This window comes from Microtus pennsylvanicus, chromosome 16 (assembly GCF_037038515.1).
Source record: "Microtus pennsylvanicus isolate mMicPen1 chromosome 16, mMicPen1.hap1, whole genome shotgun sequence".
Classification (NCBI taxonomy): Eukaryota; Metazoa; Chordata; class Mammalia; order Rodentia; family Cricetidae; genus Microtus; species Microtus pennsylvanicus.
Window position 1 is genome coordinate 34,554,754 of NC_134594.1, and position 288,358 is coordinate 34,843,111.

The 288,358-nt window shown below is 43.9% G+C and overlaps 2 protein-coding genes and 1 long non-coding RNA gene across 5 annotated transcripts; 2 read left to right on the top strand and 1 right to left on the bottom strand.

Moving 5' to 3' along the window:
* The first annotated feature begins 32,863 nt into the window (after positions 1-32,863).
* Lekr1 (leucine, glutamate and lysine rich 1) lies at positions 32,864-159,948 on the top strand. Its single transcript, XM_075950812.1, has 13 exons — positions 32,864-32,932; positions 35,923-36,085; positions 48,134-48,348; positions 72,974-73,093; positions 74,797-74,972; positions 83,530-83,715; positions 112,180-112,261; positions 119,061-119,138; positions 121,601-121,804; positions 131,787-131,880; positions 144,237-144,401; positions 147,491-147,790; positions 157,848-159,948. Exons 2-13 carry the CDS (start codon positions 36,038-36,040, stop codon positions 158,250-158,252), a joined length of 2,073 nt encoding a protein of 690 aa, XP_075806927.1. The 5' UTR covers positions 32,864-32,932; positions 35,923-36,037; the 3' UTR covers positions 158,253-159,948.
* A 29,625-nt stretch (positions 159,949-189,573) lies between these two features.
* On the top strand, positions 189,574-197,384 carry LOC142836344 (uncharacterized). The gene is made up of 3 exons (XR_012908049.1): positions 189,574-189,703; positions 194,387-194,742; positions 194,942-197,384. It is a non-coding gene; the product is annotated as an uncharacterized LOC142836344 (long non-coding RNA).
* Positions 197,385-254,535: 57,151 nt separating this feature from the next.
* On the bottom strand, positions 254,536-267,085 carry Ccnl1 (cyclin L1). 3 transcript variants are annotated; one of them, XM_075951111.1, is made up of 11 exons: positions 266,416-266,974; positions 266,114-266,188; positions 265,531-265,640; positions 259,737-259,857; positions 258,812-258,876; positions 257,060-257,159; positions 256,849-256,953; positions 256,625-256,766; positions 256,296-256,407; positions 256,096-256,194; positions 254,536-255,326 (listed from the first exon to the last, which is right to left on the bottom strand). In XM_075951111.1, the coding sequence occupies exons 1-11, from the start codon at positions 266,725-266,727 to the stop codon at positions 254,978-254,980; spliced, it is 1,590 nt and encodes a 529-aa protein (XP_075807226.1). In that variant the 5' UTR covers positions 266,728-266,974; the 3' UTR covers positions 254,536-254,977. The 3 variants fall into 3 exon arrangements, 2 of the variants coding, with proteins under 2 accessions (XP_075807226.1, XP_075807227.1); XM_075951112.1 differs by lacking the exons at positions 266,114-266,188; positions 266,416-266,974 and adding an exon at positions 263,803-263,875 and having other exon boundaries at positions 265,531-265,637; XR_012908138.1 differs by lacking the exons at positions 254,536-255,326; positions 256,096-256,194; positions 256,296-256,407; positions 256,625-256,766 and having other exon boundaries at positions 256,905-256,953; positions 257,060-258,570; positions 266,416-267,085.
* Positions 267,086-288,358: the final 21,273 nt, after the last annotated feature.

Genomic DNA, 288,358 nt, shown 5'->3' on the forward strand with positions numbered 1-288,358 from the left:
GATCCCCAATACTGGGAGAAGAAAAGTCTACAGATGTATATCTTACACTCAGTGCAGAGAGGCCTTTCTTCTTGCTCGGTAGCCGCCGCGGTTTGTAGCAGTCATACTGGATGGTGTGCATGGGGAGTCAAGATGTTGGAAGATGGGAGCGAGGCTAATAAAGCCTGGAGGAAAAGTGGGAGGAGACTGCAGCGGGTTCCGGCACGCCAGAAATGCTTTGATGACCCAGGAACCGGTGATGTTATAACAGGACGCCAGCTTGCGCTGCCAAATTGCAGCTGTGCGGGTTGTTATTAAGATGTGCCCCTTCCTCTCCACCCCCCCCCCCAAAATCACAATAAGTTCATTCCATCAAGTGTTTTCTTTTATTCCTAGTCTTTTCTTTCTTTTTAAAGCAGACCTGGTCATCTAAGGTACGCACTTAGGGAAAGCTGGGATGTAGGTGACTAACGTTATGCCCAATAATTATAATCATCATGTCCTCATAACCGCACCTAGAGCAAAGGATCTGGGGATTTATGGTGCGGAACTGAAGCAGTCTTCAGCCCCTTGGGGAAGATGCACGAAATAGAAGTCTCTGCCTTGCATTTCCTCTGTTTTACAGACGGAGAAGGAGACAGCAAGGGGACCTAAGGGCAGAAAGGGCCCGACCAGATCATGCTATAAAAGAGCTCAGGAAATACTCTTCTGCATCCTGCCCTGAGTCACACATAGTTCCCTTATGTCCCTCTGAGACCCTCTGAGGGCTCTCCCATGGGGCTTGCTCCTACGTCTTGCTCCAACCTGCCCTTCTGAAGTCTTAGAATCAGGAATGCCTTTTAAGAAATCCTTTGTTCAGGTGTGGCCGTACATATATGCGATCCCAGCACTCAGGAGTCAGAGGCAGGAGAATCAGTAGTCCAGGCTGATACTGCCCAAGATCCTGTCTCAAAAAACGGAATCCAAGCACCACCAGCCACAAACGCCTTTGACCGCTGTCAGGGCGACTCTGATCTCCAGACGTGTACTGGTGAAGCCTTTTCCAGAACAGCATCTCTTCTTCCCAGATTCTTACTCAACAACATGAGCCAAATGTGTCTTCTTCCAGAAGATACTTATCATCAGCTCGCAGACATGCAGCTGGGTCAGCTCCAACGCCACACACAGAATTCCCCAAACTGGAGCATTGTCTGAATCCAGAAGTTAGAAGCATTTGCTTGAGACCTAACGCTAGACATTAAATGTGGTAGGTGGAGCCTAGACAGTTTGGATGCTCACCTTTGGAGACCTGGATAGAGGTGGGCGGTCCTTGGGCTTCCCACAGGTCAGGGAACCCAGATTGCTCTTCGAGCAGATGAGGGAGGGTGACTTGATCGGGGGAGGGGGAGGGAAATGGGAGGCGGATGAGGGGGGGAGGCAGAAATCCTTAATAAATAAATAAATAAATAAATAAATAAATAAAAAATAAATAAAATAAAAATCAATCTGTAGAACCTGGAGAGATGACTCCATGGACAAGAGTACTTGTTTCTCTTAGAGGAGCAAGTTCAGTAAAAAAAAAAAAAAAGAAAAAGAAAAAAAAATAAATGTGGTAGGTGAAATCCCAAGGCCTGCTGGTGAATGTTTAAAACTTTACAGGGCGGGGGGGGCGGGGGGGACGACCCAAATACATAGAGCCCTCTACCATGCCATGAAAACAGAGATGTCGTTTGTCTCAGAATCTCATAGTACACTAATAAATTGTAAATTATTGAAAACATAGGTTCCCATTGTCAAGAGATTAGAATGAAATCCTATGCAGTTCTATGCTGTCCCCAACACTAAAGTTACAAACACTGCCACCACAGCCATCATGTGCCTGGCTGCTTCCTCATCACCTCCACTACCAGTACACCTCTCTGTCGTTAAGCTGCAGATAGGAAAAGAGCCCAGAAGAATAAAAGTTTTCCGGAGCATTTCCTCTGCACTTGGATTTCTGCCTTCCCAGCGAGTCAGAGTCCTGGGGTGGTATAAATTGGAAAATGCAGCATTTGTAAACCAACCCACAATTCATACATTTTCTTGCTCTTTTAGAATGATGCAGCATTGCTTGCTGAGCTAGAATAGAAGAATCTAAAAAAGCAATTAACTTGGGGGGGGGTGAAAAATTGGAGTCAAAGACAGCGATAGCTGAAAACCCGCAGGGAGTGACTCGGTGAAGATGCTCAGGACTTAATTCATATCAGAGAGCATCATAGTGCGGAGGAGTGATGGACAGGTGATGACTCATGTTCCCTGCACAGGGTACAACCTCAAAATAGTGAGGCCGTTCCTACAGGCAAATGGGAGCTGCCGTTGCCAGCTGGGGACGATCTCTCATTTAGGGCTGTCTGAGTCTAACACTGTCGTTGTGCGCTCCTCCCGGCCAGTTTACAAGTAGAAGCAGACAAGGGGGAGCGTTCATCAGTGTGTGTGATCTGGAGCAAGTTTTCTAACTCTCCGAGCCTGTGTCTGCAAAGCAGAGATGGCGAAGGTTGAGTTAAACACACATAGTTCATTAGGTGAGCCACACAGCTGAGACTCCCATTTTCCGATAGAATGCCCTGTGTCTTTTTAGCCACCCTCTCTTCTTCCCTAGCAAATACTTACAGTTCGCTTCTCCAGTTTATGAATGAAGATAGCAAGGCTCCATCCAGGTTAAAATCGCACAGCCTGGATAAAAATTTTCTTGTGTACTTCCTTCCTGTATAAACTGTGGTCTGCAATAGCTTGACACGGTTGTACATGAAAGCGGTCCAACCCAAACTACACGCACAGAGGGAAACTCATAGATCTGGAGGAACTGAACCATTTCAGGGCAATGTAGTTGTATAATTTTCAAGTACCTACAGTAACCAGAAAAATGAGCACCAAGAGCTGGCAGTTCAGGCTCACATTAGTCAACAGATAAAAACGATTAGCATGTCTAACAAGTTCTGCTCTTGCCTACACATTGAATAGATGTTTTATAAATAAAAGAAAACTCTAGTATTGAAAAACAAATTATTTTCTCTCTGCTGAGTAAATGCTCCCTTTCAAACTACTTGTTACTCATCTGCTTACTAATCCATCCCCTTCAGAGACAGCACATAAATACACTTCAGCTCTGTCTCTGTACAAATGTTTTTTTTTTAAACGAGAGATTAAAACTATCCAAATTAAAGAGTTTTGTTGCAAAGGCTAAAGTTTCTAAATAGCTTAATTTATTTATCTTTTAATTCTTTGGCATATAATGTTTTTAATGACTGTAAATTTCTAAATATTTTTCCAAATTTCAGTTATCCAACTTGACACAAAAGATCTATTTTGGTATTTTCTAAGAACAGCGTAGTATCAGCCATGTCCTTCGCTACTATGCAGAGTTCTTGAGAAATACAGGCCTTTTTAAATATTTACACCATTTAGGAGTACTCTTTAGAATAGAAAGTGGCAAGCAGCAAATAAAGTGTCCAGGCTCTCAACTTTGACAAGCCTGGTGTCCTGTCTGCTCTCAGTCACAGCTCCGCGGCTCCTCTTTACTTGGGTGGACCAGACGTGGCTTAGCTTGAGTGTGGAATCTTTTCGCTATTGCTGTTAATCCATGGAAAATATTTCAGTGTAGTGTGTTCTCTTTTAAAGTTAATGAATTATTGCAAAAAAGAACAATGGGATTTATTCAATATGGTGGCCCAGAACCATGCCAAATATCTTGTGGTTTTCTGGGAACACAACAAGGTAGTTATTGGCATCGTAATAGATGAGAGGCTTAGCATTTCCCAGATGCTGAGCACATGATCTCTACTTGGGAGGACAAATGGCAGGATTTTCTGTCCCTGATGTGTAGTCTGCTCTAGATCTGCCTGCATAACTGCACTGGACCACTGGTGGGGTCATTAAAAAAAAAACTGTATTTTATTTATCTTCCCCATATGAAGCTCCATTTAGCTGATATCTGTCCAGAACCAGACTTTCCACAGCATGCAAATTCCATCTCAGGACTTGAGCTCCGCTTGCCTTTCTTTATGGAAGCTAACTAAGCAGCGGACATAAAATTTTTATTGGGTGGTATTTGGTTTTTACTGCAAGTTTATGGATACAACTAGATTTCACATTCAATAAACAAATTTTAATCACCTGCTTCACATAGTAGAGAAAGAACACTAGATGATGTTTTTCGAGAACTTTCAGTCTGAGTAAAAAGAAAAACATAATTTATTTATCTAAAATCATAGATAAGTAGAGTTGGAAAGAAGTCCGGCAGTTCTAGTCTTGGGGCTCAGGAGTTTGCTCTGACAGAGTTCACGTTAACAACTGTATAGACCAGTGGGCTAACATGTCACGAGAGTGCCCATATCCCTTGCTAAGGGACAGCTGCTTCATTTCTCAGAAATTTCTGCCACACACAAAATGCAGGCCTGTCTTTGTGTAATGATTTAATACCCCCCCCCCAAGACGAAGTCTAATTTTTCCAAATTTTGGAAAATTCCAAATTTTTCAGTTTTTAAAATATTGCTAGCTAATTTGAGTCTTACTAACAACAAAGAAGTACGTTGGTGGGCATTGTCATTTTGCACTGTACAGATGTGGAGTGCCCCAAATTTGGATCCATTCCCAGGACTTTAAGCCAAGGCTTTGGTCTGTAACTTTCCCCCTTTCTCAGCGAGACAGAAATTATGTGATTCAGGAGCAAAAACCCTGTAGTCGTAAAGCGACGCTGGAAGAAGCTCAAGGTGCCAGAAGAACAACAGGATTCTAGGGAGGCCGCACCAGACAGTCCGGGGAGGAACTTCAAGGAGTCTTTTGTGGATAGTCTTGGGGCGGCTCTTGAAGAGAGAGATTAGAACAAATCCACAAACTGGAACATCAGAGGCAATTGGTAGAAGGGAAATAAAAGAAAGGAAGGAAGGAAGGAAGGAGAGGGGAGGGGAGGGGAGGGAAGGGAAGGAAGGAAGAAAGGAAAGGAAGGAAGGAAGAAAGGAAAGGAAGGAAGGAAGGAAAGGAAGGAAGGAAGGAAGAAAAGAAAGGAAGGAAGGAAGGCTGGGAATGTGCAAATAGATAACACAAAACAGCACAGAGCAATGTCTCTCTGCCTTCCTAATACTGGGACTCTAACATAGTTCCTTATGTTATGGTGACCCCCAACCATAGAATTATTTTATTGCTACTTCATAGCTATCATTTTGTTACTGTTATGAATCACAATGTAAATATATGATATATGACCGGCATGGAGGCGGAGGTGAGGAGTAGGGGGTCGTGACCCACAGGTTGAGAACCACTGGCTTGGAGGCTGGCTTGCCTTATTTGGGAAGTAAAAATTATGTCATTGTGGAGCTTGTGAGGTGGCTCGGCAGGTAAAAGCAGTGAGGGCCGGGCTTTATAGCCCACACCACCACACCCAGTAAGGTTGGTGGCTCCTATCCCAGAGCAAGCTGGCTAGCTAGACTAACTTAATTGGTAGCTCCTGGTTCAAGTGAGAGACCCTGTCTCAATATATAAGGGGGAGCCCTGGAGGGAAATACCTCATTGTCATGGACATTTGCATAGTAGTTACACATACATGTGTGCCCCCCCAATACACATGCAAAGCAAATGAGAAAGGAAAAATATTTTTTGTTGTTGTTGTTGGGTATGATTGCAGGAACCTTTTAATTCCAGTACTATGAGGCAGAGACAAGCCACTGTACGTAAGTTCAAGACCAGTCTGGTCTTAAGTGAGCTCTAGGCCAGCCAGAGTTATTAAGTGTGCCAGGCACTGTTCTAGGCTACAGATATACAGAAGCAAATAAGAAAACCAAGCACTAGATTTGTGTGTGTTGTTTATACAGGACACACACACACACACACACACACACACACACACACACAGAGAGAGAGAGAGAGAGAGAGAGAGAGAGAGAGAGAGAGAGAGAATAACCAATTGGAAAATGACATACAAGACCACAAATAGAATAAAATCAAGAAGGGTATTCAAGGTAGCTGTGGTAATAATTTAGGAGGATGGCGAGGACATATCTTCGAGCAGATGGCATTTACACTGAATCCCAGCTGATGAGAAGGCCCTGGTCCTGTAATGAACTGAGTAATAGCTTTCAAAGCAGCAGGAAAAAAATACTAGTCCAAGCCCCTTGGGCGAGAAGGAACAGCAGAACCAACGTGGCCACCGCCCGGAGAGCCACAGGGACCGCAATAGGCACGCGGTTACAAAGATAGGCAGATGCCTCTCAGGTCTCGCGGTAAGAAGGAGGCTGACGACGACGACGAGCGCGGAGCTTCCAAGCAGGAAGCAGAGCCATTTGATATTTGACAAGAAGAGGAGATGGATGGCGAAGGTTCTTGAATTGATGCTGATGAAGCACAGTTGATTTCTGATGGCGGGGTAGCCTTCACGGGCAGAGGCGTGATGAAATGATAGGTGATCGTCACTTCAGACCGGGTGCATAGGTGAATCATCACTTCAGACCGGGTGCAGAACGGGGTTGGGCTGAGGAGCCCTGAGTGAGTCTGCTGCACGGGGTGATACAGGGAAATCCAACTGTCTTAATTTCCTTCCTTTTGTGCGTGCGTGTGTGTGTGTATGTGTGTAATCACTATTGCTTTTGTATAGTGTTCATTATCGACACTCGTCATGAAGGGAGGGGTATAAGTATGAATATAATTATCTCACCTGCCTCTCCATGGCATTGCCATAACTGTCATAATTAACAGTAGAAAAGAGTTATTCAAATAGAAGAAAACACAGGCAGAAGGCTCCACCCCAGAAAGGTGAGAAAGAAATGTTTCTGTTTTGTCTTATATCGTGGGGTTGAAGTTGAAACCCCGGACCTCCCAGAGGCTAGGCAAGTGGTCCAACATGGGAGCCGGAGCCCCATCCCCAAGCAATTCTTTTCCTGTTTTTGATAGATTACATTTAAGACCCGAGTTTCAGTAGAGAAGGAGAAAGCAAAAGCACAAAATGCAGGTTTAAAAAAAAAAAGGAAAGAACTAGCATGATAGCACATCAGTCATAGAAGCCTTCTGAAGAAAACGTCATTTCATACATGAAGCCTGACATGTCCTATCACATATGAAAGGCTATCGTGGGCAGATAGAGCCTATTCCCTTGGGAGGGCTGTTGTCACCCTCAAGTTAGCAAATGTCCTTGCTTTATAATTGTCGCCTTTGTATATAATAAAATGTGCCTTTGAGAACTCATTTCCCCAACAAATATATGCATATGTGCTGTTCAGTGGAATTTTCATTTGAATCCCCTGCTGAACACAAGTTTTCTTGCTGTCCAATACGTCCCTGCATGCCTTCTTTGCCTCCTCTCCTTGATATCCATGAATAATGTGTTAAAAGTGTATTTTGAAACGTAATGAGCTGGGTGATGGGGATCTGGGGTGAGAAACACTATCTTCAAGGCAAGGCACAGCCATTGTAAGAGGGGCTCACAGCGGCTGGGGTCTTCTGGACTGCGCCTGCGCAAAACTGAGCCCTGTAACAGTCAATCATGGGTGGGAAAGGAGCGCACGTGGCTCCACTCTTCCCCGGTGAGCTGTGGCCAGTTGATGGGTGCTGGAGGAGGGCCGGCTACTCTTCAGTTGTGTACTCTCACTGGTGAACTCGTCCGGCTCTGACGGATAGTTCCCTACCTGTACTAGTTAATCTTCCGTTGCTGTGATGAAATACCGTAGCCATGGCAGCTTGTGGAAGAATTTATTTTGGCTTGCAGTTGGCTAAATGTCCACCATTGTGGGGTGGGGGCTCGGCAGCAAGCAGAGAGAAAAGCAGGAGCGAGGAAGGTTATACAATTTCTTTCCTCTTTCTTTCTTTCTTTCTTTCTTTCTTTCTTTCTTTCTTTCTTTCTTCTTTCTTTTTTTCCTTTTTCCCTCCCTCCCTCCCTCCCTCCCTCCCTCCCTCCCTCCCTCCCTCCCTCCCTCCCTCCTTCCCTCCCTCCCTTCCTTCCTTTTTTCCGTACCCAGGAAACACAGCACCTGAGACAAACCGTCCTGCCCATGAGTGGGGCTTTGTTGACCTTGGGTCTCCTGGAGTTTCCCCTCTCCTAGGAGCTTAACCACTGTGTGGACCCAGCCATTTCGCAAATATTTGTTGAGCACCTGCTATGTGTGAGAGCCGTAGATGCGGCAGTGAACAAGATAAACAGCCCTCATGTTTTCGTTGAGGTTTCAGTTTGCGGGGAGCAATAAACAAACCAGAAAGTAAAGGAATAAGAACTATGAGCGAGGCGTGGTGCTTCACACATGTGATCCTGACATTCTGGAGACAAAGACAGGAGGGTCTTGAACTCTTGACCACAGCTCCTGAAAGAGAGAGAGAGAGAGAGAGAGAGAGAGAGAGAGAGAGAGAGAGAGAGAGAGAGAGAGAGAGAGAGAGAATATGAATATGTGGAGGTCATGGGACAACTTCAACTTTTGGGAATCAGTTTCTTCATTCCAGGTGATTCCTGGTGACAGAACTCGGATCACTAGGCAAGTCTTGGCAGCAAGAGTTTGGTGCACCTGGTCACATTACACCTGAACAGAGAAGAGGGGAGCAGCAAACTGGTGTGTGCTGGTGCTCAGCTTATGTTTCCTTTCTATGCCATTGGGATCCCTTGCCTAAGGAATAGTCCCACAGTTAAGATTACATTAATTAATGTAATTAAGATGATATCCCACAGGCATGCCCCAGGGCCTTTTTCCCAGATGACCCCAGATTCAGTCAAGATGACAATTAACACTTTCATATCCAGAACTTAATATTCAAAGCAACACTGTTTGGGTGGCTCTTCTGTACCCCCTCACTCTAAAGGCACCAGGGTCCCAGGATGGGCAGAGGAAGAAGTTCTCTAAGCAGGTGGTTACAGAAATATTTTCTTAGGACATGACATTTGCTTTGAGAACCGAACCTAATATCTTTGGCAATCAACCCAAGATCCTAAGAAAAACATCTTCAAAGAGAAGGAATAATGCTATGGCCTCCAGGCAGCAATAAGCCTGTCCTGCTTGGAGAACAGATCACAATAGTTGAAGAGGGAGATGTAGGGGTAGACCTGGAAACCATATGGTCAGGAAAACAGCTGGGGCTGGATGATATTAGGCCTTTGGAAGAAATTTGCGGGTTATTCCATATGCGGTGCTGACCCTTGGAAGATAACAAGAAGGATGCCATAAACCAATGCATATCATTCAAAGACCACTCCTAATATAAGCAGAAAATAGATGGTATGAGATGATCAGTATAAATTTATTGGGAGGGAAGTTCTAGTTTTGAGTGTGGGGGTGAACATTGTATTTAAGGGATAAAAAGTTTGAGTTAGACTGAAGTCTCTCGATAAGCCCAGATCAGGTGAAACAGTATACACGGAGGATAGTGGTTGACATAGAACGTATTTGGGGGGCACCAGAGAGGTGGCTCAATGGTTAAGGGCATTGCCTGCTCTTCCAGAGTACCCAATTTTGATTCTGAGCACACATGGCTGACAGCCAACTGTAACTCAAGTTCCAGGAGGCTCTCATGCCTCTAACTTCACAGGCATTGACATGCATGTATAGAAACTAACACAGACATATACACAGACACATAATTTAAAACTATCTATCTATCTATCTATCATCTATCTATCTATCTATCTATCTATCTATCTATCTATCTATCTATCTGTCTATCTATCTGAAGTCGAATGACCATGGCTTGCTAATGAAGTAGACACAGATGATGCTTGTTGGATATCCTAAGATGGTGTGTTGTAGAGTCGAGCTTGGAGTTCTCAGGAGATGGATATCCCTTGATTTCTGATTTGGAGAAAAAAGTTAAAGTGTAATCAGATGAGGAGTAAAATATTTTCATGTTGAAATTAAAATTATACTTTCATTTGTTGATATTTGGGTCAACTGCCTCCCTTAGAGAAACAAAGTAACTGTTGAGCAAAGATTGGTACATTTTGATTTTTGACAATCACGATGGACAGTGCTTTTCAGGGCAGCGTTTTCCAAGCATCCGCCCAGGAATGTAACAATTTCCTGTGGATTTTGAAGCTGGGCTGATGGGATTTAGTCACAATCCCATCACTTACGTGGCGATTACTTGATTCTCCAGGTCTCAGTTTCCTTGTGGATAAAACAGAGATATTATTTATTTTACAGGGTCGTTTTCATCATGGACCCCTTGTAGTCTAGATGAAATTACATGAAAGGGGAAGACAAGAGAGTTGAGAAGGGCACATTGTCTACGGCTTCCCAAAGTGACCTAGACCTGAGCTGGCTTGGCTCAGAGGAGCTAGCCAATGTTCTTAGCCCAGTACTATAGGAGAGACAGAGCCCTTCCTATGTCTCTTTCATGTGGAGGTATACTAAGAAGACAATGGGGTCCAGCTAGCAGCCTGGAGTGGGTGATTATTTAACTCAGAGTCCCACTGTTGCTGACCCTAGATCTTTTCAGAGCCTATATTGTTTCCCTTGGTGGGTGTGGCTCTTCATACTGAACTGGCATGTACATCTCCTGTCTTATTATGTCAAAATCTACTTTAACCTCTTTGTTGAAAGAGCTGCGGGCTGCATTCCTGCTGCCCCAGCTCCTGGTCGCCTGGCTAGCTTATGCCCCGAAATAACAACAGACAAATTGTATTCTTTTAAACACTGCTTGGCCCATTATATCTAGCCTCTTCTCGGCTAACTCTCACACCTGGACTAGCCCATTTCTAATAATGTGTGTAGCACCCCAAGGTGCGCTTACCAGGAAGATTCTAGCCTACATCCATCCTGGGTTGGAGCTTCATCGCGTCTGCCCAGGAGAGGGGAGCATGGCCTCTGAGCTCACTTCCTCTTCCTCCCAGCATTCTGTTCTATTTACTCCTCCCATCTATGTTTTAACCTATGAGGGCCAAGCAGTTTATTTTTTAACCAATGACCTTCCTCCATCATTTCCCCTTTTTCTGTTTAAACAAAAAGGAAAGGCTTTAACTTTAACATAGCAAAATTATATATAACAAAACAGTTATCAAGTAAGAATTACAGTTACAATATTTATATCTACTTTATCTTTTATCATAACTAAGGAAAACTATAACTATCAATCTATTCTTCAACTCCATCAAAGACTCCAGAAAGATACAATATTACCTAAGCAAACAAGAAATAAGCAACTTTCAAACTCTAGAAATGACAGAGAAATATGTCTGTGTTATTTTTCTCACCTTGCTGGAACTTGTGACTGTCAAACTAATAACAAGCAACTCTGATGATAGGATCAAAGGTCCAAGCTGTCTTCTGGGTTTGAAAATCCACCAAAACCCACCAATCCCTGAGCTCGAAATCCCACCAATCCCTGGGCTTGAAATCCTGCCGATTCCTGGGCTCACCCCAAGCTCAGGACTTGACATCTCACCAACCCCCACCCTGGAAAACTCCTCCCCCAAGAAACCCTATATATGCCTGTTACCTGCTGAGTTCTCTGCTGCTTCTTGCCTGAGTCAAGACAGTAATCCTGTGTCTCTTCCAGTGAGTCTCTCCTGTGAGGTTTGTTGTGCGGTCTGTCTTTGTGATACTCCTCGGCTCCTGACTACCAGGACACCTTTTCCTTCAGAGCTGTTAATGGTTTATGGCTTTACTCTCACGTTAATTTCTCACTTATGATAATAACAGGTGAGCTTCAGTTCTGTGCTAGTATTCCCATCCCCCCTTGTCATTCAAGCCCTGCACCCAGCCTTCACTTAGAGATTGACAAAGGAAAGAAAAAAAGTTCCAGTCTTTTAAAAGAACATTAAACCAATGTACTCACACAGATATAAGCTAACCTATGTTTCTAACGAAGAGTTCATCTGTCCTGCTTGGCACAGACAAATGACATTTCCAGTTCTTGCTGGCCATTTTAGTCATGAGTCATGTTCAGTATGGCTGTGCATAGATTTGGGGGCCTACAGACACTCAGCTCATTGTATCCAGAAAGTACAAAGGCTGTAGGATTGTTTTAAGAGCGAGTAAGAGGAGGCATATGGCCGTGATGGAAACAAAAGTGCAAGAATAAACATTTTAAATGGAGAGGAAATGATGAGAGTTGCATGTGTGTACAGGACGGATTGTTTCGCGGAAGGACTAGTTCTGAGGGACAAAGAGAATCAGGCAGCAATTGAAGAGCTGGGCTTCTGCAATCAAGAGCAATCAGCAAGAGAGGAGACAAAGTGATTAGCAAAATGGAAAGCTGGGCCCTCGGAGGGAGTCGATCAGAATCAACACAGATGTCCTTTAGCCTGTGCTAATGCAGGAGGACACCAAGAGTTGTTTTGTGAACTTAAGGCTAAGTGTGTTTGTGGTAGACCAAGGCCGGGCCTGCCTGCAAAATCAGAGGAAGCCTCCTCCATGCTCTGCCCAGGTGTAGATAAGGAAGGATTGCCGCAGGCTGGGCACTGCAGGCATTTCAAGGTCTAGAAGCTGGATATTAGCCGGAATGAAGTGGCTGGGTGAGTAAAATGTTGCCTTATATGGTGTCATAAGTTGTTTCTAGCTGCTTCTGTGGCTGGAGTGTGAAAGAATGAGCCCACATTTCTGGGCAACCCTGACCTTCTAAGACATCTCACTCTTCAGGCTGCCAAGGCGGCCAAATTTATGGTCACTCTGTGGAAAACAAAGGGGCAAGGGACAGCTGCGGCTGCCTGAATTCATGCCCATCCTTTGCCCTACTTCCATGTGGCTTTGGAAGGGAATCAAAATAAAGCATCTTTGAACTGAACACAAAGCATCCTTCTTGTCTGTACTCTCACCTAGATCAGACTCCATAATCTTCAGTGCATGGGGGTGGCGGTGCTGTCAGCGAGGCGCTTGTGTAAAACCATTGCCTCATCCGAACTGCCAAACGGACAGCAAACGTGGTTATTATATCTGCTGAGGTCAAGGGATTGCTAGCGCAAAAGATTCTTCAGTGACCTAAGGGGGAGGAGCAAATCCCCACAGCATATTTGTCAGTAGAGAAGGGACTCCTAAATGGATTTAAAAGATATCAGAGCTATCTAACTCCTATTAGGTAGAGGGAAGTTCATTTGTTATAAATTTAATGTTTTGGGTTTTTTTTTTTTGTTACATTAGACAGTGGCAGTGAGGCCCAAATCCCATTTCTCTCAGTGTGTCTCTCCCTGGGGATGTTTACCAAAACCTAAGATTCCTTTCAGGATTGTCCCATCTATGGACCTTGGTAAATTGTCATCCAGTCCGAGACACTTGGGAACGTGAAAGGAAACTCTACTAATAATTAAGCCACACACATAATAGGGACCGTTTAGAATAAAGCGGGGTAGTAGTTGCTTTATAGATAAGCAAATCTAAGTATTTGCCTGTCCTCGTCCCCCTTTCAAAGGAGCCTGGTCTGTCTGGAGCCTGGTGGAGAGGCAGCCCTAGGCTTATCAAGCTAACCCCAGGCCAGCAGTCGGGACTCTCTTGAGCATGTGACTTACGTGATGATAACCCTGGGTTAGTGACTGGAGGGACCCTGAAGAGGCAGGACATGACCTGACAGGCCCAGCCAACAGTTCTCCTTCTGTGAGAAATAAAAGGGGGTGGCAGTGGGGGTAGCGATTCTATTTTGTCCTGCCCCAGCTCTTTCCACACGTCTATACCATGTGTCATGGCAATCTAATTCCCAAGACCTCGAGAATAAGGGACAAAAATAGCAATTTACAAATCCTCAACTATGTCTGCCTAAGCTATAGACACACCCCCCTCACCAAGCAGTTGAGAGTGTGGAAATTTGTTTTACCCATCTCCGTGCACTCTCGTAAAGTGATGCATGCAGATGTCATTGGTGACAGGAATGTTTCATTCATAAAAGATTGGCAAAAAAAAAAAAAAGCAGTAGCAAAAGGAGAGAAAAAAATCTGAATGTTGACTGAGTAAGTAAATCACAGAGCACAGCGTGTCGGGGAACGTCAAAAGGAGACGTAGGGAATGCTGTGACCTTCAAGAGATAGGAATTGACAAGAGGAGGACTCCGGAGAGCGTGGTGGCATTTCATACTTTGTGGGAAAGGTGGGGCGCAGGCACTGTCTGATTTTGTTTATACACAACTAAAGCGTTTCTGGAAACGAATCCGTTTTGCTAGTTTCACACTTGCAAACCTTAAGCCGTGTGAATTCAGAATCTATTTTGAAAATCAAGAAATCAAATTAAGGATATGAGGCATAAGACAGTTCTTCAGACATATTCGGGGTTATGGCTTTAGAAATAACTCCTTTTGCTGGCAGGGCTACTGAGATCCCTGGAGCATGGAGAACTCAGGTTAAAGACACTTTGGGGATCTTACATGATGTTACAGCACTGGGTCCCCAGTTCCACATGTTGAAACCCTAACCTCCGAGGTGAAGGGGTTAAGAGGTGGCACCTCTGGTGAGGCGTGAGGACAAGAGGAGCAGAGTTAACTGTCCTGCCCTCTCACTGGAGAAAGCATCGACTGGAGGCTTCCTACCTAACAGCCGTCAAGCCAGCCACTGTTAGATGCTGAATCTGCTGGAAACTTCACTGGCTCCCCAGCCTCCAGAGCTGTGAGAAATGAACCTGTTGTTTATAAGCTCAACCCAGTTTAGGTGTTTTGTTATAGTTACCTGATGGGTTAAGACAGATGGTAAATTTCCCACCTGTCAGCAAGCATCTGCCAGGTACTACGGGGACTCCAAATGCGAACGGAATCATTTACAGTTGCACAACAAAGCGGTACACCGCTACGGTGGTACATTTTGCGTACCCTTTTCCACAATTTTCTTTTGCTGCTGTTTGCCGAGGATCAACCGCTGACCTACATTTCAGCTCTACCACAGTTTCTTTTAAGTAATAAAACGAAATAAACAAACAAAATTGCCCATCCACTTAGAGCCACTCGGTACATACAGGAAATGCTCAACTAACAGCTGGTGAAAGGAACACAGGCAGTTGAGAAACAGAATGAAAAGCAAACGTACAGAATCAAATTTAATCATTGCTGGCTTTAAAAGGGGGGACGGTGGGAGTAGAGTACCGTGTGAGCGCCTTCTTTGCTAAAGCTCGGCCTGAATTCATTCCTCAGTAACACGGACGCAGGCACGCAGGCAGGAACACATGCATGCGGGAGCTTGTGCAAAGGCAAACAATCTAAGACGAAGGATGTCCGTGGAATATGTGCGCTTTGTGTGATAGGAGGTAACAAAACTGACTTCAGATCCTGAGTCCTGGGTTCCATTCCTGGCTTGACTCTTTTTCCAGTTAAGTGACATGATTATTCATTGAGTATTTGTGCAAAGGAATTGACCATATCCACTTTCCAGGTTGATAACCCCTGAATTATGTAAGTCAAGCAGTGCACTTAGGAAAATGCCAGCACACAGTGAGTGTTTTACATACACTCCCTTAACAGGGACATTTAAATGGAGCCTTGAAAAAAATGAGCAGAAATTTGGTAGCCTGGAAAAAGCCAAAAATAGGGAATTTCAAATTTATGAAATTGTTACAATTAGGTGAGTCCTGACTTCCTTTGATGATGAACAGTGATGTAGAATTGTAAGCTAAATAAACCCTCTCCTCCAATTAAAAAAAGCCAAAGAGATCAAGTGAATAGAGTTATTGGAACCAAGAGTTGAGCCTCAGCTCCTTTGCCAGGCTATCATACTTAGCTGCTGTGCTAGCTAATTTTATGCCAACTTAGAACAGGCTACAGGGAGGAGGGAACCCCAGTTGAGAAAAAGTCTCCATAAGATTGGACGATAAGCAAACTGTAGAGCATTTTCTTGGTGATTGATGAGGGAGGACCAAGCCTATTGTGGTTGGTGCCACCCCTGGGCATGTGATCCCAGGTTCTAATAAGAAAGCAGGCTGGGCAAGACATGAGGAGCAAGCCAGTAAGCAGCCCCCCTCTATAACTTCTGAATCAACTCCTGCCTCCAGATTTCCAAACTTTCTGACTTCCTGACCTGACTTCCTTCATTGATAGGATGTGGATGTGGAAGCATGAGTCAAATAAAAAGGTTCCTCCACAGACTGCCTTTGATCATGATGTTTTATCAAATCAAGACACTTGTGAATCATCTCTCCTAAAGCCCCTTGGTTTTCTCTTGGCTTTCCAAGTCTTAACGTACTGGTTGCTGTGTTCTGTTGCTGTGAAGAGACACCGCAGCCACAACAGCTCTAATGAAAAGCATTCCACTGGGGCTGGCTTACAGTTCAGAGGTTGGTCCATTATAGATAAGAAACAGTTAAATTGCCCAGGATTTATAACTAGATGGTTGCAGAAGCAGCACTGAATCCGTTTCTTTTAATCCGCAGGGTGAGTTGTGGCTAATGCATCAGAGCGTGCAAGCCTTAAAATAAACCATAGAAAAGATGCCAGTTGAACAAGTTGCTCTTCACCTTTGTCTCCCTCAGTTTTCTTACTGATACTATGGTTGAAGCTTATAGCTTAGACTTCTCTGTACCCATTACCTGCCCATTATCCTTGCCCAGATCCAGTTACTGAGCATCTTAATGCTGTTTCCTAGTAGAAAAGTCTGTTAAAAACCTGCTCAACAGTGCAAGAAAGTTATTGGGAGAGGGATTGCTTAATGAAAAAGGTTGCCAATGGGAATGGAAACAGTAATAGAAAGAGGTTTTTTAAAACATAGGTAATGTTGGGGGCTGGCAAGATGGCCTTGCAGGTAAGGGCATTTACTGTCAAGCCTGAAAAACCTGCGTTCTGTCCCCTGGTTGTCTGAAATCCTGTGCTCTGTCCCATAGTGGGGAGATTCACATAGTGGAAGGAGAGACCTTACTTCTGTATGTTGTACTTCCACCCGAACTCTGTGTCATTTGAGCCCCCACAGCCACACATCCATATACAATAAAAGTGATTAAAAAATAATGTTAGTTGGCAGAACAAGAGCTTAGTGGGCAGTGTGAATCTAAGCCTTTAAACAGGAACCATCTAGCCACTAACTGCTCAGCTACCCATGAGTAAAGTCAAGCTAATGAGTTACAGTAACCCTGAGAACTATCATTGGAGGAATTTTCTATAAACCCCGTGAGATGGGCTGGAGAGATGGCTCAGCAGTTCAGAGTGACCGCTGCTTGCCTTAGTGACCTTTCTATTGTCCTGAAGAGACACCATGACCAAGGCAACTTGAGAGGAAAGACTTTAATTGGGGCTTACAGCTCCAGAAGGTGAGTCCGTGACCATCATGGTGCGGAGCACGGCAGCAGGCAGGCAGGCATGCCTGGTAGCTGAGAGTTTACATCATCTTTGCAAGTTCAAAGCTCACCCTCTGTGACACAACTCCTCTAGCAAGGCCATACCACCTAATCCCTCCTAACAGCTCCATAAACTGGGAACCAAGCACTCAAATATATGAGTCTATGGGGGGGGGGGGCTTCTCATTGAAACCTCCACACTACTGTAGCAGAGGACCTGGGTTCGATGTTCAGTACCCACAAGGCAGCTCACAACCATCTATATAACCCACAGTGCCCGATACCCTTTCTTGACCTCAAGGACACCAGGCACACACGTGATGTACAGACTGATAGACATACAAGAAAAACACCCATACATATACAAAACCAATTAAACCTGTAAAAAACCAGAGTTGTCCGTTACATTTAGTGTGTGCATGTCGTGTGTGTTTGAGCGTGAGTACATTTGTGGAGGCCAGAGGACAACTTGCAAGCAATCTTCCTTCTGACATGTGGGTCCAGGACATCAAATGCAGGTCCTCAGGCTTGGCTGCAGGGAACATTATTACCTGAGCATCTCGCTGGCCCATGTAGTTAGATACAGGGCTTGGCTGTGGGTGCCATTATCCACAGAGCCATTTTATAGCCCACGTAGTTGGATTAGTCATGGGTCCTTCGACAGCCTTGAAGGCTTAGTTATGCACTGTATGGCATTAAGGAAAACAAACAGACCAGAGGTTCAAAATGTTAAAGACTTACTTAGAACAGACTCAAATCCAGGCTTTCCGATCCCATAAATCCCACGTGCTTTCCATTTCACCGCTTGTCTCCCCCAAAAAGCCCAACGGTTGGACAACACAGTTTTACAAATTGTAGGAACTGAGCTGTAGTGGCAGAGGCTCTATCACTGTTATCTTAAGACACTGTTTCCTAGGTGACATGACAGGTGGGGGGGGGGTGAGTTGAGGCCCAGCTGTGCCGATTGGCTAGAACTTGACTGAGTTCCTATGGTTCAGCTTCGATAGTATACAACTGTTTCTTTTATTTTTATGCAATGGTTCTCTCTTACGGGAAGACACACAGTGACTGATTTATGAGAAAGCTGGTATCCATGTGAAAATAGGCTTCCTAACTTTAAATCTTTGTAGGATACTCAGCTACCCAACCACAAAACCTGAAGAGGCCTCCTCCAGATCCTGTACTCCACAGGGCCTGGAAGTGCGGAGCTGGGTAAAGGTCCTCTGCTAATAGCCCAGGTTCATCCCACACTGCGTTTCCCAAAACAAAACCAGAAAGAAAGGAGGTGGCTGGATTACACATGAAATATAATCTTTCCAAGCAGAGAAATCACCCTTGCTTGGGGCAGAGAAAACGAGGCAGTTGAGAGGAGCCAGGAGACCTCATGGGTATCGCGTCTAACCTACTGTAACTTGGGGACGATTGTATGAGGTAATGCAGGAGGAACACTTCTGGCCTGAATCGGAGTTAGTCTTTGATTGATGAGAGCTGTTTTAATTAGAACTCTGCAGGCTTCTTCCTGGTTCCAGCGTCCCTGTTAATTGTGTGATTGGAGCAAGAGAACACATCTGTCTTGCTCACCACTGAGTCTTCAGACCAAGACTCGTGCCTTGCATATACCTGCGATAGAACTGTGCTAATACTTTGCTATTCTATTGCAGATAATGATCTAACCCTAAGATCTGGGTGACACTTAAGTTTCCAGGCATCTAGCCCTCCATCTACTACATCTCTGAGAGCTTGGGTTCTGAAATCAGACAAAAACATCTGTAGCCACGTTAGCATTTGGTGTTACATATTGAATTCCAATATTCAAAAAGGTCCGTTCACTTAGAACAGTAACATCGGCATAATTCTCCAAGAATGATAGTGCTAATCAATTCTTCTCTTCCTCCACATATGCTGGCCAGTTTTATTAAGAATGACAGTACCTTTTCCTTCCTTTCTCCATCTCTGTGGACTACATGTCCATAGCAATGCTAGATTAATGTCTTTTACTTTGAATTTGAGGGAACAAATTTAGTGTTGCCATGCACTCTCGTTGTTTGGGAAACAAGCTCTATCTTACCCAAAAGCAAAACCTTTCCTACATCAGAACAGAGAAAACAGTCTCAGGTTGTTGTGGGACACAAAGCTAAAGCTGCACTTTGGAGGTGCCTTTGTAGGGCCTCATCATATTAAGGAGTTGGTCCATAAAATCGTAGTGCCCACCATCCCATAGAAAACCAGCGGGTTAATACACTCCAGCATGTTGCATGCAAAAAAAAAAAAAAAGCAGGCTATAGGAGATATTCATTAGAAAATATAAAGACTTGCATTAGATGACAGAAAGAAAAAGACTAAAGACACAAATATTTCTAAAGCCATATAAGAAACGCAAAAAAACAAAAACAAACAAACAAAAAGACAGTACAAAAAAATCCAAATAAATTCCCAAGTCACAATGAGAAATATTTCATTTGGGGGATGACTTCAGCAACTCTGAAAAGGTTTCTTCCAGACTCCGGAGTCCATTGTTTTCTGTTGTTGCAGTCTGGAATCTAAAAGACGCTCTTAGTGTCTGACTTATTTCCCTGTTAAACAGGAACTGGAATCTGAACTTTGCTCTCCGAGAGTCAAAGGCCAGCTAATTTAGGAGGAGACTCTCAAAATCAATGATGGTTTCTTCTACTTTCATTAGCTCTGTCTACAGTGATTAAAGGATCTGATTTCTAGATAAGCGGTCATCCTGGTGGCTATTTTTTACAAATCGCATTAATTTCGCTACTCAGATCTGAGCATAGGCGGCATTCCTGAGGCAAGTCTGGATGCATGCAGCATTCCAACCGTGAGTGCTTTTCAAGTTCCCAACAGAATCCTGTCCAGATGAGTGATGATACCTTTACCGTAGTAGCCTCAAGGTGTGGAAGTCGTTTCCTACGGCCTAGGTACAGCCCGGCCCCTGCACTGCCTCAAACAGCTGCAAATACTTTGTTCGTTTCAGAGACATCTGACCACAGAGAGGCTGCCATCTGGACTACTTCCTTTTGCCTTTTTGTTCGCTTAGAGCACGAACGATCTGGGCAGGCACTCATCGAGAGAGAATCGGGGAAGGCCTGGGGAATAGAGCGCCCAGAAGTTAGCTCTCGGTGGTTTTCTCTCCCATCTATGAATTGATTCACTCAAACCATTACCACTCACTGGGAGGGACTAGGAGAACAACAGTCCCTGTCCTGGAACAAGGAACACCTATCGCAGGCCGTATTCGTCTCAAACTGTCAAGTTATATTTTATACACTCATAGTAATAAATCACATTTAAAAACGTCTTTGATGTATGGAGTTCTTCAATGGCTTTAAGTCCTCCATATCTCTTATTTTTGGTAGCCACAGGGTTTATGTAATGTTTCACTCAAACTCTTTATTGTTTTTCACGTTTTAAAACTACATAACATCAAAAGCAACATTCTGTAAAGGCTTTTGTTAAATAATAATCATCAACTTTTAAAATCCCAGAGGAAATCAGGAGTAGTGACTTATAGCTGTAATAATAGCCCTGCGGAGGCTGAGGCAGGGGGATTGCCTGGAATTCAAGGCTTGGTTTATACAGCAAGACCTAATTTAAAAGGCAGGGGTGGGAGGGGAGTTCTGGAGAGATGGCTTAGTGGTTATCTAAGAGCTTTTTGCTGCTCTTGCAGAGGACCAGGGTTCGGTTTCTAGCGCCATCATTTTGATCTACAATTCAGTTCCAGGTGGATCTGATGCCCTCTTCTGGTCTCTGTGAGTACCAAGCATGCACATGGTACACATACATACAAGCACACAAGCACTCATTACATAGAAACATAAATCTTAAAAAATGAAAGTACATTTAAAAAAACTCTTTGGAATTACAGCTTGGTCAGTAAATGATGAGTTGTGTAGTGCAGTAATCAGATCCCTTCATACGGTTCATTTGCTCTAGGCCTAAATGGTAAATTACAAAACCGAGCACTTAATTACCATTGGGAACTATTTTTTTGAAGGTGTTAATTCAGCTGGATAATTTTGCTCTTACATGACATCAATCCCACATACTTTATATATTTATATTATGCACATATTTTAATAGGTTACACACAAACTCTTCTTTTGTGATAATTAAATCATAGAAAGATGAACTTAACTCTGTTCCTAGAGTTGTTAGGCAATAAATTAAACTTTCAAAGAAGTAGGAGATTTAAGGTGTGTTCAGGGGATGGATCATCCAGAAGAGATTTCAATCCCACACGATCCTGTTGGGGCTCGTCTATTTGGAAGCCTTTCTTGCAGAAATCTAGAGTAATCAGGTAACTCCATCCCGACACAATAGTCTCTGACACTTGTTGTTTCACGTCAACAGACTTCAGAGACATTAGTACAGGAAAAAGAAAATACTTTAAACCCAAGGCTATCCCAAAGGGTTCAGCAAGACAAAAATCTTGAGTCGATAGACTGATCAGATAGCAAATCCTACCAAGGAGTTCAGGCAAAATTGAGTCAAACTGATTGTATCACATTCCCAAGTGCACTGCAAAACTGAGACAATGTTTTAGGAGCCAAGGTTCTTCCAGTTTGCCTTGTCATTGCCTTCCTTCCTTCCTTCCTTCCTTCCTTCCTTCCTTCCTTCCTTCCTTCCTTCCTCCCTCCCTCTTTCCCTCCCTCTTTCCCTCCCTCTTTCCCTCCCTCTTTCCCTCCCTCTTTCCCTCCTTCCCTCCCTCTCTTCCTTCCTTCCTTCCCATTCTACACAATTGTCATGCATTGGCTGCTCTTCATAATGAGACCTCAGAAGGCGACATCATTCGATTTCCAGCTCCATCAGCTTGGGTTCCTGCACTGCACCAGCTCCACCATCTTCTCCACTCACTGCAGAGCTATGCTATTAACTGCTATTGGGAACTAAATGCTTGTCAACCGGCAGAAGGAGTTGTGTTCCAGAGGACAAACAGTACTACTGCAAGCTTCACAGGGCCTTTGTTCACATTAGGGAGACTCCCCTTTCCAGGAGGATGCAAAGCACCTGTCAGGTCAGCTTAAGCTAGAGACGGAGCTCCACCCACCTCCTCTCTGAGTGTCAGCACGCACTCTGGAAAGTGAACGCAGTATAGGACCCTGGCAAAAATGGTCAAATAGCCTTAAAGTGATGACAGGGAGTGGAAGAAAACAGAGTAGATTTCAGTTTGAACCCAAAGCACTCTGCAAGCCGTTCTAGCAGTGAGCTAAATCCCAGCCCTGCCTTATGCGTTTCTGGCATCTGCTTTCCGATTTCAGTTGAAATTGGCTAACTGCATTATCAGGAGCTTCCGTTCCATTTCAGGAAGCCCCTGTCTGGTGACTGTCGTTTTCTTCTCAAGGGTCCTCTACCCAAAGCTTCAAACAAGACAAGGTTTTTACATTTACACAAAGATGTGTGCAAGGCATTAGTATTCCTAATGCAATTTGCATTTAAATGGCAGCCATTTAAACATTAAGCATCCGGTTTTGTCTCTCTGCTGCACCCTGCCCAACAAGGCCGCACACACAGTGAGACTCAACGGGTTCAATACATTCCTAATCCTAGATGGTCAGGCATTCAACAGCAGGAAATTATATCTAGAAAATTTCTTGCCTTCAAGATTGTGTGCGTCAAGAAAGGAGTGATCAAGAACTAGTTTTCCACTAGATACTTCATAGGCTAAAAGTCTCAACTCTTAGAAAATGGCACAAATATAATTAAATAGTATACTAATACACAATGACTAATATATAATTATGTTATTAATATATAGGTATGGTAATACTGATTACTTCAACCCTCCATTGCACCCAATGAGATATTTGTTGAATATTTGTTATGAAGCTTCTATAAGTAAAGTATTTTATGTAATAATACATACAGCCTCTTATACCATATACTACTTGATAAACCCTACACAAATAATATTACAACACAGTTTTAAAAATAATACTTCCGTAGGTTTTTTTTTGTATGGCTTATAGTAATTGAATATAGACCCTCTTCCTACAAATAGCTCAAAGACCCTGGAGTGATAGTTGCCCGGCTCCCACCCCCAGGGTGGATCATAAGAATCAGGAGTGGGGAGGCACTGTTCACTTATTTTAGTACATTGCTGGGCTCATCATATTCATTCATTCATTCAAAATTTTAATTTTGATGCCGTGTGCTGGGCACTTAGGTTCGTCTTCACTGAACTCGCACCACGTGAACATCACAATCGCAGAAGAGTCTTATAAAATTCAAGGTCGCGATTTTTATGGTATTTAATCCCACTTCATAACTGGCAGGCCTACCACCGGTGAACTACTTGTATGCTAAATGACTGAGATACAAAAATTTGATGGCTTACACAACTCACTTTTGTACATGTGTCGATGGTATTCACATGCCTATAACATAAGGCATTCTTGACGTTTTCCTGGCGTAAATGCTAACGTTTTAAAATGCCTAATTAGAAGTTTCCGCCACATATTATTGTTGAGCCCGCACAAGATGTTCAAGACCGTGAAAAGCTGAATGCAATGGCCTTCTTCTTAGGAGCTGGAATTTTTTTTTCCAGTTCATTGTTCTTTTAAGTAATCCGTTTTTACCCATACTCTTAACTGAATTCGTAATTATTTCCTTTGCTAAAGCAGGATTTCAGACTCGAGTGCATAAATTAAATTTCACGCACACAAACGAAAGACTGCCAGGCGAAATAATATAAACAAATTAAAGACCTCTTTTAATGACCTTTGATTTCCGTGATTGTGGTCTTTGAAGTTACCTACTAGGCACAGTGGTTTTCTCTGTGTCTAGAAAGCTGCCTAATAGAATCCAGCCTGCTAACCCTGCAGGTTGCGTTTCGTGTGGCTTCCTTCCCCACTGCCTCCTCGCCGCCACTCCCTTGGAAAAGTTCTGACGCCCCAGCAGGCCTGGGCCTGGAGGGGGCAGGGCCACCCCCAGCTCTCGCCACCCGAATCGGTGGGGCAACCGCGGCCACCTAGGCAGAGCCTGCGCCCGGTCGGGTGGCGGCTGCGTGACTGGCTGCAGTCCCCACCCCGACGCTGTGGTTAGGCAAACTGATCTCATCGCTGCAGCTCACGACACGCGCTTCCCGTCGCCTGCACGCGGCACAAGGAGGGGCCCGCCCCTAGGTCTCGGAGCAACGAGCCGGAGCTGCAGATAAGCCCGACCCGGTCGCCACGACGTTCCTCGATTCCCTCTGTCGTTCTTCAAGTTATCTCTAACTCTCCCCCAGCGTCACCAGGACTGAAACTCCCCGGCCTGACCACTGTGCACTGCTGTCCTCAGCCCCTCCCCCGCCCCTGTCCCCTGCGTGCGCACAGCTGCCACCCTGTCCCTAGACTCTCGGAGCTCCTCCGGGTGCCGGGGTCGGTCCCTCGGCCCCGTGCTCTCCCCGCCTGCCCCGCCCGCCCTGTCCTGGTGGCCGCCGGCCGATCAGCGTGTGCCTGGCAACTTCCGAGCCGGAAACTTCCCGGCCGTCGTCAAGAGCAGGGCACCCCCTCGGGCTAGAGACGGCGTCCGGAATAGGATTCCTCGGCGGATTACGCGGCGCCGTCGGCACGCAAGACCAGCCCGGGCGGCCAGGAAGCCCCGGGAGCGCACGCGAGCGGCGGCAGCGGCGGCGGGAGGCCTGGGCTTGCGTGACCCGCCGCCTCCCAGCCGCACGCACTTCGTGCTGGGGGCACAGGTGCTGCAGGGCGGAGCCCGCCGTCCACTTTACAGCCCCGGGACCGCAGTCACGCTATGTTTGTGGGTGGGGAAGCCAGTTCACCGTGTCCCCGGTGTTATCGGGAACACCGGTAACCTGGGCAGTAAAACCTGCTCAGAGCGATGCTTTAAGCCAATCGGAAGCCGTGGCTGCTCTGTCACTAAGGAGTAAGCCGCAGAAACTTTCTAAGGAAAGGGTTGGGTGCAGAGGCACAGCTCACAAGTACGATTCCTATGACGTGCCCACAAAGGAAGCAGAGCAAAGGCAGAGGCGTTGGGACGCAAAACCTCATTTCAGAAAACAGTCGTGATCCTTTGCTCTCATCCCTCCCAGAAGCATTTTTTTTTCAGTATTTTATTTTTAAAATCCAAGCTTCCTGATCGTACTGGTTCACTAACTGAAGAGACCTCTTTATTGAGATGACTCAAAAGCCCAAAGGAAATTAGAAAGGGAGCCCAGGAGGTTTGAAGACTACTGAATCGAAGCTCTTATTCAAAATTATGCGATCAAAAAGTGTTTTTCATGGAGCGATCTACTTATGGAGATTTGGAGATAAATCAGGTTCAGAAGGAAAAGATTTGATGCCCAGTTTTTCCCGCTAAACTGAAAACTTGGAAAACCTTACTATAATTTAGACTTTGGTGAATTTGTCTAATCTCCTATTGATTTATGATGCCTAGTTTTACACACACACACACACACACACACACACACACACACACCACTAACACTTGTGGATATAAGTAGCGTTAGTGAAGAAGCAGGGATTCTCCTCGGCTGGCATTGGTACCATAACCAGTTAGGAAGGGCGTTAAGGTCTTTCACTTTGTCACACCTGGGGAGAGGGAGCAAATGTCACTCGTTTTCCAGTGTTCTCTCCGCCACTTTGATTCTCATTTAAGTGAATGCACGGAAAGTTTGCTTTTGTTTGACAAGGACTCTTCCTGTCTCCTGAGTAGGACTGTCCCCTTCCCTGGATTCTGCTTCCGCTTCTTCTCTAGATGTGTAATTAAAGAAGTGTCCTTGCGTCTGGCCCTGCCTTTCCTGGTCCCCAACACTTGGTCAAGAGGCTAATATCTGGCTGGAGACAACTGAGTTGTGGTACCCACCTCCTAGCGTTAGTGATGAGGTTCAAAGATCAGTGTGTAAATCAAAGTGTTCCGAGGAAAGTCATTTGCTGGCATTCTTTTTTGTTTGTTTGGTTTTTTTTTGTTTTGTTTTGTTTTTGAGACAGGGTTTCTTTGTAGCTCTGGAGCCTGTCCTGGAACTAGCTCTTGTAGACCAGACTGGCCCCGAACTCACAGAGATCTGCCTGCCTCTGCCTCCTGAGTGCTGGGATTAAGGCGTGCGCCACCACCGCCAAGGTTGGGAATGCAAGCAGTTTCCTCTCGGTGGCAAACCCTGTGAGCCACCGTAGCCCTGCTAACTGCCAGCCATGCAAGAGAATGGAACCAATGTTTAGAAAGTGGTAGATTTCAAGGACTGAGTGGTTCTATGGCTCTCTAGCGTTGCAGAATTTACGTGACTTTCTCAAAGCAATCCAGCCTATCCTTTCCTGGAGTTGATTAGCTTCCCTGTGGATGCTGTTAGGCACGCCTGTATTCTGACAGAATATAGATTTATGGCAATAACTTTAAAATGAATGTTTACAATACTTAAGATTTGTGTTACTGTCTTTAAACTTGCTTTTCTACAGAACTTTTTAGACATTTTCAGCACTAAACAACTGCATCCCCGTCTCTCCCTCTCCTTATACAGTTTGTAACCCTGGGGATTGAACCAAGAGCATCACCTATGCTAGGCAAGTAAGCCACCACTGAACTCCACCCATTTTTTGTTGTTGGGGGAGGGGACAATAAGGTCTCACTAAGTTACCTAGGTTGGCTTTGAACTTGTGATCCTCCGGACTCCGCCTCCTGTGTCGCTGTGATTGCAGGCATAGATATGGGCCACTTTACCTGTCCCACGTCAACATCTCTGCCATCTGGGTTGTATGAACAAGTTTGTTTCATATTTTAGTATTTTCAGTTCTCTCTTGTTCACACTTTGTCTCAACAGGGTCTTCTGCAGTCCAAACTGACTTCTAAAGTGTTATGACCTTGAACTTCTGATCTTTCTGCACCGCCACGACGTGGTTGACCAAAGTTACAGGCTTGTGTGCTACCATGCCCAGCTTTTTGTGTTGTTGGGGAATCAACTTCCAGGGCCTCTGAATGTTGGGCAAGAACTCTAAACTGGGCTACATCCCCAGCCTGTAGTATTTCCAGCTCTTAAACTTTATAAAGACGACTCTGATGGACACTGAATACACGTGCTAAATACTTTCCCAACTCTCCCAATAACCTCTTGGAGCTTCTTTCATCAGAATTGGGTCACAGGTTCCTTGCTGATCTCATAGAACGGACTTGTGAACATGACCTGATCCAAACCCACTCCTGGACTTGGGAAGCCTCCCAGGTGCTTATGGATAGAGGTGAGGTCTGGGTTCCTGAACACAAGGAAGATGTTAAATCAAATGTCTACTTCGATACTTTGAACATTTAAAAAATTTAAACCCCTCAAAATTATACATGTATTAATTCTTTCACAGCAATGTTTAGGTATGAGGCACCCCACTGCCGTACGTGACGTTGGGAGTGGAGCCCTGGGCCTTGAGCATCTCAGGTAAGCACTCTTATCAACTGAGCTACAACCCCAGCCCACAACTCAGCGAATGGCATGAAGTCTTTAGCAGAGGCACACAATACCAGGAAAACAATGAATCTTCATTTCCTATAAACTCAGTAAACTTTATCATAATAAGGAAATAGAGGATCACTTCTGCCAGGCACTCATCCAGATAAATGTGAATTAAGACACTCGTGGAAATCTCAGCAAGGGAAGGTTGTCAGTGGAGATAACATCTGTGATGTAGTCCAGCGTGGCTTGTAACTCAGGATCCTCCTCCTGATCAAGGGCCAGAACTGCAGAGATGCGCTACCATCGCTGATGACAAACACTTTTTGTTTTGTTTTTTTTTCCAGTGTATACGGAAGATACTAATTTTTGATTTAGGGTTTTAAAGAAAGATTTTGTTTTTGATTATGTATGTACATGTTTCTCTCTGTGCATGTCTGTGCACATGTGAGTGACAATGCCCTCGGAGCCCGGGAGAGGGTGTGAGATTCTTTGGTTATGAGGCCGTAGGTGATGGTGACCTTGACTCAGTCGGTGCTAAGAAACCGAAATGTGGGTTCTCTGCAAGAGCAGGGTATGTCCGTAACTTCTGAGTCATCACTCAGGCCCCACTTTTTATTTCTTTGAAGTATCTATATTTATGAGGTCTTTAGTGTAGGCCAGGTTGGGCTCCTGAGAATTTAATGAAGGGAATTTGAGTTTAATGGGAATATTAACTTTTAAGGACCTATCAGTACACTATGAGTATCAAATTCACTATGGGTGTTAAGTTGTTGTCATCAGAACTTTATACCTTTGTGTTTTTAAAATATATGGATGTAACAAATACTGAATTATATTTGACACAGTACATTTTAAAATGAAGTTCTTCCCAGTAGTGGCCAGGCCACAGTCTATACATTTATAGTCATGAAATATTTTGCTATAGTAAGTGCCTTTTTACAAATGATTTATTTTTATTTTATGTGCATTGGTGTTTTGCCTGTATTTACATCCATGTGAGGGTGTCAGATCCCCTGGAGTTGGAGCTACAAGCAGTTGGAAGTTGTCACGTGGGTGATGGGAATTGAACCTGGGGTCCTCTGGAAGAAAAGACAGTGCTCTTAACTGCTGAGCCATCTCTTCAGGCCATGTAGTGAGTGTTTTAATTTTCATATTTGAAAGTAGGCAATCTATCATTTAAGGATCTAACTTGTCTCATGGGAAATTTGTTTAATAATTATACTTGAAGGGTCAAACAAATTCAACTTGGTTACACAACATGTTTCTGTGCCGATGACAAAACATTTGAAGTTCTAGAGAGAAGTATTTAAACTCTGTGACCTTTATTTTACCATATGCTCATTTATAGTGTATGTAAGGATGGATAAAAGATACAGAGCCCAGATCTACAAATAGTATTTTGTGGTCGAACTCATTTCTATACCACAGCTATTTGGGGTTCAATATGCAAAGCAGCTCGAACAGACTATCTTCAGCTTTAACTGAAACAGCATGCTAGAAGTAAGTCCAGGATGGAAAAAAATCCCATCTCAGTGAGAGGAAAACGTGCGGGGGCGGGGGGGGGGACACAAAGCAAAGTGGTCTTTGCAGCTAACCACTTTTGCAAGCTGGAAGCTGCATGGCCAACGTCATGAGGAAACCAAGCCTGGGCCATGTGTCTCCAATCCACAGCAGGCGAATGTTCCAAGGAGGACCGGCTGTCTGGCAGAGACACGTAGAGCGGCATGTGAGGCCCAGGTGCTTCCACTTACAGCCACCCGGGATCCAGCGCGCTTCTGTGCTCACGTGATGGGCCGTGCCCTTGGCCACTTTCATCAAAGTAAACAGAAGTAGGACCTGACAGAGTTATGTTTGGAAGGGGCCTCAAGTAAACGAGGCATTGTGTATGAAGTGCCTGGCAAACAGACCGGACCCAATAAATGTTAGCTTTTTCAAAATTCGGCACTTGCACTGGAGGAAGCCCAGAAACAGTAATGAAAGCAGCGGTTGTTCCCAACCTGGGAGGCCTGATTGCAGCCATCTTATTCCAGCTAACAAGAAGAGAGCCGTGTTGTGCTGTGGTTCACGGGATGAAAATACGGCTGGACTTAACTGTAATTTTATCTTGCTACCTTTGTACCATTCTGCATTGACTTTAAAATCAGCCCATCTTGGGTGGACTTCCTGTTGTTTTTAGCAGACCTATAAACAAAGCACCTATTTTCCTATACTGCTTTTCATAGGTTCATGGGAAAGGAGAGGACGTAGCACGAAACAAGTGACCCAAATGAGTGACTGTCCTGTGTGGTGAGCATTTCAGGGAAATTTCCAGAGTAACAAACACACAGGAATTCTTATAAACTATAAGAGGCCTGCTGCCCTGTGGAAAGCTGAATTTTCTTCATATACACACAGTCTCTCTCTCTCTCTGACATATACATATACACACATGCATACATGCATACATACATATATGCACTATCTATATATCACTTGTCTAGCACATGTAATGCTCTGGATTAATTCTGAAGCACAAGGCACATGTAGAAGGAGCTACTTGTTCATCCTGGTTGCTTAGCCCGGAAATAACCACACAGAAACTGTGTTAATTAAATCACTGCTTGGCCCATTAGCTCTAACTTCTTATTGGCTAATCTCTTACATATTAATTTAACCCATTTCTATTAATCTGTGTGTCACCACGTGACAGTGGCTTACTGGCTAATCTTCCCAGCATCTGTTTCCGGCAGCTCCATGGCTTCTCTCTCTGACTCCACCCTTTTTTCTCCCAGCATTCAGCTCTGTCTTCCCCGCCTACCTAAGATCTGCCCTATCAATAGGCCAAGGAAATTTCTTTATTCATGAACCAATAAAAGCAACACATAGATAGAAGGGCATCCCACATCAGGTAACACAGATACACACACGCGCACAAACAAAATCACCAAAGAACAATAAGAGGATAGCACAAAATTGTATTCCACAACCCTACAATGGGAATATTTAAATTGCATTTTAATTATAGAATGGGCAGTAATGGAATGGGATGGAGAAAAAAGGATGGAAGAGAGAGAGAGAGAGAGAGAGAGAGAGAGAGAGAGAGAGAATAGATAATCAAGAAAAAAAATACCAAGATGGATGATGGATGGTTGTGGTCCAAGCCTTTAATCCCAGTGCTCTGGAGCAGATGCAGTGGGTCTCTGTGAGTTCAAGGTCATCCTGGTCGATAGAGTAAGTTCCAGGATATTCAGGCAACACAGAGAAACCCTTTTTCAACCTCCCACACTTGCCTCCCCCCCCCCAAAAGAAAAGCAAGAAAAAGAAAAAAAAACCCGAACAAACCAACATAGAACAGTCTTTTGGAACTTTTTAAAAAATTACTTTAAAAATACTCACCAGTCATACTTTGACCTTGCTAACTTTAGAAACTACACTTTTTTTTTTCATTTTAAATGATATTTTAAAATTTTTTAAGATTGTATTTTAATTATAACATACATCTGTCCATACTTTCCTTCAAATTCATGGCCTCATTTTTTCTTTTTTTTATTTATCTTTTTCTCATACAGTACATCCCAACTGCAACTTCCCCTCCCTCCATTCCTCCCAGTCCCCCTTCCCAACCTCCCCTCTCCCCCAGACTATTGCTCCCCCATTTCCCTTGAGAAAAGAGAAGGCCTCCCACTGAGATCCACCAAACACAGCAAAATAAGATGCAGTAAGACTAGGCACATTTTCGCCAACTGTTACTGCATTCATACATGTGTTTGTGTGCACACAATACATTCCCAAATATAACCTGCTGCCTCCACAATACTGCTACATGTATGAATGTTTTCAGGGCTGACCATTTTGCATAGGACGACCAACTGAAAATACATTTCTCATTCCTGGTCTTTCAGAAGAGCTACTCTTAATATCTTCCCTTTGAAATTTTTACTGTGTCTACCATTATCTAATTAAATTTTCTATAATGATGAGAAGTTTTTGTCTGGGTGCCACATGACAATTCAGTACTTAAAGTGTGGCTAGTTAATCAGCAATGGGGTTCCTAAATTTATTTCATATCATCTAAGACCACTATTATGGGCCCTGGAGGATGGAGGGGCATTTACTGTGGTAAGGAAAATGGAAGCAAGGTGCTGTGTAGATGAGCAAGCGTAGACAAAAGTGAATTAATTATAGCCTTTCCACAGGCTTTCACCGCTTTCAAAGGGTTGGCCTTTTTTAGATATATACTAAGTGCTTAGTAAAGAATATCATTTGCCAAAAGTGTAGTTATGCACCCTTTAACAATATTTTGGCCAATGACAGACCAGTCCAGTGTTTATAACCTTCAACAGTCCTTGATGTCACAAGGAACTGAAACCTCCCATTACCCAGTGATGTTAAAGTCATGGGAACATTTTGTGGCACACACAACTCAAGTGTACGCGCTGATGCTGGCGGAAGCCTCTGTTCCTAGTCCTACAGTATATATGCAGTCTCATACAGTACACAATCCTAGTTACCCAGTAGCGACGGTTGCTGGCTTCTGTATTAACTAGAACTTTTCATGACTTAGGGAAGTGTTCTTCCGTGCTATCATTTCCATACTAGATAGCTATCAGCCAGCAGCTTGAATAGTTTTGGCACTAATTCTTGTCTCCTGGTCATCTTTCTCTTTTCAGTGCCATTTTCTTCATATTCATGCAAACTATTCTTCGATAGTAATCTGTCCTTCCTGCTAGAAAACCGGGTTTTCTATAGTTCCTAGAAGATCAGCACTTTGGACCTGAGATAATCCTGAAAAGGAGGAGAAAGCAGGCACTTAGCATACTAAAGGCCTGGGCTAGTCACCAAGCTTCACCTCCTTGGGCTTGCTTGTTGCATAGTAGGTCATCATATTCACATTACGAAAGAATGTAGATTGAATAAAAGGAAGTAAAGCAGGGTGTAAAAACCAGAGGCCTTCCATAACTTGTGTGTGGAGTAGCTCGTCTCTATATACTTCACCTTGATTACTTTTGGACCAGAATGAAATTCTATGTACGCTTCTCCCGGCAATGGTGGAGAACGTGCTCCCCTGCCTATGATGCCAACTATAATCATCTTTCCCTTCCTTTTGAGAGCAATGACTGACCCTGCTGTACACAGGACACCCCCACTTCCTTCACCGCCCGCTTCCTCATCAGCCTCGGCCGCCTGCTGTCCCCGTGAGCTCCACAGCCCCATTCCAGACGGTCGCGTCAATCCGCCCTCTCCGCCGACCCCTGCCACCCGCGCCAGCTTCCGCCCCGCGCGCGTCTCGGCGGCTAGTGATGCAATGCTCGGCTTCCGCGTCGGCGGCGGCGTGGGCAGTGACGTCACCGCGCCCTGACGTCAGACCGACGTGCAGCGCGGTCGCCCGGGAGACCGGGGAAGCCGTTTCACACCCTGAAGAGTCCCAGGCTAGGTGAGAGTCACGCCTTCCTCAGCTTGTGGCGAACAAGGCCTGCTAGGACTCAGTTCCGGCGCGGAGGCTAGCTGCACGGGACCGCGGGGGCGGAGGGGGCGGCGGGGGCGGCGGGGTGGTGAAGGTGGGGGCGGCGGGGGGCGGGGGGCGGAGGGGTGGTGAAGGTGGGGGCGGCGGGCCTCTGGGCCAGGCCTGGGGCAAGTGCGGTCTGGCCAGGCGGTTAATTTCCAGTCCCGGGACGTGACCTCCCGCTCTCCTGCCCCTGACCTGCCCTCCTGTGATTCACGTCCCCGGAATGGTACTTGAAGAAGGGCCTGAAAGCAGAACCCGAGTTTAATGACCGGGCGTGACATTGGTGTAAGAATCGGAAATGAACCACCAGGGACATTCCTACTTTTAAAAACACACGTCTTTCTCGTGACCTGCGTGTCGCAGGGAAGATTGGCAAACACCCACGTAGGTGCAGCCACGTACCACCGTACTTTTGCCAAGGGCAGTTTACACATGTGAAATGGGAAAGACCAAAGGAACTTGTTTGGTAAAACAGGCAAAATAACAGATGGGCAAATTAAAAACTCCAAGTTTTCTCTTGCCAAAAAAGCAACCCCCACCCCACAAAAAAACCCAAAAAACCCTGAATTATCTTTGAATTCTTCCTCTGTTCTCTTTTTGGTATTCAAATACTTATAAAGACCCGATGGACATTTCTTAAAGGTTTAGAAGCCATTTCCTTAAGATATAGGCATAACAAAAATGAACATTAAAGAAAATAGTGTCTCTGTCATCATCTTGGGAATTTCGGTGTCTACCTCGTAGTTGCAACCGGCTGCATGTGCTGCTTAGCAGAAAAGCAACTAGCAACTCCAGTTTACAAGGATTTTACAATAACATACTATATAGCAAACAGTGTTAAAGACATCCTGGTCTACAAGAGCTAGTTCCAGGACAGGAACCAAAAAGCTACGGAGAAACCCTGTCTCGAAAAATCCAAAAAAAAAAAAAAAAAAAAGACCTCTTTGTATGAGAACAAATTACCAATGCTCTTTGGACGAATGCGATGAATGTATATTGGCTGTATGAAAAGAATGGGATCCCTAAACTATTTTAGAGATATTTTCTGTGATGTGTTTCAAAGTCAAGTTAAATACTCATTCAGCTTTCCCCACCACCACTAATGTTTTGGAGTGCCCCCTAGTTTACCAGGGTGCTATTATTAATTTTTTTTTTCATAGGCTGTAGCCTACCACTTCTGGTGGTATAGTAATAGGTTGGTATAGAGTCACAGTGAAGGCACTAGGTAAAATATATTCCTCTGGTACTTGAATTTTTACTGTTGTTTAGTTCCATGCTCACTAATACTTTTGTAAATGGTACTTTTAAAGGAGATTTAGTGGGTAATTTGGGGGGGAAATATTCCTAGTGGACCTGAAGATATGATCATTTCCGTTAACTAAAGATGACTGAGGATAATGAGCCTTCCGGTTTCTTGCCATGTGACTGTGACAGAATGGCAAACATCAGATTATGTACTTGGTCACTTGGACCCATGTTGACATAATTTACTCCTGTGGTTGACCTCAGCTAACATGACCAAACATTGTCTTGTGTTTGTGTTGTCTGTGGGAAGACAGCTCATTAGTTGTTGCTCTTAAACAGCACCTTATCGAAATGAGGGTTATTTGGGCCAATACAGAGTTGAGGAATCTCTCTTCCACCAATGGTTGAGTAATTTGCAATAAAATCACCAGCATTTTTGTTTGTTTGTTTTTGTTTTTTTTTTTTTGAGACAGGGTTTCTCTGTAGCTTTGGAGCCTGTCCTGGAACTAGCTCTTGTAGACCAGGCTGGCCTCAAACTGACAGAGATCCGCCTACCTCTGCCTCCCAAGTGCTGGAATTAAAGGGAGCACCACCACCACCCAACTAATACCAGTATTATTTTTGACTTCACTCTCCTGCCCTGACCTAAGGCAAAGAACCTTAGGGAGCCTTTTCTAACTTCCCATTCCCACCTAAAGGATAGCTCAGTATCCTTTCTTGATTCTGACACTACCCCCGTTTATCAGTCATAGGCTTTTGACCTTCATCCTGCCATGGAGTCTCTCTGTCCCTTGGGTCTGCTGCACCACTCCACACCACCATCCTGGCCTTGGCCTCTTTTGCTCTTATGTATGTGTGTTTATGTTTGGTGTGCATGCATGTTTATGTATGTGTGGACCAGGTGTCTGCACCCTCCACCTTAGGGGGATCTCCCACCTGAATTCTGAACTGGTCCGTTCAGTGAGTCTAGCTACCCAGCTTGTCTCTGCCTTCCAAGGCTGGGATTTCAGGTAGACTTCCAGCCCCGCATTTGTGGGTACTGGGATCACCCTTGTGTGGCAGGGACTTTACTCATTATGCCATCTCCCTGGCCCCTTTACTCTTTCCACAGATAGATTTATCTTCCACTCATAAAACTGGATGGGGTATTCTTTGTCCTGTTTGGGAAACATTTGAAAGAAGAAAATGCCTCTGTTGCCTGTGTTTTCATGAAAGTAATAAAAAGAGTTTTATAATGAATTAGAAGATGAAAATCTGTCAAAATCTAGATAAATTTGCATATCTGTCCATCTCAGCTGCATGTGGTCTTTGATGCTTTGATGGCTTTTCTGCTCAGTGGCTAGATATCGTAGCTTAGTGACTGTATTTTTTGTGTTTTATAACTTAAAGAAGACTTGATGGCACATTTCTTTCTATAGCTTTCAGATAAAATGTTATTTTAGAATATTGAAATAGGTCTGTTTAAAATCTTACAGTTAATCTGTTGCAAAACAAATAATTCATAAACCACTATTATTTTTGTTATGACTTTATAACTTTCTGAAAAATAGAAAAGATGAGTTAGTAATTTCTGTAGTGTCCTGTGTGGCTTAAGGACTAACTGTGAAAACTTAACTGGTACCTTCTGCCATGGAGCCAATGAAACAAACATCTGTTTAACTGCTTATTGCCAGCTCATCTCCAGATATTAAGAATCTTTAAATCACCGGAGTTTTCCTGTCATTGTTGGATTCTGACCGTTGCCATCCATGTTTGTAGCGTGTTTTCCTGCAGTACGTCGGGGGAATCATGGATCGTCACATTCCCATGCACGCGTTACCGGAAGAAATCCAAAAGGTATGACTTTGCATTATAAGCATCTAATATTAGGAGTGTTTTAGCTGTTAGATCATTCTAAAGTATAGGGGAGTGAATTTGGAAAACGACAGAATTGATGATTAATTCGTGATGGGAGAAGGAATAACCACACTGTAGACGTTCCCTGCAAAACTATGTAAGAAGACAAATATGCAATTCCACTGTGGTATTTTAACTGCTAGTTTTAGAGTCCTAGTGAAGTCAAATCCCAGAAATGCTCATGTTTGTAACTTTTGTGATATTTTTACATAATGCATTTTCACCTAAATTAATTCTCACGGTTCACTGTATACCAGCTGCTGCTTTGTTTTGTCTTAGACAAAATTTAATTGTGTAGCCTTGGCTGGTTTGGAACTCACTACATAGACCACGCAGGCCTGGAATTCACAGAGATCTGCCTTCCTTTGCCTCCTAAGTGCTGGGGTTAAAGGTGAGCTCACCACACTGGTGTTTAGATACTATTTCGATCAGTTACCGATTGGTTTTGTCCTTTGCAGATGGGAATTGTGGGTAGGCAAGGGAAAACTTTTTCAGGATTTATCCCTTGGCAGTTTTGCGTGCTGGTAACAGGGCAGCGGGAACAAAAGCAGGTAGCTCTGGGCAGTAGCCTCCTCTCAGGAGGCCTTGAGTGGCAGCAGCCGAGGCTTCGGAAGTGTGAGAGTTCCTGTGCAAGGGTGGAGTAGCAGGACCCTTTACAGGTATTTCCCTCTTGTGTGGGCCTAGGAAGCTGGGATTCCTACGACCTAAGGTCTGGGAACTATTGAAGACACCTGGCCCTAAAGACAATTCTGAACCTCTTCTAGTAACCAGGGCCTGCAATTCTCTGATTCTTCAGCTCCAGCTTCCTGTCCTCTCTGTGCTCCCACCGTTCCTCTCGTTCTTGCCCTGGCTTAGATGTTCAGTAGCTGCTTGTTGTTATGGCCGCTGTCTTAGTTGCCAGGGTCCACGTGGGAGGCAGTTGCCGCCCATCTCTTGCTGCTGTTGTGGTCACGTGCACAGCTCAGTGGCTCCACCTCTTTTGCAGCTGCCACTCTGCTGCTTTTCCGGCTTGGACTGTTGACCCCTAGCTGTGCGTCAGCTCTGCAGAGCGTCAGCTGTTCAGCAGATGGCTGCCCTGCTGCTTCTGGCTGCTCAGCCATGACCGCCGCAGCCGATCCATTGACGCTGCTCTTGTTCCCAGCTCAGCCTGTGCTACCAAATGTGGGCAAGGAGACACCACTGGAAGAAGCCGTTTCTTGTGCCCAGTGCTGCAAAACGAGGGAGGAAACACAGAAGGGTGTCTCCTGTCCAACTCCCCAAGTGAGCACACAGCCAATTTATATAGCCAGAGAAAAGGTGCTTGCTGGAACCACAGCCAGCCTCCCATGCAGACAGGACAATGTCCCCTTTGTGCCTGTCTGTAACCGTCACTTTGCTAGGCCCCCATGGAAAGCACTCCCCCTCTCTGGCCTAGGTAGAAATAGTAGCAGAGTCATCTAGAGCTTTCTTAGACCCACGATAGCAGAAACTCTGATACAAATGGTTTGCAACAGTTTTGGCTGTGCCTGCATCTTCAGGAGCCAGAGCAGGCATCTGTGATGATTGTGTCATTTGTTCAGGACCTCTCCGAAGTGTTCGGAATGGCAGATGCTGGCCTAGAACAGTCCAGCTGGCTATTTAGCCAACAGCCCTTTTAACTCAAGGCAGCCAGGGCAGCATGGGAAAGCCCAGCAGCTGCATCTAGAGAATCAAATGGCCACACCCCAACATCTCTGCTTATTTATAAGGAAACATGAGTTTTTAAATAACTTACCATTTATGCTGGTAGTGATCCTGATTGTACTTTAATAGTAATACTCAATGCCTGTATAACACCCCGTTTGTCTCAATTTCACATTTTAAAAAGTGTGTGTATAAAGCATAGCACGTGGAGGTCAGAGGCTGACTTTTGGGAGTTGGGTCTCTTCTATCATCGGGTCCTGATAATCAAACTTGGGTTGTCAAGCTTGGCAATGGGTATCTGTATTTGCTGACCTAGCTTACCAGCTTTGATTTCCTGTTTAAAATTCATGTAGTCTAGTTAACAAGTAATTCTTGGTTTTTATCCAACCCTTATCCCTATTACTTTACATCTGTTCTCAGGCAAAGGCATTTCTTCTGTAATTAGTTTTAAATCCATACATTGTTAATATAATAATTAAAAAACACCTCTTCAAAAACTATTGACATGAATTGTGGGTTACAACCTTATGCCTTAGCTGTACCTATTGATACAGACAGCTACTTTTAGCAAATCTAGCAACAACTCTCCTACCCTTATCCTACTCAGAATCGAATGTAGGACCTCAAGCATGTCTGCAATACCCCCAGCTTACAGTCAGCTCTTCATTAACTAGTAATTTGTCACTCTCATTGAAAACCATGCTCAGATGCAGATTGGCTTTTGCCAGTGTTCGTGCTGCTGTGGATGGCCTGTTAACATTAATCACAGCATCGATTGGACCTGCTGCTCTTCTTGCTGCCCACCTTCCCTATTTATGGAAACTTTAAAAGAAGTGCAGTTACCAGAAGAGATCCTTTCAATCACTACATGTGATTCTCTTTACCTGTGAAGTTAACTGTTAGGTGCTAAGCACATATGATGCTCAGTTATGCTGCTACTTCAGAAATGGTGCTTCCATGGGTTTGAACAAATGCAATATCTTCTCACTTGAACTGTGTTCCTTGCATGAAATAGCTTGAGTGAGAGATGAAAAGAAACTGTAAAACAAAACAACCTAAAAGCAAAAGCTCATATTTCAGACCCTAATCTCTTGTCAGAAAGAATGAAGAAACAGTAGAAAGGAATACAGTAGAAAGAAAAATCTACAAGACAGTGTTATAATCTAAGTCCCATGTAAGACAGTGCCCAGGAGGCCAGAAAGGTGGTTCATCCGGGATAGGCACCTACTGCCAAGCTTGATGATCTCTGTTGGATCCCTGGGACCCATGCTGGAAAGAGAGAGCTGATTCCTGCAGGTTATCCTTGTGAGAGTGGAGAGTTGACGACTGGAATCCCTGGATGCTGGAGATCATCAAGGTGGAGTCTTGTGCAGAAGATGCGAACCTAGACTTGGTTCCTGAAAGCTGAGTGTTTCTACAGACTTAGAGTGGTGGGGTGCTCTTGTCATGTTTGAGGTAGTTAAAGTATGGCAGGTACTATCATGTCAATGTAGAGAAGGGGGGACAGCAGGAGAGGCTCAGCTGTCTAAGCCAAGGACAAGTATGCTAGTTATAGCCTTGTCCTGCCCAGTGTTCAGAAGGTAAAGTATAGCTTTGTGCTTTTTTCAGGACCTAAGTTAGATATACTTATGTAAATAACACTTTTATACCCATTAATGCCATGTGCTTTTCTGGTGGTTTGACTATAATGTATGTGGACATCCCCAAAAGTCTTAAAAAGTAAGCTTTTCCTTTCCAAAACTTTCCCCTTAAGTGTTACCTGCATTGTCCATATTTATTTAGTTACCTAATGATCAGGCAGTATTCTATATTGCCAGTTTGTATGTATCACTCTATACAGAATCATGTTAAATGTAGAAATATGCATATTAGGCATCCCTGGTCTGAAATGCAAAATGCTTCAAGAGCTGGAAATTGTCAAGTGCTTATATTATCTTACAAATGTAAATTTTACATTATGAATTTCTGTTTCATGCATGCACTTACTGAGATGTATCATATTTAGGCGAGGTATTTAACACAGGTAAGGCATGAGTGGAACTTGTATGTAGACTTGGGTCTTAGTTCAGAGATCTCATTTTATATGTGCATACAATCCACAATCTGAGAAAATGCATAATTTGAGCCACTTGTGTTCATAAGCACTTCAGTTAAGGATAATTATCATATATAGTTTGTAGTGATAATAGTAATAATTCAAATCAGAATCAATTCATTCTTATGATGGAGAAAAGGGGACTTTTTCCTAATGGCCTAGAAAATGTGCTTCACTTTTCCTTTCTTTTCCTTTAGAGGAGAAAAGACTTGAGGTGGATGAATCAGAGTGCAGTGACAGAGATGTCTTTCAAAGCCCCCTCCCCATTCTTTCTTGTCTCTTAACTTTTTGTATTACTTTATAGGCTGGTTCTTCTTCCTAAAGAACCCCTGCTGTGTTTTCTTTATTTTCTTTTTCTGTGTATAGGCAAGGAGGGCTAGTGCAGAAACCAGAGAGGAGAGGCGAAAGAGCCTTTCTTCTCTCTCTCTGTACTTGTGCTGTGATATGATAATGGACGTTCAGTGCCTTAGGATGAGAACATGGCTGTGCTTCGCTGTGCCATTAATAGCAAAGTGAGCAGTACTGGGGAAAGGACACTTGGAGGGAATGAAAAGGAGGTGAGAGAGATGGCTCTCAGAGGAGAGGACGGAGAAGAATGAGGATGCTGATAAGCCGGATTTGGAGTCTGTTGCCTGCTTTTGTTGGTCTCCTCCCAGGGATTCCTAAGGAAGGAGGAATAAGATAATCCTTGACTTTCATTTCCAGGTTCCTTTTTATCGTAGTTTCTGGCCGCACACAGAGCAATTCTCAGACTTCCATCTCCGTAAGTGACAGAAAGTGTATGAGAGGTCCCATGTGTCTTTTCTCTGCATACCTTCCACACCATCCCTGAATCTCTTCTTCCCCTGGGCTGAGGTAATTCCTACCTGTCTCTGACTTCAGGTAGTCAGTAGTGTTGCTAGAAGCTTCATCCACTGTCTTTTAGTAGACTGCAGTAATTTCTGTATTCTTTCTTTCTTTCTTTTTTTTTTTTTTTTTTTTTTTTTGGTTTTTCAAGACAGGGTTTCTCTGTAGCTTTGGAGCCTGTCCTGGAACTAGCTCTTATAAACCAGACTGGCCTCAAACTCAGAGATCGCCTGCCTCTGCCTCCCGAGTGCTGGGGTTAAAGGTGTGTGCCACCACCGCCCGGCTCATTTCTGCATTATTTTTTACTCTTACAGTTTAAATTGAAAACGGCCCTTAGGGATCAGTAAAGTAATAATGTATATCTCCTCCTCTTGTGAGTGTCGGCTCATTTTATAGACTTACTGTGTCCTCTTGTTAGAAAAAAATAAATTCTCTTGCCCCCCCCCCTTTTTTTTTGCTAGGGGATATAAGTAAGTCAAAAGCAACAGAGTAAAATTAGTTCACAAAGAGAAAACCTAATCCCTTGTTTTTAAAATTGTGGCAAAAATGAAGATGTTACAAGGTTTTAGACCTCCTTCAGGAGGTCTTTATTATCACAAGACAGAAAGCAAAGAGATGAGGGTTGTTTATCTGGCAAAGCAGAAGTGGCCAGTGCAGGGTGCAGAGCTGGCGAGGGCTGGAGAGCAGGCTGTTCTTTCAGGGTAACAGTCCTTTCCCCGACACTGACAGCTCATCTTGTCCTGTTTCAGCAAAGCAATTTTAGTACTTTGGAACTTTGAAATTTATTCAGAATAACAGTTTTATATTTCCAAGCACAGGTTGTCATTGCCAGAGAAAATAAACTTAATTTTCAGGTCATTTTGGGCCACTGCAGCTAGGTTCAAATTTTGTACTGAGTTAGAACAGAGAATAAAAGAAAGTGGTCTTAGAAATGTTAGATGTAGTATCTTGGAAAGTAGTGTGTGTGTGTGTGTGTGTGTGTGTGTGTGTGTGTGTGTGTGGTGTTTTAAAGCTCTTGTAGTTTTGACACCTTATGATGAAAGCAATATTAATTTATGGGAACACTATTTACTTAATGCTGTAATCCAAAATAATTCATTAGTAAAACTATTCTAAAAACATTTTATCTTGAAAAAAATCTTCATTTTTCTATTTGTGGTAAAAAAAATTCTTTAGCTGACTGGCTAAAGGTTATAGAGTTTTCTAATAGAGAAGTATTGGAGGAAAAAGGCTTTGCCACCATGTATAGGTAGTGTTATTCTTTTTCAAAGATATAAGCAGGGGAGGGGAGAGAAGGCCGGTCCCACAAGGCTGTGGGTGACCGGAGGCCTCAGTGAGTCCCCTGTGGGTCCCCTTGGCAGGTGAGAGACGGACAGATACACCATGCAGAGAGAGTTTGGATATAGAGTTTATTTAGTGGGTTATGGAGGGGAAAGTGAAGGGGGAAAGGGGAGAAGGGGATGAAGAGAGAAAGAGAGAGGGAGGGTAGAGAGAGGAAGGGTAGAGAGAGGAAGGGTAGAGAGAGGGAGAGATAGTACTTACCTCTTCAGAAGAGAGACAAAAAGAGGTTGGAGGAGGTGGGAGATCCATTTGCCTCTATGGAAGGGGAGGGTTGGAGGTGGACGGGGCTTGTCTCTTAAATTGACCTGGTACCCAGCAGGTAGTTATAATGTGGCATGTGTAATTTTTACAGCATGAGTCCAATTTATTTATTTATTTATTTATTTATTGCTCAACAAAATGTCTTAATATTGAGCTAGTGTTTTAATTTGATTTAATTAGATTTGTTTATTTTTATTATTTTAAAATTATAGTTATATGCAATTTTAAGAAGTATTATGGAGCCATTTCATGGGGTAACATTTGGCAGACTAAAGTATGATATCATAACCAGGAGATTAACAGTTGATGCAATCAAAATTAGAGCTGTGATTCCTCACATTGCATTTTAAAAACTATATTCACCTTAACTTTCCCATTTTCCTTTCCTCCTTCCATGCTATGATTCCTGATAACTGTTGATTTGACCATCAACATTTTGTTATTTCAAGAATGCTATATAAATAGAAATCACATACTGTACAACATTTTGGATATTATTATTTTTAGGCATTATTTCAGAATTTATTTCAGGTAGTTGTATCAAGAGTTTTTCATTTTTAATTTGTTTATTTTGTTTTGTTTGTTTGTTTTTGAGACAGGGTTTCTCTTTATAGTCCTAGCTGTCTTGGACCTTGCTCAGGCTGGTGAGGAAGTCACTTGCTCCCTAGTGCTGGGATTAAAAGTGTGCATCACCATTACCCAACAAATTTCTGCAGTTTTATTACTGAATAATGATCTATGCTGTGAATGCACCAGTTCATTTGGTCGCTCACCTGTTGAACTGTGTATGTAGTGTTCCCAGTTTTTGGCTAACACATACAAGGCATTTACATGAACACATGGTTTTGTTTTTTGCAATATAAATCCAACGTTGTATGGTAGCTTGTTGTTAAGAGATGATAAGTTGTTTTTCAGGGGGTGTACGCCATTTCCTACTCTTACCTGCAGTACCCACTTATTGAGTGCTCTCCTTTCCCACAGCTTTAGCAGCACTGGAGAAGTCAGCAGGTGTAGTGATCCCACTGGGGTTTTAATTTGTTTTTTATTTAGTAATTTAGAGCATCATGTGCTTATTTGGTATTTGGTTAGCATTAGTTGTCAGTTTAGTAGAATGTAGAATTACATGGGAGGTGGACTTCTGAGGATGCTCAAAAGGCATTATCTCGATTACAGTTGAGGCAGGAAGACCTGCCTGCTGTGGGTGGTCCCCTTGCTAGAATCCTGGACTGTCTAGAGAAGGAGAGCTGCCCAGCAGGCTGTGCTCAACACTGTGTTTCCTGGTGGGAACCAGCAGCTTCAGGCCTCTGCCTCGTTAGTGTACCTGCCTTGATGCATTGCACCTTTGAACTGTGAGCCAGAGGAAACTCTTCTCCTGTGAGTGCTTTTCTCGGAGTATTTTATCATGGCAACAGAAATTACCAGTATCTGTGAGTTCTTTTAGGTCAAATGTTTCTTCATGTTCTTTGCTCATCTTCTAATTGTTCTTTGTAAATTGTTGAGTTTTCAGAAATTTTTTTTTCTCTTAGTTTTGTTTTTTGTGGGGTTTTTTTTGTTTTTGTTTTTTTTTTTTGAGACAGGGTTTCCTTGGGTAGCCCTGTCTGTCCTGGAACTAGCTTTGTAGAGGCTGGCCTCAGTTAAAGGCATGAGCTACCACTGCCCATTGAGTTCAGAATTCTATAATTTAACTACTGACCATGTATGTGGTCATGTGTATGTATATTTTCTCCTGATATATAGCTTGTGTTTTTAATTATTTTCACAGTTTATTTTTTTAAAGCAAAAGTGTTTAATTCTGTTGAAGGTCAGGGTTGTCAAGAATGGTGGTTTGGATAGGAATGGTCCCTTAATGCACTTGAATGATTGGCCCTTAGCACGTGGTACTATTAGGAGGTTTGACCTTGTTGGAGTAAATGTGTCACTGTGGAAGCGGGCTTTGAAGTCTCCTATATGTTCAAGCCATTCCCGCCCAATGGCACAGTGTCTCCCTGCTGCCTGTTGCCTGCAAAATATAGAGCTCTCAGCTCCTTCTCCAGCACCACATCTGCCTGCATGCTACCATGCTTCTGCCATGATGATAATGGACTAAACCTCTGAACCATAAGCCAGCTCCAATTAAATGTTTTCCTTTATAAGACTTGCCATGGTCATGGTATCTTTTCACAGCAATAAAAACCTTAGACAGAACTTATCACAAACACAGTTTCGTTTCTTCCCTCTAGTATGTGTGCCTTTTATTTCATCCTTCTCCCTTACTGGTCTGCTAGTCCTCCCAGCATTGTATTGAATAAGGGCAATGAGAATGGACGTCTTTGTTTTCTTCCAATTTAAGGTACAAGCGCTCAGGCTTTTTGTGTTAAGTATAATGAAGCTGTGGGTTCCTTTTATAGCTGTTATACGAAATTAGCTCTAAAGTTGACTTAATAAAGAGGAATGATCTGATGGACTTAGGAAATGGCCAGCTGATTTGCCTAGCTAGTGGTTGCAAAGGTTCACTGTCTTATCTCCAAATTATTTTCTGCCAGTTTTGGCTAAAACTTACTAATCACTCATTGTTTTGGGTAAAGGCATTAACTTTAACAATAACATTTAGTTTATTTATCATGTGTATGTGTGCTAGCACTTGCCATGGCAGGTGTGCACGTGGAGGTCAGAGGGCAGCTTCCAGGAGCCGGCTCTCCCTGGCCGCCATGTGGGTGCTGGGAGATCTTGATGCTCTGCAGCAGGCACCTGGAAAGGCATTTTTACATGCGAAATATCCTGAAAGTGTTAACGCTTTATATTGTCACTCTTACCTTTGTCTAAAGCTTGTTTATTTTCCTTATATAAGCAAATACAAAAAAGGGCAATGGATGTGTGGTAGATTTAAAAAAAGAAAAAGGAGGCTAAGCTTTGGAGCCTCAGTGGGCAGCAGGAGGCTGTTAGATGCTTTTTGTGGTTAAGTATGCTCAGGAATGCTGACAAAGGTTTGAAGCCTAATTTAATTTTTAAAAGTTGTCATGATTTTTATACTCAGTAACTATAATTTTAAGAGTCCAAACACTGCATTTTTAAGTGGTTCTGCATTTGTTCTATATATTCCTCTTGTTAATGCTTTCTCCAGCAGCAGAGGCAGGAACTTCCTGTTAACGACGGCCCTGTTGTCAGGAATGGCAGCATGTTATTATGTTACTCTGAGAACGAAACGATAGAACACTGAGTTGGAAGGAGGAAGCACAAATTATAATTCACAACAAACAGATAACTTTTATTTGCTTCATTTGGATCCATAATTACAGTATTTCATAACTTCTCAAGCTTCAGAAAATGTCCCAGGCAATTAGTCCATCAGACACTAAGAATTTGAAAATGGTTATATCCTTTCTGTTACAGTTTTGCTTATAGAAAACTGTTTATAGTTGAACAGTGCTGAAGATCCGTATGCCATGTTTGTGTTAGAGATAATTCAAGGATTGAGGTTATGCTGGCCAAACCTGGAGACCATTTTTTGGGGCCTATTATTTTATTGTTTTGTTTCCATATCATGATAACTATTGTGTTTTTCTTTGATGAACATTTAGAAAACCTCTAAAATGCATTGCTTTGCTTATTTTAGTTTTCATCCCTTGATTGTTAGGATGAATGTATCTGTTTTAATACCTGTCAATGTGAAGTTTATATAGTCTGTTTCCTACATCCAGCTGCAAGTCTCCTTTAATTGCCAAGGATTCTCTTTAGAATAAGGATAGGACTCTTTCCAGGAGTAGGAAAAAGACTGACTGAAGGGACAAAGTTTAGGGATAAAAGGCCATATAGTACACAATAGACTCTTCCAGCTGACGAGAGAAGGGACTCTTAGGAAACACCATTTATTCAAATGAGTTCAGGTTTCTTGACATGGATAGACGAGCTTCCCGGGCTGGCAGTATTCTGAATGGGGTTGGGGAGTCACTCTTGTTATCTTGATGCCTGCTAGAGAGGATAATATGCAAATGCTGTTCCATGTATGAAATGCTACTGAATGACAAGTAAGTCTTATTTTAATTCCAGACAAGACTTTAGAATAATTTATTAAAGTATGGCTTATAAGGGTTAGTTATTTTTTGTGAGACAGGTTTATAGTGTATAGCCCTAGCTCACCTGGGAGCTCATTATGTGAACCAGGCTGGGTTGAACTGTTGGAAATCCACCCCTTGTACCTCCTGAGTGCTGGATTAAAGGCCTACACTGCCATACCTGAACTAAGGGCACATGAGTGAAGGCTATAACCCTTGGGCTAATTTTACACTTATTAAGACAGCATATGAGCCTTGCTATTTCATTTAAATATTTTCTTTATTGTACTTATTTCATGTGTATGTATGGCACATGTACAGATGTCAGAGAACAATTTACAGGAGCTGGTTCTTGTGCTATAACATAGTGACAGGGATACTTTCTGCATCCTTGTGCCATAACATAGTTACATAGACACTTTCTACTATCTCAAGGGAGGTTGCATTAGGAAGAAACACTTTAACCAGAAGACCAGATGTGGTGTGTTGCCTGTATTTCCCGTATTGGAGACAATAAGGTAGAAGGTAGTGGGTTGGAGGCCATTTGGGGCTAGTTATTAATTTCTAACCTATGATGAGACAGTGTGTTTTTTAAAAGAGTCCTTATTGAGTAATCTAAGAATTGATTTTATTTTGGTGCCCTGGAGCTCTCTTACCTTTATGAAAAACAAATCAAACATAGGCCACCCAAGGACTATTTGTTCTTAAGACAGATTAAAAAAAGTAGGGTCCTTTTCCTGGCTTGCTTTTTCACTGTCCTTGTATTGACCAGAGCTTCACACACACTTTATTTGAAGAACACAAAAACTCATATACCCATGGTAGATAAATATGATATGGTGCCAAATATGTAAGTATTGGTTCTTCAAAAGAATTGGATTTAATTTTAACATCCTCTCCTTTTATTTGGCTTTGAAACTTCAGGAGTCTCAGTTTTAATCTATGGAATAAGTATAACAAAGAAGAGAATAAGTTTAAAATGCATTTTCTATTGTAACTTTGGACAGAATGTTAAATTCTATAAAAAATCCTAAAATATTGAAGTCGAGTGAGAGAATAGAGTTCATTGGGTTCAGTGCCATATTTTATAAATGAATAGAATAAAATCTTAGTAAGTCAGAGACTTCTGGAGGAGTGTTTTGAACCTTTCCAATGCTGTGAGCCTTTAATACAGTTCTTCCATGTTGTGGTGATCCCACCCATAGCATTATTGCTAGTTCATAAGTGTAATTTTGGTACTGTTATGAATTATAATGTAAATATCTGACATGTAACCCCGTGAATGGGTCATTTGACCCCAAAGGGTTCATGACCCACAGGTTGCAAACCACTGATTTAAAGGGTCATAGTGTAGTTGGCTGCTAAAGGCCATGGGTTCCTTCTGACATGATAGAAAACTCATCTCAGAACTAAAGTTGTAAGGATTTTTTTTTTAGCATTTTTAGTTTTGTTTTGTAAAAGATATTTGAAGAGTAAATATTTCTTACTGATACCACAGAGAGATCATTTCTTTGAGAAAATCTTTTCTCTTTCCAAGATTCGTGTTGGTTTTAGAAATTTTATCCAGATGTAGGCAGTGCCATGATGACTGTTCCAGCAGTATAGCAGGCTGTGTATTTACTTTGTCTCACCAGCATGGTTGATACATAGCAGGTTTGTCTCACCAGCATGGTTGCATAGCATCTTTGGTTGAGCTTTATTTTTCATAATTAAAAACATAACATTTCAATAAATATATGTTCTGTTTCCTAGATGTCTCCTGAAGAAACAGTTTGTAAATACTGTGGCGTCAGCTACCTAATTCTTCATGAATTTAAGGCTATGGAAGAAAAACTGAAAGCAGTGGAAGAAAAAATGAAATTTTATCAAGGAAGTGTGGAGCGAGAAAAGAGACTTCAGGAAAAACTGCAGGCTCTTAGCCAGGAGTTTGACAAGTACAAAACTGACAGTGAATCCAAAAACAAAAGGTTGGAATATGCTTTCTGTCTCTTATTTAGTCTGAAAGAAAATAGATTTGGGTGGCCGGGTGGTACATGCTTGTATTGCCAGCTGTCGGGAAGCTGAGGGAGGACTTGTGAGCTCCAGGCCAACTGTATATTTTCCTGTATCCTTTATTGCGCCTTTCTTTACCTTTGTTATAAGTAGATTTCTGTTATATTTGTAGCTTGGTATTTTTTAATAGATATTTTAAAATAAATAATAAATGAAGTGTGTTCTGTGACTTCGCTGCTTAATTGTATGTACTGAAAATCTTTGCCCATTAATGCATACAGATCCATCTTGCTTTTTACTATGTCTATGTTTTTCTGAGGGATATATAATAATTTACTTGACTTTTCTCTTTTCAATATTTATACTATTTCTATTTGTTTTTATAGGTTCTATTTATATTTATATTCCTTTGAACATGTTTTTCCGTACGATAAATTCTCAGAAACAAAAGTACCAAAAGAATATTTCAATGTAAAATGTTGATGTTTATTAAAACAAAATTAAACCTTTGAGAAGACATGATTAATTAAGTTTGACCATGTACTTAGCAACTGGCCATCCTTACACTTTTTAAAATATCAATATTCTTTCTTTATTCTTATGCATGAAAAAAGTGCTACGCCCTGGTATTTAGTTTAAGCTTCTTTTTGTTAATGAAGGGGAACAGTTTTTCACATGCACATTGATTAACTGCACACATAAATTGTCCAGGTTTCTATCGGGTTATTAGTTTACATGAATCTTGTTTGTTTTGAGGCAGGGTCTCATGTAGTAAAGGAAAGTTGAATTTCTGATTTTCTTCTACTTCCCAGTGCGGGCATGCTTCACCAGACCCTTAAAGCTATCCCTTTCGTCGTTCAATCATAGATTTAGCCTACTACTCAAGAATCATTATTAGTAGAACCTCAATTTTCTCTCAAAACATTCCAAATTGAACTATAAACATGAGGTCATCTTATTCATAGTAAGTTATCTCAGTAGAGATAACTCAGCATGCTTTCTGTTAATAAATCTTGTCTTAATAGCATTAGGAATGACCCACAGTGGGCTGGTCCCTCACACGTCCACCATTAATCAAGAATATTCCCTACAGACCTGCTATAGTCCAATCTTATGGAGGCATTTTTTTTTCAATTAAGTTTTACTCTTTCTAGACATATCTAGTTGTGTTAAGTTTGTGAAACCCGACCAGCACAGTTAGTATTTTCTAAATCTTTTTTTTTAAATTATGTCAGAATTACTAAGAATGAAACAGGCTTTCTCTTTCCTTGTGTTGTCTACAGGACCTAGCCCAGTGGTGTGCTCATGTTATTTACCAATTGTTCGATGAATTGTATCATATTATAGCTATATTATTAAAGCATGAAATGAATCATGAAGCCAAGATTTTCATACTGCATTTCATTTTTATTTTATCACTGTATGGAACTTAGAAGTGTTTATATACCTCCTGGAAGGTACTCAAGCTCATGCATTATATTTTGTACTTTAAATGATTTCTATCAAGAAAAAAGAAATATAAGCAATATATCTCTTGTTGTCACCCCTGTTTTCTATTAACACTAAATGCGTGTATGTCTACAGATGGCTCTCTGCCGTGAATTGCATCATTTGCACTGGTTTTAATAGGCCTCCTGGCTCTTCATATTCTGTTCTCAGCATGCATCCTTACTTATGCTGAATCCTGTAATATTTGTATTCAGATAAATGCTTAGAGTGCTGCCTAGGAAAGGTGTTTCTTGATTTGCCTCTTCTTGGATCCAGGTGAATGTTAATGACATTGGAAGATGTCACTTGGCTATAACTCAACATTGAATAATAATAATTTCCTGGAATTTATATTGCATTTCTTTATTAATGGGCATGCATTTTGTCACCTGTATGTGATTGCTCATCGGTTTTGTCATTGTCTGTCCTCCAAAGAGGAGGGATGTATTTTACCTGCAGCCAGACAGGAGGCGTCTTGTAGAATTACTGTTCTACTTGGAAAGTATCAAAAATGCACAGAGAATGGAAACATAGAAAATTATTCATTGAAACTTCCCTAGCATAAATTGTTGACAAGATATAGCAAGAAGGCAGGAAGAAGGATCATACATATTTAAGTATGGGATTAGCTCTTATAATCAAAAGCAAAAAAGGAAATAAAAGTTCACTTTGTAATGATTATATACTTTTGTTTTATCTATACTTATATAGGTAATCTTAAGACTTATGGACTTTGTGTTAAAAACAGACTTGTACATGAGATAAAAGTTAATAGAAGTCACATTTATTTTCATAGGGAATTTTTCTTTTAGGCGGGTTTCATTCATTATATTTTGATCTGTTTTTTCCTTCTCCCAATTGCTGCCTCCAGAGACTATCCCAGCCTTTTACCTACACAACTGTATATTCTTTTAATTTCATTAGAAACAAATGAAACCAAGAAGCATACACAAAACACAGAAATGAAAATCAAAATAAGCAAAAGACAAGCATAACAAGAACAACAACAACAACAAAAAACCCAAACAAGCAAAATGAGACAAAAAGTCTACAAAATACCACTGAGTTTGTTTTGTCTTGCCCAACTACTCCTGGGTGTGGGGCCTGACCTGAAGTATGGTTATATACCCAGTGAGACACAATTGGAGAAAACTGATTTTTCCTTTGCCAGCAGATATCAGTTGCAGATAGTTTCTTGTTAGGGTTGGGAGCTGTGCCCACTTTTTCCTCTCAGTGCTAGGACCCTGTCAAGCTGGAATCTGTGTAGGCCTTGCATGTGCTACCGTAGTCTCCATGATCATATGTGCATTGACTCAGTCCCGTTGTGTCTGGGAGACACTGTTAGCGTGGAGTCATCCATCACGTCTGGCTCTTAGAATCTTTCACCCTCCTTCTGCATAGACCGCTGAGCCTTGAGAGGAGGGGTTTGATGAAGCCATCCCATTTATGACTGAGTGCCCCAAAGCCTCTTTCTGCACAGCAGCCAGTTGCGAGTCTCTGTGTTAGTCTCTATTTATTGCAAGAAGAAGCTTCTCTTGCGATTACTGAGCAAGGCACTGACATATGGGTGTTCTAGTCTGCCTTTCGTCATTCTATTGCTGTTTCTCTAGTAGGATAATTGTACCACGTTTTCTCCTAGGCCCATGACCTATCTTGTCTCAGGTTCCTGGCCACTTCAGCAGTGTCAGGTATGAGTTCTTCTCATGTAGTAAGCCTCAAATTCAATTAAAAATGGTTGGTTACTCCTTTAACATTTGTGCACTATTGTACCAGTATATCATGTAGGCAGGTCACTGTTGTAATTACATTGATAATTCACTTTTGCTTCTGGTAGCCATGAATGCTAATCAGTACAAGTGAAGCTTCTAGTTAGACACTAGCTCTATTTCTCTGTGTTTAATAACATGTAAGTCTTGTCTTCCATATGAGGGCCTCGCTAGCAGGTTGTGGAGAGCAATCAATAACCTTGGCAATAGCCTATAATGTTTTCATTTTGGGGGAGATTTTCATGGAACACCTTTGGCCAACAACTCAAGATTATGTAACATATTCCTGGACTGGAGTTTTACCTGGTGGCATAAGATGTCTAGCTGGGGTATTGTTTAGAGTATTATTTCGACTCCATTTAGGTTCCCTTCGTATACGTGTATATTTTAGGAAGTTTCTGTAGTAGCATGTTTCCATATGTCCACGCGAAAGGCCATTAGTGTTAGTCATCCTTCCCCATATTTTCTTTATTAACCTTTCCAACCTCATCTCCATTTAGTTCTCCCACTCTCGTCTCCCCACTAAAATAATATACTGTATTTACCTTCCATTGGAGAGCCTGCCCTCCGTGCTACAATGTCTGTCTACCGACAGGAAGTTCAAAAATCCAGTAGTTGTTCAGTCCACAAGACTGCATGTCCCAATGGGTCTTCAGAATCTGCCAGGATGCCGAAGAAGTAGTCTCTAATGCCAGTGAGAACAAGGGTGTCTTCCATGCCTTTTATATAGGCTGCTAAAAGAAGGCCCTGATTAAAGGTGGAGCTTCCTGCCTCAAAAGATGTAAGACTCCCTCACAAGTGTGCCCAGGAGTGGTATAGCTTGATCTTGAGGTAGATGAGTTCCCAGCTTCCTGAGGAACCGCAGCTGATTTTAGTACTGGCTGTACTAGTTTGCAGTTCCACCTGCAATGGGTTAGTGCTCCCTTATTCCTACATCCTTACCAGCATGAGCTGTTGTTTTATTGATCTTATCCATACTGATTGGTATAAGATGGAATCTCAAAAGTAGTTTTGATTTTCATTTTTCTAATGGCTAAGATCTTAAAAAATCTTTGATGTTTCTCAGTCGTTTGTGTTTTGTCTTTTAAGAAATCTCTACTTCGTCTATATCCCACTTTTAATTGGGCTATTTTCTTGATGTTCAGTGTTTTTTGTTTGTTTTTAGTTCTTTATATAGTTTAGATACTAATCCTCTATTGGATGTATAATTGGTAAGGATCTTTTCTTCTGTAGATTGTCACTTTGTTGGAATGATGATGTCCTTTCCATATAGAAGCTTTTAAGTTTCATAAAGTCCCATTTTTTTTTGTTGATCTTAATGCCTGTGCTAATGGTGTTCTGTTCAGGGTTCTTCCCTTCCTCTATCCTAGTTATTTGTAAGTTTGGTCTTTTCAGCATTTCCCAGATTTCTGATTTTGTTTTGTACCTCGATTTTTTTTTTTAGATTTAACGTTTTCTTTGACAGAGCTATCCATTTCTTCTACCTTCTCATCAAAACATAGGGAATATTTTTAATACATGTTATATTAGCATAATAGATTTTTTCTTTTATGAAACACAACTTCATATTTAAAAGCACTGTCAACTCTTTTTACATGTTTTATGTAACCATCAGAACAGTGTTTTGAATTCTTAATCTTCCACTGACAGATATTTGAATGATAAACTAATACATTCTAAATTACGTATTGATAAAAGCACCCCTATATTTGGGAGTGAACAAACAGCAACCCATATAATCATAAGCTTTAATTCCACAATTGATCTAATTTAGTCATTTTTATTTTAAAACTTCAAATCATTTAAAATGTGACAGTTATTGTGCTGAGATCGTTGCACTAATAGGATCTTCCTGCACATGCTATTTAAACAAAATTCTGAAGAAATATAAATTAACTCATTTGAAAATAATAGCCATTTTTCTAATTTTTTTTCCAGATGACGCTTAAACATCTGAACAAGGTTTGAACTAAAGGAAGTTGTTTTATCTGTAATTTGTGGCTAGTATTTGCTTGAAATCCTGGTACAAGTCCTGGGTGTGGCATACACCTTTAATCCCAGCCGTTGGGCGCAGAGGCAGGTGGATCTCTGTAAGATTGATGCCAACCATGGCTATACAGTAAGATCATATCACAGAAAGGACGAGGAAAAAACATGACATAAGGAACAATATACATCAGGGAATGCAAAGAATGTCTTTTTTAGTTTAGAATTCTGCTTAACTTATGCTTTCAGCAATTTTTTTATTTTTGCCATGTTTAAAGAAACTATATGAATGGGTATGGTTATGTAAGAGATGTTTTAAAAGGAATAGGGTTCAGGGAAGTTTGGGGTCATAGGTAGGGGTATGCCAAAAAGTCAGTCATTCCATGTTTCTTTTAAAAATATGTAACTGGAAGATGCTGTAGTATAGGATCAGTCTTATTAGCAAAATTCCCTTAAGCTGCAAAGCTCAAGGGCTAATGTTAAACTCATAAAATTTCCTCATTGAGCCACATGTCTGTCTGCTGGTTAGGTTTTCCTTCACCTTTCCTTAGTAAGTTTGCTTTTGCAAAATAAATAGCTTTATGAAGTGAAATTAATGGCTTTTTTCTTTCATTATGCTTTGAAGAAGCAGATGGAGAAATGGAATGCGTATATTGAAATGCCTGGTTAGAGTCGGCCAGCAGGTGTGGAAGGCTCCTGGCGGGGGAGAGAGCGGACTGGACATGCCCAGTCTGCTGCTGTGTGGGGAGAGAGCAGACTGGACATGCCCAGTCTGCTGCTATTGTTTGTGTTTTCTGTTGTTAATGTTTGTCTTCTCTTTCCCTGGTCTTTTGCATTTAGAGCATCTTTGTTTTTCAAGCTGTTTGTTAAAAGCAGCATTTTCATGGCATGTTTACCAATATCATTCTTTTTTTTTTTTATTGAGAAAAGGAAAAAAAGTATCCGCTTCCTCCCAGCCTCCCCTTTCCCTCCCCCTCCTCCCACCTCTCTCCCCCTCCCCCAAACTCCTCTCCCCCTCCCTCTCCAGTCCATAGAGCAGTCAGGTTTCCCTGCCCTGTGGAAAGACCAAGGTCCGCACCACTCCGTCCATGTCTAGGAAGGTGAACAACCAGACTGGCTAGGCTCCCACAAAGCCAGAACATGAAGTAGGGTCAAAGCCCCGTGCCAATGTCCTTGGCTTCTCATCAGCCCTCATTGTTCGCCATGTTCAGAGAGTCCGGTTTTATCCCATGCTTTTTCAGTCACAGTCCAGCTGGCCTTGGTGAGCTCCCACTAGATCAGCCCCCTTGTCTCAGTGGGTGGGTGCGCCCCTCGTGGTCCTGACTTCCTTGCTCATCTTCACCCTCCTTCCGCTCCTCATTGGGACCTTGGGAGCTCAGACCAGTGCTCCAGTGTGGGTCCCTGTCTCCATCTCCATCCATCACCAGATGAAGGTTCTATGGTGGTATGCAAGATATTTGTCAGTATTGCTATAGGATAGGGTCATTTCAGGTTGCCTATCCTCAGCTGCCCAAGGGACTAACAGGGGACATCACCATGGGTTCCTGGGAGCCCCTCTAGGGTCAAGTCTCTTGCCAACCCTCAAGTGGCTCCCTTAACTAAGAATTGTGGTTCCTTGCTCCCCTGTCCAACCTTCCTTTATCCCAATCCTCCTGTTTCCCCAAGTCCCCCCATCCTTCCCTTCTAACTTTTCTCTCCCCATCTTCCCTTACCCCCATCCCACCCCACCCCCAAGATCCCAATTTTCTCCCCGGCAATTTTGTCTACTTCCCATAGCCAAGAGGATAGCTATATGTTTTTCCTTGGGTTCACCTTCTTAATTAGTTTCTTTAGTTTCACCTATTGTAGACTCCGTGACCCTTATTTATGGCTAGAAACCAATTATGAGTGAGTACATCCCATGTTCATCTTTTTGGGTCTGGGATACCTCACTCAGGATAGTGTTTTCTATTTCCATCTATTTGCATGCAAAATTCGAGAAGTCATTGTTTTTTACCGCCACGTAGTACTCTAATGTGTATATATTCCATACTTTCTTCATCCATTCTTCCATTGAAGGGCATCTAGGTTGTTTCCAGGTTCTGGCTATTACAAATAATACTGCTATGAACATAGTTGAACAAATGCTTTTGTCATATTATCAGGCATCTCTTGGGTATATTCCCAAGAGTGGTATTGCTGGGTCCAGGGGTAGATTGATCCCAAATTTCCTGAGAAACTGAAACACTGACTTCCACAGTGGTTGCACAAGATTGCATTCCCACCAGCAATGGATGAGGGTACCCCTTCCTCCGCAGCCTCTCCAGCAAAGGCTATCGTTGGTGTTTTTGACTTTAGCCATTCTGACAGGTGTAAGATGATATCTCAAAGTTGTTTTAATTTGCATTTCCCTGATTGCTAAGGAGGTTGAGCACGACCTTAAGTGTCTTTTGGCCATTTGAACTTCTTCTGTTGAGAATTCTCTGTTCAGTTCAGTGCCCCATTTTTTAATTGGGTTAATTAGCATTTTAAAGTCTAGTTTCTTGAGTTCTCTATATATTTTGGAGATCAGACCTTTGTCTGTTGCGGGGTTGGTGAAGATCTTCTCCCAGTCAGTAGGTTGCCTTTGTGTCTTTGCTTTACAGAAGCTTCTCAGTTTTAGTAGGTCCCGTTTATTCAATGTTGCCCTTAATGTCTGTGCTTCTGGGGTCATACATAGGAAGTGATCTCCTGTGCCCATCTGTTGTAGGGTATTTCCCACTTTCTCTTCTATCAGGTTCAGTGTGTTCGGGCTGATATTGAGGTCTTTAATCCATTTGGACTTGAGTTTTGTGCACGGTGATAGATATGGGTCTATTTTCATTCTTCTACAGGTTGACATCCAGTTGTGCCAGCACCATTTGTTGAAGATGCTTTCTTTCTTCCAATGTATACTTTTAGCTCCTTTATCGAAAATGAGGTGTTCATAGGTTTGTGGGATAAAGTCCGGGTCTTCTATACGATTCCATTGGTCGACTTCTCTGTTTTTATGCCAGTACCACCCTGTTTTCATTACTGTAGCTCGGTAATAGAGTTTGAAGTCAGGGATGGTAATGCCTCCAGAAGATCCTTTATTGTATAGGATTGTTTTGGCTATCCTGGGTTTTTTGTTTTTCCATATAAAGTTGATTATTGTCCTCTCCAGATCTGTGAAGAATTTTGATGGGATCTTGATGGGGATTGCATTGAATCTATAAATTGCCTTTGGTAGAATTGCCATTTTTACTATGTTGATCCTCCCAATCCAAGAGCAAGGGATGTCCATCCATTTTTTGGTATCCTCTTCAATTTCTTTCTTCAATGCCTTAAAGTTCTTGTCAAATAGATCTTTCACTTCCTTGGTTAGATTTACCCCAAGATATTTTATGCTGTTTGTGGCTATCGTGAATGGAGAAGCTTCTCTGATTTCCCTCTCTGCTTCCATATCCTTTGAGTATAGGAGGGCGACTGATTTTTTGGAGTTGATCTTGTATCCTGCCACATTACTAAAGCTGTTTATCAGCTGTAAAAGTTCTTTGGTGGAGTTTTGGGGGTCGCTTATGTACACTATCATATCATCTGCAAATAACGAAAGTTTAACTTCTTCCTTTCCAATTCGAATCCCCTTGATCCCATTATGCTGTCTTATTGCTATTGCTAGAACTTCCAGCACTATATTGAAGAGGTATGGTGAAAGTGGGCAGCCTTGTCGTGTTCCTGAGTTAAGCGGGATGGCTTTGAGTTTCTCTCCGTTTAATTTGATGTTAGCTGTCGGCTTGCTGTATATAGCTTTTATTATATTTAGGTATGACCCTTGTATCCCTAATCTCTCCAAGACTTTTAACATAAATGGATGTTGAATTTTGTCAAATGCTTTTTCCGCATCTAATGAAATGATCATATGGTTTTTTTCTTTCAGTTTATTTATATGATGGATTACATTGATAGATTTTCGTATGTTGAACCAGCCCTGCATCTCAGGAATGAAGCCTACTTGATCATAATGGATAATTTTTCGGATGTGTTCTTGGATTCGGTTTGCCAGTATTTTGTTGAGGATTTTTGCGTCGATATTCATGAGTGAGATCGGCCTGTAATTCTCTTTCCTGGTTGAGTCTTTGTGTGGTTTTGGTATCAGAGTAACTGTAGCTTCATAAAAGGAATTTGGTAATGACCCTTCTGTTTCTATATTGTGGAATACATTGAGGAGTATAGGTATTAGGTCTTCTTGGAAGTTCTGGTAGAATTCCGCATTGAACCCATCTGGCCCTGGGCTTTTTTTGGTAGGGAGGTTTTTGATAACAGCTTCTAATTCTTCTCGACTGACAGGTCTGTTTAGATTGTTCACCTGGTCCTGGTTTAATTTTGGTAAATGGTATTTATCTAAAAAAGTGTCCATTTCTTTTACATTTTCCAGTTTAGTGGCATACAGGCTTTTGTAGTAAGATCTAATGACTCTCTGAATTTCCTCTGTGTTTGTGGTTATGTCCCCCTTTTCATTTCTGATCTTATTAATTTGCAAATTTTCTCTCTGCCGTTTGACTAGTTTGGATAGGGGTTTGTCAATCTTGTTGATTTTCTCCAGGAACCAGCTTCTTGCTTCATTGATTCTTTGGATTGTTTTCTGTGTTTCTATTTTGTTGATTTCCGCCCTCAGTTTGATTATTTCCAGTCTTCTACTCCTCCTAGGTGAGTCTGCTTCTTTTTTTTCTAGAGCTTTCAGGTGGGCTGTTAAGTCTCCAATATGTGCTTTCTCTGTTTTCTTTAAGTGGGCATTTAGTGCGATGAACTTTCCTCTTAGCACTGCTTTCATAGTGTCCCATAAGTTCGAGTATGTTGTTTATTTTCATTGAATTCAAGGAAGACTTTAATTTCTTTCTTTATTTCTTCCTTAATCCAGGTATGGTTCAGTAGTTGACTGTTCAGTTTCCATGAGTTTGTAGGCTTTCTGGGGGTAGCATTGTTGTTGAATTCTAACTTTAATCCATGGTGATCTGATAAGACACAGGTGGTTACTAATATTTTTTTGTAACTTTGTAAGTTAGCTTTGCTACTGAGTATGTGGTCAATTTTCGAGAAGGTTCCATGAGCTGCAGAGAAGAAGGTATATTGTTTCCTATTTGGGTGGAATAATCTATAGATGTCTGTTAAGTCCATTTGCTTCATTACCTCCATTAATTCTCTAATTTCTCTGTTAGGTTTCTGTTTGATTGACCTGTCCATTGGTGAGAGAGGAGTGTTGAAGACTCCTACTATTAGTGTGTGTGGTTTGATGGCTGCCTTGAGTTTTAGTAATGTTTCTTTTATGTACATGGGCGCTTTTATATTAGGGGCGTAGATATTCAGGATTGAGACTTCATCCTGATGAATTGATCCTGTTATGAGTATAAAATGTCCCTCTCCATCTCTTCTGATTGATTTAAGTTTGAAGTCAACTTTGTTAGAAATTAGTATGGCCACACCTGCTTGTTTCTTAGGTCCATTTGCTTGATAAGCCTTTTCCCAGCCCTTTACTCTGAGTAGGTGCCTGTCTTTGTGGTTGAGGTGTGTTTCTTGTAGACAGCAGAATGTTGGATCCTGTTTTCGTATCCAATCTCTTAGCCTGTGCCTTTTTATAGGCGAGTTGAGCCCATTTACCAATATCATTCTTGTCGGTCATCTTCTTTCAGCGTTCTCAGGTCTTTGTAGCATCACACTTGAAACAGGAGCTTGTGTTCTTGTGTCTGAACCACAGAAAAAGAAGAGAGAGCATATTGTTCGTGCCATGGAAAAATTAACTAAATGCCTTTACTTTCTAAAGCAGAAAGTTTATTTTCCTGTACACGTAGATAGAACCTTAGACTTCTTTGTTAGTTATCCTGTTTTCTTTGGCTGAATGTTTTGTTTCTCATTTTAGCTAGGAGACAGGTTAGAGTTCTGTCCATTTCAGGTCAGAGAGACGGTTCAGTGACGAAGATCATTTACTGCTCTGACAAAGGATCTGGGCCAGGTTCCTAGCACTCGTGTGTTTACTGTTTGGTCACTGTGAAGAGACACCAGGACCAAGGCAGCTTGTGAAGGAGAGCATTTAGTTGGGGACTTGCTTACAGTGTCAGAGTGTTCATCTGCGATCATCATGGGAAGTGGGCGGGTATAGTTTACAGTGTCAGAGTGTTCGTCCGTGATCATCATGGGCATGGGGAGAGTATGGTTTACAGTGTCAGAGTGTTTGTCCGCCATCATCATGGGAAGTGGGTGAGTATGGTTTACAGTGTCAGAGTGTTCATCTGCGATCATCTTGGGCAGTGGGCAGGTCTGGTGCTGAAGCGGTAACTGAGAGCTTTACATCCTGATCCACAGGCAGCAGGCAGATAGACAGATGGGTTCCGGTGTGGGATACTCAAAGCCCACACTCAGCAGCATATCTCCTCCAACAAGACCACACCTCTCAATCCTTCCACACAGTCCATCAGCCAGGAACCAAACTACACGAGCCCATGGAGCGCATTGTCATTCAAACCACCACAAACACTAAGTGGCTCACAAATGACTGTCACTCCATTTCCAGGGACCCTAATGCTCTGCTCTCTCAGGGTCCTTAAACCTAAAAACTCACATAGGCACAACATGCCCTTAAATGAATAAATAAATAAATACTTTTTAAGAATGAGTGTCTAGAAATTTAGCTGTTGACTTGAAACTCAGATTGTCACTGCATTAGAAAGCAGCTGCTTGGTCCAGGGTGGTGGCGCACAGCTTTAACCCCATCACTTGGGAGGCAGAGGCGGGTAGATTTCTGATTTCCATGTTAGTCCAGTCTACAATTCCCAGCCACCTAAGGTTGCACAGTGAGGCCTTGCTTAAAAGGTTTAAAAGAAAATAAAGAGCAGGGGCTGGAGAGATGGCTCAATGATTACAAGCATTCCCTGCCCTCCCAGAGAACCTGGGTTCATTTTCCAACATCTAGAACTGTCTACATTCCCAGCATCCAGGGTTTGCTGTCCTTTCTGACCTCCTTGGACACCAGTCAAGCATGTGACACACATATATACATGGAGTCAAAACACTCATTTAATAAATATTTTGAAAATCCCTGGTTGTTGGTTTTCCTGCCAATGCAATAAGCCAAATCCAACCAAATTAATAGAACCAGGTTTCAATAAGCAGGGCAAAGGATCTCCTGGGTGACTCTCAGAAAGGCAGGAGAGAGACCACGTGGCAGGTGTGGTGGCCGGGTCTTAAACAGACTGTAGATGTGGTCCTGAGGACTTCGGAGCAGGAACTAACCCTTGGCGGGCTGCTGAGGGGCAGGGTCCAAAACGGGAGGCGTGAGACCAGAGCAGGAGTCCTAACATCATTCACAAAAAGTGAAATTATTTTTGAGGCTGGAGAGATGGCTCAGAGGTTAAGAGCACTGGCTGCTCTTCCAGAGGTCCTGAGTTCAATTCCCAGCACCCACATGGTGGCTCACAACCATTTATAATGAGATCTGGCGCCCTTTTCTGACATGCAGGCATACATGCAGGCAGAACACTCTATACATAATAAATTAATCTAAAAAAACAACCCAGTGATTTCCTATGGCGCCGAATTATAATATTGGCCTCTATTTCTCACTAGTGTGGGAGAGAAGACAACTAGGCAGACTGTAGGGTTTGTGGCAAGGGTTAGCCTTGGCAACCTGTTTTGTCCCCCATAACTATACTCATGTTTTATTAGTTGCAGTGGGAAAGCAAAGCAAAAGAACAAAACCAAGCCCTTTCGGCCTAGACCCAGCGCATCCACCCCTCACCTCCTGCTTCCTTCTCAGTTCCTTCCTTTCTGACTTCTGCTCAGATCTGAGATGAGACTGGAAGCAAAGGGGAATGAGAGAGATCATCTGTGGTCTGGCAAGCTTTGGGATCTCAGGAGAATAGGCTGAAGACAGACTCATTGGGGTTGATTCTGAAAACACCCTCTCACCCCGGAAACAAACGTTCCTTAGAGACCTTTCCCTCTGAGAACCTCTGGGCTTTGCAGTGGGATTTTAAACCATTTTGGGAATTTGTTCAGCTTTCCTGTATGCTCATACCATGGACGGTATTTGACTGCTGGTCACTTCTGTTTTGCTACGATACTGTTCCTCCTTCCTCGGATTCTGTCAATTCCCATTGGCATTAATTTAATTAAATTGGGAATCGAAGTACAGACTATAAAGTGATATGCAGGGCAGTATCAAAATGAGAACAAAGTACCGTCCAGCCACTCAGCAGGAACAGGATAAAGTCAGCATGCCTGCGCCCAGGTTCCACTTCAGTCATTTGCTGGCTGGGTGGCCATGTTCCTTTACCTCCCTACCATGCCCTTCTGCCTCCCATCCTGCACCTGTCAGCTGGTTCGGGTAAGGACACCTAGTAGGAATGCTACAGTGTTTAAAGTGGCAGTTTACCTAATTTACCGAGCATAGTGCCTGGACTTAGAAAATGTTCAATAGTTGTACGTTTTTTGTTATTTTATATCATTATCAGGGCCTTTTTAGTTGTAGAAAATTGATTTTCAAAGATTTGGTGTTAAAAACTGGGGGTGTAGCTCAGCTGTGTGTTAACATGTACAGAGCTCTGGTTTGTTACCGAGTGCTTTTGAAAGTGGGTGTGTGTTACAAAAATTTCTTTCCGGGGGAGAAGTCAGCAATGTCTATCTCATCTCCTAAGGTCCAAACAAAAATGCTGCCTTGTTCACTCTGGGAAACCGATGAGGTTTTTTTTTTTTTTGTTTCCTTACCAATAGATGAGGGATTACTTACAGGCATTTGGGTGCCCCTCACTGCAGCAGGCCAAACCTGGAAAGCCTTTACCCAGCAGTGAGGAGGACTCCCCACAGCTGCACAGGTAGAGCCCCTCCAGCCTTCCCTGGCTTACATACTCAGCTCTTCCTGGAGGCCACATGCAAACAAGGCAGCATTGTGCACCACAGGCGCTAGGGAGTAGGCTGCTGCTCAGGGTAGAGTCCCATGGTCCTCCCACCCCTCCATCAGGGGTGTAGAGTCAGTGAGCCAGCTGGGGTAGTCTTCCAAAAGCCCTGAACATCCCACAGTGGAGACAATCACAGCACAGAAACATGCAGCTGTCATCCTGACACTCGGGCAGTGGACTAAGGAAGACCACACAGTTCAATGTCATCTTCACCTACGTAGTAAATTCAGTCTGGGCTGCGTGAGACCTTAGAGCAAGTACAAGGGCAGAAAGAAAAGAAGAACAGCCGTTTCTGTATCAGTGAAGTATCAGCATTTCCATCACATGCTGAACTAACATTTCTTAGCGTGCCGACGTGAAGGGGAGTGGAATTTGAGAAGCCACAGCTCAGTTAACTCCTCCAGTACTGCATAACCTTTCAACTTTGTTGTTTCCCAAAAGCCATCTAGATTAGCATTTGACTAAATGATAGGCTATTGTATAAATCAGTTCTTGTTCAAGTCCATATAAGTCATAAAATCCAGACAACAAAGTACTATGTGATTTACTAGTTCCTGGATTTGCTTTAATTAGCTCCTAAATCTAGTGTTATCCCTTTAGTTACTTCTAATATACTTTATATTATTTTTTTCTGACATCGATGAGCAGAAATGGCTTTAATATTTCCATCACAAACCATGCACGCAAACTTCATCCTGACTTTCGTTTCTGTTGTCTGTCCTTTGCCGTCAGTTCATGTGCAGTCAGACGTGTGAGGTGGCCTTGTATTTATCAGGCAGATCTGAGGTCTTTCTGGCCTGTTGGTTGAGAATAGTCTGCCTTATGCAGATGGATTTACTTTAGTCTACAAGCTCCCAAATAATGATACAGAAACTTCTTATTAGTTATGGAAGCTCAGCCTGTAGATTAGGCTTGTTCCTAATCTAATTTAATGTAAATTGGTTAACTTAAGTTAACCAATTTACATTAACCTATGTGCTACGACATGGTTTATGGCTGTGCCGTTACCTGCCTCTGGCACAGCATGCTAACTCTAGGATGTAGAGGAGACTGTCCCTGAGAGGGTGTGTAGAAGAGACTGTCCCTGAGAGGGTGTACAGGAGAGACTGTTCCTGAGAGGGTGTGTAGGAGAGACTGTTCCTGAGAGGGTGTACAGGAGAGACTGTTCCTGAGAGGGTGTACAGGAGAGACTGTCCCTGAGAGGGTGTACAGGAGAGACTGTTCCTGAGAGGGTGTACAGGAGAGACTGTTCCTGAGAGGGTGTACAGGAGAGACTGTCCCTGAGAGGGTGTACAGGAGAGACTGTTCCTGAGAGGGTGTATAGGAGAGACTGTTCCTGAGAGGGTGTACAGGAGAGACTGTCCCTGAGAGGGTGTATAGGAGAGACTGTCCCTGAGAGGGTGTACAGGAGAGACTGTCCCTGAGAGGGTGTGTAGGAGAGACTGTCTCTGAGAGGGTGTGTAGAAGAGACTGTTCCTGAGAGGGTGTATAGGAGAGACTGTCCCTGAGAGGGTGTGTAGAAGAGACTGTTCCTGAGAGGGTGTACAGGAGAGACTGTTCCTGAGAGGGTGTACAGGAGAGACTGTTCCTGAGAGGGTGTACAGGAGAGACTGTTCCTGAGAGAGGGTGTACAGGAGAGACTGTTCCTGAGAGAGGGTGTACAGGAGAGACTGTTCCTGAGAGGGTGTACAGGAGAGACTGTTCCTGAGAGAGGGTGTACAGGAGAGACTGTCCCTGAGAGGGTGTATAGGAGAGACTGTTCCTGAGAGGGTGTACAGGAGAGACTGTTCCTGAGAGGGTGTATAGGAGAGACTGTCCCTGAGAGGGTGTATAGGAGAGACTGTCCCTGAGAGGGTGTACAGGAGAGACTGTTCCTGAGAGGGTGTGTAGGAGAGACTGTTCCTGAGAGGGTGTACAGGAGAGACTGTTCCTGAGAGGGTGTGTAGCAGACGGCTCCTGAGAGGCTCTGGAGCTGATTATACCTTGGGCTGTCAAAGGAGCTTTCCCTTTGATATTCTCGAGAGTATCAAAATATAAAGGTAATGATATGGTCTCTGACTTCAAGCAATGAGGAGGCCTTCCTGGGTGGGATTTTTTATTAATGGCTCTTGAAGTGCAAGGCCTGGGCTCTCTGCTGATATCTGAAGATCAGATGGATCAGACCCTGTGAAGTTGACAATGTTATGATTAAGGGTTTGTGGAAACACTCCTTCTTAGCTCTTTTGATGTTTCTTTTGATTTGGTATTAAGGCTCGCTTACCAGGAAAATAATAGTATTAAACTTAACAAGATGGTAACAACAGAGTTTCAGGTATAGAAATGTCAGTTTCCTCTTGGAGAGAGAAACTATAATTGGTTTTGGGGTAGTGAACACGCTCCAGATCGTCCAAGTTGGAGTACATTGGCTTTCTCAAGGAGTCTCCCACATCCAAAGCAGTGGGCTAAGACTGCACTTAGAGGTAAAAGTCAGGTACTAGAGATCAGAAAGGTTTGAAAAGCAGTGCCTAAAACAGTCTCCTGAAATTGTGTAGGAGTTGGAAGTCTGATGGAGCAGACTCAATCATTGGCTAGAGTTTCCAGGACAGGCTCCAAAGCTACAGAGAAACCCTGTCTCAAAAAAACCAAAAAGGAAAAAAAAAGTGCTCTTTGGAGGGTTGGAGAAAGGGCTCAGTACTTAAGAGCCCTGTCTGCTCTTCCAGAGGACTGGGGTTCAATTCCCAGCACCCACATGGCAGCTCCATGTTCCAGGGGATCCAGCATTCTCACACAGATATGCATGCATACATGTAGGCAAAACACCAGTGCATATAAAATAAAAAGAAATTCTTTTTTAAAAATGCTATTTGGGTTTATTAGCATGTGGCTCATCAATATTACATTTCTTATGCATTCATTTTTTAATAATTTGTGCTATGGTTTGAACATACCCACCAACATTCTCATTGAAACTTATCCCCCTCTGAGGCATTAGCAGGTGAGGTCCTTTAGAAAGTAGTCCTGAGCGCTCTACCCTTATGAAGAGATTAGTTTACTAGTGGGTTATTTGGAGAGAGTGTCTGTCACAAACACCAAGTGTATGTGCCTCACTTTCCATGTGATGTCGTATGCCACCTCAGAGACTTTGCAGTGAACTCTCAGCCCCCAGAACCATGAGCTGATTTTTTTTTTTTTTTGAGACAGGTTTTCTTTGTATAGCCCTGGCTGTTCTGGAGCTTGCGCTGTAGACCGGGCTGACCTCATACTCAGAGATCCGCCCACCTCTGCCTTCCAAGGGCTGAGTGCTGGGATTAAAGGCGTGCGCCACCACTGTCAGGCTTCCTCTGTTCTTTATAAATCACACAGTCAGTGGTATTCTCAGAAAGTGGGCTAAGATAGGAAATTGATGCCAAGAGCAAATGAGCAGAGGCCGAAAGAGTTTAGACGAGATCAGGAAATGAATAATCTGAATGCTGTGAACGTTTAGGTCAGCTCCGATGAGGGGTGAGAAGACAAGAAAACCAGGAAAAATTTTAAACCCCTTTGGGCTGTCATGATTGCATCCGCTGTGCAGCCCTGTGAGCTAGGAAAAGAAGCCAGGCGGTAGTGATGCACACTTTTAATCCCAGCACTCAGGAGGCAGAGGCAGGTGGATCTATGTGAGTTTGTCGCCAGCCTGATCTACAGCGTAAGTTCCAGGACAGGTCCCAAAGCTACACAGAGAAATCCTGACTCGAGAAACAAAACAAACAAACAAAAGAAATAGGAAAAGAATCATTTAAAGACAACTTCTAATGTATAGTTTAAGAAGGAAACAGTGTAAAACTTAGCAATTGCAGCGAAACTATGCAAAGGATAGAAGCACATTCAGTAGAGAACCTCTAGGTGTGGCCAGCGACTGCTTGTTAAAGAGACAGGCACCTAGCTCGGAGCCAATGTTCATTGCCGCTAGGGTGGAATGGAGATCTTAATGGATCCAGAGCATCTCTGTGACCCTCTGTGCTGAGCCAAGGAGAAAAGGCAGATACTCCCCATGTGCTTGCCCTTCAGAACTGTCAGGCAAGGGACCTCTGCTCCCTGAACCCCAGGACAGTATTAGCCACCCTCCTTGGGACTCACACAGATCCAGATATGGCTGATTCTGCCACCGCTTTACAGTCAACCTTGGCAGCCATGTTAGCTTTCCACTGTGGCTGATACTCAAGACAGTCAATTTATAAAAAGAAAAGCGTTGTTCTGACTTAGTTTCAGGGATTTCTGTCTCTGTTGGGCTGGCCGCTTGGCTCTGGGTCAGTACTAAAGCAGCAATATGATGAGGAGAGAGTAGGAGAGCAAGGCTGATCGTCTCATGGCCAGAAAGTGGACAGGAGGAACAGGAAATGACGAGGGTCTTACAGTCTCCTTAAGTCCACCCCCCCCCAGGGCCCTAAGACTGCCCGTGAAGCCTCAACTATGAAAGTGTTCCATATTTCTACTCCAGGGAGCCCTGTCCTTTAACATATGGACCAGATCCAAACTATAGTAGCAATATCTACATCCACTCATAGGATGCTAATTCTCCAGACTATAGGCTGTGGGACCCATGAACATTTTTAAATGTCTGCCCACTCCTGGGGGAGCTAGGTCTATATTAGTAAGACTCTTTGCAGAGATTCCCTGCTAGGGTATTAGGGTTTGATGTGAGTCCCCAGCAGCTCCTGTTTTAGAATACCTGGTGCCTAGCTGATGGGACTGCTTCTGGGAAGTTCTGAATCCTTTTGGACGGTGGCCTAGCTGGCAGAAGTAGGTTACTATAAAGTGATGGATGTCTGTTCTGGCCAAGCCTCTCTGCTTCCTGCTCTGCCTAGATGTGAGCGCCTCTGTCGCGTGCTTCTGCTGTCACGACCCCACCACACTCTGCTGTCTTCTGTTGTCTGTCAGGTATTTCTCTGAGGAGAAAAGTAAGGAGCCCCGAGGGCAGTGTGGTGGAGTGGATCCCAGAAGCCCTGCCCTGTGTGTGCCAGCCTGGGAAAGACAGCCGTGAACAGCTGGCCTTGTATAGCCCAGGAAAGCTGTGAGGGCAAGGTGCCCAAGACCTTGAAGGTCCATCCAGTGTGTCATGAGACAGCATAGGGGGTGGAAGATTATTCTGGAATGTTATGATTCACAGTATACCCTGCCGAGATTCAGGCACGCTTTGGTCCCGTTATCCCCGTGCTTTCTACTGTTTCTCCCTTGTGGAGTAAGAAGGTTTGCTCGTTCCTGCCCCGCCACTACATGTAGATGCTTTCCGTCGATTTCACAGGGCCGGAGCCAGAATGGGCCTTTGTTGACTCAGAACAGGCAGTACATATCTGAGTTCACGCTGAAATGAGCGGAGACTGATGCTGGGGATGGAAATAAATGTCTTGTCTTTGAGGAGGACACAGGGGAATGCTGTGCTTTGAATTTGGATTGCCTGTGCCAAAACTCAGTTGAGATGTATTCCTTATTGGAAGGCAGTTACGTGGTTTTGAAAGTGACGCAATTAGCCTAAACTTCAAGGATGTAATTAGAGTAAATTGGTCCCTAATGTTGGGCTCCTGGGACCTGGTCTTACCAGAAGCAGAGAAGAGTCCTGAGCTAGGACATTCTGTCACCTCCCCATCCCTACTCTCACCATGAGACCCTGAAATGACTCCCCACGAGCAGGAAAGACCACCAGGCTCAGCAGGACTTGGCCTTGAACTTCTCAGGCTTCAGAAATCTTTGTGTGCAATCCCCGCAAAATATACATACATGCGTACAGATAGACAGAGTTGGGGATCTAAGCCAAGGCCTGTCTAGCCAGTTACTCAGGTCCTCGGCTGTATCCACAGTCCACAAAGACAGTCTGATATGAGATTGGCCAAATCTATAGACTACACTGCAGAAAAGGAGGCCTGGCTCTCCCCTAAAATAATAGCAATATTTGAATAAATATTTTATATGACCAATTTTATTAAGAATAACAGAGTAGCGATTTATTTTGTCCTCAAATTGTCATTCATCCTCTGACCATTCAGACAATTACAATTAACAATTTTGCCTTCATTTTTTTGGTGTGAAATTATCTGTCTCATGGTTATTTTTAAAGTCACATTTAATATTTTGTTTGTTTGTTTTTTTGAGACAGGGTTCCTTTGTACAGCCTTGGCTGTCCTGGAACTCACTTTGTAGACCAAACTGGCCTTGAACTCACAGAGATCCGCCTCCTCTGCCTCCCAAGTGCTGGGACTAAAGGCATGTGCCATCACCGCCCAGCTCCAGTTAATACTTTAAAATTTGTTCTGCATTAATAAGCCTAGCAAAAATATATTTAATTAAAGAAAAATCAATTCTTTCAATAGCCTAACCACATATTATTAAAGAGCTCATGGAAAAATAAGTGAATAGTCAAAAACAGAATAATGGCCAGGTGACTTTATTCAAATGAGGTTAACTTAAAAAGCAGTGTGGATTCGGTCCACTGCAAGATGCCTTTCTTCTACGTTGTTGGGTCCATTTAGTATTGCAGTGGTATATCATTTGTGTTTTAATAAATAAAGCTTGCCTGAAGATCAGAGGGCAAAACAGTCATACTAGTCAGCCATCCAGGCCAGGCAGTGGTAGCACACACCTTTAATTCCAGGACTGGGGAGACAGAACCAGATGGATCTCTGTAAATTCAAGGCTACACTGGGCTAGGCAAGATTGAATCTGTCTAAAAGAGAAACAGACTTCACACAAAAGTGATCCCAGCACTTGGGATCTCACGCCTTTAATCCCAGCACTAGGGAGGTGGAGACAGGAACAATATGGCTGGGCAAAGAGGAATATAAATGGGAAGAGACAGGAACTCAGTGGAGTATGGAGTCTGAGGTTGGCGGAGAGCATTCAGGATCACCCCATTTTTTGTCTGAGTCTTGGTAGAGGTAAAATCCCTCTAGTGGCTTGGCTGCTTTGCTTTTCTGATCTTCAACAGGAACCCCAATATCTGTCTCTGGGTCTTTCAGTATTCGTGCTACAAAGTATGTTAGTAACATGGGATAATGATTGTGTTTTAATACTGAATTCACCTCAGCAAAGGATACGTTTTGGTAAGTAAGAATTCTGTAGGATGATATGAGTTCCACGTTAAGTTTTTAAATGAAAGCAGTTGACATTCAAAAGGGAATTAAGTGTTTTTTTATTGTTGTTCTAAATATTGCTTCTGTTCTCCGTGCTTAATGCCGGAGTCCTTCTGGCCAGTGCCTGCTCCTGCTGATGGTTTGGAAGTTGCAATAGGGCCACATAATAAGTAAAAGCATTTGGTTTCTGCCCTAGAGTTTCTCAGAGTGCTTTATGGTTCCTCTGCAATATAAGACTTCTTTCTAGTTTTATTGAATCCTTAGTGATTTATCTGTCTATAATATCTGCCCTCCACTCTCTCTCTCTCTCTTCCTGCTTTCTTGAGAGCTAATCTAATTTTGTGAATGGGTTCAGGTTAATTCCAGAAGCACAGTTGCAGGAGCCATAATTGGCAGCTTATGCCCACATCAGAAGTTTGTTTCCCAGGAGCTGGAGACTAGCTTGTTTTGATGAATTTCTTCATTGCTGTCCTAATTTCCCCCTTGATCTTCCGAAGCTTTTCCCCATGGGACCTTGATAGCGTGCGATCCTGAAGATCCCACGACTTCATTTTGTTCAGGCTCCAAGCTTATGTCTGTCATTTTTGATTGCTGCAAAATCAGTTGGAGGGGAAGACTTTAATAATCTTGAGACCCAGAAGTTTGACAGAAATAGTGTGTGGACCACGGGTGCTGAAATCCCCAAAGCTGTGCCCAGCCTTCTTGTATTTCTTACGTGCTTTACTACAGAGTGGGAAAGAGTGAAAGGGAATTTAAATGTATTTCCCTTGCACTTGTCTTCATTATGAGCAATATTAATAGGTAATCCAAATAAAAATAATCAAGAAGAGAGTTAATCCCCTGTTTGTTTTCTAACTCAGTGATTCTCAAACAATCCAGTTTAATCAGGATGATGAAAAACTGGAGACTAGACCATGGTAATAAATGTGTTTGTTCTCCTGGTTGCTTCGGCAAGAGGCCTCTCAGTCACCTATCTCCCAGAAGAGAGTTCTCTCCACTAGAACAGCATATGCTGTTAGTCTCCATCTTCAGGAACACTCTCTGACTAGACAACATCATGTCCTTAGAGCAGCATAGTGTTCCCACTCTGTGCAGAACTATCCATGCTGGAGGAAACTGTGTGTCTACCCAGTTCGTACTGTACTGCGTCTTGTGAATTGTTTTACAGAATGATGTGTACAGTAAGAGTGGACAGCGTGCTTTGCCAGGAGGGTAATGTTTAGGCATCTTAGTTTCATGCTGAAGCAAGGAAGCATGCAATCTGGCATAGAGTGTGTTCAGTGTGACGAAGATTGGACTCCGAATGTAACGTCGTAAAACTGCTATTTTATTATTAGCATTGGAAAGATGAGGAACAGGGGCAGGGGCGGTTGGCAGGTGCGGGTATCCAGCAATGTTAGGAAGATTTGGTTCTGCTTGCTGCTGGACTACAATGTCAATTTTCCTTCCTACTTCTTCTGTAGCAGAACTGTTACTAACTCTGGAGATCAATTTTCCCAGCTCAAGGACTGCATCGTCCAGTTTGGCTTGAAGCTCAGTGTGGCAATGTGGTTTAAACTCATCAGACGAACACGGGGCCCTTTGATAGGATTGGTTTTGAAAGCTTTGTTCTCTTGCTTCTGTTGATCAGATGCGGGAACGTACTGCCCGAAGCTTCTGTCACCGATATGAACCATGATGTCAGGTGTATACTCCCACATGGTAGACCAGCGAGTGGGGAGGTTTGCGGCTGCCTGAGACATTACAAACTATGATATCATCATGTTTTACTTGAAGAAAGGTCTGTCTCTGTAGTCCTGACAGGCCTAAAATTCACTGTTGAAAATAACTCAGCCTCAAACTTGCCGTGATCCTTCTGTCTCAGCTTCCTTATGAGCTTGTGCCAGCAAACCCTGAATGTTTCATGAGAAACTGTGTGTGTGTGTGATGATGTTCAAGTCTTAGTTATATGTGGCAGAACCATTTCTAACTGATTTGTATCTAAATTAAAATATTAAGAAATAATATAAGCATGTTATTTAGTAGCACAGAAATCAATACTAAAGGGAACAGGATAAACTGAAAGCAGTTGCCTTTGGTAGTGGGAAATGGGATAAAAACAAATGTTTACTATTTTTTCTTATAATAATTAATATAATATTTAACATTTTAAGTTAGGTACATCATTAATTGTAGTGATATTTCATTTGTATTTTAATAAATAAAGCTTGCCTGTAGCTTAGAGAGTAAAACAGCCCCACTGATCAGCCTTACAGACCAGGAAGTGGTAACACACACCTTTAATCCCAGTAGCCACACTAGTTTGCCACACAAACCAGGCAGTAGTGGTGCATGCCCTTAATCCCAGAACTAGAGAAGAATATAAGACAAGAGGAGACAGCTCTCACACACAGTCTCAGAGATTCCTGGAGGCAGTATGGCCATTTCAGACTGAGGTAGAGGGAAGAGCCAGTGGTTGGCTGTTTTGCTTTTCTGACCTTCAGGTTGAACCCCAATTTCTTTCTCTGGGTTTTAATTAATCATGCTACAATTATTAAAATCAAATGAACTTTTTCTATTTTTACTTAGTATTATGTATTCACTTCCCATCTATAATAAGTACTTCTCTTTTTATCTGGAATAACAACTGTTTGGTTTGGTATCTACATCTTTTTTCAAGAAAGGGTTTCTCTGTAGTTTTGGAGCCTGTCCTGGAACTAGCTCTTTTAGACCAGGCTGGCCTTGAACTCACAGAGATCCACCTGCCTCTGTCTCCTGAGTGCTGGGATTAAAAGTGTGTGCCACCACTGCCTGGCCAGTTATTTCTTTCTTTATTATTTTTTATTGATTTTATAAAATCAATGACTTTATTGATTTTAGTGAGTGCATATGATAATTGTCTTTCTGGATCTGGGTTACACAGTCAATATGTTGTTTTCTAGATTCATCCATTTGCCTGCAAATTTTAAGATGTTATTTTTTTCTGCTGTGTAGTACTCTATTGTGTAAATGTACCACATTTCCTTATCCATTCTTCAGTCAAGGAGCATGTAGGTTGTTTCCAGGTTTTGGCTATGGCAAACAATGTTGCTATGAACATAGTTAAGCACATGTCCTTGTGACACAATTGAGCATCCTTTGGATGCTTTGGATGATACTGCTGGGTCTTGAGGAAGGTTGTTTCCTAATTTTCTGAGAAATTGCCATACTGCTATCCAAAGGGATGCAGTTATTTCTTAATACAGTATATATAAAGATGAGTCGTTTTCTTTGGCTACTTATTTCACTATTATTATATTCAATTTTAATTTTAAAATGTTATTTATTAGGAAATATTGAAGCATGCAGTACTCTTGTTTGTTTATTTTTTAGAGTTCAAGATGAAAGTATGAAGTTTAAAAAGCAGCAAAATGAATTTCAGAGAATACAGAAAGAATTAAATCATCAACAAAATGAGCTAAATATTAAACAAAAACAATCCCAAGTGTTCAGGTAAGATTATCTTTAAGAATTGAAAATTGGAAATAGTTTCACTCTTTTATTGTCCTTATGTCAACTGAATTGTTTTGTTAGTAAAATGTCATTGAGCAAACAGCGTTTTCTGTTACTGCCTTGCTTCTTTCTGTTCCTTCTCTGGAGTGACATCTGAAATGAAAGTGTAGTCGCTAATGTCCTTTTTGTGTGTAAGTGGAGTGTGGTGATCGGTCTGTGTCCGTGTCTGCATGCGTGTGTGAGTGCATGTGTGCGCGTGTGTAGTTGTGTCTTCCTCGCTCGTTCTCTACGTTATTTTTTGAGACAGGTTCTCTGACTAGAGCTGGAGCTTACTAACTTGTCCGGCCTGGCTGATCCGCAAGCTCCAGGCATCTTAACACCCGCCCACTCTATGCTGGGTTTGTAGGCATGTGCCCTCAGGAGTGCTGGGGATCTAGATCTGAGCTGAGGACCCCTGTGAGGCAAGCCCTGTACTGCCGAACTTCCCCTCCAGTTAATCTGCTGGAGCAGAAAACCTTTCTCTGTGATAATACAGACCCTGAAATTTGGAATTCTCCAGCGCAAATAATGTTAATCTCCTCCCATAGACTCACTGCAAGGTTTATAATCCATAAAGATAAAATGCACCAAGCAAGCCGGGCGGTGGTGGCGCACGCCTTTAATCCCAGCACTCAGGAGGCAGAGGCAGGCGGATCTCTGTGAGTTCGAGACCAGCCTGGTCTACAGAGCTAGTTCTAGGACAGGCTCCAAAGCCACAGAGACACCCTGTCTTGAAAAACCAAAAAAAAAAAAAAAATGCACCAAGCAAACAAACAAACAACACTGGAGACACATGTCCTAGAGTACATTGAGAATGCTTCTAGGGTTCAAGATAACTAGAAGATATGCTGCATCAGCATTTGGATGTTAGGTTTTTGTTTTAATCCACTCCTTCATACCACAAACTTTTTGTTAAAAATCCTCTGCGCTCATGAGTTTTTGATGCATCTGTTGATAAGTCTGCTGGCCACGGCTCTGCCTTTCACAGATAGCTTCTGTATAGCTGATAGTAAAGAATTGTTGAATGGATGCATGAAGGAAATCTGCTCACACCTTCCCCCGCCCCCGTGTGTGTGTGTGTGTGTGTGGTTTTGCCTGCAACAGTGTCCGTGCACCACATGCATGCAGTTTCTCCAGAAGTGTTGTAACCCCCGGGACAGGACTCATAGCTGATCGTGAGCTATCATGTGGATGCCGGGGATCGAACCTGTGTCTTCAGAAGAACAGCCAGTCCTCCTAACTACTTATCCATGGCTCCAGCCCCACTCCCAGATGAACATTTTTACCATTACAATCTTCCTTGGCCCATTTCAAGAAAGCCGGTAGTGGACTCGCAGATTAACAGCACCAGGCAACCTGATTACCACCAGGTGCTTGGCTCCTGCGGTAGCCTTGGCCCGTGTCTAGACTACTGCATGTGAGGATGTCTGTCCTCTTTGTAGTTAAAATAACAAAAGAGAAGACATTTGGCCTTGCTGTATTTATCAGTGTACCGTCACTATTCTCAGAGCACATCTGTTGTCTGTGTGTGATATGTTGAAGGCTTCCTTTTGCTTTCAAAACTGTTTCCATTAAACAATGGATTATATGATCACTTTTGAAGAAATGTGTGTTTTTATGTTTTCTGTGTTTAAAAATGCTAATTTTTGTTTTACTAATTGCAGTCAAAGATTGTCAGAATACAGATACTTCTGGAATAAGACCCTTTTGTTACTTACTTTTACTAAAAGGGAACTAACCAGTATTAAACATGAAGTATGTGATAATTTTCAAAACTGGACTTCGCTGAAAGGGGAAGTTTTTCTGCAGATGAAATCTCTGAGTGACGCAGCCTTGGCAGGTTTGTTACATGTATTTACAGCCTACTTGCTTGTCTCAAACTGCTACATCATAGCTATGCAATCATAGGATTTTCTGTGTGTTGGGACTCAGGTCCACTTTTATTACTAGTTGACACTGTAGAGAAACATTAAGGTCCATTTATACCTGGAGTTCCACAATTATCTGCTCATCTAACCTAAGCTATGCTGCATCCATTTTATAGCTGTGGTTAAAAGTCTGATTCCTCTTGTTAAGCTTCTAGATTTGTCTAACAGTTTTCTCTTCATCTCAGTGGTTGAGTAGTGGTATAAGACCAGCTTCCCCCAAATAATTATAAATGCTGAACAAAAATACCCAACATTGCAGAGACCAAAACTGAGCACATAAGGACGGAAGCGTCAAAGACTGAAATAAGGTGTTTACGCAGTGGAAGGCGGCAGTCTGAACAGGCAGCGTGATGTGCTACATCTGTGTGAGCTGTCGGACAGGGAGAACTACAGAACAGTAAACCTGACTGACAGCTGGGGGCAAGGGCGGATAAACACAGGACACCCAGAGGAACTTTGAGATGTGGACGTTACTCTCCAGGGTGTCGCAGTGACGCATCCAGGTCATTATGTGCACTTGCTGCAGATGTGGTCTCTGGCTAATAACATGGTGCGCGGTTTGTCTTGACCAGATGCAGCATGGTGCGGGGTGTCACTGGGAGGGGAGGCTGGGGGAGGCGGAGGCTGTGTAACAGCTCTGCTTTTTCCTCACTTTCACTAAAACCGCTTTAAAGAGGCTTAAGGTTATTTTCAATATTGAAAAGGAGTATGGAACTTGGCGAATTTCTTTCTATTTTTATTTTTGAAAGGCCAGTAGACTGGGGTCAGGATATAGTTTATTCTACATAGAAGTAAAAGTTATGAAAGAAAAAATATGTTCTTTTAATCCTGAAGATGAGAGGACAGTGGGCAAGGCAGACGCAGCCTCTGGGAATGGCCAGGCACAGAGCCAGTGGGGGAGATCAGCTTCTGCATGGAAATACTTTCCAGCTCTCTGGAGCTCTTGTGCGCAAGGAAGACTGAAGCAATAGACACTTTAACACCTTCCCTTGGGGAATAGGCTTTATAGTTTGGGTTTAGCTAAATTAACTGCTCCTTAAACCAGAGCAGAAACAAACAAACAAATGCTCCTTAAAATTTATTTTTTTTAAATTACTGTTCGTGAAAGTTTTACTCTGTGTTTATCTGTGCGCTTGGAGCCAAGAGTTGGCGTCTCAGGTCCAGAAGCTGGAGCTGCAGACAGTTGTGAGCCACCGTGTGGGTGCTAGGAATCACATCTGGGTCCTCTGAAAGAGCAGTCAATGCTCTTAACTACCGAGCCATTTCTCCGGCCCCCTTAATATTTTTCAGAGGAAACATAATAGAGCCCAGTCTTCATATTGTACCAGTGTTTAGTACACAATCGAAAACTTCTTTCTTTCTTCCTTCCTTCCTTCCTTCCTTCCTTCCTTCCTTCCTTCCTTTCTTTCTTTCTTTCTTTCTTTCTTTCTTTCTTTCTTTCTTTCTTTTTTTGTTGTTGGTTGATTTTTGTTGTTGTTGTTGGTTGATTTTTGGGTTTCTTTGTGTAACCTAGGCTGTACTGGAACTCACTCTGTAGACCAGCCTGGCCTTGGACACAGAGCTCCTCCTGCCTCTGACTCCTGAGTGCTGGGATTAAAGATGTGTGCCACCACTGCCTGGCCCAAAATTCTTAACCTGAAAAAAAAATATTAAAAATATGGTCCATGTTCCCCCAAATAGAGCAGTAAATTTGGAGCAAACTTAAATTGCACCAGATGATGTGTGGGAAGGCACAATTCTTCTTTGTTCTCTTTATTGTGCTTTGCAGACCATTTTTATCAATGGAAGGTTTGTGGCACCCTTATTGGACAAGTCTCTCTAGGTTGCTTTTCTAATGACACGTACTACTTTCGTAAGCACACATTCTGTCACGTTTTGGTAATTCTGTTTGTTTTTTCAAGACAGCGTTTCTCTGTAGCTTTGGAGCCTGTCCTAGAACTAGCTAGCTCTTGTATACCAGGCTGGCCTCTAACTCACAGAGATCCGCCTGCCTCTGCCTCCCAAGTGCTGGGATTAAAGGCGTGTGCCACCACTGCCGGGCACATTCTGGCAATTCTTACGTTTTTTTATTATTTTATTTTCCGCACACAGCCACCTTCAGTGTTACTATCAGAACTGTTTTGGGACACTATATGCCACATATATAAGAAGCTCTGTGTTCTCACTGTTAGTTTTCAGAACAAAAATGGCCATTCCTGTGTCTGTTCACTCTCTGTTCATTCCCATGTCTGTTCGGTTGAAGCTTCTAGCTTGATCGTGAACAAATCTACCCTATTTCCTCCAACCCTGCCTTTGCCAAGAAAACTCTGAACAAAGAAATGGCACCCAAGTGCCCACCCAGGGACCTAGCTTTTGACCATACTTGGGCACAGTCCCAGCTCCTGGCTGGCAGGACATCACTGCTCGCCTGAGGTCTATAAAACGTCCCTACCTTGGCTAAGGGCACGCCATGAAACAGCTTTATCCTAGAAAAGGACTCCATTTAGGACTTTTCATAGAGAAGTCATTGCCTGGCTACAAAGGTTCAAAGGACAGCCAGACTGTCTTGGTAGGCGCCAGTAAAAGCTGACTTGACGTGGAAGCCCCCTTTTCATCTGTCATCCCCCAAATCCTGGGACTCTGAGAGTCCTGTGAAATCGGCCCTGGAACAACAAAGCCCGGATGGCAGCGCATCTGTTTACAATGTGCTGCTGTTGATAGCTATTGCTCAGTCAAATGACCTCAGCCTGGGGGTGCATGCCTCCCACTCCAACTCCATAAAGGCTCAGGGGGTAACTTATTCATGGAATTCAAGGCTATCTTGGGTAGCATGGTGAGATATAGTCTCAAAGGAAAAACAAACAAATTCCTTTCAAAATACTACTTCACCCAAGAACTCTAATGGAATTTGATGAGATTAGAAATGTTTTCGTGTCTGTTAAACTGGCACCAGCCAGTTTACAGCCTATGGATCAGGGAGCGATTTGACTTCAGATCTTGCTGTCTATAAAATTTATGCTTATCATTATCAAAGACAGTGATTTCTCTGATTTCTCCAGACATAGTAAATTGAAAACCTCTGAAAATGATTCCCTACTATAGATGTCATTAAGAATAAACACTGTCATTAGGATTCGCCATAGAGATGCATTAAGAGCATTCAGGATTCATGTGAAAATATCAATATTAACCAAAACTTAGAAGTTGATTATAGCCAGCATGACGGGGCAGAAGTAGCTGTAGACAACGTAGAAGTGACAGTTGTCTTAGTTTGCTCTCTGGTGCTGTGATAAATGCCATGACCAAAGCATCGTGGAGAGGAAAGGCCTCATTTCATCAGCTAGCTCACGACCCTTATAGAGGGAAGGAACTCAAGGCAGGAACTCAGCTAGGAACTGAAACATAGCCATGGGTGAGAAACAAACACCCAAATCAGCAATGAAAAGGGAAGGATTACTTTTACATGCAATAACTTGAATGAACATCCAGGAAATTTTTTTAGGTTTAAAAAAATGCCAATTTCATAATCCTTTCACAGGATTTTCCTTTTTATTGTTTGAGAACTTCATAACTAACATAGTGGGTTTTGATCAACTCTCCCCTCCAGCCCTACCCTCCTCACCACCTCCCTTTCCCAACTTCAGGTGATCTTTTAAAAAGTCTCTGAATTCACTTAGTGCAGCCTGTGTGTGCATGGGCATGGGACCATCTTCTGGAGCATGGGCAGCCTCTCAGGCCAAATCCCTATGTAAACTGACTCTCTCCCACAAGGATCAGCAGTTATCAGTAGCTCCCCAGTAGGATGGGGCTTCCTGAGCTCCTCTCCCCTCATGCTGGGATTTTGTCCGACTTGATCTTGTGTGTGTAGTCACTAACTGTGAATTCGTGTGTACAGAGGCCTTGCTGTGGCTGGCAAATCTCTCTAGCTCTCATCTTTTTCCACCTCCCCTTGTGTTATGATTCCTGAGCCTTTGGGAGAGGAACGAAGATACAGATGCCCCACTTAGAGCCGAGCACTCTGTAGTCTCTTAGTCTCTGCACATTGACCAGTTTGGGTCTCTGTACAAATCTCCATCTACTGAAGAAAGAAGCTTCTCTGATGAGGGTTGAGAGATGGCACATAGAGCTTAGGATCCAGTTTATTTCTGCATCCGTTTCGCAGAATAGTAGTTGGAGCTTCTTCTTAGGGTGTGTAATTAGCCACCCGTGGGCTTTTGGCTCTCTTAATGGTACCATGCATGAATTCTATCCTGTGGATTGGGTTTAAATCCATTCAGAAAGTGGTTCAATTTCAAAATCATTTATTCTTCCATTTATATAGCAGTCTTGACATGAAGCCATTGTAGGTGTAAGGGAGATGAGCAATTGCTGGGGATTGGCACTGCTGGGCTAGGGGTGAGCTGACTGTGGACACCAGGTTGGAATTTGGTGATATACAACCTCATATTTTGACCATGGGGGTGCGGCCTACTGTGGGCTCTGTCACTCCTGGGCCAGTGGCCCTGGGTTGTATAAGAAAGCAGGGTGAGCAAGTCATGAGGACCAAGCCAGTAAAGAGCATTCCTGCATGGCCTCTGCTTCAGCTACTGTCTCCAGATTTGTCTTTGAGTTCCTTCCTGGGTTTCCCCTTCTGATGGGCTGTAAACTGTAAGCTGAAATAAACCTTTTCCTTTCCCAGTTGCTTTCTGCTAGGGTGTCTATCACAGCAACACAGAGCAAGCGGGAACGCTGTGTGTGTGTGTGTTAAAGTCTCCTAGAACAAGCGTCACACGCAGAGTTTGTGCGCAGCTGGTTAAATCTAACGTGCTTCTCTGGCTAGTAGAGTGAGGGGGAATGGACCTTCTCTATAAATATATTTTTAACTTTCTGTAAACTATTTCAAAATAAAAGGGTTTTTAAATCCAATGTAATGGTTTTTGATTCCTTCATTTAATAACTTTAGTTTTTAAAGGTCTGTCCTATTGTAATAAAATTAAAGTTATGTAAATTAATGGTCACACAGTGAATGAACATTGGAATTCCCTAGTAATAAGGTTATAAAGTTCTTGTAATAGCATAATGACACAATGTAATTGTACATTCACTTGGCTAAGCTTGGGGCTACAAAGACAGAAATAAATGTTAATACAGTTTAAAAAAGCAAAAACAAACAACTGACTTTGTATTCTCATACTTTCTTTAGATAATGAATTTTGTTGGTGTTTAGTGCTAAAAATCAGACCCAGGGTCTCAACACAGGCATGCATCCCTCACCAAGCTGCAACTTCCCTGTCAGTAACTCTCTCTTTCTCTCTCGCTGTCTTCTGTTTTTTCAAGACAGAGTTTCTCTGTGTAGCCCTGGCTGTCCTGGAACTAGCTCTTGTAGACCAGGCTGGCCTCGAACTCACAAAGATCTGCCTGCCTCTGCTTCCCAAGTGCTGGGATTAAAGGCGTGTGCCACCACCACCCAGCATATCTCTTGACCTTTTAGAAATCAAGTATGAAATTACGTTAGAGTTCACAGTTTTAATAAAACTTGATGAAATTAAGAATGGAATAGGCATATTAGATTAGATTATGCCTATTAATGTTAGATTGCTAACATTTTTGGAGGGTGTATGTTTTAATTGTTTAACTTAGTCTGCCATATAAAGCATGTCCAACTCAAAATGCCTGCCTCTGAAATGAAACGGAAGCAAACCCTTATTCAGCATGTTCAAATACTGGCACATTAGGGACCATTTAGAAGGTCTACTCAGAAGACTGCACACATAACAGCTCCTATGATGTGTAAACCGTGATGGTGGAAACCAGAGGGGAATACACGGGTGGTTGTCCCTGGTCTACGTTAACCTCCAGTCTAACACTAGGTTGTATGCGTATATGTGATCCATGCAAAGTAAGAATGCAAATTGGCGTGCAGCATCTAGGTTAGCTCGGGAAAGACTTCCGTGATGGGATCCTTTATAAGCTATGGCAAGCCACGTGTGTGAGGATGGGATGATGCCTGAGGGGTGTGCAGAAACAGAAAGCCTCAAGTTGGTTGCAGTCCAGTAACCAGTGTAGACTGACCTGGTAGGGATCATAATTCTGAACCCCAGATCGGGATGATAACTGACAAGGGTGAAATGATATAATGGCAAAATATAGGGCTGCGTGTTGGCACCGTGAATCCACCTCCCCTGAGTCTAATTTCCTGAGGCCACGTTGGAAATGTTTTCGTCCCCATTAGTTTGGAAATCTTGCTGTACTTCCCACAAGGACATGGAAATAGACGCTATTTTACAAATCAACCTGTGTTGCAGATTCAGCCTCTTAAGGTCAGATAGAAAGTCACACTGACAGTTATTTTAGAGACGACAGCGCTCGCTCACAGAACCAGCCAACAGAGTCACTTTGGCAAATGAGAAGTGTGTGCCAGCATGCGTGACCTACTCGGCAGTGTCGTTCTGACTTGACCACGGGCAGATGTTACAGTACGGGACAGTGGATTCAGCTGTAAGAAGCAGCCTTTGCGGCTGCAAAACTACCCAGGAAGCATTTTCCTTTGTCCCTCTGTTAAGCTGCCTTGTTTTCGAAAGCTTTTTCTATTAGTGTGCTGGTCGTCCTGATCTCAGAACCAGGCTCACAGTCACGCAGTTTTAGAAGCCTATTAGCTATTCTCAGTGGGGGATGCCATCAAAGGTGGCTACTGGACCATGGGAGAAACATGCATTTGGTCCCTGCCATTTATTTATCTCTCCAGGTTTTCCATTTGCAAGTTGAAAAGGAACTAAAAGAGAAAAGGTACCAGGGCCTCTTCTCAAGGCCCAGGTGAGTGTTTAATGCCACTTTTTCCTTCCAGGAAAAAGTTTCTTTTCCAGGTAGGGTCTTTCCTTTGCTCTCCTTGAACTGCATCCCCCTGCTCTTTCTCATTCACATTCTTGAGCTCTGGCTGTTGCGCCCCCCCCCCACTCTCGCTTTGTTCTCTCTCTCTCTCTCTGTCTCTCTCTCTCTCTCTCTCTTGCTCTCCAACCTCACTATGTCCCTCTCATTGACTTGGAACTTGGTCTGCAGACCAGGCTGGTCTTGAACTCCCAAATGTGTGCCTACTCTGCCCTCTCAAGTGTCAGATTAACGTTGTGCACCATCAGCCTGGCTGGACCACATTCAGTGTTGGATTAACGTTGTGCACCATCAGCCTGGCTGGACCACATTCAGTGTTGGATTAACGTTGTGCACCATCAGCCTGGCTGGACCACATTCAGTGTGGGATTAACGTTGTGCACCATCAGCCTGGCTGGACCACATTCAGTGTGGGATTAACGTTGTGCACCATCAGCCTGGCTGGACCACATTCAGTGTGGGATTAACGTTGTGCACCATCAGCCTGGCTGGACCACATTCAGTGTGGGATTAACGTTGTGCACCATCAGCCTGGCTGGACCACATTCAGTGTGGGATTAACGTTGTGCACCATCAGCCTGGCTGGACCACATTCAGTTGTGCTCGGCACCATCCTTTAGGAAATCTCTCTTTCCTATGCCCTGCTGCCGCCGGCTGCTGCCCTATTGCCTGCTCCCACATCTGCCCTTTGGATCTCTACTTTGACCTTTCCTGCGTGTGCAGATGTGGCAGAGCAATAAACCAAGCCAACATGTTGAGATACCCACGCACACCTGAACTCAGCACACAGCTTAGGAGAGGGGCTAGCCAAAGAAGGCAGTGCCAGGTAATTTTCCTAGAAAACCGTTGAGTGTCTCATAAACCACACCCTCATTAATATCGTTAGCTGACTTGTACAAATAACATAATATTTTTACTGTGCGTTTTGTTACCTTAGTGGTAGCTTCTGTTGGCAGTGCTGAGAACATTGGTGAAGGGTAAACTTGATAATTATTTTGATGGGTGATATGCTCTGTGCATTTTACAAGAAAGTATATGGACTCTAAGTAGAACTGTAAAGCCATTTAAAGATTAAATGGCAGGAGAGTAATGACATTGAATTACTACAATATGTTCTGGTTTCACTCTAGGGAACAGTACCATTAGAATCATTAAAATAGATTTGGTATCTGTTAAATACTTTCTACCCGCAAGCTTGCTGGTTTTAGATGCTCCATCCTTTAGGTCCTTTCCACTCTTACCACTTAGAATGCAGCCAGTAGCCGTTAGAAACGCTCCCCACCAGGTCATGCACATCCACACTTTCTCTCCTTGGTCTCACAGTTTCAGCAAAACCCAGAACCCTCCGCAGGAATTATACTTTTCATATTTATATGAGAATGTAAAAGCAGTCTATATTACTATTTAGTATGATTTAAGGCTAAAAAAAGAGTACAACATTTAGCGATGCAGGCCATTTTCCCATTTTCAGAATTGCTAGAACGTTTAAATCTGACTTTGGCTAAGTGCCATGCTCTCAGAAAAGTCATCTTCTTCTCACATATTAATTTTCGAAAAGAAAATCAGTTTTGAGAGGATTGTGGTTTAATGTCTTCTGTGTATAAACTTTTTAAATTTTCTTTACAGAAATAGATATGTTAAATAAAAGTCTGACGGTTTCCCAGAGAAATAAGGTGTGCCTGGAAGAGGAAATGAAAAATCTCAAACTGTTGTCGGACGCAGCCATCTTGAGGTCTCAGGAGATGCAGGCGTCCAAACAGCACGAAGTAAGCTTGCAAGCCAGGTGCTATGATCTGCAGAAGGAAGCCCTAGGTAAAGAGAGTTCCTTCTCGATGTTAGCGACTAGCCGTAACATGGAAATGGCAACCTTTTCCCCTAAAATCGGAACAGTTTTGTGTTTATTAAGTTGTCATGAGAATATGCCTACTAGTAATTGTGTCTTTGCTCCGAGTTTGCAGTTGTCCCTTGCGATCTTGCCATTTGAAGAGGCAGGATTAAGGGGTTCTGTGAGGGGGCAGGATTAAGAGGTTCTGGGAGGGCCCTTGCAAGTACAAAGCAAGAGTTCAGCAGCACAAAGTGGAATTTCCTTTGCTGTCTCATTATTCCTAGGGGATGATTGGCTTAGGATGCAACAGGAACATGGGGCATATGTTGTTGTGTAAGAGGAGCCCAGATTTTATTTTCATTTTTAATGTTTTATTTCTAAAACTGTAACAGTTTGTGGAGAAAAGTGGTAAGTACTAATTCTTTATCATTTTTGTTGTGTTAAAATGCATGACCCTAAATGTATCATTTCAAACATTTTTAATTATTCAGTTCAGGGGTTTTAAAGTATGTTTACATTTTCTGCAGTACACAATGGAACTTTTCCACATTGCAAAACAGAAACTTTGTAGCCGGGGGATGCTCTACCCTCTCCACTTAAGTTCTAGGCAGCCCCTCTCTACTTTGTTCTTGTGAGCTTGACTTTTCTAACATTGTACAGTAAGTGAGATGATATGGTAGTGTGTGTGTGTGTGTGTGTGTGTGTGTGTGTGTGTGTGTGTGTGTTTATCTGGGGGGTTTTACTTAGTACAGCGTCCTCTGTGTTGCCACAGTGTGGGAATTCCTTTCACTCCTGACCGGTACAGTAGACCCTTGCATTTGTGGGCTCTCCTGGTTCTTTCTTCCTTCATCTTCTGATGGACTGGACAATTGGGCCACTTCCACCTCTGACCCATTGCACCTGAAGCTGTGGAGAAGGTGGGGCTATAGATACCTCCTTGAGGCCTTGCTCTAGGGCTCTGATAAATGTCCAGAGGCAGGACAGCCTTGTCATGTGAGCAATGCCCCTACGGTTTCTCTAATGAGAAACATCATTTGACATCCCTTCCATAATGGCGCCACGTTCTTGTCGTTAGCAACATTTAATTTTTTGGGTGGTCGTTTGGTATCTTCCATAGCTAATTGTTTTTCATGTCCTTTGCTCATTTTTAATATGTAGGCATTTTTGTTTTTTCATTGAATTATACAAGTGTCTTATAAGTGTACATATAAACTGCTTATCATATATGTGGCTTTCCCATGACTTAGTTGTCATCTCAAACCCATTTATTGTTTTCTTTGCTACAAAGACTTTTTCCAGCTGAACGGGGCCTCTGTCTGTGTTTTACTTTTATTGAACATGAGTTTGATGTCATAGCTAAGAAATCATTGCAAAATCCAGTATTCCAAAGTTTTTTCTTTACTTTTCTTTTTAAACATGAATCTAGAATTTTAAACAGTTTTGGGAATAAGTCTAAGAAATACATATTTCTACCTGAAAGTATTGAAAATTGTTTATCAAGATAACCATAAAAGAAGTATTTTTCTTGGAATGCATGATGTGAAAACCACAAAGAATCAATAAAAGAAAAAAGTGGTATATAGAAAGATTGAGCCTCGAGGCAGTGTGTTATGGTGGGATGAGCTCATACTGATGGAGAGCTAAAGAGGGGTGAGCGTTGGGACCGAAAGAGAGGGGCCATACGTCCAGTAGATAGAGGGGTGAGCGCTGGGACCGAAAGAGAGGGGCCATACGTCCAGTAGATAGAGGGGTGAGTGCTGGGACAGAAAGAGAGGGGCCATACGTCCAGTAGATAGAGGGGTGAGTGCTGGGACAGAAAGAGAGGGGCCATGCGTCCAGTAGATAGAGGGGTGAGTGCTGGGACAGAAAGAGAGGGGCCATGCGTCCAGTAGATAGAGGGGTGAGTGCTGGGACAGAAAGAGGGGGGCCATAGTCTAGTAGATAGAGAGGGGTGAGCGCTGGGACCGAAAGAGAGGGGCCATACGTCCAGTAGATAGAGGGGTGAGTGCTGGGACAGAAAGAGAGGGGCCATGCGTCCAGTAGATAGAGGGGTGAGCGCTGGGACAGAAAGAGAGGGGCCATACGTCCAGTAGCACTAATTTTCTGACTGAAATCAGAAAAAAATACAAAATTTAAAAATTGCAATTTTTATATGTGCATATGGGGGGCTTCATTTGTGTTCCACAGTGCACATGTGGATTCAGAAGTCAGCTGACTGGACTTGGTTCTGTCCTTCTGCCCTGTGGGTGTTGGAGCTAAAACTCAAGCAATCTGGCTTGAAAGCAGGTCCTTTACCCTCTGAGCCATCTCGCCAGCCCAAAAGACTGTAATATATACCAGTGATCAATTGTTTTCCTTTTGTCTGTTGGTTCCTATTTATTTAAAGCTGAATTACTAGTGGTTCTCTTGGTAGCAGTTTGTTTTGCTGGAGTCAGGCTGACCTGGAACTTATGCCCTGACTGCTGAGATTCTAGGTATGTACAGAAGTCCCAGCTCCTCTTCCTCATTTTGTTTGTTTTTAAGACAAGGTTGAATTCACTGTGTGGCCCTGACTGACCTGGAACTCAGATCTGCCTGCCTCTGCTTCCTGAATGCTGGGTTTAAAATGAGTGTCCCTACTCCCAGCCTCCTATAAATAATTTTAATGAGCAGTTTGAATAGTACAGGTTTAGTATATTTTTATATTATATTTATATATTCAGTTTTCATAAAGTAATTTAAATTTTTTATGATATCACCATATCACAGGTTTGTATTATGGTATAACCAAATGGTGAATTTTTTTATTGTTTTTGGTTAGTTTTGATTAAAACATTACACAGATTACACAGGTTTTTTGGGGGTCCTTTCATTTAATATATTTTTATGTCATATGAGACTCAGTGATCCATTTCACTCTTTTCCCATTATATTAGTTTATGTAGTAATTAAGTCATTATTTTTACCACCTCACGTTAAAATTTCCCACTTGCTAGTGTCTATCACTGCGTTTTCTCTTCTGTTTCACTAATTCATTTCATATACTATTAATGTTAATTTTAGTAGAATGCATTATTAACCAATTCTTACAAGTAGAGTTTTTCCTGCTGTTCTTACCTTTGAATATATTTGGCATGTCGTTATTTTTTCACTTAAATCTTTTATGTGGGAGGCATGTACATGGGTGGAGGTCAGAGGTCAAAGTTGGTGTTTTCCTTAATTGGTTATCATCTTATGTTTTAACTTTTAATTCCTTTTAGAATCACTTATTTTAATTTATATGTATGCATGTTTTGCCTGTGTATATGTATGTACACCACTTAGATGCTTGGTGCCCTCCAAGGTCGAAGGCAGATCCTCTGCAGTGGAGTTACAGATAATTGTAAAGCACTGTGCAGTTGCCAAGAATCGAATTCCAGTCCTCTGGAGGAGCAGCCATCTCTTTAGTCTCCACCCTCTCGTGTTTCTGAGCCTGGGTCTTTCACTAAACCTGATGCTCACCACTTGTCTCTTCTAACTGATCTTCAACACTTTGGCTTCCCCTGTTGATGCTTCCCGGCCCTGGGTTCCAGTTGATCTGCACTGCCGCCCTGGCCCTGGGTTCCAGTTGATCTGCATTGCCGCCCCGGCCCTGGGTTCCAGTTGATCTGCATTGCCGCCCCGGCCCTGGGTTCCAGTTGATCTGCATTGCCGCCCCGGCCCTGGGTTCCAGTTGATCTGCACTGCTGCCCCGGCCCTGGGTCCAGTTGGACCGCATTGTTATCCTAGCCCTGTGTGGGGAGCTGTGAACTTCCAGATCCTGAATTTCTTGTAAACAACTTGTTTTCCTCTGCTCTGAGACAGCCTGCAGCTGCTCTGAGCACAAGACCCTCAGAAGTTCCGGATGGCAGAAAAGTGGTTTCTGGTGCGTTTGGCTGGCGCGTGGCTATCAGTTAAGGATCTCTACGTAAGCGGTTCTGGTACACAATAGTAAAGGGGACATTCTTGGGACATTCCTGTTTCTTTGTGTGTCTCAATCTCCAGCCCCTTGCCGGGTTCACGAACTGTATGGTAGTGCATAGAGCACAGTTGGGCTTGATGCGCTGCACCCCTGGGTTACAATTGGACCGCACTGCTGTCCCAGCTTTTAAATCTCAGTTCTGGAACTCTGAACCCAGGCCTTCATACTTGCAAGGCACACACTTCACTGACTGAGCCAACTCTTCAGCCCCATCTCTTTAAACTTTAAGATAATGTGATTACCTATTGCAGAAGGCTCCAATGAATCCCTTGTCACGTTTTCTTCTACACAGAAAGTTGTTACTCAACATAAACTAGGGCATTGTTTATTACATTATAATCCAGTAGGGATTCTAATTAGAATCGTATTTTATGTATAAAATTTTAGAGAATTGCTATTCTCATACTAATTCTCGTCATTTTTATCACCAGCTCAGATTTTCTAGTTATGTGATTATGCTAACAGGTGCATACACTCAGAGAGTCTTAGCAATTCTAATATTGTTCAAAAGTCCAAGCTCAGGGTATCTACTTATGATCCCCTTACAATTAAGAAGTTGCATACTTCCAACAAACAAAGACATGTAGTGAATATTCCCATTATAAAGGAGAGGAGTGGGAGCACAGCAAGGAATGATGGGATCAGAGCACGGCTTAGACCAAAGCCAAATGCACATCCAGCATCTAGGGTACTTGGAGCATTATCTGGGCTGGAGTTGGTTTGGTCTCTTCTAGTTCTATGGTCTGTAGCACACACAGCCTCTCTCTTGGGCTTGCTCCGCTCTGTACTCAAAGCCCCTTCCTTTGGCAGACTCTTCATGTTCCCAGCATCTCCAGACCCCTGGGGTCTCCGTCACATCTTAAGCTTCACTTTGTGTCACATGACAGCCCCTTAAGGCCATCTTGCAGGGATGCTGACCCTGTCACATATTGCCTGGATTTAGTGCCTTTCTGAAACTTGGAGCAAGCTCCATCATCCGTAGCTTTTCCATTTTCCACCCTTCTAAACTCATGTCTGTGCGGATGGCACTGCTAAGCCGTGCTGTCCCCTCAGGCTGTAGTCTTGGCCCCTCCGCACATCTGTGGTGGCCTCTACCCCTCTGGGATGGTCACTTTTCGTTTTCAATTTGACACAATCTAAAATCACCTAAGAGGGTCTCGGTGAGGGATTACTCTAGATCGGGTTGACCCGTGGGCACGCCTGTGAGCGATTCTCTTGACTACATTACCTGAAATGGGGAGACCTGTTCTTTGTGGGGGGTGCCATTCACTTGTCAGGGGTCCTGGGTTGGATAAGAGCGGGGAACATAACTTGAGCCCTAGCATGAATTCAGTGATTGTTTCTCTCTGCTCTGGACTGTGTTCTAGCCTCTCACCCTTTCTCCTTTAAGTTGCATTTCATGGGATTTTGTCAAAGCAAAGGAAACAGCTAAAACAGCCTTACTGGCTGAACGTGGAGAAAGACTATCAGTTTAAGCAGGTATCTTAGTTCAGTCCATTTCCTTTCAAATGAGTGTCCCTGTTACATATTGACATCCTTGGTGAGCAGGGTCTTTCACTTGAAGCAGTGGCCTACTGTTCCAGTACCAAGTTCTCTTAAACAATTACATCTGCCTTGTCTACACATCTATCTTACTGTAGAGCTAAGCGCAGGGAACCGTTGCCATGGCACAGCCTGGATATGTTGTGTCACACTATCCTTTGGGAGTAGTGAATAAGCCCCACTGATTCTGATGGCAGACCTGAGTAAGACTCCAACTTGGTGAACCAGTTATGTTATTGGACCCAGATACTGGAGTGTGGACGAGGAGAGGTTAGAGCATGGACATCTCGAAAAAGCAGCTGTATCAACAACAGTCCATCCTGGTAGAGGTTATGACTCACACAGCTGGAACTCTGGAACTCCCTACATGACTTGCAGGTGGCTCAGCAGGCCAAAGACCCTCCTCTCCCCAGCTTCCAGCTTCCCAACATCAACCTCAGGCATTCGCATGTTCACAAACATGCATGCACACCTATACATGAGCATCCACACAGTGCAACATGTTTGCACACTATACACGCATTAAAAAGGAAAAATAAGAAAAATATATCTTAGTATGTCGTACTCCAAAAACCCGAGTCTAATAACTTAGAAAGAGAAGGAGTCTCATCTCACAGGGCACAGGCCAGAAATTTTGTAGGCAAATTCCACCTAATTCTTTCAAAGAACAGAAGATCCTAACTTTGCAAAACCTTTTTTTCCCTCCTATGCTAGAGACGAAGTATCCACGTGCTTAGTCAGCAAGTGTTCTAGCACTGAGCTAAGTCTCCAACCTACAGAATATTTTTAAAAACAAACAAGAACTGAATGCATTTCTCAGTCTATTCTACAAGGCTAAAATAACTCTGTTCTCCAAACCAGACAAAAGGGATTAGAAGAAAGGAATGCAATAAGCTTCTTTAGATTATGAATATTGATGTAACAATTTTCATAAAATGTGAGTAAATCAAAGCAGCATTCTTTTTTGCTGCGCATACAATCGATTCTTATAAGTTCCTTTGAAATATAGAATGCAGTCTTTTCAGATTTCTTCAAGCTAATGATGTCGATGCCATCTTTTTTTTTTTTTGTCCCTAGCCGCCCCTTCCAGCTGCTTGCGCTCCCCAAGCCACAGATCCTGATAGTTCCTGACGTCTACTGAGCGCTAGCTATTGGCCCATCATGCGCTAAGCATCATCTGTTGATTCATTCCATTTGCAAATAGCTCCAGGGGCTAATTACCATTATTATGCTTGTTACTAGTGAAGAAACTCAACATTCGTCAAGTTAAATCATTTGTATTAAGTTACAGAGCTAGGAAGTAACAACGCTAGGGCCTGTCTTAACCGAGACAGAGGCCAGATTCAGGGAATTAAATGTGGCATTTCATTTGATAGTTGGCCCATAACTGAAGCCATATGTATGGTGCTGAATGCTCTTCCCAATGGAAATTGCCATTTTAGAGACTGGGCATCATATTTTTTTTTTGAGGACTTTGGAGGGACTAGAAGTGGGTACCATGTATAAGAAAAGGCAGCTCTGTTTCTTACTGGGTCTCCATACAGAAAAGGGAACAGATCTTGCTTGTTTCCTTCTAACTACTCAACTATGACCAGACGTTTGAGATTTTAGCAAGCAGATTTCAGAATATTGTTTTCACAACTTCTTAACAGCACACAGCTGCCGTAAAGGAAGAGCGCTCAGTTTGGATGTGAAACTTTCAGGTATGTTACGAAAGGCCTGGGAGGAAGCTAGGAAACATTTTAAGCTACTGTTTTGTTAGTGACTTATTATAGGAATGGACATGTCATTTCTGAACTGAGTGTATGAAGCTGTATTGAAATGAGTTTTTATACTTGGGGCCTGAGATATTTCACTCCACTGTACAGAGTTTTGATTTTCTGAACTAGAAAAGCAGGCCTGTGGTAGCAAGTCCTTCCTAAGAGCTGCTCTGACATTCCTTCCAACAGCAAAATTCCTCTCTCCTGCAACAGATCACCTCCCTGACCTTGAACTGCTGCAGTCGACGGCGGCCAGGGTGTAGATCCCTGTACACTAGGAGAAGCATATTAAAAACATATAAGGATAGGTAGCACAAGATAATTTTAGGGAGTCCATCACACCAGGATCTAGGAATGTTGAACATATATCTCGTTGTGAGATTCTTTAATGTATGGATGATCAATCCTCTTAGAGGCTGTGGTGTTTAGGCCTTAGTCACAACATTTCTTCTCTCAAACTAAGATACCATCAAAGTTGAATATTGTAAATAAGACTGAAGAAAAACAAAGCGGTTAATGGACCAGTTTTCCATGGGATAACACAGCCCTAAAGTGTAGCAGGCAGTTGGCAGGGTGAAGCATGTTCATATGTTCTGCAAATTGATACTGCTCCCAAAAGTCCTTTGTGTCTGTCTGAACCGAAAATGTGTGTGTGTGTGTGTGTGTGTGTGTGTGTGTGTGTGTGTGTGTGTGTACAGGAAACTAAGAACAGTGTTTGCCTGCTGGAGCCTGATAGGAACTAGGTGAGCAGTAACCGGGGGAAGCCTTTTAAAACTAGGGTTTTTTTTCTCCACAGCAAGTTGAGGTTTGCGGAAAAAGAAACACAAGAACACAGAGGTCTTCTGCTATCGCCCCTCAGTTTCCCTACTTGAACTTCCCCCATTGCTGCGGCGCCTTTGCTATAACTGAGGAAGTCACCTCAGGTCCACGCTTCCATGACCGCCCGTCCATGCTGTCTTCATTCCCGGATTTTCTCCAGGGTGCACACTGTATTCACAGTCATGGCTGCTTAGGCTCCTCTTGATTCGAAAGTTTCTCAAACATTTTTGTTGCTGCTGTTTCTGACTTCCTCTGACGTTTGAAGGATCCTAGTCAGGCGTGTGTAGGATGCCCCTCTATTAGGTGATCTGGATGTTTCTCCTACAGTTACCCTGGAGTATTTTGGCCTGGGAGAAAGAAGAGCCCAGGGGTAGAGTACTGTTTTCATTAAGTCTTGTCAAAACCAAACCCTGCCAGCACAGTCTGATTCACAACTATTGATGTCACTTGACCTTGGTCACCTGGCTGCGGCAGGACTTGTCTGGCTTCCCCATGGGAAAGTTACTTCTCTCCCCTTCCCATCCTGTCCTCTTTGAAAGGAGCTTTCTGCATTCAGCTCAGATTTGATGGGAACTTCAACCCCCCTCCTTTCGGGAAGATATCTGTATAACATATTTGGAATTTTCCTGCATGGGAGCATAACCTCTTCTTGAGTATTGACTCATCCATATTTAGATTTAGGTTATAACCCAACAGTTTTTCCCCAAATTATATAGCTTTATCTTTTTGAAGATTTTTCAGTTGACTCTTATGTCTCTGACCCATCAGTCAGGGGTGTTGTAAAGACAGCTCATGTTGTCTATTTCTCTGCCTCAGCCCTAGAATCGGCCGCTTCTCCAAGGAGTGTAGATTCCTCTCATTGATTCCTCCTATTGCAAGATGATGTTCCAAATCAGGATGTCAGTGCATTTGTTAGCATGGGATGTCATTGTTTTGTGTGCTCTTGGGTGACAGAGCAAAGACATAGCATGCCTGTGCTAATGCGTAGGCACACTTGTCCGTATTTAGCCTAATGGGGGTTCTTATTAATGTTGCTTCCTAAGGCTGCATGAATTATCCTACCCTTTTCAATGGGGGAATTCTTCTATTTTTCATATTTTAAAAACTATCTCAAATTGCTTAATTTTTATAAAATTAAAAATAAAATAACAGGCTATTTTCCCTTAGACTTAGGACAATTAGGACAGATTTGCTGAAATATACATTGTGTACTTAAAAACAATTCTCAAAGTGAATTTTTTTCTCTAAATAAAAGCATATTTTCAAATTTTGTTCTTTGAATTTGACTTAGAAAACAAGCAATTTCTTGGAATATTTTGATTTTCTAGAAGAATACTAAACCTGCTGAGAACGTGGTATCTAATGTTCCCAGACAGTTAAAAGTCAAGAGAACCTTTTTCTGGAATGAAAGAACTGCTGGTGAACATGGGGTTTGCAGGTAAAACTTCAGGAAGAAAAGGAAGCCATTTTCCTTCTGGGGACCCGTCTGTTACTCCTTCAGCTATCTCTAGTCTTCAGTGTAGGCTCCAGCAGTACCCGTTCTCCTGTGTGGTCCTCACATTGTCACTCTGTGCGCTTCCTTGGACGAGTTTCTGATCTATTAGACAGAGTGGTCTGCAAGTGAGATTCCACCCTAGGTCTTTGTTAAGCCAAAGCCTATGCACCCGTTAATCACTGCACTTGGACACTTGGAAACTCCCAACTCCTTTTCCTTAATTAAACACAAAAATGAGTTTTTCTCCTTTACAAAAACAGGCCATCGGCCTAGCAAGTCTTCGAAGGCTTTCTCCTAGGCAGTGCTGTCCAGTCTCCTGATCACAGGAATCTCTGGTACTGTGCTGCTGATGTGTGTGGTGGTATGGAGGGTTGGGTAAGTAAAGGGATTTGTCTTAAAAAAGGTACAATCTTACATGTAAGTCCTATGTCGGAGTTACAGTGCTCCAGTTGGTTCTTATGAGCGGGACAGTTTGGCGTTAGCTTTAAAAAACTAAGAATGCAAGAAAAAGGATGTCAAGCAACAAAGGAAGTTAGTGAAGGAATAATTTTAGGTGTTCAGAATCTCTGAGAACATTGAAGAACTGGGCTTAGAAAGTAGCCAGGAAGAGCCAGGTGTGGTGGCGCACGCCTTTAATCCCAGCACTTGGGAGGCAGAGGCAGGCGGATCTCTAGTTGGAGACTAGCCTGGTCTACAGAGAGAGTTCCAGGACAGCTGGGACTGCACAGAGAAGCCCTATCTCAAAAAACCAAAAAAGGATAAGAGAGGAATGAAGGAAGGAAGGAAGGGAGGGAGGGAGGGAGGGAGGGAGGGAGGGAGGGAGGAAGGAAGGAAGGAAGGAAGTCAGATAGCTCCCAGTGACCATGCAGCTGCTGTGTCCCAAAGCGGTGGAGCCCTCCAACCTGCCTCCTCCTCTGGTCCCCAGGCACTGGACTCTGCTGTCTCAGTGGTCTGGTACCAGTGTTAACATATCAGACCTTGGGAAGAAGTCAGCCTGGAATGAGGAGCTGTGTTTGGCCACCCAAGCCTAGTATGTGTTTACCTTACCCGTGTTGCTGCTGTAAATGGCTGTGTGTTGCAGGTTAGGCAGATCAGCAAATCCAGAAGTGAAGTTGGAGCAAAATTCTGTCATCAGTGATTTATGGGTGACAAAGCAAGTAAGTGACACGTGTGAAAAGCAAGTTCAAAGAAGACACCAAACAAGAAAGTTGCTCATGGAACATACTGGCTGTGGGGGCAAAGCAGTAATTTAAAGACTGTGATAAAAATAGAGTATTTCTGAGTTCAGAAAACTGCCCCAAACCTAAAAGCAGCAGGCTGAAAATAGCACTCATGTCAAATATGATATGCAAAGGATTGAAAAGTGACACATGAAGGTTTAATTCAATTCTGGAAGGAACACTAAGCACCTTAGCTAGGAGCTGATTGAACACTGAAACAAATCCAAAGGGTCAACTGTTTGAAATTAAACTCTATTGATGTGGAATGTCCTTCTGTATGCTGTGAGTATGTATTCCTCCCATTAGCTAATAAAGAAACCTGGTCTATAGAAAGAACAGAATTAGGTGGGAGAGCTAACCTGAATATTGGGGGAAAGAAAGGCAGGGTCAAGAGAGATGCCACCAAGCTGCCCAGGATACCAGAACACCTAAGGTAATGCTACAGTCACGTGGTGAAATATAGATTATTAGAAACAGGTTAATTTACAAGTGAGAGCTAGCTAGTAATAGCCTAAGCCATTTTCAAGAAATTTTATGAATATTAACCTCTGAGTGATTGATTATTTTATAAGTGATTGTGGGGAACTGGCAAATGAGAGACAAACTGGTCTAGTGAGCCCAGGCAAGACAGAGAAAAGCCTCTGGCTACACTGTATATTTTAACTTAGCTCATAAATTTGACATTAAAGTTTTATTTGTTCATATAAATTGTTACTGCTATTTGTGATGGAATTACTCTAGAGAATGTGTGCGTGGGGACCAGTTCAGGATGGAAAGACCTATCCATGTGGACCAATCACACACAGCAGGTATAGCCAGTCTTTCTCTGTCCCTCCGGTCAGCTCCCAAATAATAGCATGGAGACTTACTAATTATGATCTGCCTAAAGCTTAGGCTTAATTCTCACTGGCTCCTATAACGTAAATTAACCCATTTATATTAATCTATGACCTACTGCATGGCATTGTCTCTTCCATCTTGTTCCTCCTGCTTCCTCTCCATGTTTCCTGGTGTCTCCCATGTGACTAGATTCCTCCTCCACTTCCTTTCTCTCTCCAGAAGTCCTGACTATACCTCCTGCTTAATTATTGGGTGTTCAACTTTTTATTACTCTGACCACAGCAATACACCTTCACAGAGTGTGAAAATATCCCACAACATTTTCCTCTTTTTGTCTAAATAAAAAGGAAATATTTTAACTCTAACATAATAATACTATATATCATACTCAGACTGGGGGCACCCCTACATTTCTTTGGTAAAAACATTTAAAATAGGTAAACAGAGTAGACAGATTTATTAGTGTTAGACTCAACTATAATACAAATATTATTTCCTGTGTATCTATCATAGAGCCACTACTTTATTTTTAATTAATGACAACCATACTCATTACCATGTTGGGATCTCAGGATAGAAATTATGAAAACACTTAGGAAAATGTTCATTGGTATTTCTCTTCCTTTATTCATAGATACCCTTCTGATGAAAATTTAGAGTCATCCTGACAATTTCTTTCAAATTATTTTGCAAAAGTGATGACAGTGGTTTGGGATGTTTAAACTTATTTATTTGTGTGTGGGTTAGTTGCCTACATGTATGTCTGTGCACCATGACCTGGGAGGCCAGCAGAGGTTGTTCTCCTGGGACTGATGGTTGTTGAGTCATCTTGTGAGTGCTGCGAACTGAACCCAGGTCTTCTGGAAGAGCAGCTAATACTGTTAACTGCAGAACCCAGATAAACCCAGATGAACCATTTCTATCAAGCCCCTTTTTAGAGCTGTGTGCATGTGTGCACATACGATGCACACATGGAAGCCCGAGGACAACATTATGCAGTTCATGTTTTCTTTCTTCCTTTATGCAAGTTCTGCAGAGAGAACTTAGCCAAGCAAAAGTTTTCTACCCCTTGACCCATCAGCCAATACCAGTTTGCATTTTAAAAGTCCTACATATGCCCCTGTACTGGGTTTGGTTCCTAGATGATTGCATTATTAGGAGATGATGGACCCTTAAATGGTGGACTTGTCTGAAAGAAACGAGGCCATTGCTGTCTTTTGCTTTGTTTCCTGACTACCCTAAGCTAAAAAGGCCCTTGACATGTGCTTTTAATTACCAATTTTGGGAGGTCTCTTAGTTGGGATTTCTATTGCTAGGAAGAGACACTATGAACATGGCAACTCTTACAAAGGAAAACACTCATTGGGGTTGGCTTACAGTTTCAGAGGTTTAGTTTATTATGGTTATGGCAGGAAACATGGTGGCTTGCAGGCAGACGTGGGCCTGGAGGTGTACTGAGAGGTCTGCATGTTGATCCATAGACAGCAGGAGACTGTGTGCCACACTGAGTGTAGCTTAAGCATATGAGACCGCAAAGCCTGCTCCCACAATGACACATTTCCTCCAACATGGTCACACCCCCTAATAGTGCCACTCCCTATGGGCTAAGCACTCAAACACAATCTTTGCGGGCCATACCTATTCAAGCCACTACAGAAAGATATCACAGCTACTATCCCAGTCCTTTGAGTGTTATACATCAATCTTGGTGCATTTTCCTCCTCCTCCTCTTGGGTACACAGGGAGCCTTCCCAGTTGTGCCCACTTTTAATGTTCCCTTCCCTCCTCACCCCTACCCATTTTCTACTTGATATAATGTGATTGGATCTCTGCCTGCTAGCCACAGAGTTGTTCTCTTCCTTTTCTCATCTCTTCCCATCTCTTGGCTCTGGCTTTGGCAAATATTTATTGGGTACCAGCTGACAAGCCAATAACCACTGTCTTTCCTGTTGACTTCTGGTGGGCACGTGTCTCTTTTGCTCTTCATAGGTGCAGATGAATGTCTTCTGGCCTCACCCTGGGTGTTTGTGGAGACACTTTTCACTTAACCCAGCACCTCTGATTCCTTCTGATGGTCTCCTGTCTGCTTTTACAACTCCAGTTCTCATACCCCCTTATTTACATAATTCAGACTTTAAGTTAGGATCTTCATATGAGAGAAAATGGGATTTTTGTCTTTCTGAGTCTGGGTCACTCTGCTTAATGTACTTTCCAGATTCATACATTCTCTTGCAAAAATTCCATAATTAAACATTTTTATAGAGATACCCCAAATTCTCTTGTGTGCATGCACCACGTTTTCATTGTCCATTCTGTGTGTGGACATCCAGGCTTGCATTGTTCCCTTGCTTTGTGAATACAGCGGCAATTACCATGGAAGTCCTATAATGGACAAAGCATTTTAGATTTTCTTTGGAAAATCAAAATATAGGCAGGCTGGTACAGTCAGCTCTTGTCTTGTTTATAAAAATCAATCTGTTTAAAGGACACAATAGGAAAATACTTAAATTCATTTTTTTCTATGAACTTTATGAATATTTAATTGTAATAAAGCTTCTCACATCTAATCCTACACATTTGCATGTTTCTACCTCTTCCAGCAAGTCTCCTTATGGTGTCACCATTGTCAAACCACTAAGATCACAACAGGCTTCCTTCTGAGATAAGTCCACCTTCATTTCTGTTCTGCAGCTTGTTATTCATATTCTTAGAGATCCTGTATTGTCAAGTTTCCTCTCAGTAAGTAAGTTTACATGTTACACTCCTATGATAAACAAACCCTGAGTTTTTAAACCTGTATAGAATATTTTACTACTATTTCCTTGTAAATATGTTTTGAAAATTCTTCTAGTATCTTATATTATCATATCTCTTTATTAATTTGTTTTATTTTTTATTTATGTGAGAATTTTATATGTAAGTACTGTATTTCCATCATTTCCACCTTTCCCTCTCCCCTCCTCCAACTTCTCCCACATCACCTCTACTCTGATTGACCTCTTCCTTGATTTTATATATACATAGATATGCATACACACACACAAATGTGTATATGTGTGTGCATGCACCTGCATGTGTGTCTGTATACACAGAAAACCTACTGAATTCATTCGCTGTTGCTCATGTGTCTATGTGTTTAGTGTTGACTACCTGGTTAGATAAGCTATTGTGGAACTCATATTTCAAGAAAGCTGATTCACCCTCTCTCAACAAGCAGCCATTGACAACCTCTAGGTCTTTGTTTGGGGGTGAGGCCTTGTGAAATTTTCCCTATCCACATTAGCATGTCAGCTGGTTTTGTCTTTATGCAGATCTTGTTTAGGCAACTGTATTTGATGTAGGATTCCCCTCTGTATGCTGTGAATACCTTGGTTAATGAAGAAACTGTCTTGGCCTATGATAGGGCAAAAGAATAAAGGTAGGCAGGGAAAACTAAACTCAATGCTGGGAAAAGGTAGGCAGAGTTTAGAGAAGCCATGTAGCCCCACAGGACACAGACACTGGAACTTTACCCGGTAAGCCACAGCCTCGTGGCAATACACAGATTACTAGAAATGGGTTAAATTAAGATATAAGAGTTAGCCAACAAGAAGCTAGAACTAATGGTACAAGCAGTGATTTAAATAATATAGCTTCTACGTGATTATTTTGGGTCTGAGCTGCCAGGCAACTGGAAAACAAGAGACTTCTTACAACATGTATTGTTGAGATTTCATGGGTGTAGCTTCCCTATCTGGTCTAGAAGACATTATCCAGCAGCAGGCATCCGGGTCCTCTGGCTGTTACTGTCTTTCTGTCCCCTCTTCCAATGATGGTCCCTGAGCCTTGAGTATAGGGTTTACATTGTGGATCTGTCAGTTAAGGCTGGACAGCCTATGGTCACATCTCTTCATTTTGACCAGTGATGAACCTCTGTAATATTCTCCACCTGTTTCAAAAAGATACTTTCTGATGAGGGGTGAGGACTAAACTTATCTATAGGAATAAGGATAACTAAGTACTTAGAATATAATTAAAAGTTATATTGATTTAGGAAAATGACAGTAGTCAGTTCTCTTTGGGGATCTATGACCTCTTCAGCCATAGATAACCGACGAGGTTTTTAATATCAAACACGAATACTGTTGATCAGGCCTTAAATTCAATGAGACAGGTGTTGCTATTGTCAGGATAAAAATACCACTATTGCACCAGCTGAGATCATCAATGTGGGTCCTGGTTTGTAGACATTACAGCTGTGTAGGACCATCCTTCCTTGTCAGTTTGCATAGCATCTTCTCAGGACGGAGTTGTCTTAGTTAGAGTTTCTATTGCTGTGAATTGACACCACGGCCACGGCAACTCTTACGAAGGAAAACATTTAGTCGAGGTGGAGGTTTACAGTTCAGGGGTTCAGTCCATTATCAACATAGTGGGACATGGCAGAATGCAGGCAGACATGGCGCTGGAGAGGTAACTGAGAGTTCTACATCTTATAGGCAACAAGCAAGCCATGCCACCTGATAATGCCATTCCCTTTGGGACTCATTTCCTTTCAAATCAGCAACCACAGGAGTCTACGGGGTCAGTTCCAGCTCAGTTTCTCTAAGTCCTGTGTCCAAAATGTCTAATATCTTCAGTAATAAGGTCTTACCTTCAGGTTCTGGGAGGCAATCAGACACTATAGCAATAGCTTATATCTTCTGTGAAAGTCTCTTGGACTCTCCTTTCCAATGACCTTTTAGGCATTCTCCTGTGTCTGGGACAAGGATATTTTTGTTAAACAACAGTCGGTGGCTCTTGAGGAGAACTGTGAAGTAACTCCGTATAAACTGTGTGTATATGCGTATGTGTGCATATATATATGTGTATTACATATATATGTATTACAAAATAATGTTTACCTATGGCTTTTTCAAGCATCCTTAGTGGTGTTTATCTGTTTCCTAACTCCCCTGTATTACCCTCCTTTCCCACTCCCCAGTTAAAGCCCCCACTTCTCCATCTCTCTTACTTTCAGAATTCACTTTGACTATGGACTTTCCTCGATGTTAAAGTGTGTAACTCTCACTCTGCCGTGTCTTCTACCTCACCCTGCGGTCCCACGCTGCCCACCAGTGTGATTATGAGCATCCTAGGCCACGTGTCAGATGATGGCCCTGCTCCCACACACCGTGCAGATGACTCTGACCTACCGTCTGTCATTGGTGAGGATGTTGGTTGGGCTCCAACGTGGTCAGCTGCTTCAGACTTGGATTTGCTTCAAACTTTGTTGCTGTTTCTTTGTTTCCAAGGTTATACATCCACAGTTGTGTTCACGTTTGTCTTTTAAAATGCCATTGAACATTTACAACTTCAGTTCAAGTGTATAGTTTCTATGATCCTTACTTTTCTGCATAAAATCTTTTAACTTTATCTTCCCATAATTTTCTTTCACTTACCTTTTGAACCATGCATGCCCAGTATTTAAATGCATGTGTTAATTTTGCTCTGTAGAGTTGTGAGGCTGATAATGGATGACCAATGGCTGCCTAATCTCTATGCTAAAGTTTAGGGTTTGTTTTTCAGAAAAAAAAATAACCATGTAAAATAAAAATTTGAAGACTAAATCCTTAGTCCCCTTTTAAAAAGATTTATTTACATGAGTTTTGTAATTTTATGCTTAGCACACACTAATATTACTTCCAAAATGCTCAATTTATCTCAATTGATTATAGTCCTCTCAGAGGTCGTTATGACCTCCAGATCGGTCCACTTAGCTGATTTTCCTCCACCTGGTAGAATAAACTGTTCTTTGCTTTCTGTCGGCAGCCACAGATGCTGGAAGGCACAGTTCAGAGAAATCACTTCAGCATTGTTGCTTTTCCCTAAATCTATTTAACCAACTTTCAAATTTAGCCCAAGGGAAAAACTTTGAAACTTTTTCTTGTACTAAGCCGTTTGGTATAATAAACAACACAGCCATTTTCATGATGTTATTTTGCATAAAATATTTGAACATCCTAATTACGTGTTTTAAAAATAGCATTACTGAGGTATAATTTACCTATTTTCAGATTCGCCCATTTTAAGTGTGCAATTTATTGATTTTAAGCAATGCACAGAATTATGTGACCGCTGCCATGAACTCATTTTAGACCAATGGTCGTCACTCTTCCTAGCGCTGCAACCCTTTAATACAGTTTTTCATGTTGTGGTGACCCCCAATCATATATTATTGTCATTGCTACCTCATAACTGTAATTTGCTACTTTATGAATTGTACTGTAAATATCTGTGTTTTATGTTAGTCTTAGGCAACCACTATGGAAGGGTGATAGACTTCAAAGGGGTCATGATCCAGAGATTGAGAACTGTTGTTTTAGAGTATTTCTGTCATGTTCAAAATGAAGCTTTGAGGGTCTGGAGAGATGGGACAATGGTCAAGGGCACAGATTACTCTTGCAGAGGACATAGAGGACCTGGGTTCAATTCCCAGCACCCACACGGCAGCTCACAACCATTGGTAACTCCAGTCCCAGGAAATTTGATGCCTTCTTCTGACCTCCATGGGCACCAGGCATGCTTGTGGTGCACATACAAAACTCAGGCAAAATATCCATGCACATAAAATAATAAAATAAATACATCTAAAAACATTTTTAAGATAAAGAAACTTTGGCGGGGAGAGAGGGGGCATCGAGATGTCTCAGAAGATAAAAATGGTTGCCATGAAGCCTACGGAATAGGGTTTGATCCTGGAACTCTGTAAGGTGGAATAAGAAAGCCAAATACACAAAATGTCCTCTTACCCCCACACATACGTTGTGGCACACACAGTACGTGACCAGTACGCATGTGCGCGTACACACACACACACACACACACACACACACACGAGACCAATAGCAGCCACTCCTTTTGTGTCCCTCCTCCCTCCCCACGAATCAGGATTGTGTGCCTATTCTGGACATTTCTTAAAATGGAGTAATGCAATGTGTGGTCTTTTTGTGCGCTGGCACAGTGTTTGTGTGTCTCATCACAGGGAAATATGTGTAAACACCGTGTTCCTTCATTCTCTGGTAAAGGGGGAAGGCAGAGCGGTGTGGTTCAGTCGGGAAAGAAAGACTGAAACCGCTGGTCAGCATCTGCTTCCAGGGCCTGTGTGTTTCTGCTGCTGGCCCTTTGTCCAAGCCACTCTTTTATTTATTTTGACTTGATTATCCATCTGTAATGGGAATCTGGTAGACTTCATCACCCATCTGAGAGCAATAGGAGAAGAAAGGAGATACAGTGTCGTGCTGCCATGGGCGCTGCCGAGAATAAGCACCACTGAAGTAGCCGTTTCCACTGGGACAGCAAACCGGGTGGACAGACGTAGAGTTAGCAGTTAAAATTTCCTTAGATCTCGTTCTAGTCACAAAAGCTATCAGTCCTGATTTCTCTTATTCACAAGGTCCCACTGTCTCCACTGATTTCTCCTCTGCTCAACCTAGGTCAGCTGAGCAGTTGTCTGTCTGCACTCCCAGGACTGAAGCAGGGCGTGGCCGTGACCCCATGGGAGTCACCACACCTGCTGTGTGCAAGAAGGGAGAAGGCTTTGGACAGAGCTGGGCTGTCACCTTACCTGCCATTTTCAGAGCGAGTGTGTCGTGGTAACTTAGCCAGCCTTTCTGATTCCTTTGAACACCTGGGTTCCAATTACAGGAAGCTTTATTCCAGATGGGAGAGAAAGTGGGGGTTTCCCCCTCCTTTGATTACTGGTAGATAAGCCCTTCCCCAGCGAGCCACAACCCCACATCCCCAGGCCTCTGAAAAGCCCTGGTTTTTATACCAGAAAACTAAGGAAACTACAGTCACTCAGTTATCGGCAATTCAGCATTCCTTATGAGAGTAGCTTCATACTGGAATACTATAGATTGCTTGCTTCCGTGTCCCAAAGTAGGAACCCACCTGTACACACATGCACAGTCTTCCCTGCTCTTTAGACAAACTACAGGCCAGACAACTAGACCTCTTGAGAATTCCTCTTCTGCACGAGGCCACCGCTGAAATGTGAAGTATGTGGAGGGGTTTCTGGCACTGAAGTCTTAGCAGGTTATGCTTGTTCCTTTGCCTTTGTATTGGCTCCCTACCCTGGGCATTCATTTGAAGGTGAGCTTTGTTCTGCACGTTTTTCCATTGTGTGAATACCTGGATCTTGAGGGATTTTCTCCGAGGGTCATCGGCACTCCTTACGATAGATGTGCCTCCTTCCTTACTCCGTTTTCTCCCTTGAAGTAGTTCAGTTCTGGTCTATTCTTTAGACTGTTCCCCCTTTGGTGTCTTATAACTCTCTCCCCATTGTTCATCTCCAGCACAGCTTCCCCCTTCTGGGTCCAGAGCATTGGCTACATCATGTCCCTGTTCCTCTCCCACTAGCTAATTGCTACTACTGTTGTTTTGGTTTCATTTTCTGTGTCTTAAAATTCCCTGACAAGAGCATCTTACATAAGGCAGGGTTGAATTCACAGGTCCAGGTTACAGCCCCTTGTATAGCCCCTTGTACCAGGGAGGGCACATCAGGAGCGTGGGAGAGCTGGTAAGATTCTATCACAGTGAAGAGGAAAGAGGAATGAATTAAACGTGCATGGCTATGCCAGCTCTTTTCTCTACTCTCACACACCTCAAGACACCCCCATCCCTGCCTAGAAAGGGAAACCCACAGCGGGCAAGGCTGCCCCACAACACTGACAGGTTATGGGGTGAATTAGAAGGTGGTTTAGTGTTAAGGCACTTTAATATAATTGTTTTGCTTCCTATTACCAAAATGAGCCATGCTCACTGTTAATGAAGAAATTACTCATTCAGATACAATTCTGAGCATTTCATGTGTCTCCTTCTGACATACATATATGTATTATATAAGTATACATAATAGTTTTATAATAACCATAATTTTTTCTGTTATGCAATCTTACATGTAAAAAATTCATAAAATTTAGTATTCTTTTTATTTTTATTTCTATTTTTATAGATTCTTTTATACATGCATGAGTGTTTTATCTGCTTGTATGTCTGCACCATGTGCATGCCTGATACCCTTGAAGGTCAGAAAAGGGTATTGGATTCCCCTGGACCTGGAGTTACAGGTGGTTGTGAGCTGGGAACTGAACTTGAGTCTTCCACAAGGGCATCAAGTGCCCACAGCTGATGAGCCCCTCTCCAGTTCTCCCTGGCCCTTTTAGAGACAGAGTCTTAGCTATGCAGCCCTAGTTGTCCTGAAACTCCCTGTATAGACCAAGCTGGCCTCAAACTCTGCCTGCCTCTGCCTCCCAAGTGCTGCTCCAGCACACCCAGGCCCTGTTCTGTTCTCTAGATTAATCATAATTTCCTTCCTCTTGGGGTCCCGCCCAACTTGGGGTGACGATGAAGAAAGAAATAGACAAGAGATAGCAAAATCGGGAGGACATCCAATGAATGCTGTGATCCACCCTAAATTTATTACTCAAAGTTTTCATACACCCCAATCCAAAAGCGGGGGTGGGGGGAGCAAAAGACTTCTTCACCATGAAACAAAGAACAGGCGAAGTAATTTCCTCCTCACAACTCAAACCATAGCTCAAGTGTCCTGTCTAACATTGAAAAAGCAAGAAGAGGTCTTTGACCTTTAGTCAAGGTGGAATGGGTTCGCTTCTATGGCCTCTACGCCTCACTCTTACCCGTTACTAGATAGTTATCTGCCGTTTCTCTATCAAAATCATGTTAACCTTTATTTATACCTAATTTTTTACATATCCGCGAGTATTGCTCAAGAATATCCTGTCTTAAAATGGTAACAAAGGTAATTTTTGCATTTTTACTTTTATATATTTGCGTGACAGGCTTTATCTTAGAATGCAGCTAGCACACAGCAGTTCTGTGACTTGAACGTCCCGTTTGGAAAATGGTTCTTGTCCTTTGCCTGTTTAACTGATAGCTGAGCCCAAGATGAAGGCCGAAGCTGCAGGCCACCTCACTCATGGTCTGCCTGCCCTGAGATTAGTCCTCACAAAGGAATTCCTGAAAATACTTTAATCCTGAAGCCTGGATTCATTCATGTGACTGAATGACTTGTTGAGAAGTGTCTGCCCCTTTAGGGCTAAGCTCCACCTCACACTCACGATCAAGCCTGCTTCTCTGTTTTCTGTGCTGTGAGTGGTTGCTCACTTCTCCGTAACACATGGAATCTCAAAGTAGTTTGAATTTGCATTTCTCTGATGACAGAGGATATTGAACTTTCTTTCATGTTTTATTAGCCATTCATGTTTCTCCTGAGAACTTTCTGTTCAACTTATTAGTTTAATTTTCAGAACATTTAAATTTCTTGTCTTCGTTTTGCAATTTGCACATTTCAGATATCAACACCTATCCACTAAGTGGTGTACAGTCCGCAAAGGTTTTATCTCATTCTTTGGGTGTCTCATCACTCTGCCGACTGTTTTCTTCACCCTGAAAGGGCTATTTAATTCCATGCAATCCATTCGTCAACTCGTGAGCCTCATTTCCTGTACTACTACTGTGTCTCCACTAAGGTGCAGATGTCTCAATATGAGGTGCTGACGGGAAAAAATGTCGTTCATAATCTTCAGAGACAGGTGTATTCATTAAGTCGTAAAGCAAGGAAGGAATGGGAAAGGGTCAGAGAGTGTAGAAAGGATGAATGAGAGAAGACGCGTGGACTAGAAGTCAGGAAGTAACTGAGACAGTAGTGGAGTGGGAGGAGAAAGGAAGGTCCTGAGTGCCCTAGGCGCTTACGCTGAGACCCAGGCTAAAACAGAGCAGCTAAACGAAGTTTTGTTTTTGTTTTTGTTTTTTTAAAAAAGCGTGACTGAAAATCGGAATGAGGACAAAGTGGGAAGGTAGTGCATCCTGGCTGACTCTAGTTGGGGCCGCTGTGGGTTCAGCTCTCCTGTCTTCCCTAGCAGGGAAGGGGGAAGGGCTGCCAGCCTCAGTAATCCAATCAGTTACTTAGTGTGTCCTTCCTGCTGAGAACTTTCTGCCTGAGTTCCCCTGTCTGAAGGCAGTTACAGCTTCATCTCTGGTGTTGTACATTGTTCTTCCCGTGGGTAGAGAAGGCCTGTCCCCCTCAGCCCCCTCGTGCTTACCCTTGTGCTGGATGGACTCATTTTAGTTGTGCCTGTCAGCAGCCTGCAGGCCTGCACCCAGTTCCCTCGGCGGCGGCAGACAGTGCTGGAGATGTTCCTTCCCAGGGTTCACTCCAGGACGTCTCACATCCACTTCATGCTTCTGCCTCTGTCTCCACAGCCTCTTTGCTTCTGCAGTCTGAATATCTACTCCGTCCAGGCTCTGGTCACAGCTCAACACCTTCTTCAATATTTCTTCTCTTTGCTGTTCTTTATCCTGCGTCTTCATTTGGGCCAGGCCAAATGGAATCTTTTAAATCCAGGCAATATGTGTAACTCTTAAAAAACACCAGCAAGAGGTGTAGCTTTTGTCTCATGTAAGGTACAAGTTATAAGTCGTACATTAAATTCTCCGCACAGATGCCTTCTAGAATGAGCCTTTCTAAATACAGAGGCACATGTCTCAGTATCTCCTGTCTTCCAGACAAAACAAACACCCTTCCTTGTTAACATTTCCCTGCAGCTACAGTTAAGTCTCTGTTTCCCATCCACAGGATCAAACTGTGGTTTTAATCTGCTTTTTAGACCTCCTCTGGTCCCTTCCTCCAACGGGTTTTCTTCTCCTTCATCCTTTGCTTTCCTTTGTACCTTGGATACACAGAATAGAATTGATTAGTCTTCGCCATATAGAAGATGCTCATTTGTGACTTCTATGAGCAGGGCTGTTATCAAAACCAGCGGTTCTCAACCTGTCAAACATCAGTTACCATTCATAATACCAGCAAAATTACAGATATAAAACAGCAACAAAAATAATTGTATGGTTGGGGTTCACCACAACATGAGGAGCTGTACTAAGGGGTTGCCCCATTAGGAAGATTGAGAACCACTGTTTTAAACAATATGGAGCCATAAAAATTTTCAAACACAGAAAAAATAATGTAGCAGACATGTGTGATCCCATTGCTTGTGTCTAGCAAATGTTAACATTTTGCCTCAGTTCCCCGAGTATTGTTAAAGAAAAGAACTAATTGGAGCCCCTAAGTTTAGTCCCGGTTTTAAGAAGATGGCGCCTGTGGACCCGTGCCCGTGCCCAAGAACAAACTCCTTAAGGTGGGAGTGATGAGCTTCAGAACAGAATTGGAGGAGCTGGCTTTAATTTTGTCCCGGCACAGCAATCAGCAGCACTCACGTGTGCCCGTTACTTCTCTCTTCAGTGGACATGAAGTCACTGAAGGCTGAGAGAGCCCTGTGCGGGTGCCTGAGCCAGCACAGCCTGGGAGAGGCAGGGCCAGGGCTGGAAGTCAGGTATGTGGCTTTAGAACTCATATAGAGCCCCTCTGAACGGTTAAGTGTTGAATTGTGTTAGAAGGTTCAAAGGTAGCTTGGGTTTCCGTATTGCTAACATTAAAGAGATTACAGCCATTGGGGTATTTTATGCTGAAATGTCTCTATATGAGACAAATAATTTCACCAGTGAGGTCATCCTTAATCCTTTGAAACTGCAACTGTCAAATCAAACCCTAGGAATCTTAAATATTTTACCCTGTGTCTCGGGATATCTTTATGCCAGCTCATCCTTGCACCTCACTACTTGAAACCTGAGTTATAGATTTTTCTTCCAAATAGGACTGAACCAAAATTTAAGATTGTGTGTGTTTTCTTTATTGGGTGTTTTTTTTTTAGCTTGAAACTTCTTTCTATTCTTTGTGGTGTATTTATTGTTTTCTCTGATGTTGTCTCATGACTATTATTATGCCTTCCAAGTGACTATTAAAGCTTCCTCTCTGCCTATGAAATAGTTAACCATGAATACCTTTTGTATGTGCAGTCTCTCAAAGCCTTTCAGAATCGCGGAATTCTTTCGAATGACTAATTACTGCAAATCTGGTGTCTGTGTAATGCTATCCAGCAAGCAGCTGCTTCATATGAAGAGAAGCTAAGAGCTCTTTTTGGTTTTGTTCATTTAAAATCATTTGCTTCTTATTTAATATCTGCAGAGAATGCAGTCACATCCCAGTAGAATGTGCTGTTGTAAAGTTTGGATTGTTTCCATGGGTTCCGCCTTACATCTGCATGGTGTTTAAAGCCAGTGCTTCCTTTCTCTCCCTCGTCATTCAGGGCCTCTTGCCTCATAATCCAATGTCATGCTGAATGACAGAAAATTGAAGTTGAATTTATTTGACTATAGAGAAGGACGGCACAGAACAATACACTTATTTAAGAGCTCCTTGCCTCAGAAACTGAAGGAGCTGTTTTGTGCAGGTGGCTTAGACTCTCTGCTGCTTAGCCTGACTATGTCCCTTTATTTATTAGTACAAGAACTGGGCATTCTGCTTCTGAAAACAAAGGACCCTGCTAGTCTACCAGAACCTTTACAAGCCTGTGTGGTGCTTACACATCATTCAGAACCACAGAGACACAGCCCAGGCTTTTGATTTTTTTAAAAAATAATCCTTAGTACTTCCTGATTACAAAAAAACTGCCCAGAAATGAAAAGCAGCCATGAAAATATGTAAATCAGCTCCCGGTAACACATGGGGGATGGGGTTACGTTGTGAGTTATTCGTAATGAATTGTTTCCTCAGCTCTGGGTGATGTCTTTTCTCCTGAAATAAAATGCTTTCTTGTTTAGCACTGCTCGTATTTTTTGTTGCTGTTTACTGGGGCGACAACCTTCATGGGTTCTTGTTTGACAAGGCAAAACATTTATTTACTTTACCACTATCCAGAGCTGTCCTAAGACACATGACAGTCACCGGGGCAGTGTCTCCTGCGCTGGCTCTAAGGTGGGAACCAAAGGCTAACCTGTGTTTATTTTGAAAGTGAGAAGAGAGGCGTGGTGAGGAGAACAGCCCTGGTAGCCCTGGGAGTACAATAGTGTTGTCATTATCCAGCACAGGGTCCTGTGGCGTGGTTTGTTTTTGTTGGAACCTGGTAAACTGTGGAACTCCGATGCATCTGTATAGTCAAGTGTGAGCCTTAGAATACTCTTTAATGTTACCAAAGTGAGCTTGTTTTCGTGGCTATTATTAGCATCTACTATTTTATTAATTCTCAGGCAATTGGGAATTAATTATATAAAATTTACATACAAAGTAACAGTTCTTTGGGGGTTTATTTTAAAGCTAATCAGTTTTAACTGTAGCCCCACTTAGAAATAACAAAATTTATCACTTGGACTCAGATCCATACTTAATCTAGTTTATGATTCCATCCCGTCATAAGTACAAGGACCATTCAACAAGAAATCAAACTTGTCCCCAGTGTTTCGGTTCCATAAAATAGTCACAAGGGTACCCTGTCTTTCTATCTTTCATTCGTAAACCAGTGTTTCTCATTCTGTAAAGTATATCTCTTTAGAAGTTCAGAGACTATAGCTGGACTACAACAGTGCTCACCACACTTCCTTGGCAAATATACTATTTACTTGTGGCTTTTATGTTTCAAGAGTCAGTGTGAGCAAGAAAGCCTTAAGGACCAGGCAGAACTCAGTTGGAACCACGGGAGCAGTTCACAGCCGCCGAGTAAACTTTAGTAAGCTAATTGCTTTCCTGTTTACACTTTCCACTTGTAAAAATCAAAATACCTACTTTTCCTTCTGGTATGACCACAAATGAAGTAAGGCAGAGAAAGCCTCCGTGCTCGGCACTGGGACACAGTTTGCCCTCAGCTCCTCCTTCTTCATTCTAGAGAAGGAGTGAGAGCGTGCAGCCCGCGGTGTCTAACCCCTGCTGCAGCTGACTAACACAATGGCATGGCACAGACCATTCTAGCCAAGGTCTCTCTGGTTTTTGAAAGGTTTTTACTAAAAAGTATATTTCATGTTATTTTCTCTTCCATTAATGGGGAAAAAGTGTACCCTGAAAATATCCTTAGTAAGTCTATAATTGAAACTTGTTTTGAGGGGTCTTCCTCTCAGCAGACTTGATGTCCTGATTGCAGAAATGGGACAATGGACCCCAATGGGATCTCTCTCTCTCTCTCTCTCTCTCTCTCTCTTCCTCTCCCTCTCTCCTCTCTTTTTTTCTCTTCATCTGAAAAAGGAGGCAACCTGTCTGGCAGTTTGAAGGGATAGATTTAAATAATGCACGTGAGGAGATTTTGGTCAAAATACACGAACATTTCACTTAGACCAGTGGTGCAGTACGGCATGGCCATTGTTAGTCAATAACATTATTAAAAAATGAAGAGTAAATTTAAATTGTTCATGCCTCAAAAAATAAGTATTAGTGTAGTACATGTAGTAATAAGCTTGACTTACTCATTCTATAATGATAGATATAGAAATATGCTGTACATGATAGATATAAAATTTTATTTGTTCTTTAAAATAATTAAAAATAATATATCTGAAAACACTGGGATACACAAAGATTTGTATATAAATGCCTGGAAAATTCTTATGAGAACATTTGTTTAGAATGAATTTGCTTCTGATTTGAGAAACTAGTTCATTGTTTAAAAAAACGATAAAGCATGTTGAAAATCTCATCGGCATTTGGTGCATGTGTTTCTTATGGTGCTGCATAACAAATTCCAAGTTTACTATTAAATGTAGAAAATTAAAACACCTAAGGTGGCTAGAAAATAAAATTTTACAACTCCCTTGTTTTGAGTGTCTTTTTCTGTATAAACTGGCTGGTCCATGCTGTGTGGTCTCCTTCATACCTTCAGTGATTCCCGGAGAGTTGAGTTCCTGGTGGCCGGACTCAGGCAAACCAAGACTGTACACATTACACATGGCTTCTGTTATGTATCCATAGAAAACTTTAATTCTTAAATTAAATCTTGAATAAAAGTCTTAAATCTAGAATAAAGATGAGAAAAGTAACAAGTAGTAAAATGGAAGAAAGACACGAGGCATTGCAATACAACAGAAATTACAAAAAGTGGAAATATTTTCAGTGTGCTCATCTTTAAGTTTAATAACCAAAGTGATGTAAATTAAAATAAAAATAAGATGGAACTCTTCACTTATGAGATCGGATAAAAAAAATCTCAGCTCTGATCTGCATTAGCGACTAGAAAGAAGTTATATTTTGGCTACTGTATCAAGTCTACAAATAGACACGGTACATAGGAAAAACTTTGGATAATATCTCTTCAAATTTTAAGTGTAAATGTACAGTTGTATTACCTACATTCCCACATTTAGGTACTGAGGATAGAGGAAAAATTAATATATTCTTGATATAAGGATATTCTTGAATAATCCTTTTCAAATACTTCCTAAATTTCCTAGATGAAGACTCTGTGGAAGCCAGTTTTCCAAAATATTCTCTTGTTCTTTAAAGTTGTTAAACACCTTTTAGATGGTAGTCAGAGTTAACAAACTCCCAACCATGAGCCTGGAAGGTGATTTGTCTGTTTCCTTTCTACCCAGAAGACTCAGTTGGTTTGGGAACAGAAGTGGGAGCTCAGACAGCCGAACATTTTAAATAAGCCATCACCAGAAGTGTGTAGGATCTGCCAGCAACACCAATTTCATTTGAAAACAGTAGAAAGGTTAGCCTGTTAGGTGTTGGTAAAATATCATGATGGTAAGGGGAGAAAGGGCGAAGACACAAGGCATGCGGGGTGTTGATGGACCATGGCCATGTTGCATAGAACCATACAGGCAAAGTTCTCTCTGTTGTGCTTTGGACGCTAAGGGAAACTCCAGCAGCGCTGGTTTAGTTTGTGAAGACACCCAGACGCTGGGATACTAATGAGCGTTCTGTGTCGTTTCAGACTTACAGTGTCAAGTAGAGGCCCTTGGGTTGAGACTTCAGAAGACAGTGATGGAGCTGGACAACTCTAAAGAGATGCTCATGTAAGGTGCAATACTCAACAGCTGAAGAGGGGGTTGCCCACTGATGGGCAAAGGCTTTCGAAAGACCCCAGTGTGTCGTCTTTGGGCAGTGGTTCAGTTGTGTAGGTGATGGTCAGCTGTGGCTTCTCTTGGCTCTTTTGTGACTTAGACTAAATACTGTCACCACTTTATCTCAGTAAAGTGTTTTTGTCCTTCTGTAAAGAACTCATGAGTTGTTTCTTGGCCTCGAGTATAGAAGTATAGAAGCCATCTAGCTATATATCAGTGATTCGTCTTGATGTTCAGATGAAGTAATTATCTCATTTCTTCCTTATATTCATTTCTTTAGTGTCTATAACATTTAAATTTTCTGAATTGTTATTTCTTAAAATATCTAATTTTAAATTCAAAACAGAGTGCCTTTGAAATGTTGACTATGTTTTATGAAAATAGAGAAGAAATATTGGAAAACAAATGATAATAAAATGACCTTATAAAATATTCAAAGGTGGGGAAATGGCTCAGTGGATCAAGCACTCAGTGTGTGAAATCCTGTGTTTTGAATACCCAGAGCCCATTTAAAGCGAGACACGCAGCACCTGTTTATTGCCTCAGTTTTTCTGTGATGAGAGCAGAGCCAGAGGCAGGAGAACCTCTGGAGGCCATTGCCAGCGTGGCATGAGCAAAGACAAGGGCACAACAGCAGAATCCCCATCTCATACATGGTGGAAGACAAGGACCTCCACATGTGCACCGTGAGAGGTGTGCAGCATACAGAGGTGGGGGAGAGAAGAGAGAGGAAGAAAGAGGAAGAGAGATGTATCATACACATATAAAAGGTGCCCAGAGCAGTATTTGTTTTAAATATCCATTTATTTCAGGAATTTGAAAGACTACTTTATACATAAACATGGTATATCTATAATTATAATGTTAAAATAGAAGGCACATGATCTTTGAAAATAAAGTATGTCATTTTACTTCTTGGTGTGTGATCTAGGAGCTCTGGTTTCAGTTCCTGTATTCACAAGGTTCAGGCAAATAAATATAAATATTTAGGATGCTTAGTGACCGAATATTTGTGTTGACCATGGCTGTTCCTAAGAACAATGTGTTTAATCAAATATTGAACAAAGTCCAGAAATGTCCAATCAAATTAGTGTATAGTTAGATTATTTGTAGCAAGGGTTTGTTTTAGAAAAACAGAAGTTAATATAACAGCAAGCCCAGAGGTGTGGCTGCCTGTGTAGGATGCTGGGGTGAAGGAATGAGAGAACAGGGAGTTCTTGATGCTTTTCTTACCCAGACATGGGAAGTAAGTTCTGGGAAATAAGAACCATGAAAAAGAGACAAGATGACAATTGCAAAGCTAAGAACTCCTTGTTCACTCTGTCCATATCAGGAGGACGGTGTCCCTATGGCAGTCCTGTGGAGAAAGCAGCCTCATCAGAACACAAACTGTGTGACATTTGCTTCTTTTGGTATTATAATTACTGTTGTGGTTGTTACTCTGTGTGTGGGTATTGTATGTATTGTGTGTGTGTATGCGTGTGCACACTTGCATGCCATGGCACATGTATAGAAGTCGGAGAACAGTTTACGAGAGTCAGTCAGTTCCCTCCTTCTGTCGTGTATGCCCCAGGGAGTGAACTCAGATCTTCAGGCTTAGAGACCTGTGCCTTTACCTCTGATCCATCTCACTGGCCCAATGTTCACTTCTTGGAGCTCCAGAAGTTGGGGGGGGGGGGCTCAGTGGGGAGAATACTGAAAAGATACTGCTTTTTCAGAGGACCCCAGTTTGGCTCCCAGCACTCATGTCAGACAGCTTAGAACATCCTGTAACTTTAGCTCCAGGGGATCCAACTCCTCTGGCCTCTATGGGTCTCTGTATTCATCTGCACAGATACACACACACACACACACACATACACACACACACAAAATAATAATAATAAAATTAAATTAAATCTTAAAAAAAAAGTTGAGCAGTGAAGAAGTCACAGGTCAGGAGTAGGAAAATAGTATTAGCACCTGGCCAAGCTAAGAGAGAATTTGTGATCATGCCAAAATTTAGCTTATAGGCAGATTCTTGGAAAAGTAAGAAATGTCAAATGGAAGAAGAAGAGTAAAGCTTATTGTTGACTACACAGACTAAGATCTTTCTCCAGAGTAATTTTGCACAGAATCCTTTGCATATACAGGAGCCATTCCATTTACCATTAACTCAAGCCCCTTGCTGTTTTGTCAGTTGTATTTTGTCCTCTCTGTAACCTGAGTTCTGAGACGTGGGAGGAGTCAAGGCAGAGCAGGGCGGAGGAGGAAGTGAGCCACCTCATGGCAGTCATCACGCTGATGGCTTCTCAGGGAATTGCCACAGGGTTGCGGAAATACAGTGTGACTTCACAGAAGGAGACCTGCTTCAGGGATAGATCAGAGCCAGCACCCACTTTTCGAAAATGTGGCTTAGAAAAGGGTCATGGAAAACAGTTCCTCGTGTTAACAACCTTACTCTAAGCACGCCGGTGCCTCTTCCATCTGAGCTCCACCTGCTTTCCGTTTCTGGCTTTGGAGTTAATGGTGCAGGCGGGGGGCGGGGGGAGCACTTGGGATCGATGCCCTGCAAGCCTCACTGTGCACAGAGGTCAGCAGGTCCCTGCAGATACTACTTTTTAATAGATTAGAACTGAAGTTGTGTTTTGGCCGATGATGTGCCGAGGACAGGAGACTTGACTCGGCAGTTAGGAGCAGTCATTGCTCTTGCAAAGGACCAGGATTCAGTTCTCAGTACCCACAGGATACCTCAAGACCATCTTAATTTCAGTTCCAGGTGATCCGGCACTCTTGCCTGATCTCTGAAGGACTCTAGACACACAAGTGGCATGCATTCATACATACATAAAAAAACTCTCATACACATAAAATAAATGGGTCTAATTTTTTTTAAATATTGATTAATAAAATAGAGGTTTTCTATACATACTCAAACCTCTTTGGGCTTTTAGAAATTAGAAAATGCTGTAGAATCTTCCTTTAAATTTTTAATTCCGGTTTTGGTGGGTGCTGGGAATAGGAGTGACCTTTATTTATTCAATTTACTGTAATTCTTTTGTTGTTTACGTTGTTTTAGGGTTAGATAGTAGAGAACCTACCTTACCCATGAGAGGCCTTGAGCTTGATCCTTAACACTACAAATTAAGTAAAACAAAAATAAAGAATAAAACATGTGCTTTTTAAAAATAGTTGGATGTAAGCTCTTTTTTGTGTTCTAACATAGAAAGAAGAAGCAGTTCATAAATGGGTAGAATGGGCTAGCTTTTCCCACATAAGGTTATTAAGAAAATATCTTCTGTAGTTTATCAACATTGTTATGTTCTTTTGCGTGTTTTTGAGACAGGGTTTCTTGTAACCAGACCAGCCCGGAATATGCTAGGTGGCAAAGAAAGACCTTGAACTTCTGGTCCTCTGGCTTCCATCTCTGAGTGGGATTACAGGCATGCTCAATTCATGTGGTGATGGGGATGGGACCCAGGGCTTCGTGCATGTTAAACCAGTGTTCATGAGCTGAGCCACGTCCTGAGTGTCATCATGTGTTATAATTGATTTTTATTTTTACTTTTATTTTTATCAGTTAGGAGGCTTTGGTGACCGTCACTGAAGTTAGGTAATGACTGCTTTGCTTGATCCAGAGGCTCAGAGATATTATCAGGGGTTTGGATGCTCTTGTATTTTAGTTAGGGTTTTATTGCTGTGAAGACACACCATGACCACAGCAGCTCTTATAAAGGAAAGCATCTAATTGGTGCTGGTGGTGCTTCCAGTTCAGAGGTGTAGTCCATTATTGTCAAGGTAGGAAGTGTAGCAGTGTGCAGGCAGGCATCGAGATGGAGAAGGAGCTGAGAGTTCTACATCCAGATCCACAGGCAGAGGAGAGAGAGAGAGAAATAGGGCCTGACTTGGCTTCTGAAACCCCAAAACCCAGCCCCCAGTGACACACTTCCTCTAGCAAGGCTAAACTTCCCAATAGTGACTAAGAGTTCAGGCAGTAAACCTTTAACTCCTTAAGAAATTCAAATTAGCAAGCAGAAGACATTAGAGTTAGTATAATTATTATCCACTAAGTATATTCAGAAATACATCCTTAAAAGAAAAAATAACTGTTATGAAAAATTAACTATTATGAGTTGTGAAATTAAACATGTGGCCATGAAAATTACCCCTTTAATATTAAATATGAATGCACACCCTTGGCATGGGTTTACATTACCTGAAGGAATAGTTGACAAAATTATTTGCAGCCCATGCCAAGAATGCCCAGGAATGAGAATGAGGCTCGTGTAGAACCTTGCTTCGTTCAGTGTGCTTGTAAATTTCCTGAAGGTTATCTTTGCTTTCATGAATGCAGGAAAAGGAACAGATTCCTTTACAATATCTTGGAATGTATCAATTAGTAGTTAATATAGTAGTTGCCCACCCCTTAGCCACAAGGGCTGTGCTTCAGGACCCAGTGCCTAGGAGGTAAGAGGTCCGTGGACCCCTGGGAGCTCCATCCTAATCTGTTTTACCTGAGCTCCAGGACCCTGTCTCAAGAAACAAAACAGAAGACGCAGTCCTAAACCACTGTAGTTAGTATTAAACCCTACACACAAGTGCACACGTGGTCACACATATACACAGTTTTTCCTGTCTTATATTGTACTAATAAAACACCATGACCAAGGCAACTTAGGAAAGAAAGCATTTGGCTTCCATTTTCAGAGGGTTGGAGTCCTTGCTGGGGGGACCAAAGGCATGGCAGCAGGGACAGCTGAAAGCTCACGTCTTGAGCCATAAACAAGAAGCAGAGAAGGAGCACACTGGCAAGGCACTAGTCATTTGAAACCTTAAGGTTCACCCCCAGCAACACACCTCCTTTAACAAGACTGTACCTCCCAGTTCCTCCCAAACAATCCCGCCACCTAGGGGCCAAGTATTCAGGCAACTACACCTATAGAGCCCATTCTTGTTCAAACCACCACACCTGTGCACCCATAAATTTTAAAAAATATAAAGTTTAATTTATGTATTAGGCACAAGGTAATATAAATAATGGAAAATAGAGTTATAATGTAGTGAAAGTTATAGGAATGAGCTACATTTCCTAGCCTGTTGTACTGCGTTCACCGTCTTATGAGATACTTCCAAGGCCTGCCTGATGAAGCGTGCTGACGTTGTGACATGGTCCCAGGCTGCTAGGTAAAGATAGCTTACAAGCAGCCACTGTGATCAACACCGTAGTGGATCTGACATCTGAGCGGGACCAAGAGAGCGGAAGATGGGTAGAATCTATAGTGTGAACACACAGGACAAAGTGACGAGCGCCCTTGGTGGGATGGGCTGGGACAACAGGTTTCATAACGGCAGTCAGAATTGTGTGCAGTTGAAAACTAATTAGCTCTGGAACGCTCAGCTTATTACTTTTTAACTGTCATAGGGTAACAGACTTCAGAACGCAAAGCCATAGACGTGGAGAGGGGACCCCTGTGGGTCTAAAACAGTAGTACAGAATCTGCCTCCTAATTTATGGACCTTTATACCATGCTTATACTTTATTAACAGTCTGGGCCACAGTGAACTTTGACCGTCTCGATGACTGGTTCGTGAATCTCTAGCTGGACGCCCTGTTCCCGGAACTTCTGCTCCTATGGACGTATAACTGTTAGCGTTCTGATTTTCCCAGCACTGGGGTGATGCCGTGTGTGGATTTTTTATCTGGCAGGCAGGAAATGGCCTGGTAGCATTATGTTGTCACTATGCACGTCTTCTTGTTTCATGGTCTGATCTCAAGCAGTGTCCTCGTTTGCTTTCCACTGCTGTTGATAAACACCATGGCCGAGGATGACTTGTGGAGGAAAGAGTTTATTTGAGTTTGCTGTGTACAGTCCATTATTAAGGGAAGTCAGCGCAGGAACTCAGGACACATGACCCCCGCTGTGTCAAGTCGACACAAGCTCTGGAACACTCAGCTTATTACTTTTTACCGTAGGGGCGGTACCAGTGCATGGGCAAGTAACTCGGTCGGTGTCACACTGCAGATTGTCTCTAGGGCAGCAGCTCCATTTCATTTCAGTTATTTATCTCCTCCTGGGCTGTGTCGGACCTGCCCTTTGCACTTGAAGACTAGAGACTAGTGGAGTTTGTTTGGGGACTCTCCCAAGCAATCCAGGTTTAGCCCTTCACTTCCCAGCAGCTAAGTTGCTCAGAACATTTTCCTCTGCTTCTTCGGGCCAGGAAGACTGGCACTTCCTGCCAGAGGTTTCATTCCCCTGCCTGGTTCTCACGGAGACTGTCCCCAGGCTTACAGTTATGTAGAAAGTACCCTGACTCTATAGGGTCATCTCATTCCAAGAGTCACTTTGTCCCCTAGACTCCCTTCCCTTCTGACCAGTCTCCAGGTTGATACCATCTTGTTTGTTCTGTCGTGGGCTTGTTTGATAATGTTCAGACTGTATCCTTCTTAGTTAAATACAGTTAAATAGGGGGCTGGAGAGATGGCTCAGTGGTTAAGAGCATTGGCTGCTCTACCAGAGGTCCTGAGTTCAATTCCCAGCAACCACATGGTGGCTCACAACTATCTGTAATGAGGTCTGGTACCGTCTTCTGGTGTTCAGGCTTACATGCAGTCAGAACACAGTATATATAATAATAAAAAAATACAATCAAATAAGCAGTAATTTGGTTAAGTGTATGTTTAAACAATAATAATATGAAGATTTTAAGATATAGAAAAAACATTTTCTTTTGAAATAATACATTTTAACAATTGCAAATACTTTTGCCCTAGGAAAAAGTCTAATGACGCTGATAACTGTCAAAGAGAACTTAGAAAACTGAAGTTCGAGTCTGTCATTTCTGAGTCAAGGTATATATTGCAAATTTGTAATTAATATTTTAATAACTGAATTTAAATTTTATTTCTAAGTCATTTCATTGAGAACTCAGTTGTCTATTGTTTCCGTGCTTATTTATATATGTGATACCTCATTTGGACCTCCTGGTCTCTCTGTCGTCCGTGGTTTCTGTCTCTGCCCACACTGGTATCACCACTTTTCTCTTTGCTGCAACAAAAACAACTACAAAGCAACTTAAGGGATGAACACCAGTGCGTGGCGGTGGGAGCACGGGGTGGACGTTGTCAGGAAACAGGGAGAGAAAGACAGCCTCCAACTTGCTTTCTCCTTCTCTTTCAGTCCAAACCCCAGCCTGTGGGTACCGTCGCCTATTTTCAGGGTAGTTCTTCCATTAGCCCTTTCTCGGAACAGCCTTATAAGCACCTCCAAGGAAGGATTTCCATGCTGATCCTAAATCCTGCCAAGCTGACATGAAGATGAATAGTCACAGCCCCACCCCTTGTCAACTTGACATCCAAACTTTACAAAGTCATAGCATTCCTCTGGTTCCTGGAGTCTCATTTTCATGTCGGGGTGCAGACCCGGCCCTTTAAACAACCCAACACTGCTCCAGAACCAAAGTCACTGCTGAGACCCGAGGCAGTCTCTTTAAGTGAGCTATATAAGATAAAAAACAAAACAAACAAAAAAGCAGGCGGCACACTCCTACCATAAAAACACCACAGAGTAAGCTTCCCATCCCAAGGGGAGAAATGGTGTTTTAGCAAGGAAAGATCTGCCCAAAATAAGTCAAACCCATCAACACAGACACCAAATGCTACAGTTCCACCCACCCATCTGAGGCTTCTGACAGGACTGTCTGGGCTCTGGTGGCCTTGCACAGCTCCTGTCCCCCAAGTATGCAGTACAGGAAGCCTTTCTCTTGGGCTTCCTCCTTGCCACGCCTGTAGCTTTCCTCATCAGGTACCCTATATCCTGGCCTCTTCAATACCATTTGATCTCCATTGCAATTGGCTTTACCTTCACAAGGTTACCCATAGCCTCTCAGGGATTCCCTGCAGGGACTAGGACCTTCCCATGCATTGCCTAGCCTCAGCAGCTTTCTGGATTGTCTGGAGAAAGCGTCCATGCCTCCCTGGGAGCTCTGTACCAGTACCAGGTAGATGGCACTGCTTGGTTCTGCTACCAACCACTTTTATTGTAACATTTCTGCATCTGAGTGGCGCTTCCCAAGACTGTTGCTTTCAAATGGGGAAGCCCGTCAGGGGCCTCTCAGTTCGGCCTCCCTTTTATGTGAATATGCGCTTTCACAAGTCAAAGCCTCTGGTGGTGGGGACGCCTTTCCCATTTCCCACAGACAGTTTGAGGCTTCTTTTGAAGGGTCTGAATCTCAGCTACAACTGTTTGGGCTGCACTTGCCTTGTCAGCAGCTTTAAACTGACAGTTTCTTCACCAAGCTGCAAGTTTTTCCTATCATTCCGCCTTGCTTGTCACTGCCTGTCACTGTAGACTGGGTAGAGGCAGTGAGCAGTAACCATGGCACAGCCTAAACGTTGTCCCATCCTCTGATACTCTCCACCATCAAAGTAGCTCTCCGGCTTTGAATTCAGTCTCCCTCAAGTTCTCAGGACATGAGGGAAGCCATATTCTTTTCCAGAATATAACATGAATGCCCCCAGCTAAGTTCCCAAAGGATTCCTTGTTCTCTGAGACACTTGTCTGAGACAGTTCAGGGCTCCACGCCTGCACTTCTCTCGGTATTCCAATCTTCTGGTTTTCAACTAGGAACGGTCAGTTTCACTCTGGTTACAACAGTCACAGGTTTCTCTCACCCCAACTTCCAAACTATTCCACGGTCTTTCCACAAACCAGTTCTTAAGGCCTAAGAACCACGTGGTCTGTTTACCTCACTCCTTGGTACCAGTTTTCTGTTAATTTTCTCACGGTTTTGAGCACAGTACTTAAAAAAAGGCAACTTAAAGATGAAGGGGTTTGTTTTGGCTCGTTTTTGAAAAGAATACAGCCAGTTATGGCAGGGTAAATTCAGTACGGAAGCATGAGGCAACTAATTCCAATCGGGGTAGAGAGCAGTGAATTACTGGAGCCTAGTTTCCTCTTTATTTTATTCAGTCTGGACCCAGGCTATGGAATGGCTTTGCTTGTATTCAAAGTGGGCTCTCCCTCCTTGCTAAACCTTTCCAGAAACACCGTTATAGACACACTCAGAATCTGTGATCATTCTCAATCCAGCCAAGATGACAATGAAATTAGTTACCACAATGGCAAAAACTTGACGTCATGGAAATATTCATATTCTTCACATCTGTTTTTAAGTTATGATTATGATGAAAGTTCTCCAAACTACAAAATCAGTATAAATATAAACCATAGTATAAATGTAAAATCATAGTGTAACTATAGAATCATAGTATCCAACGTATGCTTGTGATACTTTGTTTCCTGTCTTTTTTAGGCACAGTAGGCTACTCAAAGAGAAAGAAGACTCCTTATTGACTTGTCAACAACTATATAAAACTCTACAGGAAGAGCTGACTACCAAAGAAAGGCAAGGGGAAGATCTAAAAAGAAGGATCAACCTTGCGGAAAATGAGCTAGAGATGACCAAAACTCTCCTGCATCGGACACAGGAAGAAATTTTAACTCTGAAAAATGAAAGGTGCGGTCAAGAATAATCCCTTAAAGATAGTTTATCCTTAAATAAGTATTCAATATATATTTGAAATATCAGTGTGTTATCATAACAGCAAGGTCATGACTAAGGAAGGGCCCATTTCATATGTAAATTCGGTCCCTCACTTTCAAGTGATTAAGCTGGGTCTCAGCTTACCAGGTAGCCAAAGCAGTGATGGCATCAGCTGGCTTTATTGTCAGAATTGTACTCAAATCTGATCATTCGTAAAGACTTGTAACCTCACCCAAAACTTGGTGAGTTCTATTTTTAGCATTAAAAATGTTTATTTGCTTTTTACCCCTTTTCCATCTTGTCGGCTCCTCCGTCTCGCTGCCTCTCTAGCAATCTTTCCGAGGTTTCCGTCCAGGTGGAATTAATGGTGCTGCAGGCGTGCTGCCCAGACTCTCAAGGGCTTTCCTTCTGATCATTCGGCATCTTTACACGAGCCTCTTCCGTAAGAACATTTCAGCTCTGCTTTCTTTCATGTTTTAATTCGCTGAGGATGCCTTCTCTCATTCTTTCAGAACCCTTTTGTTTCACTTGTATATCTAACAGATAGCATAACATTTGGTTTTTCCTGTTTTTGATGTTTAGATTGGGACATAGAGAGTATTCCTCTTTACATGTAGTGGTCTAATTTTTCATTCTAGGATAATACACGCCATATAAGGACAGAAACTTATACTTTTTATTATTCTCTGCACATAGGAAAATGATAATTGATTGTCTACTTTTACTATTATATAATTTAAAAAGAAATTGTATTTGTTGCTTTTGGTGTGCGTGTCTGTGTGTATATGCGTGCATTGTCACACATGCCTCAGCATACATGTGGCGGTCAGAGGACACCTTTGTGGAACTGGTTCTCTCCTTCCACATTTATGTAGGTGCAGTGGTTGAATTCAGCTTGCCAGGCCTTTAGCAATCATTTGCTGGCTCTCCCCTATCGTTTTAATCTGATTAAAAGTTTTTTGCTAATGTTTAGTACTATTTATGATTTTGATTTTAGTTCTCCATCATAATTATAGCTATTTTCTAAAAATCAATCTGGGGTAGGGCTGCAGCGGTAGATAGCAGGCATATTTAATTAGGTAATTGGGTTTGTTGCTCAGAGCTCTTTCTCCCCAACAGAGTGGTAGACTATGGGAGTCATCTGTGTGTGCTGCAGGCTAGCAGACCTTCACAATTCCCTAAGAAACAAGGCTCATGTCCAGTGCTTCATGGGTTGGTTTTATTTCTACTCCTCCAAATACTAGCTCAGAGCTAACGTCGCCCACGTTCCTTCTCTTTGAGATAAGAGTAACCTGATTCTTGCAGTGATGTTTTTGTGCCTACCTTCTCTTCATCAACTCCTTTTCTTCTTCATTTTGTGATTATATCGTATTCAATATTGTATATTTTCTTCTTCATTTCATGATTGGATAGCATATTAGAAGCTGCAACCTTATAAGCAAGAAGTGCAAACAAACCAGACTTATTAAAGGAATAAATGCTGGAAAATTGAACATACATAAGCAGAAAGGAAACTTGTGTATGGACAGAGAACCTTCAAAATCACTATAACTTAGACAAACATTATAGTGTCTATTAGAGATACATTAGAAGTATATACTGATGGCCCTAGGTATGTCAATAACTTCAGAAATGTCCTCCCTATCTTTATAATATGGGTTAATAACCAGTGAGCATAATGATTGCCCATTGTCTGAAAGCAGTTATGTATTCTATAGAAACTGCACAGAATTACAATCCTCAAAAGGGTACTGTGAAATAGATTTTTTTTAAAAAAAAAAAACAACTTTAGAAGTCTTTGGTTTAGAACCTTGGTCATCTGAAGAATTCTTACTTATGCTGTCTAGGATTCCCTGTTTTCAATGATGCGGGGTTAATGAGGCAAACGCTGTCGGCCACAGTGGTTGAGCTTGTCCTATCCTTTACATCAGTGGTTCTCAACCTTCCTAATGCTGCGACCCTGTAGTACAGTTCCTCATGTTGTAACCCCAACCATAAAATTATTTCATTGCTACTTCAGAACTATATTGTACTACTGTTATGAATCATAATGTAAATATCTGTTATGCAGGATATCTGTTATGATATGTAACCCCAAAGGGGTCATGACCTACAGGTTGAGAACCACTGTTTTAAATGTTTCTGCATTCCTCCTCTGAGGATTAGTCTACATATACATGATTTACATTGTCAACAGTGTGATAAAGATTCACCCTTCAGGAACAAATCCAAAAATACTTAGAAGCAAAGGAAAGTGAATAGACATATTTAATATTATATAAACTGAAAAGACTCATAGCCGGCCATAGTGCTACACACCTGTAATCCCTGCATGGAGGAGGCTGAGGCAGGAGGATCACTGCAAGCCAGGCCAGGCCAAATAGGGCTACATAGTTTGACCCTGTCTCAAACAACAACAATAACAAGGAATTTGGTGGTAAAGCAAGGGCTCTGTGTTTTGTGGGCTTTTGAGTTGGGCAAACACAGATTTACATCGCAGCATGGCCATTGTCAAGCTTGGGCAACCCAACCATGTTAACCTCTTTCCTTGTGTGCAAACTGGGTGTACTAATACCAGCTAACTTTTTGTGGAAGCTAAAGCATCTAGCTCTCCCCTTGTCTGTTACGGACACTCTCAAGTATTATTTCTTCTGTTTCATCTTTTCTTAGACCACTGCCTTCCTAAATCATCAATTCATAGTCTACTGTTACCATGTAGGTACTCAGCAGATAGATGTTGAATTCAGTATCCCCTGTGTTGTTTCTAAGATGTAAAATAATTAACCCTTGGGGTGCTTCCACTGTGACGTCATTGTTAGAGCATAGTGTTACCAAGAGAAGTGCTGTGCTATCTTCAGTAATGGAACAAAATTTTCTCCCGGTCTCACCATTGTCTCTGGTTTGCTATCCATCAACAGTTTTGAGAACAACTCACTTGCCCAACTTCTTCTGCTACCACACACTTGCTCTTTTTAATGGAGGCAGGAGCTGTGGCAAAATCAAAATTATCTCTTTGATTGACAACGTGAAGACATCTCTAAAAGAACAACTTGTGAAATGGGACTTAAAGCTGTTGTTTTGGCATTCTGGTTTGACGCTTGTTTGCAGCTACATTTTTAACTATAATTAAGGGAATCTAAAATTTTGCATTTATATAAGAAATTAGAGTCTCATTTTCTTTGGGGACTGAGAATTAAAAAGTTAGCTTTTTAAAGTAAATACCCTTAATTGCAAGTACATCCTAATTTGCCTATTGTGTCAACACTAAAAATGTTCGTTTGAAGAATCTGGTGAGACTGCGGGGTAGAGGGTTAGATAGTCAGCCGCAGCTCCCTTGAGAAGCCTGCTAAAGAAAGGCAGCACACTGCAACATAGAAAGCCTTGCCTTGCACGAGCATGCCCACTTGTGAAACATATCACCTCAGCCATTTGCTCTCTCTCTTCATTTCTTCTGACAATGAGAGAATTGTGTGGACGTATTTCTATGAATTTAGAAGAACTATTGCATCCCCGGAGAGAGGAGCAGGCTGGCAGTGTGTGTCTGCTATTGGATGAGGATGTGTTTCATCCTCCTCGAGCCTCTGGTCACAGACTAGAAACTGGGCAGCTCCTCCCAGATTTTCTAGGGCTTCTGTCTTGCTGAAAATGAGATCTGGGAGTGCCATGGCTGTGTGAGATCCTGATGGAAATCTCCTTTATTTGATTCTTTGTAAAACTCAAATCAAGGGCCTAAGTCTATGGCATTTCCCATAACCCTAAGACAACGATATCTCTGGAACCTGTTCTGAAGAAGTCCAGTATCTACATGGATGTAGCTTTAGCTTTTTGAGACATTAGCTAAACCATTATAATTAATGCTTTTAACTTTCCTAATTTCCCAAGGTTTCTAGCAAACCATAGTTAGGGTTGGTCCTTTTAGCTTTTTTTCTATACAAGATTGCTTTCTTTTCTCACTGTGTTGTTACCTCAGTGTGCAAGCCCTTCCCTGGGTAGACAGCCTAAGTGTGGTTTTCATTTAGGAGATCAGAATTCACCATCACTTTGTACATTATTCATCGCAAATTCTAATTAAGGATAGTGAGTTCTTAGAACACCGTGCATAGGTGTTCTCTCTGCTTTGCCCCTTTAAAGACTTCTCCAAGCCAGGAACAGGGTGTCAGCAGAACATCAGAGAAGTAGAAAGGTGCTTGTTCTGGTAACCACAGGTTCAAGCAGAATTTCCCTCACAGTTGTAACTTCATAGGCTAACTTTGTGGAAATGTCCTATGAGATTTCACAAACCTCTGGAAAGCTAATGAATAACGACCACTTTGTTAGCCGTGTTTAGACCTGGTCCTGCTCTAGTTCAGCTGCTGTGGTCTACTAGACCTGAGGTTTTTGTGCTAAAGGATAGTGCTGTGTGCGTAAGGAGACTGACTGTGGGATGTATTCTGCATCCCATGCTGTCGAAGTTGCGGTGGTCTTGAGGGAGACTGGAATTCAGACATCCCAAACATTTAGTATATTATAAAATGATGACATGGCTGCTCCATGCTATGGGTAAGGATTTTATTGGAGAGAGAGAGAGAGAGAGAGAGAGAGAGAGAGAGAGAGAGAGAGAGAGAGAGAGAGAGAGTCAGAGAGCATGGCCCAAATAGCTGGGTTATAAGGAAAATGAGAAGCTGCAGGGAGGGAAACCTAGGAGCTTGGGGAGTGTGGAGGGTGAGAAGAAGCATGGACTGTGGAATATTTAACAGGTACCTGTATGCTGAGGTAGCCTGGAGGCCCCAAGTGCTTTGGTGTGCTCATTGACACCGCATATAGCCACTTGTCCCATCTGCCTTGTGAAATTTGGAGAACTGGGGGTTCTTTGGACCCACAAGTACCAGCTGCTTTATAGCAGAGGCAACAACTAGTGTTGCCATGGACACCATCTAGAAATGATGGTTGGGATTTCTTAACCAACCAGATCTGTTCAAAGGGAAACGTTGGTTTAAGAAATAAAGTGAGGGGCTGGAGAGATGGCTCAGCAGTTAGAGAACTCCTGCTCTTCCAGAAGAGTTCAGTTCTCAGCACCCATGCTGGGCAGCTCACAACCACCTGTAACTGCAACTCCCAAACAATGTAAGCTGTTGTCACTGTTCTTCGTGGCTTCCCCAGAAGCTTGCCAAAGACACCACACACTTTGGACACAGCCCTGTGAGGGACTGAGCTGGAGCTGACCGAAAGCCTCCTCCCTGAGGACTGCTCTCACAGTCCTGGGTGCAGGACAAGCTGCTGAAGGAGGAACGGTTATAATCCCACCCAGCTGCTGGCAGTGATGCTCGCATGTTGTCTGTGACTAACCACGTCCTAGCTGGACTGAAGGCTGTCTTAACAGGTGGGAAACCATGCCTGGTGCAGTAACCTTAGCCAACTATGTGACTAGTGAGACCATGATCTTAGAGGAGAACCGACTGTACCTTCTTAACTGACTTTAGATGTGTGGCTAGGTTAAACATAGCAATTTCCTCCAATATTGATCACGTCCTAATGAAGCTCTTCAGAATCCTTTGGTCCAGCTTTCTGCAATGTGGCACACAATTAACATTAGCACCCCAGACCCTCTTGCTGCTCAGCAATCCGTCATCACCACTGACCGAGTGTTGCTCCCCCTTTCAGTTCCTGGCCTCTCGCGCCCCTGGTACCCACTACTCTGTGCTCAGATTCTGAGATCAAGGTTGTGTAACCCACACGAGTGGCATCCTGCAGCTCTTGTGTTTATGTGCCTGCCTTAGTTCACTTAACACCGTGATCTCCAGTTCTAGCCACCTTGTCACAGATGGCCACTGCTGTCCATTGCGTTTCATTGCCAGGCTTTCTGTGGTCATGTGATGGACGCTAGCTTCTTTCCATTTCTTGGCTATTGCTGCGGTGTGCATGGGATGCAGACGTCTCTTTGACACACTGGTCCCCCTCCCTTGAATATACACCCAGCAATGAGAGCTGGACCATATGGTGTTTCTATTTTTAGTTGGTTTTTTTTAAGGACCTTCCATCTTGTTCTCCAAAATGGCAACACTAATTTACATTCCCAGCAACACTGAGAAAGGGCTCCCTCTTCTCCTCTCCTTCTGTAACAGCCCGTTCTCATGGGGACACTTTGATAGCTCACATCCGCTTCCATCTGTGTTCCTGGGGGCTGGTGGGATTGAGCACTGTGCACACACCTGTTGAGGCACTTGCCCATCTTCTTTTCAGACATTGTCTACTGTGCATTTTTTATCAGGTTGGCTTTTGCTGTTATTTGAATCCCTTCTATGTAGATTTCCACTCCCTATCTGATGTGTGGTTTACCAGTATGGCCTCCCATGACATGTGCTGCTTCTTCACCCTGAAGGCTGCTTCCTCTGCTCTGCACACGTTTTGTGCTGTCGTAATCCCATTTGTCAGCTCTTACTTTTTGTTTTTGACAGACCTTGCCCATTCACGTGTCCTGAAAGTTTCCTCTGCATTTTCTTCTAGTAGTTTCATTGTTCAGGGTTGTTTTCCCTGGTTCTCTGAAGAAGGTCTTTGTTATGGATTGTAATGAATCTCTAAGACAACTTTTGGTGATATGTACATTTTGATAGTATTGATTCATCCAGTCTATAAACACAGGATGTATTTTGATTTATTGTGTCTTTTCAATTTTTAAATACTATTTTGTATCGTTTTCATTGTAGAGATTGTTCACCCCTTTGGTTAGATTTACTCCCATGCATTTTATTTTTTATAGTTACTGAAAATAGGGTAACTTTCTTGATGTCTGTTTTAGATAATTTGCTATGGGCATTTAACAGCACTAACTTTTACATTTTGTGTCCGGCAACTTTGCTAAACTTCTGCATTAATTCCCGTAGGTGTTTGGTGGAGCCTGAGTTTTTCTATATATTAGACCATGTCATCTGCAAATAGCGACAGTCTGACATCCTCTTTTCCAATTCGGATGCTTTCATTTCTTTGCCTTGCTTGATCATTCTGCCTGGGGCTTTCAGTACTGTGTTGAATACAAGTGATGGTCTTGTTCTAGGTACTATAAAAGAACACTTTTAGCCTTTTCTCATGAAATACAAATTATATGTTAGCTTATTATATTTTCCATTGCTATGTTAAAGTATATATGTTCTTTACCTAACTTGTTTACTGTTGAATGTTTAATTTTATCAAAGGCATTTTTAGTGAATTGTGGTGATCAAATAGTTTTTGTCCTTCATTTTGATGGTTTATTTTGCTTACTGATTTACATATGTTTAACTATTATGAATAATGATGATATTATTTTTTATATGCTAATGTTTTTTGAAGATTTTTATATCTACGTTCATGGGGTAATTAACCTGTTAGAACTGAGTGTTCTTGTGTGGTTGGGGTAACAACAGGATAAGGCTGGTATCGTTGGCTGTGGCTGGAGAAATTACGTCATACTCGTCCCATTTTGTGGACTCGTTGAGGAAGAAGTAGACATCAGTCCTCCTTAATGTGTGGTGGAACTCGGCAGTGCAGTTGTCTTGTGCTGGCCTTTGCTTTGGTTGGAGATTGTTTTCAAATCACGGATTCAGTTTCATTATTTGTCATTGATCTCTCCAGCTTTCCTCTGCTTTATGGTTCAGCCTTGGTAAAGTGTATAGGTTCAGGAAATTATCCATTTCTGTGGTATCCATTGCAATGTCTCTTTTCATCTCGTATTTTTATTTATTTATTTGAGTTAGGGACTACTTATCCCTGACTGTCCAGGAACTTGCTATGTAAACAAGACTGGCCTTGACCTCACAGAAATCTATCTGCTTATGTTGGGATTAAAAGAGTTTGCTGAGCATATCTGATTTATTTAAGGCCTTTTCTTCAGTGTACAGGGGGTAGAGGTGTGTCTTAAGTCACAGGCATTCTGGGGAGCAAGCCACAAGTGGGGCTAAAAGCCAGTGTGGGCCTCTGCGAGCTTTATGCACTTTGACCGCCAAGCCATCCAGTCCTCAGCTCTTCAGGTTTTCATCTTTGGAATTTGAGTCAATTTGGTTTTTCTCTACTTGACACAAGATCAGGCCAACTAGGAACCTCAATAGAAAAACAAATTGCCTCTCTCATACTGGCCTTCAATCAAGTCCATGGGGCATTTTCTTTTCTCTTTTCCTTTTTTTCCAACATAGTATTTTTATTAATTATTTGGGAATTTAATACAATGCCCCCCAACCACACTCATTTCCCATACCTTCCAGGCCCCACTTTTGTGTCCCCACCCCACCCCACTAAAAAGAAAAATACATTAAATCCAATTTATGTTTCCCATATACTCATTGGAGCGTGGTCAAACTCCCAGTGGCCAGTCCCTGAGAGAAAACTGAGGTTTCCACCACTCCCACCCCCACCAGAAGCCATCAACTGTGGAGAGCGACCCTTCAGCATCTGTACCACAACCTTTAAGGGCTCTCTTCAGTAAATTCCTGTCTGGACTCTTCCTTTTCTTCTCTTTTTTCTTTTTCTTTTCTTTCTTTCTTTCTTTCTTTCTTTCTTTCTTTCTTACTTACTTTTTTCTTCTGACACCTGCCATTTTTCGTTGTTTTGGAGTTAGTGCTGCATAGATCTGCAGGTCTAGCACCTGCCACCTAATTTCCCCTTGATGCCTCCGTGGGTTTCTCAGGCTCCTTGGACCTCCCTGCAGCCCTGCGACTACCGCCACCTTGAATCAAGCCCTGCATTTTCTTGATTAATGACTGGTGTGGGTGGTGTGACTCGTGGGCAGGTGGTACTGGTTGTAGGAGAAAGTAAACTGAGCAGACCGTGGAGAGTAAACCAGTGTTCCTCCATGGTCTTTGCTTCAGTTCCTGTCTCCAGGTCCCTGCCTTGGCTTTGCTCAGTGCTGACTGTGGCTCAGGTCTAAATCAAGTAGATGTTTTACTCCCAGAGTTACTCTGGCTTCTGGTCATCCTAGCAATAGAAAGCAAACTATGGCTGTATTTTCATTATCTACTTCATTGTCTTATAATCTGATATTTATTATCTTTCTCCTTCTAATTTTGGTTTGGTTTGTCAGTTCTGTGACATGCAGCCAGAGGCTGTGTATCTTCTGTTTTGTTCACAGTCACTGATTACTGTGAACTTGCCTCTCGACACTGTTTTGCCCCATCACGTAGCTTTGATATGTGTGTCTCCACTCTTATTTGCTTCAAGAAATGAAAAACATTCAATTTATTCATTGTTATTCAAGAATAAGTTATTTAACATTCTCTTGCTTGTATACTATTGAAAGCTTTCCTTCTGATTTCTAATTTTACTGTGGTGTGATTGAAAAGATACTTGATATGACTTCAGGGATTGTTTTAAATCTTGTGTGCATAGTGTGAAGGGTGTGTCTCTCTGTGTGTGTAGGTGTGTGTGCGCGCACGTCCGTGTGTGCGTGTGTGCGTGTGTGTGTGTGTGTGTGCGTGCACATCCGTGTGTGCGTGTGTGTGTGTGTGTGTGCGTGTGCATGTATGTGCATGCCATTGCACACAGATGGAGGACAACCTCAGGTATTGCACCTCACCTCCCACCATGTTTGAGCCTGCATCTTCTGTTCACTCTGCACATACCAGGCTAACAGGCTCGCGGGATTTGGGATGCTGTGTCTGCTTCCCATCTTGCTGTAGGAGTTCTGATACTATAGACCCATGCTGCCATGCTGTGGGCTCCGAGGCTCAGGTCTCCACACTTGTGTGGAAAGCACCTCCTTAGCCCTTGACTTCAGTTTTTAAATTGTCCAGGCTTCTCTTCTGGCCAGTGGCTCGTGAATGGATGTGATGACGCAGAGGAAAGGACAGGGCCAAGGTGACTCTGGGATTTCAATCCAAAGCAATGTCTGCATTGTTAAAGTGCATATGCATATTATGTTGGGGGTGAATAGCCTCTGAGACAGGCATTGCAGCTGGGGAGGACCACAAGGCGGGAGTCCTGTCTTATCTGTCGGTTTTGTGGCTTTCAGGGAATTGATGCTGGTTGCCCATCAGAAGAGCATCGAGCAGATGCAGGAAACCCTGAGACAGAAGCTGCTGAGCGACGAGAGCTGGAGAGAGAAGGTGACCCTGGCTCTCATCAGCGCGTGTCTTGTCTGCTTTAGAAATATTCTGTCCTTCTGCCAGAAGCTGGTCCAGATAGATTTCATTTCTACTCTGAATACTTCTGCTTCCATTTGGAATTTCCCATTCCAAATATACTTAAGATATATGCATTTTCCAAAATATTAGACAATATGATACAAAATAAAAAGGGAAAATAAAAAATAGAAATTGAAATTTTGTAATCTTAGGATGTTTCTCGGTTCTTACACAAAAAACCATAATTTTAATCTTTAAATATTTACTTTTTTCCATCTAGTGTCAGAATCTGTATTTGATCATATTTGTTAAAGAATAGAAATACTAATAATTCTCACTTCTTTGCTTCTAAGATAAGAGAATAGATGTGATTTAAAATTATCAGTTAAGAAAATTTGACCAGTTTACTCTGGCAGGGTTAAATAAGTGAGCATTTCTCTGTCTACCACTAAGAACCATTTGCTCTCAGAGCATGAAAAATGTACACTATGGTCTTTGGACTTTGCTGTATTTTTCAGGGTTTCAACAATGAACAACTTAAATACATTCTAACAGAGCAAGTCACGCTTCTTAAGCCTTTAGTCTCCACTTTCTCCACATGCACAGCTGTATCGCAATGGAGTGGTGATGAAACCCCCCCTGCCACAAATTTTAGTACTCCTCTGATGCCTGGAACCACCCTGGGCTGGAGCCTTGGCCTTTCTGCTCTTCTCTCCTCCCTTGGTGTCTTGTACCCAGCACAGGGCTTCTCCCTCAGCTTTGACACTTGTTGCGGCAAACTGGGGGTGGCGCTAGGTTTGGAATCCAAGACCATGCGCTGCTAGGCAAATCCCGACCCCTGAACTGTACCCAACCCTCAGTGCACTGTCGTCCTTTGATTTAAAAGTTCTCCAGAACTGGAGCTTTCTGCTGAAGTCCACGTGGTACTGCTGTGCTCTGTGTAATTTGTTCCGCCACTCTCGGGTTCTCGTTGAGGATTGGGTCCTATTACTTGCCACCTCAGCCCCCTTCAAGCCATTGCTTCCTCTTACAGTCCTGCACTGTGCCACCCAGCATATCGAAACCATTCACACTCTGCTAGATTCTAAATTTGTCCCTTCCGTTCCCAGTTTCCAAACATCCTCAATGCACCAGTGCCTTCCCCCTTGTCCTTAGCTAGATTAAGGCTACCAGATGATCATTGTTGTGGTGGAGTTAACCCAGATAGAGATATGACAATTATTTTCTCCACCCCCTGAGATCTTCATCTTAGAACGTTAATAATGGCATGAACGTTCCTGCCTTTCCCTGAGATGCTCTCCACACTCCCAATCCCACTGGGGTTTTTAGGTACATCCCATTGCAAAAGGGTCTTTATGCCTTATTCTGGTTCTTCTGCTCAGAGATTAAGCTAAGCCTAGCATCTGACATTAAGGAAAAAAATCAGTGTTCTTGCTTTCTACAAAGTTAATCCCATGGTGAAAAGAATCCTGTGTCATATTGTAACCGTTCTTCTTAAGTGCTTGCCGTGTCTCCGGGACATAATGCTTGTCTCACAGATGGCCCCGGCGTGTATAATCTCCTGTAGTGAAAATGGGTGTCTCGTTCTGTTGAGAGGGCAGCATGTCTTAATAAATGTTACTGTTTAACCAGCAGTAAATCACGCTCAGGCCAGTAAAGCCGGAGAATGATAAGAATGTCTTGACTGTGTTAGCTATTAAGGCTGTGAATAAAAAGTTCCCTAAAAGTCCTCTCATGAGAAAGGAGAATCACTGATATGACATTGTCATCTCTTTCTTGGGTCACTGTGCCTTTGCGTAGGCATGAAATGTTCTCTTTACAAATATATAATGCACAAATTAGAATAAACTTAATAACTTAAATGCTTTTAACATTTTGAAAAAGTAGATAGCAATCTGTGCCTTGCTTAATTATTTTAGAGCATGTAAAACACACACACACATAATAGGATCAATAGTTGCCATGCAACAAAGAGGGCACATTTTCAAAGAACTGTTTACTGATTGTCATGATTTTTTGTTTATTTTAGGTATTGCTTGGATACAAAGAAAGCAAATTAGTGGGCACGATGAACCTTTAAAATTGGTTCCAAGTGCACAGTGTATTGTTACTAATAATTTAAAATTTTGTGATGGAAAACCCTCTTGCAGCCTGAATAATTACATAACCAATTTATATCAGTTGTTGACACTCACTTTTTAGTACAGAAGACAAATTCCAACCAAATATTTTCTTTAGATTATCATTAACATATTGCAGCCTAGAAACATTTGGAGTGTACTAACGACCTCATTTTTGGTACATAGACCTCTTACAAACAAACAAACCCTTGACCATAATAACCAGATGGACAGTGAAATGCAGAGATGTAAACTTCACTTCAGGAAATAATAAACTCCAGATTGGCCAGGTTGGTGGCTCATATCTTTAATCCCAACACTGGGGAGACAGAAACAGGAGAACCTCTGTGAATCTGAAGCCAGCATGGTCTACAGAGAGGAGTTCCAGGCCGCCCAGGACTACACAGTGAGACCCTGTCTCAACAAACAAGCAAAAGAGAAATAACAAATTGAAAAATAGAAGGAATTTTTAAAAAGCTCATTCTTTTTCCAGTAGAATGTTCAAATGGCCGTATGACTCCTAATGTGTTCTAACCTGCAATCAATGGACATTAAAAAGACAAGCACACAAAATCTAAAGTTGACAGTGATGAAGTTATTTATAAATGTCATTTTTAATTTTACATAATAAACATATGACTGAAGTATTGAGAGTGTAGCTTAATTTTGAATTAATAAAATCTAAACATTTTTGACCTGGAATCTTCTGCAAGGAATGTCTGACACCAACCAATCATCCAGATAACGAAATGGCCCCATTGTTAGAGTGCTCGCGGAGCACCAGGCTTTGTGTGGAACAATTTTTATAAGTGGACTTTAACTTTTATGACATCATTGTTCCAATTTTACAGATGAAAAAAATCACCGGGACTGGGGGAAGTTAGGTAATATATCAAGGCTGCAGAGCAAGGAAATGGGCGGCTACTAACTTCATCCTCCAGCATCCAAATGCAGAGTTTCCAAGACGTTGGCAATTCACCAGGGTCCAGTCACCATGACCGGATTTGTTCTTCCGTCTGAACAAATAAACCCCTGGAAGAAAAGATAGAAAATAGCGGTTGCGAGACATCTGCCAGGGTAGGACCTGTGAGTGGGTAGCTTGGCCCCCTGAAAGTCTTCAGGTCGTGACACGGGAGAGTGGAAAAACAGGCTAAGCCTGGCAGGTTCTGTGAACCGAGGAAACCATGGAGAGATTAGCACCAGTTCTCAAAACAGTGTTTGCAGAAGAGCGTTCCAGAGAGGGAGGATCCAGGTGAATGGTCCACATGTGTGTGGGGGGGAGCTTCAGTCAGGGAAGGCCAGTCTGAAAGAAGTAAAGAAAAGAATCAAACACTCACATTCAGCCAGGCGTTAGCCTACTTTAACCAGACAGACTAGAAAACCTGCAATACGCAGGACACTCAGAAGGCTCTTCCATAACTGTCATCCCATCATTGGGCCTTGTTAGCCCTGAATGAAATGATGAGCTGGTCCTGACAGATGTTGAAAGGAAGACCTAAACAAGCTGATTCTGTGTGTGTGTGTGTGTGTGTGTGTGTGTGTGTGTGTGTGTGTGTGTTGCTTGCTTGCTTGTTTTTTGAGACAGGGTTTCGTTGTGTAGCATTGGCTATCCTGGAACTAGCTTGTTAGATCAGGCTGGCCTCAAACTCGTGGATATCTGCCTGCCTCTGCTTCCCAAGTGATGGAATTTAAGGTGTGAGCCACTAATGTCTAACTAAGATATTCTACTGTTTCTTAGAATAGATAGCACACATAACTATACAAATAGCAACATACCCAGATTCTGGGAGACAAACAGATCCCAAACATAGCTCCTACCAAGGTAACATTCACGATGTCTGCTGTCTGCTTTATTTATTAAAATACAAGTGAAATATCACTACATTTCCCCCTTTTTGTCTAAAATTTTAAAAAAAAGAAGTCTACAACTAACATAAGAAAACTATGTGGAGGGGCTGGAGAGATGGCTCAGTGGTTAAGAGCACTGGCTGCTCTTCCAGAGGTCCTGAGTTCAATTCCCAGCAACCACATGGTGGCTCACAACCATCTGTAATGAGATCTGGTGCCCTCTTCTGGCCTGAAGGGATACATGGAGGTAGAATGTTGTATACATAATAAATAAATAAATCTTAAAAAAAAAGAAAAGAACTTCTAAGTTTCTTAAAAAAAAAAGAAAACTATGTGTAATAAGTACAATGACATTATAAAATATATACAGACAACAAATACATCAATAATATATAGTCCATTTGTATTTGACAAATTCAGAGATTTACTCCATATCTGTCCTATCTTGGTGTGTTCAAAGTCTTATTTATAATTTCCACACACAGAAAGAACTAGAAGAATAGAACTCATAAGGAAAAGAAAAATCAATGGATAGAAACTGCCCAGAGCGGCCTGTGAGTTGGTCCAGTCTCCCGGAGGACCCAGCTTCAGTTCCCAGCACCCACCTGGCATCTCACAAGTATCTGTAACTCTAGTACCAAGGGATCTGATGCCCTCTTCTTAAGTCTTTGGGCACTGCACATACATGATGCACAGACATATGTTCAGGCACAACACTCATGCCCATAAAATAAAAAATAAATATTTCAAATGATTCAGAAAGATACGGATGTTAAAATTAGAAGGTAAAACAGTTGCCCTGAGTGCTTGCCATACACTGAGAGATAAAGGAAATTTCCGTCATGTTAAGTTTAGTCACGTAAGCTATAAACAAGATGTAGATTGGAAAATGCAATACAGACAAGAGTACATTGAACCAATGGAAAATTAGACACCCACAAGGAAAGCCCAGTCTACCTGGAAACACAGCAAAAAGAAGAGCTTTTACATGAAAACGAGATTTTCTCTTAAAGTCTCAAAAAATGAAAGCAGACTATTAGTGTGCTATGAGCTAAACTCAAGGGACCTGACATCAGCAGTTAGGATTCCTGAAGATCAGAGAAGAGGAGGGGAGGCAGAAGTATCCGAATAAATGATGGAGAAATGTTGATGAATTAAACGAAAGTATACTGGCCAAGCTCAACAGACCACAGCACAAGAAAGCAAACACAGTAAAGGACATTATAATCCAATCTCTCAAAAAAGTGATAAATTTTTCTTTAAAAAAAGAAGTCAGGAGGGTAGAGCTATGGGGAGAGATTAAGAGTAAGCAGCAGCACTCTTGAGGAGGACCCACAGATGCTGGACTGCTCGCGACTATCGCAGATGCTGGACTGATTTCTCCAGCTGCAGGGGATCCCAAGTCTCTGGCCTTTGCAGGCACCTGCGCTTATGTACACATACACACCCATACACACACACACACACACACGCATGCACACACACACACACACACACGCACACATACACACACACACACGCACACATACACACACACACGCACACATACACACACACACGCACACATGCACACACACACACACGCACGTAACTAAAAGTAGAATAAAGTTTAGGGGTTTTTCTTACATAGTACATCCTGGTTGCAGTTTCTGTTCCCTCTACTCCTCCCAGTTCCTCCCCATGGCCCATCTGAATCCGTTTCCTTTCTGTCTCTCATTAAAAAACAAACAGGCTCTAAGGGATTATAATATATTATGATATGATACGATGTGATATGATATGTAACAATACTAACACTTTGGAATTGGACAAAACAAACAAACTGAAGGAAGAGACCCCAATTCAGCCCTCCCCATATCCTTCCATAACTATCCTATTTCCCCTTCCTAATGAGATCTGTTTTTCCCCCCACTAGTCCCTACCTACATACATAAACTCTTTATTCTACAGATTATAGCTTGGTTATTGACTTAACAGCTAACAGCCAAATATAAGTGAACACACACCATATTTGCCTTCATGAATCTGGGATACCTAACTCAGGATTATTTTCCTAGTTCCATCAATTTTCCTGCAAATTTCATTTTTTAATGACTGAGTAATACTCCATTGTGTGAATGTATCTCATTTTCTTTATCTGTTCTTCTATTGAGACATATCTAGGTCGTCTTGAATTTCTAGCTATTATGAATAGAGCAGCAATGCACAGGGTTGAGCACGTGACCTTGTGATAGGATGGAGCATTCTTTGAACATATGCCCAAGAGGAATGGCTGGGTCCTGAAGTAGACCAAAACCCATCTTACTGAGGAACCCCCACACTGATTTCCCCAGTGGCTGACAAGTTTGTGCTCCCACCAGCAGTGGAAGAATGTTCCTTTTATTCCACATCCTCGCCAGCATGGGCGGTCACTTGTTCTATTGATCACACCATCCTGGTAGGTGTGATGTGGGTTCTCAAAGAAGTTTTGATTTGCATTTCTCTGCCAAGTAAGGATGCCAAACACTTTTCAGGCACTTGACTTTCCTCTGTTGAGAATTCTATTTAGATCCGTTTAGACCCAACTTTGAATTGGCTTACTTGTTTTCTTGATAACTAGTTTATTGAGTTCTTTATAAATTTTGGATATTAGCCCTCTATTGAATGTGTAGTTGATAAAAAAAAATCATCTCCGATTCTGGAGACTGCCAGCTTGTCTGGATGACAGTGTCCTTTGCCAGGCAGAAGCTTCTCAGTTTCATGGGATTTCAGTTATTAATTGTTGATCTTAGTGCCTGTGCTAGTGGTGTTCTCTTTAGAAAATCTTTTCTCTTGCTAGTGATTTCAAGGCTACACCTATACAGGTTCAGTGTATCTGGTTTTATGTTGAGGTCTTTGATCCATTTGGAGTTGAATTTTGTGCACGGTGGTAAATATGGATCTATTTGGATTCTCCTGCATGCAGCTGCCCAATTAGGCCTGCACCATTTGCTGAAGATGCTGGTCTTTTCCCAGTATGTGTATCTAGCTTTGAGGTAGTTTGAAAGAAAGTGGCCCCCAAAGGGAGTGGCACTATTAGGAGGTGTGGCCTTGTGGGAGGAAGTGTGTCACTGTGGGGCAGGCTTTGAGATCTCTTTTGCTCAAGCTTTCCTCAGTGTAACTTCCTGATGCCGACAAGCTCCACATCTGCCTGCACACTGCAATGCTCCCCTTCACAATCATAATGGGCTGAACCTCTGAAACTGTAAGCGAGCCACTCCAGTTAAATGGTTTCTTTATAAGAGTTGCTGTGGTCGTGTGTCTTCACAGCAACGCAAACCTAACTGAGACAAGCTTCTTTGTCAAAACTCTAGTGCCCACAGATGTGTGGATTTATGTCTGAGCCTTTACTTCTATTTCATTGATTGACATGTGTGTTTTTGTGCTAATACCATGCTATTTTTTTTTCTTTTTTACTATAGCTCTGTAGTGCAACTTAAAATTGGGGATGGTGATACCTCCTGAAGTTCTGTTATTATTCAGGATTGTTTTAGCTATCTTGGTTTTTTGTGCTTAAATTTAAAAAAAAATATTTTAAAAACACAAAATCAGAAGCCTAGAATTACAGCTCAACAGTAATAGAGCATGTACCTAGAAAGAACAAGACTGTGGGTTTGATCCCCAGCACTGTAAATGATATTGCCAGGATAAAATTCATTTCATAATGATAAAGGGGTCCTTTCCATAAGAGGTCATAATAATCCCAAGTGTTCAAGCAAAGTTCAAGTCTCCAGCACCCTGGTAAAAAGGTAGGCATGGTTCTCACCGGTGCTGTAGGATGTAGAGATAGGCATTTGCTGAAGTTTGCTGGCTGCAGGCCTGGTTCCAAGTTCAGTGAGAGATGCTGCATCCAGGGAATAAATCCAGGAGGGCCGTGAAGCAGGACACAGCACACAGTGTCTTTGTCTTGCTTCTGCATGTGTTCTCACGGTTGCACATATACACTGTACACAATCGCACACCCAAATTATACAGACAGAAAAGTATATCTACAATATGTATTAGTACACAAAGTAAACCTGATGGAACTGCAAGGAGGAAAAATTGCACGGTTTAGAAGTTAGTATCTTTCTCTTAATAACAGATAGAAAAGTAGCCAAAAAAAAAAAAACCAGAAGGAATAAATAGTATAGAAAATAGCATGTTGATTTATCTTTAAAAGCTACCCTGAAGAAAGCTATTAACCAACTTGGCATGGCATTATTTGTAGCGTTCTCTGCTGCCCACTGCTACATTCTCATGTGCCTGTGAACCTTTTACCAAAATGGACCATAGTGTGTGTTACAAACTGTGAAAGGATTCGAGGCATGTAAAGTATATTCTCTGGCCAAGGTAGAATTAAATTCAAAGTCATTAACAGAAATATCGCAGTATTTTAAAACTAAACCATGAATCTGTGCCTTCAGCCAGTGTGCTCTGTAGGCGTGTGGGGAGACAGGTTTTCTGAAAGAACCAGAGAGTCCCCAAACAGTGGCGTGCCCACCTGCCTCTGTGCCCGTGCTGATCTTTGGTGTATTGCATAACCTCCGTGGAGCTGCTTCATTTGCTTTTCTCCTTTTATCAATTTTTTATTAGTGTACAAAACAGTGAGTTTCATTATGGCAGCTCATACCCCCTGTGGTCCCTGTGCTTTTCCTCTCAGCCTCCTTCTCAGGCTAAATGATGGGGAATACTGGTTTTCAACAGTATTTCATCTTTCTATCTGGAAAACAGCACAGCACTTTCTCTTCAGGAGATATATTTTCACAAGTGGTCTGTGCTCTGTCAAACAGAATTGACTGGTCTGGCTCCTGGTTTGGCATCTAAAATTGATTTGAAAGATGCTGGACATTGTTGAATACCAGGCAGCGATGTTATCACATGGGAATTGTCTCCACGGACAACAAAGAATAACAAAGTCAGCCACAGAAATTTCACTGTGGAAGTAGCAAAAAGACAGTACTTTGTTCTTCCATATCAGCCACAGAGTGCGTGAGATACAAGGGCTGTGCTTCAGTGCAGACACTAAAGGTAGGCCGGAAGCAGTTTCTCGGGTGCTCTGGAGTCAGCAGGAGCCTCCAGCAAGGATGTGGGCTTGACCAGAAGAGGACACAGATGAACAGGAAAAATCCTAAACCCTAGGCTTCGTACATAGGTTTTACCTTGTGTCGTTTTTGAACTTGCGTAATGCTCCTGCTTATTTTTAGAAATCTTTTTGCCCACGATTTCTAAAATAACTGAGTTATTGCATATAAAATAATCTGTGCTGTATTTGAACATCATCATCAGAAGAATTTATATTGCATGAAACTCGCCTTGCCATCTAAGCCACTTAACAGCCTGTATAAAAACAGCCACACACGTGGCCTGAATCCCTCTTCTCAATGGTAAGGAATGCGGTTAAGTAAATCGCTGTGGCCATGGACTTGTCGTTTCATTCTGACTAAGGCAGATCACGAGGGAATCGGTGGCTTTGTGCCGTGGGGACACCTTGTCGCAGCGTCCCCGAAGTGTTCCATTTTACTTGTCTTTCTTTAACGCGTGCCACCTGAAAAGCAGACCGGTAACGGCCAGTCCCTCTTCTCCCGCCTGCCTGCACTGCTTCTCTTGCCCAGCCCATTTCCCATTCGGTCCATCCTTTTTCTTCCTCCTTTCCCTGCAATAGCCCAAAGGGGAGAGGCTCTCACTTGTGCTCACTCCAGGCATCCCCTTTTCCGTCCTAAACTTTGCTCTTTGTTTCATGACTCCATCAAGGGACAACTGGTCTAGCTCCTAAGTGACCTCTTCTCTATAAACAAAATGAGGAAATTACTTTTGTAGAAAGTTCTTCCAAAGTCTACTGTCATCGAATTTATGGTTTATCCTGTCCCTCCTACTTTATGTGCCTAATTATTCTCCAATTTTGAGTAATCAACCCACATTTTAAAAAATATAGTCTGTCCTGAAATAATTACAGGTTCTTTCCAGTTTTACACTTGATACTTGGTAGACATTTTGTCCCAGAGTGCTCCAAAACTGTTTAAGGCCCTGAAGCTATGGTTTAGTGGTTTAGAAGCTCTTTCTGGTTCCCATGTAGTCAGTCCTAGTGCAAAGAGAGAAGAGTGGGAAGGGGGAGAAAGAAAGAGAAAAGAAAAATGTTGAAAAAAATCAAGTTGCTTAAAAAAAGTATAGTGTCTGGGTAACTTATCAACAATTAACACTCAAAGTTCTGCCTTTAACTTTCCGAACCTTTTGGACAGAGTTTCTTCCTTCAGTGTGTTCTTGAATTACCCTTCCAGTTTTGCTGAAGCACAGTAGCCAGATGGGTAAGGTGGTGGAAGCCAAGGCGGTGAAAGCCAAAAGGTGCCGTGTACAGAGTTCAGTCTGCACCCGGCATAGTTCTGACCACCGGAAAAGCGGGTTGGAATCCAGACGGTGCTGTGCTTACCAAGCAAACACCCGGTGTGACCTGTTTTCATCCAAACCCCTGTTCTCGGCAGTCCCCACGAAGATGTCCTATAGGCCGGGAGTGGCCTAGTAAAACGTGCTTGTGAGGAGTTTTGGTTCTTTTTTAATTGATGCATTGAGAAGCCACTAAGAGAATAAACGAGTCTATGTTTCCTGAAGAACTGTGTCCCACGCAACACCGACTGCGGAAAGGCTAGAGGGGCCTTTGTCAGAGGTAGAATAGAGGAAAGACAGGTGTAGTAAAATGGGGTAAAGGCATCTTTCGTGTGCTGTGGAGAGAAGGGAACAGCTGGGATGATGCTGATGCTGAGTCCAGACGTAAGGTAAACAAGGTAGACTTCGGGGTGTTGTCCAAACTCGTGAACGTGCAGGGCCTCTGTGAGTTGTCTACCTAGAGGCAGGTGGTCACAGGCGTCTGATCTTCAGAGAACTGTTCTTTCCCCTCTGAACAGCCCTGTGATGTCCCTTCAAGGTCACCCACCAGTCACCCTTCCCCAAACAATGTAGGAATGTATTTTGAGAGAGCCGGAATATCTCCTCGTGTTTTGAGAGAGCCGGAATATCTCCTCGTGTTTTGTCTACACTTTGCCATTGAGCAATCCTGTCCTCCAGGCAGTAAGTCCTGCTGACCCTGGGGCTAGTCTCTTAATTCACTTTACAGACTTTCTGTGTCCTGGATCCCTTGAGAAATTAATTCAGATCTCGTCTCTTCTCTGAATGTCCAGAATCAAACAGTCAGAAGCAGTCATGCTTGGCCGTCTCTTCCCAGGGATCCAGGCATTCACCACACCCCATAGAACGACACAGTGTGTACCAGAGCTGATCTGCCGCTCGGATCTCATCTCTGATCTCAGGAGATGAAGTCTGCAGTGGGGAGCTTTTACTCACAGGTGTCTCCCTCCTTGCTCTTTCTAGTAGGCAGAGCCAAAGCCAGTAGTTAAAAGCCACATTGAGGAAGACGCTGGCTCACCTACAGGAAAAAACTGCTGAATGCTTGCTTAGTGATGTCTGAAATGGAAACTCCTGCTAGGGACGGAGTGAGTTATGGTTTTGTGAGGCGTGAGGCACCACGGAACATCCTTCGAGGTCAGTTCCATGGTAGACGGCAGCCCTGGCACGTGGAGGTGATCCGCATTGCCTGTTGAATTCTTGCCCGTGCTGCAAGCTTCTACAGATGCTTTGCCTCACTTAATCCCCACAAAGGCTCCCACGGGAACTAGTTATAGCTCCACCAGGAGAGGTATACTCACAAAAGTAAGATCACACAGCTAGCAAGTGTCAGAGCCAGGACCGAGCCTCAGTTCCATCTCAAACCAAAGTCCTTATGTGTTTTTTCCACAGAAGCATGAGAGACTGAACCAGGGGTTTCTAAGGTCCCTCCCTGCATTGCGATTCTGTCTGAGCCTACATGTGGATGGGGACATGAGTGTCTGTCTCCTCCGCATTCCTCTGGCCTCTGTCACACTAAAATGACAGTCTGTGACGCCATACCCCCCTGCAACCTTCCACGGAGACACCAGCATTTGCTCCTTTTTCAGCTGAACATAGTCCAACCTCAGTATGGGGGCCGAGGGGGTTTGCTTTGCTTTGGTTTGTTTTCCCACGCCTCCTGATGAGCATGGAGCTAGCAGTGTCAATGATTAAGCTCTTAGTCATCCTAAGTATACGTGACTCCGCTTTTTGTAGTTCTAAAAAGTGTCGCCTCTACTAAATTTCCAGGTTTTCGTTACTAGAATATTTGGCCCAAGGTCAACTTTGAGGGGCTAACTTCTATGCTAGCATTTTTAATACTAGAAACGTTAGACTACTATAATTACAAACTTGCTGTTTGGCTCTTTTGAAAATTACAGTCTGAAAATGTATCGAACGTGCTTATTTCAAGGTAAAGTGGCTTTGTGTGTTTTAATATTGAAAACTGTTTTCCAGATTGAAGCTGAGCTCACCAAAGAAAGAGCCCGGCATCTCATTGAGTTCCAAGAGCAAGCTCTTCTCTTTAAGGAAGAAGCTAAACTGGAACTTGACATTGAGAAAGAAAAGCACCAGAAAGTAATTCAGAAGTATCAGCAAGAACAAGAGGACCTGCAGAAGAAGGTCTGTTCACCACTGTCTGTGCCGCAGTCCAGCGACACAACCTCGTGTTCTCAGGCGCGCCTTCCTTTCTCTAGCTTGATAGTGCCATCATGGTTACTGTATCTTCGTTCTGCCCACACAGACAAGTGGTTCAGAAAAGATACTGGAGGCAAATTACAAAGGCACTCGACCAAGCTCCGAATGCATTTGCTTCACTGACAACACCACATAACTAATGACTAGCTTGACTCCTGGTCTAATAGTAAAGATCATAAAGCATTTTACACAATTAAAAATGTCCTTCCTAGGATTTAGTCTTCTTAACTAGAGGTATCTTTAATTTCATTTATTAATAGAGATGTTTTAATATTAATTAATTATAATATTAAGTAACTGTTACATTTTATTGATATTTAATTTATTAATTAATAAAAATTTATTGATTTTATTAATTCATTTTTGGATGAGGAAAAATACTATAAAAGTAATGAGTCTGTTGAAGTGCCCTTTGTCTGTTAGTTGTTGATTTTACTTAATTAGGAGACATCCTCCTGCCTCAGCCTCCCAAGGGTTGGGATTACAGATGTATACCACCAAGTTGGGCAAGTTGTTCCTGCTTTTGTAGGACTTAAGTGAAGGGAGGGAAGAAAAGGAGGGGAGAAAAAGAGGGAGAGAGAGGCAGATGGCAAGAGAATGAATCAAAAGTCAGTGTGAAACTGAAAACGCTCGTTAAGAATCCATACTAGAGGTCCTAGATGACTCAGCAGGTCAGGTCGTTTGTTACCATGCCTAAAAAAAGTGAATTCAATCCCCGGGACCCACATGGTGGAAGTGGGGAACCAGCTCCGGCATGATCTCCTCTTACCGCCACATACGTGCGCACATGCATGCGTGCGCACACACACAAATAGATAAATGTCTCTAAAATATAATTTTGAATTTGTTTTTTTAAATCCGAGTCAGGGGCTAGAGAGAAAGCTGTGCGTTAAGAGCATTGGTTGCAGGTGACTCCCATCCAAATCCAAGCACCTGCATGACGGCTCACACCCTCCCATAACTCCCCTTCCCAAGGCTCCAACCCTCTCTTCTGGCCTTAGTATGCACATGGCACACAGACATACATGCAAGACAAACACTCATAAACATAAATAAATTGAAGAAAAAAAATTTTTTTAATCATGTTAAGTAAGCACCAACAGCCTAAGAGGCTCTGTGTTTGTGTGAAGACGGATGTGGAGCCGTTGTGGGGTTCACAGAGGACAGGAGGGCCAGCTACGAGAGAACACGACACAGTAGTGCCTGGCCCCGCTAGGAATGCCCTGCAGAAGCTTCTGGCTTGAAATTCTTGAGGATTTCATCTTTGAATCTGATTTTTCTTTTTAAATGAATTCCTATTAAAACCATGATGCATGTGCCCGGAGCTTGGTGCCTCCTCTCCGCTGATGGTGTAGCCTGTCCTGGCCAGGTCCACACATCTTGCTGCGTAGCTCCTGCATCAAGGGCTCCACAGAGTGGCCATCTCCTTCCTCCCTTCGCCTCATGCCTGCAGTCATCCTGAGTAGCTTGGGGTCCCATGGGCAGAGGGATGCAAACAAAATGGCACCATTACTTAAGAGAAGTCTAAATTCAAATGTTATCAGAGAAATCTGATTTTGAAATGTTGACACCCCCCCCCCCATTTTTTAAATCCAAACCTATTTGTGGCTCTGAAAACCCCTGTCATAGGATAGCTTGCTGTTCTTTGTCATCTCTGCCCGGAGGGAGGGACCACTGTTCAGACCTAACGGTGACCCCCTTCCTTCTTCTGAATTAATTGAAAAATAGTAGAATATTAATTCCTGGAGTGACTCATGGTGGTGAGAGATTTCTTCCAGCAGTTATTCCTTATGTAAATTGGACATTTGAAACTAATTTTTCATGCATACTGTTCTTCAACAGTGGTCCCCAGAGCTCTGGAAACTCGCATCTGTGGCGTTGCCAGAGTCCCCGTGGCTGGTTTCCTACTGGACCATAAGTAGAGGACTCACGACGTGGTTGGCACGCCTGCTCTTCTGTTGTTTGCTTGCTGTTGTTTTGGGAGTTCTGTTTGGTTGGTTTTGGTGTTTTAAGACAGTAACTCACACTGTTCTGGCACTTACCTTGAAGCCCCAGCCGGCCACAGAGTCCCAGTGATTCTCTTGCCTTGGCTAGAATTTAGGAGTGATCCCCCAAGCTCACTGTTTTGTTTTTCAAGGAGGAAGAGAAGTCTCTTCCCTTCTGCAGACTGCGTGCTATGGGCAGACGGTTCCCTGGGTTGTCTAGTGCTCTTGTGTGAGGAGCGGCACATTGGTGCCCTGTCCTGCTGTTCTCCGGAACGCCGTAATGACCGGCTTAGTGGCTACTTCTCCTTCAGTTCAAGTCACTCAAGTTTAACACTTACTTCTTCAGTCGTTCCAGTTGTCTTACCAGTGCTCTGTAGCCAGGCCTGGCTCTCCAGAGCCTGCTAAGCGTCTCTCATTTCTGCTCAGTCTCCACTGGTGACAGAGTAGCAGCAGCGGCAAAGGGATTTCACCACTGAAATTAGATCTAACCCAGGGGGATTTTTAGAAAACATTTGCTGGTACCCCACTATAGAACAATCTGGAATATCTGTGATCACGAGAAGTGGGGAAGGGGTGGAGTGCCGCTGTAGAAGACAGAGCTAGTGTTTGGGGTACACCAATATATAGGGAAAAAAGTACGTCAAAGGCAAACTTGCTGTTTTGACCCCAGAGGAGTACAGCTGTGCCTCCAAACATCAGGCGGGCACTTGGAGGCCCCCGCATCCAGCCAAGCCCTCTCCCATCTGTTTGCGGAAAATTGAGTACCTTTGGCAGCTCGATACAGTCACAGAGGTTTAAGTATTTCCAAGGGTGCCCAAGTAGTCAATGGGATACCATTTTAGAAAAAAATAAATAAAAATCTGTGTTGACTTTAAAAATATCTGAAGGCCTCTATGTCATAGGATTTGCTTTTATCGTAAAGGTAGAAAAGCACCCTGGTTTATCAGAAGAAACTTTGCAACAACAGCAAGAGCTCTGCTGTTCCCTGGAAACAGTTGCCTGTAAACTAATGTGCCATTTATCTTACAGATAGCTGACTTAATCGCAGGCGCTACAAAAGACCTGCGGCTCGAAGTGGCCTCTCTCCAAGAAAAGCTCCACGAATCCCAAGCACGATATACTGAGGAATCCGAGTCCAAGAGGAAAGAGATCGAAGACCTGAAGAGTCTGGTTGCAGAATTCGAGTGTCGCTTGAAGCAGGAAGCCAGCTGCGATGACTCAGTTTCAGAAGACTTGAAGAAGGAAATGAAACAGAAGTCAGATGAGCTAGAAAGAGTAATGCTGGCCCAAACGCAGCTGCTGCAGCAGTTCAGCCAGTCCCAGGAAGAGGTAGGAAGCAGGTGACCCCCGCAGCCCAGAGCACGGCCCTTTAGAAAGCAGACCAACAGTCACAAGTGGGACAGGCAGCTTGACGCCAAAGAAAGAGTCACCGCTGGCTCCATGGCATCCCTTAGCCTCCGTGGGATAGTTCTCTTATGTTTAAGCATCCTTTACTCTTTGAGAAAATTATGCATTCATACAACATATTTGTTAGTCATAGTCATACACATCCATCCTCCCCTTCTTTCCACTCACTGATCCCCCCATGTCCTCTTCCCAACTTAATGTTTGTTTGTTTGTTTGTTTTTAATAACAGTTCAGTTAGTTCTGCCCATGGGTGTGCAGCCATCACTGGGACACAGCCCATCTACCCGAAGCCACACCCCTAGAGAAAACTGACTCTCTTTCCCCTAGCAGCCATCAGTGGTCAGCATTGCTTCTCAGCCAGGGGTGGGAGGCTCACCAGCCCCTTCCCCCTCCATACTGGAGTGCTGACTGGCTTGATCCCATGGGAGTCTCGTTCAGGCAGCTTCGTCCTCTGAGTCCATAAGTACAAGGGTCTTGTCATGTTAGCGAGAAACCTCAGTCCTGCTTCTTAGACTCCACTCCCTCTTCCGCCAGGTTCTGCGAGCCGTGGGGGCAGGGCGTGACACAGCTGTCCTGTTATGGCTTGAGCCCTTTCTGTGAATCAGTTCTGTCTTGCAAATGATCCCCTAAAAGCTCCAAGCCTAGAAATCTTTACAGATTACATCTCACTTGCTTTAACATTAAATCTTGTCCAAGTAATTTTCCAAGCGCATGCTGCTTATGCTAAAAAGGAAATCCAGACGCTGTGGAGATAATTTGACTTTCATGGCTTACAGCTCTGCCAGCCCGCCCTTCCACTGCAGCTCCCTTGCTTGAGTCTTTTGTGTTACGTGTGCGGAGCTATTTCAGCAGTGTTTTACAACTGAAGTAGACTCGTTGTTATTGAGAACTTTTCTCTCTTGCTTATTTATGAACTACTAAACAGTTTAGAAATAGTGTAGCAATTAATTTTAATATTTGATCCCACTTGTGACGATATAGCATATAAAGGCAAATGGACAGTTTTGAATGCTAGCGAGAAGGAAGAGTTTTGTTGGCCTTGTTGGCATCTTAATAAAGACGTGAATGGAAAGTGCTAGGGATAATATGAGATGTTAACAATAAACACCATTTTCTTGCTAGTTTTAAATTGCTAACCAAAACAGAAAGCTTCTGCCATCCTTATAAATATGAATAAATAGATATGAAATGAGCCTATCATAAAGAATCACAAGGCTGAACTAGGGATTGGATAAACTATTCCATGAGAGCACCGCCCACTATAAAGTAGCCATTATTTGTACGTCGCCAGTGAGGAGCCCACAAGCCTGGGTGGTTCCACAGGCTCACACAGCGAGGGAGCCGAGATTCAAGTCTGGATCTCTGTGGCACAAAAGTTCCTTTTCCAGGAAGAACCACTCTTCCAGGAGTGATTCTGCTTGTGGATTCCAGGACAACCTCAGGCTTAGCCCTCACGGTTGTACAATAAGTACCCCCTCACCATTGAGACATCCCCCCTCAACATCTTATTTCTGTGGATCAGGAAGCTGCTGTAGTTTAGCTGGGTGTCTGTGGTTGAAGGTCTGGAAGAGCTGGTGTGAGGGTGTCCATGAGGCAACAGTTTCAGCCAGAGGCTCTACTGAGAGAGGCTGGGCTTCTAGCTTGCTCCAATGAGCAAAGTTATATTAGCAGGCTAATATTCTCATGGGCTGTTAATAGAGAGCCTGTGGCTATTGGCCAGAGGTATCCCTCAATTCCATGACACATGGGCCTCTTCAGAAAAGAATTCACAGTGTCTGCTGACTTCCCCCAGGGCAAGTAGAGAGTGGGTGCCAAGACAGAAGCTAAGACAGAGGCCACAGTCCTTAGGTAACCCAGAAGTGGCATCCCACAGTTGTCCATAGCTTTTTTTACATTCTGTTCATTCCAAATGAGTCAGTAAGTCCAATCCTACATGCAAGGTAGGTAAGTACCTAAGATGTAACTATTAGGAGGCTGGAGTCCTAGGACCATCAGAAGCTTCTGTATTTGGTATTTCTCTATTGCCATGATAAAACATCAGGACCAAGGCAGTTTATAAAATAAAAAGTTTAGTTGGTCTCACACTTGCAGAGGGTTAGAGTTTATGGTGGTAGAGGAAGGACATGGAGGTAGATGCATGGAGCAGCAGCTGAGGGCTCAGATCTTGATCCACAAGCAGGAGGCAAAAAGAGATATTGGGAATGGGGCCAGTCTTTTCAAACCTCAAAGCCTGCCCCCAGTGAGTGACACACCTTCTCCAACTAAGCCACACCTCCCTAATCCTTCTCAATCAGTTCCACCCACTAGAAACCAAGTATTCTAATGTTTGAGTCTATACTTATGTCTTCTAACCACACCCTCTAGAGGTGATGTAGTTAGCAAAACTACAAGTGGGGAGTGGATCTCTTTAGAGATCGAGAGCTGAGGAGAGCTCATCTCATCTTGTTCCTAGTTGCAAATGAAAGGCATTTTTAAGACAAGTTTCATTTTTTTTACAATATGACCTTTTGGGACTAGAGAGACGGCTCAGCAGTGAAGAGCAATTGTTCTTTCAGATGACCTGGGTCAATTCCCAAAACCCAGATGACAGCTCACAACTGTCTATAACTCTAGTTCCAGAGGATCTGATACCTCTTTCGACCTCCGAGGACTCCTATACACATATGGTGCACAAACATACATTCAAGCACACACATATACACCTAAAATAAAATAATTAAAAATGAAACAAAATATGGGCTTCTGAAAGATAGATGTTAGGTTAGTATGTAAATAGTAATGAACCATTACTAGAGGGGAGAAAGTATAGTTCATAAAATAAAGTTAGTGAAAATTTTGTGTGTGTGTGAAATACCTCTCACGGGGTGGGGGCGGGGGGGGACAAGTAAACTAGGGTTTTCCATCAGAAGTTACCAAAATATCACCTCAGGTTAAATAGTGAGAGCTGGAGTCTGCGTAAATAACTACCAAGGCCGTTTCTCCCGCTAAACATGCCCATGTCCAGAATATGCTTATAAAATGGGAATGAGCCAATGGAAGCGATAGGATTGGCGAGCAAGAAGAATGTGAGCTGTAAAGAAAGTCATAAAAGACGAAGAGTCCTGTGTGTTTCTAGCCATGTTCTGTAAACACTTTAAGTTCCTCGGATTCTGGAGAATTTTAAGCTGTGATTACGTGGAGGAAAGCTCCCATTAGGATGGAGATAAATTGGTGTTCTCCTAAGGAAGCTAATTAAGGGAAGGAAAGCCCTGTTCCCTTTCGAGAGGACAAGGAGAGAGTGGAATTTGTTTTTGTCTATAGAAAGGGCAGAGTGGCCTTCCACAGCGACAACAATGCCGTAAGCAGGTCTGGGAGGAGGTGGGTAACCCCCCCTCCCCGACAGGGAGTGGAAAAGACAAAGCTACTGGCAATGCAAATTTGAACAAGATTCCAAAACATTCTTATTGGGGGAGAAGACACACACTAAAAACCTGGAACACCGGAAGCAAACGAGAGAGCCGGTAGATGATGTGAGTGAGTAGCATATTGTTACTAAAGCCAAAGTAAAATAGGGCGTATATTTTTGGTACCAGTGGTCCCCTCCTATGCATTCCACATGAATTCTGTCAAGACAGTGTGGCCCAGTGTAAGGGCCTCGTTATGGTCTTGTAGTCAAGAGGAAGAGTATAATTTTTAAAAAGCAGATCCACAGGAAAACAGAGCTCAGTCTTTTTTGTTTTAAGACCAGATACAAGAGAAGAAGAGGGGCAGAACTTTCAAATTCTGTAGTTCTTGTAGCCCATCTAATGGTAGTTAAAAAATATTCAAAAATAGGCCAGGTGGTGGTGGTGCACACCTTTAATCCTAGCTCTTGGGAAGCAGAGGCAGGGGAAACACAAGTCTAAAGGACACATCATACTACAGCATCAGTTTTCTCTTTCAAAGGGTAAGAGCTTTTAAAGGTCATGCTTAGGGTTGGCTGGCAGAAAGCAGGGACAGCTGGACTGAGAACCCAAGGATTTGGTCAAGGAGCACGGGTAGTCTTGGGCATCTCTGCCTGTGGCGAGGGAAAGGCCGTCAGGAGAGTGACATCCGGAGAAACTGTTCTGTTCTGTTCTGTTCTGCTGTTCTGTTGTATGTCATTAGCGGTGACAAGATACCAGAGTCTGATTGACGACTTAGAGGAGAAAATCCTGAATACCGCGTGTCTTTCCCCTCTTCTCCCTCATCTTGAACACCTGGTTCTTGAAGACCGTTATTCTGAGGGGTTTTGTAATTTCTGAAGCTTTTCTTCTGATAAACCTACGATAGTTGGCTTTATTGTGTTTGGAAGCATGAGTATATAATTTTAATGTAGTCAACCTAAAATCCATCTTCGTTCCTAAAATTTTATTTAGTTTCTCATTCCTATTTCACCAAAAAGCCATTTTTTGTCTTTCTGCGGTGTTTGTGGCTGAACAGACAGCCGCACGGCAGCTGCACCCATCTTTGCTAAATGGTACCCACACCTTTCTCACTGAACTTCTCCTTGCCTCAGGTGCCCCCCCTCAGCTGGCTGGCCACTCACTGTCCTGGGTTCTGTCTGGTTAGAGTTGGTAGAAACTGTGTCATCTGTCATTCCGTGACTGGTCAGGGTCTCGTTAGTGTAAAACACGAACAATGCCATCTGTGCTTATTCTTCAGCACTTTCCTGGCATTGCCCGTCCCCCCCCCCCAGTTATGCCAAACACAGCTGATTCTGAAACCCCGCAAATGGGGCTGTCCCCTTCAGAATGATCAAGTCACTTGGCCAAGCCTTCCCTTGCTTCTTCTCTGTGTTTGGAACTGAAAACACTCAGTTGTCTCTAGGCGGAAAAAAAAAAAAAGTATAAAACCAGCCACTCTCACGTTCTCAAAAAGTGGGGAACTGGCCACTTCTAATACTAGAAAGTTAAGTAGAGGGTGAGCTAATTTACATTTTCAATTTTATACTAGCTTGCTCTGTGGGAGTACAATTAAGCAATCGATTATTTTAAGTCCAACTGAAGCAACCTTTATCTGAGAGTTTTGAGGTAGCTGTAGACAGTGCCCAGCACCAACGGGTGGCACAGTAATTCCCCCCTCCTTAGGCCACACTAACCCTCCATGAAAACTTTGAGCCCCTGCCGTTCTCTGTCTCCAGCTTTGTCCCCCACCTCCCCGCACGACGTCGTTCACAAAGCTGGCAGAGAGAGCTTCCTTTCATGCCAGTGTGATTGTGCCAGTGCCCTGCTTGAAAGCTCTTCCCATGAACCAGCTGGCCCTCTCAGAGCCAAGTAAAGGCTCCAGTGATAACTCGCTGCCAAAGTTCTCCTCATCTGACTTGCTCGCCTCCTCCTCCCTCAGTGCTGGGCTCTTCTGTGTTTACAAGCTGTGGCTTCCAGCAGCCGTGTTCCATGCCTGGCTGTGTCTCTCCTGCTGCTGCCTCTGCTTGGAAACCCCCTTTTCCCTTCTTTACTTGGTGCCTGCCATTTCATTTTGACTTCCACGTGATATTCCTTTACCATGTGATGGTAAAGTGTGGCCCAAGATAATCCCGTCTAGGACAGGTAGAGGATGCTGGCTTCATTGATTGTTTTCGTGTTTACTTGTAATTTTCAGCCCCATGAAGCATAGTCTATCTTCTGCATTTTTTCGTGTCCCTCAGTAAAAATGAATATTAAAAGTCTGCTACAGCCAGGCAAAGTAGCGCACACCGTTTTAGTCCAGCACTCGGGAGGCAGAGGCAGGAGGATCTCTGCGAGACATAGGCCAGCCTGGTCTACACAGCGAGTTCCAGGCCAGCTAGAAATGCATAGTGAGACCCTATCCCCAAAACAAAGCAAGCAAATAAAAAGAGTTTGCGCGGCCCAGACTTCTTGCCCAATTGCTGAAAACAATATAGCCCACCAGAGGTCGGGCTTCTTTTCACATAGGATGGAATTTTCCGCTAATGGCTACTGACTGACTACATCCACATGTCCGTCATCGTGCTGGCCCACTCCACTCCTGAAATAGCAACTTCCTAATGTCTGTTTCCTTATTGTACACCATGACTGCGTAAATTACAACACCTAAGCTACCTGTGGACAAAGCTGAGTTGTAGTGGCAGCTTAGTGGGGAGTAGTTGTGACGGCAGCAGAGAAAACGAAGGTGTTAGGTTATCCGCTTAAGAATATCCGCAAAACCACAGTGGTTTTGGCCCAGATGAAATTCCCAACTGTGGATCCTGTTTTCAATTCAGAGGTCCTCCTGGCTTGGGAAATAATAGGAAGAGAATTAATCCTTTGTTCCGAAGGCTAATAACCTTGTGGGATGAGTTGCCGAGGGCTGGCCCCTCCCTGCCCCCACCCCTGATCTTCCTCTCGGCTGGAGTGTGTCCAGCAGGAGTTGGAGGGTGCAGTCTGAGAACCCGACGGCTGATTCAACCCTCCCTGGCTGGAGGGCACAGCCTGGAGCCGGCTGGCACCACGCTGCACGTGCACCTGCTCTTGGGGATGTCTTTCTGTTCACCCTACCCTTTCCTTCCCCGCAGCACTTGCCTGAAGCCAGTTTTGAAGGGACCTGCCCTGGGTGTGTCTTCTGTAGAGTGTGACTTTCTTAGAGGCTCAGAGTCATGTTCAGTGAATCGGTTGAGTTTTATTTCTCTTTAAGGCGAGCTCCGCTCATCAAGGCGTTGCTTCATCTTTTCGTGTTGTTATGCCTGTCCTCTGTGCCGCTGGCTTGCTTGCCTCGCTGCTCGTTGCTATCCTTAGTTTTCAATGCTTCAAAAAACTGACTCTTAAGCAGGAGTATTTTATACTAGTTCATTGAAACCCACTTAAATTTGGTTACTTCTACACGTTAGCCAGCTTACTGTATATATAGGCAAATGATGCGTATAGGCAGATAGCATTGTATATCTAGATAAATACTGTAAATAGATAAATAATGTCATGAACTCTTTCTTTTCGAAAGAAAGGTTAGAGCATTAGAGTTTAGAGTCTTGAAAAAAATCAGATGGAAATGTCCCGGTTTTCAGCACCTTGACATCCTAGACATGAAATGGCAAGTGTATGCTTGCCATGATGAAACAGACTCCTCACACAGACACAGGCACAGGGCTAGGAGGTGGCTGGGCTCTACCACTCCAAGGCGGAGTGGTTCTCTGCGAGTTATGTAAGCAACCTTCACTTCTGTGTCCTTTTTTAAAAACATTTTTTGGTAAATATATCAAGAGCAGGAAATGTGATGGCCCTAACACAGCACCTTATTAATCTTCCTCGTAAGCAGCTTAATATTTCCCCGACCCCGACTTCCAACCAGTATTCAGGTGGAGTTAATGAGGGCCAGACGACAAAGCCTACATGCCAGTAGTTTCCAATTGCTCTAAAAACCAAAAACCAGCAGAAGCAAACAATTGACCAACACCTTAAAAAATAGACATGAGTGGGGATCACATGTGTGTGTAATATAAATATAAATGAGGACCTTTGACCCCGGCATTCTAATGGCTTTAATAAAAGTTACCGCGTTGATCTGGAACTGTTCCATAGTCTTTTTGTTGTCGTTGGTTTAGGTTTTTTTGAGAACAGGGCCTCTCTATGTACTCATGGCTGTCCTCGAACTCACAGAGGTCTGCCTGCCTCTGCCTCCCTGGTGCTTGGATTAGAGGTATGCACCTCCATACTCGGCCCAAATTGTATTTTAATTATGAAATTTGTAACTCGGTAAAGTTCTGCCCATAATCACGAGAAACTCAAATACAGGAAGATGCAGCTTGGCCTGCTGAGTTCTTATTTAGTTCCGCTGATGGCAGATCAGTCAGTAGACCCACAGGGAGGATGTTTTCCACTAAGAGTCGGACTTGGAAATGCCTTGGCTATTTCTACAGGCTAACCTGATTGATAATTCCTAGGTCGCTATCACTGCAAGTGTGTCTGTTTTTAAGATACGACATTGAACGACTGACTTTTCGTCCTGTGTGTGTGTAAGTACATGCACACGTGGCAGTCAACTGGTCCAGAAGTCAATGCTGGGTGTCTTCCTCCATCGCTCTACCCCTTACTTCCTGAGACAGGATGTCTCACTGAACCTGCATGTCACCAGTTTAGGCAGACCAGCTGGCCCCAAAACTCCTAGCAATCCTCCTGCCTTTGCCTTCTCAGAACTAGGATTCGAGACATGCTTTGCCATCCCTGACTTTTTCCATGGGTGTTGGGGAAAACTGAGTTCAAGTCCTCATGATTGCTTGACAACCACATAGTAACTGAACCATCTCCCTAACCCTCTCCCCATTTACAGATCCTTTGGCCTGCAATGCCAGGTGCAGCAACCCTTTTCATGAACGAACACCTATACACCTTAGACAGGCCACCAATGACTGATCAAACCCAGCTTGCTGAACCATGGTTCTATTGGGCTTACTTACAGGAACACGGGTGTGGTGTCATTAGCAGGAGCATAGGTAACCCCAAAACAGCTGCCTCTCTATAAAGTCCTACTCCAGTGTGGGTGACGACCTCCTAAAAGCATCGCAAACACACACACACACACACACACACACATACACACACACTTCAATTAACCTTCCCCTACGGTATACTCCAGCACCTCCTGAGCCCCTGGGCATCTAGAGCAGAATTATTTATAGCAAGTGGAGTGAGCAGGAGAGAAAGGGAGTGGATGGAATCTCAGGTGGGCATCTGATGACCTTCCTTTCTCGCTCCTCCTCTGAGGAAATGTCAGGAGCCCTCCTGTGTTAGCGTCTACTGTGGGAGACCACAGCTGCTCTGATTACAATGGCCATATTATGCCTAAGGATGACATTTTGTGGTATCTGGACACTGGGAAGATCCAAGACCTAATGTTTACTATGGCTTTTGAGGGAACTGTGGTGAACTCCATATGTGAAAATGGAGAATTCCTCAGCTAGAAAGAAAGAAAAAAAGAAAGAAAGAATCTCTCATCCAATCATATTGCTTACATCTGCCTCAATATATCCCTACTGTGTGAGACTGCATTTTCTACAGACAATCCTATCCAAAATCCCATCCTTATTGAACACTCATAGCATCTGCTCTTCCGTTAGATTCACAGAAGCCAGTTCTGGCCAATCTCATGAGGCTGCAAGCCTCTTCAGTAGGAGGCTGTGCTATAGTTTGGACATTGAGGATCTCCCCAGCCCCCATGGTACAGGATTAGTCCCCAGATGATGCTGTTGGGAAGTGTTGGGGCCTTTCAGATGTTGGCCTTGTGGGCATCACTGGAGGTGTGCGGGGTCCTGGCAGGCCTTCCTGGCCGGTTGTACCATGCCCTCCTGCTGTGAGCTGCCACCCTCTCCAGGGCCCAACACAAAGTTAATCACCTCAGGTAGTCTTCACAGTGCAGTGATGTGAACTAACGCGGGCTATCCAGCACCGCTCACACCAACCTAATGGGAGATTTCTGCTGGAATTAAAAGAAGACCGTGTTCTTTATTGGGGGAGATTATCCTACAGAATGACGCATGACCTGTATGTTTAAGTTCTCTGGAAAGCATCTGAGAAATAACTAGTGTTGCTATTTAACCACTGTGGTTGCTATATTGTTATTCTTCTCAATCTCGTGATTTTACCAGTTTCCTTCATGGATTGGGCTGTGCTCTCATTATAGAGTAACATGTGAAGACTTTACAGATAATATTTAGTGGCTATCAGACACGAGGCAAGGAAGTTGAAATCCCACTGATGTCAGCCTTGGTGGGCCTGGGTTTTTTGGCCCCGTCCTTCCATACCACCCACAGAACCCTGAACGGGTCCCCCCACCTCACTCACAAATGGCAAGGCTTGAACTAAACATTCTGTCAGCCTTCTCTCCAGCCTCACACACTTTTCCTCCCTTCCCTTTCACGCGTGGCTGTGTAGTAAAGAGACAGAGAATACAGCCTCCGACCTTCAGCTCAGTCTGATTTAAACTGTCAGGAACTCGTCACTTACATAAACTGTTTAAAGGCAGGGCTGCTTTTTCCTTGTCTCTTTTTCAGAACACTTTTCTCCAGGAAACGGTGCGGAGAGAGTGTGAAGAACGCTTTGAACTGACAGAGGCTTTGAGTCAAGCCAGAGAACAGCTCCTGGAGCTCGGGAGGAGTGGAGGAAGCTTACCGTGTTCCCTCAACAAGGGCACCCTAACCTACCATGCCACCGCAGTCAGCAATCACCGCCAACAAAGCAGTGCGAGGCAGAACTGTGGACGAGGCACCAACCCGCCCAGCCTGCACGGACTGCCAAAACCCACAGCTTCCCCAAGCCCAGATAAGCTCAAGAAGGTCAGCAGCTCCGGACTGCCCGCCCTTCCCCAGTCACATCCTCCCAGGGGCAGAGCATCTTTGGTGAATGAGACCCGGCGGAGATTGTCTGCCATCCTTAGCCGGAGGCTGAGTCAGCAGTGATGACCGGAGCCAGGAGCAGTTCTGTCCACGGTGTACACACCCTTTCATAGCCTGCCAGAGGCTCGCTGTAACCGGGTGCCCGGAAACGTAACGTGTCTGTAGATATATTTAACAAGGGCTGTAAAAAGCTAGGAACTTTCAAAAGGCTTTGGAAATGGCAACAGACAATGAAGTCGGTATTCCAGAGGGCTGATTTCCATGCTCATGAATCTATTGTACGCTCTGCGACCCTGGTCTTTTAGACTTCTCACCCTAGTGGGTTTTTCTTTCTCCCTCAGTCATTTCCCGTCTTCCATCCTCCCCCTCCCTTCCTGCTTTCTTTCCTTAGCAAGCAGATCATCTCCACAAAGAAGAGTAGATTATATTGGTTTTATTGGCATTTGTTCATTTGGTTATTAAATGCATAGATGTAATAAGTATTTCAAATAGAAAAGGAAGTCCTTAATTTCCAAAGTACTTCCTTCAAATCCTCGCAGAGCTAACATCACCCAATGTTCCTCTCCCTCGATCTACCTGGGTATGGATGGCTTTGTAGGCTGGGTCCAGAAGTCGTGATTGACAGCCTGCAGGAGACCACCCACCATGAGGCAGGGGGCCTGCTACAGAAGGATGGCGACTCCCATTCAGGGAAAAGTGGTTTGGTCAGATTCTGACTATCGTTTCAGAAAGCAGAAGGCATGAAAGTGTTTCTTGATGGCTATTTTCTGCATTGGAGGATTCTGGCACATAGCTGAGTTCTATTGAACTTAGATTCTCCAGTCACTGGGAAGAGAACTAACAAGATCTCCTGGTAAAAAGAACAGAAGGCTAACTTGGATTCAAAATTGATTACCCTGGGAAATGGGTAACCGATTACAGTTTCTGTTCTCGGGGTGAGACTGTAGAACAAGATCTGCTCTTTGAAGTCATCTTAAAGCTACCCGCTCCTGTAGCTGTCCGTACCTAGGGCTGGTGCTCATCTGTCTTCTCCATGGGATTTTTGTCTTTACGTTGGGGGGGGGGGGGTGAAAACCGACTTAACCCCTCTGCCTGCTGAAACATGGACATCCAGCTTCCCCCTTCTCCTCCGGGGAAAGCACGTGTGACTGTGGCATGCTCAATTATCACATTTGCTGCAATATTGGTGAGAGAGGCCATAGGTACCTGGCAGCCTCCCCACTCGCTGCCTAGGAGAATACCCTGACTAAACACAATCAAAGTTACCTCCCGTCGTCCTGAGGCTTGCTAGAGGGTTTTAACCACAGCATAAGTCCACACCAGGTGCCCCGGTTTCCTGACTCCTTTAGGTAGGAGTCTTGCTTTAGGATCAGGATACTTCCCGTTGTCTCGCAGAGGTTACCATTCTTCACTCTGGCGTCTCACAGGAGAGCCCAGCAGCACAGAAGCGTGACTGGAGGGTGGACTGAAGGAGTATACTCCAAGACGGGAGTTGAACCAGAACACTGTCACTCAATCCCAGTCCTCCCAGCCCTAAAGGCGTCTTCCCAAGCCTCCATCGTGATTGTCGCCAGCTCCACCCACCCTGCAGTTAATATTTGTCCTTCTGTAAGTCCCCTCACTTTGTGTGTGAGAAGGAAAGTTGATTCAGGGTAAAATGACTGCAAGGTAACAAGTGTCCTTTGCTAATTCTAGGGCTTCTAGCGAATGCTGATGCAAATATGCACCTATTAAAATAAGAAATACCCTTCCTCGGTATCGCCCTGTATAATGTGGCAGGGACCGGTTTACTAGATCTCCTGGTTCTGAACTTTGTTTGCATGTTGAATTATAAATACTGTAACATAAGGTAGACGGTAAAGCCCGCGAAGGCCCAGAGCATCTTGGGCGACAATCTCTACCATCAGGTGAGACACGCTTGCTCGCTGTTTTGCAATCTCAGCTCCCATTGCAGGAGCCCCAGGCATACAATGAGTTTCTTTATTTTTACCGTGAATGTGGGTCAGTAAGGAAAGTCACATGCAAGCTTTTCTACGGATGTAAAGACCGCCATTGCAAAACCTGGCTTCTTAGTTTGTTGATATACTCTTGCTTTGTGATGAATGTCTGGAACTCAGAATGGAACCATTGTCTGTCACACGGTTGTGTTATATGCTACAAAGGTATCAGACACATAGATGGATAAACAGAAAAATGGTAATTACATTTAGTTTAGCCTACACCATCTGAATAGTGCAGATTGAGCTATGGGCATATCTATGTATTTGAAGAAAGAAATCCTTAAAAGTGTCACAAGACACTAGAGGTTAAAAACCCATCTCCTTGATTTTCCTGGTGATGAACTCTTGGCTTGAAAGAGTATCATGAATATTAAGAAGGTAGTGAGGGGCTGGAGACATGGTTCAGTGACTAAGAGCTCTCGCTGCTCGTGCAGAGAGAACCCTGGTTTGGTTCCCGTCATCCGTATGGCAACTCAACCATCTGTAACTCCATCTGGACCTGATGCCCTCTTCTCACTTCCGTGGGCACTGCACACAGGTGGCACACACACATGTGTCCTGACAAAACACCCGTGCACAGAAAGTAATCAAATAATTTTAAAATAATAAATAATTTCAGATTTCTGAGGTTTCTGAGCATCTTGAGTTACAGGTTAACCCTAAAGCTATCCACTTACTTGTTTTTTCAACAGATGTGGAGACTTTCATTTTAAAAAGAAATTGTGAGAGCTTAAAAAAAAGACATATTATCAATCCTCAAGAATTATATAGTAGGGGCCAAGAATAAAGCATTTGTGGACATCATACACATGGGAGGTGCTGAGTAAAATGTTGAGAGCAAGGTGGATGAATCTTAGTAGGGGAATCAGGAATGCTTCAAAAAAATCAGTATATACAGCAAGACTTTAAAAAGAGGAGCAGAATTGTACAGAAAAAAGTAGACCAGTCAGAAGAAATGCATAAACAGACGTGGGAATCATAGAAACCTGATAGGCTGATCTCACTGCACGAAGGTGTTGACTACGGGCCAGTGCGTGCTATTAGCTGGACATGCCACGTGCTTTTCTGAAAATGAGGAGCTTTGCCCTGGCAGGCCTGTGCTGGGGTGGTGTGGGGTGGGGAGACTGGAGGATGCAGCAGCAGCTGGCAGACAGTGAGTGGTCCGGGCGAACTAATGAAGTTCTAATGAAGATACTGGTGCTGGGAATAAGGAATAGGCGTTAGATTAAAATTCTATTCAGGGCAGGGAAGGGATTTTTTTTTCCTCCCTCTAACTGCAATCTGAAACTGTTACCAGCCCTTGACACATTGGCAAGACTGCATTTGATGGGCATGGCTCTAATTGGAGGATCATCTCTATTTAAGAATAATGTGAACTAGTGGGAGCTATGTTTCATTTGGGAATCACATGACCCCACAGACTACTGCCCATAGAATGCCCCTTACAGGAGCACGCGGATCTGAAAAGGCTGTAGGAACTGTGGAGGAAGAGATAAGTGGACATGAAACAGAAATAATCATGTCTTGACTCAGAGAATGTAACTACAGCTACACAGGGCGATTCTGGAGTGATAACTGTGTAATAAAATCTGATTTTCACTGCATGAAGGGAAATATAAAAGAAAATGCTCCAAGTAAAGTAAGGGTTACCTTAAAATCTTCACACTTTGTGGTACTGAAGAGACCTAATAACATCACCTGGTCCAGATAATCGTTCACTTAGTTAATTAGCTTTCTATTTGCATAACTGTGTAACATCCGACGGAATGGAAGACCCTGGGCTTCAACTCCTGGCTTACCCATCTTATTTCCAGACAAAGAATATGTCCAGTGGGCCAGCTTTTTCCTACTCAAAGTCAGCCCTTCCAGCAAGATCAGCATCCACTGGCAGAGTGTAAAAAACACAGAATTCCTCACCTCACACCCAAGCCTGCTACTATCCTCCCCTGTCCTCTCTCCCCCTCCCTTCCTCCAGCTTCCTCTCCTCTCCCCTTCCTTCCCCTCCATCCCCTCTGCTCCTCTCCTCTCTCTTCTCTCCGGCCCTCCCTTCCTCTTCCCCCCTTTGATTCCCCCCCCCCCCCCGCTGCCGCCCCGTCCTTGCACAAGCTAAGATCTCCATCGCTGATCTCTAACCCCAGCCTGAAGTGGTTTGCATTTGCATTACGGGGTGAGTCTGTTGCTCATGGTGGGGTATTCCACATTGCTTAGCACAAGGCAGACAATGGCCTTGCTGTGCTTAGTTCCTCTACCTAAGAGAAGACATGGGGCAATGAGGACACCCACCACCATGCACCACACTGACCCATCTAACACCCATTTCCAGTGCATTAAGATTTTCCTACGTGGCCATTGATTGTGAATCCATAACACTCCAGGAAAACTAGTGGATAAAGAAAATCAATACTCATTCCTAAAACTCTAAAACCTCCATGAGCCTGAGAATAACTGGAGGTTTTATTGTTTTAATCCAATAGAGGCATTTTGGTTTTAATCATTGGCAGCTCGTTGAATAATCTTAAACTCTAATCTCAGAATAGCATGTATCTGAAACTCTGTTTATTTTTGTAATGGTGATGCTTATTGTCTTCTGAGACTCTGGACATTTTCTCGGGTGATGAAGTAAACAGTGTAAAATTTATTTGTCCAGGAATTAGTTCTGAATCACATTAAGTAGAAAACTAACTTGTGGCATTTCTCCTGGATTAATATGTTTTAAAGACAGAATTAACACCAGCTAAATAGAATTCAGTCCAGATTCGCAGTCTCACAAATCTGGATAACACAATGAGACGTTAAACACACTTGCCATGAGCATCGTAAGCTCATTTGGTGATACGCGGGGAGAGCCGTCGTCTTTGGATACGCTGTCCTTTCTTTCTTCTTTCTTTCCGGCATCGTGCACGCTGTGCGAGGGCACCTGTGAACACCTGGAGACTGGTTTTTCTCTTCTGCTTTTCTTCGCAGCTCTTCTGCTGAGCCATATCTCCAGGCCAGAAAAGAATGGAAGAAGCCAGGTAGGGTAGCACACACCTGTGATTACAGCCCCAGGGAGGTAGAGGCAGGAGGATCACTACAAGTTCAAAGCCAGCCAGGGCTGCATATAGAGATCCTCTCAGTCAATCCATTGATCACTGTAAAAATAATGAGACAGATTGACTTCATTTGCCACTTACAAGTTTGATAACTCCTATTAGCGTGTTTAGTGCTGATAGGAGTGCGTGCACTTATAGGTAAAATTAAAAATACTTCTCATAGTTAGGTAATTCAAACCCAACAATTAGACAAGTCTAATTCAGGGTTTTGAAGCAGTGTAGATGCTTTTCTAAGGTGGAGGATTAAGACTGGCAGTGGATTTATTTGCTGAAGATGTGAGCATCTGGCCCTGCCTCGCTGCCAGCGCTGTCTCCGTCTCCCAAGTGAGCTCGATGCGGCCTAGCACATTAATCTAGAGAAATCTCTCTGTCTTCTGCCTCCTTGAGGCAAATGAGTTCTCCAGGCGTAATTTTCTATCCAAAGCCTTAAGTTTCTAGGGAATTAAGGTCACTGCCAAGATGCAAGTGACTTCTTTTCCCTGGGTTTCTGAAAACCTGGAGTCGTCAACTTTCCACTCCCTATGGCCGGACTTTAAAATAATGTATTCGAGGTTTAAGCCTGGGTCGCAAGGATCGAGACAGGAATCATTTTCTTTTTCCATGCAGTATACAATACTTAGAGTTAGAGAAAAAAAATCCACCACTTTAACAGCCCTGGCCATAGGCCTAACCCACGTGTTCCCTCCAGACTCAATCATAACATTTGCTAATGTTCCCTAGATTAACAAGGGAAAAAACTATGTACCTCTTACGCATATTTAGGTTAGAATCTTAAATAATTTAAGTAGGTGTTTTGAGTGTTTTAAAGATAGCCGAAACGTTATAAATGTTGGCACTTGGAAAATTTTTAGCTTTATGATTTTTTTATGACTGCAAAACCTTTCTTGAACTCCCTACCATATTAAGTTACTATAAATACATGCCTAACTTTCTGCAGATTCTCTGGTTTGAGCTGCTGTGATAGTCACTATTGCTCTGTCAACCTTAAAATGACATAAATATCTATTAATGAATAATTATGAATCGTGAAAATTACGTATTACTAGTAGTTCACTTGCTTTTTAAACTTTAGTGTGTGCGGCTGTTTGATGAGCATATGTGAGCGTGCAAGTGCCACAGCGTGTGAGCAGAGGTCAGAGGGCAACTTTGGGGTCCAGTTGTCAGCTTCCACTGGGGACACTGGTCCTCGGGCTTGCACACCAATTGTTTTGCTCCCTGCATTGTCTGAATGGCACTCAGCACTTTCCTGGTGTGTCTGATAGTATCCCTTTCCTTATGTAATGGAAAATCAAAATGTATCTAGGGATGATATTCTATGCCCATAATCTTAGCAGTTGAGAAGTCCAAGCAGGAGGATGATGAGTTCAAGGCCAGCCTGGACTACATCATGAGTTATTGGCCAGTCTAAACTGTGAGACCCTGTCTCACAAACACTATAATGACATCAGAAGAACAGGAGGGGAAAGGAAGGGAGACATTTACAGGAAAAAAAAATAGTGAGTGACTGGCCTGTATATAGGGAATTAGTTATTTTGAGACAAGTTCTGCTGTGTAGCACAGGCTAGCCCTGAACTCATGATCTTCCTACCCCAGCCTTCCAACTTCGGGGATCACATGCATGGAGCATCATGTGAGAATTATTTATTATTATTATTTATTAGCTGGTGGGAAAAATATCAGCATTTTGAAAACTTTTCTCCGGAATATCTGTAATATATTAATGAAAGTATATCAATAAATGTTGATAATTTATAAATTTGAATTATGCTTAAAAGAATTGGTGATACTTGCATCTACTGCATCTAGTATTTAAAGATTCCTTATAGCTAATTTGTATCCTTATAAAAGTATATTGCGGGAGGAGACAATATCAACTTTTCTTACTATTGGCGCTTTTACTTTGCTTTAATGAAACTGCCATAATCATACATCTGAGCACAGGGTATAAGGGAAGATAATCATAGTGTCCAGGGGTGGTTTGTTCCCACCTCTGTACTTTACCTTGAATCTGAACACAGGAAATTCCAACATAGACCAAAATCTCAAATGTCTACCCTGTCCATCAGTCAACAGGAATGTCTGTACAGGGAGACAGCAGAAGCCCTACGTGTGCTCATACTGCAATCTGAGGACTGGTGACCAAGCCAGGATCCTGTACACACTCAACATTAGACCTGGTTAGGGCCCCAAGACACGCAATCCAGTATGGAGGCTGTTCTGCCTTCCCTCAACCTGCTACCACGCAGGAGTGTCAGGGGCCTTGGAAGTTTCCCCTGTCTCATAAGACCTTGATTCCTAGATAACCAAAGAAGCAATGAAAGGAAGTGCTGATATTGTCCCTGTGTGTTTCTGTAAGCACGGGTCTATGGAAGTCCCAGTAATGCTTTTACTCAGCGAGACCCCGCAGCCAATCAAGCCTATGGACTTACAGACTTTTAGGACACACCTCTCAAGAAAGCGGGAAATACAGCTGCTCGCAATAGGGAGAGAAGTATATCCAATGAAAATTGGATCGAAGGTTAGAGAGTCTGAAGTTCTTTGTGGCCTACATAGCTTAGAACATGAGTTCTAAGCCAACAATAGTTACTGTCATTAAATTCTTATTTTTACAAATCACCTTGGAGCAAAAGAAAATTTATTCCATTCATACCCTGAATATAGTACACAGAGCAGAAACTTAGAGGTTCTGGTGTCATAGTTTAGGATTTAGGTATAGTTTGAAGGCCTTTAAAAGTGTTTTTTTAATCATATTTTTTTTCTTCTATCAAGGATTGGACGTAGGTGAAGTGCTTTGCCACTGAGCTAATCCCATAGCAATTAACCTTCAAACTACTGAAGGTTTTCAATTGCCCTATGCATTTCAATGGCACTCATGTACACTAGATGTTTCTCAGCGCTGATCTTCTAAATAGCCTGACTTTAACTTCACAGACTTGCTCTTAATTGCCGTGGTCCTCAGATACCTAGGGCTCCTGCAACCATCCCTACCCTCCTTGGAATGAAGACAGCATGCTGTTGCTAGGGCACAGGACAAGGCATCTCATTGGGTCTCAAGACATGTGCCCACCTGAGCCACACCCTGACTGCACTTCAGCCCAAAATCTTTATGAACTATATTATATTTATTAAATGTCTCTTCTGACCTTAATATTATGAAAGCAGCTCACCATGTAATGAAAACAAGAGTGTGTCGATGTACTGTTGAAGTCCAGCCATTAAAGGTGAACCAGAAACTCATCTTCTAAGCTTGATGCCATGGTTTCACCGTTGGCCTCTGCATTACAGTTCTGAATGTCCAGGGAAAGTGGCAAGAGTTTTGTCTCAGCCATCCTCCTTCATCTTTGGATTTAGTCCTTGCACTCTCCAGGGGATAATTCAGCCTCCAGTCTCCCAACTTATCTAAATGTATCAAAGAGGGGCCTATTAGACTCCCCTGGCCCACTCAGACTAGGATCAGAGTGTCCCCACAGGTCACCGAGGGATTTTCCTTGATTATCAAAAAGACATGAATGAAAAGGCCCGGGGCCCTCCCTGCCTAGTGGAAGGGCTGTCTCCACAGGCTTCAGGCTATGTCTCCTGCTTTGTTCTCGAAGTTTTAAAGCAGAATTGGATTTCCAGTGTAAATGGCATGACATCTGGCTAACAGGTCTAGGGGCAGCAGCTGTCTTCCGTTCACCGTTTAAAACCTGATAATGAAAAGGGAAAGGGTCAGACACTCACAGCAGGCAGGCAACAAGACAGAAGCAAGAATTCAGACCCCTTTGTTTTGCCACACGAGTCTGGCCCTCGAGATGCCAAGGCTACTTTGCTCAGAATATGCTGGCATGGCAGTTCCTTAAGATGGCTTATGTGCGTGGCAGCGGACAGAGACAGGGGACCAAAGGGGTCACAGCCTGGACAAGGGAACTTTCCAGAGTATAGCACCAGAAGACTGAATAGAACAAACAAAGAAGTCCCAAGTGTGCAGCCCTTTGTGGCGGGGTGGTCCCAACCATTACGGGATTAACAAAATCAGTAACAACTAATATAGTTACAAAGGACAGAGGACCTTCAGAGGTTTGAAATGTGTGCCACTTCCTCGTCACCAGAGCCCTAGGAACTAGCTGTATTAGCTTCCTTCTACAGGTGAGGGGAGAGAGGCACAGAGAAGCTAATCAACCCTCTAGACCTAGCACAGCTAATAAGCGGCAACCCTTGGCCTACGAGACGAGGCAGTACAGATAGGGAATGGCAGTATGGTCTGCATGTTTTGTGGTCCTCCAAGTGTCTGAAAACAGACTGTGTTCTTCATCCCAAAACAATCTGAACACCATCACTGTGCTCTGTCTGCTGACAAAGAAGTTCAGCCTCATCTCAGGGCAAAGATTCAACAAAGGGCAATAAAGCCAGCTTCAAAAGTGTGGAGAATATGTTATGAAGCAAAAGAGAGTGTAGACAGACCTGGAAAGAATCTTAAAATCTTCTAGGGGGTCCTACAGAAAGTTATTTATATCCTATAAAAATGAAATACTGTAGTCTTCATATTTCTTTTTAAAAAAATAATTAACTATATTAAATCTTTAGGTTCTGTACTTTCATACCTGTTTCTAAACAATGCTCCCATATAGGGAGATAATGCTTCTCCCAGAAGCCATAAGACTTTAAGCAAAAATTTCAGCGCCAGGTGTGCAATAGCTCCCTTTGAGGGTTTTTTTTATTGTTGTTGTTGTTTGTCAAAGAGCGTTCAATAGCCCCCCAAAGTAATAAAAGGAATTACACTGTTTTGGGTTGCCTATCAATCAAGCAAAACTTGATGGTAAGACTTTACTGCCGAAGACGCCACACATAGTCAGCCACAGGATATGGAGGATCCAAGTGGAAGTGGAATCTTTCTCCCTTCTAGAGAGCTTTCACATTTATGGCAAGTACTTTGGAGGCTGCTCCAGAAGCAGTCTTACCTAGTTGTGAGCTACAATGCTGAGCAGCCTGGAAAGGCATGCCCAAGGGTGCAATAGCGGCACAGATGTTATGGGAGTAACCACTCACTTCCTACTTGAATCTAAGCCCCTCCACAAAAGGGACCTCATTATTTGGAACTGGCCTATAACCAGTGGAACTATAACCTGTGGTTGGGTGGTCACAGGCCCCAGAAAGGAATCTACTATTGGTGCTTTGCTAGCTGGAAATAGATTCTAAATATTCACCTTTATCCTCATGTATAGATTAGTGCAACCCTCTGCTTTCATCAGAGAAGCTGCTTTTTACTGTGGACTGTCTCTAAAAACAATTGGTAGAAGTACAGAAAATGGAGTGCCTGGCCCTAAATGGGACATCTATGTTGGCACTACTACCTTCCTCTGAGGCTCAGGGAACACTGCAGAAGAGAGGGGCATCTATCTGACTATTACAGTCTTTCTAGATTGTAAGAGTCAGCGGTTGAGAAGGACGGATTCAAAACTGTCTTCTGGATACGCCATGGCCACGGTTGATGCACTCACAAGCTCAGCGGGCCATTGCAAGATAAATCCATCATTTCATCAAGGAAGCGGAAAGGGCCCAGGAGGCCCCACCTCCTCCTGAAAGTTAATGGTGACTGAAAGAAGGACTGTCACTTTCTTTAGTATTGAAACCACTGGTAAGTTGCCCATAGTCATAACAACAAAACAAAGCTCCCATCCATTCTCATGCAGGCAGTCCTATTTAAACTCCGAGAGTCACACAGGGAAAAAAAAAAATGAATGCGTTCAGCAGAATGGTTTCAGCAAGAGGAAGAGGGATGAGGTAAAGGGGTGAAAACACAATTCATCACTTGTGTGAAATTGGCAATGATTTTTTTAAAGAAAAGGCTGGAGAGATAGATCAATGGTTGAGAGCTTCCTGCTCTTCTAAAGAACCTAAATTCAGTTCCCAGCACCCACATTAAGTAGCTTACAACTACCTGTAGTACCAGCTCAAGGGGATCTGACACCTTTTCTGGCTCTATGGGTACTTGCACACACACACATCCACTTTTAAAAAAAAAACTTTAAAAATAAAAGTAAACAAAGCAGATATAAGGCTAAGGATATGCTCGATGGGAGAGGATATGCTCTGTCAATCCCCAGTCCACAGTGGAGACTGGAAAGGACACAGAAAAAATCAGTAGCCAGGCAGTGGTGGCACACGCTTCTAATCCCAACACTAGGTAGGTAGAGGCAAGTGGATCTCTGTGAGTTCACGACAAAGCAAGCTCCAGTACAGCCAGGGCTGTTACACAGAGAAGCACTGCCTCTAAAAACAGAAAAAAAAAGAAGAAAGAAAGAAAGAAAGAAAGAAAGAAAGAAAGAAAGAAAGAAAGAAAGAAGGAAGGAAGGAAGGAAGGAAGGAAGGAAGGAAGGAAGGAAGGAAGGAGGAAGGAAGGAAGGAAAGAAGGAAAGGAAGAGTAATGAATTATAACAGTCGCCGAATTCATTGAGAAGATTGATCTATCTTTTTCTGGCTTGGAGATCAGCATTCATTTGTCATCTGTAGATCAATAATATTTTGATCTTTGTCACTTTATATGGCAATTAGGCGAGAAGCTTTATCATCACACCCCTGCCCTTTCATACGCTGGAGATTATTGTATCACGATGTGAACTTTCCTTTTAAGCTTAGGCCGGTAATATTGACGTATCGACATTCCTTGATCCACCCAGACCAGACTGAACTTCGGGCCCAACACTGAAGGGACTGCCTTTGAAGGAAAACACCTCAGAACAACCGCATCTGTTGCTCTGTTGGGGGGGGGGGGGAGAGAAGCAGAATTGCCTTTGTTAACCTCTGAGCAATTTAAAAGGCGTGAAACCTGAGTGTATCAAATTCATGGTGCCGTCTTTGTGTGCTGGCGTTTGGAAAAGTCTCCCGTCCTTGTTCTTCATGATCACTCTGGCTTTTAGAGCCTCGGTGTAGTCATTCTGGCAAATGAGTGAACACCAGCAACTGCTTGAAGACAACCAGCATCACCCCGTAAGGTGACATGGGGAAAATAGTTTTTGCTTTTCTGGCAAGTGCTGGGCTATGGATATGACTCATAAAGACAGTAATTATCTGTTGGGAGCGGTGAGACCCCAGATCCTGAATTTCTTGTAATCCCCTGATCTGAGTGCCTACAGCTGCTCTGAGCACGAGACCTTCAGGAGTTCCTGATGGCAGGAGAGTGGTTTCTGGTGGGTTTGGCTGGGGCGTGGCTATCTCTATATAATCTGCCCCTGAACACAATAAAGGGGGCATTCTTGGGGAATTCAAGGATGACCCGTGTCGCGGTCTCTCTGTCTGTGTGTGTTTGCGTATTTTAACCTCCAGCCCCTTGCCCGAAGCTCGGGAACTGGGTAATAGCGCACTGAGCGCAGACACGGGGGCGCGGGGCGCGGCATTTGGAGGTCTCCACCGAGAGATCGGCAGTTATCTATCGTTTCTGAAGTGAAGTAGCAGAGAAAAGAACATTCTAAAATGAATGAAGAAAGTATAACTTGGGTTCATCCTTTCTACCTGGAGATTCTCGGGTCCCGGGAGTTGTTTTCTCTTCTTTAAATGGATACCATCAAAGAGGATATTTATCAAGGAAGATAAAATGCTTAAGGACTTTAGAGGGCTGAGTGTAGATGAAGCCTCTTAGACTGGAAAGAAATTCTTCCTGGTTGCAACCGGCAAGGAAAAAAAAAACAAACTTTCACAAAAAGAATGTCTAATCTAACATTGTTCTGCTTCATACTGGGAGGGCAGTGGTTGTGTAAATGTGTAATGTTAAGCAGAGATGGGAGCTGATTAATTCCTGTGCAACACACACTGGTGAAACAATGGATTAGACCCCAAAACGGTTCTCATTCCCTAAGTGTTGAAAGGGAAGGGTTGGAGGGACAGGGAGGAAGCTGGTTTGATAGAAGATGTGAAAAGACCGGCTGACACCAAGAAACACGAATTGCAAGCCAGGTGTGCTTCAAGTAGCAGAGGGCAGATCTAGGACCAGACTATCTGCGCTGCGCCTTCCTTCCTTCCTTCAGCAACCACAGGTCATAGGTAAGGTCATAGCATACTCCCAGATCAGTTCATCCCCGCTCTCGATGGCTCACTCTGCCCTCCATTCCCCTTCAAGCCCTCTGGGAATATCATCTAAAGCAGTAAAAGGCGAAGTGACAAAGGGACATTTCTACCATTAGAATAGGGGAATTCTGCTCCATCCCTTCCTCCAACCACCCTTGATTGCTTGTAGCAACTTCCTCCCGAGTCTGTCTGTGATGATGGCATGTGGCCAAAGGCCACCTCTGAACATACGTGATCCGCATGCATCGCAGAGCAATCAGCGCTGTTTGTGAGCTGACAATGATACCAATAAAGATTTGCCTGAGGTCTCCTTGGGCGCTGGAAATCAAATAAAACCACCTACACAGAAATCTCATCATTGGCTGTGGAGAGGGGTGAGCTTTCACCGTCTTCTGTCACCTAAGCAGGTCACTGTTTAAAGGGACAGAAGAGTAAGGGCCGTGTAAGGCAGGGGCTGGTGGCAGGACAGTGTTTATGAATGGAATTAAGAATGTTGTTTGTTTCTTTAAAAAAAAGAATCCTGAAAGTTTTATTTTAAAAATTCTGCGTGGTTTGCTTTCCTCTGGACTGTGCAGACATGTTTATGACAACACCAGCATCACCCAGGTCAACGATATCCAGAGAGCATCTTTCCCACAGGATGCTCATTCACTATTGCTCCCTCTGTAGTGATGGACACCAACTTTATCCAGCATCATATAGCCTTCTCTTTCAGGTTTCCTCAAAGGAGGCAAATTGCTGGCAAGGATGCCTGGTTTTGATCGCCCTGCTCCTGATCCTCAGCGTCTGCTTGTGCCTCAACATGTACTTCCTTCTTTTTATAACAAATTGCAGCCTAGACTTGGTTGACTCCAGAGACATCTTATCTTCTTTGTGGCCACCGTCTTTCCTCCTTAAGTGTGGGATGGTCCCCAACTGCAAGTGACCAAGATGGATGGAGAGCAAGGAAATGAGTCCCTAAAATGTTTTAAGACTGGGCTCTACACCGATATATATATATATATATATATATATATATATATATATATATATATATATATATATAAATTCATAAAATATATATTTATAATTTTTTTTTGGTTTCTTGAGACGGAGTTTCTCTATGTAGCTTTGGAGCCTGTCCTGGAACTAACCCAGGCTGGCCTCAAACTCAGAGAGATCCTCCTGCTTCTGCCTCCCAAGTGCTGAGATTAAAGGCGTGTACCACCACCACCTGGCTTTTTCTGTCTTATGTTCAGGCACAGAGGATAAACAGTAAGAATTCACTGTGTCCCTTGATGCCATGGACTGGATTGGGACTCGCTCCAAACCCGCATATTGGAACATTAACTCCCAATGTGACTACATTTAACAATGAAACCTTTGAGGAGGTAAAGTTAAGTGAGGTCAAAGGACAGAACCCTAATCCAATAGGGTTGACGTCCTTATGCAATGAGGCGACACCAGACATACACACAGGCTGAGGAAAGAGCATGCCCAGGCCAGGTAAAGAGGGCTCAGGAAATACCACACCAGCTGGCCTCTCACCCCCAGAACTATGAGAAAATCAATTTTGTTGTTTATGCCTCCCGGTCTCTGGTATTTTGTTCTGGCAACTTTAGCAAACTAAGACCTTTGTCGTACTTGTCAGGTATGACCCACTCTCTAAGAGTTTCTATTTCTGTGACAAAACACTATAACAACACTATTTGAGGACAAAACACTATAACAACACTATTTGAGGACTATTTGAGGATGAAAGGCTCTGTCTTACACTCCCAGGTAACAGTCCACTGTGAAGGGAAGTGAGGGCAGGAACTCAAGCACAAACCTCAAGACAGGAGCTGATGCAGAGGTCATGGATAAACACTGCTCACTACCTTGCTCCTTATGGCTTGCTGATCCTGCTTTCTTATAGCTGGACCACTTACCCAGAGGTGACACCACCCACAGTGAGCTGGTCCCTCCCACATCAATCATCAATCAAGAAAATATTCCACAGGTGTATTACCTAGTTGAGTTCCCATTTTCCCAGATGACTCTGGCTCGTGACAGTTGACAAAAAAAAACCAAAAAACAAAAAAAAAAACTAGCCAGCACATCCACTGTGATGTAGCTCAGGACTATGGAAGTTGCCAGAACGCCACGAGAACTTAACTTCTGCACCAGATTTGGCAGTCTGTTTTCACCTGTCTTGTATACTATCTCAGTAGCCCAGGGATAAGGGAACCACTGACTAGATTCATCGTGGCAGACGCAGCCCAAGAGGTGAGCAGCAGAAAATGACTCTTTGCTTCCCTTAAAGGACTCTTTGATTTGCTAAGGACAGGATAAGCCAATGCTCTGCTAGGGGCAGAAGGCGAGACGTTGGGAATCCAGAGTGACTCCTTTGGTTAGGACTTGGAATTGTGTGAAGGGGTGGAAGGATTAATGGGGGAAATGTGATGAAGCTGGAGTAAGATTTCTTTGGTATCTATTAGCAACTAGCAAACGCACCACAGGCTGAGTGGTCCACAACAGCGATCCTTTTATAATATTCAGAAGAGCTGTGGATCACAAAATTGGATAGAGTACAGTGAGAACAGCTCGGCCCTGGTCTTTGTTGTCTGGAGTCCAGCGGAGGAGGTCTCATACGACAAGGGGCTGAAAAGCATCCATTGCTAAGATGGTTACTTGACCTAAGGCACATACCTACCTGGGACGCTCAGCCAGGACACCTGCCCTTGTACTGAGAGCTTCAGTATAATCACTAAAGAAACAAAAAAGCCTCCATAGCCTTGGATATGCTACCTTCAGAAGTTATGTGACATTATTTCTACTAGAAACAGTCTAACTTATTAACAAAAACTGTTGTGTGGGGGCATATTTTTATACATAGACTACATGAGCTTCTTTTCCCCAGGCCATCCTCCCCTCTGCTCAGCCCTCCTGCCTCCCCTTAGTCTTCTTTGTTTCCCTGGACAGCTAGATTCTATTTTCGTGTTTATATACATAAACATGATTTTATGTGTCTGTATAAAATCTAGGAACCACAAATTAGAAAAACTATATCTGAAGAGACAGCACTTGTTTGAATGAGGACCTTGCTGATCTGGGGAGGGGTAGTCTTGTCAGTCAGGGGAGCCAGAGTCTAGGTAAAACCTCAGGGAGTTCTCTCCACAGCAAGGATTACAGCTCTCTCTCTCTCTCTCTCTCTCTCTCTCTCTCTCTCTCTCTCTCTCTCTCTCACACACACACACACACACACACACACACACACACACTCACACATACACACATATACACATGCACTCCCACACTTACACTCCCATACACTCATACACACCACGCTCACACACTCATACCTCATACACACACACACACACACACACACACACACACACCATCACAGAAGAAGTGTAAGGGTGTTAGCAAAGTTCCCCTACAATGAACACAATTTGCTTTTCCAGTTTTTGTTTCTTACTCTCTGTGGCTTTGCCTAATCTGTTGTAACTAGATTTGGGGTGTGGTCCCATGAGGTCAACCTGAAGGACTTCAGTGATGGAAGTGGGAGAGGCTGCCTGTGACTCTCACAGGGAGAATGAAGAGCCTCCTGCTTAAACATGTGAGTCCCGGGAAGTCATTTCCTGCTACCCACAATGCCTCACTAGCCGAGTCCCTCAGCCCCACTGGTGGAGCAAAGGATGAAGGACCAAGACCAGTCCGTGCATGCGTGAAGGTACATTCGAGATGGACCATGCCTGAAGATCTGCTCCTGAGCTCAGCTTCCTCGTAATCCTCAGTGTCTGGTGAGAGGGCCTCATAGACCAATCAGGAAAGTTCTCCATACTTGGCCTTCTCCACGAATGTCTTCCCTGCTCTCCTGGTACCAGGTCGTCCACAGTTGGCACCCACTTCCAACCTCACTGCAGCCAGCGGTCCTGCTTTTACAAGCCTTCCAAGTCTTCCAACCTGTCAGATGCGCTGTTTTCAGCCGCTGCTCTCATTTAACGCCATGTCCGATAGCTGCTCTGTGCTATAGAAAGCCAAAAGTCACATTTTCTGTTTTTCTGTGTGTCCCACACAGCGAGTGCTCCTCCGTGTCCCTTTTGCTTCCAAAGGGCTTGGTGGTCATAGTTTAACTGGGTGTTTACGATTACACATCACCTTCACAGGGTCCCAAGCAGTGATTCTTAACCTGTAAAAGGTGCCAACATTCTTTGAAATCACAGTGGAGGGCAGGGCCTAGGCCCTCCTCCAGAGGACACATACAATCACAGGCAAGTGCTTCCTGAAAATGCCAGGCACCACATACCCTCTCGGAGCCTGTGCAAACAGTAACTCCAACCTAAGTACCCTTCTTCAAACTCATTCTTGGGCTCTTCTGTGAGGTCATTGCATTGTGACCCATGGGAAAAACAAGGGCTGGGGAGAGGGACTCAGGTGACTGTCAGTGACCACCTGAAGTGGCTCCTGGCCAGGTTCCAAGTCTCCTTCGACTCCTGCTTTGTGGACTTGTATTTGGAAGAACAAAGGCTACCTAGGAAGTACTTCTTCCAACAGCCTGTGCGGCAAAGCGGACTGGCATTCTTGGCATTCTTGCCCACACCGAGAGCTCCTGTCTCATGAAGCTCACAAAGGTCCACTTCACCTCCTGCTGGGTCTGAAGCAAGCTACCTTTTCTGGTGTTGGAGAGACACGTGTGGAAACAACGACCCACTTGTTGCTGCAAATCTTGGATTTTCTTATCGATAGTCCCCAGCCAGCTCCCGAAATGCGAATGCGCTCACTACCGGTCCATGAGAGTGCAGCCATGTTGGGTTACAGCACTGTAGAGAAGCTGTCTCATCAGCCATGACAGCCGTTCCGTGTCTAAAGTGCTCTACACAGATCCCAAGCCCTTAACTCTGCTTTTCCAGCGGATCTAAAGGCCCCTGTGTTCTAGCTCGGGAGTGATGTGGGGAGAAAGTCTCAGGACGACATCGAGCTAATGCTTTACATAACAGCTCCAGTTTCAACTGTCAGAACATGATACGTGAAATGAAAGTCCCCGTGTAGTCATTAATACATAATGCTTCAGTCACTGCCTCAAAAATCAATTTTTATTGCCTCACCGAGGGGGCGGGGGAACAACCACCAATCCCATGGCTCCCCCAGGCCCTGTGTTGTGAATCTCCCATTGCCTCGCGGCCATCACTTGGGCTCAGCTCCCTGACATGACAGAGTGTAATAGCTTCAAAGAAAAGCAAGGGTGTTGGTTTTTCAGGCACCGTCTCCTGTGTCTGAACAAATGTGCTTCATCACAGCTCTGTCAGCCCCTGGGATGCTCGCTGGCTGACAGATGACCCGGCACAAGGAGACCTGGGGAATGCTTCTGAGAACTGCATCCCTGCATACCAGAGACATTTGTGTCAGGGACGCCACAGCACTGGGGCTCACCGCAACACAGGGGCTCACGGCAGCAGAGGAATGCACCTTCCATGTGTTTTCATGAATGGTTCGGGTCCCACCCTCCTCCATGCCCAATAAACCCAAAACTGCTGCTTCTGTACGACTTCCCCGGTTTCTCAAATGTGCTATCACACTATTTAAATTCGGATTTTTTTTCCCCCTTCACAAAAGCTAGCAAAGGTTTGGAGGTAAAAGCAACATTTCGAGTCTCACCAGCAGAGAGGCCCTGAGCAAGAACGGCTTGAGCCAAAAGCTTTTGGTTTGAAGGGCGTGGCAAAGTTCCTCAAATGAGTCGAATAGTGCAGGAAAAGCTTTTCTGAGATGGTAAATATGACTCAAAACACAGCACCAGAGTTGACTTAAAGTGTGTATCTTTCCCGTGGGCTTCTTCGTTCTCATTTTTTTTCCCTGCAGTTTTCCTGGTATGACCCCAAACACTTAGTGGTGGTGTCCTCCGGATTACACCCTCCCAAACAAGGTATTCTTATTTCAAATTGAGTGAGACCTTAGCCTGCCCCCCTCCCGCCCTCCAAATTTACAGCATTTGACAAGAGGCACCGTGGCAGCCTGCTGGAGTGAAATGTTTTCCCAGAAGGTATAAATTGTTACTTTATATTAAAAATGTGATGAGATTTGACGTAAGGGGAAATTTTATGGGACCTTTACCAGGCAGAGTCTCAGTGCCTTCCTCTTAAGCTCCTTCAAGACCTGTTCATGTCAGTAGATCTCCACCAGGGGGGCAGGTCTGTCCCTCTGGGACGTTGGCAAGGTCCGCAGATAAGGCTAGAGTCTCGGGAGGAGAAGGAGCTACTGGCATACAGTGGGGAGAGGTGAAGCGTGCTGTTAAACATCTTACAAGGCGCAGAACAGCCGAGAATTACCAAGACCAGAAGTCAGGGTGCCAAGGCTGAGAAACACTGCCTGCACAACGTCCACATAGTATCCAAGAAATCCACAGCATTGCCGTTCAGGTCTGCAAGCGGGTGTGGGGATTGCTACCTTTTTCCAATTTGCTGAAACTTCATACAGCTGTGTTGATTACCCAAGCTGGGTATTCAATACTTTATGGGGGAATTGATGGCCATTAGTAATGGCTCCGTATTCCAGATGTGCAGGTCCAGCAGGGGAGAGACACATGCATGGACCAGCCTCATGTTGTAGGTAGAGGTCAATAGGGACAGGAGGGAGAGAGCTCTCAAGACAAGCGGGCCAAGAGAGATGAGCTCCAGTGGTCAGGAGGACAGGCAGGCACTCAGTCTTTGGAAAGAAGCCTGCAGGAGCCTGGGGAAAGGCAGGAATGAGGTGGAGATGCTGGCCAGTGGGGAGAGCCTTGGGCTGTCCTGGGTGCTCAACCACAGCTGGGCAATGTAGTCTGGATGGAGACTGAGGCCAGCCTTCTTCCTTTTACCATACTTGCTTTTGAGAAATAGTGGCTCATATATGTCTATTTAAACTTATTTGCTCTGTCTGGAAACATCAACATTAAGGAGCAAAACGTACCAATATTATTCAGTACTTAATAGAAAAGAGAGTTTTCACCTAAAATCAAATTACAAAAGTCTTCCCAACCCCAGAACTATTTTGTTGCTTCATTTTTTTTATTAATTTTTTAAAATTTTCTTTATTCTAACCAGGTGGTGGTGGTGCACGCTCTTAATCCCAACTCTCAGGAGGCAGAGACAGGTGGATCTCTGAGTTCAAGGCCAGTCTGGTCTACAGGGAGAGAGTTCCTGGTAAGTCAAGGCTATACAGAGAAACCCTGTCTCAGAAAACAAAAGCAAAATTCTTTATTCACATTAGTAGGAGGAGAAGGAAAGTGAGAGTGTGTGTGTGTGTGTGTGTGTGTGTGTGTGTGTGTGTGTGTGCATATGTGAGCACGTTCACGCATACACAGACTCGCATATACCCTGTGTGTGTGCCATGTGTATATAGAGGTCAGAGGACAACTTTCTGGGTCTCTTCTCTCCTCTGTGATACACAGATTAATGGAGATGGACTAGTTTAGGATATAAGAGTTAGCCAGAAATACGCTTAAGCTATTGGCCAAACAGTATTGCAAATAATATAGTTTCTGTGTGGTTATTTCAGGGCTGAGCAGCCAGCAACAAACAAGCAGCCTTTCTACACACTCTTTTGTGCCCACACCCTTGTGTGCCTATCATTTGACCCACTCTGTTACCAGGAACACTCAAGACACAGCCTGACTTTCTTCCTTGGGACCACCCTGACTTATAATAGCAGTGAGCATGGGCCTGCCTTCATACACACCCACCTGGTGTGTGGCTCAGGTTTCATTTCACTGGATTCTGAAATGGAGAAAGCAGAATCTAGAGATCCCAAGGCCTTGGCTGTCCCATTTCCTAAAGCAAGCCCACCCCCTGGCATCATGAAGTGCCTCTGGAAGCTCTTTACCTGTAAGAAATGAACAGAAAAGACAGCTGTGCAAAATGCCAGCTCGTTTTTGTGGGTTACCATAAATGCTTTACGAGATCCTTTACAGCCGCCAGCAACCATTTGCTCGTATCATATTCAGGCGAGGGACGGTCCTGATCTGCTCAGAAGAAAGGCAGCTTCCTATAAAGCAAGTTTCAGTAGAATTGTTGGCAAGGGGAAACAAGCTGTAGGATCATACGTCTGGGGATTGCTCGTGAGATTCTTGAAGATAACACCACAGAGGGGCATGGCAGTAGCTGGCAGCTTCCTCCTTCCACCCTAAAGCCAAGGCCTCTCTGAAGATTTTCAGGCCCCTGGTCAGGGGCTTCAGGAAGGAAGTTTATTGTGGGCTTACACCTGAGGCAAATATACAACCATCAATGTATGGCTTTGCTAAAATAAGGAGACGTTTGTGCGCTCTTTTAAATTAGCTGCCAATGCATCCCCTAAACTTAAGCCCATTATATGTCCCCCCCCAAACTCCCAGCCCATTATATACCCCCAAACTTTCTCACCCATTATATACCCCCAAAGTTCCTCTTCTATTATATACCCCCACACTCCCTAGCTAACAGAAGTCACATTTGACTGTCCATCTCTTCCCACTGTAAGGCGTGAGTTTTTCACTGTGAGGATTCCATAGCCGGCCAGAAGCTGGGATTCTCAGTGTCTGAGAAAAAAGCAAAGATTATATTGGGTCTGGGGAAAGTTCAAAATTTTAAATTCCTCATAATTTTTGACACATTGTAAAGTCAGTCATCAAAGGAAGTTCCAACTGTCCTAAGACAGGAACCATTTGCCCCTGATAACTGTTGGCAGCTGATTTAACAAACCTTGTTGACCCCTCAAAACTGAGTCTTTCTGAGCTTCTCCTACGGTGCGCTCTCCCTCTCAATAGGAAAACTAATATAGGACCAAGGCTTTTGTTGTTTGTTTTCCCAGAAAAGACACTGTTTTATTAGAACATAGTAAAGTTACAGATGCTTAGATGGATTTGTCGCTATTGCTCCGTGTTTGTATTAATGCTGCCTCCCTTTCATGCAGCAGTTCACGTAGAGATTTGGGTCCCTGAATGTGAAACCATCCATAGCTACCCAGGTAGCTGTGGGTGGGAACCGTGACCCCCCACTGATGTTCATGAGGAAACGCAAGCTAAGAGAAGTTCAGACACTGCTTAGGGCCCATGACTGACAAGACATCCAGGGGGTGCCTCTACACTCGGGGTGCTCCTTCCGTTTGATAAACCTCTACTTGAGTTTTCCCTACCAGTACCACGGTGTCAACGATTCTCTCTCTAGCCCACACTGGCTCCTGTGTCGGTTCATGTTGTTAAATAGAAGAATTCATAAATGACTGTTAAGTTAGACCTTAGCACTCTCTTAACCAAGGGCTCAGGGGCTCTAGAGTGGGTTGAAGTGGGGGGAGGGGATCATGAATGACATGCTTGCAACATTTGTAGAGAGGTAGCTGTTGGCATGAGGCGTGTGCTAAAGGAAAGGCCTACACCTTCCTCCACACAGTGTCGGACCTTGCCAGCAGGGGAAGAGCTGCGTAGAGTACACTCTAGGCCTTGACCTCTATTGTCACTGAGTCGAAATTGAAGCAGCATTCCTAAATCTGCAAACCTGTTCTAAAAATAGCTGTCTCTGCCGGCCATTTTGGCTCTATCATCAGTCATCCCCAGCTAACGCTGAAGTCCTTTTCCACTGATGCCTCGTTACCGTGAACACAGCTTGACTTCCTCCCGGACAGGCCTCTGCAGCCTTCCCAACCACCGCTCTACCTGATAACCCTCTGGTTCTTCTCAGTTCTTTCTTAGAAGGCCCTGTTCTTCCTGTAAGGAGCATTGCAAAACCATTCCTAATGAGACAGAAGTCTATGAGGCAATAAATTGCCTCATGTGAACCATGGCACACCAAGAACATGTAAAGTCAGTTGTTTCCCAGTAAGTTAGATTAAGAAGAAAGAAAAGGTGTTTCTTTTGTGAAGAAACCCTTGTGGGTTGTGCAAGAGGCCCTTGAACAGCAAGGCCTTCTTAGCAGATGTTACAAAGAGCGTGGGGCCTCCAGGCTCACCTGCTGCATTTCCTTCACGCTCACTCATGGGAAACAGCAGACAGAGAACCTGTTGGCATAGAGATGCAAAGGGAACACATTGGGGGTGTGGAGTCAGGTGACCTGGACTGATACCCAGCTTTATACCCGCCCTTTCGTGACTGGCACAAGTCATATTACCTCTCCCTGATCTAGGCAACTTATCTCTCAGAGAAAGCATCCTCCGGAAGGGAAGATGTAATAGCCTTTGAGAACCTACCAAGTCGCCAGGTCCCATTCTTGGTATCACTGCATGGAGCCTCTCTTTCATCCTCACCTTGGTACATCCGTGTCCAAGGACTTTTGGAGGGATTTGGCCTGGCCAGAACCAAACCTGGGCCAGACAGATGTTGTGGAATAATCTTTTTGTACACTGTGAAGATCTGTCACTCAGATGGGGTTTTTTAAAATAATTTATTTAACTTTATTTTATGTGCATTGGTGTGAAGGTGTCAGATCCCCTAGAACTGGAGTTACAGAGAGTTGTTAGCTGTCATGTGGGTGCTGGGAATTGAACTTGGGTCCTCTGGAAGAGCAGCTAGTGCTCTTAACCACTGAGCCATCTCTCCAGCCCTCAGATGGGTTTTAATAAAAAGCTGAACAGCCAATAGCTAGGCAGGATTTTCGGGAGAGAGGATGCTGGGAAGAAGGGTGGAGACACAGAGAGTCACCAGTCAGACATGGAACAAGCTGGATACACAAAATGGTATAGAGGTAAAAGCCACATGGTAGAACGTAGAGTAATAAAAATATGGACTAATTTAAATTATAAGAGCTGGTTAGAAACAAGTCAAAGCTATTGGCTGAGCTTTCGTAATTAATAAGAAGTCTCCATTTGGTTATTTGGAAGCTGACTGGTGGGACAGGAAAAATCCACCTACAATCAAACTCTAAAGTAATCAAAAGACAGTGTTTCTCAAAATACCAACAGAACAGCGCCCCCAGAAGAGAAGCAGGGGAGTCACAACTGGGCTGCATGAAGCAATGGCAGTTTCCCATGTCTGAGTCCTGGAGACCAGAGATCCAGCTTCTCCATTTCAGTGAGGCAGGGTCCCGTGGAGGGCCCTGAGAGCAGGATCTGCTCCAGGCTTCTGAACCCAATTCTACTGGTTTGTCTAGAACCTTCGCACCCTTTGGCTTACAGAACCATTAGGGTAGCCTGTGTCTCTGGCCTGCCCACATGTTCTCCCTGTGTCTTCCCCTAACTCCCATTTGTATAAAGACACCAGTCACATGAGATTAGCCTCCCCCCTGATCCCATAAATAAGTTATCTAAGCCCAATTGTCTCTGCAAGGGCCCCATCCCCACATAAGCTCATGCTCTGAAGTGTGGGGAGGGGTGACACTCAGCAATTTCAGGAGGACACGATCCAGTCCAGAACACGACCCGCCTAAGGATCTGAGGGAATTATTTATAGCATTTGGTGTGAGTATGACGATTTCTGTGCTATTTTTGAGATTCATGCAATCCAAACATTGCTCTAATTTCAAAACATTTCTCCCAAGTCTGTGAGTAAAGAGTCCAGACAGCTTACTCCACACTGATTCTCAAGGCTCCAACCACAAACGCCGAGTCGTGACCCTCATCTTCTCATGCCTTCGAGCATGCCTGTTTCCTCCAGGTGCAAAGCAGCGAGCCTAGACGGCTCCTGGAGCAGCGCTGTAACCTAAGCGAGTGTGGGGAGTGTTGCCTTGAGGCTGAACAGAGAGCCACGGGGATTAAAGTCAGAGAGAAAATCTAGATGTCTCTGACTGAAGACTCAGACCAGGCCCTCTCTTTTCCCTTCTTCTCCCCCTTCTCTTAACCCCTCCCCCATCCCACCTCTCATATCTTCTCGTTCTCTTTTAAAAGAACTCAACACCACGCAAGCACAGCTCATCTTGTTTCCCCCACACAATGGCTTCTGAAGGACAAGTTTTTGAAGTGTAGGTAGCATGGTGCTTTGGGACAAAGAAGATGGCCGTGGTCGCAGTAGGCTTTCCTAACACACTGATCAGATTCATAATTTTCTATTACGGCAAATGTGCCCCCAAACAATAAAACTTACCAGCAGCACTCACTACGGTCGCACTGTTCTTTTATTTCCTACAAAATCACACTCTGGAAAGTGACAAAGGGCTCTCTGACAAAGACCCAGCAATGGGAGAAGAAACGACTCAGGCGGTAAAAAGGACACTCAGCATGGTTAGCTTATTGTCACTTGAATCGTGACACAAAAGCAGGGCGAGCCAAGGCATTTCCTCATCCTGAATATCAGCTGCTGGCCCAGCAGAGAAGTCCTCCGAGATGACCCAAAGGATGGGCGGGAGTCACAAACGCAGTGGAAAGATGGCTCTCCCACTCGTTAGCTTCCAACGTGGGTTCATAACACACCTTCTTTTCGTCTCTATTAGAACTCCCAGCTTTCCCAAGGCAGTTGCCCTCTGCAGAGGAATCTGTCAGCTGCAGCTGCGACCAAAGAAAATTAGCTCTAAAGAAGGGGTGGCCGGCCACTAGAGGACTCCAGGCCCGTGGTCACCGTTCAGGGGCAGCGAGGAGCTGCAGCTCTGCCATGGAGAAACCAGTGGGGTTAACAGGCTAGAAGCTATACTGAGTAAGAAGGACACAGGAGAGGTATCCGGAGGGAGAGTGCCCAGGGAGCTCAAAAGTCAAGGGCCTGGCCAGGCAGGCTCAGCTCAGTCAGTCAGGGAGACACACTCACCTCGGGGACACATGCAATTTTGTCAGGGTTTTCAAAGTCTGGAGAGACTCTCTCCAGAGACTACCCCACTCCCTCTGTCCTGATTCCACCTCTGCCTGGGCATGACAGACCCTTGTCCCCTTGAGAATGGAAGGTGCCCGCTAGGGAGAGGACAAGGGCACTCTGCCTCTGGATGCTGGCATTTCATGGAAGCAGCAATTGAAATGATTTCTGAAGACCGGCAAGTCTCCAGGAATCAGAATCTCTGGCTCCCTTTCCCCACCCCCAGCCAGACCCAGCCCAGGCCACAGGGTCATCCCCAGGGCAGGTGAGATAGGCTGAAAGGGCCAGACACTAGCCAGAACCTGGAGCCTGCAGGCCTGGGGGCCCTGTGTGGACTCTGAACCACATTCCACGTCGCCTCCCTGAGCCCAGCGAGAGCTCTGGGGAGAATCAATACTGTAACATCTGGTTTGCAGCCAGGTGCTGTGGGAGTTCAGTTTACGTGATTATTGTTCTCAAATGTTTAGGGCTCCTCAGGGAAGGGGGGGTGGGGGGCAGGCGATATCTAGGTCCTAGGTCAAGAGAGTGGAGGGGTGGAGTCCCAAATATTGTCCTCAGCACACAGGAGTCAACCCAGCTGGTGACACTCTTGTCCACCCCCTACCCCCAGTCACCACCACCACCACCACCCTACCACCCCTCATGGTTCCTCCGGTTCCCAGTAGAGTTTTCAGAAAGCCACAGGGTTCCTGAAACAAGACGAGGACAAGCCCTAGAGAGAAGGAGACAGCCCAGGGACAACAGCCTAAAAAATGACCCCAGAAACAAAATTAAAGCAGAGCGCTAAGATACCATATAATTTAAGAACAATTAGAGGTGGTTTCTCCCCAAACTGGCTAGAACAGAGTACATTAAACCATATTGAGTACACTAAAAAAGCAAAAATGCCTTTAACCCCAGGACGCTGGGCGGATCTCTGAGTTCAAGGCCAGTCTGGTCTAAGAGGTGAGTTCTAGGGCAGCTAGGGCAACACAATGAAACGCTGTCTCGGAAACCAAACAAACAAAACAAAAAATAAAAACCAAGAGCCAGCGAGATGGCTCAGTGGGTAAGGGGTGCTTGCTGCCAAGCCCAGGGACCTGAGTTCAATTCCTAGAGCCCAGTCGTGGAAGAAGAAAACTGACTGCCTCAAGTAGCCCTCTAACCTCCACACACAGATACATAGTATAAGAAAGAAAGCCTAGAGAAGAAAGTCCTCTGGTTCTGAGCGCCATCCTTTCTCTTCACTCCATGTCTGTGGCCTCCAACTGTATTCCCGGACGCCGCCACTTTGTCCCCACCTGACCTCAGAGACCTTTGGCTAGAGCAGGTTTCAGCTGCCACGGGAGGGGGCTGCTACTGGAATTTAGAAGGTCGAGATAAGGAATGCTGTAAGTAGGCAAAGTGGACTCCAACTGTCGGAGAGCTGCTGTAAAGAGAAGCCTTGCCTAGAGCAAGCCTTCTCCTCTCCCAGGCCCAGCGGGAGCTGAACTACTGGAACAGAGCAAAAGCGGCTGAGAACCTGCATGAAGATCATCCAAACTTAGCTATCAGCTGGGAATGGCCGAAAGTCTACGTCTGTTATCCCAGCGTGGGGGGAGGCAGAAGCGAGGTGCTGGGGTCCAAGACAATGCTTACATAGTAAGTTTGAGGCCAGTCTGAAGTCATTATTATTAGGAATATAATATAATAATAATAATTAATAACAATAAATCAGCCCTAGTGATTCCCTTCGACTAGTCCGAAGCCACTAGGTATCTAGCCCCTCTGTGTCTTTTTTTCCAGCGCCCAAGGGTGTTAAGTAGAACCCAGTCCCCTGAGCTGACCATCTGAGATGGGCAGCGATGACCAGGCAGAGCGGGAAAGGTGATATAGACACATAAATAAAATAAGGAATAAATGAAACCACACCCTGTGCGTGTCAGGAGCGGAGCATTGTGAGGAACAGTGGGGAGGGGGATAAAGTTATCCCAGGGGACCAGGTGGCAATAAAGGAATGTAGAGACAGGCTGGGAAAGCAGCCCGCAGCCCGCACCTCCATTATCCACTCACCCTCACTAAGATATTCAGCTCACGCTTCCAGGCATAAGAAGATAAGGACGGCACATTCCCTACTCTCCCGGCACCGGCAGCCAAGCCTGGGTGATGAAATGTATACACAAAGAAATGGAATACATGATGCTTCTCGGAGAGGTACAGCAGGTGCGGGTCACGATGTTTAGAAAAAGAAAGCTTGTCTACACAGGGTGAAACCACGCGATGGTTGGTTGGGTGTTAGCCAGCCCATGGCCCTGCTGGGGCCTGAGCCCAGGGCAGGGTAACCGGAGGGGTCAAGCCACCCTGCTGACAAGACTCTCTGCGGGTGGGTAGGAGGGGGGGACTGGGGCAGGCAGGGAGTCCTGGCTCGTCCTTCCTGGCTTGTCTCCGGCTACTCAGCAGAACTCTCTGTGCTTCGTTTCCTTTTCCATGCCTACTCCCAGGCAGTGAAAGCCTCTCTACCCTTGTTCGGAGCCTCACAGTTCCTGAAGCCGCGAGGACGTGAGCGAAGAGAGGAGCAGCCATCAGTGCGGTCCCAGAAGGACGCAGCAAACCTAACTCACACATGAACTTCGGTTTTCTCGCCTCATGTGCCTTTGGCTTCTTCCAGTAACGGCAGTTCTGAGAGCCGCTCAGGTGAAAAGCTCCTGGCTTTGAAGACGTGCTAATAATTCAGTGGCCTTGCTGTTTGCCAGGGCTGCTGTTAACAAGCATTTGGGCTGACTGCCCTCGTGAGCTTTCTCCTCTGACAAGGAAGCAACAGAAAGGTCAGCAGCCGGACACAGAAAGAGGAGAAGGGTCCTGAATAAACACAGACAGTTTAATCAACCATGAAGAAACCCAAGAGTTGACTGGAAGTGCTTTGTCAGGGGCAGAAGGGAGGCCTCTGCCCTCGGAAAAAGGCGAGGAAGGTTGGAGGTCTCTTACTGACCCCAGAGGCTGCCATGGGGCAAGTGTTAGTGGGAAAACTTAAAAACATAAAAAGACCAGAAGGCTTAGAGGGAGGAGGGGAAGGAAAGGAGGGGGCAAAAGAGAGGGAGGGGAGAGGGGACGCCAGTATTTGGGTATTTTCCAGAGGACTGGGCAAACACATGTTCCCTGGAAAGAAGACAAAAATATCTTAGCTCAATAAGAAAGGAAGATGCATCCCGTGTGAGGACTGGGAGAGTTGGTTACCCCTCAGGCTTCCGTCCTCCGTGCCTGTCATCTCTGATTCCAGCTTCCTTGCGGTATCTGAAATATTGGTTTCTTCGAATTACATCAGCGTCCTTTACTTACATCTAAAATAATCAAGGTCAAACTCTGTTGATACGTGGAAGGGAATTTAGACGAAGGGGGTGAGCCCTCTCTCCGGCCTGTAATTACTTTCTTTGTAAACCTGAATACCCAGTCAGACGAATGCCTCCTCCACACATCTTGTCGCGGTTAGAAAACACCTTTAAACAAAAGAACCTAGAAACCCCAGCAACATCAGTGTCCAAATATGTCCAGGCCTATTTTTTTCAATTGGAAACCAAATGACTTTAGATGAGCAAATCCATGATATAATTTAAAAACTGCCCCTTTTTAGATAATTCCTGAGCGCATTCTGCAAGCCACCAGAGCAGCTTGATGTCAGCCTCTGTGTTTATAGACTGCTTCTGTCAGAATGGGATAAGGGATATGGTCCTTCCCCAGTTGACTGTGTGTAGTTTGCTTACTTTTTCTCTATACAACTATAGACGCAATTCATTAAAAGTCATAAAACTTACTGTTTTAACAGATATTTCTAGTAAGGCTAGCAGGCACGGAGTAAAGACTTCTCCGCTAACACCCTCAGCAAGCAGGAAGGCCTCTCTCAGATCCTCCGGTTTCGTAGGCGGGACTCTTTTCTCCAGTGATCTCTGTTTCCGTGATCTGGCCTGGCAATGCGTTTCTTCCTTTAGGCTCAGCGCAGTTTGTGTTAGAGCTAAGTCTGCGCGCCCGATAATTTACGAGGGGGTAATAGGAACAGGAAGGGCTGTGTTGTTTTTTTTCCTCGACCCTTGAGGATTACGAATAAAAATTAAGCCAATTAAGGGGCCCGATTGCCTAGGATGTCTTAGGAGGAAATGACTTCCCAAGGCATGTGGGAATTATTAAAAAATAATTTTCCCTCGGAATTATGTGTTGCTACACAGAGGCCTATAAAACGGGGTCTCGGAAGGGAAAAACGGCAAATTGTAGGGAAAACGCATTCTGTTTTCCACAATAGAAGGATAAGAAACAGGCCTAATGCAGCTTCCCGGTTGCCTTGTCAAATGAGAAGTCTCTAAATTCAGATACAACAGACTTGCTCAGGAGAATGAAGGACACAGGAGGCATGGATCCCCAAGCCACACGTGGTAAGAAGACAAAAATCAAACAACAACAACAACAAAAATCAAGGATCTGACTTTCCTCTTTGTTTCTCTTCCTTTCTTTTTTCTGTTGGTTAGCATTCACCCCAAACTGTACGATTGGGTTATCATGTTTGTGCCGTGTTTAATGTCACTAGCAAACCATACAATATCGCTGAGGCTGTGACAGGCCGGCCGGAAGAGAGGCCGAGCCTTGCCTTGGGCAGAGCACAAACAGCCTAGTGTGTTGGTGAGAGACGGGTTGTGTTGGTGAGGGACTGGCCTCCAGCCTGGGGTGTTCTCCAGCCTCTGTCTGCCCCCTAGCGGAAAGTCTGGGGGATGCGCGAGAGTTCACCGAGGAGGCGTTCGCTTATTGAAACCTGAAATAGGGCTTCCTGCGACCTGGCCATCTGCAGCCCTTGTTCCCCAGCATGGCCTCTCCTTTTCTCGGAGACCCAGGAGGCTCACCCTTTGAGTATTCGGCCGCCCCCCCTTAATGAATACTTCTATTTTAGTGTGTTTTTCTGAGGCCTTCCGTCTGCCTCTGACAGCCCTGATCCCCACATCACAGCAATCAGCAACAGACACCTTTCCCAGAAATGCAAATTATCCTCCAGTCCTCCAAACTAAAGAAGTCACACACAGTGCTGTGCTACTGAAGACGTTGCCCCCACAAAAGCCCCTGTGTGACCCAGAATGGGTCTCTGTGCTCTCTCACTTCCTCACAAGACCCCGCTAGTTGCCAGACTTGGCTCTGGGGACACAAAGATACTTGGCCAAGGCTCTTTCCTAGCGATGCCTGTAGCCCAGAGACAGAACAGTCTATCCTTGATTGCCACGAGCCTCGGTCCACGACCCTCCAAACCCACGCTGTGCTTCGGAAGCAAAGACCGCGGGGACGGAGCCAGGGGATCGGTTCCAAATTCTAGTCACAACAAAGCTAAGCCAGCGAGCGCTTTGTTCAAATGACTCAGGTAAGATAATGAGGCCGGCACAGGCCGTCCTGACACCACACACCTCTCGAATGCCCCGGCTGTGCTAGGAACCGCTGATGTCACCGGGTATTTTTTTCATCCCGTCCCAAGCTGCAGGGCTGTGTCAGCCTTGCAGATGTGGCCGAGGGGAGGCCAGTTTTGCTGCGAGCTCCCTTAGATGACAAATTGCGCGCTCCTCCTGCTGCGGGGGGAGGGGGGGGGGGGGCTCTTGGCTCTCATCAGCCCTCTGCGCGGCTTGGCTCACTTCAAACAACTGTTATGCTGTTGTTTTCTTCTTGAAGTCCCATTTTCTCCATTACCGATTCCCAGATTCCGTAAGCCCTAGAGAAGGAAGGGTAAGTAGCTCAAATGACTCCTCAACTCTCTGGGTCCAGCGCGCAGACCCGCACTTTAGAACCCGAGGGAAATGGTATTGATTGGTATTGGTGTCGGAAACGCTGGGAGAAAAACCAGATTAAGGTTCTTCTAGACACCTGGCTCTTGGCGGAAATGAGTGCAGAGAGTATAGATAGAGTCAGTGTTGGCTGGACAGCTAGATCTCTAATGCCAAAGGAAGGAGAGGCTGGCAGAGAGCCCCAGGAGAGGGCCTGCTTCCTGGGCATGAGGTGTCTTGTTCTTCTCTCCCTGACAAGCAAGTTGAGGGACCAAGTCGCTACTCTTGGTCTTCTCGGGGCCCCCTACAAGAAACAGGATCAGCAACTGAGACCAATTGGCCAACCCTATATTTTAAATCTAAGATATTTTAAGTGATTAAAAAAAAGAAAACATTTTTGCCTGATACAAAACTCCTGAGATGGCAATCAAGAGGGGCCTAAGGGGGGATGGGGGATCAGCTGATGATTGCTACATCACAGGCCGACTGAGAAATCTTCCATACTTGGAGGGAATTAAATACCGGGTGCCGAACCATGTCGCCTATACCTGGTGCCATACCACGTCGCCTATACCAGGTGGTACCTCCTAATTCTTCCTGAACAGTTCTACCAACTGGGGATTATAGATTCAAATCTATGATCCCATGGGGCCATTCTGATTCAAACCACCAGAGCCTTCCATGTCCCAGCTTTGGGTTCTGTCTTGGTTAGGTCTACTTTCTATTGCTATAATTTTAAAAAAAACGTAATAATAAAATAAGCAACTATGAAAAGAAAGGATTTATTTGGCTTGCACTTCCATGTCTCCCTCCATCTCTGAGGTGAGTCAGGGCAGAAACTTGGAGGCGGGAACTGAAGCAGATGCCTTGGAGGAAGGCTGCTTACCTGCTTGCTCCTCCTGGCTTGCTTAGTCTGCTTACTTTTAAACCCCAGGATCACCTGCTTAGAGGAGGTACTGCCACAGTGAGCTGGACCCTTCCACATCAATCATCAATCAAGACAATGCCCTCAAGACTTGCCTACAGATGGAGGCAATTTCTCAACCTAATGTACCTCTTCCCAAAAATCTAACCAGGGCAATCACATTAAATTTCTACTGGTTCTGCATTTTCGTTTCTCCTCTGTGTCCTCAATAGCACATGTGATTCATTTATTCAGCAACTATTAATCAAATGTCGGCTCTTTATCAGGTCCGACTACTAGGTATGGAGGAATACGATGTCATCAAAGACACCTGTGGCTCCTGCCTTTGTGCAGCTTACACATTGGAGAAGATGACCTTGGTCAAATACCCACACAAATTAACATAACACTGCAGTGTGGGAATGTCAGCTTACACATTGGAGAAGATGACCTTGGTCAAATACCCACACAAATTAACATAACACTGCAGTGTGGGAATGTGTGCATTGTGTGTGGAGGAAGGAATAGAGTGATTTAATAGGTAAAGCCAGGAAAACCTTGGGGGAATGAGTAATATGAAATCTGGAGGAACAATAGGATTAACTACCCCCCAAAAATCAGGTTCATCTTCTGGAGTGAGACAAGACCTGTGTCCTCAAGGCCATGAAAGACGACAAATGTAACCAGAAGTAGGCAGCACAGAAGTAACAGAGTATGCACCAGGCTGGACACAGGACAAGCCATGTGGGTGTTAAACTAGACAGACAGTAAGATACAATGTGTGTTTCAGAAAGACTGCTCTGTGGCAAGAGCCTGGAAAGGGTGTATAGCCCATTTGAACGCTGGTTTGTTACGGGGAGTGTGCACTAGGAAAAGAACCTCTGTTGGGTGATAGAGCAGGCAGACGTGCAATGCAGTTCACATCTGTATCTTCTATCAATGGCCTTCTCTTTGTACTGTGGGACAATGGACTTGTGCCCTTCTCACTTGTATTGGTTTAATAAAGCACTGATTGGCCAGTAGCCAGTCAGGAAGTATAGGTGGGGCAACCAGAATAGGAGAATCCTGGGAAGAGGAAAGGCTCAGTCTGCAGTCATCACTGAGATGCAAAGGAAGCAAGATGAGAATGCCTCACTGATAAAAGGTACCAAGCCATGTGGCTAATACAGACAAGAATTATGGTTTAATTTAAGATGTAAGAGTTAGCTAAAAATACACCTAAGCTATTGACCAAACAGTGTTGTAATTAAGATAGTTTCTGTGTTATTATTTGGGTCTGGGAGGCTGGGACAGGAATGAACACTCTCTGCTTACATCTTTGTGTCCTCGATCACCATCTGAGATACAAACACAGCCTTCCTCCCTGTTTTCCGTTTGTGCCTAAAGAGGTCCATTGAGCTTGCTCCTATGAATGCCTTCATATATTCTTTCAATCTCTTTCTAAACATGAAGAGCAGGAGTATTTGTAATGCCTGGACTATTTCAACGCCAAGGTTATAGACTGAATGATGTCAAGTCAGATTATAGAACCACCAACGTTCAAATGTTAACTGATGGGCCAGCATCAGATTGACAGAGATTTACAGCCCTCCAGGCTACCCCAGGAATTGAAAGTTCAAAATGATGAATTACCTAGTAAAGCAAAGGAGACTTCTACCAAATGCTTCAAGCACACTGTATGAGTGTGGATTAGTTACCAGAAGCCCCCTCCTATCTAGCATCCTTGTTTTGGAAGAATACATCCATCCATTCCAGGAACGGTGTTCTAGCATGGCACCAGGGCTTGAGAGCCGATGTGGTCTTCTGCCTTCTAGGAACTGCACACTATCAGAATCAACATGGTTGATATGGTTTGTCATGTGCTAACAATAGTGCTATGTTCCTGAGGACTCACAGGGACCAGAGTGTACCCATTGCTAAAAACTACCCAATACACAGAGAAATCATACATTTCTCTTTATAATTTATACAGACTGTGAGATATATACACATTGTGAGATAAATCAGTGTGCTCTCTTTATAAAAGTACCCACACCCAGGTACTTTGTAACCGTAACGCAAATGGACCAAGGCACCTAACAATAAAAACAGTAGAGTGTGATATACTTAGTGTAGACAGAGGCCAAGTACCACAAAGACCCCAATCGGGGCAGAAGCGGTGACCGGTTCTGAGTGGGAGGTTCTCTACGGGGCACAGGTGTCAAGCCAGAATCTGCTCTCTGGAGAAGAGAAAGCTGATAATATCAGGCAGAAGAAAAACTCTAAAGGCGTCCAAGGAAAAGGCATGGCCAAGGACTCACGGGAGCAATGGAGAGGCTGCAGCTGAACGTGAGATTAACATTGTGGTGGACTCAGTAGAGGGCTACAATTACCTGCTTGGGGACTACACCATATTGGTTGCCTATTGCTGCAAATTGCCCCCAAACTGGGGAACGTAAGGCCATGATCTCATGATTTCTGTGTCTCTGGAATCCAGATGTAGATCAGGGATCATCTGGCTCAGGCTGAGGTGCCAACCAGTGCAAAAGTCAACCGTGTTGGAAGCATGGAACTGAGTGAGAATCACGTTCCAGGCCAACCACATGCTCTGGTTTTAAACACCAGTTCCTTATCACGGGGATGTAGCCATAGGCCAGCTCACATCATCCAGTGGGGCCAGCCCATTCCCGAGGACACTGCACAGGGTAAATCCCAGCAATGGATGGTAGCTGGGCACTAGAGGTTGCACAGTGCACATACCAAGAGCCATTTGAGGTCTCATTTCACCCCAGTCTGTATAAATTATAAAGAGAAATGTGTGATTTCTCTGTGTATTGGGTAGTTTTTAGCGATGGGTATACTCTGGTCCCTGTGAGTCCTCAGGAACAGCGCACTTTATCTCATACCTCCTGCTAAGGATTTTATACAGTCCACTTGGCGCTCACACTGCTATCAGGAGATAGATTCAGCCAAAAGCTGCCTGTGGGGGTAGAAAGAAATGGGAAGGTGGGCTGTCAGATAAAGAGGTAAGCGCCATCCCAAGCTGAAGCAAGGGAGGAGGAAGAGGTCTTACGCAGACTGCGGTAAGAAGTGAGTCTGAGCGGAATCTGGTTGACAGCTCACACATGATGCCAACTTGCCACAGCTTGGCAGCGCCCATGGTTTTCCCACATGCGACTGAAAATAGCTAGCATTCATCCTGAGGGAGTGCTCCTAAAATAAGCAACCACTGGGAGCCTCACCTCGCTGCTCATTCAAGCTGGAAGCAGTCTGCAATTATTTGGCTGAAATTAGATACAAATTAAGTTGCCGCTTCCGGAACGTTCTCCTTTACTCTAACACCAAAAAGAAGAAGAAGGAAAAACACTAACCACGTATAGTTTAAATCTCGCTTCTTAAAAATGCAAATGAACCCTAATAGAAGATCATTATTGAAATTTATCTCCTATGAGACTTGATCCCGTCACATACGAGGTTCCCTGATTTCTAGACCTGGATGTAGTTGCTATGGATGCAGAATGGCAGGGACAATGAAAAGGCTTGAGGATAGGAATGGCTAACACCCATTTGAGATGTGATGTGTATCCCAGGTAGAAATGGAGCCATTTGTAGAACTGGCCCCTGGGTGTGTGTGGATAGCCCTGCCCTCACCTTGTTTTACTATGGTCTGGAAGTATTCTTGGGGCTTGCATCCATTTGAACAGTCCTGCATTTGAAAAGGCTAAGCAAACATAAAAATGGTCTTCTCTAGAAGATGTCTAGAAATAACTGACATGCAGAGGGTCCAGAGACAGGGGTCTGTGCTGAGGAAGAGCCCCTGGTTTGTCCTCTCACCTGAATCAAACAGTTTTTCACTTGCTGCTTGGAAAAGCACGTAGCCCTCTCTAAGAGCTGAGCTGCGCTGGACCCGATGAGGCTGCGGTTCCACGGCTAGGGATGACTTACCATGGCAGTCAGTTCCTGTCGCCTTGGCAGAAGGCAAAGATTGCTTTCTTCTCATCGCTGGAGGATTAGTCATGAATGGGGCGTATTGCAAGCTTCCGGGGCCTGCTTCTCATTCACCCGCCATGCCCCCACCCCATCCTTACGCTGATCTAGGAAGTCTGAGAAACGACATAGTAAGTGAAGATTTTCCAGGGTGACTTTCTTTCTGGTGAAGTTTTGGGGCTTGTTGGCATTTGAATGTATACACCCCCATAATTCTTAAATTGAAGGAAAAGAAAGAAATTAAATGCTCACCTAAGCAAGCCTTATGGATGACGAATCCCTTGGACCTTGTTTAGCTTTTAAAAATTATTTTTGTTTTGCCTTTTCCAGATCTTTAAGCGTTTGGAAAGAAAGTGAAATTAGTTAAACCAAATCAAAGTAAGCTGGGTGACTTGAAATGAACTGACATCAGCAAAGACTGCAGGCTGCTCACAATCTCTCCAGGAGTGCTCCTTTCTCCCTCCAGGCTGTAATCTAGTAAGGCCACCTCCTCATCTGGTGACAGAAGAAAGCACAGGCTGGGGTCCATTCAGCCCAGAGCAGCAACCTTCCCTGGATCTTCTCCCTTTTCAGAACTTACCATAAGGTAAGACGCTCTGTTTAACAATGCAAGACTTGGGCCTGGACAGATGGCTCAGCCCTTAAAGGTTAGGCTCACAACCCAAAATATAAAAATGCAAGACTTGAAGTCACAACAGGACACTCTTGACAATAAAGGGTGTCACTAGGAAGACTCCTCCAAACTTCAGACTGTGTCTCCTGGGGAGGCCTTTCCTTTATTATTTCCTACAGCTCCCTGCACTTCCCAAAGTTTGCAGAGGTCTTTGCGTGTTCCCAGAGCAGGGAAACTGAACCGACCCACGATTTGAGCTTCATAATAGAAGGGAAAACCCAGGGTACCAATTTGCACAAATTCAGAACATTGATACCTCATTTATTTTCGCCATTTAGGTAACTTTACGATTAGCACCTTTTTTCTTCCCTACCTCAACGACTAAGAGGCTTCAGTTCTGCCCAGGGCCTCTGCAAGCGGACAGGCAACCAGCTGACAGGATGCATGCGGAAATGGCCACTCTCCCTTTTCTTTTTACCTGGCCTGTTTCAGGCACTGCAAAAAATAGCTTCCCGGATTCTCAAATTCACCCCGTGCAGTAATGAAGGCTCTGCCACTTTGCAGGCACCCTTCAGGGCCTTAGCATCAGGTTATCAGGACTCCACGCCTCCATTAGCGGGCCGGGCCTGGATAAAAGTCCTTGGTGACCTTAAAAGTATCCATTTTAATCAGCAGGATCATTTTTGAGAGGAAACTCTTCTGAGCTTTCTGAGACAGCTGGGCTTTGGCTCTGGTTCCCTTCCCATCACAGACCTTGGGGCCTGGAGAGCATTTCCCTCTGTGGTGGGTGATGGGGAGACAGGACAGGCCTCTCCTGTGCTGCCCTGCACGTCCAGTGGTCCAGAGCCCAGCTGCGCGGAGGAGGGGAACTTGCTCTCCAGCACGGGAGCAGCTTTCCCAGAGGCCAGACAGAGGCTCTGGTCTTGCTAACTAGTGCTGGGCGCCTCCCTCAAGAGCCTCAGGGTTCTTGGCAGAATGAACCTTATCCCTGCTGGGAGCGATGACTTTCTCAGGCCACGCTGAGGCCAGATGGCAGGCCACAGGGTGACCCACTAGAGCATTCGTGTTGAGAGGGCGGCACCCGGACAGCAGAGGGAGGGCTCCAGGACCAGCTGGGTCGCTAGGGACGCCCCCATGGAGACAGAGCTTACTCAGTACTGCGGTCCCTTGGGTTTCTTGACAGTATTTTGGGGTCACTGCCGGTGAAAAAGGCAGAGCCTCCCTTTTACATACTAAGGACGCTAAACTCCAAAGCTATGGTTTTGGATTCTGCAAGCTGGAACCAGATCCAGATCTTAACGGCACAGCTGCGACAGATTCCGGCTCACTTATCTGGCCTCTGGGGACCATGCCCTCAAAGCACGTGGGTCTGCAAAAGACAACTATGGAGATGTCGGTTTCTGTAACCATAGTGGCTCTGGACTTGGACCCAGAGGAGAGTGGTTTGACCTGATGATTCGCCAAACGATGCCACTAGCGGATATCTTTGGTGAAGTTGAGTTTCCTGGTCTGTGAAAGGAAGCTTCAAATACTGCCTAGCCGCTAGAATCCTGGGATTCAAAAGAAATGAGGAAGCCAGGGCTCAGCAGCGCCTGCTGCGGGAGAGGTGCTCCGAGATCTTCGGAATGCTGAACCAGAGGCAGCCCCAGTATTAGCAGAACAGGAGGAAGAGCGCTTCCCTGCGAGCATTTAGGGAAAGGCACGGCCTTAAGGGACCTCCTAGGCAGAGGAAACATCTTCTTTCCTTCACCTCTCCTCCCTCCACTTCCCCCACCCCCACGCTCATTGTTAGTCACACCTGGGCACCTCTCATCAGAGTGCAATGCGTTCAGCGAGGAGCTGCCAGCTCTAAGTCCTGTTTGCTCTCTCTTGCTTCCCTGGGTGGGACAGGCTGCAGCGGAAATGGCCATAAGTGGGTAAGAGAATGATGGGTGCTCATATAAAGTGTCAGAATGGAGCATGGGGAATCATAGGTTGTTAAAGATCAACATCCTGCCTGTGGAGTCGCTTGTGTAAACGAGGAAAAGCCGTGAAAGGTAAAACGACACCAAGCTTCAAGAGTCCTAATGTTTGGAATCCCAATAGTTCATTTATCTGCACTTCTTTGGACAGATGCCTTATATACTAACCACCAATAGAAGGTTTTACTGTAGAGGGCAAAGAAAAATGGGGGAGGGGAGGAATGGGAATAAAAATGGATTCCATTGTTTTAACTCATGCGATTTCATATATAACAATACCATTTACTGCGATCATTCCTTTAAAAAAAATTTTTTAATTGACTTGAGAAGAAGACAGCAAATTTCAACATGTTTTGGATGTCCCTGTAGAATAGCCAGATGAATATCAACAGGAGGGGTTCGGATCATAGCTACCAAGTGTAAGAGGTTTGGAACTGTCCAATAGGGAATATTCAACAGAAGGTGGTACCTGAAATGGGGGCAGGGTTTAGATGGCCATAGAGGTATCAGATCTCAGCTTCTAATAATCAAATAAGAGATTCTGAGGAAATGCAGTGGAAATGGCACCCACGTTTCTCCAGGCTGAAGAAGCAGTCATAAGTGGGAAATGCCAGCAATGTCAAGCAAATGAGTACTGGAAAATATCCATTCAGTTTAGCAATGAGGAAGTCATTGGTGAGTAATGCAATACTGGATTCATTCAGTGGGGCCAGGAGAGCAGAAACTAGGTCCGAACTGTGTTAGAAGCAAGTTGGGTTGAAAGAGGAGGAATTGTATCAGATTTCAGGAGAGTTTGGACAAGGAAGCGAAAATTATTCTTGGAAAAGTTGGTGTTTGTTCTTTGGGTATAGTTGTTTGGTAACTGTTTTCTTTATACCGGGAAGGGGAAAGTGTATATAGAGGAGAATAATCCTAATGGAAAGGTTATGACCAATCACGGCTGCAGAATAAGACATTATCCCCTCCATCATTCCAGAACTACAAGAGAAGAGCCCAGTGTCAGTCAGGCAGATAGAAACCCAACCACGGACATTGCAAGCAATACCAAGCCCCTAGGTAGCCTAGGTTCCATCCAAATATAAACACAAGTCTCTGCTGTGTGGCCAAAGGTGACCTTTGCAGCAAGGTGACCCTGTAATAATGCCTTTTAGGCTAGACCCCTGACCAGGACTGCTAGGAAGTCACAGCAAAGGACTAGCTCATCTACTGTACTCAGAAGAATAGAGGAGAGGGCAGACCAATCAGGAAGTATAACCTCAGACTGGAGGTTGGACCATAAGTTTACCACCTTCATACTGCCACATCAGAGATAGACCAGGCACCCAAGACAAGCAAAACACAAAACCACAAACCAGATGTTGCTGTGGAATAAACACACACAGGCAACCACTGTGAGGACCAGGGCAGGCCATGTTCTTTCCTGTTGACCCCATGAAGACAAGCAGGCCATTGAGGATCTTACTGCACCCACCACACACATTCTTCAAGCGCTGTGACTAAAACAGGGAACAGTTCTTACCAGCTCAGACACTGCTGAATGGCGGTGCCTTGCTCTGTCTGGCAACAACTCTTACTTGGTGAGCTGTGGAAAGCCTAAGGAGGATGGCTCCCACCAGGCAGTCTCAGAGGCAGTGAATGGGCTTCTGCCATGTTGGACTGGGCAGAGCAAGCAGGCAAGGCTGTGTTTACCCTAGCAATGACTCTACTTAGGATTTTAAGAAACGCTTAGCATTTTAAGAAGCCTTAAATGCAAATGATATCAAACAAACAACCTAATGATGCATCTCAAGATTCCCAGGGGGGAAAAAAGTGAGCAACCAATCCTAATATATAGTACACAGCAAAAATAATAAATAAAATGGAAAAATAAAATTGAGACTAAAAAAGTAACGCGCAAAATCAACCAACCAGTTGGTTCTTTTTTAAAAAGTGGTAATATTGCAAATCCTTAGCCAATCTGACAAAAAGAAGTAGGGAGAAGACATAAATGAATAAAATTAGATATCAAATGAATGTCCTTACAACAGACTCCAATGAAATACAGAATGCTATTAGACATTACAGTGAAGACTTATTCTCACAAATTTGGCTAACAGTAGACATAGAAAAACTCCTAAGTCCATACAACCTGTTAAAATTAAACTCAGAAGATGTAAACAACTTAAACAGACCCATTACAAGCAACGAGATAAAAAAAAATAGTCAAATGCTTTTCCTCAAAAAAAAAAACCACCCAGAATCAGTTTCCCTACTGAATTCTATCACGCTTTCAAAGACCCCATGTCAATTCTTCTTACCTTGTTCCATGAAACAGAGAGTAAAAGAAGAAAGACTACTAAGTTCATTCTACAAAGCCAGTATTGTTCTAATACAAAAAGTAAATGAAGATTCACCACAAAAAAGGAAACTGCAGACCAGTTTCTTTAATGAGCATAAATACAAAACTTCTCAACAAAATACTTGCAAACCAAATTCAAGAACACATTAAGAGGATTATATATGCCTTCCACGTTGTTGGAAGAAGAAACTCCCACTGTTTGGGCCTTGCAGTATACTCCAGGTAGCTAGCCAGCAAGCTTCTTGGGGATGCTCCAATCCGTGCTTCCTATTGGGAGAGCTGGGATTACAGATGTGTACCTGTGCATCCAGCCTTTTCATAGGGGTTCCAGGCAATGAACTGAAGTCAGGATTTTACGGCAATCACTGTCACCCTTGGAACAGTCTTTACAGCCTTTATTGTCAACAGGTGAAACACCATAAATCTTTTCTTTAATTAGTAAAAAGCGGGTAGCGAGGAAAAGAAACTCTCACCAATTTTACTCTAAAATGTATGTTGTGTTTTTTGGAAAGAGTGTTATTCCATATGGAATATTTTGAAATTTACAATGTATGAAGCTTTTAATTTCAGAACTGAAAAAAAGAAAAGAAAAAAAGAGAACTCGTAAAAAAAAATATCATTACTCCCAAGAAGAGGAAATAAGCTTCTCATTCCCTGGAGTCCATCCATGGATTCAGAAGGACTGGCTTTTGTGATGTGCAGAACTCCAGGGTTTTATATGTTTATCAGATATTGATAGCATCTTTCACAGTTGCTCTGCGCTGTGCTGGGTGTTGGAGATGTGAGTGAGCAGCCTCATTTCTGAGAATGAGGGAGAGAAGTGGACACACACTCTGGGGTGTGAAGGCTTGCACTCTGAGAGCTTAAAGGAGGAAGTCAAGTGTTCAGCAAGGAGGCTAGCCCAGACAACAACAGACTGCCTGAGGCTAGCCCAGACAACAGACTGCCTGAGGCTAGCCCAGATAACAGACTTCCTGGGGCTTTCTATTCTCCACTGTACCCTGTGTGGTGCTGCGTGTCAGGAACACGGAGGGCGTCTATTTGAAATCCTCTTTGGCAGCCTTGAGGCAGTTGGGATCTGTGATATCTGAGAAACAGAGCTACTGGTCTTATCATCTTCCTCTGTGGGCTCTAGCACGACTCCCAGGCTAAGAGCATCCTGGCTATCCTTGCAACAGAGGCATTTTGTGTGTTACGTTTAAAAGTTCATATATTTTTAGAGCAAGGGGACCAAAACCAATAAAATCGATGGCCCAGGTGATTCAGCATTTCAAAATGCCTCTGTTACAGTCCCCTCAGAATTCTGCATCCAGAACAGCTTCAAGGCTGTTGGCTGTGATGGTACAACATCACAGAATACTCCAGTCAGTACTTGACCATAATCCTAAATTTTCTCAGGGTGTCCCAAAGATAACAGCACCCACAAACAACAGGAAACAGTCTAAAGAACTATGTTCACATTTCCCAAAGATGGGTTATGATGGATACTTATTATCATTTAAAGGGGGATTGGTTACAGTTGTTATTGGTAATGATCAGGAAAAAGCTAAAAAAGGAGATTAATTTCCAGGGATCTTGTTCTAAAAAAATGCAGAATAAAGAAATAATAGGATAAAAAGTAATTATTGAATCTACATTAATCCAAAAAAAACAACAATTAATATTAAATATTTAACATTGGTATGGATTTTGGCTTATTGATACAAATTTAAAGGTAATTTTGTTATACTATAATATATTCTACTCTTGTTCAAAGTATTGTGTTTATGCAGCTCATTTAAAAAATGTAATGTACAATTAAGAAATACAGATTAATAGACATCTATAAAAGTCAAGCTTATAGACATGTTAGGTATATTTTCAAGGTCAAACACAGATAAATTTAGATGGGTAGATGGTCTTCAGACACTTCAAAGACCTGAAGAATATAGCATCTAACATGTTTAATAACCTAAACCTTTACATGACAGTGAAACACATCTGTCCCTGGCAACACCAATGTACTTCAGAGATGATGGGCATCGAAGAAACTCCATATGGAGTCTTTCTTTATGCCAAAAGTTAGCCATGTAGGCAAATAAACTGACCTTGCCTCAGTTGCTGACAATATACTGTCCAAACTGGACCAGAAGGACACAAGAAAGGTAACTGGTGAGCTTTGGTAAGACAAGGTAGACAGTCCTTCAAAATTCTGTATTTCTTCTCTTAGCCCCCTTTCTTCACCCTTCTTGATATTTAATCATTCCTTATTAATCTCCATCCCTCATCTCTCTTGAACTATATGTTTTAAATCTTTCTTTGGAGATCCTACCCCTCCTTAGTTTATTACTCTATACCTGTAACATACTCTATAATCTCTGTCCTTGTTCTGATAGTAACATACTTACTGAAGGCTTAAATGCTAACATCTGTATATAAGATATTCTCTTATATATACCATATTTGCCTTGTGGGGTCTCAGTTATCTTACTCAGGATAAATTTTTTTTCTAACTCTATCCATTTTCCTGTAAAATTTCATGATTTTGTATTTTCTAACAACTTCCGTTGTATAAATTCATTACCCATCCCCACACTAATAGACATCTAGGTGATTTCCAGTTCTGAATATGATGAATAGAGCAGACGTAAATGAACAAGTGTCTCTGTAGTGTAACAAAGAGTCCGCTGGGTAGAAGCCCAAGAGTGACACAGCAGGATCCTGAGATAGATCTAGTCTCAGCTTCCTGAAGAACCGCCACACTGATTTCCATAGTTGTTGCACAAATTTGCACTCCCAGCAGCCATAGCTGAATGCGCTTAACCCACATCCTTGCCAGCATGAACTGTGATTTGTTTTATCGATCTATAAGATGGAATCTCAGAGTAGTTTTGATTTGCATTTCCCTGATGACTAAGGATGTTGGACATTTCTTTGTTTCTCAGCCATTTGTGTTTTATCTTTTGAGAAGTCTTCATTAATTCTGCACCCCATTTTTAAATTGGGTTATTTGTTTTCTTGATGTCGAGGGGTTTTTGTTCTTTGGTGCAAGTAAGCAGAGGGGATAGTTTAGTAATTTGAGATTAAATTTAATTAAACTTGCAGATCTCTGTAAGTTCAAGGCCAGCCTGGTCTACAGAGCAAGTTCCAGGATGTCTAGAGATACCCTGTCTCAAAAACTCAAAAGAGTAGCAATAATAATAATAAATAAAAATTAAAATGGAAGAAATTGTGAAGTACCTTGTCCGTGATAACTCAGCTAATAAGGGATGTGGCTGGACTCAGGCCTGTCCCATCCCAGTGTCAACTGGTGGACCACAAAGACCTCAGCAGGTAGAATAACAAGAAGAAGAAAATCAGAAAATACTGAAACTGAAGAGAAAGGCAAATCTCCATGTCAGACATTCAGAGGTCAACAGATGCTTGAGCCAGATCTGAGGAAAGAGGGTACTTTTGAGGGGGGTATTAGAAAGGAGCCTTGCAGCAAACGGGCAAACAGGTGCCAGTGTGCCACCATGCGGTGGTGCCTGAAGTCGGAACCCACCTTTTTATACCACATAGAACTGCAATGGACCTGCCAGTAGGTAACTACCCACGGGTCTCTGCAAGTCAGAGGCTTTGATCCTGTAATTGAAGCCAATCTGTGCTGGCTAGCTATGTCAATTTAACACAAACTAGAGTCATTAAAGAGGAAAGAGAGTCAATTGGGAAAAACACCTCCATCAGATCAGCTGCAGGCAAGCCTGTAGGGCATCTGCCTATTCAGTGATAGATGGAGGTGTGTCTAGACTGTTGAGGGTGGTGCCATCTCTGGTCAGTTGGTCCAGGGTTCTATGAGGATGCAGACAAGCCACGGGGAGCAAGTCAGTAAGCAGCACCCCTCCACAGCCTCTGCAGATTCTGCCTCTGGGGTTTCTGCCCTGCTTGAGTTCCTGCCCACACCGCTTTTGATGATGAATGATTATATGGAACCATGAACGAAATAAACCCTTTCCTCCCCAAGTTGCTTTTGGTCATGGTGTCTCACCGCAGCAGTAGTGGCCCTAAGATGCCACCCAAATCACTCCTCGTGACTTTAGCCGCTGATGATCTCAGGATGTGTGTCCTGATCATCTATTTCTTGAGGAATTATTTACTGTGTTCTAAAGGTATGCAAAGCTGCATGTGGAAATGTGTCGAAGTTAGAACACTAGATAGCTAGAAATGGTGGTCAGTCCAAACTATGAGATCCAAAGAAACAAGAAAAGGCGTGAGCATGGATTGGCCTCACTCCATACTGCATCTTTCACTGTTTTTAACTCCAGATTAATTTGTATATGGTGTGTGTGTTTATCTGTCTATATGTCTGTCTGTCTGTATGTCTACAAAAATCAGAAGAAGATGTGCAGTATTTTGAAGCAGATGTTGCCAAGAGTTGTAAGCCTCCTGACGTGGCCCTCTGGAAGAGTGGGAAGCCCTAAACCCTTTCTCCTGCCCCAAGCTGTACCTTTCATGTCTCTGGTTTTATTGACATAATTTGGAGGACAGTGTCACTCCATTGTGAAAGTTAAGGAACTGAACATCCCAGGAGACAAAGCAGCCTGGCTAAAGGCTCATAGCTAAGAATCAGCACACCAAGGATTTGAGCATGACGCCTGGGTGTTTTCCAATAGACCACAATATACAGCCTACAGAAACCAATATAGATATCGAAAAAGGACAGCAACAAACATAGCTTAGTTGACAATAAAGTTCTTTTTTATTTATTTATTTATTTATTAAGGATTTCTGCCTCCTCCCCGCAACCGCTTCCCATTTCCCTCCCCCTCCCCCAATCAAGTCCCCCTCCCTCATCTGCTCGAAGAGCAATCAGGGTTCCCTGACCTGTGGGAAACCCAAGGACTGCCCACCTCCATCCAGGTCTAAAGGTGAGCATCCAAACTGCCTAGGCTCCCACAAAGCCAGTACGTGCAGTAGGATCAAAAAACCCTCTGCGATTGTTCTTGAGATCTCAGTATTCCTCATTGTCCACTATGTTCAGCTAGTCCGGGTTTATCCCATGCTTTTTCAGACCTAGGCCAGCTGGCCTTGGTGAGTTCCCGATAGAACATCCCCATTGTCTCAGTGTGTGGGTGCACCCCTTGTGGTCCTGAGTTCCTTGCTCGTGCTCCGTCTCATTCTGCTCCTGATTTGGACCTTGAGATTTCTGTCCGGTGCTCCAATGTGGGTCTCTGTCTCTGTCTCCTTTCATCACCTGATGAAGGTTAATATTCATGAGGATGCCTATGTGTTTGTCTTTGGATTCACCTTCTTATTTAGCTTCTCTAGGAACATGAATTATAAGCTCAATGTCCTTTATTTATGGCTAGAAACCAAATATGAGTGAGTACATCCCATGTTCCTCTTTTTGGGTCTGGCTTACCTCACTCAGGATAGTGTTTTCTATTTCCATCCATTTGTATGCAAAATTCAGGAAGTCCTTGTTTTTTACTGCTGAGTAATATTCTAATATGTATATATTCCATACTTTCTTCATCCATTCTTCCGTTGAAGGGCATCTAGGTTGTTTCCAGGTTCTGGCTATTACAAACAATGCTGCCATGAACATAGTTGAGCATATACTTTTGTTGTATGATAGGGCCTCTCTTGAGTATATTCCCAAGAGTGGTATTGCTGGATCCAGGGGTAGGTTGATCCCGAATTTCCTGAGAAACCGAAACACTGCTTTCCAGAGTGGTTGCACAAGTTTGCATTCCCACCAGCAATGGGTGAGTGTACCCCTTTCTCCACAACCTCTCCAGCAAAGGCTATCATTGGTGTTTTTTATTTTAGCCATTCTGACAGGTGTAAGATGGTATCTTAAAGTTGTCTTGATTTGCATTTCCCTGATCACTAAGGAAGTTGAGCATGACCTTAAGTGTCTTTTGGCCATTTGAAGTTCTTCTGTTGAGAATTCTCTTTTCAGCTCAGTGCCCCATTTTATAATTGGGATGATTAGCCTTTTGCGGTCTAGTTTCTTGAGTTCTTTATATATTTTGGAGATCAGACCTTTGTCAGTTGTGGGGTTGGTGAAGATCTTCTCCCAGTTAGTGGGTTGCCTTTGTGTCTTAGCGACAGTGTCCTTTGCTTTACAGAAGCTTCTCAGCCTCAGGAGGTCCCATTTATTCAATGATGCCCTTAGTGTCTGTGCTGCTGGGGTTATACGTAGGAAGTGGTCTCCTGTGCCCATGTGCTGTAGAGTACTTCCCACTTTCTCTTCTATCAGGTTCAGTATGTTCAGACTGATATTGAGGTCTTTAATCCATTTGGACTTGAGTTTTGTGCATGGTGATAGATATGGATCTATTTTCATTCTTCTACAGATTGACATCCAGTTTTGCCAGCACAATTTGTTGAAGATGCTCTCTTTTTTCCATTGTATACTTTTAGCTCTTTTATCGAAAATCAGGTGTTCATAGGTTTGTGGGTTAAAGTCAGGGTCTTCTATTCGATTCCATTGGTCGACTTCTCTGTTTTTATGCCAATACCAAGCTGTTTTCAATACTGTAGCTCTGTAATAGAGTGTGAAGTCAGGGATGGTAATGTCTCCAGACAATCCTTTATTGTATAAGATTGTTTTGGCTATCCTGGGTTTTTTGTTTTTCCATATAAAGTTGATTATTGTCTTCTCCAGATCTGTGAAGAATTTTGATGGGATTTTGATGGGGATTGCATTGAATCTATAGATTGCTTTTGGTAGAATTGCCATTTTTACTATGTTGATCCTCCCAATCCAAGAGCAAGGGAGGTCCTTCCATTTTCTGGTGTCTTCTTCAATTTCTTTCTTCAAAGACTTATAGTTCTTGTCAAATAGATCTTTCACTTCCTTGGTCAGAGTTACCCCAAGATATTTTATGCTATTTGTGGCCATCGTGAAAGGTGATGCTTCTCTGATTTCCCTCTCGGCTTCCTTATCCTTAGTGTATAGGAAGGCAACTGATTTTTTGGAGTTGATCTTGTATTCTGCCACATTGCTAAAGGTGTTTATCAGCTGTAGGAGTTCTTTGGTAGAGTTTTTGGGGTCGCTTGTATGTACTATCATATCATCTGCAAATAACGATAGCTTAACTTCTTCCTTTCCAATACGAATCCCCTTGATCTCCTTATGTTGTCTTATTGCTATTGCTAGAACTTCAAGCACTATGTTGAAGAGGTATGGAAAGAGTGGATATCCTTGTCGTGTTCCTGACTTTAGTGGGATGGCTTTGAGATTTTCTCCGTTTAATTTAATGTTAGCTGTTGGCTTGCTGTAAATAGCTTTTATTATATTTAGGTAGGACCCTTGTATCCCTATTTTCTCCAAGACCTTTATCATAAAGGGGTGTTGAATTTTGTCGAATGCTTTTTCAGCATCTAATGAAATGATCATATGTTTTTTTTTCTTTCAGTTTATTTATATGGTGGATTACATTGATAGATTTGCGTATGTTGAACCAGCCCTGCATCTCTGGGATGAAGCCTACTTGATCATAATGGATAATTTTTCTTATGTGTTCTTGGATTCAGTTTGCCAGTATTTTATTGAGAATTTTTGCATCGATGTTCATGAGTGAGATAGGTCTGTAATTCTCTTTCTTGGTTGGGTCTTTGTGTGTTTTTGGTATCAGGGTAACTGTAGCTTCATAAAAGGAATTTGGCAATGACTCTTCTGTTTCTATATTGTGAAATACATTAAGGAGTATAGGTATTAGTTCTTCTTGGAAGTTCTGGTAGAATTCTGCATTGAAACCATCTGGTCCTGGGCTTTTTTTCGAAGGGAGATTTTTGATAACCATTTCTAATTCTTCGCGAGTAACTGGTCTATTTAGATCATTCACCTGGTCTTGGTTTAGCTTTGGTATATGGTACTTATTTAAAAAAATGTCCATTTCTTTTGTATTTTCCAGTTTTGTGGCATACAGGCTTTTGTAGTAAGATCTAATGATTCTCTGAATTTCCTCTGTGTCTGTGGTTATGTCCCCTTTTTCATTTCTGATCTTATTTATTTGCGTGTTCTCTCTCTGTCATTTAATTAGTTTGGATAGGGGTTTGTCGATCTTGTTGATTTTCTCCAAGAACCAGCTTTTTGTTTCATTGATTCTTTGGACTGTTTTCTGTGTTTCTATTTTGTTGATTTCAGCCCTCAGTTTTATTATTTCCAGTCTTCTACTTCTCCTGGGCGCATCTGCTTCTTTTTTTTCTAGAGCTTTCAGGTGTGTTGTTAAGTCCCCAATGTATACATTCTCCGTTTTCTTTAAGTGGGCACTTAGTGCTATGAACTTTCCTCTTAGTACTGCTTTCATTGTGTCCCATAGGTTTGAGTATGTTGTCCCTTTATTTTCATTAAATTCAAGGAAGACTTTAATTTCTTTCTTGATTTCTTCCTTGACCCAGGTGTGGTTCAATAGTTGACTGTTCAGTTTCCATGAGTTTGTCGGTTTTTTGGGGGTAGCGTTGTTGTTGCCTTCTAACTTTAATCCGTGGTGATCTCTTTGATTCAATTGTAGTAGGGCGATCTGCTCTCCTTATTGCACGCCTGTCCCCGCCGCTTGGGTCTGCCGCGGCGCCTGTCCCCCAAAGCCTCTTCCTGAATGCAGTGTCGCGCAGCCGCGTCTGGCCGCCGCGCCGCCTCAGACGATAAAGTTCTTGGTGCTACTATTTTTTGTACTAATTTAAGCCTATAAACTGTGTGAGTTCCAATTGACCAAGTGCAGAACTTTAAATCGTTTAAGTACATCAGGATTCATAGGGTTCCCCGAACAATGCCGGCTCAGAGATGTCCCCCACGGCACCACAGGCAATGGTGGTTCCATGTGGCCTCACATTTATCAGTGCTCGGGCCAAGCACCTCCTACAGGACCCAAGACGAAGAGGAGATAATGCCGGCAAATCTGCCTCCTTTCCCCAATACATTTTCCCACATGCCCCAGTGTGCCTCATCCATGCCCCTTTGCTTTCTCGGGCAATTGTAACTTTGACAAGCGAGAAAGAACACCCACCCTCCATGGAGCAGTACATGAATGAAGGGCCTCAGGGGCTGCGCGGGCCCTGACACCTCTTCAGAAGGAAGTGCCTCCCACCTGCTCCTGCGGGCCGGGCGCTGCTGCTGCAGGTGAGTCACCACGTTGCCAGCCAGGCAAGTATTTTAAGAACCATGAAGCGTAAGTAGGAGCCAGCAGAGAAAGATGAGGGCTGGAGTGTTGCCATTAGCTCTGAGGGTGTCTTGTTGTCATGGTGCTAGGAAAACCACTTCCACTTAGAGCCTCACCCACCAGCTGCTTTACTGGAACTTCTGCACGGGAGGCTGGGAGCCACCCCAGCACAGACGTGGGCCGCCGCTGTGCACACACGTACACCTGGAGCAGACACCCACTCCAGAGGCCTCGCATTGCTTATCTGACGCATGACCCGGCTGCTTTCTTACCTCATGTGACATCACCGGAAGCTTTGGAGTGGAATCAGCAACAGCAAGAGCTCAGGCTCTGGTTCCCATTCCGGCAGTGGGCCGTGGAGCGCCACTGTTGCCTATTTCTGGAACCATATTTCAAGGCTCAGGCCTTAGACCAGTGATTCTCAACCTTGCTAATACCGCGACCCCTTAATTGTGGTGACCAATAAACCACCACCATAAAATTATTTTCATTGCTATTTTATAACTGTAATTTTGCTTACTGTTACGAACCGTGATGTAAATATCTGATATGCAGATGGTCTCTTGACCCCCGTAAAAGGGTTGTTAAGCTGCAAAGGGGTTGCCACCCACAGGTTGAGACCCATTGTTGGGAGGGTAGGTTACTTCAGTTCTGCCAGGAGCAGGGGTTGAGTGGGGAATGAGGGTGTTACCCAGAGGCAACACTTGCATTTCTCGTGGGCCTGCATTCCATAATTCCATATTATGCCATAGATAACCCCAGAGGCCTTTCTGGGCATCCACACTGCAGCCACACTGAGGTGAAGGAGCAGACACTGACCACTACGCTGAGGCTGGATGTCTGCGGGAATGTTGCTTCTATCATAGACTTCTTAGGTGAAAGGTACCTGAAGCACCATGGGGATAAACTGGGATTCCCCACTCAGACTCCACACAGACTGTCCCCGCTTGACCCTCACCTGCTCTTACTTGGAGGCGATGCTGCCTATGGGATAAAGGAGAGTGGTCTGCTTCCTGTCAGCCATTTCTAAACACTTAAGGAACCCAAACCTTCATCTTAATGAAAAAGCAAGCACACACTATGTCTGGGTCCCACAGTCCTCTCCCCTAGATTGTGACTTCCATGTTTGGAGCAGGTGGATTTTGTTAAGGGCTCAAAGGGTTTGACTCCAAGAGGACCTCGGGCTCATTTTCCAAAGCAATGAGGCACACCCAAGCTGGCAGGCATGTGGCATCCATCCACTGAGAATGGCAACGTGTTTCTAAAAACAGTGTTATGGCTGAATTGTGCCTCCCCCCCCCCGTCCCATTTATACATGGAAGCCCAATGTCTAGTACCTCAGAAGGTGACTGTATCTGGAGACAGGGACTAAAGGGATAAAGGAGATGATGAGAAAAGCTCTGAGTTCAACATGATTGCTGTCTTTACAATAAAAGGTAACAGCCAAGGAAGAGGATGCAAGCCAAGGAGAGAAAGACGAAGGGAAAAAAAACAGCCAAGCGCTTGATCGTGACCCCTGCTCCCAGAACTGCAGAAACAACATTTCTGTTGTGCAGCCAGTTGGTTTGCAGTATGTGGTTGCTGCAACCGTTGTAGACTAACACAAAGTAGGAACCCCGCGTCATTCAACCATCACCTCAGGAGGTAGTGGTTGCTTCAGTGTAGTGCACATACAAGGCTGGCTTGTGAGCCCAGAGACACAAGCCCCAGACCAAGAGTCCTAGAAACCGAATAACGTGCGCACCAGGCATGGTTCCTAGGATTGGACAGAGCTCCAAGACCAGAACCTTCCTTACAACCCTGGAGACTTCAGACCAGAGAGCTACAATTGTAGTTTTGACAACCATGCGCTGAGTACTTGTCTGTGGGAAGTGTCCTGAGGTGACATGTGTTGTTCCCCAGACACTGATTGTTGGGAGCAGATGAAGCTCTGACAGGGTCAAGTCCAGAGCACACGTGGGTTTTGACTTGAGCATGGCTTGTTAAGGACTCCAAGACCAATTGGTTCACAGAAAATTGGCAAAGCCATGACCCACAAGGGCCGAGCTCAAGGGAAATGGCAAAGCTTTCCTGAAGAGTCCGAACGGATGTTTATGAATGACTGATGGGTGTATGCAAAGACTAGCGACTGTGGCTTCCTCCTCCTGGGGGTACACAGACAGACCTAGGCAGCTCACCCGCAGAGACCTCCTCCTGAAGCTGGCTAGCCCCCCAGTGCTGCACCTAACTCACACACACTGAGGTCCCAGGTTGTAGCTGTTAGAGAACCCCATCTGGTCTCAGATTCATTGTATGTGTGTCTTTGTGGCTATCCTTTCTTCACGTCATTGTGACCCGGCTGCGGTACCAGGACCCAAACCACACAGGTCATGGTGGTGATACATGTGCTGAAAAAGACCCTGATTCAAACTCTGGGGGACAGTCAGGCCTGCCAGAATTTGGGGGGGTCTGAAAAAAGTCATAGAATGTGAGCATCACAAGCTATACGACACCCTGTAGCATCTGCTATCACACACCCCTGTGTTCAGAAGACGACTTCTCTAAATGCACGTGTTGCCTAAATAGACTGTGGGAAGCCTGTGTCAACCTCAAGACTGACTTTTCTACCAGATGTGCTTCTTCTGCGCCAGATTTTGCTGCCAAATAAGCTATAAATACTTTCTTTTGGACTTAGCACTCTTGAGGCTTTGAAGCTGTAAAGCTGCTTCATCTTAGAGACGAACAAACTGAGAGGAAAAGCTTGCCACATTTGTTCACCTTCAGGAGACGGTGCTGAGGCTCCTGCTCCACCGTGGGGCTCTAGGGTCCATGCACACAAGCTGTGATGGCTGTTCTTGGTTGTCAACTTGGTTACATCTGGAATGAATGACAGTCCAGAATCGGAGGGCACACCTGTGGGACATTTTCTGTTTGGTTTGAAGTCAGTGATTCATCTTCTAATCTGGACCTTTGAGGTAGGAAGACATGCACCTTTGGTGCCGATCTTAAGACCTGAAGACACACGCATTGAATTGAGCGCCTGAGGTGAGAAGACATACCTTTAATCTGGGCCAAACCTTCCGCCCCTGACCTTACACTTTGACCATGACAATACAGAAGTGTATATGTAAGGTCACAGAAGAAGGAAGGGTTTAGCTCTTTGCCAACTTGCCCTTGCCTTGCCAGAACACCTTTGCTGGCATCCGAGCCTCCTTCTTTGTGATTCAAACATATGGAAAAGGCCAGTTGAGATATCCAGCCTTGTGGGACTGAACAGCCTCTAGGTTCTTGGGCTTTCCATTTGCTGGTAGCCTTTGTTGGATTAGGTACACTACAATTTATAAATTATTCCAATAAGACCCCTTTACATATACATGCAATTTTGGAGTTGAGATGTTTGCAAGTCATATTGACTACCCCAGTGTTTCTTCTTCTACATGAACTCAAAGACCAAAGCAAAGTTTACTTTCTCCCAGAGTTGAGGAAATATCCACCCTGGTGAAGTCCTGGCCTCTTTGGAACATAACCACCTGCTTGTTTAGTAAACATATTGTATGCCATGGGCAATGGGTACAAGGCTAAGTCACAGAAGACTGGTTGAAGATTGGGTATTTCAAGGCACGGTTCCTGTGCCAAAATTGTGCTTAGAAATGAGAGGTTTTTCTTATTCAGGGGACATGCTTCTTAACAGCACCCTTAAAGCAATTAAAGAAACCTCAGACCCCAGAACAGGCCTAGAGAGTGAGAGTCTATGCTGGAGGCAGCCTGCCAGTGACCAGCAGAGCTCAGACTTCCTCCATTCCCCTCACCTCCCAATTGAGACATCAGCAAGTGATGCTCTGCGTTCCCGCGTCCCGGTGCAGATGCTGTTGCTAAGGTGAGCAGAAGCAGAAGTAGTCCATGAGATCCTGCTCTCTCTACCTGCTTGTCCAGACAGTTTTCCATTTGAGCTAGAAAACCACACTCGGGCTTAGCTATCCAGACTGAGCAGTGTTCTAGCCTAAACAGAAGCGTCTGGTGGGTGGGGCAGCCCATATTCCCTGGAGCACTCTTTTAGGATAGGTTGCTAGGCAAGATGATGAAGAAGGAAGCAGAGAATGAGCAACTGAAGTTACATAAGGAAGCCAATGTGTGCTGTGGCTGAGACTGCCTAAGGTCCAGGTTCTAGCTACAAGTCTTTGGCCTGCCTGGAACATCGTAGAATGAGACAGGGTAGCATCTGTCTTTCTTGCTGCTTCCCAAGATGAGTCTCGCTGAGATTTCAGCAAAGCCTTTCTCTGGGGGCTGTGGGTTACTCTATAAATCTGACTTCCTCTTTAGGATACATTAGCGAGTGAGGGCATCGCTGGCACCTTCTTTACCCCCCATTCTTAGCCTTCCCTTAGAAGATCCACAGAATTGGTCTCAGAGGAGAATAGAAAGGCCTCGCTTGGTTTAGCTTCACTGACAATCCTTAAGAGGATCAGGTCATAGAGAGGATGAGATTCAGTGTACGTTACAGAAAAGGGAAGAGAGAGGCCAGCAAGATTGCCCAGCCGCTGATGGCACTGGAGGACAAGACTGATCCAACCTGACTTAGGTCCTCAGAACCCGCCCATTCGGTTAGAAGAGAGAACCAACTGCTGCAAAATCTGTCCTCTGACTTCCATGCGTGCACCATGGCATGCATTCATATGCACGCATGCACGCACTCACGCATGCACGCATGCACACCCCCCCCACACACACACACAAATAAATGTCTGTTTGAAGAAAGGGAATGGACAAGTTCTGCATTCCTGACTCTCAGTGTACAAGAACCAGAGTGTCCAAAGCTAGATTTCCTGTATGGATTCACTGGCACAGGTTCTGGATTAGTTACTTTTCTAATCGCTGTGACAACGTGCCTGACGAAAGTGACTTAAAGGTGCACACCTTTAATCCTAGCACTCAGGAGGCAGAGGCAGGCAGATCTCTCTGAGTTCGAGGCCAGCCTGGTTTATAGAGTGAGTTCCAGGACAGGCACCTAAGCTACAGAGAAACCCTGTATCAAAAAAAAAATTAAAGAATAAAGAAATAAGGGCTTCCTTTGATCTACAATGGTGTCCTGCCTGCAAGATACGCTAGGGCAATAGTGGCACAAAGCTTGTGGGAGTAACCAACCACTATCTGATTTGACTTAAGGTCCATTCCACAAGATGGAGCCCCTACCTGACACTGAAAGTCCATAGACCTAGGGTAAAACCAAATTCTACTGCACTGGCTGGTTTTGTGTGTCAGCTTGACACAAGCTAGAGTCACCAGAGGAAGGAGCCTCAGCTGAGGAAATGTCTCCTTGAGATCCAAATGTAAGGCATTTTCTCAATTAGTGATCATTAGGAGACAGCCCAGCCCATGGTGGGTGGGGCCATCCCTGGGTTGCTGGTCCTGGGTTCTATAAGAAAACAGGCTGAGCAAGCCAGAGAGAGCAAGCCAGTAAGCAGAAACCTCCATGGCCTCTTCATCAGCTCCTGCCTCCAGGTTCCTGCCCTTTGAGCTCCTGTCCTGACTGCCTTTGATGATGAGCAGCAATGGGGAAGTGTAAGCCAAATGAATCCTTTCCTCCCTAACTTGCATTTGGGTCGCAGTGTCTCTGTCACAGAAATAGAAACACTAACACAACTACTAGTCTAGAATTAAAAAACAAACAAACAAAGTGATAAAACGACTCCTGATGGTATTCTGTTGTTGTACTCGTAGAGCGAAGCGTTGTTTATCCACCATCAGAGAAGCTTCCTCCTGCAGCAAATGGGAACAAATACAGAGACCCAGTGGCCAGACAGTATGCATCAAGTAGGAGACCTTGGAACACCACGGTGCTTTGAAGAAGAATGGCCCCCATAGGCTCACATATTTGAACACGTAGTCATCAGGTCTACTTGAGAAGGTCTAGAAGATGTGACCTTGTTGGAGGAAGTGTGTCACTGGGCTTTGAGTATTCGAAAGCCCAAGCCAAGCCCAGTATCTCTCTCTCTCTTCCTGCTGTGTGCAGATCCAGACGTAGAACTCTCAGCTGCTTCTCTAGCACCATGTCTGCCTGCATGGCACCATGCTCTTTGCTACGATGGTAATGGGCTAAACGTCTGAAGCTGTAAGCAAACCACAATTAAATGTTCTCTTTTGTAAGAGTTGCTGTAGTCATGGTGTCTCTTCACAGCAAACAGGACACGAAGACACTAACTAAACACTAAATGGGATGTCTCCATCAAGTCCCTCCCTCTTCAGAGCTCAGGGAACCCTCTAGAAGAGGCAGCAGAAAAAGTGTAAGAGCCAGAGGGGATAGAGGACACCAAGAAAACAAGACCTTCTAAATCAAAATAAGCAAAGCTCCTATGAACCCACAGAGACTGAAGAAGCAAGCGTGACAGGCCCTGCACTTGTCTGTATCGGGTCCTCTGTGTGTACAGTACAGCTTCTAGCTCAGTGTTTTCATGGGATTCCTGAGTGTGTGGATGAGTGGGTCTCGGATTCCTGTGCCTTCTCTTAGGCTTCTTCTGTCGGTTTGTCTTGTCCAACTTTGGTGCAGTAGTTACTGTTTTATCTTATTATACATTATTTTGTTATATTTTATTATTATTATTCCATAGGAAGCTGTTTGTTTTCTAATGAGAGAAAGAAAGGGAGTGAATCTGGATGGAAGGAGAGGTGGAGAGGAACTGGGAGGAATAGAGGGAGTGGAGACGGTCGTCAGGATATATTACGTAAGAAAAGAATATATTTTCAATAAAAGGGAGAATGTTGAAAGAAAATGAAAGAGGCTCCCTTGGGCTCACAAGTTCAAGATATAGCCCATCGCGATGAGTCCCCTTGACTGCAGCAACTGTCACCTTGCATCAGCAACCAGGAAGAAGAGAACAATGGATGCTGTTGTTTATCTTGCTTCCTTCTTTTAACTCCAACCCATCGAATGGCGCCACCTACATCCAAGACATGTCTTCCATCCTCCATTAACCTAAGCTAGAAACTCTCCTGCAGACATGCTCAGATTTGTCTCCTAGGCAATTCTGGATCCTGTTACGATGTCAAGCAACATTAACCATCATCACAGGATCTTAGTGTTACCTTGTTTCTCACTTCTTAGGGATGTGGGCTGGAGAAAGCAGGTAAGCTGTGGGTGCTGGACAGACAGCTTTGATATGTCAGGGTTCAGAAGAAGCGTGAACCATTGTTTCTGGCTTGAGACTCAAATCTTGAAGCTTGAACTCTGCCAATCTTGCAGCTCAGGACACCCATTACAGACAAGTATGGAGCTATCATAATGAAATCCATTATTGTACACACCGAGTCTAAATCTCACAGCTCCCCCACATTTACTTCACAACAAAGGCTCCATTTGTGTAGCTTACACAAGCAGATGAATAAAGAAAGGAATAGCCAACTAATATGTTAACATAGGTGTGGAGAAAAAAAATGACTTGCCAAAAATCGCCATACACAGAAGAAGAAATGGGAAGGATCAGCCTGCAGAAGACACAACACAGGCAGCCCACCCTCCCTGTCCCTTCCTCGCTTCTCTCTGCTCTCACCAAGGTAGAGAGCAGTTCACAGTGACAGCCAGACCTGGCCAATAACCATGAATGGAAATATGGAGACTGGAGCCCTTTCCCTCTGTGTGACTTGGAAACATCAGTTGTGACTTAAGGAAAGAGGATTCATGGAAACAACCAAGCCAGGGTCACCACATGCATGCAGTATTTCAGGCCCAGCAAGCAATCTGGCAAATTCAAACCCTCTGGTGAACGGGCTCCAGGAAATCTGATTATAGCAGCTCCGTGGATGCAAGAATACATCCCCATGACTTGCCCCTCACTGAGTTAAAGATTATCATTGATTTATCTGATGCAGAAACAGCAGGATTCCGCATCATGTCTTGGAAAACAGCCTGGGAAAAGATAGACAATCTTTATTATTAATTCCAATACCATACTTCCCTGTGGGTCTGTGTAGTAAATCACCCGTTCTCTAAATGGGAGTTTCTCCCTAGTTAAAGGGAGATAATGATTTTTCATGGAGCCTGGCCACATTCTCAGTTATAAAGACAATTTGCAAAAAAAAGAAAAAAAGAAAAAAAACAAATATTAATTAATTATACCCAACTCAAAAAAAAGGCTAATGGATACAAGAGATGTAAAAGGTCTAGAACGATCTCTATATTTCATGCTTTGGACATCAGATATTTATTGAGACCCTCCTACATGTTGACTACATGCATGCGGCACTGGGCTTTGCTGTAAATTACAGCTAGGATCCTCTCTCAAAGTGAAAAAGATTAATCTTGGAAAGCTTATTTAAAACTTGTAGTGTGTGTGTGTGTGTGTGTGTGTGTGTACAAGCGTGCTCACTCCTGCAATGCCTGCAGGAGGAATAGAAGGGAGTGGGAGATCATTTGCCTTCCTAACAGAGACTCTCTTGAGAAAGGCTAGTGTGTGAAAAACCAGCAATTCACCTGCCCTGGGCCTCCACTTATTACTGTGGTCTGGGATGGCCTTCTCTCTCCATGGCCCCAGAGAAGGCCTGGTACAGGAGCTGGTCACAACAGAGACAGGGACAACAGGGATGCGCAAGAAAGCAAGTCCCGCTTGGCTTCTGACCTTCTTAATCTGGAAGCAGCATCAAGATGCTGGCAGGAAGGATCTTGGATTCTGGAGCGTTATAGATGAAGATATACATTCAAGCTTGACCTCTATCTGAGCCTGAGCACAATTCTCAGCCTCTCTGAGACTTCATTTTCTTCCCTCATTTAATGAAGGCAAAACCTGCCATGCAGAGAGGTTTAATGGAGGCAATGCCCACCCTGCCGAGAGGTTCAATGAGATGCCATATGCACAGTGTCTGCCGTGCAGGAGTAGCTCAATCAATAACAGCCATGGTTATGGTGCAAACTAATCCTACCCACAAATTGGAGTCAGGTTGTTGGTTTTTTTAATCCATGATATTTACTCGCAATCTTCTCTAGGAAGAAAGATCTATGTGTTCTGGGAAAGTCTCACCCCCAGTCCTGCACCCCAACTCTTCTGAAGTCCTAGACAGGGAGTAAATAAATAAACCCACCACAAGGAACAATAAGATAAAAACCGTTGAGAGATAACATTCTCCCCCACCCCCCAGTCTGCTGCTTTGGAGATAAAAACAGTGAGTGAGGCCAGATAGTGTCCTAAGGAGATTCCCTGGCTGAGCCCCCAGGTGGCCACCCGCAGGCCTGTCCCACACCCTCTTCCTTCTCTCCCTTCTGTAGAGCTTGCTTTGCTGTTTGTGCAGGTATTTTCTTTCTGGGATCTACAGAGGACCCAGGGCGTCCTTAGGTTATCGGTCCCTGGCCCTGCCAGGCTTCTTGCTGGGTTCTGACCTCACCTCTGGCGTCAGCCTTATCAGGTGTGGACAGCATCGGCTCCATCAGTTTCCCTCTTCTGGGAGTTCAAGCCCAGATCCTCTCCCCACACCCAGACCTTTTCCTCTCTGGTGGCAGAGGGCCAGGCACCTCTGGGACCGAACGTGGTGGTCCTTTGCCAAATGAGGAATGACCACAGGGATCTACAAGCCAAGCCCTGAGGCCCAGGGGGAAGAGAGGAAGGGTGAGGTTCAAATGATGTTGACATAGAACAGAGCGGATGCCAAGCTCAGCTGGATGGGAAAATGGGGGTGGGAGGGGACTTTGTAGGGACAGTAACTCGCCCACCTAGGTCTACGCGGGGTACAGGCAAAGGGAGCAGCCATCCATGATGAGGACACAGTCTCCTCGGGTGCTTGTTTCCTCTAGCGGAGTGTGGAGACTTCAGACCCTGCTGAGCAGGAAGGGAGAGACCTCACTGGGAAGCCGAGAAGTAGACACAGACCCTTCTTCTCTGGGTACCTGGATACTGGTAGCCTCCGCTCTCTGTCAACGCTAACCCATAACTCCAGTTTATTCAACAGCTCCGATTTGTTTGAGTTGTCTATAGGGTTAACGGCCTGGGGTGGGTGGACTGAATGGCTGTCAAATTAGAGCTCATTCCCTAGAGTCCTCTTTGTCCTGCTGAGGTCAGCGCCAGCGGCTTGTTAGTGTGCACAAGGACCCTTGCTTTTATTGGACTAGATAGCGTCTGTTGGGGAGGCATCCCCCAGTGGAACTACCTACTGAACCACAGTTCTCCAGGTTCACAAGGCAGTATGCTTACATTGGAGGGCCTGGAAGAGGCAGGGGTTAGACACCCCACCCCACCCCAGTGAAGACTGTGAGCCAGAGAGCTGGCAGGCACCCATGGCCTTGCTCTCAGCCCCGGGTAAGAACAGGCAATCTCCCAAGGGCTTTTACAAGCGAGTATGGCCCTGCCCTAGTCAGCCATACAAGCAGGAGTGCTGTAGGAAAAAGTGGGTAGACAGCTGTGACCAAGGGGGAAAGGCCACTCAATCCTAAAGCAAGGCTTTCCCTACAGGTCAGTGCTCTGTTCAGCCTTCCCATGCTCATCCATTGTGAGCCACAGCTGGGGACTCCTCCTTCAGACAGTCACATATGCATGCTGAATAATGAATGGACCACAGGGTTGTTATTGCAGCGCTGCATGCGACGGCAGAAGACTGGGAACAGTCTAAATGCCCGTCAATTAGGGCAGGTTAAATAATTTACGGTCTTCGCATATAATGGCGTTCAGAAGCAATCTTTAACATGTATTGTTATCTCAAACAGACACGTAGGTTCAGGATTATGTATCATAGTTTGTTTAACAAAAGGTTTGGGGGCAGTGGAAGAAGGGAAGGATATGGATTTACGTGCAACCCTGTTTAGAAGAATTCACAAACTGCTTACACTGAATATAGAATTCCATATATATATATATATGGAATTCCTGTAGACAAGCCCAAGGTAAAAGCACAGAAAGGACTCCATTTCTTTTTGTTTTTTCCAGACAGGGTTTCTCTGTGTAACAGCCCTGACTGTCCTTGAACTCACTCTGTAGACCAGGCTGGCCTCCAACTCAGATAGCTGCCTTCCCCTGCCTCCTGAGTGCTGAGATTAAAGGTTTGTGTCACCACTGCCTGGCGTGACTCCACTTCTTAATTGGAGAAGATATAAAATATTCTGGGTTTTTGTAAGACAAGGGTGCGGATAAAGGAAGTGGTATTTCTCTTCTTAATTTTTTGTGTTTTTATAATTCAAGTTATAGTTATTAGACAATATTAGTTATTAGATAATAGTTAGTAGATAATAACTAAAATGTTAAGAACTAAAATGGATTTTCCGACAGTAGCTTCAAAATAAATCAGCCATTGAAGGAGACATGTGAGGAAGAGGGGAGAGGTAAATACTATAGAAAACAAACAAGGCAGGCCATGATTGACAGCTGTCAAGGCTGGGTGATACACACGAGGGTCCTTATCCTCCTCTGTTTCATGAATGTGTGACTTTCCTGCCACCAGAAGTATTTTAAATAATAAAGCCCACAGGACTAATAGCAAATGCTCACACACACTGAGGCGTTCTTCCTGGCTAAGTACATTTCCTCCAATTTCCCCTTTTCGGTTAAGACTGTTTTAGTCTGGACGTCAGCCTTACTGAGAGGCATCGGCAGGGCATCTGCAGACGGGGCCACAAACAGTCTCCAGAAAGAGCCTGGACCTTGAAGCATTGCCTGGGAGTTGTTTGCATGCAGTGTAGGCAGCTCTGGCGGCTGAGAAATCTAAGGCTGGGGTGGTGGTGGTGGCGGCGGCGGCGGCAGAGGAGAAGCAAAATACTTGATTGTTTAACATACGTGGAGCTGGGAGGTCTGGAAGAAAGAGCCATTCCAAGGATTCCAGATGAAAGGCATGGGCAACACACGCTCATCAGAAGTAATATAACAAGCAGGAAACAAAGGGACATTTTCTTGCCCTCCCTTATTATGTGGGAGCCACCGTGTGCACAGGGCAGGTCTGTCTCTGAGGCAACTTGGTCTTGGGACAGTTAAGATAATGCCAAGTGCTCCAAGTGGGCTCTTCTACAGGAATTAAGGGGAATCGTTATTTTTTTTCTAACATTTATTTGTCCTCTTGTGGGGGAGGGCACCAGTGCCACCACACTCACGTGGAGGTCAGAGGACAGCTTGTGGGTCCTTTCTTTCGTTCTGTGACGTAGGTCCCTGCAGGCTTGGGGGCTGCGGCTGTACCCTCTGAGACGTCTCGTTAGCCTGGAAAGCTTCTTCTACTTGCCAGGTTAGGGTTCCTCACTAATGGAGGAAACTTTCCCTCTGTTCCAAATGAGGTGTTTGGCCAAAGGCTGCCACCTCTGAGCACATGTGCAGTGCTTCTGGCAGGCTCACCTTTCACAGCTGTCCTTTGGGATCCTGTCGCGTCACCTGTGAGTACCCCTGTGGCTGCTTCGCGGAAGCTCTGTGTGCAGTTATGGAAAGGAAGAGACCAGGACCCTCTCTAGGGACCCAGCTACATCCTCCCATCTCCACCATAGGTCAAACTAGGTGATCCTCCTCCCATTATGTCCAAAGCCCACCTTTGTTGCAGAATTATTGCCCGTTCTACACAGTTTAAGCTTGCTTATTATAAGAAACTTAAAGAAATCATCAAATTTTATTTTTCAGTGTGTGTATGGTGTGTCCGTGCGTGTGTACACGAGTGTGTGCGCGTGTGTTCCACACGTTTGTGTGTGCCCGTGCCCGTGAGAGAGCCTGCACTCCTGCGTGTGTACACGAGTGTGTGCGCGTGTGTTCCACACGTTTGTGTGTGCCCGTGCCCGTGAGAGAGCCTGCACTCCTGCGTGTGTATGTCAAAGCCGGAGCAGGATGGCAGATTGCTTGTTCTTGACTTTTTGCCTTGAGACAAAGCCTCCCCCAGAACTGGAAGATTACCTTTTCAGTTAGGCTGGCTGGTCATAGAGCTCTGGGGATCCACCTGCCTCCGCCCCACAGTGTTGGGGTTACAGGCACCCACAACCACGCCTGGCTGTTTATAGGGGGTGCTGAGATTTTGAACTTGGGTCTTCATGCTGGTAAAGCAAGCACTCTTCTTACCCCCAAGCCATCTCCCCAACCCTAAAGAATGAAAGGGTAATACATCTCTATCACAGCTTATAGATCAAGAAACACAAAAGCACAAACAATATAGTGATACCTTTTTTTTTTCAAAGAAAAATCTAGGGGGAGGGAGGAAGGGGAAGGAAGTGGGAGGAGGGAAAAAGGTGAAAATTTTCAATAAAAAATAAATAAATCTAAAAAAGAAAAGAAAAATCTAGTAAAGGAATTCCTGGCAGTGGTGGTGCACGCCTTTAATCCCAGGACTCCTGAGGCCGAGGCAGGTGAATCTCTGTTAGTTCAAGGCCAGCCTGGCTCCAAAGCTACAGAGAAACCATGTCTCAAAAAAACAAAAACAAAAAAATAAAAAATAAAACAACAATAACAAAAAACCTTTGGTTTTCCTAACAAACTATTTAAAAATCTATATATTAAATGTTATAATATTTTGGGTTTCTTTAAAATAATATATAGTTGGGGCCAGGCAGTGGTGGTACACACCTTAATCCCAGAACTTAGGAGGTAGAGGCAGGTGGATCTCTGTGAGTTTGACGCCAGCCTGGTCTACAAGAGCTAGCTAGTTCTAGGACAGGCTCCTCAGACTGCCTGACTGCCTTGTACTACACTGCTGCTCAGACTGCACTGAGCTCCTGTCTCCTCCCGCCTTATATTCCTCTCTCCACCCAGCCATATCATTCCTGTCTCAACCACCCTAGCGCTGGGATTAAAGGCATGAGATCCCAGGTGCTGGGATCACCTTTGTGTGAACTCTGTTTCTCCTTCAGACTGGATCAATTTCATGTAGCCCAGGATGGCTTTAAACTAACAGAGATCCCTCTGTCCCCTGAGTCCTGGAATTAAAGGTATTTGTCACCACTGCCTGGCCTCTGGTGGCTTAGCTCTGTACTCTGATCTTTATTTGGTTAAAATACAAAATATCACTACAGATCCTCCTGCTATTCTCCAGAAAGAAAACTTCAAAGACGTAAATGCAATTTTTCCAAGGCCTGGGTCACAGAAATGCCATAGCTCATTAAAATACTGTTTGCTAGAAGGGCCATGGTGACACATGCCTTTAATCCCAGCATTCAGGAGGTGGATGGAGGTGGGCCTCTGTGAGTTCCAGGACAGGCACCAAAGCTACACAGAGAAAGAGAAACCCTGTCTTGAAAAATATAAATAAATAAAAAAGAAAGAAAGAAAAAGGGAAAAGAAAAAAAAGGAATAGTGTTTGTCACATTGGATTACGTTCCTCAAGAAAATAGTTTTTTTTAAGTCTTTTCCAAAGCAAACAGAGCTATGATTGTTCTTACCAGAAAGGATTGAGGCACATGTTGTTTCTAAGGGAGTGAGTTCTCTGAAATCTGAGTCACTTTTTAACATTTCCCCTGCATCTTGCTTGTCAAAGCAACTGTGTAAAACCCAGCGTCATCTAAGCCATGGTCCTAGCCCTGTCCTGCCGAGTGCTGCAGGGGTTTCCATCAGTGTCAAACCAAAACCTAAACAAACTGGCTAAAGAGAACACAGCAGACCGCAATAGTGGGACAATCCACTGAGGCATTTTACAACATCGCATCTTCTAAAAACATATTGATCTGTTTGGAAAAGCTTTTGAATTCCACTGCTGGGCTAGTTGCATCTTATGCTTAAACATGTTGGCTTTCAAAGTGGCATAAATATAGTGTGGTGTCATTCATATTCTGGGCTTGTGCACGCTGAGGTCTGTTGCCTCTTCCAAACATCTTGGGGCCCTTCCATCCCCCTACCTAGCTGGGTGGCTGGATTTCTTTAAGAGGATTGCCGAGTTGATCCCGTTTATATAACTCAGACTGACTGAATAACAGCAAAGAGACAAGAAGCAAAGATGTCAAGGAGAGAAGTTACAAACAAGGGCTGCGCCTGGGAGGTGCTCTCTCTCTCAGCAAGGAGAGGTCAAAGGTTCTGAACTGACACAAAGCTGGAGACCGAGGGGTGACGGACAGGGTATCGTGTTCATAAGCAAGCAGAGAGGTTAGCTTACGTCCATCAAGGGTTAAGCTTTAAGCCTAAGAGCTTTGGGTGAGTCAGGGCCAGAGATTGGCAAAGAAACGCAACACCTTATCTCTAATCAACCCTGCCTCAAAATAGCTCTGTCTTCCCTCAGGCAGACCTCATCATCCCAGCGAAGCCCCGTGCAGCTAGAAAGGTTGCTGAGCTCCACTTAATCAGAAAGTCAAGCAGTGTGTGCTATTCATCTCTTGCACAAAGTTAGCTCGCTCTGGGTGGAGCAATGCATAATTTAGCAAACCTGAAAAATGCACAGAATCAGGACGCCCCAGTCAGGAAAGACCTTCCCCACTTGCCTAGGCCAACGCTTCATTTTACAGATGGAGAGACCGAGACCGGGAAGATGAATGGTCTGAGCAAGAACACATAGGAAGTCAGCAGCGGGCTGAGAGAGACATTTCTCTTGGCTGTGCTGCTGTCCTCATCTGAGCACCGCCTGCTCTTCCAAAGGTCCTGAGTTCAATTCCCAGCAACCACATGGTGGCTCACAACCACCTGTAATGAGATCTGTGCCCTCTTCTGGCCTGCGGGCAGAGTACTGAGAATACTGTATACATAATAAATAAATAAATCTTTAAAAATAAATAAATAAATAAATAAAAGTAAAACAAAATAAAAACGAATGAAACACTCACGCCCTGGTCAATTTTCCTTTCCTTGTTAAGGAAGTCATTCCCAGAGCTGGGAAGGTTTACAGGCAGCCGCTCTTGTTAAACTCTCTCTCCCGCGCCCTGGGGCCTCTCAAACCTCCTCTTCTAGCTTCATGATCCAGACAGAGATTTTACTTATTTTACTTATTTTTAACATAGATGGTTTGCTACTGTTTCTTTCCCGCTGCTGGAAGAGAAAGTAACAAATGGGTAATTAAAGTCCCTGGGGGCTGAGGGTCAGACCAAAATGCCTGCTGGCATTATCAGCTGCTTCCCACGCTCACCCTCCACTCCTCTATCCCAGCACCAAGTGTTATGACTCAGGATTTGGCCTCCCAGAGGCCATCTACGGGATGTCTCAACTGAAACATTCCTCCCAGGCAGTTCCTGCACCACGGTTTGTATCCTGTGCGACCCGTGAACCCTTCACACAACGGTCCAGACTGAGGAACACGGAGTCTAAAGCACTGGGAAAGCCCATGCTTGCAAAACGAAACTGGGTGGAATGATGAGGATTTAGAACTGAGCCAGCTCCCGGGCCGGAATGTGCTGGTAGGAAAATGCATGGCTCCAGCTAGCTTCAGCAGTTTGGTTTCAGGTTGTTACTATCCAGGACTTCGTGTCCAAGACGAAAGAGAAATAGAACACCAAGGGACAGGAAACTGAATCTCAACTCCCTTCCATTTCTCTTTGTCATCTCTTAAGTGTTCCCATTTATTTCTTGCATGAGTCACTGGGGCTGGACTTACTACAGCTCTTAGGTAGAAACTCGTCTTTAGTTATTCCTCAAGGTTGGGGTTTATCTCATCTAAAGAAACTCCAAGCTACTTCTCAATCTCCCAGAGCTCTCTAATTCCTACTAGACTTCCTACTGAAGGCTGAACAGATAGCAGGTGCTTAATAAATTCTTACTAACCCATGGATCAACATCATAGTTCTAGACTCATTTCAATCCGGACGCATGCCATATTTGTTAGGAATTTTCCTAACGTGAGCTCTCTGCCGACGCAAAAATCCCAATCAAGCCAAATCACCACAAGCCAAATTAAAAAATATCCAGGTTTAAAGGGATTCCTGAGCTCTCGCGTGGCCCCGAGGGGGAACTGGGAACCGCAAATGCAACCAGGGTTGGGGAGGGGGGCATGACAACTGGACACGACTACGAAGGAACTTTCTGGGGAAGCAGTTTAAAAAGACTGGGGGAAGGTCCAAATCAGGAGCAGAAGGAGAGAGAGCATGAGCAAGGAACTCAGGACGGCGAGGGGTGCACCCACACACTGAGACAATGGGGATGTTCTTTTGGGTACTCACCAAGGCCAGCTGGACTGGGTCTGAAAAAGCATGGGATAAAAACGGACTCGCTGAACATAGTGGACAATGAGGACTACTGAGAACTCAAGAACAATGGCAATAGGTTTTGATCCTACTGCGCGTACTGGCTTTGTGGGAGCCTAGGCAGTTTGGATGTTCACCTTACTAGACCTGGAAGGAGGTGGGAGGTCCTTGGACTTCCCACAGGACAGGGAACCTGGTCTGCTCTTTGGGCTGATGAGAGAGGGGGAGTTGATTGGGGGAGGGGGAGGGATATGGGAGGCAGTGGCGGGGAAGAGACAGAAATCTTAAATAAATAAATAAATAAATAATTAAAAAAGACTGGGGGAGTGGTCAAGATTTTGGCTGGCTGTCTTGACCCTTCTCCGGGGAGGGGTCAAGGATTGGTGGACACAGGAATGGGACCTACAATATTCATGAATAAACCACCAGCCAAAATAGCGGAAACCCAAGGTTCACACCCACCGGGCATCAGAGCCAGATCTGAAGGCCCCCTTTCTGAAATGAAATCTGGCTTTCACTCATTCTTCTGTCAAATAACACATAATGCTCAATATATTTAAGTGAAATTCAACAAAGGATGAAATACTACAAGGTTATTTTGGAGCGGAATTTACAATATAGTCAATTGCTGTGGGAGCTCGTTCAGTCTTTGAGATGCTGGACCACTTTGGGTGTGGTCTTGGGTACTATAAAAACAGAAACATGTGCACCCTCTCTTGGCTGTTGGATTCGGTTCTTGTTCCCCACTCGTGCGGAGGACTGTCGATCTGTGAGTCTACCCCTAAATAAAGGACCCATTATTTTACTCCATTCTGAGCTAGTGTAGGACTACTTTATTGATTTGCCCACAGTCCATTAATAATAATAATAGCAATAATAATAATAATAACAACAGGAGCCAAGTATGGTGGAGCACACCTTTAATCCCAACACTCAGGAGGAAGAGGCAAATGGATCCATGTGAGTTTGAGGCCAGCCTCATACAAGAGAGCCAGGGCTATGTAGCAAAACCTGTCTCAAAAAAAAAAAAAAAACAAAAACAAAAACTGGGGCTTTAAACAATGCATCCCTAAGCTTACCACAACTTTTAAAATTCTAAAACCATTTTCTGACAATTAAGCTCTTGTTGATGTCTCTGTTTTTGAAGCAGGAGTTCAATTACAGTTGTTTAATCAGACTAAAAACAGGCTCCTTTCTAGCTGAAGAGCTAAGCGTGGGAGGAAAATGAGGTAAATGAGAATAAGTGCCTGTGAGGCTTTTTGTTCTCATCTCTACACAACATGGACGCTGAGCTATCTCACCGCTACGGACTGAGTGTGACATGACCCCAAAGGGTCATATCTTTGACCACTTTTGGACAGCTACGTAGATGCATATGCACAGGACCTGGGCTAAGGCCCAGGTATCCCTGCTACTGGAGCCACAGAAATGGGACCGATATGCAGCAAGTTCCTTCCTGTCACCAACCAGCGGAGCGCCAGCTATTGTGCCTGCTGTGTAACTGTGAAGCGAGGTAAATCTTCGCTCCTCTCTCACCAGGTATGTAGTCACAGCGAAAAGTAACCGATCCACTCATGAACACGGATGTTGTTCGCGCTTCAATAAATATTATGCCATAAAACGAATGCTCAAGCTTCAAGATGATGCTCCAAGGAAGAGCAACACGCATTTTCAGGGTGCACAGAAGGGTTCTGGTAACTTGTTTTTCCCTCAGATGACTGGGAAACCTTAGGTTCGTACTAAAGAACACGGTATTTGTAGAGGTCAAACCTGTGGTGCAGGGAACTTTGACAGATACATTGTGTCTGGCGTGATAAATAACCCTCAGGTCAACCTTGTGACCAAGGAGCAAAAGCTAAGGAGGAAAGAGGTCATTAAGAAACTTGAAATCAGGTAACTAACAGATGGCAGCAATGAGATTTGATCAGATATTCATGTCTCTGAAGCCTCCGCGTTTCCTGCTATACCAGTACTTCTCAGTGTTTCTTCATATTAGTGGCACCTGAGACCTTTTGAGTAATAGTGAGATTACTGTTGAGTAATAGTGAACAGTCTTACCTCAGACTCCTTACATATGAAGGTGCAAGCTTCGAGTCTAGATTCTTAAAAACCTTTGTAAACGGCTGGATGCGGTAGCGCACAGTTGTAGTAGCCGCATTTGGGAGGTGGCGGCAGAAGGGCCAGGAGTTCCAAGTCATCCCTGCATACATAACGGAGTTTGAGGCAACCCTGGACTACATGAGACTGTGTCTCAAAACCAGAAGTAAACCAGGCAAAATTTCTATAAGCAATGCTCATATGCAGTCAGGGTTAGGAGCTGTATTAGCTGTACTGAGTCTCCGTTTCCTCAGCTGTAAAATACGGTGGTTAGGTGGACATTTCTAAGGCTCTCGGTAGTGCTATAGTCCCCAGAACACTGTTGACTCTGGGTCATTAACTGCTCCAGAAACCTTTGACATCCACAGCCGTCGCTCCCACAGCCTGATGATACTCTCTCAACTCCCTGCTTCACTGTGAGCCAGGAATGAAACTCTTTAAACATTTGGGACAGGTCTATAAAGAATGTGGGGGCAGCAAGCACTTGAGAGATGGCTCAGCAGTTAAGAGCCTTGACTGCTTCTTCAGAGACTGGGGTTCAACTCCCAGCACCCCCGTGACAGCTCACAACTAGCAGCAACTCCAGTCCCAGATCCAGCACCCTCACCTGGATAGGTACCAGGAGTGCGGGTTATTCCATGGCCTTTCTTAAAGACCAGGAAGAGACCCTGGTGCTCCGAGGAGATTTCCATCTTCCATCCCTCAGTTTTCCTCTCATGCTATGATTTATAGCTATTTAATGAAACCCCCAACTGCCCAAATTGTTCAGTGATAAGCCTGTTGTCATTACATCTAAGAGTTCTTTGAAGATGCTTAGCTAGGAGCAGTAGCACATGCCAGCACAAAAGATGTTGAGGAAGGAGGGCCCCATGAGTTCCAGGCCAGCCTGGATTTACATAGTAAGCATAGGGTAAACGGGACAACTGGGGCAGGAAACCAACCAATCACTGAGCACCCTGACTCTGAGCCCAGAGCCAGTGAGAGAAACACACCCTGTATTTGAGGCCTGAGCCAGGAAAGAAACATCTTTATCCCTGAACCCAGGACTAAAGACACGTGCCCTGGCTCTGAAACTAGTCTCAAAGAAACACACTTTGTCCCTAGAATTAAAGCCAGTGAAAGGAAATATGCCCTGACCAGTGAAAGAAACACAGTTTGGCCATGAAGTCAGAGCCATCTCTGCCCCTGAAAAGCTAAACTGACCAATCCCTGAGCAGGGAAAAATTAACCAATCCCCTTTCTCCCTGGGAAAACTCTGCCCCTAAAAAGCCCTGTATAAGCCTCTTCACCCCTTCAGTTGAGAGCTGCCAATAAATGGCAGAGGCAGCCACCCTCCTCGACTCCTCCTTCCCAAATGAATCTCTTTCTCAAAAGAGTCTTGGGTGACGACCTTCATTCACCAGCACAGAGAAGAACCTGGCTGGGATGTCTCTTAGGGGACCGAACTGAAAAACCTTGCTGAGATGCTCCCTTGGGGTCTCCTTATTTCGGGGTTTCTGTTATGATCCAAAAGGTAGCTATACTGACAACTCTTTCCTTTGAGCCTTCCCACCTGAAAGATGGAGGAAGAATATCACAAGAGAGTTTTAGAATAATTTCTTTGGGGCTGGAGAGAGGTTCAGTGGTTAAGAGCACCGGTTACTTTTGCAGAGGATCTGGGTTTGGTTCCCAGCAACCACGTGGCCGCTCACAAACACCTACAATAGCATCGGCTCCCTTTCCTGGCTCTGAGGGCACCAGGCATGTAATTAGTACATGTACACACATGCAGGCAATCATGCATAAACAAAATAAAAGCAAGCAAGCCTTTTTAAAAATAAATTCTATGCTGAAGCAAGGGGAGGGATCTGAGACATTTGCTCATAAATATTTTAAAGCATTTAGTTCCGGTCCAGTGTGAGCTTACTCCGTTTCCATTCCCGGAGGGGAGGTTGAGAGTGGTCAACACCGCCATGCCTTCCTCAGCAGGCCCCCGCTCAGCAAGGCCGCCACTGGCTCTTCACAGAGCCTCTGGCTCACCTTGAGATTTTACCCATTTCGCTCAGCATTTGGGAGCAGGAAAACTGTGACCTAGGACACGTCAGAAATCTTGGGCATTTTTTACGGTTTTTCCCTGAAGAAAAAATTCCTTGCTTGCTCTCTTCCATACTTTGCAATCTGTTTTGGTTTTAGTTTATTGCACACTTTTCAAAACCAACCATGATCTGGTCTTATCTTTCTAGGGCTTACACAGCAAGAAGAATAAAACAGACGACTTTCCAGTCACCTAGTTCACCAGGGAAACATGCTTATGAACTTCAAATGGCTTAAGTTTTCATTTTTATTCTTGGCAAAGTAATGTAAAATTAAAAGGAGGAAAGATGTGCACTATTTAACTCTAAGCTGTTCAAAGACGCCTGCCCGCTGCCTTTGCTTTGTGTCTTGATAACGAAAGAGAACACAGAGGCTGGGAGACGGGGCAGGGAGCAGGGTGCTGGCTGCTCAAGTGTGAGAACCGAAATTCAGATCCCAGCACACATGGAGAAACTGTTTGAACCTGGAACTCCAGCACTGAGAGGAGGGACAGATGGGGACCCTGAAACAGAAAGTTGGGTGGGGTTCGCTGGCCAGCCAGCCTAGCTGAAAATGACCAGGTTCAGGTTCAGTGATGCTCTTTATCTCTCCAGAGTACTAGACCAAGGTATCTGTTGTCATCCTCCGGCCTCTGGGCTCACGCACACCAATTTATACAACACACAAATACACAAGGACACAAACAATTTTTTTTTTCAAATTTTGTTACGTTCTTGTTGTTTTGTTTTGTATTTCAAGACAGAATTTCTCTGTGTAACTGCCCTGGTTGTCCTGAAACTTACTTTGTAAACCAGGCTGGTCTTGAACCCACAGAGATTGGCCTGCCTCTGCCTCCCAAATGCTGGATGAAAGGCAGACGCCACCATGCATGGCTATAAACACTTTTGAAAAAAGATTTTCTTTATTTTTATTTTGTGTGTATGGGTGTTTTGCCTGAATGTAAATGTGTGCACTGTGTACACACAATGCCTAGAGAGCCCAGAAGAAGGTATTAGATCCTCTGGTTGTGAGCCTTCATGTGGGTGCTGGGATCTGAACCTCATCCACCCATGCCCTAGCCCCGATCCTCGAAGAGCAACAAATGCTCTTAACCACTTAGCTATCTCTCTGCCCTGATTTTTAAAGAAAGTACAGGAGACACTTGACATTTAAAGACAAAAAACAGAAGTCTCAGATGGGTAAGAAGGTGAACCCTGGTGTCCCGTTTTTCAAGAAAACAGTCTCTGGAAGGTGGAGTGACTGCTGGAATCAAATGTCACGTGTCCTCGGCACACCAAGGCACAAAGGCCCTGTGTTCTCCCCACAGTGTTGGTTGAGAAGCAGGGCGAGGCTCTACACCAAGCTCTGCAGCCCCAGGCCAAGCGTCAGGCCAGGAGACTGTCAGAAACAAAGCCAGGAGATGCTGGCGGCATCCAGGGACTGCTCCAGAATGCAGCAGCTACAAGAAGGCTGCAGAAATGCTTGCATGGCAGGTTTTCTCAGGTGTCTCTCTGCACACCGCTAATCCCCAGTCAGCTGTCTCTCCAGCTCCTTGAAGGAGGCACAGGGGACAAAAGGGCTTTGGGTTCCACCTACCTCTACCACTTTGGCTTGTCCTTCCTGGGAACCGGCAATGGGACTCACAACAGCCACTGGAAACAAGGAGAGTAGCAGGCTACAGTCAGGAATTGTTCTCACATTTGCTGAGACCATTTCCGCTGACCAGGCCTTATCCAGCCTTGCGGTACCGATTGGGATTGGAACTGATCTCACCGTGAATCTGTGCACAGGGGCGGGACTTCTCATTGTCCCCTCAGTCCCAACTGCCAGTGGTGTTTGCTGCTGTTCTTTGGGTTTTGATCTGCCTTACTTGATAGACTGAAGCTTACACGTTCCCACTAACAAGCTTGGCACGGCCGTCTGAGCCACCCCGAGATGATCGCAGGTGGTGAGCCCCACATCGTTCTTGAGGATGATGGAACACATTTGATTGAAGAGCCCTGAAACCTCCCAGGGATGCCACTGCCTTAGGCAGAACCTGCACTGGTTCAGAAGGGAAGCTGACGTTTTTGATAATGAAACTGGTACCTTGGGACATACCTAAATTGGTCACTACTAGATTGGGGGCATTCAAATACTTTCTCTACCCTTAAGAAGGACTAACACATTTAACGACGATGATGAAAATAATAAATTTAGGGACCAAGAGAGACTCAGTATTTAAGAGAACTTTTTGCTCTTGCAAAAGTCCCAGGTTCTGTTCCCAGGCCCCACATAGTGGCTATCATTAAACTGTAACTTCAGTTCCAAGTCACCTGATGCCTTCTTTTGACCTACACAGGTCCAGACACACACATGGTAGACATACATACATACATACATACATACATGCAGGTAAAACTATCATATACATAAAATAGAATAAATAAACCTAAAAATCTATAATAAAATTAGAAAGGTGGTTTTCTAGAGCACAAATTTTAATTGGCCTTAATAATAAAAACCTGGAGTCAGCTATGGGGTGAAAGATGATCAGAGAAGCAGAGCAGTCAGTCACTAAAGAGATTTTCCTTCTACCAATGCTCGGACCAAAAGGGGTGATCCTCTCTCTACAAATCCTCAGACTGAATGCTGTCTCTAGGAAACCTCAGACTGAATGCTCAAACTGAATCCTCAAGCTACATCTAAGTTCCTGTCTCCTCCCACCTTGTATTTCTCTCTCTGCCCAGCCAAAGGACTCCTGTCTCCATCTCCCTAGTGCTGGAATTAAAAGTGTGTGACCACAAGTGCTGGGATCGCCTTTGTGTGAGCTCTGTTTCTCTTTTAGACAGATTCAATCTCACTAGCCCATGGTGGCCTTGTACTCACAAAGAGCCACCTGCCTCTGCCTCCCAAGTACTGGGATTAAAGGCGTGTACTACCACTGCCTGGCCACTATGGCTAACTAGTGGTTTAGCTCTGCACTCTGATCTTCAGGCAAACTTTATTTCTTAGATTACAAACAAATATCTCTACAGTTTTCATTTTTAATTTTGATTTTTGCGTCTTCTAAACTCAAAACAGGTCCTCTTTTTATTATTGTAAAAAAAAAGATGTGTTATTTTTTATTATCAAAATCAAACCCTGAAACTAGAGAGATGGTTTGGTTACCAAACTGCTTCTAACTCCAGCCACAGGGAATCCAATGTCCTCTTGTGGCTTCTGCTACCATCTGTGGTCACATATGCGACCCCCCCTCCCTGACACACACACACTTGTAAGTAACTAAAAATTTAAAATAAAGCTTAACGATTAATCTAGCTATTTTTTTTTTAAAGAATGTAACCTATAATTGAGGGCTTTGTTTTTCTAGATTTGAAAATCTGCTTGGAGTTGCACAAATGCCTTTTGTCTTAATACTTTTATCTGTAGAAACATAGGCCTTGCCCTCCAAAGAGTGGGTTTGAGCTGCAAGATGCCGCATACACACCTATGTGCTCACGTGAATCAGTCTTATTAAAGCACGGAGGAGGTCTGAATGAGAACGGCCCCCATAGGCTCGTATATTTGAATGTTTAGTTCCCGGTTGGCAGACTGTTTAGGAAGGATTAGGAAGTTGGAGGGATATGTCACTGTGGGTGGGCTTGGAGGTTTCTAAAGTCCACTTAGGCCTGGTCTTGTGATGTGGGAGTCCCTTCTGTGTGCTGTGATTACCATTAATGAATAAAGGAACTGCCTTGGCCTGTTGATAGGGCAGCACTTAAGTAGCCTGGGAGGACTGGACTGAATGCTGGAAGAAAGAGGGGCAGAGTCAGGGAGATGTCAGATCCACCACCGGAGATAAACCTGCTGAAACTTTGCTGGTAGGCCATGGCCTCATGGTGATAGACAGACTAGTAGAAATGGGTTAAATTAAGGTGTAAGAGTTAGCTAATAAGAAGCTAGAGCGAATGGGCCAAGCAGTGATTTAATTAATACAGTTTCTGTGTGTTTCTTTCGGTTCTGGGAGAGACAAGCAGGTCCCCTGCGACAGTCTTGCTCGCTCTCTCGGCCTCCATCTCTGTACATAAGATGTGAGCTCTCCGTCACTGCTCCAACAGCATGCCTGCCTGCTGCCTGACTTCCTGCCATGGTGATCTCAGGGTCACCCTCTGAAACTGTCAGCAATCCTGCATTCTTGATAAGTTACAGCACTAGAACAGTTACTAAGAGGGGTGTTATTAAAGAGTCCTTTAGAATCTACCTTTGCTTTTAAAAGGGGGTTACACCCTGCTAACAACACCAGCAGTTACAGCAAGCAGGCTGCAGCGCTGTGCAGTTTTACTGTTTTCCTTGCTGGAATGGAACCGTTCTTGTCCTGAGTTAGATAAACCTGACGTTCAGCAGAGGCACTTCCCCAACGGGCCTTGTACCTCTAAACTGTGAGTCAGTGCTACTGGGTGGAATCCGTTTGGGGCTCAATTTCAAGAATTTCCCCAGCAGAGTTTCTGGCATGGTTTCATCCTATAGCCCCTGTCTCCCAACCACCGCCATGTTTTCTTTCTCCATTATTTATCTCAGCTTGTTTTAAGGTACATGTATCTTCTTTTATGGTCTCCTGTAAATGTTTTCAAAAGTGAAAGGGTATAAAAACCAGCTCTCCTACATGTCCCAAGGTCTCTCCAGTCTGCTGCTTCAAATGCCTGCACAGTCATCCTGACTTTGGCATGTGCTCGGATGCTATCTGCTTCCTTGTAAAGCGCCTTACTAAAGGTCTACCCCCAATTTCACACGGTCCCCGCAAAAGAGCTTCTGCCTGCTTCCCGCCCCTCTAAACCCTGTATCTTAGTCAAATGTACTTCTGCTCTGAGTCACTCCCCTTGCCTGCTCTCTCTCTCTCTCTCTCTCTCTCTCTCTCTCTCTCTCTCTCTCTCATTAGCAACTGCTGACTCAGGCACAGCACACCTTCTAGTCCCGAAAGCCCCACCTCAGCCCCGAGCCCTGGTGCAGTGCAGCTGCTGTGGGCTGTGCTGGGCACCTTAGCGTGTGAGTCACTCCTTAGTTTCCTTCATGCAGATTTGCTTCCTGAGTTGGACTCGTTGTTCAGTGAAGTCTAACGTCTGTACCTCTTCCTACCCCACAGGAAAACGTCATCCCCTCAGAATGTAGAGCTGCACTTGTGGTACCTGTCAATCACGAGGAGAGCTGTATTTCAGAAGATGCTCAATCCACTGGAGAAAACTTTTAGATTGTGAAAACCTTATAGGAAAGGGGAAGAGGAAGAAGATGGGCATTTCTCAAACCCTGACTTTGGGCTAGGCACCCCACCTAGAATTTGGCAAACTGCTTTTTTAGCCTTCCTAGTCAGCCTCTGAGGCCGGCACATTTATGCCAGTTTCTAAATGAGAAAACAACCCCAGGAGGGACGGTGAAGGACTTGCTTACGCTGTTTGACACTAGGCTTAGACATTTGCTCCTGCGATAACAGAACGCCACAGTCTGGGTAACTGACGCAATAAAAATATGTAATAGTTCAACACCAAGATACATGCAGGTTTGGTTTTCTGGGAAGGGTTGAGTATTGGAGCCTGGAATGCTGCATCCTTCAGAGATAGAAAATGCTATTCTTCATGTGGAAGAAAGTGGAGAAAAGAGAGCCCATGGCCATGGCCCCTTCGAGCTGCATGAGTCAGAGTTCCCTCCCTTGTGACTCAAACACTTCCTTTTGCACTGTGCTTCCCAACTTGACTGTACTGGGATTTACTTTCAAAATAAGTTTGGGAGAGAAACTCAAGCCATAGCAACCATTAGGTGGGGGAATCTGGGATCTAGACCAATATAACAGATAATGGGACCATTGCAATATTAATAAAAGTGCCCACAAGGCAGGTGTGGTGGCTCATGCCTGTAATCCCAGCATTTAGAAGAGTGAGGTGAGGGAACCACAAGTTCAAGGGCAGCCAAGGCAGTACAGTAAGGAACTGGACAGGATTGCCTGCTTGGTAAGATCCTGGAAGAAAAAGAAGGACAAGAAGAAGAAGAAGAAGAAGAAGAAGAAGAAGAAGAAGAAGAAGAAGAAGAAGAAGAAGAAGAAGAAGAAGAAGAAGAAGAAGAAGAAAAGGAGGAGGAGGAGGAGGAGGAGGAGGAGGAGGAGGAGGAGAAGGAGGAGGAGGAGGAGGAGGAAGAGGAGGGTGGAAGAAGAAGAAGAAGAAGAAGAAGAAGAAGAAGAGAGAGAGAGAGAGAGAGAAGAAAGAAAGAGTGAGCTAGGCATGGTGGCACATGCCTTTAATCCCAGCACTTTAGAAGCAAAAGAAGGCAAATCTCTGTGAATTCAAGGTCAGCCTGACCTACAAAATGAATTCCGGTACAGTCAAGGATGTTACACAGAGAAACCCTGTCTTGAAATACTATTTTATATATATAGTTATATATAGACCAGAAAAGTTAAAACCACCGATATTCTCTTGAATTCTGTGTATATAGGATCCTGTAGGGAAGGCACATAAAGGAACTCTATGGTCAGAGAACCTGGGTTCAAGTCCCAGTCCTTTCACCTGTGCCTGACCTTAGACAAATTTCTTAGCTTTGGGGGGCTCCTGTTTTATCACTTATAAAACACTGAAGACTGTTGGAAGGAAAAAATTAATTCAACACAGGATGATAAGCAATTAACAAGTATTAGTTATCATTAGTTAGCCAATGGTACATGACTTCCTCACTATTATTTCATTGCGGGATATATTTATTTTTTTGGCCAAATAGCGGTATTGGATAAATTTTCCTTTGTCCAGATAGCGGTACTTTGATTACCACGATCACACGGAATGGTAGATCTGATCATGGCTCGCCTTGAGAATCACTGAGGGATCTGAAACACGTCAATGCTTGTGTCCCATCCCTAGAGATGCGGATTCATTTGATTTGGGAAGTAAGTTCAGCGTTGTTACTGGTTGGTCTTAGCGGTTCTCAGCATCTCCTTGATCACAGCCATGTGTGCAGTTCTAGTAAGCCTGGTTCCCGTAGAACAGTGGTTCTCAACCTTCCTGATGCTGCAGCCCTGTAACACAGTTTCTCATGCTGTGGTGACCCCCAATCACGAAATTATTTCCGTTGCTACTTCATAACTGTAATTTTACGACTGTTGTGAGTCATAATGTAAATATCTGATATTCTGGTGGTCTTAGGTGACCTCTGTGCAAGGATTATTCAACCCCCTCAAGGGGGTCTTCACCTACAGGCTGAGAAATGGTTCTCTGGAGACGGGAGGTTAGGACGGGACTCCAGAGCCCTAACCTGGGCCATCTCCAAGGAAAGTCCTCTTTGCAGCAGAACTCTCTTTGTTAAACGTTGAAAGACATCACACGAAGACTGTCACATTTTAGTGATGAGGGCCGTAAAGCTAGGAGCCCACGATACTGAATTCCTCTGAACTCAAGTTTGCCAGAAAGGCCATGGCTCCTGATTTGCCGTGGGTTGGGGTGGCACTGTCACTGACCTCAAGTCACTACGCTCTCCTCTCCTGAGCAGTCACCCTCTCTTCCTTCTTGGACCATCCCACTTCCTTTCCCACTGTTGGCCCAGACTACTTTTCTCTTGTCATAGTAATACAAATGCACCATTGGTGGTTTTGGTTGGAGCTTGCAGGTCATAAGGACACTTTGACCCGTCTGTCACTTTGCATGACTCTGCCTGATTCCCGATGGCATGCCAACACTCTCAGTGGACCCGTACCTATTTCCTCTCTTTCTTATGGAGTAACTACCCATGATGCTCTGCTCTTCAACACTGGGGCTCACTCCTGCCCACTTCTTCCATCCATCATTTGTCTCTTTGGAAAATAATGTTTGCATTAAGTTTTGCCTTGGGTATGGAATTTGTGAACAGAGATGTTTCTCCAATGCCACACAATCTATCCTTTGTCTGATTGTAGAACGATGCCAATGTAACCTCTAGTGGAATGAATGTAGTCTGTGTTGCTTTTTTTCTCCTCCCTGTTTTAATTACCCATAGAAAAAAACATTCATGTTTCCCTCATTCAGCTGTATGTAAACACCTATTAGGAAGCCTACACTAAAACTTTATAACATTTTAAAAGTATTTATGCCAAGATAACTTTGTATTGGCTTTAAGTAAGGGAGCAAACCATAGTCATCAAAACAAGAACCAAAGATAAGAGCATAGACTAAAGATGGGGGTGGAAGCAGAAAAACAAAACAAACAAAAACAGAACTAATAAACAGGGAGGGAAAGTGGGAGGAGATCGGGAAGGATGAATTCAGAGGGATCACCTCCAGTGTAGGAGATGTGTTAAACTCCTCCATCTTGGCACGTTCAAGGTCAGGTTGGGCTATAGAGAAAGTTCCAATACCAACCTGGGCTACGGCTGAAACCCTAACTCAGAACTCCTAACTGACTGACTGAGCCTTAGCAATCAAGGCAGAAAGTAAACAAGGCAAATTCTAGTCTGTGATTATATAGTAAGATGGGGTTTAAATTTTATCTGATCCCTCAAAGTTGGGAGCAAGAGGTGATATGTGGCCTTTGCACATTCTATTCAGGGGGCCCCAGACCAGTCTGTGATGGCTGAAAAACTCCATTCTGCAGTAGGCATCCATCTTGGTACCTAAAAGCAGTTTGTCTGATTCAAGTTCTTGGCAGACGTGTTCCTGAAAAGCCTGACTCCTAGACCCCCACCCAGAAATGCACAGCCGTGCCCATCTGCTTGCTGTGATGACTAACTGCTGATTTTGGCTTTTGTAACATGCTTGTCCAGATACTCGAAGACTATTTTGAGGTCGCCTTGACAATCTCATTTTGGCAGAACAACAAAAAAACTCTTGCGATTTTCACTTTTGAAAGCCCTTCCTTTGTGCTGGACAGGAGGGGTGCACACCTTTAAACCCAACACTGGGGAGGCAGAGGCAGGTGGACCTCGGAGTTTGAGGCTGGCCTGGTCTACAGAGTGAGTTCAAGGATAGCCAGAGTGTCGGAGACAAGTATACCACTTACCTGTGTAGGGGCACGAGGATTAGAAAATGTTATGTAGGAGGAGCAAAGATAAGAAAGAATCACTACTGAATACTGAATTCACCCACGTTTATTTTCCACACTTTTATGCCCCAATACAAACGGGGGAAGAAGATAAAACATGATACAAAGGACAACTAGAACATGAACATTCTGTTGTCAAGGCAGCGAACCCACCCTAGACCAAGCATCCTGAAAGCAGCCACTCCCAAGGTTAAACCTCTTAGTTCAAACGAAGGAGCAGGCCAGGTGGTGGTGGCAGGGGCAGGCAGCCGTGCCTTTAATCCCAGCACTCGAGAGGCAGAGACGGTCGGATCTCTGTGAGCTTGAGGCCAGCCTGGTCTACAAGAGCTAGTTTCAGGACAGGTTTCAAAGCTACAGAGAAACCCTGTCTTGAAAAACCAGAAGAAAAAAAAAGGAGCAAAAGTATGCTTGAACTCCCTGACCTGGTCAAGGTGGAGTGGACCTACCCATGTGGGCCATCTCACCATCCAAAGAACCAAGTGACCACACCCTAGGTCAGGATGTGTAGCCCAAGCTGTTGTCAGCAAGTTTGAGCAACTTCAAGGTCTCTGACCTTGAGATAAAGTAGCAACAGGCTCCAGCTCTTTTTGGGGTTTTCACACCAGGGCTACACAGAGAAACCCTCTGTTATAAAAACCTAAAACAAAAAACCTAAAAGCCCTTCCTTCCTCAGCCTCTGGGTGGCTCATCTCTGATTTGGGTCGGAGACTGCAGACCTGCTAGTGGCTTTAATAAATTTGGCTAATTGTGATTTAAATTGAGTCTGGTATCTTTCTTCGGTGATTTCAAACTCTGTAACACATCCACAGAGAACTTGCCAGTCAGTGACCTCAGAAGCCAGGTCAGTATCTCTGTGCCCAACACTTACCATAGGCATGAGGTCACACAACAAGCCAAATTAAAAAATATCCAGGTTTAATGGGATTCCTGTGCTCTCGGGTGGCATGGTCAAGATTTTGGCGGGCTGTCTTGATCCTCCTCTGGGGAGGGGTCAAAGCTTGGTGTAGGCCAGAGACTAGGACTTGGGACTTGCGGGGTAGGTGAAAAGTTTCTGTCTCCCAATAAACCAATCCTCTGATGCAATAATCCAAATCAAACCAAATTTGAAAAAGACCAGGTTTAATGGATTCCAGCAACCGCGGGTGGCCTTCCAGGCCCTCAGAGAGAAGATAGGGAAGGAAGACCAGAAAACCACACCTTCATTCTTTGGGGGCAGTTTAAATACCCTGTAGGAGTGGTCTTGAGCCTCTCTGGGAAGGGGTCACTGTTTGGGGGGCTTTCTCAGAGGTGGAGTCTGGACTGAGGCAACTCCCAGAAGAAGGGGCTTGGGATGGAACTTTCCATCCAAACAGTAAGATTTTTTTTTTAAATGAAAGTTGTCCATATGCAGAGAATATGCATCATTCCACCCAACAGAAGAGATCAAAATGGTGAGAGGCCATCTTGCCTCCTGGTTGGTTTTGCAGAATCTTAGCCTGTGAGACTTGATCCTAATTCGATCTGGTAGTATAGATTCTGAGTAATCTTATCCTAACTCTTCAGTTAACTATCGCAACCAAGGGAGTCTAGGCTGGCTTTGAACTTCCTCCCACATAGAGCTGGCCCCCACACCTAGCTACCTGGAATCCTTGTTCTATCTATCACATTATCATGGGTTTCCTAAAGAAGCCTTCAAGGTAGAGGTGTTTATGATGCCCCAGCTACCTTGTAGTGAAGGAAAAGCATTCCCAGGCCCTCTGAATGCTGGCAACTACTATGTTCAGCTACAGAAAACCATAAAAGGTTGAGCTGCCTGCAATAGCCTGCGCTGATCATAACAAGAACGCTAAATTGGGGAACTCTAAGGTGGGACCCTGAACCCGCTGAGGGCAGGGAAGTGAAAAGAAGCTGAGCTTTCTAGTGCTGGGTGAAGTTGAGATAACCACAGAGAGCTTTCTTTAAGGAAGTGACTCCACCCAAAGGGAAGTGGCCAAGTGACCCTACCAGAAAGGTGAGGGGTTTTGTTGTTATTGTTGTTGTTGCTGTTATGTTTTGGTTTTTGTCTTTTGAGACAGAGTTTCTCTGTGTAACAGCCCTGGCTGTCCTGGAACTAGCTCTTGTAGACCAGGCTGGCCTCGAACTCACAGAGATCCGCCTGTCTCTGCCTCCTGGGTGCTGGGATTAAAGGCATGTGCCACCACCACCAGGCAAAACTTGAGAATTTATGGAGTATGCCCCCTCAGGGGCTGTGTGATGGTTGATCTCAGTTTGTCACCTTGATGGGACTTGGAATGACCCAGGAGACATAACTGGGAGGGCTTTTCTAGAGAGGTTTTCCTGAGGTGGGGAGACCTACCCTGAAACGGGTGGCGCCATCCATAACTCCAGTTCGAGGGGGTTACACCATCTCCCGTCCTCCAGGGCACTTCACGCATGTGGTGCACAGGCATACATGCACGCAAAACACCCACACACAGAATAATAAAATTATCTAAATTAATTTAAAATTAAAAAAATAAATCAAGAACCATCCCAGATTGGTTTTTGCTGTATCCACTTCAGAGTTGCTTGACATTTTATGTATTCCCTAAGGAAATGAGCAATACCTTTTCTCATCTACAAGGAAACTCTGGTTTTATTTTTCTTGTAGGCTTATGCATCCCCTCCACCTTCTCAAAAAGAAACTGCACACAAGTATCTGTGTGGTAAGATAGCTTCTCATAGTGTCCAGACTCCAGCATGGACTGCGCCTTCTTGCTGGTGTTCCTGTCTCCTTGATGTGTGCTTAGCTGAGAGAGGGGGAAAGAAGGGGAGGAAGGGGAGGGGGAGACCGGGAAGAGGAGGAGGAGGGTGGGAGGGACAGACAGGTAGACAGACACTCACCCACAAACACACACGCACGTGCGTGCACACACACACGCGCACGCATACACACAGGAGTGCAGACTTATTGTTCATGGTACAGTCAGCCAGGCAGCACCCTGGGTGTTGCTCCTAGGGGGGCAGAAAACTGCTTCCCCATGGTCAGATCATTTCAGGCCTGTGTTCTGTTTGTTTTCTTGCCTTTTCTTTTTAGCAAATTTGCATTTCCTGATCACTCAGTTTGTGCAACCCGTATTTTTCCTGCACCCTCAGAACAGTGAATTGCCTTTTGTGCTCAGTTCCTGAGGGAGGGGACTGAGCAGATCTCCCACCTGCGTGGGGTCAGAGAAAGCCTGAACAAAGACATGCTTGGCCACGGAGGAGTCAGGGAGAGGGGTCAGAGCCTGAGTCTAGAACACAATCCCGAGTGGTAGAGGGTAGAGCTAAACTGTGGGGCCCCTGAGCCTCCTGCTTCCCGGAGGGTATGAAAGGGCGGAGCAGGGAGACTTTATAAAAAGTACTGTTGGCCTCCTGGGGTTTCCACCTTGTCTGCTCACAGTACCCAGCTTATCTGAGGCTCTGAGGGCGGAGTCTCCCAGGAGGAGCCAGGATTCGGGTGGGCTCCACCTCTGTCACTCTGTGACCTCATCTGATACTGACCCTCCCAAGGTAACCCTCCCCTTCCCTGGCCCTCAGAGTGGGGCAATAACTCCCGCCCCACCCGCCAGTTTCCTGAGCCTGCTGTGAAAAGCAAACCCACACCGTGAGGCAATGCGGTGAGCAGTCAAAGCCCTTGGTGAGTCAGAGACAGAGTCTCCTATCTTTCCCCAGAGTTTACCGGCTATCCTCGGCCCAACTACCAGGAAGCATCTGGTGACCTCGTGCTGGCCCCTAGTGGCCAAACTGCACCCAATTTATTTCTGTTGAATTTTGATCAAAGTCAATAAGACAATGTAAATCCATTTGTGGAAAAGGGGTAATAACAAATAATAAAAATAATAATACAGCAATGGGCCCAACACAAGATGAAGTCATAAAGCATTATATATAATGCTTCTGCCTCTGGGTTAAACCTCGGGGAACCTGTCTGACATCTGGCCGTGTCCACTTGCCAAGGCTACCCCAGGACCGTCCCTATTCCCCCAAGACAAGATGAAGGCGCAGGTGAGGAATCAAAGTATATGTAGCTGTTCTTCCTCAACTCTTTCAAATCTTTTCAAGTCACTCAAGAATACAAAACTCTTGGTGTGAAGTCTTTTCTTTGCTGCTACTGAGACACCTCCTCTCTGGAGAGTTTTCTTGTAGATCAGAACTGTGTAGCCGCTGACTGCCATGCTCTCTGAGAGCGTCCTCACACGTGAGCTCATTGACTGCTCACAGCCTCGAGGTAGGACTGTCCCTGTGTAAACCTGGCCAGTCACACGCTGGGGAGAAAAGAACATCGGTGCCAACCAGGAACTTTAACCCCACTTTGCCTCGCTCCTCTTGCTGTGTCAGGATGAGAACAGGCTGCAGGGTGGGGAGGAAAACACACAAAAGAAATAACACTCTGTTCCTTCATACCTGAGGAAGAAATAATCTGGCTAACAGTTACCCTCCAGTCTCGGTGAATGGAAAGGAAAACCCATGACCTCTGACCTGCTCAGCTGCTTTCCTTTCCCTTCTCCTCTGTGATAGATTTACAGGGATTAAGCTCTCCTCCCACCCTCCCCTCCACTTCCCTCTGTGCCTCCCTTTCCCCTTTCCTTCCTCTTCCTCCTCTCCTTTTTTCCTTTGTTTTTTTTTGGGGGGGGTGGGAGAAAAAAGTCTCATTTTGTAGTTCATGTAGGCTTTGGCCTGGCCATCCTCCTGCCTCAGCCTCAAGAGGACTGGGATCACAAGCATGCACCACCATGCCTGGGACAATCGCCTCATTATTCTGCTTGTCGTTCGGCTGATTCCCAGATTTGAGTGGTTTCCTGCACTAATGACTTCTATGGACCATGTCCATGTCTTTGCAGCCCTAGGTCCCCTGTCCTGAGCAGACAAGATCATGGGTGTCTAGATACCCATCACAGATCCCGGGAGGATTCTGTCAACCTGATGCCAAGTATTTGGGTGGCTTTCATATACCAGCAAGCACGGCTCGGAAGAGCTTAAGAAGGACTGACAGGGAGGAGGAAGACAGGCACCGAGGCCTCGGGGATCCAGGAGAGCATCTCGACAAGCCATTGCGACTCCGTTCCAGGACTGGGTTCTGGGAAGGACTCCCGACCAACCCTTTGACATTTCAGCACAATGTTATCTACAAAGTTCACATTCAAGAACTGTGTGATCAAGAAAAGACAAACAATTGCCAGTTCATAGTTGCCCTGGGATGCATGTGGACGATGGGCTACGTGAGCTGTACAGCTCTGAGTCATGACAATTCCAGTAAGCACCCAGAAACCCTTCTTCCAGGTCCTGCCTCCGTGAGAGGTATTTAGTGAGCTCACGGTTGGGTTCTTACTCAGTCCAGGAAAGCGCTGTTTCGCAAACATCTGTGCTCCGGGCACTGGCATTTTCGCGCGAGGTTTCACAACCCTAAGGAAAACCTTGCAAGGTAAGGATGATCTGCCCTGCTGCAGGTGTTAGTACGTCGAGTTCAGAGAGGTCAAGAGACTTGCACAAGATTGCAAGGCTAAGGAGGAAAAGTGTCGATTCATACCTGCTGTGAGCTCCAGAAAAATGCTCCACCCTGGAAAGGACAGTGTGTCTGACCAAGGACAATTCTGAACACTTCTGCTCTGGGGTGTGAAGGAAGGCCCTGATAGCATCTTAGGTGAACGCAAGTCAGGTTTTCAGAGATGAGAGTTGCAAATCAAGCCATCAGATAACTTAGCTATGCATAGGTGTGACAGTGCCCAGATTTGCCCTTTGTCCCAGTTTCTCTTTCCCTTCCCTTCCTGTAGACAAAGGCCAAATCATAACTGTGTCATACCTGTGTCTGTGTCTGTCTGTCTATCACAGATGTGTGAGCAGCTGTGGACTAACTTACCAAGAGAAGAATGGAGGCAACCCAGGCTTTGGGGCTAGGTGGGTTTGGGTTTCAATTCCACCTCTGCCAGGCTGGAGAGATGGCTCAGCAGTTAAGAATCTCACTAGCTGCTCTTCAGGATGACCCCGATCTTCCAGGGGACTGAGGTTTCATTCCCAGAGCCCACAATGTGACACAGAACCTTCTCGAGCTCCAGTTCCCAGGAATCTGAAGCCCTCGCCTGTCCTCCACGGGGACCGCAACGCATCAATGCAGGCACTGTACAGACACAGGCTGGCCAAACACCCACACACATAAAATAAAACCTTTTAAATGAGCCCAGTGAGCCTTTAAACACTAAAGCATAAATTCCCCTTGTGCTTTAACTTCAGGGGGAAAAGAAACTACCCAAATTGTAGGATAGGGATGGGATACAAGGAGAAGTCGAGAGGTGGTGGCAGCTGCTTGCTCTATGTCCTGTTTACAGCCTCTGCAGAACATTCAGGCCCAGGGCTGGTAGCTGGCAGTCCTAGATCAAGAGACACAATTTCAGAGGCCCCAATAGGCTCAGGGAACTTCCCAAGTTCTTTCCAGTGCAGTGCTTTAAGATTGGCTTTAAGGCCCTGGCCATGAGTAAAAGATAACCATCCCTACCTAAGAAGTGATGATTCTTTACACTGTTCAGGGAATCGGTAGGCAATGCTGAGGTCTTGCCATGGAAGCAGGAAGATTCCTGTCCGTACACAGGGCTCTTAGCTAAGCCTCTTATAGACTAGCCAACCCGGTAACAATGTAACTCTATCCAGGGCAACAGAGTCGTCCTTAGCTGCTGTTCCTTCTCCTCCTCCTCGGTCTGTTAGAGGATCTTTTATTGACATCATTTCTCTCGTACTTTGCGAACTGGTTTTTCCACTTGTTGATGTGAACTATGACGTCATGAGGGTGGTGACCACCGACATTACAGCACACGGATTGTGCTGTGCCCAGGAAGTTCTTTCGCTAAGGACCAATCAGTGCTGCACAGGTCCAACAAAGTTGATAATCTCATCAAAAGTGGCATTCCCACTGGGTTTAATCACTGTCTGTTTTTCTTTCTGTCTCCTGATGGTTCCTTGGGGGTGTTGATGATGGGGAAGGAGGAAGGAGAAACCACTCAGCCTGGGTCCTTTCTGCTCTGAATCATCAGCTTCATATAATTCTCAGATCATTCCAATCAGCAATTATCCTGGCATCATCAACCTTTAGCGGAGCTACCCCTGGGAGCCTGACCTTGGGAGTCAGAGCAGATGGGGTGCCAACCTCCCCATCGGTGCCTCCCGGAGAGCAGGCTGGGGTCTAGCTGAGGTTGAACCTGGGTGGAGCAATAGCGACAGCTGAAGTCTGACGACCCCTGATTCAAGACGACTGAGGGAAACCACACTTGGGCCACCTCCAGTCTTAACAGTGGCCGGACACTACTCTGGCGCTTAAGAACAGAAATCTCTTTCCAGGTCTAAGGGGGTGGGATTGACTGAGACCAGACCTCTAGAGCTTCTGGCACAAAGCAGGAACTCATGTCCATCCCCAGCCCTCACCCCTTCTGAGGAGACAGCCACCCCTTGCCTCGCTCCACAAAGGTCTTCTTTGCATGTGTGGGCAGAGGACTTAAATCAGTGAATGGTCTTTATATATATGGAGGTAGTCTGAAGGCCCGGGAGCCCATATGACCATATGAAGACAGAACTAAGCTGTTAGAGTAGTCCTCTGTGTCTGTGTCTGTCTCTGTCTCTCTCTCTCGTGTGTGTGTGTGTCTGTGTGTCTGTGTGTCTGTGTGTAGGAGTGGGAGGCCTGTTAGGGCTTGGTGTAGAGAAATAGGATTGTTCTGTTCTAGGCCTAAGACAGTTCAGGCCCACATCCAAGCAGTGACTGTCCCACCCCTGCCCTGGCCAAGTCAACCACTACCAAGTGGAAAGAATTTCTTGGAACCTAGGGAAAAAGTTTTGGGAAAGTCACACACAGAGAGCCCAGGCCTCTTGGTGAAAGGTCCCCAAAGCATATTGGTACCACTCGGCCTTGATCCGGCATTACCAACTCAAGCAATATGGCGATGGTGACTTGGGTATATTCGTTTCTGTTTACCTAGATCACATGAACCAAGGCTGAGTATAGCCAGGCCAAAACAAGCAGACCTTGACCTGGCAACACACCAAAGCATTGGTTTCACCACGTTCCCTTCTAATGTCCCTCAGCAGGATTGACAGTCTCCACTGGGGTGGCGTCTGAAGGCTGAAATGACCCCTCTACACTCACTTTAACTTTAACCATTTGTTTACAGGCACGGCTTAGAGCCCACTCAGAGCGAAACAGGTGGGTTTTCCCCCAACAAAGTAGAGCTGCTAAATGTCCCTTGCTCAAAGTTGGAGGAGGGTTGTTTAAAGTACCCACCCACTGCATCAGATTGGCTCTGCCTTTCCTGGGTAGGGTTACAGCCCCTGACCCCAGGAGCAATTAATCTGGTGTCCTTGTTGTTTCTTCCCTGAAACCAGCTAAGCCGGCCTTTCTTGCTCGGAGATTTGCTGAGAACTCTCAGCAAGACCCCGCTTCAATCACTGCCCTTTCAAAAGGGCTCTTGCAGTGGCAAAACGGTTTCTTTGCTCTGCCCACATTTCCTTCAGCCATGAATATTTATGAAGTGCTCACACAGAACCCAGATAGGAGGGAAGGTCTACTTTCTGTGTGTGTGTGTGTGTGTGTGTGTGTGTGTGTGTGTGTGTGTGTGTGTTGGGGGGAGTTGTTCCATACCGCTCCCCCGAAACAAAACATTTTTTTTTTCAAATTAAAGAGCATTAGTTTGTTGTCAGTATTCCTTCTGTTGCCGCGATTTTCAGACACGGATAGCTTTCTCCGGCTCTCAAATGACTTTCTTCACTGCCCTGAAATACTTGCTGAAAATGGTGAACTCGACAGACAAGGTTTCATTTTGTTCTGACCCATTTTCTCCCCTTTCCTCCACCCGAGGACGAGGAGTCACCGGGGACCTCCAACCGTGACAGTTGTCACCGGCGGTGCGGTGCTGACACCTGGCGGTGAGAGAGCAGCAGGCGGTCCCCCATGGTCCCACCGTGATGGGAACAGGGCTGCTGGGGTTCCACGTGGTCCCGGGGGCCCAGGCACTAAACGTCATGTGAGGTGTTCTCTGGCGTGAAAACACTTCAGGCCGAGTACTTGACTTTCACCTCGGGGTTTGGGACACTGTGGGTCAGATTGCTTTAACAAAGGAAGGCATTCTCCAGGAGAAAGACTGTTGTTGTCCCTTTCAAGAAAATTCTAGCTGCAGCAGGAGCTCCCCAGTGAGGTTTGCTTCACCCTGGTATTTCCACAACTGGCCCGCTGCCTAACATGTACACGCTACGTTAACACCGGAGCTGGCATCAATCTTTCTCCTCCTCCACAGACCACGGATGAGAACTTGTTTGGAGTCTCTGGTTAAGAGAAGGGCTACAAAGAGGAATGGAGTTCATCGCTGGCCGGAGTTCAATTGGACAATCCGGTCGGGCACAAGAAATGATACTAGCCCGCACAGAACAATGAGTCTGGAATACTCACAGAATAATGCTGCCTGCTGGTGTGTGGGAAAGAGGAGCAGGCACTCCACCTAGCACGCGCTGTCTGCGGTAGCTTTTCTCACTGCTGGGTAGGAGTGAAGCTGTGTCTTCAAGAAGTGAGGACAGGACAGAGATCCCCCTCCTGTGTGCTGGTGTTTTTCTGCACATTGTTAACCCCACAACCATAGAAGGGAAGCGTTATCCTAGATAATCCACAGGTGAAGAAACTTGGGCTCAGAAAGGTTCAGTAACTGTGCCATGCAGCCACCAAGCAGGAGCAGTTGACTTCCTGATGAAGACAAGCCTCATCTAGAACCCATGCCCCCACTACTCCCCTAGCCCTTCCTTTGGAAGCCATTGCACCCTGCCAGGTAGTTTTGACCTTCACTTGAGAAGTTCCCAAAGCAAGCAGACATCGATTCCAGGAAGCAGTGGCTAAGCAGGGGAAACTGGTACCCTCCCATCTCTAAGCCCCACAATGGATGGGCTATCTGACCTGAACACCTAGAGGACAGGCTGGGCTCAAGGACAGGCATCTATATGGCTATGCTGTCCAGTTATACTCAGTTGGTGAACAGCGCCTACTACTGAGCTCCAAAAGGCCTCTGATGGTTTCAGACTCATTATAAAGAGGCCAGCAAACCCAGTCGTGGAAATGGCAAAACAGCTTAAAACAGCCCTCTAATAAAGCCAGCAGTGTAGTGGCTAAGTATCCGGACTCTGCAACAAGTTGGGTTTTAAAAAATACTTGCTTTTAAAAATTATGTGTTTATGGTGTGTGGGTATGAACACAGGATCCCCCATAGAACATCAGAGGCCCCGGGGCTGGAGAAGACCCAAGTTCGGTTCCCAGAAACGACGTTGGTGGCTCACACACTTGGGTTTGATCGTGGCTGTCACTGTGCCATATCACGGTCTCCTAGGTTTCTCCCTCACAATAGGGACTTGGAAAGATGCACGAAAAGGGCTGGAGATGAAACTCGCTGGCAGAGTGCTTGTTTGACGTGCATAAGGCCAGCAATGCAGTAAGTAAATAATAAAATAAGGAGGGAGGGGTAACACGTTATGTGTGAAACAATGTCGTCAGGCACTTACTGCTTATATTAAAAGGGTTATAGAGGGAAATATCATACGCTAGAAGAATTCAGCAAGGAATGAAGTAGGCAAGACCAAAGATACTTGCAGTTCCTTGGAAACAATTCCCTGCTGTATTCAGAAGAAGGCCTTGTGGATCAGCCGGTGTGATACTTGGAGACTGTCTGACACACTTCGCTTAACAGTGGTGTCTAGCGGCAAATGCTGTGTAGGGAAAGACGATTGCCCATATGGGAGCTGACGATGTTCAGTAAGGATTGTCCCGGAAAGAGGACAAGTCTGGAAACGGTAGCCAAGTAAGTCCTGTACATTTGGAGTGGATTGATTCATCATGACCTTTAAGTCATTTCATCTTTTTCCGAGTCAACACTGATGCTCCCAGGAGATCTAGTCACACACACTAGAGAAACACGGATGGCATTCATCTTTAAGTCCTACAGGTGAAACAGGGTTTTAAGGTGACCGTCTTAACTTGGGTGCTGTGATGGATGCATGCTCTTTAGCACTGGGAGGCAGAGGCAGGAGTAATTTCACAAATTTAACTGGATCCAGGGCTACGTTAAAAATAATATCAGGGGGCTGGAGAGATGGCTCAGAGGTTAAGAGCATTGCCTGCTCTTCCAAAGGTCCTGAGTTCAATTCCCAGCAACCACATGGTAGCTCACAACCATCTGTAATGGGGTCTGGTGCCCTCTTCTGGCCTGCAGGCATACACACAGACAGAATATTGTATACGTAATAAATAAATAAATATTTAAAAAAAATAATATCAGTAAGCCGGGCGGTGGTGGCGCACGCCTTTAATCCCAGCACTCGGGAGGCAGAGGCAGGCGGATCTCTGTGAGTTCGAGGCCAGTCTGGTCTGCAAGAGCTAGTTCCAGGACAGGCACCAAAGCTACAGAGAAACCTTGTCTCGAAAAACAAAAACAAAAAACAAAACAACAAAAAAAATCAGTAGCCATGGCTCAGCACAGGGCTTCTGGTGATTGTGGCTTCCCGTCTGGTCTGGGACGACACTGGACTCCCTTCATGTTTTGCACAATGACTGAAGATGAACGTCCACTCTCAATCAGAGCATGAGTGAGAATGGAAACGATAACTCCAATCAGATTCTGGGCAAAGCGTTGCTTACAAGGACTCCAGGGAAGCAGGTTCAGAAACGTCACCTTTGAAATTCAAGGAACAAAGAATGGTTGCGAGGTTTCTGGAATATCCAAATCAGGTCTGCAAACAGAAAAAGCTCATTTGAGAAAAGAACTTGTTGCAGATGTGTGTGGAGGTAGATGGCCAAAAGCAGGAATCGGAAATGCCGACAGCAAATATACAGGATCTTAAGGAAGAATATTTTAGGGGGGAAAGGTCATTTCCGCTGCTAACAAAGAGATGAAGAGAGGTTGAACTGGTTGTAGAAACTTGTATAAAGACCAATTTGGAATAGAAAGTAGAATTCACTTTCTATTCAGTTTACAGTTACTACTACTGACCCCTCAGCATTATGATAGCTCATGTATGTTTTCCCTGAGCGTCAACGAAATGGGAGAATATGAAGTTGGATAGTACTTGAGTGCCTAGCAGAACCTCAAGAGTAGGAAGAAGAGCAAAGATTCAGCCTTTCTCACCCCATGTTCAGAAAACTGCTAACGGCTACAGGTTATGATTAATGTGTAAATAGTCTTTGAAGTGGTTTTCTTTATTAGGTTTATTCTAAAGATGTCTCGTCTCCTGCCTGTCTGTAGTTTAGTTCTTCAGTGTTTTTATGATGTGAAGGAAGACAGAATAATCATCCCAAAACATGTATCTTTTTAAATACATATATATGTTTGAGACAGGGTTTCTCTGTGTAGCCCTGGCTGTCCTGGAACTCACTCTGTAGACCAGGCTGGCCTCAGACTCACAGAGATCTGCCTGCCTCTGCCTCCTGAGTGCTGGGATTAAAGGCTTGCACTACCACCCTGTTACATAAATATTGTTAAGCTGAAGGCAGCTGTGAGTAGCAGTCAAAAGAACTTTAAAAATCAGGACATAAGTTGGACTTGGTCAGTGGTACACACTTTTAATCCCAGCACTCAGGAGGCAGAAGCAGACGGATCTCTGTGAGTTTGAGGCCAGTCTGGTCTACAAGAGCTAGTTCCACGACAGGCTCCAAAACTAGAGAAACCCTGTATCCAAAAAAAAAAAACAGAGGGAAAAAAAGAAAAGCAAAATTTTCCAAATACTCTGTACCAGAAGTGTTTGGGTTTTTTTCAGATTTTGAGATATATACATACAGATAACATAATCATGAACTTGGGTTTCAGTTGGACATAGAGGTGCATGACTTCAGTTCCAGCACTAGGGAGGACTGGCAAGGTTCTGTAAGAGCCTAGTCCTGTAGAGCACACCCATGAGTCCGTGTCTCAACCCTGCCTCCCCTCCCAAAACATGAAGCTCACAAATCAAGTGCCTGCTTCACAGACACCTTTTACAAATGGCCTGAAAGCAATTTCATAGTTTATATTCAAGTATGAATAGAGTCAAAAAAGGGGCAGATTACTAAAGAAATAGATGGACTGGGTCCTAAGATGTTACTGCTAACTAGACCTGAGTCACGAGGCTGTCTGGGTAAGATCATTTGTGCAGTTTTCCCCAGTAAGAGGACAAGGTAATGAATCTACAGGGTATGAAAGGGTTAGATAAGCATCGGCCACTACTTTGAGAGTTGATAGGTACCACACTCTACTGTGGTACAAACACGTCTTACCCACAGTTCTACGTGCACACACACTGCTCAGAGTATGATGCCCTCTTCTGAATGCATTATCCCAGGAGACAACTTCTCAAACACAACACCAATAGTGCAGGCACTAAGACTAACAATGGAACCTCAGGAAACTGAAAAGCTTCAGTAAGGCAAAGGACATGGCCAAAAGATCTTTACCAACGCCACGTTTGATAGAGGGCTAATATCCAAAATAAATAATAAAGAACTCAAGAAACTACCTATCAGGAAACCAAATAATCCAATTTAAAAATGGGGTAGAGGAGCCGGGCGGTAGTGGCGCACACCTTTAATCCCAGCACTTGGGAGGCAGAGGCAGGCGGATCTCTGTGAGTTCGAGACCAGCCTGGTCTGCAAGAGCTAGTTCCAGGACAGGCTCCAAAACCACAAACCCTGTCTCGAAAAAAAAAAAACAAAAAAAACAAAACAACAACAACAAAAAATGGGGTAGAGGGCTAAACAGAACGCTCAATAGAGGAATCTCAAATGGCTGAAAAACACTTAAATGTTCAACATCCTTAGTTATCAGGGAAATGCAAGCCAAGACACTTTGAGATTCCATCTTAGACCTGTCAGAATGGCTAGGATTGTCTGTAACCAGGAAAGACATTCAGTAATAGGACTGGGACATCAACCCAGCCACAAAACCTTCCACGCACAACCTGTCCTGCCTGCAAGATGTGCTGGGGCAATGGTGACTTGGAGCTTGAGGGACCAGCCAACCGATAACTGGACTAACGTGAAGTCCACACCACCAGAGGGAGCCCACGCCTAACACTGATAACAGAAGCTGGGGGCCCACAGACCCAGTGTAGCACAAAACATGATTGGCCAAAAAAATAGTAAAGTCTTTAAAAGTCAATGAAATGATTCCTAGTGATATTCTGCTATATTCATAGCCCAATTTTCATCAGAAAGGCTTCCTCTGGCAGTTGATGGGGACAGAGACCCACAGACAGCTTTAGACAGAACGTGGGAAACTCCTGGGAGGGTGGGGAAGGATTGTGGGAGCCAGAGAGGTAGAGGACATCAGAACACAGAAATCAACTAAGCAGGGTTCACAGAGACTGAAGTAGCAACCGCAGTCTGCATGGGTCTGCACTAGGTCCCATCTATCATGTATGTTGTGGTTTTCGTGGGAGTGCTTCCAACTCTTTTGCCTGCTCTTGGGGCCCTTTTCCTCCTGTGTCGCCTCATCCAACCTTAATATGAAGCTGGATATTGTGCCTAATCTTATTGCATGTTGTTATAGTGTGTGATCCCTGGGGGGCCTGTTCTGAAGAGAAACAGGAACAGTGGATCTCTGAGAGTTGGGTGGTAGGGAGGGAGACTGGAGGCTACAGAAGGGATGTACTGTATGAGAGAATAAAGAAAAAAAATGTCCTAAGATTTAGAGTATAGAGAGGAGCACCTGGCAGAGGAATTATTAAGTGTGGCTTCCTCAGTGCATGGTGTCCCCCCCCCACACACACACAAAAAACCCACACACGAGCAGCACTAACTGGATGCAGGGGCATCAACAATGACAACCTAAGTGGAAGACATGAAGTTGGGAGACTGGGGGTGGGGGTGGGGGGGACCACAGTGCTAGGGCAAGGTGAAGATGATGATGGCTACAGTCAAAATACACTGTATAAATGTACAGAATTTCCAAAGACTAAATAAAAATATTTTTTAAAGTATGGGGCTTTTTTTCCACATTTCTTTCCTCCAAGTTTGTCTTCTACATTTTTTAGAGATGTCTATCAATTTGTAGGTGAGTTCTAGGCCACAAGAGTAAGACCATGTTTCAAAAAATGCAAGTTTTTAACAATTATGTAGAAGCTGGTAAGATGGCTCAGAGAATAAATGTGCTTGCCACCTGGTGAGAGGTGCCCAATGAACTGTACCCATAGGAGAACTGGCAGTACAGGGTGGTTTCCTGACTACTACTCTCCTCACCCCACCATGCATACAAGACATTCACCTTGATGTCTGAACATAAGCCAGTCTGAATAGTGTAAGATACCCTCCAATGCCAAAGAATCTCCTCCTCCAGTAACTTGGTGACCTATTTGTGCATGAATTGTTTCATGTCTTTGTAATCAATCTTTTACTTTATGATCTTGTTATTGAATTTGACAAACCAAAATTAAGCTGTATCACTGAATGTCAGGCATGCTAGCACACTTAAAACCTCCGTAGATGGGTCTTAGCTTTATGCTGTCTGTGGTTTGTTCAATTGCTAAGTTCATATCCCCTGATACATTAAGTTCAAATCAGGTTTTGCATTTTTGTGGTTCATTAACAGTACCAGGCCACACCTATTCGCTTTTCATATATACACAATGACCATTACATACTGTAGGTAAGACTTTACCCCAAACTATACCTGTCAGAAATCACTGTAAAGCCATCTTCCCATTAAAATCTTGCTTCTTAGCAATTTAAATAAGATATCTGAAGCAGTTTAGAAAAACAAGATTTGTATTTTATTTCCTTGTAAAAATCTTTACACATGCAGACAAACCAGTGTTAAGAAAGTATTCACCATCATTTAAACAAATAACCACTTAAATAGAACAGTGTCTGCAAGTTTTATCTGTATAAAAATAAGATACATTTTTACAGAATTCACACTCCAGTTTTTATATCAATAAACAATACACAACTATAATAAAGTACAATTGAACCTGACCATGGTTTTCAATGAGATACTGCTAGGGCATTTTAATGTGCAAAAAACCTTAACATAGTTCTTTTCCAAAGAAAATGTCCTCAGTGTTTCTAGAGACCTAGACAATTTTAATAAATCAATTCCTAATCACTTTGTTTTATGTTCTGATTGAGTCCATACATCACACTGCATACAGGCAAAACCAGGAACCGATGCAGTGTCAGAGGAAGAAAGTCAACGCCTATGCCTGCTGTGTCCTGAGCGACTGCTGCCATGGTGCTTGCCTTTATGGGATCTCTCAAAGGAGCGAGATCTTTCACGCCTATCTCTGTGATGTCCCCTTTCATGCCTGTGTTTCTTGGTGACATCTGAGTGATCCCGAGATTTGCTCTGAGATCGAGACCGCGATTTTTTCCTCTTATGGCCATGTCTATTTGAGCTCTTTAAGTCTTCTCTGCTATGTTTGGCCTTCAGGTGAGGAGAACCATGGTTATGATGTCTTCGAGGACTTTCACTGTGACTGCGGGACCTGCTTCTTGATCTTGAGCTGTATGTTCCAGATCGACTTCGCCTATTATTATAACTTAGACAATAGAAGTTTCAAGTTTAGGTTCAGTTTCTATTGGCAATAGATTAATCATTTGTTCATTACTATGTTTAAAACAACGAGCAATGAAAAGCTGAACTGACCATGTTCCTCAGTCTCCACACCCTGACCTCTCGATTGAAGCTGTCCTGTCTATCTGATGCCTATACTGCACTGAACTACATGCCTTTTTAAACTGAGTATCTTCCACATAACCAAAGTGCATCAGAAGAACCTGCATCTAGTTACAAAGCTGACTAGAAGTCTTTTAGGCTCTTTAATACATTAATAAAATATTTATAATTTTAACAAACTGAATGTAAAGAATGCTTTCCTACAATAAATAATTTTATATACATATAACCCCACAGCATTTTCTGGACAATCCAGTAAATGAGGGGCTTGAGGAACAAAAACAACACACAAAATGCCACTAAGGCACATTACTAGGGTCAGTGAGATGGCTCAACAGGAAAAGGGGCCTGCCGCCAAGCACAAAAACCAGAGTTTGAGCTGCAACACCCACATAGTGGTGACTTTTACGAATTTTCCTCTAACTTCTGTACATAACCACTTATGCATATTTTAAAACAAACACACCTGAAGAATCATATTTGAAGAGTGTCCCTAAGTTTACTTCTCTTTAAGCCTAATCCTAAAATAAAGCATGTTTGTAATCCTGATGGAATATAGTAAGACATGCTAAACAAACAACCCCAATACTTATTCCTATCCTAAAGCCCACATCCCATCTTCCATTACTCACTGTCTTCTTGGGGTGTGTGATCTAGACCGTGATCTGGTTCTTGACCTTGATCTACTAGCACTTCTGCTGTTTCTGCTTCTCTTGCTGTCTTTTCTTACACTTTAAAAAGAAAAAAAATACAGGCGGTATTTTTTACATTGTTTTATAGTGTATAAAGGTTTAACAATGAATAAATATTCGATCCCTTGAAGTACACTCACCCATTATAAGGGCTTTTGGAAGCCTGTTGTCTGTCCTCAGGTTCTTTTTTGACTGTCTTCACATTAACGGAGATTGGTGACTTCTCTTCAGCTTTTACTTCTCTCGGTGATGCTTTTAATAGGCAAGGACAATATATCAAAACAGGATTTAGCAGAACAAATTCTCAACACAGCCTACACTTCTAACCCTTAAGACTGATTTGTCTCAAAAAAAAAAAAAAACCCCAACAATTTCTTAATGGTCTCTAAGCAACTGACCAACGCCACACCTTTCTAACAAAGTACACTTACAGTGCTCACATCTCATTCAATTCAGACTGCCATCTTACATGGTTTAGAGGCTGGAGAAAATCCACCGAGGGTTGAAAGGGCTGGTGTTCCATCAGGATTCAATCCCTTTGCTTTTAATTTGGCTTCCTGTAAGGCTACTTTTCTTTTTTCTACTTCTTTTTCCAACAATTCATAGTTTGGCTGTTGGATGAAAATCAAGTTAGTATTACCTTTAGATTCTTGAAAATGCCATCAGCACCAAACTGAATGTATCTGAAATTACCTTTTTCCTGGTGTAAAGTCTAAGTGTCTCTATGCAGATTTCTTGGATCTCCTCTTCTGTGGTACCAAAAAGAAGAAACCAATGGGGCCGAGTTGGCAATGGAATCTAAACCATTAAAAACAGAACGGTTCAAACTTAAACTTCTATTCCTCTAAGATGTACCAATTTCTTGGAATTTACAAATTTGTAAAACTCAGCGGGTTATATTTACCTGAAGCGCTCTAGCTGCAAGGTAGATACAAGCACATGCTATCGTCTCTGGTTGAAAGCGAACAAAAACATTGGTTCGAAGACTGTCATTCATGTAATTCCTGAAAAACATTTCAGCTATCAGCTTAGTCCAAAAGCAAACCGATTCTTCTGACGTACATATAAAATTGGAGACTCAATCTACTTCATTCTTTTTTCTTCTCCTCATATTCACGTCTTTAAACTGTATGTTAACAGTTTCTAAGCCTTTCCCCACAGCACTTACAAACAATACAGATCTCACCCCTAAACCCTCTTTCAACACATCACTATAAAGGCAGTGATTTGGAGTCAATTCTGACCCGGCGAGGTTCAGATCTCACCACTCCAACACTACTTCAAGCCATCAGTTACTGACCGTCTCTCCTTTATCCATAATGAAAAGCAGTGTCAACCAAGTTCTTTAAAAAAAAATTCCAATACCAGAAACAGGGGTAAAAGCTATTTTTAGTAAGAACCCATCAAGTTACTCTTATAGTTAGAAAGGGGGGAAAACACTTAAAAAATCTAGGTAGCAAAGTGAGCAATAAATACACATAATGGCCTTGTTTACATACCCTTTTGCAATTAAGTATAAATAAAACAATAATCTAATTTAATTAAATAAACTTCTGAAACGTCTAGTAAAACTTTGCAATAAAATTCCTTAACTAAAAAACTTTATAATTTGCTGAAAAGCCTGAGCTGGAAGTTAAATGGATTATTTTTAAAATCCTTACAACTGTTAAAAACTATTGTATAATTTTTTTGCTGCACAGAATACATTGAAAACTCATGCATTTGATAAAGCTATGTGGCTTTTCAAAGTTACCAGTATCTACTGAGCCCAAGAGAAGCATGGCTGTTATAAGGGGAAAAAAAAAAGACATATTTCTGGGAAAGTCCAGAATTATTCAATGCTTGCTTATCAGCAGTCATACGAATCATTTATGCTAAACCAATTTCCTTGCTTAACCTTTCTGCATCTCAAAGGCCCAAGTTCAAAAATACTTAAATAACATTAACTATTTTAAAATTAAATGCTCCTTATATCAAAGCCAACAACACCTCAATAGCTGGAGTCACCTCAAATGGCAACAGGCACCCATTTAAAAAGCATAAGGTAGCCTCCTTGGTAGAACGGATGCTATACACATTCCAAGTAAAAATTTAACTGAACCCAATTAAAAAAAAACAATTCATATTGGCTGGACAACAGTCTATCAAAAATGAAATATTCATTTTGATAGTTACAGGTATACATTAAATACATAGGCATGATGCATAGTTACTTCTAGAAGCAAATATACAAATCCTTTTGACACCCCGACAGAACTAGAAGATGCTGCCAGATGGATATGGACCACTTCAGTGAATCTCGGATGAGAGCTTGCACTGGATTGGCTGGAGAGCAGGCTAGCCAATCAGGCCATCCTGAGGTCATGGGCTGAAGTGCGGAGGGCAGAGTTCTATGACTTACCATCATGGACTACCCTTTAATTAAAGAGTAGAAAAAAGAACAAAGTTAAATTGAGTTCTCCATTAAAAGTAATTAGTCAAGCCAAGAAAACAGGAAGCAGAAATAAGCATTATTTACATTTTGGTTAAAAAACAACAACAAAAACAAAATACCCCCAAACTTATTTCATTACTTTGGAAGGAAAATAAAATGAAACTTACTTTATTTCTGCTTCTGTTTTCCTGACTAAAGAAGAAATGTAAAAAAGCAACTTACCAGGCAGTTTGAACCAGGGTTTGGTTACGTTCACACTCTAAGACTTGTAAATACATTACAATGATCTGAGGACAAGGGAGAAAACAGCATTTAGCACATGGGTGGTTCTTTCACAGCAGAGTTCAATGAATAAGTCATATGAAGTGTTGATTAGTTCTAATCCCTGTATTACAGCTACAGTCAATGCAGAACATGCTCAAGACTCGGTGCTGTCATATTACTCAGCTCTAAAAATGTGCTTACAGAAGTGGCGGTTAATAACTCAGTGTTTTCTAAATTCATCAGAAAGGGCAGAATTTATACTATTATTGTACACAATGGTCACAGCACATTTTCTACAACACTAAGCATTACAGTAATTAATTTCTGCAGTAAAGCTTTAGTACACTAAAGTTTCCTAAACAAAAGCTACATAACTCAATGACATAAATGCTTGCCTTATATTTGGTTCCCAGCAAGACACATTAAGTATGTAAAACTATTTCAGTTCATGCCAAGTGTTTCTGGACCCATATTACCATTATTTTATAATTTTAGAAAAATGGAACTTGAAGTTACCCAGTTAACAGCAGAGCTAGCTATCTCCAATACCCAACTCTTGCAACCAGTGTTCTTAAGGAACAGGAAAGTCAAAAGGGAAAGCTTTCATCAATGGTTTACATCCAGCAGCTACCACACTTTAGCGGGTACGTGCAACTCATTCCTTACATGAGGAATTTTATCACATGAGTTTGTTAAGTGGAAAAACTAGAACTTAACCACAAAGAATATTCATGATCACACAATTACTACTAATAAAAAAGCCTGATCAGTCAACATCCAAAATAAAGCTTTTGAAAACTCAGGTTAACTCTCCACATAAGTAAAAATTTTTAAGAAAAGCCCTAATACTTACGAAATTTAACTTCTGCACTCTATAACTCACCTTATGGGGATGCTTGACATGAACACAAAATCCCAACTCCTTTAGCACCCTCCTTTCTGCCTTGATAACTTGATTTTTGGTGTTAATGTAGTTCTGATCAAGGATCAGAGGGCTTGGAGTCCTATAGTTTGTAAGAAATAAAATCAAAACTGTTTTGCACATCCAAAACCTTTTATTTGTGGCATCTCCATTTTCCCTTCCAACCAACTATTGGCAACAGAAACCAGCTTTTTAAACTCCTGCTAACAAGTTAAAGCATTAATCTTATGCTGTCCAAGTTATGCTAATTATATACAACTAGACAAAGCTCCTAAACCAACTTGAAAAAACACTTACATATTTTTAGGTCTCTTAACTTATGCACTTAACTTCAGTGATAATGTTTACTGGCACAAACCTCAGCCTCAAAGAAACTTCCCAGTAAGAACCAATGTGATCCTGAAAGATTTAGTATAAAGTTCTAAAGTTCTAATATGAACAAAGATTTAAAAATTCTTTTTGAGTAAACTCTTTGCTAAGTTTATGATCAAAATGAAACCTAAGGGAAAAAAACAGGTAGTTAATTCTGATTTCTTTTGGAACAACACACTAAAAACAAATATACAAAGAATATTTGTCTGCTTAATTAGCCACCCACCCCTGGAAAAAAAAAACAAACAAACAAAAACCAAACCACAAAACCAAAGCACCAAAACCAAACCACAAAACCAAAGCACCAAAACCAAACCAAACCCCAACAACAAAAATCAAACCCAAAATTAGCTCAATTATCAATGAAAGAAAATATTTTGTAAAAATGAGTTTAAGAGTAAATTAGGTAACTCCATGTAGCTCCTGTGAGACTCTAAGGCTGCAGAGAGGGAACAGGAACCATATTCACAGCCTGTGTGGGATGTCCTGAGTTCATCTTTTCATATTGGGGGAAGGAACACCTGGTCACTCATAGAAAAAGTTATCTCATGTACATCACGTAGTTTGTTCATTTTTTTTTAAAAAAAAGCCTTGCTATAAAGCTCATCTTGCCTCACCCACTGGAGTGGGTCATATCAGCAGCAAGTGCAATCTGGCTTGTCTTACAATCTGCCAGTTAAGAAATGTTAATGAGATCTGTGAAATTTACCATGTTTTTTGATACATTCTTACCTCTAACCAGCAAGATGTACACATCTATTAAAGATTGTACAATAAGTATATGAGTAGAATATTTAAATGCTTTCTCAAACAATTCATTTTCAGCCAAGTCACAAGTTTTATGCTCTATAGAGAATATATTGCCTGAACACTTCTTAAACAACCTATTTAAGCATAACCACTTAAAGGTAATAAAACAATCTAATCTATAATGTTGAGTAGGAGCCCCAGCTCACTCCTAAGCCCAGCACTATTAGGAGGTTGGGAGTAGAAGAATGTGGAGACAAAGACTTCAAGAATATCCTCCACCACATCAGGGGAACTGAGGCTAAACTGGGTTAACACAAGACTGAGAAAAAAAATCTGCAATGAAGTACATTAACTACCTTCCTGGTAGCAGGCTATCAGAGTAAAAAAAATTATTTATATTTTCCTTATTTTCACTTAAAAGCAAAATCCAGTTACGGCTATTCTGTAACTTTGTGTTAAACTATTAATAGCTGGCAGAAGTAACATCAAGAGTAACTAAGTAATTATGGAAAACTGATCTAAGTTCAATTTCGACTACATCTTTAAAGAGTGAGAAGTGTTATGGCAGTTAAGTAGGAAAATAGCCTGTAATGAATCGATTTTATCAGGACAATAGCCACAAATTGCACTTTGGGGAAAAAAAGGCCGTTTATCTCAAATGGGAACAATCATATGAAAACACACCCAAAAACACACTATGTAAGGGTTTATGACTTTTTATGCTTTATGTATGCATTACAAGCTTGTCCTTCAACTGGTATTAGGAGTCAGAGAGGCTCAGTTCAGTATTTTATCTGCACACAGCTTAGCTCTTACCCCTGAAATCCAGACAGTAAACAGCACCACTAAAATCCCCCTACAAGCCAGGTGGTGGCGGTACACACCTTTAATCCCAGCACTTTAGGGGGAGGGGGCTGCAAGTGGGCAGAGACAGGCAGATATATGTGATTTTGAGGCTTTCTTGGTCTACAGAGGGAGTTCCAACACAGGCTCCAAAGCTACAGCCAAACTGCCTTGGGGGTGGGGAATCCCTATACAAATAGTTCACAAAAGTCGAACTGTCTTACTTTTCCTAAATGTGTTAAAACTTATACTATATCCTACCAAGAAAACTGCTTTATATAGAGTTATTATAAAATTTGTGATTAAGCAGGTGAACATCTTTTTCAATTGTGGCTACCAACTGGTGACAAATTTAAGGATTCACCACGAATTGGCTTGGATTTACTCCTCACTCTGCCATAAGTACATTGCCCACCATCAGAATCCCAAAAAACATGAAGCAGCACAGCCTTGTTTAATTCCAGGAGGGAGGGTAGTTAAGACACAAAGGTCATAAACTGTAGGCCACCCCACGCTACCAAGTGAGACCCTGAATCTTAAAACTCCAAGTCTCACGATTTTAAAACAGACCAAGGAAACAAACTTTACAACTCAACCATCTAAGTTCTTATTTAGTCTTGCCACTACCAATTTTTCAAGTTAGCTTTGTAAATGCATAATCTCTCATCTTCATTTTGTTCAGAATTGATTTACCTTATAAATCAAGGCAAGCTCAATGAATACAAAATTAACAACTATCTTAGCAAAAGCATTTTATACCATGATAAAACAGAAAATATCTCCATAAACCAGTAACAAAAATTCTGAAGAAGCATTTAAGTAACAAAAGCTTTGTATATTAACAAAGTAATCAATCAGAAGTATTTTTCAGCAATTGAATCAAGGCTTGGTAAACACCCCTGGACTAGCACTAGATGAAGAGGTGGCACTTAAAGTTCAGGGTGAGTAAGTCCTCATCTATTCAGAATTCAGGAGCAGCGGCAACACTCCAAACTCCACCTCTGAAGGCTTGTTATTACCAGACTTTGCTCATTAACTTTTTGAAATAAACTTTCAATCTTTAAGAAATCTGGGTCTGTTTATTTATTTGAAGTTTGTATGATAGCTACTTTCTATAGTATGATTGAAACACAGCACACGAATGACAAAAACTTAGAACTAAGGGGTTGGAGCACGGTTAGTCTCTCTCGTGTTCCAAACAAGGACCTACACTATAAACCAGACGGGTAATTAATACGGAGACGAGATTCCTACTCTACACCATAAACCAGATGGGTAATTAATACACAGAGAAATCTCTAATGCTTATTTTGGAACACTCCTCAAGTGTCAAACTGAAGCTACCCATGAACCACAGAAATAAACTAAATGGTTAGATAAAATGACAATATTGACCTGACCCTTCCAATTCTTACTTTTCTATACATTGAAAATAGCATCAACAGTCACCAATAAAAGCAGTCAAATCTTGAAAAGTTCATCTTGTAACACTTATTTTAAAAAGATATAACAGAGACTTCTTTAAAGAAAAAACTCCTTAACATACTGCAAATACGTTACATATAAATAAAATTGTAAACTACTGGTATGAATAGCTTTTCCTTTAAATTCAGCTATTCTGAAGAACTATCAAATTATAAAAAAGCCTTATGGGAGGGGACAAGTCAAATAGTTCATATTGAGGACTGGACTTTTATATTTACTATTTATCTTTATGTAGCCAGGACCAAAAACATACACGAATGCCCCCCCACGTACCTGTCAAGGCCATACAGTAATCTAGTTAGCATTCACAAATGAACTACATACAATTCAAGACAAATTAATTAGAATACAACATTTATTTTCTAACCATATCCTATGCAAAGAACACAAAACATCTTACTAAGCTACAGTTTTAATAACTTGGACAGCAAAGAAAAAAGCTTATAACAAGAAACAGGAGTTTTTTTGTTTGTTTTCTCTAAATGGTTCACCAGTGGCCAACCTGTTAGTCCCCGATTCCAGTGACCTATTCTCAGAACACTGGCTTCTCCTTGGGGATTTTCGATACGTCACTCACTGTTGCCATGACGACAGCTTCATCTCTATGTACCACTCCACATCACCCAGGCTTTGGTAAATGTAGCTGGTCGCTGTATAGTCGGTTGCAAGGGAAAAAAGAGTTGAAGTTAATAACATATACAAGTTATATGTCTGAGTAAACTTGTAATATGCATAGAAACACTTATATCCTGCTTTTAAAAAGGGGGGCTTCCATGCAATTAACTTCTTTAAGAATTTCATGCTATAATCAAACTCATAACATTGAAACAAAATCAATTTCTCTTTAATGATGGCCAAAAATGCAGTTACATCCAACACAAGTCAGTCAGATTGGATTATTCTTAGTTCTGAAGTTTTATAGTTAAGATGACCCTATTCTGACACCAAGGGAGGAAAAGTTAAGTCCCACAGGAAAACGCCAAGATGTGATTATAGTTGGCTCAACGACTCATATACTACTAGAAAATGTCCTTTTAAAGCAGAGCCCTTTGACTAAAGATAAAAATTCTGTATTTTCAGTGTTTCATTTAAGAACACCCTGAAAAAAGAATCAGCCACGTGTCTAAATACGAATATAAGCTCCGAACATACTCAACACCAGTTAGAAAGTCCCCCATTTCTCTACTTTCTTCATGAACTAAAAACATTTTCAAATGAAGGAAGTTTTTATCACTGAGATGAGAAAAGATAGGGCTGAAAAAGTATGAAGAACAAAACAAGCTATATATGTATTAAAAAAAAATCGGGGCAGCAATTTTTGACCATGCTGCCCACTTTGAACTCACTTTAACATTTGCTCATCTGACTATACCTTCACTACCAACCAACTTCTTATAGACTCCATCAGTATAAAGACTATGTATGATGCTCATTTGGACTAAGCAACACCCAGGTCCCAAAACAACTTAGCTTTTCACAGCTACCGTCTCTCAAACGCATCACAATTGCTCAGAAACTGACCTGCACAATAACTACCCTAGAACCTCCCGTGGAACAGTGAGGCCCGCGACAAACGTTGGTACTGCCATAGATGAAGGCATAGGCCCACGTAAAGTTACCAGATTATCAGTCCACCAAAAAGATACTGTTTCAGACTGTATTTTCTTACAAGATAAAGAACCCTATCCGAAGGCAACTCAATGCGTTATTTTTCTAACCCACTCACTGAGACTGTATCTAACCAAAACAAAATACCTGTTCAATCCCTTTGACTTCAAACTTCCAACTTTACCATCCTCCAGTCTTTTCAGATCCGGTATTATTCGATATAGCGTAGTTCAATGTGGAGAAGTACTCTAACAAAAGCCAACCTCAATTGATGAAGAAACTGGGACTCCAAGCAGAAAAACAACCTACACGGAACTTGGCCACAATATTAACTTGAACTACAGAGCTTCCAGGTCCAGCCTTCAGTGTTCCAGAGAGGGGAGGGGAAAGAGAACTTACAGAATACACTCCCACTGGAGCCAACCGCGCTCCCTTTCTTGTTTAAGCTTAAGCCAAGGAACTGGCTTCACAGCACTCCCTGGATTGTCCACAAAGCAACTGCCTCTACAAACTTTAGATAGCTGGTTAATTCAGGGTTTTTAAAAAGTTTTAAGGTTCCTATGTGAATTTCAACACCTAATGTCAGTTTTCTTTTGCATCCATACTGACTTGAGGGAAAAAAAAAAGATGTTTTGACTCGATGATTGGCGTACAACAGCAGTAGTAAGGAGTACTATGTTCAATAGGCCAATCTTACCTTTTTCCTCTTAACTGGCGGAGGTGGTGGAATACATTAATCACATCTCTTATTCTTCTTGGTGCTTCTTCTATTTTTGACGCGAGATTAATACAGGCCATGGCAACAATCTGAAAAGAAGCCACGAGGGGACAAAACTTATAATGAAGCGCAACGCTAAACCGGAGGCAATCCTGTCCAAAAATCTACCAAACTTATTTTTAAATGAGTAACTCTAAGGTCCAACAGGGCTTTTGGCGAAATTAAACCAACCAAGAGCGACATTTTTAGCGCACGGGGCCTACCAGCTATATACGCCGTATTGCACAACGGCTCTTTAATTTTGGACCAGAATCAAGTAAACTCTCACGAGTTGTTCGGGGGCCTGAAAAATGTAGTTCTTGGTGCCGGAGCACGTGGGCTCAGGATCCATTTTCTAGTTCCTGGAACACGCTCTTAGGGCCCCGTTTCCTTCTGGGTGGGAACTAGGTACAAAGGCCTAGGCTAACCACTCCCTTTCTGGAAAAGCTGGTTACTACCCCTTCCTCCCCGCTTCCGGATGAGGCAACCCCCTTCTCTTCTCGCCCGCCTCCGCCGAGCTCACCTCGAAACTGTGTTTGACGAACGACTTGGAGTAGAAAAAGCGATGGAACAACACCTGCCCCGTTGCCATCGCCACCTGCAGACAAGAGAGGAGAACGGAAGCGCCGGGGTCAGGCGGGCCCGCACCAGGCGCCGCCGCCATCTTGTGCGGCCGCTCGCTGCTCCCCTTCCCCCGCCCGGGCCGCGCGGCGCCTCCGGCCCCCGGCCCCCTCCCCGCCCGCCCCGGGCTCCCGCCGCCGCCGCCGCCACCCCGACCCCGGCTCCCGAGAGACCCGGCCGCGGCCACCACCCGGCGCCGCTCACCTGAGGCAGCCGGAGGAGAATGCCGGCGGCCTGGATGAGCTCGCAGCCCAGGATGCGCAGGTCCGTCTCGCTGGGCAGGTCCAGGCCGTCCTGCATGGACGGCGTCGGCGACAGCCGCTCCTCCGGGATCAGCGAGTGGTCGATGGTGAGCGATACCTCTGAGTACAGGCGGTCGCCGATCAGGATCCCTCCCGTCGTCGTCGTCGTGGTGGTCGTCGTGCCCGAGCTGGAGCCGCCCGCGCTCGGGGCGGCGGAGGCTGCCGAGGCGGCGGCGGCAGCGGCGGTCGAGGTCGGGTGAGGCCCGGACGCCATGGTGCCAGCGAGCTGCACGCAAGGCCGACGCAGCCGGAACCCAGAGCGAGACTAACCAGCGTCCTCGGCGCGGCGGATGTGCCCGTGACCGCCGGCTTCCAGGCCGCTGCACGCAGCGTGCGCTTCCGCCCTGACGTCACCACGCCGCCGCCCCGCCCCGCCCCGCCCCGCCGCGCGCCAACGAGTTCCTCCCGGTTTCGGAGGTGGGCGTGGAGCTTCGCAGGCGGCGGCGGCGGCTGGGGGCGGCGGGTTGGGTGATCCCTTCACGCACCGCACCGGGTGATCCGCTGTCTCCCCTGGCTTCCGGCCGGCGGCGACACCAGTGTGCGAAGTGACTCCGGACAGGGCGGCTTCAGAGTTTCAGGAGCGGGGTGGAAAAAGGGCGGCGCGCGCGGGGTTCCGGGAAACTCTGAGCAAGCGCGCGTCGGTGTCGGGGTGTAGCCCTGGAAACGTAGGCCTGGCCCCTGACCTCACCTCGCCGGATTTACGGTAATCTGGAAAATCCCTGGCTCCAAAAATAGATGTAGGCTGAGAACGTTGCGCCCGCGACTTCACGGCACGAGGGAGTCTGATCCCAGATGGTTCCTACTAGGAAAGTGACGGCTTGATTACACTATCCCTGTGTCAATTCAAAAAATACAGCTCTCGCCTTCCTTACATGGGATTTGAGGTAACCTACAATTGTGTTCTCCGGACCATGGAGCAAAATGGCTCCAGGATAAACCACTTTTTTCTTTTCTTTATTTTTTTATTTTTATTTTTTGGTTTCTTTGTGTAACTGCCTTAGCTGTCCTGGAACTAGCTCTTGTAGACCAGGCTGACCTCAAACTCACAGAGATCCACCTGCCTCTGCCTCCCCAGTGCTGGGATTAAAGGCGTGCGCCACCACTGCTCTGCCTAACCCATTTCTTAATTCCCTTAGGGATAAGAGCTCTAGTTTTTACGTCTACACCAAAACTCCCAAATAGCTGAGGCCGACTTAGGAACAGCTGATCCTCCTGCCTCCATCTCTGGAGCCTGTCTGGATACCCAATGGTCTTTATATTCTAGTTCAGCCCTCTGATTGCCTTCTTTAGGGAGAAGGAAAAATCTTTGTCTTAGTACACATCTTGGGGATTGTTGTTTTGTTTTGTTAAGGCTTAATTTCTTGATGAAAAGTGCCTTAACTTTGTACCTATAGAGTAAGAGGAATTTAGATATTTATTTAATTATGATTTATTATTTAGATACTGTTTGTCAGTGATGTCACCAAAATAAGATTTTGGGGGAGAGAGGAGCTTCGAGACAGGGTTTCTCTGTGTAGCCTTGGCTGTCATGGAATTCGCTCTGTAGGCCAGACTGGCTTCAAAGGTGTGCACCACCACTGCCTGTCGAAGTAAGACATTTTTTTTTTTTTTGCTGGGTGTGTTTGGACAATCCCTCTGGAGACAAAGGCAGGTGGATCTCTGAGTTCAGGCTCAGCCTGGTCTACATATGGAGTTCCTAGTCAGTCAGCTACATAATAAGGTTCTCAAAGCAAACCCCTTTAAAAAAACAAAACTTTGTATAGGGCTGGAAATGATGATATAGGCCTTTAATCCCAGCACTCAACAAAAGCCTCATAAATCCATGATTCTGATAACGGTTTATTTTACTTTGTTTTTTTCCAGACAGGGTTTTTCTTTGTAGCCCTGACTATCCTGGAACTCACTCTGTAGATCAGGCTGGCCTTGAACTCATAGAGATCTGCCTGCCTCTGTCTCCTGAGTGCATGTGCCACCACTGACCAACAATTCTGATAGCTTTTTGTCACTGACAGATTCCTGAGAAAATTCACAGTGAAGCTTTTATTTTGGTTTCATGGTTTCGGATGTTTGAGGTTACAGTCAGATGGCCCTATATCCTGTGGGCTTTTGTCCCGGCAGAAGTTTGTGCTGTGAGAACTTGGTGAAAGCAACTCTCACCACCCACGGAGGGAAAATCCCCAAGTCCTGATTGCTTGTCCAGCTATGATCTCATCAATGGATTAACCATTTATGAGGTGCGTGGCTTTGTGATGAAGTCACCTCTCACTGCTGGGCGGTGGTGGCACACGCCTTTAATCCCGGCACTTGGGAGGCAGTGGCAGGTGGATCTCTGTGAGTGTGAGGCCAGCCTGGTCTACCGAGTGAGTTTCAGGACAGCCAGGGCTGTTACACAGAAAAACCGTGCCTCAAAAAGGAAAAAAAAAATGCCTCTTAACTGCCACTACCTAAGAAGATGATCCTCAAACAGGATCTGTGGCTGGCATTTCATATCCAAACCTTTTGTGCAAACATGAGGGACACATCCAGGGAAGAACTGTGTTGTTCAACAGAACTTCTGGTGAGATACTACCCACAGTGTCTACTCACCCCAGATAGGGAACCCACCACAGACCAAACCAAAGTCCAACATGGTGAACCAATGAGTTTTGTTGGTGTTAAAGGAGTATTGGTGTTTATTTTCAGGAGCAGAAATGACTCAAAGATAGCTGCATCACCAAGTTTAGGTGTATTTTAGGTTCAGCACAACTTGGTGAGATTTTTCCTGAACAATAAAACAACATGTGACTTCATGGAAACTCTTTGTAAAGTACATGTGACATCGTCCATAAAGATGGGTTCTATAGATTGATTACACGTGACACCTTCCGTAATGATAGATTGTATAGATTGACACACTCGTAATAAGGGTCTGTAGGAGAACCGGATGTCGTCCTTGGGCCACACAACTGAAAAGATCACCAGGTAATTAACAGAGTCCGCTCCCAGCCATCTGGGGTGGTTAACAGGTAATGCAGCCCTTTCTTTGAAGGAAGGGACCTGTGTTTAACATTCCTAGATCCTAACCTGGAGTTAATCACAGCACTCTGGAAGCAGAGGCAGTCTGGATCTCTGAGTTTGCAGGCCAACCTGGTCTACAGATGGGTTCCATGACAGCCAGGGCTACACAGAGAGACCCTGTCTGTGGCGAGGGAGGGCAGATATTCCTGGTACCCCTTTTGCTTACCTATGAGCCCAATTCTTCCCACAGGAAGAGATGGCTTAACATGTTACATAGACCTGCTCCTAAGTCACAAAACTATTGAGAAACTCTGTCTTGAAAAACAAACCGGAGGAAGAGGCAGCTTTAGGCAAGCCTGTGGGCATTTTCTTAATCAGTGATTGATAGGGGAGGGCCCTGCCCACTGTGCTTGGTGACATCCCTGGGCTGATGGTCCTGAGTTCTATAAAAGCAGACAGCACAAACCATGGGGAGCAAGCCAATAAGCAGCACCTCTCTATGGCCTCTGCATCAGCTTCTGCCTCCAGGTTCCTGCTCTGTTTGGAGTTCCTGTCCTGATTTTTCCTTCATTGGTGTACTGTAATGTGGAAATACAAGTCTTCCCCAAGTTACTTGTTTATGGTGTTTCATCAAGTCATAGTAACCCTAAGATTCAATACAAACTAAAACTAATAAATTAGTTGTTTGTGTTTGGGGGAAAGGGTCATCCTATGTAGATTAGTTTTTTTGTTGTTGAAAATTTCCACCTCCCCTCCTCCCACTTCTCTCCCCTTTCCCCCTCCCCCTCCCTCTCCAGTCCAAGGAGCAGTCAGGGTTCCCTACCCTATGGGAAGTCCAAAGTCCTGATTAGTCTAGTTTGTAACTCAAATCTGATTGTCTTAGCTTCCACGTGGTGAAACTACAGGCATATTTCACCACACCTGGCTCCAAAATGTGATGAAGTTGGATAAGGCTTTGTCTAAGAAGGTTTGAAGGACCTCTACCATACATTACTAAGTGAACAAAAGGAAGTTCCGGGGCTGGAGAGACATCTCAGCAATGCAAGAGTGCTTACTGCTCTCACAGAGGACCTGGGTTCGATTCCCACAGCCCACATTGGTGGGTCATAGCCATCCTACTCCAGGAGATCTGATGCCCTCTTCCGGCCTCTGTAGGTTTCTGCACACAGGTGGATATGAATTCAGGCAAGCATACACATGGATAAAAATAAGTAGCGAAATGAAGTTCCAGTGTAATAAATATGTAATGACCCCCTGTACATGAAATTAAATTATACGCTGAATAGGAACAGAAGTGTAGCTTGTTGGTAAGAACACGCACAAACAAGAATAGCAAAGAGGCCTGGATTCAATCTTCAGAACAACAAAACCAATACATTGGAATGGAGGTGGGTGGGAAGGAGGTGTTCATGGTTCTCTATATACTTTATATGATGCTACACTTGGTCTTAGCCCAAAGGCCAAGAAGCGGTACAATTCTTAACCTTTCTATAGTGAAGAAACAATTCTTTCAACTTGGTATAAAAGATAATAAAAACTGATAAGGATGAATTACTAGTCAGATGAAACTTCAAGACATAAAATGCAAGCCTGAGTTATCATTAGCCTAAGCAGAAATATTCGGTCAACGTGACATTGTCAGTGCGAAACACAACTCCAGACTCCAAAGTTGTAAGAGATAGTTTAGTTTATTCTGAGCCAGATATGAGTGCCCATGACACAGTGTGCTGACTAGTTTTATGTCAGCTTGACACAAGCTATAGTTATCTGAGAGAAGGGACCCTCAGTTCAGAAAAGACCTCTATAAGGTCAGACTGTAGGCATTTTCTTAGTTTTTGGTGGGGGAGGGCCCAGCCATTCTAGATGGTGATACATCTGGGCTCGTGGTCCTGGGTTCTATATTAAAAAAAAAAAAACAGGCTGAGCCCTGGGTTGTATAAAAATCAAGCTGTGTGTGCAAGCCAGTAAACAGCCTCCACAAACTGCAACAACTCCCACCTCCAGGTTCTCGCCCATTTGGGTTACTGTCCTCACTGCGTTGTAGCAATTATATTACTAAGACACCCAGGAACACAGATTAATATGTTCCTCCGTGGAAGCTGGTACATTAGATTTCAGTAGTTATGTAATAAAGTCATGAACAAACATTTACCGAATACATTATTGGGGACTGCAGGTAGGTGGGTTGCTCTCCAGAAGGGAAAATGGTTATAGGTTACAGATAATCTGGGATGTCTAATATTCTTTTCTTTTGAATGGTGTAAGTTAGTGGTTTGCTAAGAATATATTTTTAAAGTTTTACTTGATTGTCAAAAGTATGTCAGGCCAGGGGCTGGAGATAGGTGCCCATTACCTCTGCTGTGATGAAACACCATGATCAAAATCAACTTGTGGGAGAAAGGACTTATTTTACTCATTCTTCCTTAAGAGTTTCTTATAAGAGTTCATCATTAAAAGAGTTCTTTCTCATAAGAGTTCATCATTAAAAGAGCTCTTTCTCATAAGAGTTCATCATTAAAAGTCGTGAGGATGGGCACTCAAACAGGGCAGGAACCTGGAGGCAGGAGCTGATGCAGAGACCATGGAGAAGTGCTGCTTACTGACTTGCTCAACCTGCTTTCTTTTTTCCTTAACTTTTTTTTTAATCTGGGAATTTCACGTCATGCACCCCAATCCCATTAATTTCCCAGTCCTTTCAGATCTGCCCTCTACTCTTGTAACCTCCCCAAAAAGAAAGTTTTAAAAAGCCCTCTACAAAGCACAGCTGTATGTGCGTGCTCCTCCGTCTTTCCCACCTCTCTATCACATATTCCTTCACCATATGGCCCTGGAAGTCTTGGTGTGTCACATAATCTATACCCTTTTGTCCCAACAGCTTTACTTGCGAATATTCATTGCAATGAGTCATTAGTCATGAATCATTAGGCTTCTGGCTTCTGCTACCCCATTAATACTGGACCCTGATAGAGACTCTTGGATATCCTGCTGTTGCCCCCATCATGGAGATACCGCAGGTCTGGCCACTTTGTGTACTCCAGTATCTCATAGATGGGCTAGGTATTGGGATGAGCCAACTCAAAGTCATGGAGATGGGCCTCGGTGGTAGCTGAGTTGGTCAGCCCACTTGCTCTTCTGTGCCACCTGGCAAGGCAGTGGGACCAGCTTTCCCGTGCCCATGTCACTACTGTCACCACTATACTGGGTCCCAGTTAGAAACGGAAACAGTTCAGCATGTCCCTTGAACATCAACAAGGCTTCAGACTGCAGTACAGACCATGGACCCAGACATGGCCCACATCTGCAGCACAGCCCAGACATCACCATGGCCTCTGGTGGCAGCACACGACTTCCACGTCAGGCTGTTCCTTACCACCTTCGAGTTTCCATTTCTGCCTCTCTTCATAGCACACAGACTGCTCTGAATCTCTGCTTCTCCCCACCCCAGACTTGCTCACTTCCAGCGCTTTGGGTGCCCTCAGTGTCTTGGTGCTTCTGGCTGTTGCCCAGCCTGGTCTCTCAAAGGGCCCAGGACCACCAGACCATGGGTGGCAGCACCCACAATGATATGGGCCCATCAACACTAGTCACTAATTCAAAACATGCCCTACAGGTTTGCCTACAGACAGATTTTAGGGAGGCATTCTCTCATTTGAGGTTTTCCTCCTCTCAGATAACCACAGCTGGTGTCAGGTTGTGTGGTTGGCAGCACTGGCTGCTCTTGCAGAAGACTCAGGTTCAGTTCCCAGCCCCCATCACATGTCTCTCAAACGCCTATAATGCTAGTTGCAGGGGATCTCACGCCTGACCTCTGCAGGCACCAGGTGCACAAGTGGTGCACACACATACATGCAGCCAACCATTCACAGACATAAATCTTAAAGATGTTAGGTCAGACGGTTGAGCAAAGAATGGCTATTAAGTGGCTAAGGATAGCTAGAGTAATTTTTCTCTGGATCTGCAACATTCTAATTCTCCAAAATCACAAGTTCTAGTCCATCATTTACCCCTTTAGCATCTAAGAGGTGTGGTTTGTCTCTCTTTTGGGAACTTCAGTTTAAACAGTTTCTAAACATTTACTTTCAGTTCCTGTACTGCTTAAAAATAATAAAAAAAAATCTGATGTCCACTGTCTGCACACCACAGCTCATTATAAAGCTTTTCAGTGAAAATACATGATTTAAAGAATTGCCAGGGCTATGAGATGGCTTAGGGCAATGCCACTTGCTACTAAATTTGATGAACTGTGTTCAATCCCCAAGAAAAATAAACATTTTGGGGGGTATGTGTGTGGTGCCATAGTGTGTGCTGGTGTTGGCCAAAGGACAAGTGTCAGCCAGCATTCTACTTGGGAGTCATTTGTGTGTGTGTGTGTGTGTGTAGGAGGGGGGTAAATTAATTGTTCTGAAAAATTTCCAATGTGGTCTAATAGATGTTGGTAAAAGACAGAGAAATGTCTCAAAGGATAAAGTATTTTGGTGAAAAGCAAATGTGTTAGAAAGGTACTATGTGATCTGGTTTTTTTTTTTTTTGTTTGTTTGTTTTTCCGAAACGGTTTCTCTGTAGCTTTGGAGTCGGTTCTGAAACTAGCTCTTGTGGACCAGGATGACCTCGAACTGACAGAGATCTACCTGCCTCTGCCTCTCGGGTGCTGGGAGAGGCGTGCGAGAGGAGTGTGCCACCACCGTCCAGCATTTATTTTAAAAAGGCATTTGTCATAAGGCTAAGTATGGAGCATTTTAGGCATAAGCAAAGTTGAAAGGTAATGATTGCTGGGTGTGTGGAGAAATATAGTGGACATCTGTCATTTTTGCCTGCCCAGAATCCGGTCTTCCATCTTCAGTTTTCCTTCTGGGACACCCAGTATCTCTATTCTTAGTGAATGTGGTTTGGATAAAGCTCACATCTTCCCCAGTTCCTACTTCCTGCCCTTCATTTCCCCATAGTGATTAATTCAGAATGTGTGTCAGCCTCAGGACTTTCTCTGGAGCCATGATGAGGGGAAAGGAGAGGAAAGAAGTTTGTTGGTTTTTTGTTTTGTTTTAAGATTTATTTATTATGTATACAGTGTTCTACCTGCATGTCTGCCTGCAGACCAGAACAGGGTACCAGATCTCATTATAGATGATTGTAAGCCACCATATGGTTGCTGGAAGAGCAGTCAGTGCTCGTAACTGCCGAGCCATCTCTCCAGCCCCACTCTGGATTGTGGAGAGGAGGTGAGCCCAGAACTACTGACTGTGGATGCTACTGGAACTTGAACCCAGAGCCTTGAAGCACTAGACACAGACTGTCTGCTCCTAGGCAACATTCTTTGCTCTGTTATGTTGATATAGGAGATGAACCAGCTTGAGAATGGAGCCAGCAAAAGCAGAGACCAGGACTAGAAACAGATACCCGTAAATTCATTTATGTCTCTGAGTGTAGAATCCCCCTATCTTCCACGCCTCGGTTGTCCAGACATTTTATTGATTTTGCTTATTTAATCTGAAATCCATTTTAACAGAAAGACTGACACAAAGTATTATGGTTTGCCATAACATACATAGTGTTTTATACTTTGGACTGGTGTGACTGTGGAGATGGGGAGGGCCTGCAATAGGCCTTTACGTGTATCTATGAAGGGGTTAAAGCAACATTATCCCCAACAAACCCTCATGAACCAGAAACTTGCTTCTATGAAGATTTAGTTCCTCATCCTTTGGTGAGGTTTTTATGTCCGTTGTTCTGATTCCCTCTGGTAATTACAAACTTTTCCAGCTGGAAAGGAAGGCTAGGGCCATGGCTGCGCTAGAGCCCTGTCCTCTGACCAGTGTGTTGTGCCCACCATCCCAGTGATCACAGAAGCAAGTCTGACAAATGAGTTATTTGTGAGGGGCCAAGCGCAGAGGGGAGAATCCCCAAAACTCTTTCTAGAGAACAGGGTTTAGGGTTGTTTATGGAATAACCTAGCAGAGAGACTTAAAGCACATGCCCAGTGATTTCTCAGAAAATTAGGAAACAGTCTTCCTCAAGACCCAGTAATACCACTTTTGGGTATATATCCAAAGGATGCTCAACCGTGCCATAAGGACATGTGCTCAACTATGTTCATAGCAGCATTGTTTGTCATAGCCAGAACCTAGAAACAACCTAAATGCCTCTTGACCAAAGAATGGATAAGGAAAATGTGGTACATTTACACAATGGAGGACTACACAGCAGAGAAAGATAATGACATCTTATTATCTTATTGGCAGGCAAATGGATGGAAATAGAAAACATCATGTTGAATGAGGTAACCCAGATCCAGAAAGACAAATTATCACATGTACTCACTCATAAGTGGTTTTTAAACATAAAGCAAAGACATCCAGCCTACAAATCACAATCCCAGAAAACCTAGAAAACAACGAGGACTCTAAGAGAGACTTACATAGATCTAATCTATATGGGAAGTAGAAAAAGACAAGGTCTCCTGAGTAAATTGGGAGCATGGGGACCCTGGGAGAGGGTTGAAGGGGAAGGGAAAGGCAGGGAGGGGAACAGAGAAAAATGTAGAGCGCAATAAAATCTATCTATCTATCTATCTATCTATCTATCTATCTATCTATCTATCATCTATCTATCTACCTATCTATCTATCTATCTATCTATCTATCTATCTATCTATCTATCTATCTATCTACCTATCTATCTATTTAAAAAAAGCACATGCCCAGAGGATGGCTAGCATGGTATGAATGTGGAGTTGGGGGCTCTCCAACACAGAACAGATAAAAAGGGGACACAGAACAGAACCTCTGTGGGATCAAAGGAGAGACAGATCACTTCAACAAAAGCAAATGTTAAGCTCCTGAAAGGTAATCTGGGCAGCAGTTGGCATTTCCACCTGTATACCAGAGGTACTGTCTGTCTGCAGCGAAGCCTGTGGGAGACTCATAATACATACATCAGCTGTGACCTCTAGAGCTTCTTTCAAAATCCAATTAGAAACAGCTAACGGGGTGTTTGAAAAGCTGGCTAGGATAAAGTAAGAGTAGGTCATCTGTGTGTGCTGGAGGCTCCTTATCAGAGTTAAGAAACTTTGGTTCCTCTGTGTGGCCCTGGTTGTCCTGGAACTGACTCTGTAGACCAGGCTGGGAGCACTCTGCCTCCGGTGCTGGTATTAAAGGCATGCTCCACCACCACAGGGTGAGACAGGGTCTTGATGGCAACATTCTTGGGGATGGTTCTTAGTTCTTGGAACTAAGCTGCAAAAGATCCACATTTACAACTCAATTATTTTTAATGTTTGTTTTGGTAAGGGTCATGCTGGTCTCAAATTTATGTCTCCTGCCTTAAACTCTTAAATTCCAGGATTATAGTCATGCCATTGTATCAGCTATGAAGACCTTCTGATAAGAACCCAGCCGATGGTTGTGGCTCCTGGAGCAAAATTAGGTTTTAGTAGCATCTCTTGTTATTTTCCTATTGCTGCAATAAGACACCATGGCCAAGGTGACTTGCTAAAGTGTTTATTTGGGACTTACAGTTTTGGTATCAGAGTCCATGCCCATCACGGCGGGGAGCACGGCAACAGGCAGGTAGGCATGATGCTGAAGCAGCAGCAGAGCGCTCATACCCTGAGACACAACCATAAGGCAGAGAGGGCTAACAGGACGTGGCAAGGGCTTTGGAAATCTCAAAGCGACTCCCAGTGGCACACCTCCTTCAACAAAGTCACACCTCTTCATCTTTCCCACCTGGGGACCAAGTATTCAAACAGGAGCCTATGAAGTCATTCTCATTCAAACCACCACGTGTAAGTAAGGAAGCTTACTAGAAATGGCCCTAGAAAACAAGCAGAAAGGACTTGGCAAGTTTCTGAAAATGACATTTTCCTCTTAGAGACTGAGTTGTTTGATTTTGGCCCCAGTCAGTCATTTTTCATATCTAATAATAATAATAATAATAATAATAATAATAATAATAATAATAATAATAATAAATAATATCAATAATAACAATAATAATTATTATTAGTGTGTGGGCATGTGTGCATTGTGCATGGACATGCCATGGCATGTGTGTGGAGGTCAGAGCACAGCTTGGTTCACTCCTTCTGTCTTTACGTGGGTTCCAGGGATTGAACTCAGAGTGTGAGGCGTTTGTGGCAGGCACCTTCACTCACTGAGTCATTTTACTAGCCTAGGTTTCCTAGTATGAATCCACATTCAACACAAGCAGAATTTCCTGAAGAGAAAAGGAAATCAGGCTGGGTGGTAGTGGCACCAGAATGTAAAGGTCCCTTTGCAGTGAACAAATCTATTGGACATCATCTTGACCAAATGATCAAAATTAGTTAAATGAACAAAATTAGACAGTGTTTGGGCAACATGTGACCTCTGATGGAAACCATGTAAATGGAAACACCATCTTTGGAGTAGTCCTGAAAAAAAATATGCTTAATCTAAATCTATGCCTGCAGGCCAGAAAAGGTCATCAGACCCCATTACAGATGGTTGTGAGCCATCATGTGGTTGCTGGGAATTGAACTCAGGACCTTTGGAAGAGCAGACAGTGCTCTTAACCTCTGAGCCATCTCTCCAGCCCCGATACTTTTTTTTTTTTTTTTGGATTTTCGAAACAGGGTTTCTCTGTAGCTTTGGAGCCTGTCCTGGAACTCCCTTTGTAGACCAGGCTGGCCTCGAACTCACAGAGATCCGCCTGCCTCTGCCTCCCGAGTGCTGGGATTAAAGGCGTGCGCCACCACCGCCCTTAATCTAAATCTAATCATAGAAAGATAATAAACTAAATCCAAATTGGTAGTGCTACAGATATATTAAAAATGGATTTTTTTCATAGATTCATGAAAGATACCAAAATAACACAAAAACCTAGCGAACTCTTCTAAAGTGACACATAGAAAACTTGAAGAGTTCATTATTTCTGGTTTTATGTTTAAATGCTCAAAATTATGTTCATTAGATTTTCAGAATTATTGTTTCCAGTAAGAAAATGAAGACATAAACATGCCAAAAAGCCTAATTTTTGTTATTCCTTTTTCTCTGATCATTTCTTTTTATCTTTTCTCTTTTGATTCGTTTTTGAAAACAAGGTTTCTCTGTGTAGCCTAGGCTGTCCTGGAAGTTGTTCTTGAGCTGAGGACTAGGCTGGTCTTTTTTTTTAAAATATTCTTATATATATATATATATATATATATATATATATATATATTTACTTATTTATTATGTATACAATATTCTGTGTGTGCGTATGCCTGCAGGCCGGAAGAGGGCACCAGACCTCTTTACAGATGGTTGTGAGCCACCATGTGGTTGCCGGGAATTGAACTCAGGACCTTTGGAAGAGCAGGCAATGCTCTTAACCACTGAGCCATCTCTCCAGCCCACTAGGCTGGTCTTGAACTCACAAAGATCGGTCTGCCTCTGCCTCCCAAGTGCTGGATTAAAGGTTTGAGCCACCACCACGCAGCTGTTTTTCTTTATAGTGCCATACACATACCACAGAAGCAGAAGTTGTTCGTTTGCTGCACCTCTAAACCATCACAAAAACGATTTTTTTCACCAATCAATAAACAATTCTGATCATTTACATTCCTAAGCTTTCAGGAACTTTGCAAGAGTCCAGTGGAGTACACGCAGAATTGCTTTTATAGTTCACAGTGTTTTCATGCATACCTTTGGATTTTGGAAAGCAACCAAGTTACTAGTTACAGTGGTCCCCAGGGATCAGAGAAGTGCTGGCTAGATTCCTAGTTTGTACTTAGAATAGTTTACACCTTATTTTTAGAATTTCAGATGGGTGGTGGTGCACGACTTTAATCCCAGTACTTGGGAGGCAGAGGCAGGCTGGATCTGTGAGTTCGAGGCCAGCCTGGTTTACAGAGCAAGTTCCAGGACAGCCAGAGATACACAAAGAAACCCTGTCTCGAAAAACAAGCAAACAATAAGAGAATATAAAATTAGAGAAATAATCCTAGGCGCTGTATTGACTCGTTTATAATGTCAGTTTTCCTATGGGTAGTCAGTCCAGCTGAGCTTTAAACTTAAAATCTTGATACCTAGACGTCAGCCTGTGATACTGTTGTGTTTTCCTATTGTGTTGTATGGGCTTTCTGGACCATCAGTCCCAACGTGGACTACCCCTGGGGTTTCAGTGAGTCAACGAGAGAGGAAGCTTGTTTCTGCCCTTCGTTAAAGCCTTCAGGAACTTTAAAAATGCCAAGGCCATGACACCACGTGCTATCTTGATAGGCAAACTAGTAAATGTTCTGGAGCAAGTGAGTTTTGTAAACAGATAGTACTACAGCAGCTCCAAGTTCTACGGGACTATGGTAACACCTTTACCACCCCAATAGGACACTCGAGAGGAGATCAAGACCCTGGACAGCCGCGCAGTGCGGGAGGGAACCTTTCTCTCCTCCACCCAACTCGCTGGCCACATGGTAGCACAGCAGGGCGGAAAAGCAATGTTAGCGTCGCCAGCCTCGGCCAGGAAAAGTCGCGGGCTTTTCTGCCAGAGAGCATGCTCTGCGCCTACCAAGTTCTCGGGACTGGACCCCGTTCCGACGTCAGACCCCGGGAAGGGCCCACTACTCCATTTCTGGGAAAGCCAGATGGCAGCCGCGCGGGGGCAGGGAAGGAGGGACGGGGCGGACCGGAAGAGCGCGGAAGAGCGTGCACAAGCCGGAAGTCGTCACTAGGCCCGCCCGGGCGCCCATTTCCCTCCGCCACACCTTCAGTAGGCAGTTCTAACTCGATCGCCAGCCTTGTGTCCCGGCAAGGGTGACACCGACAGCCCCGCCTCTGGTTCCCTGCAGCGCCAGCCTTCGGTGACGCCAACAGCTGAATCCCCAGTCCTGTCTGTGCGTTGGTCCTGTGACCCGTGCAAAGGTGGGGTGAGTGGCCTGTCACTCCTCCTTTGCTTTGGCCTCAAAGCACTTAAATGAACATGTTGGTAGTTTCTTCAAATTTTAAACGTACCCATTTCTTGACACAGCTTTCAGTAACTCAAATCAGAAGGAGAGTAAAGATCTCTAGCAGGGAAGAACAGCTGGAGGCCAGGACTCCAAATGGTCCCGGCACCACCCTTTTATCCCATCATTTCTATTAGAGTTCTGAATCCAACCTTCTTTGTTCAGCTTTTTTCCTGATCATTACCAGTAACAACTTGTAACCAACCCCCAGATAAACACTCATACCCACTGAATGACCAAAAACCACCCATTCCATCTCTTTGTGGGCATCATGTTCTCTAGACTGCTTCCTGTTGTCTGGGGGTAATGTCATCTTTAGGGAATCTGAGAAAATTGAGAGAATGGTCAAGTCCTGGGGAAACTAGCCATAACATTTGTTGTCCAGTCTCTGTGCAATGGAAAAGTGCAAGGCTTATCGGTAGCCATGGCTAGAATAGTGTGTGAGGCTGAGCCATCTCAGCGAGCAGTCTTGGAGCTGTTCTGGATATAGAACTCTGAGGAAACTGCTCCAGAGACGGTCTGAGAGGCTGGATCACCTGGGCCACCATTTTCACTGGTGTTTGCTCCCCTTGCTCTGAACACACACACATTTTCAAAGGTAACACACCTATCTGCATTAACACATGTATGGTCTGTGTGAATACACATTTTTTGTTTATGTTTGAGCAGGCAAAGTATATGTTGCCTGTCTTGTAGCTTTTCTAGGTTTATTTCTTTATGTCTGTAGTCAGGATTTTCAAGGGGTCTTCCCCAGTCAAAACTGGTTTACTGATTTCTATCAACCTTGAATGAATCCACAGCCTTTGTTTTCTGTGGAAATGAAAGCATAACCGCTTCTCCCAAGGCAATATATTTTCTGCCTTTCATTTTAAAGTTAAGCCATTCCTAAAGTATCCATGCTGGTTTAAGTCGGTAGTCCATTTTACAACCCATGTCTCTCAGTAGGTGTTTGTTCACTTATCAACGATAAAAAGAATTCCAAGTCAACAGGATTCATACTCACTGTTTATTTTCCATCTTTATGCGGCTTATTTTTTTATTTTATTCTATATTTAAAATTTTTATTTTATTATTTATAAACTATTTTTTCCTATGACTGTCTTTACCATTTTTTTTCTTTTTTTAAGCCTACACACATTTTAAAGCATACTGTAACCTGTTTAGAGGTTTTTTTTTTCTCATCTGGATCTGTCTTTATTAAGCATCTGCAGCTTTCTCTGACCCTGTAAGACAAATCTTAACCTGGCTGATGGCTGGCTCTGCCCCCTTCAGGTAGGTGAGAGCAGAACTTCACGCCTGCAGGCCCCAGCCTGGAGCTGGTCTGTCTACCCTGGTTCAAGTAGGTGCTCCTACCTAGTCTCTGGCCAGTTTCTGGCAATTGAGTAGTGTGCTGCCCACTGCTCGTAAACCCCATTCAAGTGCTTGGTAGCATGGTCTTTAAAAAGAACCGTGCCTGTATATGCGGTAAGCGCCAAACCTACTCGGATTATTTCCCCCCAGCTTTCTCAGACCCTATGTGGATTAACATGCTATTCAGTGGACACCAAGTGTAGTGAGTCCTTTTCTGTACCGTCAGCTCCCAAATGACGACATGGTGACTTCGTATTATGAAAGCTCGGCCTTAGCTTCGGCTTGTTTCTAGCTAACTCTTATAACTTAACACATTTCTATTCACCTGCGTGCTGCCACATGGCTTATGACTTTTACCTTTCTTCCTACATGTCCTGATTTTCTCTGCGTCTGGCTGGCAACTCTCCCTTTCTTCTTCCCAGAAGCCCGGAAGTCTGTCCAGAAGTCCCAACTATACCTTCTGTCTCTCTATTGGCTGTTTAGCTCTTTGTTAAATGGATCACAGTGATGCATCTTCACACAGTATAAAGTAATATTTCACAACAGTTTATCTCATTCCTCTGCTCAATAAATTCAGAATAAAAGCTGAAATGCTATCCGGGTCATAAAGACCCCTCTCTAGCCCTGGAGCCTTCTCTGCTGCTGCTTTCTGATAGGCAGACCGTACAGACACTGGCTTCCCAGCTGCTGTTCATCTCACCTGTGTGTGCTTCACTTCAAAACAGTTTTCCCTTTCATCTCTCTGTGGTTTTCACTTTGTGCTGGGGGCTGAATCCAGGGCAGTGGGTGCACTAACCACAACCTCCCCACTGAGCTACCCCCCAGCTGCCGTGGGCATTTCTGCAGGGGCCTCTGTAGCCCAGAAAGTAAAGGCCTTAAGGCAGGGAGACGGACTCTGTGTGCTGGGCCACCCTGATCTAATGTTTGTTGAGTGATTGGGAAAATGGCTTTGTGTCTTAGCCTTTGCTTTTTCACCTTCTGTATGGCTTTGGCCTGGAAGGGGACTCATTCTTCTAGGCTCATCTCCCCCACCCCCACCCAAAGGTCTTTCCCTTAGGCAGTCTTTCTTCTCGACCACACATGCTAACATTTTTCTCTCATTAAACTTTGTATTAATGGGCCTCAAAGTTCTGGGACAGATCTTTGATCAAGTTGTTTCCATTGAAAATACCTACTAAGGGTCTGGAGAGATGATGGCTCAGTGGTTAAGACTGCTTACTGCCCTTGCAGAGGACAAAAACTCACTTTCCAGCACACACACACACACACACACACACACACACACACACACACACAGAGAGAGAGAGAGAGAGAGAGAGAGAGAGAGAGAGAGAGAGAGAGAGAGAGAGAATGTGTGTGTTTTGAAATGCTGAATTAAAAAAGCCTTAATACCTTATAATTGCCACACACATACAATCCAGTGGTCTATAAGACATTCATCTTTTTTTCTTAAGGTTTTGGGATATGTGATTACCTTTAATAGGTTCTTTACTTAGATGGCAAGTTGAGATGAACAGTTCTGAGATGGTTCTACCACTGATTAACACTGTGGTGGCAGGTGTTAGGTATTAGCATAGCCTCTGAGCTTTCTGGGAAGTACTGCTGACTCCATTGGCTTGCCTGTTCATGCTCTGATGCCATGCACAACAGCTGTCTGTCTTAGAGCATAAACTACAAAATGAAATCATAAACTTTGTATGAAACCCCAGTGACTCCTGATACTTCCTTATCAAATAATAATCCTATTTAAGTCACTACTGGAATCACCTTATAATATCATTTATCAAAAAAAAAAAGGAAAATGAAGTTTCTTACAAGCCCTTTGAAAGTTATCAAAATGGTAGTGAGACTAATGCCAAGAGACTTAGCTATGACTGCCTTTGATACCCATACCCATCCTTGGGTAAATATCTTAGTCTTTCCCCGAGCTTTTCTTTTTCCAACACCTGGGAAGCAGAGGCAGGTAGATCTATGTGAACTGAGGCCAACCTTGTGTGCATATTGAGTTCCAGACCAGCCAGGGCTCCCTACTAAAAACCTGTTTCAAAAAAAAAAGGGGGGGCTGGAAAGATTCCTCAGTGGAGAAAGTCACCTACTGTGAAATCTGGTGGCCTGATTTGATACCCGGAGCCCACATGTTAGGAGAGACCTTCACATGCATGCCATGGTTGGTATGTGCTCACTCATATGAGCAAAGGAAATAAATAAAAATGTTGTAATTTATTTATTTATTTTTTTATTTTTTTCTAGGCAAGGTTTCTCTGTGTAGCCCTGGATATTCTGGAACTAGCCACGTAGACGAGGTTGGTCTCAAAGTCCCAGAGAACTGCCTGCTTCTGCCTCTTGAGCGCTGGGATTAAAGGCATGCGCCACCATCACCCAGCTATTTTTCTTTTTAAAAGTCTTTTGATAAGCTACAGCTCTTCCTTGAGAAGGCCACATGCACACTTTTGGGTGTACTTCATTCTTTTCTGCAATTACTTTCTATTCTTAATGAACCCCAGTTCTGCTTCACACTGGCTTGTCCTAAGATTATTTGTTCTTCTGAAATCAAGGATCTGGTTTCTAAACAACTAAAGGAATCACTCAGGCTTCTGTGGGCGATAGTGTGGACCTGTGCCTCCCACAGCTGCTGACAATACCGATAACATTGACATGATCGATGTTTTGGTAGACATGTTCTTGCCATTGCAGCATATCTGTTCTCAAGAAGACTTTATCCAAAGCTTGGCGGTGCTCTTCCACAGACTTGTGGCATTACCTGGAGCAAAGTAGCAGACCTATGCTGGGTTTGAGAGTGCTGATCTCCATGTGGTCTAGAGGGACTGCATGGATACCATCAATTTGTAAACACTGTGGAGAGCCAGATTCAAAGGCTTAACCGTTGGGTGAGTTGACAGTAGAACGTAATCCAGAGCTCTGTGCAATGGGAGTCCACTGGCATTGCCATCATTATGGGTGACTTTCAGCTCTTGAGACAAGGCATATTGGCACTTGGCTTCAGCATGTTGACTCTGTTCCAAGCAGAAATGGACACAAAAGCTATTGGGTCAAGGTTGTAGTGTGCGTCTTTGCACAGTCCCCGACTTCCTGAATGATGTCGTCATCTCGCTTCTGGATGAAAGGCGACTCTATTGAATTCATTTTGTTTACATTGGTACTTAATTGTTTCCCACCCAGTGCATAAGCCAGAAGGGTGTTGACACAAGTCTACTCATTCTTAGACATTCCAGTTTCAAGTTCACCTAGACCAGACCAGAAGTAACAGCCAGGAAAACATAGTCCAAGATTGCCTGTTGGGCGAAGTCTCCTCATGCCGGGCATCGACTCTACTCACACACCCACTGTGTGGCTTCCATGAGTCCTACAGTTGTCCAGCTCATGTCCTGCAGTAGTGGACTTCTTCACACCAGCACTAGTGTTCAGGCCTCTGTACTGGCCTGTCCTTAGGGTCCTGACAGGATACGTCCTCAGCTGCAGACACTAAAAGCACCTCTTGTGCACATTCACTATGTTCGCTTATAAAAGGTGGGCCTGTCTACCTTCCATCTCTCTCTTCCTTCCCCTCCCCTTCTTCTCTGCCTCTTTCTCATCTGCTACTCTCGTCCCCAGGGACTGGTCTCTGTCCCCAGGGACGTGTCTCTGCCCCCCCCCCCATCTGCCCCTTTCTCTGCCCCTTCTCTCTCCTCTTCTAATAAACCTCCGATGTGATCCCTGTTGCATGGCGTGACTTCTCTTTGCAGAGTTTTTAAATAAATTACAACATCCGGTGATGATGCTATTGGTAAGAGTTCATTCTGTTTCCAGCTTTGACTTAGTGGGAGTTTTCATAAAACTTACACGCCATTAGTAAAGCCATAATTAGGGGTAGGGATCTGAGGGTGAGCTGGCTGTGACATCTAATCATCCCATTGGTCACCAGGGTTTACTCGGCTAAACAGGCTGGCTAGACTGGTGTCCCCTTCCTCCCTCATCACTGCCCCATATGTGTCCCTGCCAAAGATGCACACTTGGTTGAAGAGGACACGTTTCCCCAAACTAAGAAGGACCATCTTCGGTCAAGGGTATATGAGTAGCTGCACTCCCCTGATATACCCTCCAAACATGCTCTCATTATTGGCTTAGAAAGTGGCTGGCAATTTTAAATATAGTAACTACAATATTTTTATCATTTCTAAGAACTTGAATATTGCCACAATATTTTAAAATATTTATTCCCCATTTAATTTTCTCCAACTGTCTCCATAAGATAGAGTGTTAAAAGTTTACATCCAAGATTCTGTCAAGGATCACATGTGATCTTGCTTTTAAAAATTGCCTAAGTTTGGCTGGGTATGGTAGTGTACACATTTAATCCCAGCACTCAAGAGGTGGAGGCAGGCAGATCTTTGTGAGTTCAGGGTCAACTTGATCTACACAGTGAGTTCCAGGACAACCAGGGCTATGTAGAGAGACCATATATCAAAAGAAAAACAAAGCAAGACAAATTGCATAGTTTTTTTTGTTTTTCAAGACAGGATTTTTCTGTGTAACAGCACTGGCTGTCCTGGAACTAGCTCTGTAGACCAGGCTGGCCTTTAACTCACAAAGATCTGCCTGCCTCTGCCTCCCGAGTGCTGGGATTAAAGGCATATGCCACCACTGCCTGGTCAAAAATTTCATAGTTTTAGCCGGGCAGTGGTGGCGCACGCCTTTAATCCCAGCACTCGGGAGGCAGGGGCAGGCGGATCTCTGTGAGTTCGAGACCAGCCTGGTCTACAAGTGCTAGTTCCAGGACAGGCTCCAAAACCACAGAGAAACCCTGTCTCGAAAAACCAAAAAAAAAAAAAAAAATTCATAGTTTTAAAATATATGTATCTATCACTAATTTGTGCCTAAAATCTCCAAGAGAATAATAAAACCCAGTGAGTGAGGTTGTCGCAACCAGAAGAATCTGCAGGTCTACGGTTTTGTTTTTCCTTTGCTCCCAGCACTGTCTCTGTTAGCAGTGCCCATTCATACACAGCGTGTGTCCTGTGACTCACCGATAGCTTCCCTACTCACGTCCACCCTCTCCTCACCGATAGCTTCCCTACTCACGTCCACCCTCTCCTCCCCTCTGCCCTGGAACTCGGGCTTCCTTCTTGATTTACTTCCTAATTTGGATATAAAACGTCCTCCCATTGCTTCTTGCAGAAACCCCAGCTTTTATGTGCATGTGTCTGCATGTCTGTCCTTTCTTCACCCCCTTATCTCCCCGTTAGGTCCATCACTGGAGCTGCACAGAGTGCAGGATGACTTTATCACTTGTCCTTGCTTTCTGGGTTGGGGTAGAGTGAAAATTAAAGTTTGTGTTCAAGACTTTATCTTGTTAGGTAATTAATGATTTCTAGTAACATTTTTAATGATTAATCAGGTGTTTTTTCTTTTAGAAGGAGCTTTACTTCAACTTGTCTTAAGTATGTCTTCTTTTATTTTATTATGGTCCTCTTGTTAAGGGTATTAGTATGTAACATGCTAGCGCCATCTAGTGGAATATCTGATTTTAGCCTCACTAGCTTTGACTCTGTCTGATGGGAAGTCTTTGGAAACGTGTTAGAATTAGAAAGCGAAAGCATAGTTAGTTACCTCCTTGGTGTCTCTGTGAGAAATCTTCCCGAGTAGAAGAATGTCTTAAGACCTAAGTGTGGTGACACACACCTGTTATACCAGCACCGAGAGGAGGAGACAGAAGGATCCCCAAGTTCCAGGTCAAAGTGAGACCTTGTCTCTAAACCTCAAATCCCCAAGCAAGCAAGCAAGCAAGCAAGCAAAACCAATATCATCTCTAGTCTATGGCACCTACACTCACCTTTATTTTGTGGCTTATTTTAGCATCTGTTTAATTCTATCTTTTGCTTTGAGGCTAAGTCTGTATGTGTAGCTCAGGTTAGTCTGGAACTTGCAACCCACATGCTTCTGCCTCTTGAGTGCCAGCGTGACAGGCACGTGCCACTGTGTCTAGCTTCATTTAGCTTAATGGATATCTGAAATATATTACTGTCGAGGCATAGCAAGACTGTTTTAATAATCTTTTTTAAATATTTATTTATTTATTATGTATATAATATTCTGTCTGTGTGTATGCCTGCAGGCCGGAAGAGGGCACCAGACCTCATTACAGATGGCTGTGAGCTATCATATGGTTGCTGGGAATTGAACTCAGGACCTTTGGAAGAGCAGGCAATGCTCTTAACCTCTGAGCCATCTCTCCAGCCCCTATTTTAATATTCTCTTGCATGTGGAAGAATGGGCCTCTTCTTCACAGCTGCCTCGTTATTTAAGGACAATTGTTTCATGTTCTTGCTTCCTTTGGGATGCTCCACTGGCCTCCCATAGGGATAAACTGAAGGGAAGATGGCAGATGTGGTTAGGTTGCTGAACCTGGTGAAATGTTAGAGGCTCAAGAGTAGCCACGGCTGAGGCAGGTTGCTGGTGAATAACGCAGCTGTGTGGTTATTAACTGCGTGTTATACAAGTTACCCAACCTCTCAATCTTAGTCTCAGTCATTTAGTTTAATTA

What these genes read in the sequence shown, in the direction of transcription:
- Lekr1 (XM_075950812.1), top strand. Translation starts at nt 36,038, where the DNA reads ATGGATCGTCACATTCCCATGCACGCGTTACCGGAAGAAATCCAAAAG. An exon ending in AACTCTAAAGAGATGCTCAT is followed by an intron (nt 112,262 to 119,060) that starts GTAAGGTGCAAT and finishes CTTTTGCCCTAG; the next exon opens with GAAAAAGTCTAATGACGCTG. An exon ending in TCTGTCATTTCTGAGTCAAG is followed by an intron (nt 119,139 to 121,600) that starts GTATATATTGCA and finishes TGTCTTTTTTAG; the next exon opens with GCACAGTAGGCTACTCAAAG.
- Ccnl1 (XM_075951111.1), bottom strand. Translation starts at nt 266,727, where the DNA reads ATGGCGTCCGGGCCTCACCCGACCTCGACCGCCGCTGCCGCCGCCGCC. An exon ending in TTCTCCTCCGGCTGCCTCAG is followed by an intron (nt 266,189 to 266,415) that starts GTGAGCGGCGCC and finishes TCTTGTCTGCAG; the next exon opens with GTGGCGATGGCAACGGGGCA. An exon ending in ACCCTGGTTCAAACTGCCTG is followed by an intron (nt 257,160 to 258,811) that starts GTAAGTTGCTTT and finishes AATGTTTTTCAG; the next exon opens with GAATTACATGAATGACAGTC.